Raw genomic sequence first — 288358 nt, forward strand, 5'->3', positions numbered from 1 at the left:
CCCTAAAACTGAGCAAGGGTGACTGTTCTTTTAAGAGAAAAACATTCTGACCTTTTCTTCCATCCTACTGTATCTTCCATATGTTCCAGTCTACATGCCATTACTTTCACCATTGATCTGAAAATTTTCCAGCAGCTGTAAAAAGAAAAGTCACTGCTATGTTGTCATGTGGATGACAGAAGACCCTCCTGTGCACCTGAGAAAGAGGAGAGGGGAACATTGATAAAATGAGAAGCTGGTTTTGTAGTCTGCACTGGCCAATTCTTATACCTGAGGTCTGATCTTTTATGTACTGACTTCCATGGTTAGTGCCTTAGCGATGTGAACTTCCCTTGGAATCTGAGGTTCTTTCATGACATTTTGAATCACGTAGCTGGAAATATTAGTGCTGAAGCTGCTCCTGGAATGTGTACATCCCTGTGGGCTTCTCTCCAAGATGCAGACCCTGCTTATACCAACAATAAGGAAACCTGGTGTCACTTGCAAGCTGAGGTGAGCAGGTAGGAGTCTTCAGCCCAACAGCCATGACTTTTGGTCACTAATTCCTCCTTTTCTACAACTACTGAAGAGAATCCATCTCCCTGTGCATCATATCAATCAGTGGGCTCCAGGGTTTGAACGTTCCAGGGCCTGTAATATGACTCATGATGAAGATGGACCAATTAAGATTGTCTGTTTCATTACACTGACCACTGCAGGGCGTATCTTGAAAGTACCTGGATTGCTTCTCTATTCAGTCATATTTTAGACAACCCAGATTATGAGTCATCCATGAGCTGATTTGAGTAAACATTGTGTAATCACTCTCAGGAAGTTTCAAAACAGTACTTCTCCCTCTGCCCTTCAGATGTTTATGTTTTCAAATGTACCTTCAACTTATAATACAGAATTGCTTAAAATACTAAAATATAAGGGACTTGCTGGCTTGCCAGTCACAGTCCTTTTCTATTTCAGGCAACAATATCACATAAACTGTTCACTGTCATTTTAAAGAAGGTAGAGTGTTCTGTCCCTCTTATTTCTACTGGAAAGCTGTTCCAAAAATTCACTCCTCTTAGGGCTAGACAAATTCTTCTAATTTCCAGTCTAAATTTATTCATGACCAGTTTACAGCCTTTTGTTCTTGTGCCAACACTGTACTTTATGTTAAGCAACCTTTCCCCCTCTCTAGTGTTTTCTTTGCTGATGTATTCATAGCATCCCAAAAATCACTCCCTATTTTCAGTTTGCTGCAGGTTTTCAACTTTGTGTATTTTGGTATTTTGTTCTGGTTTTATTATTAACAGTGTTATGAAACTAGCTGCAGTGTCATAGACATGCTTTTACTACGGTTATGTCAAAAGAGTCTTCATGACATAATGCCTCTGTATATACAGATCAAACTGACCGTCCCCATTTCAGGTTCAATATACCACTGTCATTTCACTTTTCTGTTGCTGTTGACTTAACCTCTGCTTTTCTAGATACACACTAACATTTCTATATCCCACTGAGAACAGGAATTTGGGGAGGAGGAGGGGCAGAAGGAATCCCAGATATATCAGTTTACAGGAGAGAGCTCATTTTTTAAAACCAATTTCCAGATTCCATCTCCTGGTTGCTCTGTTTTTTTTTTCGTCTCAATTGGTGTTTGCATCCTGTTCCAGAGCTGGATCATTTACACATTTTATAATTGTTCATTTAAATGCTCGTTTAGATAAGAGAAATTCATTTATGAAGAATAGCTCTAATATAGATGTTTTTCAACCTGGTTCAACTCACTAACTATTGTTCCTGTGCACTATCATGGTCATTCCAGGAGCACAGCACCAGCAGTGAGAACCATAACTCCAGTCTGTTGTTTGCCTCAGACAGCTGCCCACACTTCCCTACAAGTGTCTTCAAAAACTTTTCAGGGATGCATCAAGGAGAACAAACTCTATGGCTCACATACCCAGGTGCTAATTAAAATCCTCCCCATTTTGCCAGGTTCTGAACATGAAGATGAGACATTAGTAAACTGTCCAACACTCCCAGGAGTCAGAATGGGTTGTGAAGTCTGGTCAGCCAGGAGTTATGCTACTGGAGTCTTAGCTAATCCAACGGCTTGGTTATAAATGCTAAAGGCAGATGAAGGGAAAGGAAAAAGGAAATAAAGTGAGAATTATTGAGCTCCATAGTGAGTCAAGCCAAAGGATTGCTCAGGATCCTGTCTCTGAGGTCCAGTTGCAGCTGACTAGAGAAAGTGCACACAGAGTGAAACCAGGAGTGAAAAATCATGCGCTTTCACAGGGAGTGAAAATCCTCTGCCCCCTTCCCCAAGATATCCTTGCAGAATTCCTGCAGTCTTTGCTGAAAGGTTTCCCAAGCCAGGTATTGAAACCGCATCCTTCTGTTTAACAACCTTTGATGCAGGTATATCCATAATTTTTTCTAATCACAATTTTAATTCGTTTATGCTTTCAGCTTCCATGACATCCTGTAACAATAAGTTCTACAATTTAATTATAGGCTACTTGAAGAAATACTTCCTTTTGTTTGTTCTGAACCTTCATGACAATTTCATATTGTGCTTATATAGTAAGGAATAATGGCTATTGTTCCCTACTTACATCCTCATGCTACTTGCTTGGCATATTTTATATATATTTTATATACCTCTGTGATTTAGTTGTCTCCTTTCCAAGGTGAGCACTTCTATTTAGGCTCTCCTCATATGGGAATTATTTCATACTGCTGGTCATGTATCCCTGAGCATTTTCTTGATACACATATAAAAATTTTTGTGAAAGACAAACTGGGAAGAGACCAAACTGCTTGTACGATGTAAGGTGAGGGTACACTGGGGATTTGCTGCTGTAGTCAGATTTATTTTTGTTTGTCTCCCCCTTCACTGGTTTCTGACTTTTTCTCTGCTTTTTCCATTGCTCCCAAACAAGAAACTGATATTTTCATTGAATTATCCTCAATGACTCTGAGATCTTTTTTCCTGAGATGTGATAGCTCATTTAGAGCTCATCAGTGCATATCTGTAGTCATGGCTGTTTCTCCTCAAGTGCAGCCATTTGCATTTATCTTCATGGAGTTTCATCTACTGTTTCACCATCCAGTTGCTCAAATTTAATGAGTCTCCTTTCGCACCTCTTTGCAGATAGCTGTTGTTTTTACTGATCTAACTCTGTATCATTTGTAATTATTATCACATCACTGGTTTCCATTTTCTACATCATATATGAGTAGGTCAAGCAGCACACATCCAGCACGTTCCCCATGACATGGGAGGATTTACTACTGAACACTATGCATCCTGTGTCGCCTCTTTTCAGCCATCATCTCCCATGCTCTTGCCTCACAGCTTACTAACTCTCCCCACCATTTCCCTCCCTTATGCCCAGCTTGCTAATTCTTCTCACAGCACTAAATCTATCTTCCAGCACTTTGCTGTGACAGAGATAATTTTAGGCACTTTTGTCCTCTGGCTTTGGAGACTCTACCTTTTAGGGAGCACGGTGGCATCAGCCTGCTTCAGACCACTCAGCCATTGCTCCTGCACTGTAAGGAGTGGCATGTCATGGCCAGACAGTGCACTGTATAGACACCACATCACACATGCACAGCAAATGAGGATACGCATCATATGAGCACCAAACGCAGGCACGAAGCAGTCCCACGTCTGGTAAGTCAACCCTCATTGCATCCACCTTTCTCTGGTGGCACAGTGAGTGACAGAACTCCTTTTGCTCAAAAGGGTGATGATCACATCTCCCTGATTCTGTTCAGCAATTCTTGTGTCCTGTGGGAGAGGCTGCAGAACAGCGTTTGCAGCTTTGCAGGCAGGTCCAAACAGCTGGAGAGGCTGCCTGGATTTGTTACAACCATCTTAAGAGATTTTTGGCCCATCTCCCCCTCTTCTGGTGAAACAGTAGGCAGAGGGGCAACAGGATCTAATCCACGTAACCATCTTCTGAATCCAGCTGCAACCCCAGAAGACTAGAGACTAAGAATGCTGTATAAACTAATGCTAGAGGAAGCTGTTGCTTTTTGCCTGGCTTCCATCCAAATTGGATCTCTAATATCTCCTTTGGTGACTGGAAGTCTAGAGGCATTAAAAAGGGACAGAAAGAAGAAATTGTTTTTGCTAAAAGTACTGCCAGTGCCAAACCTCACTGCAGTCACTGAGCAGTGAATGTTTTAACCGTTGAATAAGAATTTTGGAGCATGTTGCACACTGTTTGCTGCTTCCCCATCCACACATCACCAATTTCTAATTTGTCTCTCATACCGTAATCTCATAAATAATCCTCCGGGACACATGTCATGCAGGCAGATTAATTTTGCCATAACTGTAAGTGGAACAGATCACGACAGCATGGACTGTGTTCAATGTTTCCTCTCACAGGATCTATTTGGGTAGGAAAGTCAGCAAGGCCATTCCTTCCCCTGCAGAAGAAGCAGCATTTGCCTGCATCCTCCTGTGTTCTCTGCAACTGATTCGAGGTAGAAATATATTATACTTTCAGTAATAACTGTCAAAAGAGTGAGCTGAGATTTCTTCATTTTATCTGAAAGCTGAAGACTGCTCCTCACTTGATCAATGGCCAGTTTTATTATAAGGTCTTGTACAGGTGTTACCACTCCGTCGGTGACAGTCTCCCCACCTAAATCTCTTTGAATTAAGTTTTGAGAGGTATCTGTTTCAAATACACATTCCATCAAATACAATGCAGATTTTGGATTCGGTCTTTCCGTTACATTTTATAATTCTATTTTAAAAGCAATCAAATCTGCGTGGCAAGAGAGAATCAGTCTAACCTGATGCTAGTTCAATATGCACAATTTCATAATAATCACCAAATTTAACATCTTTCTCATTCTTTCCCTTCTATTTTGTTCAGTATTTCCCTAGAAATGTGAGCTAGTTTTGGAAGAAAAATGCCACTGCCTGAGCCCATCTTTATTACCTCTGTGGCAGCACAGTCCTAGATCTGTCACACTGCAGGAAGCTGCTGGGGTGTTGGGTGGCTTTTTTAAGGTATCTTTTGTGACTGACCAGTATTAAAACTAAGTAGCAAATTAATTAACCTCTGTCCTCTGCTTTTGTGTTCTTGAGACTCAGAGTTTGTCTTTCAAACATGCTAAGACAGTCCTTAAGGCTTTATTCGCTACATGCTACCACCACCATAATACAGCACCAAATACTTCCTCTGTGGCTTCAGTCATTGATGTCATGGGTCAGTGAACATTTTAGCATCCCAGAATCTTTAACTGAGTATTTATGAAGCTAGACTTGATGCAAAATTTAGTACAAGTTTGGCCCTGAACCTGCATTTCATCCTCCTTCATGGTTTTCCTAATTGTTTTCAAACATCTTAATTGATCACAAATAGCAGCACAAAAATTGGGAAGAAATTACTTGCCAGCATGGCTTTGAATGTTTAAAAGCACACGTCTCATGGTAGCAAATCCAGTATGTTGGGCTGTGAACAGCAGTGCTAGGTCTCAATTTCTTCCAGCACAACTATTTATCATACTTATCTTTTTACCCAAAATTTACAGAGATGTCATATAAACTACTCACATGTACTTCCCAGGAAATTATCTTATCCTCACAACTGATTTAATCTAACTAGCTAAGTTCTGTTTTGCATTTTTCTCTAGATTTATCTTTTCCTTCCATCCTTGCTTTCTTTTAAACATTTTCTGTTATCTTCATTCAACATACAAACTGTAGGCAAAGCAATTAGATCTTGGCTATTTCCCTTGGCTTTTTGCCACTTGCTGTGGTTCCCCCAGACTCCTCCTGTCCTGTTTTCCCTGTTTATTGTCTCACAACCATGACTGTTCTCCACCACTCTGGCATAATGGTTTTACCCAAGACTTCCAACCCTTTTTGCTCCTTTTACCTTCTCAGTCTTTGTAGACTCTATTGTGCTGTGTAATTCCCCAGAGCTGTGGTGAAAGAGGATTCACATCATCTAGAGAGTATATATGATCTATATAAGTAAATATTCGTCATTCTGAAGCAGTTCTGAACAAAATCTTTGTACTGGAGAAACTGAAACTTGGCCACCTTTGCCTCTGAAACCACAGACAACATAAACCTCATATAGAAAGCTAAATAGATCTGAAGCGCAGAACTGGTTCATTAAAAAAATGTGGCTAATTAGCACATCTTTCCATCTTTTACTCATCTGTTGGAATTAATTTGGTCTGTGGGAAATACAACCAAGGAACAAGTCTCATCAGCTGTCTTCATGATGTCTGCTCTTCTTCTTAATCCCAGAAGACACTTTTTCTGCTCGTGTGTGTTGCTGTTGATAGAAAACCAGCTCTTGCTGCTGCTGCTCTCGTGGGCTTGTTTTAAGGAGTTTTGCTTAGTGAAAGAAATAATTTGAATCATAGCTGGCCCAAGATGTGGTCAAGAACATGACACAGTGTTACAATCAACATTCTGGTGAGCCACATTTCCTCTTTTTTTTTTGCAAAAAGCAAAGCATCTGATGCTATCGCTGTTTGTGTTTATCCTAACGGGTACATTCTCTTCTTGGTTGTACTGGCTGGAAATTCTCTACTAAGACACACACCCCTGATTTACTCCACTTCGGAGATGAATGTTGACTGGCACTAGGCCATGTGGCCCTTATTTGTGGTTTTTGCTTTTTCTGTGCGTTTTTTGGTTTGTTTTGTTTTTTGTTGGGGGCTGGTGTGGTGTTTACTTCCTGCTCTTTTTCCAGTTGCATTTAAAAGGGCAAGGAGATCCAAGTCCAGGTGTGACTCTAACAAATTATTATAGAGGTGGTAAGGTGGAATGGTGTCTACATGACATTTTAAACAACAGACATCACAGAATCAATAGAAGCATCACATAAAGAGAAAGACACATTCTTCACACCCAAAATTAAAGGATACAGTGTCCTGAACCTTCATTTCTATATCATACTCAGACTGGTGTATTATATCGCTAAAATAATTTTCCAGAAATATGAGTGCAGCCTTTTAGCTGCACTTCTGAAATCATAATCCCTCTTCCAGTGCAATCGAAGGCAGTTGTCAGGACTCTTGATACGCAAGGGCTCCACAGGCCTGGCACATATATTGACGGTGTTACTCTACATTTCAGATGGACCCAGTCACTTGTGTTCTCAAAATTCTCCTTTACTTTGGCAATATCAGTGTCTCAACCTGTCAGACCACAGTCACTTCCATAACAGAAACTCATACATAATCTTTTTGCCCTAGAAAATTTTACCTGTGACAATACAAGAAGAATTAAAGACACATTTTTGCTGCATTTTTCAAAAGAAATACATCAACTGTTGTTCCCAGAACCGGGCAGAAAATCTTCTCCACTCTTTTTTTAATTAACTATATCACAGAGAGTCTTAAGTCCTTTGAAAACTAGAACTGATTTATCGTAATACAAGTTTATCATTTCTCAGTCTTCCTTTGCCCAAAATATAACAACGTTTAGCAGCCTTTAGGATGTTTCATTAACTTATTCATTCAGAATATTAACTCAAAATATTAATTTTATATTTCTACTAATTGAGTCCTTTAGATTATAACTTTTTTATATTGGGAACCTAGTGACAGCTAAATATGATTCCCAATTAGAAAATTTCAAAAATGGCTTTATGTTTTGGAGGTTTTTGATACATCTGCCTTTCCCAAGCTATAAATTGGGTGTTTTCTCCTCTGTCTCACTAATAAGGCAAAAGCACACTCATGCCACTTCCTGCTGTCAACCTTCAATTCAGGAATTTGAACAATAAATGTATTCCTTATGCAACATAAAGGGATAAAAACTTGTACGAATAGTTCAGAGACATGATGGAAGCTGCTGACATAGTCAGCTGAGACTTTGAAACTTCCAGGTTCTGTATCTCCTACCGCAAAATCTAAAAGGTAATGTAATATCAAAGTGCTGTTGAGCATACCACTCTTTACTCTTGCATTCACCAACCTTCTCTGCTCATTGGTATAACATTTGCGATTAGTCTTTGGTTTTAGAATTTTCAGTACCAGAGGCTTTTAAAAACAGGTTACAAAAACAGCACACAGGGAAGGTTTGGAAAAAGTCCATTCTACCCTGGAGCAAAAGGGTGAATTAGGGGACTTACAAGGTGCTTGTTAGTCCTGTTTATCTGATTCAGGAAAAAAAAAAAAATGATGAAAAAAGCATTCCAAGAGAAACAAAAACATTTAAGATTTCCTTAAGCTGGTTATGTAGGAAGTCCATTACACACTCAAAACAACATTTTGATACTAAGTCTTACAGTATCCTTGTTCTGTGAATGATGTTGCCAGGTCTCTTCATCAAAAGACACAAATAGCTCGAGGAAGATTTGCTGTTATCAGATCTAGGATGCTTTTCTCATCATATCTCTCAGACTGGGATGATAAGGATTAGCCCTTTTTCGTCCATGCAGAAAGACCAATTAAGGTATTATTTCATCCTGGAAAGCTGACTGCACTTGTTCCAGCCCGGCAGGTTTTCAATTTCCATTGTGCCTCAGAGACAAAGAGATGTGCTAGTCACCATGAGAAAATGCAAGAGAAGAAAAGCAGGTGAAAATTCCTCACTACATTTCATTGCTGTTTTCAAGTGAAAGTCTTTTGCCCTAGATATTAGACAAAATGTTCTAATGCTCTTCCTGTGGTGCTTTTTGATGTTCACATTTCCTAGAGACCTCTGGTAACTGACATTACCGTGTGACTGCAGCATATGCTCAAGAACTCTCTTGAATATTTTTGTTTCCTTCTCCCATTTTGTAACTAGTGGTCATAACCTCAGTGTAACCAGGCTCTGGGAAAAGATGATTCATAAAGACGCTTCATAAGCCTGAAATGATTCTTCCACGCCTACTCTGGTGGTTGGGTCCCTGTGTGTAGAATAAAGCCAATAGCAGGCAAGAATAAGATAATAAAACAGTTCTGGACTTCAGCAGGCATAAGACTAGCATCATTCCATGGGATTCAGTGGAACTACAGAAGTACACACAGACTGCAGATTAGAGCCAAAATTACTTCCCTTGTGACTTCATGATATCACGACCCACAGAAGATTCACTTGTTTCAATGGAGCTTCTTCAAGTCATTGATGCATAGAGAGAAAAGAAAGGCAAAAAGGATGGAGACAGAAAAAGGTGTTTTTCAAAGTACTGGTGCACGTAGAGTTTGCTCTCTCATAAAAATTGGAAATATTCACCACTAAGACTAAAATCGCACTCACATTCCTGTATCTGCAGGTCCTCTTCAGAAAGCATGAAGAATTTGATTGTTCTTTTGGATAAATTATTTGCTTTACCATTCATAAGCATTGAAAAATATAGATTGTAAACTTTAAAGGGCTTAATGGATTAGGTATTATTGATAGATTACAAGAAAAGATGAAGTTGAAATTAATAAAATGTAAATCTTGCAACTTCTTTTTAAAGATTGTCCATGAAAATATCAGGATGAAGTTCCACATGTTCTCATTTCTAACCTAGCTCAGATCCCACTGAGATTACTGGTACAGAAGAATTCATCACTGACACAACGCTACGCCCACTAATGCTGACAAAACATTACACTTATGTAAAAATACATTGTTCAACTTAAAATTTCAGTGGCTGGATATTGTTGCGCCTTTCCCTGTCAGACTCAAAAGCCCTCTGCTATCCACTATAATTTCCCGTAACTATTTATATACTACCATTCAGTTCAGTTTCCACTTTCCTTTCATTAGTGAGGGTCTGTTAGCAGTGTTGTCAGGTCTGGTTTCCAGTCCATGGCTAAGTTTGTGGCCCCCTTCTCTGGAGTGAAAGCACATTAAATGAACACGCCATCACCAGAGCTGTTATATCAGTGCTGCATACAAAAGAACAATCCCTTCTCTGACTTATTCTCTGTGTTCATCGACTTGATAAACCCATAGATCATGTTGATCAATTTAACTAGAGTGCTACAATGGGAGCTCAGGCTGAAGTTTGCTATGGCTGACCCTATATCCCTTTCCTGAGTAAAAACATTTCAAATGGAGCTTCTATTGTGTAGTTGTAGCCAGTGTAGCCCCAGTGTATCAGCTTCCATTTGGCTGTACTGAAGTGCATACTGCTGGACTGTCACCATTTAATTAGGTGATTCCAATCATTTTGTAGGTGTAACTTCATTACTTACTACTCAACAAGCCTGTGCCATCTGCAGATTTAACTGGCAGAGACCCATGTTACCATTTGGATAGACAATAAAATTATTAGGTAGCTGCATTAAATTCATTAATAATAAATAAAAGCATTTTTTCCCATTTTGAGGTCTCCTTTTAAGCCAATTTCTAATCCATTTAATGTGTGCTCTGCAAACTCTGTTTTATACTACATTCCTTATTTTCATATATTTCGGGCCATATTCTTTGTAATGTGTTTATAGTAACATTCCTTTGTAGGTTTCTAGCTGATTGTTTATGAACAATTCCCTGCTTTCATAAACGTTTGCCATTTTCAAGTTACTTTCCCTGTCAAAATTTATGTCAAAATTTGCTCTAAGCTCTGGGACAGTGACCCTAACAAAAATTTGGCATATATCCATTACTGCATAGTGCTATTTTTTGTTTGCATAAAGCAAGTGTGCCAAGATCATGAGTCACTAGGCAACTGCTAATTTATAGATCAACGCTGAGCTCATTTCTGTCTGTTAACATGACATCCGGTCCAGGGCTGGCTGAAGAAGTTACTGCAATAATAAAACATTCTATAAGTAATATCTTACCTATTGTTTTTAGAACCGCTCATGAATTTTTATTGGTTTGGGTTTGGTTTTCTAATCTCCTTAAAGGGGATTTTCAACTGTTATCCCCCAGTCATCTGCGATAACTCAGTCTTCCTTCCTACATGTTATTGGCAAATACATAAGAAGCAGCTTGCCCCGTTCCACAGGGAATTTCATACAGATGCCCACTTCCCACCTGAGTTCACTCCCCAGTTTTTATGGCCTGTCATCCAAAGCAATGAGAAAATACTGCAATTCAGATGATCTAAAAGCATGCAAAATGCAAAGCACAGACATACATATTCATCTATATGCTTTAGTTCATTTACTTTAGAAAAATTATCAAGAATTGTCTGTAATTTCAGGTGAGCTGCAGGGACAGTCCCACAGCCCTGGCACGAATTCTGCATCATTCACAATGTGGTGACGAGGCTGCAGCCAGAGTTGCTGGGAAATGGCCTTTTCCACCCACAGCTCAGATAGTCAGGAGTTATTTTAGATAAAAGTCATGATTCTGGATTCTCTGTGACAAATGTCTGTTGCTAGTGACATACCTGAGACACACTTTTATCCCATTCAGTCCTGCAGGTCAAGCTGTAACCAGCGTGGGATACATGCCAGAATGCTCCCTAAATAACATCTATTTTTGGCAGAACTCTTCTCCCCACTTCTGTGCTCATGGGACTCTTGTGACCACATTTAATGCATCACCACTGCTGAGCTTTCCTCGGTTTTGTTTCAGCAATATTTTTCTTGACCTCAGTGGGAGTAAGGATTCAGCATTATTAAGTGGAGACATCAGTATAACTAGATGTCACAAAGGCACCCCAAAAATTCAATTTTAGGTGGACAACAGGTTCCAAAACAGACTTTGCTCTAGCCAGAAAAAAGTAGCCAATAAACCAACAGGGTTTGCACCCTGTATAAACAGGGTTTATACAATTATTTAGCACGTGCAACTGCCGCACTAGATGATGTTACTAACTCCCAACTACCATCCATGCTTATCCTGCTAACCTAACGGCTCCCAACCACATCTGAACGGGTGACGTTTTCCAGATGATTAATGGGAAATCCATTCTTTTAAATAGTTCAAAAGACATAGTCATGTCTCTCATAAAAATATTTATACTGCTAAAATTATTAGAAATAACAACCCCAAAACTATCTCATATATCCTACCTAATACTAAATGCTAGCTAAAGTGCTTACATCTTTATTGATGATAACACATGGAGATCCTAGTTTCTAAAATGTAATTTCTCTTAAACATTTACATGAGGTCTATCATCACTGCTTCTTGCCACTTAATCTGGCATTTCATCTAAATATGCACTGTTTTGCAGAGATGATATCAGAAGCACTTGGATTAATAAATGGCACAGTGGAAGTCAGAAATATTCGAGTGATACAAAGTAGAAGCAGAAGTAGAAGCTGCATATAGATTACAAAGAGTATCTTTTTAAGGATGGACACCCTTCTACAAACCTGCAATGATGACTGTTTAGCAATGCCAGTGAAACCTAATGGTTCATCAACACCAGTAGAAGGCAGAGGCAAAAACACAAACCTATCGTATACAGTGATCCATGTGAATCCAATGAACATCAGCTTCAAAAGTTTCTATGGTAGTCAGCAAAACTACAAGGACAATTTCAAAACTAAATATACAGCAGCAAAGCACCAATACCACTTAGTTGCTCTGACTATGCAATGAAAAGATTTCAAATTATGCTAAAAGGCTTTAGGAGAATTAGAACAGGATGTGCCACTGCAGAAGGTGAACAATAACACACTTGAAATGATTAATTCAGTCTGAACTAAGTTTGAAAATCCTATACATTAAAAGAGAAACCTAGCAACTGCTGCCAGACATTTTATAATGCTGTACATGCAAATATACACTTTAATGGCTTTCTAAACCATCACAAGGTTGTCTAGCAGTAACATTATCTTGCTCTTAATGATCTGAGTTAATAATTAATATTGTAATGTTGCCCTGCATGCTCGCTGCAGTTGCAGAGATTAGGAATGTTATGCACACAGATTTTAGAGCAAGTCACTCTGAGGTGATTCAGACAACTAGAAAGGAACCAAAAGTGGTGCACAATAATGTTGATTTTTACAATCATTCCGTTCTGGTAAGAGAGGAGTGCTTTCCAGTCAAACTGAAATCCCTCTGCCCAAATTAGATCATTTGGCTTCCCTCACTGCCAATAATGAGTCATTCTGTTAGATAACTTAGAAATAACAGCAGTTGCCTTTTGCTACTGATAGTATCAAAGAATATCTGAATTTGGATGCAATGTCTGGCTTTAATACTTATTCATTCGATTACTCTATAAAAAATATTAAACAGATCATAAAATGCTATCAGTTGCCCTAGCTGTCTAAAGTAATTTACTGAGAAGGTTGCCCCTAAGATTCTTTGTCAATGAGAAAGGCAAGAAAAGGAGTAATTTGCTAGATAAGGCCCTCTTCTTTGCAGGATGGGGCGTAAAGGGAACAGAAGACACACACACCCCTTAAGCAAAATTACAAAAAATTTCTCTAGATAAGGCTCAGAGTAGATTATCAGTTTCTGGTTTTTTCCTGGAATTAGAAAGTATGGGCAGTTTTCAGGTCATTAACTTCCCATCTTATTTCAAATTGTTCCATTATGCACGTATTATGATATGTTAATTCAGGAGAGCATATATGGACTCACAGAGTAACTTTACTACAGATTTCTGCTAAAAGAAATGATATCTTCACTTATCTTTGGATAAATGAAATGTAGCACTTATGGACGGGACTAAGATCAAGCCAGAACATCTCTTACAAAGTGGAAATCAACAGAAGATGTTCACTTTATGTGGTCTTGGAGTGACATCTGGTGACACGAAAAAGCAGCCCAAGTAGCGAGCAACAGACAGAATGATCCCCCTTGGTAGAACTGCAGAAGCTCTTGAGTGATTTTCTCCCTCTCCATTAAAAATGTTAAGAAGCATTAATACAAACACTTTATCACAAATCTTGTCAATTTTCAATATATGAAACCTCCTTACTCAGAAATCAGATACCTTTCATGCATTTGTTTCAGTGAGGATCGAATTTTCTGCTGAGCAATCCCACCACTGGAAAACGTTCAGCTCATCTCACTGCATGTAAAACAAACAAACAAACAAACGAATAAATAAATAAATAAAAATTAGTGATTTAATTATACTTTTTCCTCAATGGATGAAATTAATCTAGTGCAAATAGCTCACTGAACACAGTCCCTTTGGTTTGAGAACAGCCTATTCTATCTCACGCTCACATTTCTAAATGACTTAAGCTAAGCTACACTGAGCTTCTGTGCTGCAGTTTGGCACAGTCAGTTTACATTCCCCCTGAAGATAAACTGCTGCACAGACGTGACACCCTCCCTGACCAAGGGAGATACGCAGCCCAGAATAAAAATCTCTAACCCTCTTTTTTTGACATTTCACAAACCAGTTTATCAGCTATTTTCCATCACCTCACACACTAACAGAGTAAGAGGAAAAGTCACTGAAGCTTAAATTAATCACCAGCACTGGGCAAGGTGCTTGGCAAAGGCATGGGGAAGGTCTCCAGTGTGTTGCTGTCAGACCATTGGCCTCACATGGCTGAGGAGTGCAACAGCCCAAATTGCACTGGCCCATTTCTGGCCCACCATGAGCCAGCACTGGGCCCTTGTGGCCAGGAAAGCCAATGGCATCCTGGGGTGTATTAGAAGGGGGTTGGTTAGTAGGTCAAGAGAGGTCCTCTTTCCCCTCTATTCTGCCCTGGTGAGACCACACCTGGAATATTGTGTCCAGTTCTGGGCCCCTCAGTTCCAGAAGGACAGGGAACTGCTGCAGAGAGTCCAGCGCAGCCACCAAGATGCTGAAGGGAGTGGAGCATCTCCCGTGTGAGGAAAGGCTGAGGAGCTGGGGCTCTGGAGCTGGAGGAGACTGAGGGGTGACCTCATTAATAGTTATAAATATGTAAAGGGTGAGTGTCAGGAGGATGGAGCCAGGCTCTTCGGGTGACAACCAATGATAGGACAAGGGGTAATGGGTGCAAACTGGAACACAGGAGGTTCCATTTAAATTTGAGAAGAAACTTCTTCACAGTGAGGGTGACAGAACACTGGCCCAGGCTGCCCAGGGAGGTTGTGGAGTCTCCTTCTGTGCAGACATTCCAACCCACCTGGACACCTTCCTGTGTAACCTCATCTGGGTGTTCCTGCTCTGGCAGGGGGATTGCACTGGATGAGCTTTTGAGGTCCCTTCCAATCCCTGACATTCTGGGATTCTGTGTTATCCGCTGGGCTTACTGGTGCTGAGCCCTCTGGGATGTGTCATAGAATTATAGAATCACTTTGGCTGGAAGAGATTATTGAGTCCAACCATTAGCCTAGCACTGTCAGGTTCACCTCTAAACCACGTCCCTAAGCACCTCCTCTATACGCCTTTTAAACCCCTCCAGGGGTGGTGACTCCACCGCTTCCCTGGGTAGCCTGTTCCACTGCTTGACAACCTTTTACAGGAGGAAGTTTTTCCTAATATACAATCTAAACCTGGTGCAACTTTAGGCTATTTCCTTTTGTCCTATCGCTTGTTACCTGGGAGACCAACACCCTCCATGCTACAACCTCCTTTCAGGTAGCTGTAGAGAGAGAAGGTCACCAACTTCATTGCTCTTCTCTGAACGCACTCCAGCACCTCAAGGTCTCTCCTGCCCCTACAGACTCCTCTCACTGAGGTAACCACCATGGCTGCTCACTCTGAAGCATGAGGTCCCTTTCCCGCCTCACACACACACCTCTGATTGGCTGCTGCTCCACTTCACCTGGCCCCTGAATGGTCACCACACCACACACTCGGTTCTGATTGGCTCTCATTCAGCCGGTGGGTGGGATAAGATAGTCTCTCATACACAGCAGCCTGCGCTGTGTCAGAGGCCACCCTGAGGACTCAGGCTGAGGTGTTGACTGGGCCACAGTGGGCAATAGGTGCCATTACTCTGTAGTAACTTATATGGAAGCTCTCTGTGGAGGCAGCACTCCAGAAAAGCTGCTGGCATAGCCGGGCTCCCTTCTAGGTGAGGGGAGACAATTCCCTTAGCTGGAAGATGGCAGGAAGATGTGCCCGGGGAGGTTTAGGTTGGACATGAGGAAAAGGTTCTTCACGCAGAGGGTGCTGGACACTGGAACAGGCTCCCCAGGGAGGTATCACGGCCCCAAGCCTGACAGTGTTCAAGAAGAGACTGGACAACACCCTCAGACACACGGTGTGAACTGTGGGGTTGTCCTGTGCAGGGACAGGAGTTGGACTCGATGATCCTTGTGGGTCCCTTCCAGCTCAGGACATTCTGTGATTCTGTGATTCTGTGACTCCGCTGCGGAGCCCAGGGGAGCAGCCATCCACACAAATCTAATTCAGGTCTAATATAATTTCCTTTGTTGTTGTAAATGGAAAAATATATCCTCCGTTTCCTGTCATAAATTACTCACTGGAGGGGCTGAGTGTTGTTAAATACTGTGGCAGAAAGTCAAAAGCAGCAGGGATGTGGTATACTAAGGGTGCAGTTTGTGCATACTGTGGTTAATATACCATGTCTAAGTGCTTTCAAAAGAAAAAAAAAAGCTGCAGCAACAATCATACTAATAAGTGTTTGATAATTCTAAAGATCAATTGTAGCAGCTGTGTGATTACTTAAAAGAAAATGTAGCAGAGGCTTTTATACTCTCATTTATAATCTGATATATTTTTTTCATACATGCAGAGGGGCTTTTATTGAGGTTTTTGGTGCATTATTAATACGAGTTCTGACTGGTTCATTTTTGCTGTATCTTTATGCTTTGTGCAAATACAATTTGCTGAGTCCAATACAAGAATAAGTGGGTACAATTCCTCACCCTTCCTTATGAAGAGGGTCAGAACAGTTTATACTATACTACTTTCTGGACCTTTTGAATCTAAAAAAGTTAATTTAAAAAGTAATAAATCAAAGTATTGCAGGCAATTTTAGCTTTCTTCTGTTGTCACCTCCACAGTGATTCCACTAGAAATACAGATTCTGGAACTCAATCTGTTAGGAATTTAGATCTCTCCAAACTTCCGTTAATCCAGTGACTTATAAAGTATGTGGGTGGCTACACAGCTGATAACATTACTGCACTTTTTCTAAGAAGATGCTAGGAAATAATAATCACTGCAGAGAACTCAGGAGATGATGCAAGTGGTAACCAAAACCAGAACTCTGAGGAAATAATTATGGAGCTGGTAAGTTAGCAATTTGGTTTTGGTTTTAATATTTTTTTTCTTTCAGTACTTCTATAAATATCAGTGTCCTTGCTGGAATATACAATGACTTTTGTTTCTCTAGAGGTGACATCTGTAGTGTCATGTCCATTCTGGAATACTCCAAAGGTGGTACAGGACATGCATTAATAAGAGTTTGTGGTGATCTGAACATTTCAGAACTGTGGGAAACATGTTACTAGTTAGGATGCAGAAATTAGAATCTCTCAAGAGAGTATCTTCAGAGTATGAATCTTCAAGGCCATGAAAAAGAGGAGAGAGAGTTTGAAGCTGGGCATGATGATTGGGGAAGAAAGGGAAGGCTGAGAAATTATAGCTGACAACGTACAAGTGTAAAGACAGTAGTGTTTCCAGAAATGATTGTTTATTAGCAAGGACACTACAAAAACTGGTGGCATCTCACCACAAAGAACTGCAGTGTCATCATGAAGAGAATTGATTGACATCAGCGATTTAGTTCTCATGATATCCCAAGGCCAAGACATGAGCTGCAGCCAAAAGCTAATGAGTATTCATGACAAGAGGCATGATCTGTGAGGTTTCCCATGCACAGCTGTGAAACTAAGGCTGGGAGACTAAGTTTATTTTCATTGCAGTATCATTTACAGAGGCTTTCCAAGCTAATTCCCTTTTGGCAAAATGCGTTCCCTCTTTCCATGTCAAAAGAAAGCTATAGTTTACAGCAGAGGCCAACATTGTTTAGACTCCAGTCAAATTTGTTTTTACATTTGAATGATCTGCCTGTTAGCCTACAGGCTCTTCAGCATTTGCAGTGTTATATTAGATTAAAGATTAAAACTGTATTGTTTAAAACATTCACAGGGCTTACATACTCTGTAGAATTTGCAAGAGGTCAGCCCCACTGGGGAACTGGAAAAAATTGGAAGATTCTATCAGTCCGTCATGTCTAACATGAGCATTCTGATTGTTACCAAGAATTTCTATACATGGTTTAATCTTTCATTCTAATAAAAGTTCCCTATGAAGTTGCATGGTTCAGAGTCATATCCAATATACATAGCCCTGATCATCTCCAAGTCTGTGTCAAAACTCCCAGGGGTTCATCTTTGTTTACTCCAAACTCTTTTCCGTTGATGTAGCCATGTCAAAGGCATCAGGAAATAGGTATCAGTGGCATTTGTGCATATATTTAGTTTTCTTTTTCACTTCCTTTAATATAAAGGGCTTTTAGTTTAAACCAAGCCTGCTTGGTTATAAATGTAAATAATTACTGCATTTCTAAGCAGATACGAGAGAATCTATTAATTTTTCTTGCTTTATCCGTAATAAAAAGATCTTCCAAATGCTACCCCTGCTCTTTTAGTGGAAATACAAAACAATATATTACATATATTATGTCATTGTTTGTGTTAATTATTCTTCAGAATCATCAATAGCCAAGTTTCTAGGACAGTTCATGTGTTGCAGGGGATCCGTTTCCAGTTTCAGTTCTGCCAGGTTTATACTTATTTGCATCTGGTGTCCCAAGCATTAGGTAAGTGCCTTGACCAATGGGCTCTTAAATGGATCTGCACCAAAAAGGAAGCCTTAGAGATGCAGCCCAGAACATTGAGCCAGATAAGATACTCATCTAATGTGGTCAACTGAGTTTCAAGTTACTGCTTTTAGTCGTACGGCACAGGGAGGTCCAGAGGATCTTCCTGCTGAGTTCCCAGATTACTATGACTGTTGCCTAATCTACTTGATACTACAAACATTTCTGAAAGGTCTGTGTTTTAGAGGTTATGAAGATCTTTCTCACTCAGCTCTCAAGTTACTGGGTTTTTTTGTTTCTTGTGAGGTTTTTTGTGTTTGTTTGGTTTGGGGTTTTGTTGTTATTTCGGGGGGGGGGGGTGTTTGTTTGTTTCTGATTTCCAGCTGATTAGTCTGCTCCCCTTCCTTTTGAGAACAGTATAAGCAACATGACGGATCAGAGTCAGACTGTAGTTGCATCAGTGCAACTGTCGTTATTCTAAAATGAAAAGGGTATTTGGGAGCATCAGTGCTCCACAGACTCCACTTGCAGACAGCTGACAGGAAAGGCAGCACTCTCTTGGTGATGTACTAGGCTGAAGCTTTGAGCCCACAAAGATTCACTTTTTGTTGCCCGTATTTCTTTATGACCTATTTATGAAGGCCTTGATTTTAAAAAAGGAAGACAAACAATAAGCAAGATATCCAACTGTTTTTTAACAACAGTGATAATGATTATTGTAAGTTCCTACACAGCTTTACGAGTAAAGAAGCATTAGAAGTTGCCCACATAATCTTTGTATGAATAACCTTGACACTCAGTTGAGGGGAGATTTAAATTTAGACTGGCAGTATATCAAGGACTGTTTTCTGCTTGAATACTCCAAGCTTGTCCACCTCAGGTATGCCTCCTTTTTGTGTTCAGGGATGTTTGTTAGAGCTGCAGGTAATCCTGTACTTACAGTTTCCATTTGAGGTTGTTTATAAATAGCATTCTGCTTACTTTTGTTGCCACTGTCTCAAGCCAAGGATCTTTTTCTTTTGACAAGGAGAAATTAATGAATGACTCTTGTAGGGATGAAAGACAAACCAAAGGTTTTGGAATGAGTGTTCTTAGTAAAGAAACTTCTTGAGAAGGAGCAAAATTTTTATTAGTTGTAATAATGATGTTGACTGTTATATCTTCGTTTTTAAGAATACTTTCTGTTGATTGAAAAACTGGGGAACCTGCTGCATTTCCAGGAGGGTTCTCTTTCCAAGGTTTCTGATTACCCCATAATCTTTAAGGAATCTCTCAGTACCAGGTGGAAGTACAGGAGTTTATTGTCTTCCTAGGCAGACACAGAGAAAATTGCCACATTTTAAAGTTATTTCACTTGCATACTGCAGGGAACAGGTGAGCTTCTGCCCCCAGGTTCCTGGACTGTCTCCTCTTTCTCAAGTTTGACTGTAGAAACTGCTGTAGATTCTTGCAAACCGTGCTCACTTATGCATCATTGTGCTTACAATAGTGGAATTGCTCATTTGTATGCTAAACAAGGATTTAAACAGATTTTAAATATGGAACACAATGAATCACATATGATTAGTGTCAAGGGTTTAGATTGCGGGGTGACCAAACCCAATTCCCAGAGCATGCACCTCCTGAGCTGCAGTATTTCAGATAGCAGCATAACGTAGCCCAGCATGTTTTGGGCAGGGGGTTTTAGGGGCTTTTTTTTTGTTTGTATGGGGTTTGGGCATTGAGGTACGGTTTGACTCAGAAAAAACGTAGCCATGAGAAACATTCAGAGGTGGGCAGAGATGATCTGGTGCATTGTACCACTTTCAAAGCTTTTCCTATAAGCCTTTAGCTAAAATTTATTTTCCTCTATAGCTCAAACAGCATCATTGAGCTTCTAGTCAGTTCCAATACAACATGAAACAGATTTGTTCACCTCTTGCTGTTCTTCCCCTAAAGCTGGAAACACAAAATGACCCTCACTCCTATAGCTTTACCTGAAATCATTTGAGGCAGTAACCTGTATCAGCCAATTCAACTACCCACTTCCAGCACTTTCTTTGGCCCAATCTCAGATTGGCACAGCTAATGGTTTTAGGAGCTCTTTTCATATTTCTGGAAGAGAACAAAACTTTTCAGGAAGATCCCCAATGCATTCTGTATCATGCTGGTAGGATACCCTCCAGGTTGTATGAAAAACTGTCTCCTGTTAGCTCCTAGCATGGATTAACCAGCTCCATTCCTACGTATTAGACTCCATCCCAGCTGGTGTCAGGAAATTTATGCATCTTCCCTGAGAAGCAACTATCAGCCCAACACTGTTCTTAAATTGAAACCTCATGGTCTGGTGCTTATGTTGGCAGAGACACCAAGTAATAGTTAATCAATTCCTCACACTAACCTGCTGATGCTCCAAGTGCAGTGTTGTAAATCACTAGAAAATTACATCCTTATGTAGAAGAATTTTAAGAGGAAAAGAAGTTATCAACAGTTTTGTAGTATTTGCTTGGGGTTCTGGATCTGCTGTCAACGTTAACTGTTCTGTTCACTTTCTTCTCGTGCTATTGCTACCATCCTCATCATCTTCTTGCCCTTTCCTTGCATGTTCTTTTTGTTGCAGTTGTCTCTTCTCACCACTTCTCTGCATTGCCCCCCACTAGAATTTGTGGGGACTGATGCAGGACTAGTTTGGAAGTTTCCACAGTGACAGCTGCAGCACCTGCCTGTGGAACAGATTGGATCAGTGGTTTCTTCAGCTGTTTATTTTATAATTTTCATTTGTATTTGTTTGAACACAATATCATTTTGTTATTATTTTGTTCTAGCACAAAGCATAGCATGGGTTTTCAGTTCTTTCACTCTCAGTTCTAGTAATACAGCATCCCAGTTCCTGGCTTGCAAACCTCATCCTGACCCTAAATCACTTCCTTCTTTGTCCTTAATTTGAAATTAATCCTATCCATTTAGCAGTGGAACAGGCTGCCCAGGGCAGTGGTGGAGTCATCATCCCTGGAGGGGTTTAAAAGGTGTTTAGATTAGGTTCTTAGGGACATGGTTTAGTGCTAGAGTTAGGTTATGGTTGGACTCGATGGTCCTAAGGGTCTTTTCCAACGAAAATTATTCTGTGATTCTATGATTCTATCTCTGGTATCTCCAGGTACCAAACCCTAAATGTAGGGTCCCTCTGGCATGGATCATTTCAGACCAGTCATAATCCCAGAAACTGTCAGTCCTGTCTCAGTGACCTCTTCCATTTCCAGACTGTAAAACAGACAGACAGATAGAATATATTTTATTTAATGCTGAGTAAGAAATTGTGAAGAGAAAAAGTATTTTCACAGACTCATAGAATGGTTGAGGCTGGAAGGGGCCTCTGAAGGTCACCTTGCCCACCCCACCTCATAACCAGGGTCACTCAGAGCAGGCTGGGCAGCTTTTGTTAAAAAAGCTTTTTAACAGCTTTTGTTAAGGAAGTTTTTTAATATCTCCACTTTTGAATACAGCCAAGGGTGGGGATACTTCAGGTAAGAAAGTTTGCATTCTGACTTATGAAGGAAAAGAACAGAAAGTAGGAAAATTAATTCAGGGCATTTCTTCTCTAGTCCCCATTGCTCTCCTTTTTTCTTTCCAACCTTTTGCACGCATGCCTTTCTCTTTTTGATCTGAGAAAAGAACAGATTTTTGGGTGGCAAAAATGTATCTTCAAACATAGTAGCTATTGTCTTGTTTTGCTTTATTATTGTTTATCTCATGCTAGCTTGCAGAGGCTCCACTGAGATTCCTTTTTGTGTTAAGTGCTATATAAGCATACAGGAAGATGAGCCCTGTCCCACAGAGCTAACAATCTGACTGTCTTGTCCCTATCTCTCATTCTGTTGGAATAATGACACCATAAACTATTCTCTTATTCATTATTCTTTGCTTTCGCTGCCTGCCACCCCTTATCATAATTCATAGTTATATTTTCATGCTACTTAAATTTGTTTATATTTTTAAGGGATGATCTCAGTCAAATAAAGATACTCGGCCCTTGCTTTAAACTTTGAAGCAGCCTGACAAAACAAACAAACAAACAAACAAAACCCACAGCTTTTCATTGTAACAGTCTAAGCGTATGTGAAAGGACATTTTGTAAATACTGTAGATGGCCATGAGGTGGCATATTCAGCCTTGAAAGAAGCTCTGAAACTTTGCTGAAATCTGTCCCAGTGGCATTTCTGCCTGTTAGGAAGCTGCACAAAGGGCTTTGGCTACTGGGAGTAATTCCCAGACAGGGGTTTGAAACGTCTATGAGAAATGTCCTCATGTGAGAAATAATTAGATGTGTCTGATCTTTTATAGATGAGGAAGGAAAGACACAAATACATTGGATCAATCTGTGTCCAGGACAGAGCACAAAAGGGAAAAACCCCGTCTGTGTTGTGTGATTCTGTCATTGCAGTGGCAACCCAATTTGAAAAAAAAGTATAGAAGTCTTAAAGGTAATTAAGGATTTATGATTTTTGTAGATTTCAGTGGCTTTAAGTATTAGGCAGCTACAAATTTTAGATTTCACAGTGTAATCCTTTTTGCAGAAGTGCATTTGTTTCATTAAATAAATCAATTGAAATGAATTCCTAATAGATATAGAAATACATATTTTTATTAATATGTATTGTATACATATTCGAGCATTCATTTGCCAGCCCAAGATGTAGCCTGCATGTTATTACATCAAGCATCATTCTGGTATTATCCTGCCCACACCCCCAAGCTAGAATTAGAAGCATTAAGTGTCTTTTCTCCCTCACTTAGGGAAAATGATAATTGCAAAGGTTTTCCTTGGCTTCAGTGCTCCAGCTTTTGTAGTGAATCCCTTCTATTTAGTCAGCTATAATACCTAGAAGCTAATTCAGTATTCAGGCCATGGAAATGCCTAGAAAGTGATGCATCTACTTCTGGCAATGGTGTGTATTTGTAGGAACTTGTTAGCATGAAGTTTAGGTTAAATTAACATTTGTATTCTAAACTTAAAACTTTGACTTTGTGTCGTGTCAAGAGGTTTCATTCCTCACAACACAGTCTCTGTTCAGCCGAAGTGCATTTTTTGAAGACAATAACAAGGAAAGAGATTCCTCTTTGAATAAATATTTGTGCTTGTTTAGTTCACAGAGTGAAAGTGAGCTGAACCATACTGCTATTTATCCATTAGTCCACACTAAAAGCTTATTTTGTGCAGTTTCATACCCACTCTTCATATAGTAAGACTGTTGCAAAGGGTAATATACCACAGAGGAAACCTTCACCCTTAAAATCCACAGCCTTTGTATTTAAGCAATATAAAAATGAGTACTGCTGAGAAATCCACTGTTATAAATCACCAAATTAAACCTCTGTATCATATGTATGCTGTGAGTGACAGATTCTGCTTTATTGTATTTTTTGCAAGAGAACAGAGTAGGAATTGAGAAATAATTTTGCCTGTTTGCTCTCATATACCCTCCAAACTTGGTGCTAGCAGGGAGCAACCTCTGTCTCTTCCTAAAGGAACTGGGATTGTTTCTGTTTTTTTACAAGGGAGTAAGTGAAAGCTAATTTGGAAGGTGATCACACCATGATATGATATGATATGATGGAGTAGTTTTGGACAGTGAACTGTTCAAGCTCTCAGGATCTATGCTGGTCTTTGACAGGCTGCAATCTGACAATTTTTATTGTACACAGCATATTAAGAGAGCCAAGCCAAACTCCTTTATTAGCCTGTGTGAGATGTATGGCAAAAAAAGTCTGATGGTAGAAAGGAATAAATCTGATGCATCTTCATGGAAGGAGATACCTTTGACTCATTAACATTCTGAAATTAATACCAAACTTAGCTAAAAAAATCCAATAATACATTTACCCTGTTTCATCCACTTTAGAAATATGGGCTTCCTTGGAGCAGTGTTTAACCATGAACTGATCCTGCCAGAATACTTTGCTGAGTTGGAGTATGCTACACTGGTACAAACTTTGTTTTTCCTACTGTGGTATTAGAAGACAAGCTTTGGATTTCACAGATCAAGGTGGCAGAGGGGGGAGGGAGCGGAACGAGTAGGTAGGATTCAATTCTGTTCTATAATAGTAGCACGACCTGACAAGCGCAGATTTAAGGCTGATTCTCTTCTTTCCATTCTGTCAGAGCCAGATAAAATTTCTGTGGAAGCCGGTGAGAAACTTTCCGCTCATTGTAGTGAGATTTGGATGATGCTCTTACTCTGTACTTATAAAAAGGCGTAGCAAAGATCCTCTGAGTTTCAACAGACTAAATTAAATGCAGCTGAAAACTAAGTCCTCTCTCGCTAAGAATTACTTTCCTTGAGGTACCACAAAAGGTAAAACTTACAGTATTGACTGTGCAAAGGATCTTTTTTTCATGTGGTCTTGCAGGAGCAAATGATCTTTAGTTGTTTGATTTAAATTGTGAGATGTACAGTTCTGAAATATATATATATATATATATTATTGTCAGCTGGTATTCTGAACAAGTTTTTCCATGATTCCTTCCTTATTACCAGCATCTAATGCTGCTGTTTCACTCATCTGACTTCATAACTTACTTCCAAGGTAGAAGGGCTCACTTCAGGCTCTGAGTTACTCTGTTAGGAACAGGAGAGTGTGGGGAAGTGGGATGTTCAGCTCTGGAGAAAGGAAGGAGAGAGTCAAATTCACTGATGAGTCAGGTCTGCCTGGTCCAGTGTTGGGCTGCTCGATGGTGATTCCTAAACTTTGGGAATTTCAGTGTATATCTGTACTTCTTTTGACTCTCACCAGAGTTCTGTACAGCACACAATGACCCATACAAGCAAAAACATTATGCAATGCTTTGATTATGGGGCAATTAAAGCCAGTTTCTAACAGATCTGTGTTACAGAAAGATGATTTCCTGGCTTGATTGCTAATAATTTCCTAATTGAACTTCTCTCATTTTACATTCATTATTAAATTCATTCTTTAATTAAAAATTATAAAATTTACACATTTCAAGTGCCTGTTGTTTTATATAGCTCAAAGACCAGTGTCTGTTTTCTACATGCAATATAATTACAGAGGATGGAAAGAGGAGCGCAGAAAGATTTATTCTGTCTCATGATTTGCAACGTGATTATGAAGTTTTGAACATGGAACCAACAGGAAAGGTGAGGCCTAGGATATCTTGCTTAAATGAAAAAGCTCAATACTTTCAGTGGCTGAGGCAAATATTTAGTCAGGCACAGGTGAGGTATTGCTGTCAAATTTTCAATAGAATAAATAAATAATGTAATTGTTACTTTGTTATTGAGGTTGGCCCATGACCTAAACCAAACACAGAAGTTAAAAATTAACATTTGCATTTGGGCTTGATTCTGATGTTGCTTACATTTACTTAATATCGCTAGAACTTGTGTTCCTCTGCCTGTCTATCTGTTATTATGCAATGTGAATTACAATTATTGGGCTGAATCCTAATTGTATTTCCTATTGTGTAAAGGACAAGTAATTTGAATGAAAAACAGTTTAAGAAGAATGCATTTGAGAATAGGACATGACCTAAACCATCAGCCTTTGCTTTGAATTTTATGAAATACATAACTTCATGCCATTAAGCCAGTTGTTCTTGAACAGTTTTGGGGTTTTTTTGTCAGATTTGACATCACAAGAACATAGCCCGAGGAAAAAAAAAAAATCAAAATTGTAGTAGGCTACAGATTTTAGCTTCAGAAATATGTATTGTTACAATAGCTGCATAGAAAAACAGTTCTTCTGGTGGGCATTTATTTGCCTGATTCTCACATTGCATTCATATGCATAACTATTGTGTGGCGCCTTCAGTAGCCCCCTTTTCTAATGCAGTAGCCCTGCTAAATATCTGATACACGAAACTGTGAAATAGTTTCTAAATCATCCTATTTTTAACTCTAGTGTGTGAGATGGTGTTATTTCTTATATTTGATGGTATACATTAGTTTCAAGTAAACTTTCTTTTCCAAAGCTTATTTAGAGGCAGTGTCAAGAAAGAGAACAGCAATTCTCTTCTCATATTAACAAAGAGCCATCTTTCCAGTGATCTGTGTTTGCAGTGAGATACTCAAAATTCTCCTCTGTCTTTGCCTTGTCCTCAGGATCTGTTCCCTGTCTCAGCTCCACTCTTCCCATTCTGCTCTTTCATAATGGAAGAGCTGCCAGAGCCTCAGTGTCAGCAGCATCTGTTCCCTTCTCCTGTGAACCGATTCCCTGTCTGACTCCCCATCTTACCCAGGTCACTTGTATTTCAGGGAGATGTCAGAGAATAAATAGTCTTCAAATACACAAAAAAGAGTCATCACAGCCTTTATTGTCTTTTCAATATTTCATATTAGTTTGTACTCACATTTTATCATCTTTTTATGATTTGCCAGTAAGATAGTAATTGTATTTGCCATTGAAGCTTTTTTATTTTAAAGGCAGCCATGGCATATTACAGAATTTGGCTGCATGTCTGGTAAAATCGTCATTTCTGATCTACTTTTAGCCTAGGTTTTGAATTTGAATGGGAACAACTTGAGCATGCTGCTGGACATCAATAGACTTAAAAACAGCTCAAAAACTTATCATCAGCTCTAATGAATTTTCTTCCTTGAATAATATTTATGACCTGGTGAGGAATCAAGCTCTAATTATTTTTTTTTTTTTTTTTAAGAACATCTACTAGCATAAGTATTCTTACATGGTGGGGTGTGCTCACAAGCCAGGATTGGGCCAGGATGCACACAGGGGAACAGAATGGGGGACTAAACTTGGATCGTGAATACTGATATTCTTAACAGCCCACCGTTTTGGTGCCTGCTGATACTATCTCCAATTTGTCATCACTTTATCACCTATCTGACCTTTATAATGGCCATTTCGTTTTAACAAATAGAGTAACATGGCTGGAGCACACCAAGTCTCCCTCAACAGATCCAGTACTGAGCAAGCAGAGTCCCAGGCACTGGATCCAAATAAGTCTGTTTAAAGATTAAATGTGTCTGATTACTTTAACCGAAGTTTCTTTTGTGACATTTTTGGCCATACAAATATTTTCAAATCTGTGTTGTCTTGCAGCCCAGCTGGGAATATTTTGATTTGAGCCATAAAATGATCACTTTTGAGGGCATTAGAGGCTTAAGCAAACCACAGATCTTCAACCTGGGCTAGAATCAGCTGAAAAAGTCCAGGGAAGATATAAACATCCTACATAAACATACAGCTTAGTCCTGACATCCCAGATGTCCCGTGGCATAAGGTACATCTCAGCACTTGAAATTCCTGGGAAAGCTTTCTAACCATGACCACAGTTACAAAGACTTAAAATCCGGTCCTGCACCTTATTAATTCCGATGCCCTTGCAATGTAAGAAGCCTTATGAGCATGTTATGGCATCTTTGTTCTCACACAGCCTTCACTTCTTTTCGTAGTCACAGCCTAACCAAGTGACTAAGCTCTGTGGCATTTTTGCTCAGAGACATCTCTGAGGCATAATTCCTTTCTTTTTTGCTTCCCTTGAGAATTTGATTTATTGGTGGCCTGTGCTAGATGTCAAAAACCAAGCTCTGGCTTTAATTTTGCTCTCTCAGCTGCCCTGAATGAGGGGTGGGAGCCCCTGGGGATGTGCACACACACCGTCAGTCCCTCTGTTCCTGCGTCTCTGTCTGCAGCAGCACAGCTGCGCTGGCTGGAGCTTTGCTGAGAAAGCCAAAACTCAGCCGTTTTACTGACTCCCATTCATTCCTAATGCCCAGGCAGCTTCTGGAACAAATGTTTCTCTCTGTTCCTTCTTCCCTTTGAATCAGTACATTCTAACATTTAAAAGGCTCAGAGTCAGCAGAGTTAAACATTATGAATTTGAGGCATTGAAAGACTCTTTAAAAAGCTTTTTTAATTATCATTTAACACTAAATTTTATCTTTTGTACAAGCAAAATACCTCTCTTAAATAAATTGAACAAACCAACACAGGAAAAAGAACTCCATTGGGGCACCCAGGAAGCATCCAAAAAGATGCTGCTTTGTCTTTTTGGCCTGTTAATTAAGCTTCAATGAATTTTTTCAGTCCATGCTAAGATAGAAATAATAAGAGCCACCAGTTCTGGTCTCTGGTTCTTTGTTGTTATGACTTAGGATTTCATCAAATTAAACTCTTAACTTTGCTGTATTGTCTGTGTGCCAACATGGTAACTCTGGAGTTTTACATGTCATTCAGCCTGTGCCTCTCCAGACTTTCTTAGGCATCCAACCAAAATATCTAGTAAGTTCAGTTCAGAGCAAAGCAGGAAATCCTTATTGCCTCTCACAGAATGTTCTACCATCTAGCTCATAAGTGATTGCTTTTGGCTTATTTGCCTGTCAAAATATATCTATACTCCATTCATAGACTCGTAGAATGGTTTGGGTTGGAAGGAACCTTAAAGATCATCTCATTCCAACCCCCCTGCCATGTGCAGGGACACCTTCCACTAGACCAGGTTGCTCAAAGCCCCATCCAACCTGGCCTTCATTAATAAAGATGTTATTATTCATTATGTAAGAAGTGTGTATTTTATCTATTATATTTTAAACTAGTGGGCAGTCTAACATATTCTGTATGTATAGAGGAGGTTTGTGGTGATGTCTTGAGGTTTCAGTGACACCTCTAAATCCTTTAAACATTTCTCACATGTCCTATGAAGCTTTCTTCGGTTGGTTTGTTTGTTTGTTCTTTTGTTTGTTTTGGGTTTGTTTTGTTTGCTTTTAATATTTCTACATCATAAGTGAAACTCCTAGATTATAAAGCCAAACACCATTACATCTTATATATTAGTAAGCTTTGTAAGATTAGTAAACTTCTGAGTTAGCCCATGTGACTCCAGAGCAGTTTATTACCATCAATGTCACATAAAATCAGCATAATTGGAACTGGCCCAAAGGTACCTTGTCTCATGTTTCTAGGAAACTACGTGAGCAGAGATGACACAGCAGCTCTGTTGAAGGTCAAAGCTCTAGCTCTTAACATCCATGAGATGACAGTTCACTGAATAGTAAGGAAATACAAGTCTCTTTCTTGTATGCAAACTATATTGGCAGTTTTAAAAAAAATGTATCACTTTATTTGTCTCGTCAAGCCAGCCTCATTGCAGCTGGGTGTCATTGGCCAATTAAAGGCTCTCACTAACCTGGATGGAGTCCTGACTGCTAATGAAGAAGCTGCAGAAGCGTTACAATATCTTGCAGGATTAAAGATGACCGAGGTTTGATGTTCTGTTTAGTTGTAATTTATAACGAGTGCTATGGAAAAGGAAAGCTTCAGGAATAGCCCTGCACCTGTTTTATTTAAATAACATTTTGTTGTCTGGTTTTTGTGAAGATAGAAGTTTTGTCCTTGCCTCTGGCAGTAGGTCAGAAATTACTTAATAAATATCAATCTTACAAAGACCTGTGCTAGTACCAAAGATTATATTCTAGCATGATCTTGGAAACAGTCATGTTCAAGTTCCACTGAATTCAGCATGCAAGAAAGGAACTATGTCTGCCAAATAGAAACAATGGAGAGGAAAATAACAGGATAAACCTATAGTTCTACATGCTTTTTTAAGTATCTAGTGCCAAATCTCTTGTCTTGAGGTCTTTTCGGTAGGTAATTTTTCAGAGTATTTTTTATGCACATGTGAAGCAATCCTTCCCAATCCCTAAGCACAAATTTGTTATACTTAAGCTCTGGACTATATCCCAAAGCACTCCTGAATCCTAGCCTGGTTTTAAGTGAACCCACTCAATGGGCTGTATGGGTTGGAACTCAGTATCACACTAACACAACTTTGTGTTATGGTCACAGCACAGCACAGTCACAATGAAACACAATGAAACTATGGTTAATACAGAGCATTTTAATAAGGTCTGCCTTCTCTATTTTATGGACTGAGAACTCTCAAAACTCGATAACTGCAAGAATTATTGGAGTCTTGCAAAACTATTTAACTTATTAGATCTATGAATTATTATGTCTACTAATATATCACCTTCCCCTTCCAAGAAGCAGAATTTTTATGCCATTTTCTGTGTGCTAAGCTGTGAACTACCTATAGTTATAGTGCCTATCTAGTTATATTATATATATAATACACTGTTTTCTTTTCCTCAGTTGTCTCTGTTAGAATATTCTAGGGCTGATGAAGAAAAAACTCCCATTTTCAGTGTATTTCCTTTCACTAAAATTCTGTCTCAAATTTGCAAGAACAGGGTGGATTCGCAAATGCATTGTGATAACTGGTATTCAGTGGAAGGGCTGATGCTGTTTAATTTATTTAGGTTAACATTTAGATTAATCTCTGTTAAAGGTTTCTTTTGTTGTCTTACGTTTAAAGTTTTGTGCTTTATTGTTAAAAAATATTTCTGAACACATTCAAGTCTAACCAATAGTTACCTTGTCTCTGAGCTTTAAGAATGGTCCAGATGCCTCACAGGAGGACCAGGATACACTGAAGAGGGCATTTAAGTCATGTATTTTGCAGTGCAACTGTCTTTTTTGTGTTAATAGATTTTTAAGACCAAGGGGGACTAATAAGATTCTCTAGACTGCATAAAGCAGGCAAGAAAGCACAGTCACTTCTACAGAATTACATGGTAATTTCTACATCGATTTCATACCATCTCATTGAAGTACAGCAGATTTTACAGTAAAATATCCAGATTAGGATTAATTTCACCTAATTTTGCTTATATACAGTGTAGATGCAAACCATATTTGTTATATAGTAGTGTCCAAGGTCAGGTTGGACGAAGCTCTGAAAGGTGTCCCTGTCTACGGCAGGGGGGTTGGAACTAGATGATTTTAAGGTCCCTTCTAATCCAAACCATTCTGTGATTCTATACATAAACTTCCAACACTGGCCTGATAATGACATACCCAGAAATAATTCCTCTTGCCTAATCCTACTCACTAATCCAATGATTAAATATTAACTGACATGTATATCCTTGTGGCAGCAGTGGACGCTCATATTCATCTGGTTTTCCATCACTAGTTCTAGCCCTTTTCAGTGTTCCTATACTATATTTTATCAGGTGAATGGGAATTTCTCTGTTCCTAGCTACATAATTTACAAATGTGCTTTTTTAAATAGGGCTGCCACGTTAGTCATTATAAAAATGTTTAAAAATGTTGCTTATATACCAACATCTTTATGTTCTCTTTGCTAGGTCATTGAGAAGAATTATTTTGAGCAGAACATCAATAAAAATACCCTATAAAGTGAATACTTTCTTTCCATATTTAGGGGGATTGGACTAGATGATCTTTCGAGGTCCCTTCCAATCCCTAACATTCTGTGATTCTGTGATTTTTGGATCCATCCTCTAACCAGTTTTTGTCTAGTTAACAAGAGTTACCTTCACTTTTTGATATTGTTATTTTGATATCATTATTTTTCTAGTACATTCTCAGACAGAACTATTAATCTTATCAATACATTTAAATTTTCATCAACCAATTTAATATTAATTTGTATTTCCTATGCATCATACTGGCATAAGGCCATTAACTTGTAATTATTTACTGTGTTGCATATCAGCCTTGCTGTGATACCTAAGGATGCTATCCAGCTAACTAACCTACTCTGGTCATCTTCTTTATCCTCAATACTATTATAAATTCAGTTGGTTCATAACCTTCTAGAACTTCCCAAGCATACTATCATATGTATAATTGATGAGTGGCTTATGAAGTTCTTCAACTGGTTCATTAATATCCTTGATTGAAAAATGCCTGGTTAAAAAAATGTTAATATGAGTTGTTCCAGTTTTAGATTATTTTTAGTTATTAATGAAACACAAAGTATTTCTTTATCCATGTAAATTATGAACATCTCATCATGGTTCTTCCCAAAGGCAGAGAAAAATATGCATTAAAACTATCTCTTGTGTATTCTGATTTACTATTTTACAGTCCTTAGGTAGGATCAAGCCTTGAATTCCATTAGGTCCTGGTAACGATCTCTGATTACATCAGCCATCAGTTTTTTATCAACATTTTTAACTTTCATTTTTCTAACAACTGTTTTATTCACATTGCTATCATTTTTCCTATTTTTCATTCACTTATGATGTAGTGGAATAAAAGGGCCATGGCCTGATCCAGTAGGGCTCATGAATATTTGCTTTAGTCTGTAAACTTAAAAAGCTGAAGACTTTTTCAACTGTAAATGAAAAAGTGTGTAATGATGAAGCATCTTCTGTTTAACCTTCTGCATCTTTAAACCGCTCCTAACTAGCCTTCACATTTTTAGTGTAAGTTTTTGTGCCACTCATTTTGCTTGTGCTTGCTTTCAGCATATGAAAATGGCCCTTTTAAAAACACTAAAGTCTGTAGAGGACATGCCTATAAGATACACTTGTTTGTTTTTTAAAGAATCGCCTCTTAAGGCAAGACCAAGTACTTAATCTACCTGTTTCATTTAAGGATTGCATGAATTCCAAATGCTCTGGAAGTATTTAAAAGGAGAGTGTCAGTGAAGCTTCAAGAATATTGAGCAATTTTTAAAGAGCAAGGACATTGGTGACAAGGATAATGGGAGAACCAGGCCAATTCAGGAAATTGCAGCCAGCGCTTTTGCATTCTCTCCCTGATCAGCGGAGACTGGCCTTGAGAGTTTTTCATTAGAAAACTCAGCAGTGATGCTTTGCTTATTTATTCTGCCAGTTTTGAACCCTTTTTTTTTCTGGTTTCACAAAAGTACAATGTTGAAACATTAGTTCTCCTAGTAAAGTTTATAAACTTAAATTCTCTAATGCATACAGCAACATCATTTTCTAATACTGACCCTTCAAATATACCCTGCCCTAAAATTTAGAGGCTTAGGCATATTTCATGTTTAAAGCCAAATGAGCTTTGCCACGTGCATATTAACTCTGTATACTAATCCACTTCTTGTGATCACAAAGGATTAAAATTTTCACAGAGTACTACTAAATATCAATATGAAAAACATTGAAAGAAGAGAGCTCGTAGATCTAATTTGAAACCAGCAAACATTGAGAATAACCCTTTGAACATTGTTTCTCACCTTGAAAGACCACCTAAAATGATAAACTAATTAGGCAGTCACTTGATGAAGGGCAGGACTGAAGGAAATTGGTTTGCCTTGTCTTTGGGTTTTCCAGTGCTTAATCAGGTGTGAGTTCTCATAGATTCTCAGGTCATTCAGAACAGGTTTCTCCTGGATCCTCTAGTGTCTGGCACTGTAGCTGAGCCAATACTGCAGTCTTTGCTTCCCTGGCACCGTCAGTTTATAATTCTCATTCAGCTGCTCATTTTCAATGAATTTGTAGGAAGTCACGTAGTGCTTTTCTGACAAATTAGGCCAAAACTCACCAACAGGTTTAAAAATTAGTTGTAGGGCTAGCAGATGGATATACAAATAGCACAATCACGTTAGCCTTGTTTCATTCAGAAACTGAGCTGGCAAAAAGCTGCAAGAGTCAATGGAGGAAGATCCAAGGTCATCCTAACCTGTTCTGATCCATCAGCCGAAATCAGGTTAATCTACCCAGTATGAAAGGTTAAAAGCTCCTCTGTCAGTTCAATTTGTTGTTAGAATACAGAATAGCTAGAGGAAAACACATTTGTGCTGATAAGCGTAGCGTTTCATTTCGTGTGCATTACGGGATTCACATTTAGAAAAATTGCCAGGAAAATTAATGTTTTAGCATATGTCATATATGTTTTGTGACATCAGAGAGAAGTGATTCATAAAGGGCACAATAAACACTTTGGAAAATAAATAATATAGCCAAAAAATGTTCTTTAGTCATTACCAAATCCAATCTCTTCGTACTGAATATTTAAGTGATTATTTGTCTTAGATAAAACCTAGGTAGAATACTGGATATTTTGGGCTCCTAGAATATAATTTGAGTTTTCTGATTGAGACTCTGTGATCTTTTATTTTCTCCATTGCACAATGATTAGCTGACATACTGTAGTATTATCAGAAAGGGAGAGTCGTCGTCATACAAACAGATTAGAGATCGGATCACTGACAGCCTTGTCTTCACAGAAATCTTGCTGGCAGGTGTCTAAAGTCAGATCCCCTGTAACAAAGTCACTTCACAACCTGGACAGCAAAATATATGTTTGGTATTGACATTTATTTGTTTCTGCTCAAGAAAGTTTCAAACAAGAAAATTGCTGAATTTGTTAATCTAAGATACAGAGAAAAAGAGTACTTAGTCTTTATATAGAAAGCATGCAGAACTATAAAGTTAGGATAAATTCTGCTCCGACTTTGCACTCAGCCTCTTCTAGACTAAATATCCAGCCTTGGTATCAGGCTGAAATCCTGTTTCCATTAAAGTCCTGTTGCAGAATGAGGATGTGTAAAGCAGACTAGCCAATAAAATAATCACGTATTGCAGAAGGATTTAAATTGAACAAAACTATCTCAGATCTAACGCAGACAAGAAAAAAGTGTTTATGTTCAGATAGCTCTTGCTGCAAAGGTACATTTGGGAACCGGCGTACTTATGTTGTATAGTTCTTGGTTTTGGAGGAGAAGCTGAGCTTTTTTGAAATGTATTAAAGATGAGTTGCATAGTGAGGAAACAACACATCCTGCATGCAAAAAGTTGCCATTGATATTAGTAGGAAGTGTACGCATAGAAACTGAGCACAGGATAAATAAGTGGAATTAATTTACAGATTAATTGGCTGGTCAGTTTCTTTCAATTCTGAGTTTAACTACCGATCACTGTCTTAAATCTGGATAACCAACACTCTTCAAAATTTCCATCTTGGAAAAATTGGAACATTTAAGATGGGCATCATTTAGCAACAACTGTCTCACACAAATAGAAGGAATAGAGTCTTGTTTTAACCTCAAAGAACTCACATTAGATGAAAACTACATTTCAACACTAGATGGTACTATATTTACCACAGTAGTGATAATGCAGGCTGTTAAACTGAGGGACAGTAGAAACATTTCTGCTGTGCCTTTTAAGGTATTACTTTTGCAAGCCCTGAATTTCTTGAAGATCTAATATCAACACCACAGTCATAAATTCCTAAAAATTACTTGAGGAATGTGTCTCTGACCCACAGAGTATCCTGCTTCTACTACTAAGTAGCTACAAGCACCTTGCAAGCAGGCTTTGACTCAGCTGAGGAGCACAATTCCAAGCTGTATCATGCTCTGGTATCCTCAGGGTAAGTGCAGAATGGAATAATCCATCCAGTGCTGCTGGAAAGCAATGAAAACAGCCAAAGAGGTATGGAACTGGAATTTGAGTACTGTGATACAGAAGCAAACAGAGCAGGCTGTTCAAAGCCATTGTCTTCGGTGTGAAAATCAAATCACTTGTTTACTAGTAGAAAAAGAACGGTGAATTTGTGGTGAGATTTTCATTAGGGTGTTTCTTTCAGAGGAGCATGTTGCATTTCCTACCCCAAAGCCACCATGTTATGGAACTGCATATGCTATATATTTAATTTCTATCATATTTTTCCATGTTACTTGTATTCTCAATTCGTATTTGTCTTTTTTTTGTTTAATTCAGAGCTGCAGAGCTAGTGCGAGCAGACCAGTTTAGAAATGTCTGCAGTGTCAATTTACAGAGCAATAATCTCATGTCTTTTAGTGGTTTAATCTTCCTTCCTAATGCCCAGGTAGGGTCATGACACAGTCTTTTCTGTTTTTCATAATAATATTAATGATAAACTGATTTCCTTTGATTGAAAATATTCTGTATTCTCCTTTAATACCCTGTTGTTTGTGGGATTTTGTAACAAGAGTAATCAATCAGGACAAAGCTGATTGCTACCACTGTTTCAGCTTTGCAGTATTGTTGGAGTAATCTGATCCAAAATCAATGAATTACACCAAACTTTTGGAAGCACTTTAAATTGACCAATCATCTTTCTAAAGAGCAAATTTCTGGATCAGAAAATGTAATTGGCAGTTTTGCTAATGTGTTAGCAGAGGATCATTTCCTTTTTACTTGTCTTATGTCTGAATTACAGTCACATTGGATCAATAATGCCTGGACAAAAGCTCCCAAATCAGGTAGCAAATAGGAGCTGCACTGAAATGCGGCCTCTCCTGGCTACAGACAGCAAGGACTTGCCAAAGGAAGCAAGAAACATCAGCATTAAAAATATTCCTCCACTGAGAAGGAAATAGGTGTCTTCAGTGTCAATAGTTTTGGGTCTCCCCTTTTTTCCCTCCTGTCTCGAAGAAACATGATACATGGGATTTTTGTTTGTTTTGCACACATATGTTTGGCATCAAGCGGCTTTTTTTTTTCTAAATTATTTGTGAACAACTTGTTAGGCCACTTCTTCATCAAACTAATTATACCAGGCTGCTGTCATCTGTTCTTTGGAACGTGTTGCATCATGGTTAGGTACACATTGAAGTTTTTTCACCTTCCTATAAAGGATTTATTTTTGAGTAAGGGAACCACCTACCTCTCTCTGATTGCTGGTTTGATTTAGGAGACGATGGACATGTATATCTGATCAGATTGATCATTGATATTCTGGTTTCATGCTTTACTTAAATTTGTACAGCATAACACTACAAAATTTTAGGAATATATTCAGATCTATTGGGTGGGGAAAAATCTAATGAAATATAACAAGGGAAAGTGTAGAGTCTTGCATTTGGGTAGGAACAACCCCAGGTTCTAGTATAAGTTGGGGGATGACCTATTAGAGAGCAGCGTAAGGGAAAGGGACCTGGGGATCCTGGTGGACAGCAGGATGACCATGAGCCAGCACTGGGCCCTTGTGGCCAGGAAGGCCAATGGCATCCTGGGGTGGATTAGAAGGGGGGTGGTCAGTAGGTCAGAGAGGTTCTCCTGCCCCTCTACTCTGCCCTAGTGAGACCACATCTGGAGTATTGTGTCCAGTTCTGGGCCCCTCAGTTCCAGAAGGACAGGGAACTGCTGGAGAGAGTCCAGCACAGGGCAACAAAGATGCTGAAGGGAGTGGAGCATCTCCCGTGTGAGGAAAGGCTGAGGGAGCTGGGGCTCTTGAGCTTGGAGGAGACTGAGGGGTGACCCCATTCATGTTTACGAATATATAAAGGATGAGTGTCAGGAGGATGGAGCCAGGCACTTCTTGGTGACAACCAATGATAGGACAGGGGTAATGGGTTCAAACTGGAACACAAGATGTTCTACTTAAAACTGAGAAGAAATTTCTTCTCAGTGAGGGTGACAGAACATGGGAACAGGCTGCCCAGGGAGGTTGTGGAGTCTCCTTCTCTGCAGACATTCAAAACCTGCCTGGACACCTTCCTGTGTAACCTCATCTATGTGTTCCTGCACTGGTAGGGGGATTGGACTGGATGATCTTTCGAGGTCCCTTCCAATCCCTGACATTCTGTGATTCTGTGATTCTGTGATATTGAGGATTATATCGAGATAGTATTTCAGTCTCTTGAGCCTGACCTGTGAAGATTCAGCTACCTTACACTGCAGAGTTTCCTGATGGCAGTCACAACCCCTTGTTAGAACCAACAACTTCCATCAGTTCGGACTAGAGTATCTTTTATGAACATGAGGAAGGCTTTTGTATATTCATGCAAAGTTCTTCTGGAATGTTGCGTCTCCTTTCCTTGGCTCTTTCTATAAGTGATACTCTTCTCTTCATCCTCTGAAAAACATGGCCATACTTCTTTCTTCTTCCTTTTGCCACCAACATTAGGTCAGCCTGTGTCCTAAAGAGCATTTCCAAGTTACCTTTTAGTTGCATTTCTCATCTGTGCACTCTCTCTGGGCTGAAACTTCTGGGACCTGCCAGGATTCATTTACGTATTTCTGCATGGATAAGGCAACATCCATAACCAAATTCAGTTTTATCATATCAGACAAGACTTGCGAAGTCACCATGAAGAGTTCCCTCTATACATTGGTCAAGTTCTATAAAATTACCTGTGACAGAGCATCAGCAAATCCTGCAAAACCCAGTTGTCATGTGCACACTTCTCAAGACTTCACCCAGCTCTTCCTAACTTCATTCTTCACACATGTTCAGCATCTGGAATGTGGGAAAAACATTAATTTCTTTTCAGATTTTCTGGAGAAAAGCGATATTGGCAGAAGCACACATGGGTACAGGCTGTTTCCTTCCATCATAGTGTGACAAATTGTTGTGCTTGTTTTATTTATCTCTTTCCACATGAGGGATGAACATTCTTTACACACACTAGGGGCTCAAAAAGTACTTGAAATAATTGTTCAGTAACTAGGAATGCCCATCTTGTTGATAGGAGGGATTTTTTTACACTAATGCCTTCTACCTTCCTCCCATTTCCCTTTTTAAATATTGACAAATTTTAGCTTTCTTGTAGGACACTGAAATTTGGATGATGTTCCCAAACTTAGTGCAAGTTGATATAAATATTCCATGGTGTTTCTCAGCCAGCTTTTTCAAATGTGACTTATTCAGAGTCACTGATTTAAACATGTCAGATTCTAACTCAGTAGCTGCTGCTTAACAGCCTCTAAGTCAATACTGGAATGGAAATTATTCCATTATTACTGTATGATATGAATAACATGACTCTTTTTTCCCCCACAAAAGCAGCACAAAAGTATTTAGTGAACAACTATGCTTCGTTTCAGGTTTATTGATGCTTCTACCATCTTCAGCTAGTAATGATTCAATTCTACTATCAGGATTGCTTTTGTTATTGACTTTCAAATGCTTTCTTAGTGTCCTTAAAGCTACAGGCCATTAATGTCCCTTGTTATGTATTTGCTCGTTTCATAATTTTTTGCAAGCCTCTACTTCTTACTGTCAATTTCTTTATCTTTCCATTTATTATCAATGTTTTTAACTTCCCACTAAGTGGATACTGTCTTCTTAACCACTGTTGCGTTCCTTCTTTCTGTATTGTGAGATATTCTAGGAACAAAAATGTTCTTAAACCTTCCACAGATCCTCTTAACATTTTCTCCAGAAGTTGAATTAGCTCTTGATTTTTGTACCCTTGTGAATTAAGCATCCATAAATAATAAAATATGCATAGTACATATTTACACATCTTAACACAAATTAATATTACCTATTAACATACAGTTTGTATATTGTTTTGTTTGTGATGTATGAATATTATCAGGTAATGTTCACTACCTGCTCAGCAATCACCAATATTTGGGGATTTTATGGAAACAGAGATTGCTAGGGATATTGTTTCATTAGCTAAGTCCTAAGGAAGAAGCAAAGCTAAAATTAAAACTCTCTTTTCCCTTCTTTTTCTTAATCTGTGTCCTGGTTTTGTCAAAAAACAAGTTTCTCTTTTGGTGAATTTGCCTGTCAGCTAAAGCTTCATATGAGCTGCATTTTCCTGGAGAACCAGATACATGTTTTGGTAAACCTAGCAATGGAATGCGAAGTTATTGATAACAAATGGATGCACCTCTCGTGAGAGGGGCAACGAGAAACAGGTGACCAAGAAACTGAGCAATGGAGTATAATATCCCATTTACATGGATACTTCATATAAAAGTAGGAGATCATGAGGATCTCGTCCCTTTTGCTTATGGCCGACATTAGGAGAGGACCTTGCTGGTCATCCCTGAAAACTGAGGCCTAGTGAGAGACTGAATCCAGCTCCGGTTGGCTGCAGAGTCCAGTCCAGGACTTTGGGTGCCGGCTCTGCAGTTGTTGAGACTTTCAAGATTGGTTTTGTATATTTTATATTATTTTCTCAATTCTTATTAGTAGCATTAGTAAAACATTTTTAATTTTTCCAACTCTCTTCTCTCTGTCCTTCTCTTCCTCCCAATCACCTGTCCTTAGTGGGAAGGGGGAAGAGGGAGGGACTGAAGGGGAAAGAGAGGGTTAACAATACATCTATCACGGTTTTATTGTCACCCCGTAATCAAAACCCTCGTCAATCCGTTAGCTTGTGCTACCTAATACAGGTCAGACATAACAGAAATGAACCTTTGGCAAGCAAATTAATGGAGCAGTGTATGTTGTTTTCTTTTGCCCTATTGTCCCTCAGCTGTTGTGAGAATACACCTAAAGGTTGCCATGAGCATTTTACTAAATTAAATAGCAGTTTACAGCTGTTTTCTTTTCATGTCCTCGGATTTCTGTGAGTGGCAGAAGGGTTTTCTTAATTTGTTTGATATTTTTGTTAATGCTGTAGATTCAGTGTCCTAAATGTCATGGACCACTTTCAAACACAATTCCCATTTTCTCCTATGGATTTACCTAAGTAAAATTACCAGTATCTTCCCCAAAATACATATACCAGCTGCAAGATTTCTAAGAACTCTTGACATATGTTTTTTTTTTTTAAAACTTCTGGACAGGAACCAACTGAACTAGAAAAACTCCAAGTTATTCTCAGTCTTAAGGTGCTCTCAAAACATGGAAATCCAGTGAGTACGTTTGTTTGTGTTGTTACATAAGCCAGGTGCTTATTTCACTTTATACAAGGAATATTTACCCTTTATAATCATTAAAACTCTTTAGAATTTCTCCATTACCAGGTCATTCCTAAGGATCAGCTATTATTGTTTTAAGGTTGAAAGCTTCATAGTATGCGTGACGATCACGCTCCCCACTTCGACCGTCTCCGTGCCATTCTGTCATCAGAAGCCACTTATTCCTCAGCACGCAGTTCTTCATAGCGCTGCGAGACAAATTGAAAATGGATGTGTTCACATGGGTATGTTGCAGTGATGCGCTGTCCTTTCAATATTCCAAGGCAGGTCAGATCTGTGAAGAAAGGTCAAAGAATGTTAAAGGGTTTCTGAAATACTTGATTTTATTTTTAAAATGGCTTGATAGCAAATTTTTTTGTTGTTGTCTTGCTCAGCGCTCCTTGAAAAAGTCCTGAAGGGGAATTTCAGGTTTCTTTTTTTTCCAGAAATGCTTCTGGTTTCCAATGTAGTGCTCTTGGTTTGCCTTTTTTTCCATGGAAACAAACTATTGGAATACAGTAAAGAAGACTCCAGCCTTTCTGATTTTATGAATGCGTAGCTATGGGTCAGAAGACAGAGAACACTTCAACACTGTAGGAAAGGCTTTCCTGGTGCCCATAAAAGGACAAGTCGACCTCAGTGGGGCCAAGTATTTGAATAAAGTTTGTAGGATCTAAGCTTCATATATTTAAGTATCTTAGCACTGCTGAGTTTTAAAGTAGCATTAAACATAAACAAAAAATTATTTTCCATTGTTACTTTGAGAACAAATGTGGCTTTCTAAAGTTCAGTTGAAAATCTAGTTCAAAGGGCATGTTTTTATAAACAGACACGTGAAGATTAGGTGGAATGGCCAGGTTCTAAATGCCCCTTAACTTCCCTTTACCATAAACCTGCAGTTTCTAGTCTAAAGCAACATCTAGAAACGCAGGGAACAGAGAAAGCAGGGGCATGTTGGAGCAGTGATACATATGGTACAGTTACAAACGCTGTTTTCAGTGGTTGACTCAGAAGAATACTTTTGCACTTAGGACATTTTTTAGACCAAGTTTCAAAGAGCTACACACAGTGGGAAATGAACTGGCTTCCGAAATGGATGATGAAATGGCAGGAGAATGCCAAACTGAATGCTACCCAGTATGGCAAGAGCAGTCATGGTCTTCACAAGGGAAAAAGACAAACAGATTCCTCTTGGGAAACTGCTGTTCCAGAGTTTCCTTCTTTAGAATTGCAGACTTAGATTTTCTCCTGAAGGGGATCAAGGTGGTGGGCTCAACTATTTCCTATATGATGTGGCATTATGAAATACAACTCATATTGTCCTAGTAAGCATCTTTTAGTACCCGCTGCTGTGGTCCACACTTCAGATACCTTATCTAAGGGGTGACCTTATTAATGTTTACAAATAAAGGGTGAGTGTCACGAGGACGGAGCCAGGCTCTTCTCGGTGACAACCAATGATAGGACAAGGGGTGATGGGTTCAAACTGGAACACAAAAGGTTCCACTTAAATTTGAGAAGAAACTTCTTCCCAGTGAGGGTGACAGAACACTGGACCAGGTTGCCCAGGGGGGTGTGGAGTCTCCTTCTCTGCAGACATTCAAACCTGCCTGGACACCTTCCTGTGTAACCTCATCTGGGTGTTCCTGCTCCATGGGGGGATTGCACTGGATGAGCTTTTGAAGTCCCTTCCCATCCCTGACATTCTGTGATTCTGTGTGAATTATTTTCAACTATAATTTGATAATATAATGTCATATTTTCTTGTCTTGAAAGATACTGTCTTGTCACATCTGTATCCATTATAAATACTTTAACACAGATAATATTCGTCATTTATTGCTTTGTCCATAAGCCTGTTGCTTTGTATTAGCTCTCATTGTCCTTCCTTATCAAAGCACTTGTCTCCGTCACTGAGGTTCAGTCCTGTCTATACCAACATTTCTTGCTGGGAGTGAGGTCATCTCCTAATGCCTTGAGATGCAATTGCACACCATGAGCAGCCCACTGCTACTGGTCATCAACACCTCCTTTTCACTGCCATATTTCTACCTTTGCTACTCCTCTTGTTGAGAAGGGGTTCCCTGGACAAGCTACCTTGTTGTTTTCCTCCAGACCTTGCCCTGAAATTCTCACTATGAAATCACAAGAAAGCTTTGCAACAGTCGGGCATCTGCTGGGACCATTGTCTGTCACAAATTTTATTGCTCATTACTTTGTTGTGCTCATCCATCTGTCAGTCTGTCTGCATTCATTGGGTGTTCCCTGTCTCATTTTACAGTATAAACTCACTAGAACAGAGATTTTTAGTAGGATTCACTGCTAGGTTTCCTAAATAAAAGAAAAACAAGAACAACAGCAAGGAGTCAGGGAGGAGGCTCTCCCCGCACGTGTCTCCTATGAACAGAAGGTTCATTGTCTCTGTGGTTCTGTTTATCACTAAGACCCCACTCACTGAAAGAGTTTGTTGTCCCACAGCAGACCTGTGTTTTCTGTATCACAGCATGCAGCTTCTCTGGAAATTTGTTTGATGAACAGAATTATTTCCTTCCAGCCCAAAAGACTGCAGTACACATCCTAACCATCAGTTTCCCCAGCAGGATCAATCAATTAATGAGGAGATCTACAGTCTGTGCTCATTCTGTGTTGTGCAAGCCAGTTCTCTCTTCATGTCTCAGTTTCATATTTGTGGAGGACTTTTACAGATCCAAAACATAAGTACTAAGGACAGTGAGAAGCATCAGTACAATTGGTTTTATTCTCCTGTCCTCATCAACCTCTCCAGCTTTTCCTCAAACCTCTTTGGTCTATAGATAAGAAGCACTACCAGTAGACACTGACACCACAAGGTTATTCTACTCCAATTACCTCCTTAAATTTTTTACTGCCGTGATGCTGTCACCATGCCCAACCACATCTAAAATGTTGCTGAGCTGCGAATACTACTTGCTATGTGGAATCTAAACCCTTTGGTGTTATCTTAATCTTTCCAGACCTATGGGTTGTGTCCACATTGTATCCTTAGACTGTAAGTTCTTGGCATAAATATGTCATTGAATAAATAAAGCCTTTTAGTATGATATCGTCTTCTAGGTGCTACTGGAATAAATGCTATTACTTGATACTGATACTAGTGGTGTCTTCAGTGTTTTGCCCAGTCTCATTCTTCACACTGAGAGCAGGTCACTGCCAAAACCAGACAGGTTAAAATCCATGTGCACTTGGGTTCTGTCTCAAAACTTCATCCGTCAACAGCGTGTTATCACAGATCTCTCTCTGGCTACATTAATATCTCTGTTTGCAGACTCAGGACCTGAGCGAAACACATTTTCCCACTTGAAGCCACAATGCTTGTATACAGAGTTCAAAGCACTTTCAGACTGAGTAATTTCATGTGTAAATGTTTTATTTCAAAACTGACCTGTGCTTTTATTCATTGGACATCACTTAAATAAAAACATGGCAGAATGAGTAAAGCAATAGAAGCATGTTAAGACTATATCTTTAGAGAAATCTCTGTTTTATATTCAGGTTCAGTGAAGATGTTATACCTCATTAGCCACAACAGAACTGAGCCATTTTCTCATTAGATCATTCAAGTGGAACAACACAAAAGATTTTTCAAGTTTGTCAGTTGCATTTTAGTTGTGCTTTTTAAAGTGCTTGTTAGAAAGCAAGAATTGAAACCGTATGGTGGTGTTTAAGCTTAAAACGTGCTTTTGATCTTAGGCTTCAAAAGAAATTTTCCCAGCAGAAAGTAGGCTAGTGCTTTATTTAGTACTATTTTAGGTAGACACCAGAACACTCTGTACATAGTAATACTTTATTTTTTCATGCTATTGATTAAATCTCTTTTAATGTTGTCACTGCTGAATTAGAGATGATTTACAGGAGGAAATGAATCACCGCTGTCATTGTACTGTACCCAGTTTTAACAAAATTAACAAATTAGCACAGACCGGCACAAAAATCAGTTGCAACAAGAAGTGGTGGTCACAAAGTGAGACTTATGAACTACTAAGTATTTTAAAATACTGTAAAGATCCTTCTAAACATGAATTTTTATCAGCCCCCTGCCAGCCACCCCCTGCAAGGGATTCCCATTTGAAAATGTACTGTTTTCCATCTTTCTCAGTAAAAACAGCTTCAATGCATTACAGCAACTTTGTTCTTGAGGTGGTTAGGATTTTGTTTCAAGCATTTGAGTTTCGTAGCTACTGGTGCTTTTTAATGTACACAACTTGCATAGCTTCTCTGTTTGACAGCTTATCCAGAAATTGCAATAGTCAAATCTTAAGCTCCGAACAGTAATGTGAAGAACAGTTCTTCACTCACAAGTTGATCATTACAGTTTATATTACTGCAAAATTAAAAAAAAAAAAAAAGAGACATTTCCACCATAAAGACCAAGATATGTAATCTTTATTTTTGTTTTTCCTTTTCTTATGAAAGGTCTTCCTGTTGCAAACTCTCCAGAGGATTTTGGATTTGCCGCACTGCCAGCAAACCTCACATTATCCTCTCAGAATAACAAATGGGAATCTGGATGAAAACATCAGCCATTCATTTGGCTCTGATCTTACATTTGAGGAATCTCTACTGATTAAATCAAATGACAGTAAGCATAAACAGGATTACTTATTCCTGAATGCTTAACTTATACTTCTTCAAGCTACACATTATATGGCCACAAAGAGCATTTTTAACAAGGACATTTTTATCTTTCCCGAATATCTTGCAAATCTGTAAGCTTCTTGCAATCTTCCCAGAGCTGAGAAATGTTGTTTCTAGAGGAATACATATCTCTGTCAGTTCTTCACCCTAGGATTGATCTTCAGATTCAGTCTGAACCATTGATAGAAGAATTAGCTTTTCAGTGCTTTCAAACAATTTGGGGTTCTGCTGTGAGGTTTTTTTGTTGGTTGGTTGGTTTGATTTGTTTTGTTTTGTTTTAATTTATTAACCAATTTCAGTCTGTAAATTAAGGCTTCGGTTATGCTAGAAACTGAAAGAAAACGATGTGACATTGTTCTGGTGAGGAAAACTGAGAAGAAGAGGCATGAATGCAGCTGGGGTGAGGCGGTGCAAGGAGAATACCCATGTCTGGCTCGTGTTAGAGATAAGCCTAAGAACCCAGGAATTACGACAAATACCCTTTGAAGCATCCAGGCAGACAGAGCTCTTAGGCAAGCTAAAAGAGCAGCAACTAATCTTCTAAACCATTTGGTGCATCACAGTGCTGCTCCTCAAACCAGCCAACTGCATCAGGGCAACACGGAAAACACAGGCAGATGAGGCTCTTACTGGCCCTAAATGCTGCTGCTGCTGCTGCTTTCCTTTTTTAGGAAAGGGTCTCAGCCAAAATACTTCTCTTCAAGCATTACATTGCTTTCTCTAAATGCTGCCATATTTTCTTGACCTCAGTTTCCAGATGCACCAAAAATGTTTTTTATTCTCTTCCTTCCAATAAAACTTAAAACGCATACAACAAAACATCCAGGCAACAACTTTAAATTTTGTGATTAGAGCAATGACTATACCATAAAATGGAAGCAGCTGTTTAACAGAAATAAGCCAGTATCTCCCAAATCTGTGCTTAATCCTGCTCTATCACTAACTCAAGACTTTCTGATTTGGGGATTTTTGTTTGCTTGCTTGTTTTCAGTTGCCTGAAGTCTAGTTTTGTTGAGTAATTTAGAATATTATGTATAGAAGCAGAAATGCAAAGGTAAAGCTGTTACTGTGGTTAAATATATCTAATAACTGCAATACAAACAGCAGTATCTCACTATTATTGACTGCCAGCAGCCGGAAGGAGCCACTGTGTGACTGAATGTTACACCAACATTTCTTATTGTGTCAAATATTTCTCCACAACAGGGAAGTGAACAAACAGGTTTGGCACTAGGACTTTTGCATTTCCATCTTAATTACTAATATTTACTACATAAAGACATTCCCTCAAAATCACCTGTGAAGTCGGTGAGGTGATTCTTTCTGGAATCAGTATGCATAGCTGCTTTTCATGTAAGATTAGTCCCAAACAAGCCTTTTTCTTACCTATACATTATCATACCTACACACCATGGAATAAGCCGTGTTTTGTCCTTTGCAGAAAAATGTGTTTAAAAGCTGTAGGCCATATTTGCCAATGAAGAAGAGAGAGCTAATTAAGGGCTCGTTCCCAAAAATGCTTCTCCACAGCCATCTGTGGTATTTACATATGCACAGAGATGACAGGAGTAGTTTGCAAAGGAACATCTATTTTTGGTGACCAATATCACCAAAGCTCTAGAGAGGAAACACTTTAAATAAACCTTATTTAAACCAGATAGTCCCATGCTGACTCAGATGTTAGAGATGACAAAGCCGTGGTCAGAGGACATGACATTACTCAGCATGATTGATTTATACAGAACTAAATTCCCTATGCCTTCAATCTTCATGAGACTGCACTCTCCTTAGCTGCATAATGTCCAACATCCTTTAACAGGCACTTCTCTTTCACTTAAAAAGTGTTGTTTTCTGGCTTAGAACAGTACGTGTGACTCCTTCCCCATGTTATAGATTGATCCTTGTACATAAAACCAAAACAAAAAACGTGGAGACCATGTATATTTAAATAATGTAGAAGAGCTGCTGTAGCAAGCAGCCTCTATCAGTAGCTATGTTTGCATTTCCTCACGTGCCACATGTGCTTTGATGTTTTCCCATTTCTCTCAGCTTGTTTTAACATTACAAAACTATCCATAGTGTCTGGGTGTTTCCAATTTAATGTTACTTTTTATTACATCCAGCATGCTAAAATTAGAAGAAAACCACATAGGCACGCAGATAGTAACAAAGGAAAATCTTTGCCTCTGATTAAACACCAGTCACATCTTCCCAGATTAGATAAAGTGATATCTTAGGATAAATCAACCCTTTTTTTAAGCTTTTCCCTCATGGCATCTCCTCAGACAGAGTTAAAGCTATTCAGGTGTCTTAACAGCCTAATTCTTACCTTACTGTGGTTAGATTGCTTTGAAGTATTATCTTCTGTAAATTTCTTAACTTAGATGATATTTGTAGCATCTCTTATCACTTTGCAGTTGTTACTGATGTTTACTTATTAATTTCAATTTCTATTTTATTTTATTAATAATGAGAAATTCAGCACACAACTCTAAAAATGAAACAAGAATGCTCTTACACAGTACTTTCCACTATTTCTGTTTACAGGATCTGTCTTTAATCAGTACTTATTTTTTGAACTTCAGGGAAGATTCACTGATACATCAAAGCAGGAAGGCTACAGTAATCACTTCAGCTAAATTTAGAGTTGCATTCCACCACCCAAAAACATATGAAAACATGCCCCATGCGTTCCTTCCTTCATCTTTGGTAGTCAAAGGGTTTGTATGGTAATCTAAGTTCAACTTTGACAGTGTGTCTGTGAAGGAGGGAAGATCCTGGGCTCTGAGTCCAAAAAATGTTAATGTTTTAAGGTTGCTTCAGGTATTTTGACAAAGTTCTTTCCATGCCCAAAGTCAGCCCACTGTCCTTTGATCCACTGATGTTCAAGACCTCATGTAGCCATGACATTTCTTAGGACAGCTGACATCCAATTAACAATTTTATGCCAGTGAGCCACTACAATTGTTGTACAAAAATTAGCATTGGAGGCCACAGGGTGAGTGGTTGGTAGGCGCATATTAAGACAGTTGCCCTTTGGAGTTAACAGAATTTTTTTCCTAGGTTTATTTGTGATGTAGTTAATCATAACAATTGTGTATAACTTTTATTAGTAAGTTAAATTTACTGCCAACTAATTTATTCAGGTGCAGTCCATGTATTATATATATTTCTCTTGAAAGTTTCAAGCATGTGGATTTTTCCTTCGTTATGATTAGGAGAAAAAACCCACACAGGAGGGCAAAGCTCTTAAAAGATAGAGTTTCACTTCATTCTGTTTAAAAAACTAATCACAGAATCACAGAATCGACTGGGTTGGAAAAGACCTCAGAGATCATCAAGTCCAACCCTTGGTCCAACTTCAGTCCAGAGTGGGTTTGCTTGAATTTTCCCATTCTATCCTAGAGCTGGTAATACACTGTTTAATATACAATAGCAGTCTGGATCCCTGCTTAATGTGCAAAACAACTTTGCTTTACTGTTGGAGTCTCCACTACGGTCCCTGCTTAAAGCAGCACATCACTTTTTTTTGCCTTTCTGAATACCAAGACCTTCCAGGTTTCATTTTGCTCTGTTTTAAATATTATACAGATAAATTATATTTCAATAGAAGGCAAATTCTACCAAAAGAAGATTATTAAAAAAATATAATTTGGACTTGAGAGTGTTGGTTTTTTATCCTTTGATGGCACAAACAGTAGATGGTCACTCCATCCATCAACGGCTTGTAGATGAGAGTGATAATAAGATAATAGGTTATTATCTTACGGGTTCTTTGAGGTCACATTGTGGGACACATGCTCCTTAGCACTAGGTCAGTACTGGTTTCATGTTATCACAACTGGTGCAGGATTAAAAACTTTCTCCATATGCAGAGAAATCAAGGAGTTAGACTGGAGTTAACAGCTGCAACAGGAATTTTATGAACTGCTAACAGGATATTTCTCTGCTTGCAATTGCGAATCACCTGTTGGTAGGGGGAATATGATGGGTGATTTTCAGTGGGATTAAAACTAGTAAGAGATTGGGCTAATAGAGCAATACCCGGGTATGTTTACAAATCTGATGCTAAAGGAATTCAGTATTTGAGTATAATCTCTTCTTCATTTAAAAAAAACCAAAAGATGTTCTAAAAATGCTTGTAGAGGGCTGTACTGAAGTGCACGGTGAAATCTTGGCTTGTCTGTATTTGCAGTACATCTCCAGGTTAATTACAAGAAATCCCAATTTCATCCATGGAGGGTACCCATAATAAAGCTGTTGTCATAGGAGTGCATGATAGGACTGAATATCGTATTCTTAATATATTAAATATGCATTGTTATTATTATTATTATTGTTACTACTTCTCTAAATTAATGAGTATTTTAAAAACAAAATCTCTGTGTTTGACTTGGAATAGTTTCTAGCCTCTCCACATTAAATCAACCATAAAAGAACTGTGAAAATTAGAGAAATTCTGGGAAGAAAATCTTGCTGAGGATTCTTCTGCAGGCTTAAGTCATGTTACTGAAGGGATAATTTAACCATTTGTACTTTTATTTTAAAATTGTGATTGTGAATGTCTAATGAATATGAAATATCAATTCTGTAAGTAAATTGTATAAAAATAATTTTAATTTGGTGAAGCAACCATTTACACATATGCAGAATACCTGGATCCTGTGGGACTCAAAGAGATCTCTTTATCTTGTTCTATTTTCACTTACCACGGTGTAAATCAGCAATGAAATCTCAGAATCTCGTTGACAATAAGTGTGAATTCCATATGAATTCTTCAGATTTGCACTGGAGAAATGGAGAGCAGAGTCTGATCTCTCCACCTCTACTACATAGTGGGTTCGTCTTTTTTTCCAAGAGCTTAATTATCTGGCTTAATTACTCTTCATTTTTACTATAATAAACCGGGAAAATATCATTGATTAGAGTATAATGATTTTCCATGCAAAAGTAAAAAAGGAAGAAAAACATCAGTACATACCAGATCAAGGTTTTATGCTGGTAAATTTACTGCATGAGATTTTGTTTTGCTGTTCAGAAACAGAGTTTAGATAATCACAAAAATTGCCACTTCACTATAACAGATGTGCTTACTGTATCTATAGAGCCTTGCTCACATATACGTGTGTGAAATGATGCAAAGAATAGCAATGAAACTGCATCTGAGTGTAAATATGGTCTTTATTATTCCCTCTATTTTTAGAATATACATTTCATTTTTCATATTATATTTTTGAAAAGACAGGGTTTGGGTTATAGTGTATAGGATTATATAGGGTTTTAAAAATATACTGGTATACAAAGCTATAAACATGTTATATATCTGCTGATTTCTAATAAAATTATAAGTATTTTAAAATTAGTGTTGATAACTTACCATGTTACTATGAAATTTAAGTTCTTAGAAGACTTTAGAGCACTGTCTCTAATATAAGAACTTACTTCCAGACTTGATAAATTTTTCATAGCACTCACTTCACATATCAGGTCAAATTAAATTACTGCTACACTTATTGAGGTTTTTTAATTAAATAATTTGAGTTTCTATGCTTAATTTGGAAGCCATCATCATATTTCTATGAAATATATATATTTTTTTTACAATTAAGTGATTATTATACTCATACAATTTATTTTGTTGTTTCTCCTAGGTGATTTGAAAGAGGGATTAATATTAATTATACTCACAAGTAGATGGCCGGCGGTAAGTGTGAAGGTTGTTACCAGACCCCAGACATTCACGCCGTGGTCAGATCCCCTTTCTGGATGGCAAATCTTCTTTGTCTCGCATGCGGTTTGCAGGACAGCCACGAGATGTCTTTGTTGTACTGCTCATTTTCTACATCGGGGCTACTAAGACATGTTGTGAGTACACAGGGTAAAGAGACTCCCCCCTCACTTCAGACCAGTTATGGCAGATTTGCACCAGAATAAATCAAAGATTTGAAATTTCAAGGCAAGGCAAGACCAGTTGTGGAGTTCAACAGGGGGCTGTGAGAGCAGCACAGCCTTCGGGTCAGGTTCATTTTGCTTTCTGATTTATTTGGAGCCCTGTTTTCTTGGGAAATGGGTCTGAGTGTGACTGGTTTGGTTTTTGTACAGACAACTTGGATCACGTTGCATCTAAATGTCACTGCCCGGCTGTCATCTGCTTGTAGTCAGGTTGGTTCAGTGCAGGAGAGCTTGAGGGACCTGAACAAGGACACAGTAGTGTCAGGGAAAACATTTGTACCTCTAAGATGAGCCCGAAGAAGGGAGAAGCACAGGTGTTGCTGAAGTAAGCAGAGGAACAACACAAAAAAGAAGACAGCCGCTTATGGGTGAACTAGTTGTAAAAGTACTATGCGGAGGAAGAAGAAGAGTAGGGCTGCTCACACAGCATGTGGCACCCGTGGCCTTGTGTTATTGACCTATGTACAAGTTCAGGCCCAGACCCCACAGGTTACAACTGAATTTCAAGGCAAGACTTAACGATTGGTCTTAACTAGAGGTAAGGGGAGAGGAAAGGGACGAGGGTGAGCTCAGCTCTCTGCAGACACTGCTCAGTGCAGCTTTTTGCTCTTGTGCTCTCCGTGTAATTTTGAACCCTACAGAGAGCCCCTTGTATAATCCCGAGAAGAAATACCCTGTGCCTTAAAGCAGCTAAAGTTTCCTAAAGGTCTTGGAGCTTCTGTGCTGTGTTACCTCCATCTGAGAGAGAGAGCATCGCTCTGACAGCCCGGCACAGGTGAATGGCTTTCATTTCTGTAGGCTGTAAAAGCACAATGCGGTGAACGTGAAATTAGAAATATGTGTGTACCTCCTATAGCTTTGCTTCTTTTTAATTCTCTATGTTTGTGAGTAATATTCTTTCGAATTTCCATCTCTTTCAGGGATTTTAAATTCCACCTTTGCCTATTGCTGGGGCTTTTTTAAGTGTAGAATATTATAATGGAAGCATAATTCTGCTTGGGGGGCTAACTACACTCCATTAAACACACTTTCAGTCTCTCCTGGTTTAGCAAAGAATTTCCTTTGCAAATAACAGTATAATTAAAGATAGTTAAATGCAGAAGCACCATAAATACACAGGGCACTCACGTTACAAAGCTTTTAGAAAATACATCTTTGTGTCTAGAAGACATAGTTAAAACACTAGAGCATTTTTGAGAGATCCAGGAAATACAGATTCAAGCAGTGAGAAGTTTCTTAGCATTTCGGTGTTCTCTCCCAAAACGGAAAGATTTAATAATAATTCATTTGCTTTTGATTCACAGTTCTCGCACACAACAAGTAGCACTAGCAAAGTGCAGCAAGGGGGCTGCAGCAGGACAGAGAAAGAAACCTTGAGGCTGCAGTCCTATTTCTGTGCTTCTGCCTTATTAAACACCGTTTTCCCGGTACAAAATTCAAGGTTATTATGGGATTCTCCAATTGATGTTGGAGCGCACAGGATGATGGAGGTTCTCTCACCCTCACTGACCTGTTTATGTCTGTGATTAGCAGCTCAAACTTTGTAGCTGAGACATATTAGTGGGGTATCACCACCCCAAACTTGCCAGTGTAGACCCAGACATAAGTGGTCAAGCAGCCCACAGACAGTTCAGCAGGAAGAGTATAATTAGTTTACTGATAAGAAAAGGGATAAACCTTCCAGTAAAATCCCAGACAAGGATTTAAGGGCTCGCAATAGAGCCGTGATCAGTTCTTTGGCTGGACGCACCCAGGATTGTCTGCATGTACTTAGCAATCTCTTGTGTGGGAAGAATCTCAGAAGAAAGCAAAGTCCTCGGAGCATCTTTGTTGAATCTCACTCCGCAGGCTTATTCCACTGCCGAGACGGAATCGCCTCTGCATACACCAGTAGTGAATATGGCCCGATGAGCTGTGGTGGTGGAACAGCAGAGAAGCTTTAATCCCATATATACATTGAAATCTATAGGATATTTTCCTGATAAAAGGATGCAGAAGTGGCCCTTAGATTTTTTTCTGACCCTGAAGAACAGTGAAGTCTGTCTTCAGTATAAACAGTCTTTGCATCCAAGGGTGCATACATTCCCCATAAAACACAAAATGAAAGCTTAGAGCCTGAAGAACACGGCCAGATCTGCTACAGAGGCCGCGTTTCTGCGGCTCTCCCCTGGGCAGGGCTGTGAATGCAGGAGTCTTTGTCTATTGCCACCTTATTTAATTTTGTATAAAGCTGATCATCAAAATAAAAGCAAACAAAACTTTGAATCTCCCTGTCTGTGCATGCACGCAGACATTTAAAAGGTACCCGTACTGCACCATTTCAATAGCCTTTGCCTGCAAAGTGTCACACTTTTCATCTGCCATTTAATTCTTCTAAATGGATGTTGCTCTTCTTCCCATTATGGATCTTCGTTGCTTCCACGAAACATTATTTGCATAAAAGGCGCTGAATAATTGATAGAGGATGTGAGCAAGAGCTGGCGCACAGCTTGGTAGGGGTTTGCTGGTAATCCCAGTGAGTCCAACACATAGCTCATAGCTTGTTTAATGGGATGGAATCTGACAGGGTTTCCTTGTACCTCTGCTACAGAACCCAGCGCTGCTGCATGACCTCCTTGTACTTAGCTACTTTTCTTGTTGATCTCGCTGCTCTCTTCCTCCATTAACGGGAGAATTCTTAAAGCAAGTGATACGGTACACTACGATTTGTGTTCATGCACCCCATCAAACACCCCCGCATTTGAGGTCTGGCAGGCTTATTCTATTGCTTTTATACAATAAAAAGGAACAAAAGTCCTAAATGGATCATATTATTAAAGGCAAAGCCTGGGAACAGCTTTTCTTTACAAGTTTGTTTGATCTTGGATTCAAACCCGAGTTTGATCTTACAGTTAGGTGGCTGGGATTTTTTTCATATTAAGACTTATTTTTTTGGAAAAAGTCGATTAAAACTGTGCTACTCACACTATGCAGACTTTTTTGCTGCTGTTCTGTTACAGAAATCTTGCCGTGAAAGTCTTCTGCATTTTAGATGTCTCCACTTAGTGAGATGACTGTCGGAATGAATATCTGTATTTCTGAAAAGAGAACAAGCCACAGAAGTAATATCTCTTGTAAATAAAATATGTCTGGCAGTTGTCTGAAAAAATTATCTAAAAATAATCTAAAATAAAATGATTATTCTTTAAGAATAATTCTAAAGTATATATATTTTTAACAATATGCAGCAGTATTAGGAGAGCCTGGCAACAGCTGGAACGATTAGTATTTTGTTTGGTGAGGAGCCGTCTCAGCTGCCCTGACAAGCAAGCTGCCATTTCCAATGTAATCACTTCTGATTCTAAAGCACTTGCTCCGCTTTTAACTTTGTGCAAATCCCTCTTGATATTTCTCTTTTTAAAGTAGATGCATTTCCATATGTCCATAAAAGTTTCCCTGACGATTCCGCATGCTGTTCAGAATGAATTGCCCTAGACCTGCCGGTGATTTGTGAAATGAGGCTGCTTTGTTTATTAAGTGTACATGTGCATAATGTAAAACATACTTAATATCCCCAACCACTGCACAGATGTTTTTTGTGCCGAAAGGAGGCTCAAAGTTTTGCTGATTTAATTAACCTTTCTTTTCCTCCCATTTGTAAAGCGATTTCTTAAGAACTCTTTCTTTTCCTGATAAATACATTATTCCATAGCTCAAATGTTTTTTAAAAAGGAAAATCATGCAAACAACTGATCCAGATACTTCTGTTCATTCTGCCATTTTCTGTCTTGAGAACTGCGCCTGATGGTTTTTGGGGAAAAGGCTTTCCGCAACAAAAACCTACTGCATGGCGTATTTTGTTAATGTCTCAATATTTTATTCCTCAAAATGTTTTACACATGCTTTTTCTAGTCTCACAAAAATAAGCAGCCAACAAATATATATCAGTAGCATTTTTAAATTTCAGTTCTTATTCCTTCCCATCAATTTGGCTGAAAACAGGTATTTGCAAACACTGGTAGCCTAATTTCTCGTGGCCTTTCATTTTTTATGAAGTGTTTTCAAAAGACTTCAATCAACCTTAATGGTGCATTTTTAGTTAAGGAAACAGAATGGAGAGAAGTCAATTTAAGCTCCCCAATGAACGAGTGTGTACAGAAAAAAAGCCATAAATGGGTTTAGAAAACAGAGCCAGTACAAGCAAAATGCGGCGAGCAGAGCGCTCAGGGAAGCCAAGATATAATGGAAAGAGTAAAATACTGCAGAGCTTTTTAAACTATATACAATTGGAACAATGGACTGGACCCAGACATCTATGTTAAACTGCTAGAAGATAGGTGAAAAGCAAGCTGCAATTCTGTAACTGGGGCTGGAGAACACTAGAATGGAAGGGCTTAAAGCTGAAGCAAATGAATGTGCGGTAGTTTAGCAGCATAGAAATCAAGTCAAAATTGGCATATTTCACTGTTTAATGTACCATGTGCAGAAACATCTCTTGGCTTTCTGTATTAAAGGACTATTAGTACCAGCCTCCTTAATGAAGCTGCTTTCATGCCACCTGTGAAATAATAATACCTTTTTTTTTTTGCACACCTATTTTTACCAAAATACTTTAAAAGCATTGGATAATTAAGTAATGTAGCCTCTGTGAGTATATATTATATATCTACAAAACATATACAACAGAAATACACCTGGGAAGCTATTACCCAGTGATTGTTTAATTGTCTCCCATTATTTAAACATGGCATCAATAATACATATAACATATCTTTCCAAAGCATCACAACCTCACTGGTAAAAGGCTAACTACATAAATATTAAAAATCCAAAGACTAAAATAATTCGGTCTTGCTCAACCAGACTGATGCACGGTCTCGGCTGTCTGGGCCCCACTGCTTTGAAACAAACTCCTGTACAGGGAACCAGCAATTATTATCACTTGTCTCGCAGCGAACCAGTTTATACTTCATTTCTATGCATGCCTACAGTTGAGTGCGGTTGTTTTTAATGTCTGCCTTACAATACGACTCAATCCATTTGGGTGGCTTAATGCAAAGATTCCGTAATGTACACAGGGATGAGCAGCACTAAGGCAACGCACATTGTACTCATTATTCTTTTAACGGGAATGTCAACAAGAAGAGGAATTAAAGAGGAAATCGTTGTAACTCCAAAAGAACATCTGACTAACCACTACAGATGACATGTTTTTTCCCTTTTTATCCTCTTCATGATCCATAAAGCAGGATTTTTCCAAAACAATTAATTTGGTTGCCAAACCCTCCTTAATTCTAAGGAGATTTAAAACTCATCTACTTGGAGTCTGTCTCATGGAGCTAGACCCACAACCGGATTACAACCTATTCCATCATATGGCTGTTGTTAGCCCAGTTGCTGCTATGTGGTAGATAATTGGACTGTTTAAAAAAAAAAACATAAGGAAGACATGTAAACCTTCAAGTCTTCTCTACACTAAGCCCACTGGCACCTCTGCGTTTTATTATTTGTGTTACTTTCTCCTCAAAATAAAAGCTCAGCAGCCTAAGAGCTGCCAAAAATTTCTTCCAAGTAGCCTTGTTACACAGTTCCCAAATAAATATAAGTGCTCTGGAATAAAGAAGCCAATTGACAGCAATGGACATTCCGATCCTCCAGCAAAACTGAGGTTTAAGTGAGTAAAACGGCTCTTCTTTGTGTCTGGTGTTGGAGAGCATATGGCAAATTTCCACTTAACAAGAATCTTGATTTGCAACACAAACTAATTCCTGTGTTAATTCTTTTAATTTGGTTGTGTACGTGTTTGTGCACAGACACGTACGTGTTGTTTTGTTTCTTTAGAGAGAATCAATGACCTTAAAAAAGCCCAGGCAGATTTAAATCCAGATTCGCCCCTTCGTAACATCACTGACGTAGAGCCGGGGTTGCGGTGAGGTTTTCTTTCTCTCTGCTGGTGGTGCACAAGGTTCTAAGCTTGATCTTTGCAAGACAAGACAGGGCCAACAGTTAGATAATGTCTACACTGACAGCCGTGGTCTTGGGCGTCCGATGATCCAAATTAGGGCTCTCCCGAATGCAACACAACATTGGGGCTTGTTACCTTTATGTGGGAACTATAAAGGCCATGGAAGATGGAGGAATGTCCCATTGTCTTTGTCCTGAGATGGTACTAGAAATGTTCACACATCATCTGGTTTAGGAATAATGTTGAAGTTCCCCGATTAGGATTTTAGCCTAAAATACAATAACTCAATTGTTTTGCTGGCATAGAATCATAGAATCATAGAATCATAGTTGGAAGAGACCCTCAGGATCATCGAGTCCAACCATAACCTAACTCTAGCACTAAACCACATCCCTAAGAACTTTGTCTGAACGCCTTTTAAACCCCTCCAGGGATGGTGACTCCACCACTGCCCTGGGCAGCCTGTTCCAATGCATGACAGCCCTTTCTGTGAAGAATTTGATCCTAATATCCAATTTAAACCTCTCCTGGCACAACTTGAGGCCATTTCCTCTTGTCCTATCACTTGCTACTTGGGAGAAGAGACCAACACCCTCCATGCTACAACCTCATCCTCATACCCTTTATGTTCCTTCCATGTTTTTCTTTTGTTTAATGTACTGTAGGCATATAATTATTATTAAGCTTGTAAGCATAAACTGTAGAAGTCCAAAAAGTGGAGCTGTGTGTTCATCTCAGTGCAAAATTAACAGGACTGGTTGCCTCTGATAGAAGAACAAAGGTCTTATGGAAGTGCGTTGATGAAAAGGTATTTCTTCCATGAACTTAAAAAAAAAATATGTATTATGCTAGTATTTATTAAAGGTGCTGCTTTACATTTTTTAAATTCTGTAATTGCCACATGCATGGCCCCACTCTGATCCCACAACAATAATCTGATCATATGCAGGTGTGAGAACAAATGCTTTAGATAAGTAAATATACTCTTCTCTTCTACAGAGACCCACAAGGGTGTCTGCTGGTGTAGTTTTTTCTATTATCCCTTTAGTACATCCAAAGAGATGAACCCAGCAATAAATCAGTGCTCTCAGTCGGTAATAGTCTTCTGCTTTAGCAAATCTAAACCACTTCCAAAAATCAGATACTTGTGCTCTTTATCGGTCCCTTCACTCATCCTTTTCCAGCTCAGTTTGTGACTGGATGTGACACTGACTGCACTGAATTATTATTATTATTATTATTATTATTATTATTATTATTATTATTATTATTATTATTATTATTATTATTAATGTTGGCATTTTTTGACTGTTATTTCCAGGTTGAACATAAGCTGAGTTCACAACAAGCATAACACAGAGTGACCTAGGATGACCCTAGACCTGACTGCCTGATGTGCATCAACACTGGCAAAATACATGGGCCAGCCCAGGATTTTGAAAGAAATAATGCAAGAATTACAGAAAATGGAGTAGAATGGTATTTGAAACGCAGCTTGGACTGATTATTAGAAGGCAGAATATAGTACAGTATGGATAGAATATCTGTGTGGGAAAAGCCTACCCATTTTGCAAACAGAAGGGATGAAACGCTGTCAAAAGGATGCTGATGCACCTGGGGACCAATCACTCAAATTCTTATACAGCAGCCCCATTTTTACTTAGAGTTGCATAACATGATTTAACCACCTGAAGTCTGGTGTGCCAGGAAATAAACCGCTTAAAGCTAAATGTTTAAATTCAGATAAACTATTTTAAATTATTTTCTTCAGAAACAAAATGCACTGGCATCAGATTTTCACCTCTGGATTTCAGTTTTCCAGCTTGTAATAAGAGTCCAAGTTGATCCTGTTGTCCACAGTGCCCCTAAGCTGATGCTGACCCTCTTTGGAGAGGAAGGCGGACCTGTGAGTTTGTAACAAACTCCAGCTCATTAATCCAAGGTGGGATTTCTCCTCCCCATCTCTAACAAGCAGCTTTGGCACTGCCTCTGCTGCTCTGCCCAGCCGTGTGTGGGATCTGGTGTGTCCTGCCACAGAAAAGCACAGAGAAACTCCAATATATTCCATTATATTCCATTATATATCCATTACCATTCCTCATCCTCACTCTCTCCAGGGTGCGGAGAGAATGTCACTTGCTTCCTTTTGGTGCAGCTCAAGCCAACTTTACACACATTAAATAACAGCATCCCTAGTTTGTTCAGTATGTTACATCGTCTAGAACCAAACAAACCGCAGCATTTCCTAAAACGGAGATTGTTTTTAAAAACTTTGGGCTGGCCAGCTGTTTTTGCAGTCTCCCAGCTGGGAACGCTGCCTCCAGAACCCACACTTGATGCTCCCACGCGGTCCCTCACCAATCTGTCCGTCTGTCTGCGCGGCGTGTCGCCAGCTCTGCAGTTGGCCTGATCTTTATCCGGGGTACCAGAGCACCATGGATTTGGACTGACAGTCTCGGTAACGGCAAGTGTCGCTTCTTCTGCCAGAAGTCCCTCTGCAGTGACAGCGCTGCTTTTCTTGCTCGACTGCAAGCTCAGGTTGGTATTTTGCTCCCGTTGGCCTCTCAGCTCTGTTTCAGAAAATAATAGAGAGATATTACTTCAGAGCCATAGAGTTACTAGTGAATATAAAATAATACAGATTGCATTTTTATATGCATCACTTTTATGTACATAAACGAATTCCCTCCAGTTAGGAGTTATGTATTTGAGGTACATGAAAATGTAAGAGAAGTTATATTGTTGTATAATATAGAAACTAAGCCAGAAAACTCCAGGTGGCCTTATTGTGACAAGAATTTGCCCCTACATATATTTTTGCTAAAGCTATTTTAAAACAAGCAGGTTAGGACAAAATTTTGCAATCATTATCTGAGTAGTACAAGGAAGTCCTGCTGAAATGACTGAGATTTCTGCTGGAGACATCATCCACCACGACTCTGGGTACCAGGATAAGGTTCTGAGAGCAGTAAATACAGTTTCCCAGTGTTTTTCTTTCTTTTGTGTAGTTCCATATGTGGATGATCTAGCTGGACTTGCTTTCTGACACCACACTGGGAAAGGCTTCTTGTTGGGGTCATCACGATTGGTAAATCACTTCTACAATCCCTGGCTCAGAAGCAGCAGTTTCCTTTACCAATTCCTCTTCATTTCAGGCACAGATTTGCTCTGCAGCCCTCACAAATCAACAAGGCATTGCTTTTTCTTCCAGAGATCTGCGTAGCTCATGTACTGGATTGAGGAGAGCAAGTACCAGGTTGTCATTGTAACCGTAATTTACCTCTCAGTCAATTGTCATATAACACGAAAAGTAAAAGTTTAAATCTTTAATCTGGAAATAATTGATTTAGGCTTTTGTTTTCTACGATGGCCTGGATTATGCAGAGGCAATTGTACCTGAGTGGAGAGATCTCACACTCTTTATTGTATTATATGTATTGTTATTGTATTACACAGTTATTGTATTACACAATGACATGCAGACCAGTATTTGCACCAGTGGGAACTTGGTCACTTAAATCAGTATTTAAGAACTAAGGTGCCCATTTCTAGGCATCATAGCATATTATGACAAATCAAAACATCTCCAAGAGCCCTGAAAGTTCATTGTGTTCCTGTCTTCGCAAAGAAAGGCTACAAAAGTGAGGCCGCTTCAGCACATCAGAAAATCTCACAATTATGTACTGAAACCTTTCCATGCTTACCAGAAAGTTAATGAAAAAGTATCACTCATGGGCCGTGCATTCTGCATAGGGACAGGGTTATAATTAGACATGGATAATTATTTCCAAATTTCCCATTTTCATTCTTTCCATTTTTATGGGGTTTTATTTTTTTAGCTTGCTTGTATTTTTTGTTCTTTTGTTACCATACAGTCCTGCTAAGGTTCTTCATCAGATTAAGCTTTAAAAGAAAACACATGCACAGCATAGCACACAGTTTTTCTACTGTGCAGAGAAACAACGTGAAATCTGCTGCGGCAGAGAACAGTCCTAAACTACCCCCGTACTTACACTGGCATTCAGGCTCTGTCAGTCTTCAGGGGCAGTAATAACATTATAATGGGACCGGGAGACAAAACTGTCAAAATCTTTCCAAGGCAATCTTCCAGGCTCATCAGCATAGACAATCATTCCTTTCACTTCTGGAGTAATAGGAAGATTTTTAAGCAGTATCTTTTGATTTGAGTTGGACTTGAAAAATGACATAGCTGGGGGCCTTATTTGAAATGCAACGAGACCGCAATGTAAAGCGCAATTTCCCATGCAGGCTGTGGAGAGAATGAGGCACTTGTCCCAGTTCTCTTAATTGTCTCTGATTGCTGTTTGTGTAGCACAGTCACTTCCTCGTCTTCAAAATCACCTTCGAGGGCTCCAACATTTTTCACTTCACTGTTTTAAATCAAGAAGGGCTAAACACCCACCCATTCAACCATTATGGCTCTTTTATGTTATTTATGTGGCTTATGCTATTAGGCTTTAAAATTTTGTTTATTTAATCGGCCTTAACAAGTACTTAAGTAACAGGTTCGAGGACACATCAGCGGGACTCGGCACATGTTGATTAAGGTGTGCTTAACCTGACAGTTAATATTTTGTACCATTTTCCCAGCAGCCGTTACTGTTATGGAAGGAGTGCTAATTTTCCAAAAATGGTTAGAGCTTGATTATTACGTTGGTTCTTTATTCACACGGCTTCATTATTTTGTTGGCACTGCGCTGTGAGAGATGAAGTAGTGCTATTATTTCTACTCCCAACTCCTTTCAGTCTCTTGCAGTAATTTAGGTACATGTGTGACATTACTCAGATAAGCAATTCAGTTTGCCTTCAATGAGACCGGGCAGATGAATACACCCCATAAAACAAGCTCCTCATCTTCCAGAGCGACCACACTATTTTCTGGCGTATACCTGGGGAGGTGAACAAGAAACAGTCGTGTGTCCCACCAAATCATCTTTAAGTAAACAGTTTTCATTCAGAAGAGAAGTTCTGCCAGCTAAAAGCCCCAGAGTTTCTCCCATTTTTGGGGGGAGCCTGAAGCAGCCAGGTAGCAAAAGAGGGAAAGGTGAAGTAGTGGAAATTTCCAAGGAAGCTTGTGAGTGAAAGCCAGAGAGGCCACTTTGCCCTCTAAAACTAGAAAGGCTCTTTGGGTCTGTGGCTGGAATATTAGAAGCCGGTACTCCCAAGTTATCTGAGACAGCTGAAGTCCAACTTAGCTTTTTACATCAAATTATTCATGAAAGTCAGCAGGAGCTGGAGATAAACTATTCATTCTGTGCAAATCTACGTGAAAGGAACTCTCGGGAGAGATCTTCAAGGTCCTGCCAAGAAAACAAGCAGAAACATTTTAAGAATGGGAGGAAACATCTATAATTGAAATCACCAACAGCATATTTTGATTAGTTAATTCTACCAGAATAAAGACGCCACCTTTCCTTAGATGAGTGGGTGGCACAAAGGAGTGCACAGGAGTATATGAGGGATGGAAGAAATGTGAGCATCACCACAGTGTGTTCTGCCAGCCTGCTCTAAATGTGACACCCCTGGACAGCTGTGGCCCCGATGCTCACGACATCCTGACCTGCCCAGAGTGGTACATCTGCCACCTCTCTCCTTCCTTTCTTCCCTTGTTGTCAACATAACGCGATCCATCTTCATACCACCATCAGCTTCTCGTGGAGAAGCACCTCGTCCAGAATCTCCTACGACTTCTTACTCAGCCAAAGGGTTTCCAAGACCTGTTGATCAGCCTCAACATCACAGTTGCAAGGGAAAGGCAGGACTGCAGACAGCAGCTGTCGTTGTTTCCCTTTCTTCACTGAAAAAAAACCAAGAAGTTGAAATGCTGATTGAATGTTGCCTTATTTTTCCACGGCTTCTTGTTATTATTCGCATGGTCATAGTGACTCTGTCCGGTCACGGATCTGAACGTGCGGCACGTGGTTCCTGCCCTGTGGAGCCAACGGCAACGGTGCGAGAGACACGGATGGGCAGAGGAAGAAACGATCACAAAAGTCAGGTTTGCCTGTGTTCGGGGTGCTCAGAACACCTGCATTTTCATCTTATAGAAAATAAAGACTCCACTAATACTAAAGACAGTGCCAGTTTCAGACCATTTAAGCTAACTGGTTTTTCCCTGCAATAAGAAATTTAATGCCATGTGAGATGTGAATTTTCCTTAAAGCTCCTAGTCTAGCAACTGCGAAAGGGAATAAAGGATGTTTTTTAAACGAAAGATTTTGCTTTAAACACAGCATTGAAAATCAAAAGTATTAACTGTTTTTCGTTCTTTATCTTTAACAACATGTCGAGGGGTTTCTTAGCAGTACTTGTGACAATGCGAGTAAGTCAGGGTTAACTTGGCAGAAACCCCAAACCACACTTGGCTGTTTCCTATTGTAACAGTGCACAAAGGTTTTATTAACATCTTACCCCTTGTTGGGCCCAAGAGTCCCTCTTTTCAACACAACAGGAGCTTTGAGTCTCCAATTTACAGCCCTGTGGAGGGGATTTATGCCTTCAGATTCAGCATGTTGTTCAGCAGTTTTTTACATTTATTTCCAACTGTCGCCATCAAAAGTTGTCCATGAGAAGCAGAGATGCTGAGAAAAACAAAAAATAATGTATTTTTAAAATGTATCAAATATGGGCACAAAATCAACACATGAAAAGCCTTCTGAACTCCAAAACCGAGCTGCACATAAAAGAGGGGATGGAGTTCATGAGCCACACATCTACAATAGTGGCAGAGGAAAACTGGAGCAAAAAGTCCCTTCACTGAGAAAATCTTCCTCCCCAGGTGCCTACTGGTTCAGGTGCCTCAGAAAATCACAGCTGTCATGCTATCAGGAGGAGAAAAGGTGTCACATCGCTCACTAAGACAACCGAGTAGCGTCACATCCATCACCCCGCCGTGCTGGTGGGCCCTGGGGGCGACACCTCCACATGGTGCCACAGCCTCTGCTCCCCCAGCTCTGAACAGCAATTCCAGATCAAGCACTGATCTGATTCCAGATCAAGCACATCATCCAGTGTGAAGGGTCCATGGGGAACAAAGAACCAGAGTTTTTGGTCAAATGGACATAGCGGATTTCATAGTGACTGCTGCTGTTGGGCGCCTGGAAGGGGCAGGAGGTCTGTAAAGACTCAGCAGGATTCTCCTGAAACCCTCGTTGAATGGGATCAGATAGAAACAGCCTGGAGCGACTCAGTAGCATCCTATGGCAAGGTGACAGCAGAGGCTGTGCACAGAGGTTAAATATATCCTACTCAGCACTAATGGAGGCTACTAATAAATCAGTGTGTACCCATAGCATGCTCATTTGAAACAGACTGTCCTTGAGCCCAACACCCAGCGTCAGCCCTAACCCAGTGCAAAACAAAAGTGTTGAATTCACTGACTCTTGAGGACCCACCGTAAGGCCAAGCCTTGCTCCTTGTTGGATTTAGGATGGGGCATTTTTGGATGGACAATCTGCTGTCACCTGGCAAGAGATATTTCAAGACCAAGCATCCCATAGTCACTTTTAAGACCAAACCTAGAGCTTGCAGTCCTTCACAGTAAGGTGGTGATCACATCCAAGATGTCCTTCCTCCAACCAGGAAGGACAGTCACCTCACACACAGACCTTCCCCACAAGCAAAACACCTTCTATTTGACCTGAGCCCAAAGCTTGGCCTTGCTCATATGTCAAGGTTTCCTAAGCCACCTTAGTATCCAAACATGTCAGCGTTTCCTGAGGCATTTTGTTCTAAACTTGAAGGGCACAAGAGTGTGTTGTGGCAATGTCATTTCCTTCCTTTGTGGGAACAGCCAGACTTTAACCTTGCAATGATCTGCCAGGGAAATGCACCTTCGTGGCCCCGGGGCACTGTGAAGAAGCATCCCCTGTGCTTTTTGTGTCCTTTGTGGTGCTTAATCTCATGGAAAGGATGGAGACAATGAGATTGATGTGCTTTTTAAAATGGGAATACAAAAAACACTGACTTTACGTGGATTTATAGCGAATTTAATTTTTTTTTTCAAAGCAAACAGCAATTTCTCAGCTTCTTCACCGGCTTCTGTGTTTCCAGTTTGTGTTCCAGCTGCCAGAAAATAGCGAATAAACTGGGCTGCGCTCCTACCTCGAGAGGGCACCACGAGACAGATGAAAAAAGGAATGGAAGCAAAGAAGCTTTACCTCAGGCACCAAATATTCCTGTCATGAGGATGTTCAATTACAGTAATTAGCAATAATCACATAAGCAACAGGCGCTTCCCTTACCTCCCTTCACCCCTCGGAAGAATGGAGTTTGCTTCATTAAAACCTCCGCTTCCTCCTTAATCCCAGGGCCCTGTTCATGGGCGCTGCTTTCAGAAACCTGAGGACCTGGGTTCACCATCAGGGCTGCCCAGCGTTATCACGGCTCATCCAACTTCAGAATGGAAATTATAAAAGGGGAAAAAAAGTCTTAAATGCTAACAGGACCTATTAAATAATCCGGAGCCTATCGTTATTACGACTAGCGCTACGTTTTCTGTAACAACTCTGACCTACTTACAAGAGATGAGCTCTGCCTGTGAAGCAGGATTCGGGGTTTTTTTAAGTCATTATGTTTTGCCTCCTACCACCGGGTATCCAACCGATCTGACCGTACCTAATTTGCAGGGGGAAAGCTGAAGTTAGCAGATTTACTGAAGGTCAGATGAAAACACATTTGTTTAAAGAAAACAGTTTTCTACTATTTTAGCCCGGAAGCACCTCAGTCCAGTGACTTAAACACAAGGCAGTTCTTCCACCTTTCGAATCGAAGTTTCCCAGCAGGGAGGCACAAGCCAGCAGGGAACTGAGCTACATCCAGCCATGCAAGGAATGGAGCTGGGGGGTTAATACGTGCAGCCCAGATCTCTGTGAACCCAAAGAGATTCATGACACCATGCCACGAAGAAACAGTGAAGTTAGGAGGGAGCAGATTAACTGTAAATATCCTAAGTGGATTTTAGTAACATTTATACATCCTTCCTTTGCTGCATCCACTTTGTAATGTTGTTACTCTTGTTGCACACCTTACTGACAAATCTAATTTGTATTGATAAATACGTAACATGTTGGTTTTGATATGATAAATTTGTTATTGATAAATTGGTTATTGATAAATTTGTAACATAGAAAGTGAAGGAAAGCATAAAGATTTAAAACCAAATAAGTAAATTTTAAGAGTAAGCAAACTATGTTTATCTGTTAAAAACTACTCGGTGAGTCTGGGTAAAGAAAGGCGGCTAGAGGGTTTTGAATGGGCTTCAATTTATTGGTGTGGATAAAAGAACAGCCTTGGGTGCTCCTGACCTCCAAATGGGTTGAAAATAGAGGCTGCCTCCAACACAAAGACATATTCATTATTGACTCCCCAGAAACCAGGATTATACTCGCTATGTCCTTAATGCACTGTCTGAGCCATCCATTATAGACCGGAAAGTCTGGACTCAAGGTAGGGCCCAAAGTAACAAATCTTCACAGTTGGGTGTTAATCCGCGTCGTGAATCGGTGACTGTCCAATGTGAATGGCAAAGGTAAAGGGAGAAACCAAGAGCTCTGTCAGACTCCTCCATGAAGCTCCTGGTCTCGTTTGCCTCCAAAATAACAGGTGACATGCTAAAGGCAAAGATAAAATGAGACGTGTTCGGGACATTCGGCAATCCGATGGTGATTCTGGTCAGTGACATGTCACAGCCAGAATTGGGCTGCATTCTGTATACAGGGTAAACTACACTGACACTCCTCTTCCTCACCACAGGTGAGCTCAGGGCAGAGGTGGTGAGGCCTTGTTGTTGGAAAGAACAACCTTGCAGAAAAAACATAGTATACGTAAGGAACTATTAATTTCAGTGATATAAATATACAGAAAATAAGTGGTTAATTCATAACCAAGAGGATTCCATTTACACATATTTATTTATGGGCGGGATTCCTGTTGTTAGAACAGAAATGCTATAAATACAAAGTTTTAGGACTCAGACTACAAAACAGAGAATTAAATACCTGCAGTTCCTCTTTCTGTATGAACTTTACAAGCTCATAATTGTATGGATTGCTTTTGTCCTCATTTCAGACTCCTGACAGCATCTGGAGCTCAGGTTGATTACATGGTCTTCTAGATGTGAGAGTCATGGATTAAAAAATTAGGCAACTACCTATGTGTGGATTCTGTGGAAACCTCAGAAACCCAAATCTCCATCCTCCAGCTCTATCCCAAATGGTTCTTTATGAAGACTTACAACAGTAAACAGCAATCTCATCCAGTTCTACCAAGAGAATTGACACATCCTCACCCAGAGATGAACAACCCCAAGTACAGGCTGAGGCCAACTGGTTGGAAAGCAGCTTTGCAGAAAAGGCCCTGGGGGTCCTGGTGGACAACAAGGTGACCATGAGCCAGCACAGTGACCTTGCAGCAAAGAAGGACAACAGCCTCCAGAGCTGCATTAGGGAGAGCATCTCCAGAAGGCTGAGGGAGGTGATTCTTCTTTCTGCAGCACTGGTGAGGCCATACCTGCAGTGCTGGTCCAGTCCTGGGCTCTCCAGTACAAAAGAGATATGGACAAACTGGAACAAGTCCAGAAAAGGGCCACAATGAGGGTTAAGAGACTGGAGAGATCTGTCATGAGGAGAGATTGAAAGAGCTTGAACTGTTTAGACCAGAGAAGCTCAGGAGAATTTTATCAATGTGTATAAATACTTGATGTGAAGGAGTAAGAAGATAAATCATAGAATCATAGAATTGTTTCAGTTGGAAGAGACCCTTAAGATCATTGAGTCTAACAATAACCTAAATCAAGCACTAAACCATGTCCCTAAAGCATCTACATGCTTTTTAAACACTTCCAGGGATGGTGACTCCACCACTTCCCTGGGCAGCCTGTTCCAATGCTTCACAAGCCTTTCCATGACAAAATTTTTCCTACTGTCCAATCTAAACCTGCCCTGGTGCAACCTGAGGCCATTTCTTCTCGTCCTATCGCTTGCTACTTGTGAGAAGAGACCAACACCCTCCATGCTCCAACCTCCTTTCAGATGGTTGTAGAAAGCCAGACTCTTCTCAGTGGTGCCCAGTGAGATGACAAGAGGCAGTGGACATGCATTGAAATAAAGGAAACTCCATTTAAACAGAAAAAGTTTTTACTGGAAGGGAGGTTAGACACTGGAACAGGTTGCCCAGAGACACTGTGGAGTCTCTCTTGTTGGAGGTATTCCAAACCCAACGGGACATGGCCCTGAGGAACCTGCTGTATCTGACCCTGCTTTGAGCAGGGCTTGGACTAGACAACTTCCAAAGATCCCTTCCAACCTCAACACTTCTGTGATTCTGTGACCACCTAGCCAGGTTTTTTTTTCCACGTTATTGTGTTTTGCAGCAGGAAGAGCAACAATCTGTATCAACAAACTCTTGCCACTGGAAATGCTGCATTAATTGCTAGAATCACACCAGTCAGCTGGAGCGAACGCGAGTTTCTGTTGGAAAGCCTGCCAATGTAAACATTATTGTTGCAGAATCGGAGCTCTGGCTGTGGGCTGTACGCCAGATTTCTTAATATGCCTCAAGAACACAGACATCGTTAGCCACAGTATTAGCACCCTGAGAAGAGCCGCATGTGATAGAAACGGCAGAGGCGGCTGAAACGGTGATTGAGTCTGTGCCACAGGCTCTGCTCCACCACAAGGGCTGCGGATGCCATAGCCCGGACAGAAAATCACCTGTGACAAACATGTGCCAGATACAGGAAAGAACTATAAAGATGGTTAGAGAGCACCCAACGGAGAGGCCTGGGAGAGCTGAGCTCCTCATGCTCTGGGGAAAACTGCCAGTGACCACCAGATCCTCCCGTCCACTTCTTGTCTTCCACCCAGCGCCTGGACGAGAACCATTTCATGAACATCCATTCAAAGAGAAATATTTTGCTGTTCCATCAGTGTAGCTGGAGTGGGAGGAACGGCCAGGAGAGGTAAGGGACAAGCTGGGACAAGCTGTGACGAGGTGGGCTGGCAGCCACACGTATATTTACAGTGGCAGGAGAGGGAGAGGACAAATGGGACCGTTGACTCTTGTCAACGCCACGTGGTGCAACAGGCACAGAGGCCGTATCGTGGGGGACAGCCACCTTGCTGTGTGGCCATTCCCCAGCACCATCCAACCTGCAGCTGGTAGGGGACGTTGTCCCAGCCTGAATGCTTGGTGGGAACCATCCAAACCTCATCATGCAAGGAAAACGGGAATGGAGAAAAAATGGGCCTTCCCTCCCGTTTCCTGGTTAAACGATGAGCTGTGTGGTCAGGATAAGGGAGATTTCATGGCAAAGCCTGCCGATTTGGCAGAGGGCTTTTTTAAGCTCCAATACCTGGAATACACTTAAGCTTTCATTTTATCAGGCCTAATGATGTCAGAAAAAGCAATGTAAATATAATTCCTAAAGACACAAAGCTGATGAGCAACACTCTTCCCATCTCAGAATTGTTCAGCCTTGTTTTTAAGTCCATCATGTAAGTTAGGGGAGGAGGTCTGCCTGTCTATTTACTGAGCACTTGCAGATGAAAATACTGAAGTATTAATCCATGAAGTGTATTCCAAAGCCCAATTTTGGGCCTAATAGTGTGGTTACATCAATCACAGCAAGTTATTTTAACATGAATATGGCTTTAGGTTTTATAGATTTAATTGCAATGCTTGCCTGCCTCCTTCTATATAGATGACACAAAATGAAACAAACTGGAGCTAGAAAGTAAGAATTATTTATTTTGAAAAATGATTTCACATTTTTATTCAAGTTTCACATGGTTACTTAAGTAGACCTGTTCAGGAACAAAATTAATCTTTAGGCTGGCTTTATTTTTCATTTTGTAATATAGTAGGTCTCTAAGTGTTGAACTATAATTTATTTCTAATCATACTGGTATTTTTCTTGTACGCTTAAAAATTAACATCCAAGAAAGGATGGTCTCTGCATTTTGTTACTGCTCAAGCAATTTTCACTTCAAACTATGTTATTCTTTACTCTTTGCTTTCTTGTCCAGTTCTGCACATCACAGGTCTATAATTGCCATCCTCCAAATTGAAAATACAGCCAGATTATTTCTCGCATCCAAAACAGGAGCACAAGAATAAGAACACAGGTTGACTAAGAGAAGTGTCATTGTTGTTCACTACAACAATCCCCCAAGATCCAAACCTAGCAAAGTTTGTAAGCATATATTTAATTTAAAACATGTTAGTATTTCCATTGCCTTTGAAAGAATACGCTTTATGTTAAGTCTTCTATAGAAATTCTCATACTTCAATTATGCACAGGCCAAAGAACTTCATTGGGTAGAGGTTTGAGCACCTTGCAAGCTGAGCAGACCTAATACATCAAATGCAACTCTCTTTGTCTTTTAGAAACTAAAGCAATGGCTTTATTGTCTTTAACTGTAATAGACTCAAACTTCAATTTAAGATTTAAAATGCATAATAGAAACATTACATCCATATTAAGTGAAATTTCAGATATGAGGTTTTCTAAATTTGTGAAAGCAGCTTCCCTAGAAAGTGGTTCATTCTTAACAAATTACCTGTGACAAGTCAGGATTTCACTGATTAGCCTCTCAAATATACATCTTCTGTTCAGAGAAGTATCTAAAAACTCATCATGCCCAGTCCTTGACGAAGAACAAGAATTCAATTCAAACTGAATGAGGCAGCGCTGAGAGAGGTTCTGACATTCAGAAAGGGTAGGAGGATAAAAGAAAGAGAAAAATGACAGACTCGGTCTGCACCATTACTAAAATTAGATCATTTCTTTTGTTCTCCTGAACCTTCTGCTCTATTTGCCAGGAATCATATTAGCAACAGAAACTGTGAGAATGTGTCCAACCTTATTAGAGAAGCTGGACGCAAAGAAATTATGAAAATCCTTTTTCAATGTACTTGCACATACAAAGGAAAAAAGGACGAGTTTTAAAATTCTCCAAGATTACATCAAAACCAATGTCAGAAAAAACAGACATCAAACTAACAAAGCTTAATTAACAGTATTACAGTGTGCTAAGAACCACCACAGAACATTACTTCACCATTTGTCTATATATATACTGGTTTACTACTTAGGACAGACATGGACAGGTTTAAACAGAGGCACATTCACATGCTCTTCTTGAGCAACCAGTTTACCCAGTTCCTCTACCGTCTAAGGATACTATTGATTATCGCCACCCAGAAGAGCTCTGAAGGGCCAGCTCTGCTCCTGGGAACCACTTTGCTGGCTGGCAGTGCATCTCTGGGTGGGAGATTGATCAGCAGATCTAATGGACTGTAACGCTACACAAGCAAGGGATGGTTCTGGTGTATCCCAAAGCTGAACTCCTCAATATTGTGGAAATTTCACATGAGAATCTTCACATTGAGATCTTCTCTCACTGCTCTGCTTTTCTGAAGACACAATTAGAAGCAACAGGTAAGGACTAATTAACACTTGAAGTCAGGCACGCAAGGGAAATGCTTGTCTTTAGGTGACAAGATCAGGCTCTCTCTCTAGTTCGATTTCACTAGAACAGCAGATAATGGCTCTTCCATTATCTGAAGGCATATCTGGAAGCACAGGAGGTTTCATCTGAATATGAGGAGAAACTTCTTTACTTGGAGGGTGCCAGAGCCTGGAACAGGCTGCCCAGAGAGGCTGTGGAGTCTCCTCCTCTGGGGACATTCCAAACCCACCCTGACATGATCCTGAGCAATCTACTCTAGGTGAACCTGCTTTAGCAGATGGGTTGGACTAGATGATCTCCAGAGGTCCCTTCCAACCCAAACCATTCTGTGATTCCGTGATTCCACAGTCTTGTCTGTAGCCTCACGGTTAGGACATCTTTTACGGAGTGGCACCGTGACCTGGATTCTCAGGCTACGAAGGCCCTTGGTCTCCTTCCTCTTGGTTGCTCTGCAAAAGGAAGCTCCTGGCACCTTTCAGTCCTTCTTCGGCAGGTACCGGATCAAGGCACTTTATGCACCACCAGGAATCAGATACATGGTGACAGCAGCTCAGACCTGCTCCTGGGCTGATGTCTCCTGATGGCTAACGTCATATGCTCTCCATTCAGGGAGCATCGAACTATCCTCCAGAGACGCCAACTCACTCTGTACCCAACCTTGCATAAAGCCCAGGTGTCTCACTTAGATCACCAAATTTATTTTTGGGGTCAATAATATTTTTTTAAGTCCTTGCAAAGTCAGACACCTGATGGCGATGATATGAACCTCAACTTTAATAACTAGCACGTGTGAATATGACTGTTCTTAATTGGGTGAAATGCTCAAGGACACAGCATGCACGTAGATTCAATATTGCTACAGCAGCTGTAATACAAGTTGTCCTTAAGCTCTAGCAGTAAAGGGTTGTGTGTCGCTGGAGTGTCTCGCACACGATCTGTCTCCATTTATAACCACAACATCTGTGTGGCCGCGGACTGCGGGATAAATGACAACTGTGAAGTCCGTATGGCCACAGGACTGTTACACCCTGTCAAACTGAAGATGCAGAATATCCCATAGTCAATCCCGGGTTGTCACTTATGATTCTAGTAGTAGACAAATTTGCAATTTGTAATTCTTTGTCTGTCCCTTTCTCCTCAGATCAGCGATAGATTCTCAAAACACAGCAACTGAAAGAGACTTTCAAGGCAAGTGAGTCTTTCTTAAAATATAAAATATTAAAATAGATTGCTTCCATAATCAAGACGTTTTCAGCATTAAAAGCAAGCAGGAAAAAAAGATAAAAAAGAGAAAACCTTCTTTTGCTAAACAACAAAAAGAATTCAGCTTTAAAGAATATCCTACACAAACTAAAAGGTAATCTGCAAACTCAGACTGTTTTATCCTTCACTGGCAGCAACACTGGAAGAATACAGTTCTCATAAAATCCAAACCATATTATACACAAAACTAAATTGATAAGAAATACTTTTATAGTGCTTTAATGTAATAATAAATAGCCAGGTATCAGCTCTGAGATGATTTGGAGCATGTGCTCAGCGGCCATACAGGAAGGGCAGCTGAATGGGAATCAATACTTCAGCTGATAAAACTCATTACACGGATGATTGTTTCCCCTGAATTCTCAACGGTCGCTCAGAACTGCCACCAAAAGCCTTTGCTTTCAGTAAAGCATAGGTTTCTTTCACATGTAGGAATTGAATATTTTTTTGTAAAGTTTATTTTAAAGGGATAAAGTCACCCAGAAAGAAGCAAGCTCCCCAGTACATCATGTATTTCTACCAGCCTAAGGCCATGTTGTCGAAAGGCATTAACTCCCAGGGAGCCACAGAAAAGCAGTCGTGGATAACATACATCAGCACGCGCAGCTTTCCTGAAAGACACAGATAAACACAAGACAGATCTGCTACGGGATGCAGAACAAAAAGCCTGAGTAAAACGAAGAGGCAGGTTTTGCTCTGACATCTTCTGTTTGGGAATGCCACCTTATAGATCTCAATATGCCAATAATTAACTTCGGGCATCAGGAAAAAAGAATCAATAACTTCTGTGATTTGATTTGAAAGCAACCATTTTTTTACCTAGCACTAATTCTCTTTAAAAGAATAACGTCCTGCAAGTTCTGTCTTCCTCAATAGTCAGCGAATGCAATAAAGAATCTCTTTCTCATACTCTTATTGCTATATGTAAAGATGTATTCCAAACAAAAATCATTTTTTCGGTTTATCTTTAAAGGGAAGAAAGGTCAGTAAGGAAAATATTTGCTCCTGTATGAACCATTCTAAACAAAGAAAACATTAAAAATATGGAAAAATGCACAATTATCTGGGGAGTTGAGACTAATAGTCCTTTCACAAATTAAAAAGAAGCAAGACAAAAGCCAAGCCCCAAGACTGCAAATAGTTGATGTGTAGCATAATTTCAAGCAGATGAGGAGCCCTATTAATTTAAGGGGATAGTTCACATGCTTGCAGCTACACATTCTGCAATAATCCACAAGGAGATCGGCAGAAATCAGGGTTTAGTCTGTCAGCAGGTTTTATTTTATACAACCAAGAACATTCTTAGAACTCTTAAGATTAAAAAAAATCGGTGTGCTCCCTTGTCCAGTAAATAGCTTGGAGTTTGCACTGGCTGAATTTCTGGTTTATTCCTTTGAGTGAGAGTGAAATCGCAGAGGTTGAGGACAGGCAAGAAGCTTTCTCTGAATTTTGAAACACAAGTGGCAGAGCTTGCAAATAAATAACTCTAACATCTGCTTCCCTCCTGGAATTGCTAGGATTCAAATATTCCAAAACAGAATCATCATCTTTACAAAACTGTAACTGAACTGGTAAATGGGGACAGGATGAAACTTGTAAATGAAGAAGTAAATACCTGCTAGCAACCTTTAGTGAATTGTACAGAGATGCCATTTACTTGGAATAGCTACAGGACATATAAATACTTAATTTTAATAGGATTGCAAAAGATCCATTTGAAGGACAGGGTGAGTAAAGCTTAAGTCAAGGATCCTGAAAAACAAAACCAAAACCAACCAAACAAGAGAAACAAAACAAAAACTAGTTTGTTTGAGATACTTGTATTTGTCTTCCAGCAGTCTGTGCCATGGACCTTCATTCAAAAGAAACTCAATAAAGGTAAACTAACAGTTTTCTTTGGCAGCATTTTCCAGGTTTTACATTGGATACCCCCACCTAACTGCCTTTTTATTATCTGAAGAATAGAGATTAACAGACCTACAAAAATGTTCTGATGCTTCTGGTAAGAACTGATTACTGTAATTCTTTTAGTCTATCTAAAATTCAAAGCCTATGCCTAGGTGTTCAATTTTATTAGAGATTCAGATCAAAATGGATATAACTGTTTGTAAGAATTTATACAGTGATTGTTATTACATAGATATTAAGATAAATGTATGCATGCTCTGGTGCTCTAATGAATATACTGAGTTATATGTTTTAGTATGATTAGATATAAATTATATTAAGCATGCTCACTGTATTAAATATTGTCAATGTTTAATGGGTGCAATTTGAAGTGGTAAGTAGTATTGCCATGCTTGGATTTACATTTCCATTTGCCAATGAATGCTCGAGTTTATTTAACCTAGAAGAAAACAGAGAATGCAGTTTTCTTCTACCTGAGGCTAGAACCTGTGTTCTCATCTGGAATTAGTTATATGTAAAGAATTAATATTCAAGATTGAGGAAACTTTTTTGTATCATGTATGAACACTGTGGATTGAGTATTTGTGCTCAATGTTTTAATATAACACTAGAATGTTGTGTATTAAACGTTAACGTTAAATGTTGTAATGATTAAAGAAACTAATTTGGGTGGTTTTGCACTTTCATTGATGTGGGAAGACTACGGAAACTACCAAAAAAAGTGACAAAAAACAGCCTCTGACAATCCATGCCAACTCTCAAGAGGGATGGAAAGAAACGTGAGGCAACCAAAGCCATCTGAGTGACAAATTCATCAGCTACGAGGGACCAGCCCCGAGAAGCTGCAACGCTGGAACGGGGACAGGGGCCCATGTGGAGGAACAAGCGATGGCGGCCGCAAGCAGCCCCTGCCCGCCTTGCCACGGCTCTTCTGAGAGGAATTTTCTTCACCCTATTCGTTTTTTCCTTCGCTTCAGGAAGCTGCCGGCAGGCCGCAGCTAGAGAGAGGCCTCACGCCTGATTCTACCACAGAAGGACGGTGGTTGTGTGTGGAGAGCGGAGCCGCACGAAGCCGCAGCGCCGAGGGGAGGGCGCGCAGCGCTGCGGGCGGGCTCGGGGCACCATCCTGCCGTTGGGGGAAGGCGACCGGTCCCTCGCCTTCGCTCGCAGCTCTTGAGCCGACCCCACCAAAAAGACGCCCAGAGAAACCTCCCGGGGCCATTTGCCGGCGTCATTCACCGGGGCCATTTCCCGCGGACGCCTCGCAGCATCTCGGGGCCGTCCGCTGCCTCAGGCGGGCAAAATGGCGGCGGCCGAGGGGAGGGAAGAGGGGGCGGAGAGGGGAGGGAGCCGCCGTGGTGAGGCCGGGCCCCGCCGCCGCCGTTAGCTGCCGCCTCCCCGCCGTCCTCAGCAGCGGCGGCGGGGCGGGGAGGAGCGAGCGGCCGCGGCCTGCGCCGTTCGCTCTCCCTCCGGACAGCCCCGCGGCGGGGGAACGGCGCTCCGCCATCCTCTCTCCTCAGCCCCGTTCCCCTTCTCCCCCCGCCCCGCAAAGCCCCCGACCTGCTCCGAGCCCGGGCCAGAGGTAGGTGCCCGCCCCTCTGAGGCGTTTTTACCGCGGCTGCCTCTCGCCGGCCCAGGCCGTTCGCCTCAGCGGTGCAGGAGCGGAGCGGGAGGCGGCGGCGCGGGGCCGCGGGGGAGGCGGCTGGTCCCGCCGTTGCCCTCCCTGGCTTTGCCCCCAGGCCGTTCCTCGGCAGGCCCGCTGCCTCCCTTCCCTTCCCCTCCGGAGTTGAAAACAGCAGGGGGGTTATTTTTGGTCGTTTGGTTGATTATTTTATCTCAGCCCTTGGCAGAAGACGTGAGGGGGAGTGGCTGGGTGGGAAGTGCGGTGGCTCTGTTCAGGTGCACAGGGGTGTGGGGAAGGAGGTGACCTGCAGCCCTTCCCAAAGGTGGCCCTGGGTTGCATATCCCATAACTGGATGGAGCGTTTTGGCCTCAAATGCCGTGTCCCCAGGGGCTGGCAATGATTCTGCTGAGAGGCCCCTGCGCTGCTTGCCTGGCTCCAGGGTTGGAAGCACAACTGGAGCTTCAGCCATAGAGTTGGGGTGCAGGTGTCTGGGCATGGGGTGCACCAGGGTTTGCCTGGACAGGCAGCTCCCCCAGCGCCTTTGTCCGTCCTCTGCTAGCAGGTAGTTTATAACTTTCCTTAGTCTCATGTGACAAGGCCTCGAAGACCACCGAGGTGAGTGTTTTTGAGCTTTGTGTGCTTCAAGAGGCTTAGATGGGCAAGAGCCGTACACACGTGTTCTCCTGTGATCTGCTTGAAATAAACCCAAACCACGCTGAGCCAATCTGCCATCGGTGGATGTGAAGGATGGTGTTTGTTGAGACAAAAATGTGTGCCCTCCTGTGAATTTCTGCCTGGATTTGAGCAAGATTTGCTTTGGTACCTTTTGTAATAAGGATACAGAGGAAATTGCTAAGTTATCTTTTTGTATTTGTTGTATTTCCAAGTATTTTCTGACTGCTGTGAAGAACATGGTTTTCAAACATGGGATTAACTGATGAAATGTTTCATGTAGATGAGGTTCTTAGGGACATCGTGGACTTGACAGCGGTAGGTTAATGGTTGGACTCGATCTTAAAGGTCCTTTCCAACCAAAGCAACTCTATGATTCTATATTGCGGAGACAGCTTGTTAAATGACTTTATGGCGTTAAGGTCCTTTTCCCGTCCTCGTTACGAGAGAATCTGAGTGCCGCGGCTCCTGCTGGTGATGACAGACTGTTGTGGTGCGGGTTGTTTGGGTAACCAGGCAAGCTGTCGAAGTCAGGCCAGGCCTGTATGTGAGGAATGTATATTGCGGCCAGGTCCTGTAAACACTGGCTGCTGTGTGGAGTCTTGTTGCTAGGGCTTGGCACAGGAACGCCGAGACATCTTTGAAGCCCTACCTGACTTATTTGGAAGCCAGGAGGATAGTCGAGGGTATCGTTTCCATAGTTGTTGAGCTTCAGACTTGGGATTTTCATTTGTAATTAAATCCATGTCTTTTTTATGGCTCGTTTTGGAATTTAGCCAAGTAGGACTATATTGTTTATGTGCGTAGATTTTTGTTTCTCACACAAAGAGGTCTATTGTTTACCCAGTAACTGTAAGAGGAGTGTTTTGTTAACATTTTGTTAGCAATATAAACTGACAAACACAAATGCAGACTAGAACTTGAAACAAAAATAGCCCTTCTTAGAGCAGCTGCCAGAAAACTGCTTTTCAGGGAAAACTATGCACCTTTTGGTTCTACATTTCTTTTAAAACTCGGCTTCTATAATCTACAGGCATATAAATCTGCATGTTTTGTAACTTTGACAGCAAATTAGTTTCATGCCTGTGCGGCTCTCTAAGCAGTGTTTCCTTTTCTAAGCAAGGTTGGCTGAATTGTGATTTATTTATTTTTTTTAATTACATTTGAAATTTGGTTTTAGTTGGGTGTGTCCCTGTTACATTTTCAAATTCCTGAGCTGACTGCAATGAATTCCCTTCTCCATTGTCAACATGTTTCTTTTCCATTAGGACTGACTGCTGCTTTCTCTGTCCCTAAAGAAACTTTCAGTGACTTAAAAAAGTATGACAAAAAAAACCCTCTTTGTTTTTGGTATTCCATGTTCAGTATTCCATGTGTAAAAAATCCAATTTGAGATTATTATTATTATTATTATTATTATTATTATTATTATTATTATTATTATTATTATTATTATTTTACAGCCTACTTGGAGAGTAGTTACATAGCCCATGGGGTCCTGCTTTTCATTGACTTAGTGGACCCTGAATGCAAATTTCCAGTTGTGATAATGCATATGAATAGTCTTTAATCTCCTTTGCACTGTTTCTAACTTAGTCCTGTGATGACCAGTATCTACCTACAGTCAAGTGATTGATAGCTGTTTAAATGTAAGGAGTAAATTGTTCTCAGAAGTGCCTAAAAGCTTTTCATGTTATAGAAAGAAGGGATCACAGTAGTTTGGAAACTCCCTGGCAGCCGAGTGTTTAGTTTTTAATGTATCAGCAGTGATGGCTAATAGGTATTCAGCAGATTATTCAGGTGCAATAGAAAAAAGTCAGAATTTCAGTACTTGGGCATCTCTTAATGCACACCAACATATTTTTTAGAATTATTATTAATGAATTGCTAGCACTGCAATTTTGTGCTGTTTTGTCACCCTATTTCTTAGCTTGAGTATTTCTCTTGTCATTCTTGAATTCTTGCTTTCATTGACTGTAGCATACAATTATATTTGAATATCATAGTTACCGTCTTGCATTCATTTCTTCTACATTGCCCGATCCTCTCTAAATGAGTATTCATATCTGAATTCTATTTGATTCATTTAAAATGTTTACAGGTATCTTTTTTCCTTTTTTTAGGTTTCTCCATTGACATACAGAAGAATATAGGCAGATTCTGCCACAACTCACAAGTATTGCATTTATTTTTTTATTTTATATGTTTTAGGAAATGAACTATTTATGTCTTGTCTAGGGCTTAGTACTGGGATACCCTGTTCTGTAACTAGCCTGTGTAGGGAGGACAGTAAAAATACTCATGTGAAAAACAGTTTTTAATGCTTCTACTAATATTTTTTTTTAAAGTTAATTTCGTAAAGCTTTGATTTTTACAGGGACCTTGGGTGACTGTGTCCTGGCACCTAGTTGGCCATTAACTGTAATCACTGTCTCTTCTGTTTGTATATGGAGATCCTTAACAGGATTAATTGGAATTAGAGGGCTGTGGCAAAATGCGACTGGAATCAGGGCAGGTGGAAAAATAAAAAGCAGTTTTAGGAAGGTGTGGTGGTGTGGAGATGAGTTGGTTTTATCATCTCCCAAGGATGGATTATATGTTTTATTTGTTCCATAAAGCTTCAGATCATGAACATATTCTTTATTTTAAAATAGTCTTTTTCCATTTTAGGTGTTTGCTTAGTAGTTGTATTCTGACAGATTGTGTGGGCGCTTTAGGATGATGTATACTAACACTAACATGTCAGAATTCCACTGTGACTTGGAAAATGAAAGTAGGACAAAATAATTCCCTGGTTCATTTCTGAGTTCCAGATTCAGTAATGTTTCCTTTTTCTTTCTGTTCTCTTACAGGAAAAATGATATTCATCCAGCATTCCTGAGTCATAAGAATGGGTCCAGATGTACCTCTGCTGAACGATTACAAACAGGAGTTCTTCTTGAAGCGCTTTCCACAGACTGTGCTGGGAGGTCCCCGGTTTAAATTAGGCTATTGTGCCCCTCCTTACGTATATGTGAATCAGATTATTCTTTTCTTGACACCATGGGTTTGGGGAGGAGTAGGAACACTTCTGTACCAATTAGGCATTATGAAGGACTACTATACCGCAGCACTTTCAGGAGGACTCATGTTTGTGACTGCACTTATTCTTCAGATGACAAATCTATATGCCAAACAGAAAACAGTGACAGTAGAAAGAATGCAAATTCAGAATACCCTAACAGATGAAGATGAGTTTGAATTTTCCAGCTGCGTAGGTTCAGAGACTGTAAAATTTATTATTCCTGGCAAGAAGTATATAATCAACACTGTATTTCATTCCCTTCTGGCAGGGGTATTGTGTGGGTTGGGAACTTGGTATTTGCTGCCAAACAGAATAACCTTGCTATACAGCAACATTGGAGGAACTGTTGTGATCTTTGTGTTTGGATGGGTGACGATATGTATAGGAGAGTATTCATTAATCATAAATACAGCTACGGAAACAGCTACTTTCCAACCACTGGACACTTACGAAATCACTGCTCTGATGAGACCTTTCTACATTTTTGTCTTTATTGCAGTGGATCTTGCACACAGGTAAACATAATACAGCATTTAGCCAATTACAGTAATGGTTATTCTGTATGTTTTTAATGAGACAGATTAAATTATTCTTCTGAGGAAAATTTATTTTGATATTTTAATCAAAGGTAGGAACTCCAAAGAAACAAGCTAGAAGAGTATATGATAAAAATTGAGTCTTGATGCTGTGCATAAAAGCATTCTGCATAAATTAGGGAGAGCAGTTAGAGCAGTTTCTAAGTAAGGGACAGCTAAAATTATCTTCTTCTGGGTAGAGCATTTGCATCAGCATCCTTTTAATGGGCGCAGTTTCAAAAAACATCTTCCTGACCTGGAATCATAGATCAAAACGCTGCCAAGTTCAGGAGCACTGGATTTATATCCAGATTTAATCCTGGAATATTTTCTGACTTAATCTTCGCAAAATTATTGCAGAGGGTTTTACGTTACAGGCAAAAAGGACCTTGAATTTAGTTTTAATTAATGGATAAGGAAATGTGAACATTGCTATATCTTTATTATATAGATTTTGAACGTGGATTTTTAAATGGTTTTGTAATACAAAAGAACTATGTCGGTCTACAAATAGACATTTATATTTCCACTGTTGTGATGCATGTATTAACTGAAGTAGAAGCTCTTAAGGCGAGATTCTTTTAAATTTACGTTATGCATTCTTTCTCCCTGTTGGGTGATACTCATATCACTTTGTCACATGTACATATTTTATGGTTGGGGTACTACAAATGCATTTAAAAAAGCATATTCGGTTCTACTAGTTTTGCACTTAGAGATGTATTCGTTAATGATAGTAATCAATTTTTAATTAATAATAATTTACCCTAGTTGCCTCTTCAGTTATGAAATAACAATTATACGCATGGTCTTGGATCCCAAATTCTTCTAATTTCTTGAGGAGAAAATTTAGATGTTCTTTAGATTCCTGCCAAAATTTCTTTGAGGCTTACTTACTACTTTAGTAAGAAATAGAGAGAAACCAAATATCTTAGCAGTCCACCTTTGAGTTATTAGCTAGCTGGTGAACAATGTATGACTTAGAATTTATGCAGATTTCTAATACTGATCTCTGCATTTTTACAGGAAGATTTTAATACTTTTATGCAGAAAATAATACATTCATAAAGAGAGTTAATCTCTTGGTGTACAGGTGACATGCCAGTTCTTTCAGTGTTAACACATCTTGTGTTTTGGACTTGCATAAAGTTTCACTTCTCTAATTCTGAAAAAAAGTACTTAGCATTTTTTTGGTCAAGTGGTCGAGGTCCTGGAGCTTGTGGACCTTTCTTTTTGCACAAGTATTTCTTGAGTGTATTATCACAACAGTATCAGAACAATTAGGATATTTACATCACTTGACTCATCTGTGTAATCTGAAGGCTTCAGATCCTTTGAATGAAAAATTAGCCTGTGTTCTCTTCTTCTAATAGTGTCTTAGTGCCCCAAGTATAAATGTGTGTCCTTATTTTTACTTTTAAAAGATGCTAGTTGAGGTTTTGTAGATTAATATGTTTATATGTCTGGATTTGTCATAGTAGTTAAGCAAAAATTCCGCCCATACATCAGTTCTCTTTTCCTTCACAGAAGTCAAATACATTTCTTCTTTTATCCAGGTTTGCTGTCAACGCACCCATTCTAGAACAGACAAACCAGATTTTGCACATCGTATTTCTTTTTCTGCCGTTTTTATGGGCAATGGGAATTCTGCCCCCGCTTGACGCACTTTTTCTGTGGGGAATGGAACAACTGTTGGAGTTTGGACTAGGAGGTTCACCTATGTCAAGTAACACAAAGTAATTGTTGTTTATATAATTGTGAAATATATCAAGATTGTTTATAACCTTTTTCTTTTCAAGCAAATCTTTTTTATTTTCTCCTTCACAGGTTATTAGTAATGTTTCTCATTTCTGCTGGAACAGCAATAGCATCGTATTTCATTCGCAGCACTCTCGGTGTGATCCTCTTCATGACTGGATTTGGGTTCATACTGAGTCTTAATCTAAGCGAGATTGGTTTTGCCTTCAAACACACCATGATCAGCCATTTAGCCTCCAGCAAATCTAAAAATATGCACAGAGGTCTTAGAACGCAATTTGGGTGGAGGGAATTTATTTTTTATTTGACTGTGTTGACATTTGCTCTCATAGAAGCCGGCCTGCTGCATCATTTTGCAGGCTTTTCGTCATTTTCCAAAGCCAGTCCTCAGGCTATAGCGAGTTACATTCTGATCATATTACTTATAATTATGTGGATTCTTAGAGAGATTCAGAGAGTGTACTTGTTTGGAGTCTTCCGAAACCCCTTTTATCCAAAGGATGTCAGGACTGTGACTGTGTTCATGGAGAAGCAAAGAAGGCTGATCAAAGTTGGTGTTGTCAGGAGGATTTTACTAACACTAGGTAGGAATACACACTGTCTGTTGTTTGTTAGATGATGCTTGTAGGAAAATTGAAAGAACATGAGAATTACTGCATGTGCAAGATTCTATGAATGAACTAAGAAAACCAAGTAGCTGGAAGTATTTGTTTATGTTTCGCTAAATTGTGCTTTGAGGTCAAAATTACTGGTTCAGAATATTTGAAAGTGATTAGTGATTGTATTTATTTCCTTTGTAGGGGTAGAGCATAAAAAGTTGAGCTTTTTTAAAAATCCAGGTCAGAAAGCAAGGCCTCGTAAAGGATTTTAGTTATAACATCAATACTCACTTTCAAAATAAAATGGCTCTTGTAGATTTTTTTTTAAAAGCAACTCAGAACCAGAAGTGAGTTGAGTCACCAAGCTGACTAAATATTTGGTTCTTGCAACTTGCTGGTAAAGGGAACAAACTCCTTTCTGGTAGGTTATGGACAAATGTACCTACTTAGGGGGAAGCAGAGTTTGATCTAAATTATTTCGTTTCATAAATAAGCATCAGTTTGGGGAAGTGGATTGGTGAGTGCTATTCACATGTTTATTTTTACTTATTTGAGTATTCCCATTCTCTTGGGGAAACAACAGAAAAGTAATAGTAAGTAACAACAAAGCACCACCATAAATGTTTACCCTCTTGGGCTGTTAGTGCAAAGATGCTCTTTGATATCCTGGAAGCGTAAAACAAAGAGGAGTTTGTCATAATGAAGGGAAAAGTTAACTTTTTACACTATGATTTCCATTCTGCAATAAGACTGCTTACCTCTGTAGATTTTAATTATGTTTTTTAAAGGAAATCAATGATTCTTTTATTTCAATTACAGTGTCTCCGTTTGCTATGATAGCATTCCTGTCACTAGACCGTTCGCTACAAAATCTTCATTCTGTGTCTGTTTGCATTGGATTCACAAGAATATTTAGGATGGTAATTTGAATTTTTAATACGTTAGCCTAAGAAATCATCTTCTACATGATTTAAGTGTAAAGGTGACTTGGAAGAAATATTCCAGGTCACAAAAGCAGATATAGATAAACACATTTTTAAATGTATATCTAACATATCTTTATTTCAGGTCTGGCAGAATACAGAAAATGCTCTACTGGACATAGTGGTTGTGTCGATAGCACAAATGTTGGTGTCTAATCCAGACCTCTGGTGGAACAGGAGCCTTGACACAGGAATCAGACTCTTGCTGGTAATTGTCATAATGTAAATTTAAGCTGATAGTTGTCACTGAAAGTCTTTGTTACCTTGCCCTCCCCTATTAGAGAATTTCAGAGTCCAGGACCCAGCTAATAGAGGATGAAAAGCTGTGTACTAATATAGACGCTCCAATACCAGTCAATAATAATCACACTTCTTAAAATTGTTGTAGATGAGGCAGCTTTGGAAGTGCTGAATATGCTGCTATAGATTATAAAAATAAATGTGCTTGTTCTGTGTATTTCACAGGTTGGTCTCCTCCGGGATCGGCTGCTTCAGTTTGTCTCAAAGCTGCAGTTTGCCGTAGCTATTCTGTTGACATCGTGGACAGAGAAAAAGCAACGTCGTAAATCTACCGCCACCTTAATCACGCTCAATATCGTTTTCTTCCCGATCCTGCTGACCTTCATCGCCGTCTCCGCTCTCCTTTCTTCTCCCTTGCTGCCGCTCTTCACGCTGCCTATATTTTTGATCGGGTTTCCTAGGCCTGTGCGAAGCTGGCCAGGACCTGTGGGCGCTACAGCGTGTGTTTGCTCCGACACGGTGTACTACCAGCAGCTGGTTCTCAGTCTGGCTGGTGCTCTGCAGTCTGCACTCGCAGCCGGTAGCCTAGGTAGGTATCCTGCTTACACTGCGAGGGAATGTAGCTAAATATTTTAGGGAACGTGAGTTTGCTGGAGGAGAATCGTAGCATCTGATGTAAACCATGTGTCACGGTCGTAGGTTAAATCTGATATTCAGAGATTGTTCAATTGAGGAAAAAGTGATTACTGTTAGCCTTCTTGGATGTCTCTACCTGTCACGTTCTTGTAAGAAAATAATTCTGCTTTGTTGTCTTTAAAATAAGGAGAAACTAGTGATGAAACCGTATAAATCGTAATCTTTTTCTATTTTAATATTGTTGTCCCAAAACCAGGGTTCTTTACCCAGTGTGTATACGAATGAGCCAAATTTAGCACACAGAGATGAGATAGTGTTTATGACAGAGATGTGCAAGCCTGGATGCTGGAATAAAGCCAGCAAGAAAAGTAAAAGGCATTATGTACAAAATCTTATCACTGCATTCACACCCTAAAGAGCCAGATACCTGCACATTTGCATATTCCATTACATAATCCTTTTAGTGTATAATGAGCAACGTTCAGCTAAGGGACACTGCATCCAACAGTCCCAACATATCTGCTAAAGCACGACTCAACTAATTGCGCAGCTTCAAAAGGTCCAAAGCTGCAGGGTCAGTAGTGTTGGTAATTTGTGATGAAGTGTTTTGCAAGTCACTCTTATCATTGTTATGTGAGCAAACTGATCTAAAACTGAAAGGATTTACATTATCTTTAGGTTAGCGTTTGCAGACAGGATTCATTAAGTGATGGCAACAGTACTTCACACAAAAAGGATGGTGTGCATTCGTCCCGCCCAGTTGGAGTCAATAAATTGAGACGTTCTCTGCACAGTTGGTGCAAGGAGGCAGCGTATCAGACTGCCCGTCATGGTTGTGTGTGTTTGTGTCTGTGTCTGCATCAGTCACATTACTCGTGGTCCGGAAGGTGACTTGGCTAATTTGGCAGTGTTAATTAGGTACGGTGAACTTGGCCTGGATGTTTGTAAAATATAATACATGGTGTAGCCTAACTAGGAGTAAATAGTTGAGAACAGAACCGACTTAATGTCATATTAGGGTAGGGTTGTACCAGTGCTTGTGGTCATAAAGCCTGTGAAAGACATCGTGAAGGGTATTTCACAGAATTAAACAAATAGAGGTGAAGAGTCTTTTTCCCAGCTTGAGACAGATTAACTGTTAAAATTGCAAGCTCGTTTTCCCGAGAAATAGTCTTTGTGTGACTTAAATAATCAAAACATCATTGCCTTTAGACGAGAGGCAAATATTTACATAAGCCTCTTGGAAAATGGTTTGTGACTGGAAAAAAAAGTGCTAATATTTCAAGACAGTGGAAGGTAACCTTAATCACACTTTCCCCAAGACTGTATGCGAGGGCTTTACTAGGAAATGTTTGCTGCACGTTTAGTGCTGGTATAGAGAGAGGTATTAAAAGAATAAAAATAGGAAGCTTTTTTCCTCTAAGGAAGAGAGACACTTCGGTTTGTCTACTGCCTGTGTATGTTTTTTATATACATTATAGATATATTACGTAATATATATTTATATCTATCTGATAGACATCTGTTATATCTGTCTATACATATTACATTCCCACATAGCCATCGTGACTGTTATGGCATGTATGCCTCAGATTAAATAATTTAAAACACCGGTCTTGAGGGGGAAAAGAGACTCTTCTTTAATGGGAATATCTGTGAATTAATGTCTTCAAGCAAGAAAAAATGTGGTGTTCTCAGATGAGTTCAAAATGAAGAGGTACCACTTTGTGTGTCTCTATTTTAATTTAAAACCATACTTTTTTTTCTATGTAAAGGAGTTTTAGTAGCTTTAACAGCCAGCAAGAAACGAATTAAAATCTTTGCAAAATGTTAGCAAGAAAATGCACTTCATTAGCTCAGCGGGATAGAAAAGGTTACTTAAATTTTAACTACAGCTTAATGGTTGGTTTCACTGATGTCATTGTACAACATTCTAAAACTAAAATTCTCTGTGCAAGTGAGTGATCACTTGGATGTGAGTGGGAGCAGAAGCAGGTCACAAACTGGCAGCCAACGTTGTGCATAAGAGCAGCACCATTGTACTGGAGAAGTTGACACAAGGCTGTAACTTAAAAGAAATACAGTATAACCACCAGTCGCTAGGTTGCACTTTTTATTTAAAAAGGTAGAAGAGAGAAAAAGTACCTTCTGTGTTTTTTTGGACAAGAGTGAGAGCCAGATTGTGGGATTTTTGAGTACTAATGAATTTGATGTGTGACCCGAAGACGTTCAGGACTTGATTCTCCAATTCCAGTTTAATTTGCGTGGCTGAATTTTTGATGATATCAAACTTAAGGCATCACATTTCTTACACATACACACTTTAGGAAGACTACAGGTGATTTCTACTGCATCTGCTGTTAGCGTTCAATGTGTACGATACCGATTCACAAATCTTTAAAGATGAGCAGGTGCTTTTGAAAATGTAGATCTATATCTATATCTATATCTATAGATATAGATATAGATATAGATATATAGCTATATCTGTAGATATGTGTCTATAAAATGGATGTGATATTATCGCACTTGATCAGAATCATTTACATTTTGCATCCTAAGGAATATTTTCTAATCATTCTAGAATACAGACAAGTCCATTCACGAACTGGTAGTGCAGGTAACAAATCCTATTGAATTAGATTTTTTTATTTCTCCCATAAAAAATAAACTTCATATTCCACAGCAAATAGGGCCATTAAGATACTCATGTACTAGATGATGATTCTTCAATGTATTCAGCAGTCATAAGAACTTTAGATATGCAGGTGACATTAGGGGTAACTGTTCACTTGAAATTCAGCCAAAAATTATCTTTAATCGTGAAAGTCGGGTCTCCCAAGGAACTGAACATGAGGTTGCTCAACCCTGGTCCCCTATGAATGTTGTAGTCCTGCAGTTCTGTGAGGGTTTCGCAGTTTGCCACAGCTTTCTCAAAGATAGCGGTATGATTTCAAGATCTGGCTTTGCAGGTAGTTCCTTTAAGATTACAGGGTACTAGTTCACCAGTTTTAACTGATTTTGATGGTGATGCAGAAATATTTTTCAACTGCAAAGTTGAGCTCCTCAGTTGGCTTGTAGAAAATATTTTCATCAGTAGAATACCACAGTAACACCATAGATTTTGTTGTTTGTTTGTTCATTTTTTCTTGTCTAGGTCTCTTTCTCCCTGGCTCACATTACTTGTGCCGTTTTCAGGACAGACTGATGTGGATATTGGTGCTAGAAAAAGGCTTCACTTACTGTGGCGTTAACATTAAGGTAACTGCATGCTGAGGACTGACATAGTCATGTTTGGAAATCTTGCTGATATTTTGCTGTATAACATTTCAGCAATGTAACTCCTTTACCTGACCTTACAGTCAATTTTTGAAGATGAGCGTTACTGCTGTATCAACTAGTCTTGCAATTGATATACTTAGCAGATGTGAAAAGTTTATCATCTATCTTGTGATACATCTTTAATAAGCTGGCTAATAAGATCATCTATATGAGACAAATCTTTATTTTTTCAAGACATTGATCTGTGTCTAATACTATTGTATGCTATTACTGTTACCTTAAGTTAGATTTGTAGGTTCAGTTGTGGAAATATTGACAGTGGTGCATGTCTTTGTTCAGAAAAAACATATTGCAAGAAAACAGCTTGCTGGTGTTTAATGATATATACTGGTAAAGAATAAAACCAAGTTGTTTTCATTCATGCTCTAGGGGCTGGAATTGCAGGAAACCTCTTGTCATGCAGCTGAAGCTCACAGAGTTGATGAAATTTTTGAAATGGCCTTTGAACATCAGGAGCACACAAAGATTCTCTCTCCTAATCGCCATTTTGGGCACATTTTGACTCCTTGTACGGTTCTACCTGTGCGGCTGTATTCCGATGCCAGAAACGTGTTATCTGGAATAATTGACTCTAATGAGAATTTAAAGCATCTGAAAGATGATTTCATTAAAGTGCTTGTATGGATGCTAGTCCAGTATTGTTATAAAAAATCAAAAACGTGGGAAAGCCCGGACAATGCTGACAAGAACAAAAAAGGATCATTTCTAGAAAATCGGCATAGCGGTGCCATAGAAAGAGCCAGCCCTCTGAGGGAAGAAGACAGCTTTAGTGTCGATACAATTGAGGACTGGACTGATGACAGTGACGTTTCTGATCTTGAACCCAGTGGCAGAATGAAAGACAGAAAAGAACCCGGGCAGTTGGGAACTACACCAAAAGTGCACCTGTCTATTCCAGGATTTGTAGAAGCACAGAGCCAAGACATCCCACAAGAAACATCACCAGAAGATAAATTATACAGAGCTGTTGCGCTTGGGCTTCCTGCTGTTGACAAAGGGAAACAGCAAGAAGTTTTACCTCAGGTTGCATTTAGTTGCTCTTACTCGGAGCTATTGAGCATCCCTGAAGAATGGAGAACAGCCCCGGTGCCTGCATCCAAAGTCAACGAAATGCGGCGGAGGTTTCCAGAAGAATGGTACCGCTTCGTTTTGAGTCAGCTGGACTTCTTTCATCTGAAAGAAAAGCCTTCCAATTTACTTGAAGACCTTCTGAAAGACAGAGCTTTGAAAGACTTGTACATCCACGGAGTGTTGTCGTGTTGCTTTGGCCTGTTTGGACTGGATAACACGGTGCCCGTCGCGAGCCACGTGTTCAGAGCGTACACCGGCGGGGTTCCGTGGTCCGTGGGTTTGGACTGGCTGACCAGCAAACCGGAGCTGTTCCAACTTGCACTGAAAGCGTTCAGGTAAAAGAAAAATATTCCCTCCGATTATAAAAATGATATAAAGAGTCCTGTGCTTTGAAAGGAAGAGTAGTTGATGTTAAAATCCTATCGTTTAAATAGATTTGGAGCTTCTTCCTATTGAAATACTGTCTGTAACCCCAAGCAGTGAAGAGACTCCTTCCTTTTACCTTCCCTGCAGCAGCTGCCTCCAACATCTGTGTTACGTGGAGGGGAAAAAAGACCCATTTTCGTTGCCTCCATAATCTAAGTGAATTGTGATGGAGTTAGACATTTGACGCTTTCCATTATCAGGCAATGGGAACAGTGTTTGAGGTGAACAAAGATGTTTAAACTGATGTGTTTTACATCTGGCTGAGCTAAAAGCATCCGCCGGACTGACTGCAGTGACTCAGCTGACCAGCAAGGACTGACAAACTTTCTGCTGCTTGAGAACATTTGATGGCGCCTTCCTGCCTTGTGTAGCCTGCAGAGGCTTTTTTCCTCCCATCTTGTGCTGCACTACTTACTGTACGGCTTTTGTACCTTTCAGATACACTTTTAAACTTATGGTTGACAAAGCAAGCCTGGGCCCAGTTGAGAACTTCAAAGAGCTGGTGAACTGTCTGGAAGAATACGAGAACGATTGGTACATTGGGCTGGTATCGGATCTGGAGTGGCGGCAAGCGGTTCTTCAGGAAAAGCCCTACCTTTTTGCACTGGGGCATGACCCAAACATGGTAAGTAGAAAAACTACTAGTAAGCAAGATCCTTTCCTTTCCACTGCCTTTATTTTTTTTCCTGCTTTTTAATTGTTTTCCAAAACACAATAGCTGGGTAAACAAAGTTTGTTCATACTAGACAGGAACTGACACCACTGTTGCCAAAAGTCACATCACATTGTTCTTCAGATGCAGCAATAATTCTTGATTATCCTCACAGATGGAAGAATTGAACTGAGGAGAGCAGTTGCCATTTTAAATGGAATGATATTGATAGTATGTAGTCCCAAAGCTTCAATTAGTGCTTTGTAACTAAAGTGCTTGTGTATCTGCTCACAGAACTTATTGAATGTTTGTCTTTAAAGGGAATTTACACCGGGCGAGTCCTCACGCTTCAGGAATTGTTAGTACAAGTGGGAAAACTCAATGACGAAGCTGTCCGAGGTCAGTGGGCAAATCTGTCCTGGGAGCTGCTGTACGCTACCAACGACGACGAAGAACGGTACAGCATCCAGGCGCACCCCGTCCTGCTGCGAAACCTGACGGTGCAAGCTGCCGACCCGCCTCTCGGCTACCCCATTTATTCCTCTGAACTCCTGCATCTGCCTTTGTTCTAGAATGTGGGTAGCACGTTTTTAAAAATTATTATTTCGTATTTCCCATCCGCACGTGGGGAATCAAAAGCTCGTGCTACGTTTCTACACTACAAATAAGATTTTACTCCCGAAGTGGCGTTGGACGGCAGTGCCGAGCCAGCGGCCGCGCTTTGCAGGTAAATGGTGCTAAGGCAGAACCTTCAGCATGCGGGAAGTTCCGAACTGTTTTCTTGCTGCTGGAACATGAGACACCATTGCCTGTGCGGCTGACGAGCCAGGAGATGCTGAAATTCTCTTCTCCAGTTTAGAGAAGAGCAGCATAATTCTGATCATTAACTATTTTTGGTGCATTCTCATTTTTTTTTATGTATATGATTTTTTTCTTGTTAATAGTTGGACAGGTGACTTGCGCTGACAGGTTACAGCTCACTGTAGTACCGTCAACCGCAGAGTTGGGAACCAAAGTGTACAGATGACTATTTATATGATTGTTTTTTTAATTCTGGCCATTTTATATTGGACCAAGTTCAGTTTTAGCATTTGTGATAATATACGACTTTAGCTGATCTTCCTTCATTGTAGTGAGTTATCAGCTACGCTTTAACAAAGCTGTAAGGGACAATTTTTACCAAAGTACTTGTTTTGAGGGCAAAGAGAACTACAAAACATTGTGCACATTAATAACCTGGGTGACCCACGGATGAAAGTGAACATGTGTAATTAGCAGAGAGAAGGAATTTAAGTCCAAATGGATTAATTTTAGTCCTTTCTTCCAATATCCAGATATTTTTAATATATATACACACACACATATGGTGTCATTTGCAACCTATGTCCACGTCACTAACCAGTCTTCCACAAACACAGTGAGAGCTTGATGACTGGGGGCAGGAGCAGAAATCCAGCTGTCTGTGCCACAATTAATGTATTTTTTTTTAACTATACCAAGGGTTAGAACAGAATTTGGCAACTGTTTTGTTACAGTGTTACAGGTCTCCTTGAAAACAGGTCTAGGTCATGGCTCTAGCGGCTTGTTTATCCTGTTCGTTACCACTGGTCATTGCCACATAAATGCCTTTTCTCTGTAGATCAGTAGTGATGGTGGTGTCACTGCTGCAAACGCCAAGCGGGGTGTAGGGAATTGTCCTCCTTTAACCCATAGAATCAGTTTAAATCAGATCTGCTTCATAACTGAATGCATACTGGTTTAGAACACCCAGAGCTGTATAACTTAGAGCATGTTTACTACTTTTACTCCTCACAGCCTTTTTTTTTTTTTTTTTTTGATCGGTGACCATGAATGATTTTAGAAAAATACACAAACTGTGTAGCGGAATCCAGAAGCGATAAGGAAACACCTGTAAAACTCCACAGTACGTAACACTGCAACGTACAGGATGAAATTCACACAGGACATTAATGGAAGCAGCTTTTAGATGGTGGTTGGTTGCTGCGCGGGAGCATAAATTACACAGTGGTGATAACCTGAAGTCCCTTTGCTTGGCCGTGAACTGTAGCTGGAAATACAGAATTGTGGAAAATTATGTGGACGGGCCTTTTAGAGAACACCTGTGTCCCTCTCAAAAGGAACTACTCCTGGCAAATGCTTATTCTGATTTAAAACTTTAATTACCCAGAGTATCACCAACTCATTGAGTAGTTCACTCCAGTTCTTTGCTGTCCTTGCAGCAGCTAGAATGTTTGGGGTTTTTTCTTAACTCTAATTAAAGCTCCCTGCCTCATTGTAAACCTCTTACTCCTTGTCTTCTGTATGGTCACAGAAAATTTACCTTTTGATTTTTTTTCAGCAACAGTCTATTTGAAGGTGGCTGTAATTTCTGCCCTCGTTCTGTCTTCTGTAAACTGAATAAACTAGTTGAGGAATAAAACGAAGAGAGCTGTGATCCTTTTCTGCTGCTTTCCCCTGGTTCCTCCGTGTGGTACCCAGCCTGCTGGAGAACCGGCCCCGGTGTTGAGCGGAGATCTGCATCGGTACCAGATGGAGCAGAATCAGTGATGGGCAGAATTCCTGTTTGTGCTCAGGAATGTGGAGCTGGAACATCCTGTCCCCTCTACTGCAGACAGCGAGTCCTACAGCCCTTTATTCATTAATATACTCAGCTGGTTCACACATTCCGGTATGTTTTGCAACAGTATGACCCCCCCTTCACGTTACGATTTTTCTGCAACCCTCCTTATATTTGTTTCTTGGCAGAACCACGAATTGCAGCCTCTTGTTCCATATCGCAGATTTGTGCAGCTGAGTGCCCCTGTGAAGTGGGGTGTTTTGTTCGTGCGCTCTTGAACTTGTGTCTGTTTCTTTGGGACCGTTTGATTTATCAAGAATTTAGAGCACCTTTAAGCCTGGTCTTTTCTGCAGCTCATAATTGTAAACATATATGTTGCTGTTTGGTTCAACATTAGTACTGGACTGAATATGTAGGACTGAGCTGATGACGGGTTCCCCAAAGTTTTCCAGTGTGACTGCTGCTAACTGTTGTGTTTTCTAACCCGCTGTGCGCATCAGCTTTCCTGTAATTCTTATCAACACCCGTTTGCTTCACAGACTGTGATGTTCGTTACACAAAGGTAAGCGTACGACACCTTCAGGTTTTGGAGAACCTTTATTCAATGAGAACAGCTTAAAAGTATTTTTCTAACAAATGTTCAGTGCTTCCTAGAGGATTTTCACCCCTTTTGAGCATTAACAAAAACATTCAGTCCTGCAGCCTGCGTCTGCCCCACTCACATACCGTAGAGCAACAGGAATCAGTCTAATGGAACAAAGTGACAGGGAAGTTTTCAAATGGCGAATGCTTTGTCCCTTTTGGAAAGAGTCTGATTCTTGCTCCAGCATCCTGTGAACACCAGCTGTTGTATCAAGCGTTGCTGCTTTTTTGTCATGCAGCCTCACTGCTGCCTCTTTAGCACATCACAAGCCACAGGACAGGAACTGGTGTTACTGTCCTTCCAGCACCAGATGACACTTGTCACTTCAGCAGTCTTTTTTCCAGACAGTAGTTTTTCACTTTGTTAAACGTCACGTTAAAAACACCACTCTTGGGTTATTCTTCACTATGGTTGGAAAGTTTCAATAACATTAAATGGGTTGTTACACTTTTATTATCACTCTAAGATATAAAAAGCAATTTTTCTTACCTGGATGGCCCGAGGTATATCCAAATATTACTGAGGACTCTGTCAACAGCAGGAAGGTCACCAGGCGTCTAAGTACAGACACGCTACCACTGGAGAGGTACTTTCCAACTAACGGTTGAAGTACGTGTCAAAAGGATGGTAAATGTTTTTTAAAAACCACAATGGTTTCTCAGGGCTGTTTCTGTCCACGAGCATCAATACTGTTGAGATTGGTTTTGTGTGGAAATGTGTTTCTGAGCGAGATCTCAGCATCTATTTCATGCCTAAATAGCCTGTAAGGTGCTGTGTGCCCGAACTCAGCTGTGAGGGAGCGCTGGGCCCGGGCTGTCAGCAACCTGCTGGGAAAGGGATTGCTCCTTAACCTGGGCCCTCTTGTAGCTCCAGGAACCTCCCCTGCTCCTCTCTCCCTGATGCTCTATAGCTGTAACACGTGCCAGGCTCAGAGCAAGGCTGAGCAGTGCAGGGGTTACAATGCTACTACCATCTGTTGTGCCAGAAAGTCAGGGATTTAGCCCTAAATACACCTGATGATACACATTTTCCTCTGAGTCCACCTGTGCAGCAAGAATGAAATATAATCTCCTTCTCCCAAAGGAACACTTCACGCACACTGCACATCCTTACCCTTTATATCACAAGCTTCTATTTGTGGGTTTATTTTGCTCAAGGTCCTTTAGGAATGAAAGTGAGGGAAACATGATGCTGTGGGTAGATAATTTTTAGCCTCCTCACCAAGTATTTGCCCGTGTCAGCAGTAAAAAACAAAACAATGCTGCCCGGCCTCTTCTGTCCATTCTTGTAAGTGTAAAAATTCAGCCTCTGGAGTTTGACATGAAACAGGTATGTGTAGAAAGAGATTTTTATTTAGCCAAGTGTGTTTACAGCTTGATAGATCGGTCAAGTTGCATGATGACAAAGGTACAACAGATAAAAAAAAAGCTTTTGTTTGCAGCCACGCAATGTGAAAAAAGCTTCTCAGCCTTAGCACAAGAACAGCAGGACTTTGTACATACTCGTCCTTACTTCTTCTTTCTTGAATAAGAGACATCAGCATCCTGGAGTGAGAGTACATGAAATCAGTATTTCCCCACCCTGCTTTCTGTTGTATTTAAGTCCATCACCCACAGTGTTATGCTGCTCGAAACAGCTTGTGCCAGCGGAGTGTTACAGTGTGGAAGTAGGAAGTTTTTAAGCTGCATGTGCCACCCTTATTTTTGTGTTTCCTGCTTTTGGAGTACTTTTAACATTTTTTGTACCAAGTTCAACAAAAATTCAGTAAGAAGGGACTTGAACACACGACCAGGGGGGAGAGGCTGAGGGAGCTGGGGCTGTTTAGTCTAGAGAAGAAGAGACTTAGAGGTGACCCCATCACTCTCTAGAACTACCTGAAGGGCAGTTCTAGCCAGGTGGGGATTGGTCTCTTCTCCCAGGCAGTCAGCAATAGGACAGGGGGGCATGGGCTTAAACTCTGCCAGGGGAAATTTAGGCTGGATATTAGAAAGCAATTCTTTGCAGAGAGAGTGGTCAGGCATTGGAATGGCTGCCCAGGGAGGTGCTGGACTCACCATCCCTGGAGGTTTTTAAACTGAGATTGGACATGGCACTTAGTGCCATGATCTAGTAAATGGACTGGAGTTGGACCAAGGGTTGGACTTGATGATCTCTGAGGTCTTTTCCAACCCAGTCGATTCTGTGATTCTGTGAATAAATACAATTTACCGAGCAGAAGTGGAAGAATAGCACCCTGCATATCTGTCTTCGGGGATGTGAATGTAAGAGCCCCGACAGACAGCAGTGCTGCTTCACGTACTTCTGGGAGGTGCTCAGATTAGTGCCTGATATAAAAACGAGACACAACGAAGGGAGATGTTTTACAACAGTCTTAATTCCGAGCTGCATTGAATAATTTACACTAGTGATTTTGAGCTCAGCTCTGTGTTATCGCCAAGTCCTGAAGTTGAAGCCCGGGTGACAAAGATCAGAGCAAGGCCTTTGGCAGTAATTCTAGACCGCCAGGTACACAGCGACTGAGTCTGGCCGGGCATCAGCTGCCAGGGACGTGAGGAGGGAAAAAGGAAACTGATCCAACATGCAATCCTACCATTCCCGTGGCTAAAGAGCCTGTCAGCAGAGTGGAAAAAAAGCAAGGACGCAGCAAGAGGAATAACCTAATAACCTTACCACGCCGCTCTTGAAGTTCTGTATCCTCTTCTTGCCCATTCTGTTCATCAGCCACCAAGCCCAGGTGGGCGCGTACTGCCAGAGGTAGCACACGGCCAGGTACGGGTTGTCGCTGATCCAGGCCTCCTTCAGGTCGTTGGCTACGCTCACCAGGGTGAGCCGGACGCAGCGGTCGGTCGGCATCTTGTGGGACTGGTCGCCCGCGCTCTCTATGGACTGGAGGGGAGGGAGAGCAAGGTGGGATTAGAACTGGGCTTCTCTTTGTGGGAGAGAAAGGGCACAGCTCCTCCCGGCTTCTCCACCGGGCACACATGGAACAACCAGCCAGGACCCTGGAGATCAGGGCTGGGGAACCCTCGCTGTGCTAATCCTGCTTTTCAGTGTGGGGACACTTAGGACCTTCCTTTAGCACCCACGCTTAAATAAAACACACTTTCAATTAATACCTTGATTGATGAGTCAAAGATTTTTTTTTTTTAAATGGATCTCCAAATTCTGTCCCACTCCATCATGGCCTCTACTGTATCATGAACTAGATCTATCAAGTCACCCCTTCAAAGGGCACTGAGAAATGGGCACTTTCCTGCTCCCAGCTGCCTACCCCATTATAAGCTATAAGTTACTCAGTAACCAAGTTAGTAGGTGAGGCCACATTCCCCATTAATTTCAATATCCCTGCCAGCTCTGCTCTGCGGGCAGCCATCGGAAACGAGAGCAACGGGCTTCATCAGGGGTGGGGGTGTCTCATCTGACACCCTGTCCACACGTAGAGCGTGGTGAACAAAGGCCAGAGCCCTGGGAACCTGTCTGCATTCACCCCAGCAAGAACAGACTGCTCTACCCATCTCCTTTCCCACAGCTAAAGCAATTCTGCTCTAGGTTCAGTCATCCTCCTGGGTCTTCTGCCATGCTGAAATCCGAGGAATTTGTTTTGCAAGCTTTCCAGATTGCTCAAAAAGTACATCTTTCATGGAAGTATGAAGTTTTGCAAGCAAAAAATCCTTTTAGAACTCGATTCAACAATGCGAGATATATCCTCCCCCCCCACCCTGCACTGGTGGGTTATCCTGCGCTTCAAACTGATTGAATTTAGGACAGGTTACATTTTGATGCATCATAGCAGCAATCTCTGCCAACAGCTTTGTTAGGCAGCCTTTGTGAAGAGCAATTGTGCAGTTGGAAGGTTTTGCTGTTTCTCCCCGAACAATCACTAACAATGTGCGCCTCGCATCAGCTGACGGCAGCGGCCGCGCCAGCAGCAGCGTCAACCCGACGGGACAGCGTGACTGCGGCCAACAAAAAGGTACCTGTGCGGAAAGGACGTGACTCCACACGCAGAGCTGCCTCCAGAAAACCCCGGCCTTTCCCTAAAACTGCAGCTGTAAAGTAAGCTTTACTAGACTTGGGTCGTATGTGTTGGAAGAGAGAAGCCACAGCAACTCTCAAACTTCATTCTCGCTTGGTATGGACTTGACACCACAACAAATTGCAAGACTATAAGTGGTTCTGCACCAATCAAAGCGTCTCTTAGTAAGAAGATGAGACTGGTGTTTGCTAGGAGGGGAAAACTAAAAGAAATCCATCAGAGGATCACTGAGTGTGCAGCGACAGTTGGGTTTATGACAGCGGAACTGAGTCCTTACCTTTGAGAGATTCTCCGTGAAGACATTTTGTATAATATTAGACTGCACAGGCCCTGGGCATATGTTGATAATACTTATCTCAGGGTAGTCGGTCAGCTCAGGCCGAAGGGAGTTGAAAAAACCCTGGAAGAAAAGATTATATTAATCTTCTTTTGCCATGTTTCTGCATGTGGCGAGGTTTAGCTGACTGCATATTTTCACATGAATTCTATGCTGTAAAGGTAACAGTATTCCACTCAGACCGACTGCTACTACTTGCTCTGACTTCTCACATTCAATGGTTAACTTAAAATTGTATCTGCAATTATAGACATTGACATATAAACCAGGGAGGGACCTATTCTTGATTTTTCAAATACACAATAACGTCACTAAACCACAGCCAGATCCTGTACGGAGGACAAGCCTCAATGTTTTGCCATCAATTGTAACTGTAATATCGTGGAAATTACTTTTTGCAGGTGAATCGCTCTTTGCGGTGAGATTAAAGATTTCAAATTGTTACTCTTCAGTAAGTGGTACTGGTTATATTTAAGAGAGGGAGGAAAACTTCTCAGCCTATCAAGTCAAAGGTGCACCCTGATATTTCAGGGGGTAACTCTGCACCACTGAATTCACCGCAGAGTTTGAAATTTGCATCCGCATAGACATAAACGTCATTTCAGTTTAGGAATATGCTCGTGTATCTAAGTTAAAGTACAATTACAAAAGCTGCAAGTATTTCTTGTCTTTAAGCTAACAGGATACAAGTTTTCTTAATCTCTCTGGCAATTCACATTTAGACAACAACTATTATGGGCAACATGACCAACTCAGGAAGGTCTTCCTACCGAAGTTGCTGGCCAAGCACTACAGAACTATGATTTAGCAAACACCGCATCGTGTCTTATCTTTGACCTGGTTAATAAGTTCCCTGTATTTATTCCAACACATAATTTTGTGTCACGACAGAGTGAGCACAAGGTGGTAAAGCTGCTCCCACGGTAGCAGAAATGTGTGATTTGCAGTCCCATCCAGGTCGGGCGCAGGGCCGGCTGACCCCGGGCTCTGACCTGCACTGCAACGCAGGCTGAAATCAGCCCGATGTGCTGGGCGCTGAGTTGCACACCGGTGCGCACCAATAACATAGGCTCCAATTTCCCAATTGCTGGTGACTAATTCCAGCGTATAGATTGCATACGGGCTTCGCAGCCAAGTTCTGTAGAAACCCTGACCATGTATTGCAAGTTATAAGTACCTGCAGGCCCCGTATCTCACATCAGATCTTCACAGCGTGTCATCAAAGCCTGGAGATGTGTAACTTCTAGAGAACTAAGTTCTAGCATTAGAGACACTCCTGTACCCAAAGTCTGCTTTGGGACACATGGGAAAGCAGCTCAGATCTGCCAGCCACCCAGTAGTTTGGGATTAAAAGCCCAGGCCCTCCCTTAGATCACCTCCTGCCCTGAGCGTTTCCACCAAGCCCAGACTAACACCAGCTCCAACACGGGGTGTGTGGATCAGGAACAGCTTTAAGCCATGTCTGGGCCACCTTAGTGACCGAATCCTATAAGATGCTGAAGAAGGTAAAGCTTGACTGACTTCTACTATGACAGAAACACTTCAAATGTTCAGAGACTGAACAAAGAGAGCAGCGGTTGCTGCTCAGTGCAGCCCAAGGCCTGTGAGACATGTTCCTGGTTCAGGAACACGTTGAAGGCCACCAGTTCTGATCCATTCCACATGACACCAATTATATGAGTTACAACTAGATGAATGGCACATGATCTCCATGAGCATCATCACACTCAGAGAGAAACTGCAGCCAGATGCAGATGCCGCTGGATTTGACTCACGCTCTTACAGCACTCCCAGAATGGAAATAAAGGGTAATTTCATCAGTGGAGTGTTGGTATGAAGAATTCCAGTTGGCATGAATCAAAGCGTGATTGTCTCAAGAACAAATTTTAATTCTTAGCAGAATTCTTTCCTTCCTCCTCCAACTGCCATTTAAAAGAAATTTTTAAAAAAGGACAAAAGGAGAGACTTTTTCTCAGCTGTGGTAGATGCAAATGTGTTAATTTACAAAAACAAACAAAAAACCCACCAAACAGCACACATAACCAAAACATAATAAAAGAATTTGTGTCAGATAGGCTCACATATTTAATAACTGAAGGCCAAAATGCAATCTTCATGTCAAGATCTTAGAATACAAGTTGATACATGCTAGGAAGACACAACAGGAACAGCATCACTTTGTGCTTTGTCTTACTGCTCCCCTTCCCTCTTCTCTGGCCATTTCTTCTTGTTCACAGTCAGAGCTGGGCTACTGGGCTACTTGGCAAGGCCTCCCATTCCTGCACAGCTCCTTTACTTCAACTCTAGTGGGGAAGGTTGATATTTCATATAAAATGGTTTTTGGGGGGTTTCATGGCACGTTGAGCCGTAACTCCAGACTGACAAGAGACTCTCAGACCGAGTCTTTTCAAAACCTATATTGCAAATCCCATGTTTTAACACCTGTGATTTGTATTTGCGGAATTACCGTGAAACAAACAAGAAGGGAGGTTTGGAGTCCGGCCTGGTTATTGAGCAGAAATAGAAGCCAACAAAGATATAAGCAGTTCAATTAGCTGATGGTTAATTAATCCAGAAATTTTGGTAAAATATCTCTTTGAAGCTTTTCCCATGTTCTCAACATGAGATTCAGAGTTCTACGAATTTTTAAAGCAACACCCGAATTCCTTGTGCTCTGCAACTAATTAGCCGTACTTAAGCCAACCACACCACACCTAAGGATAATTCAACTGAAAGAAAACTTAATAAATAAAGTGGTATAAAGGGAGTTCATGCTTCTGCTCACTGCACTCTTCCAATTTAAATCTACTGGATTTAAAGCACAAGCTGTCCTCTAGCAGGTAATTCCATCGCTGCCACTCAGATGAGGAGCAGCAGAATCACAGAATGTCAGGGGTTGGAAGGGACCTCGAAAGCTCATCCAGTGCAATCCCCCCATGGAGCAGGAACACCCAGATGAGGTTACACAGGAAGGTGTCCAGGCGGGTTGGAATGTCTGCACAGAAGGAGACTCCACAACCTCCCTGGGCAGCCTGGGCCAGGCTCTGGCACCCTCACTGGGAACAAGTTTCTTCTCAAATTTAAGTAGAATCTCCTATGTTCCAGTTTGTACCCATTGCCCCTTGTCCTGTCATTGGTTGTCACCGAGAAGAGCCTGGCTCCATCCTCCTGACACTCACCCTTTATATATCTGTAAACATTAATAAGGTCACCTCTCAGTCTCCTCTTCTCCAAGCTCCAGAGCCCCAGCTCCCTCAGCCTTTCCTCACACGGGAGATGCTCCACTCCCTTCAGCATCTTTATTGCCCTAATTGAAAACTTTTCATTAGCAGAGACCTGGCGCCGCCTTCTACATCTTCAGTCTTTCAAGCATCTAGTGGCTTTGCAGTGTCGGCCACTTGTTGTATTTTTGTCGTTGTTAATCAAATTGGCAAAAAGATACTGATCCAATAGCTTAAGCAAAGTTATTTACCCCGTTTATGTGCTTAAATCCAGGAGGGAGTAAGCAGGTGCCAGTTTTTTAAAGCAGCACTGAGCACAGCTGACATTTATTTTGCTGAGATCAAAACATCCATTAGCAGGAAATCAAACAGTGCTGAAAGGCAAATATGTCGAAACAAATTTACTAGTTAAACAAATGATTCCTCAATGACACAGCCAGTCTTTTTTCCTCGGATACTTTTCTAAGCTCTTCTTTTATGTTTTTCTACACGAACGAGACTACTTTCAAAAACTCTTTCCAAACAAGATTAAAGTGGTTTGCAGAAGACAACTTCTTAAGACACTTGGAGCTGCAGGTTCGTCACACCACAGCGAGATTCAGAACCATTGGGAAGATTCATTCAGACATTCCCAGCCAAATCAGGAATTCTCATTTCTCTGAGGAATCTGCTTTACCCCTCACCGTTCTCGCTTTACTGTCCTAAAGAGTCTCAAAACTCTCACCAGTGACTTTTCCTCCCTAACTGAATTAAGATGAGAACACTGGGACTTCTGTATGAAACACAATAATCCTCTGGTTTAGGTATTCCATCTGAAAGTCTTGTGCTTCACGTTGCAGTTTAACTACGCAGTGGTTAGGCCCAACTAAGATGGCATCTGAATTTTAGTCAGGAAGAAAAATCTACACCGGGAGCTGAGATATTTTGCATTTCAGAGCAAATTAATTCTAAATGACTTTGAACAGCTGTGGAAGTTAAACATGCTGTGTGCAATTCACCTGTGACTTGAGGTCTTCTGCACAGACTGGAGTCCTCTGGTGCGGCGCTGATGTTGGTTTCCTACACAACAAGACTTAATTAATTTCAGAAATGTAACGTACCTGCAGAGCATGCTTGCTGGCACAGTACCCAGTGGCAAGAGGAGCTCCCATGATCCCCATGACACTGCTCACAGTGACAATCTTTCCTTTTTTCCTTTGGATCATGTGATTCAGGACATGTTTTGTCAACGAGATTGTCCCCAGGTAGTTGAGTTCTACTATGGCGCTGTAGACGTCCAGGTTCGTATCCACAAACAAGGAGCGTTGGGAGCGTCCACCATTGTTGATCAAAACATCAATCTCAGGAAAGAGACAACGATATATTAATATAACACATTTCCTTCAATACTTGTGCTTCCTCAGTTAATTATTAAGTGACTATTCTCTCCAGTGTCTTCTCTGCCACACACCAGTGAGGCGTATCAGCTGCTGACCAAGTTCCAGCAGTTACTCTCCCTCTTAGACGTTCCCTTTCCTAATTTTGAGCTGAGTCAACAGAACAGGAACACAGTGTTTGATGCCAAACAAGGTTAACTCCTAGGACAGGAACACCGGCAGCTGGGAAGTTGTTTTCCACACAATGTTTTTCTAACGCTGCTGCGCTGTAGCAAATTGCGCTTGAACACTCCGGTCCTGCAAGGTGACCTCTGAGAAATATGTTTTGTGCAAGACCAGAAGCCAACTAAAGGAACAGAAGAAACAAATCTGGTACCAATAATCAAAATATCAGTGGACTAAAGGCTTGAAGTTTTGCACGTTGTGCTTAACATTGATTAGACCTAACTGCTATTGTCTTAACTCCATGCTCTGGACTAGTAATCAAGAAAATTACGCACCAAACGAGGGAAACAATTGTGCCCCATGTCCAGTTTTGTTCCACACGGTTCTGAGCACAAATTACACACATTGCTGAAACTACAAAAAGTTTCTGACTTTCACACACAATTTTAAGGCCTAAATATACAGCTGAGGATTGCTCCAGTTGGTCGGGAAATTCAGTGACATCGAGCAAGGGATTTTTTAGTTCTTGGCAATAAAAAGTAGTTATTTGTTCATTGCTGCATCTCTGCAAAGCCTCAAAAGGGATGGAAATTCAGGTTCTTTTTGGCAGGTTTAGTACAGAAACTTAAGAAAAATGTAGACACTGGTGAATCTACCATACAACAGAATAAAAGGGAAATCCGAACATAAACAGAGGTATAGGAGATAGAGAAGAAAAAGAAGTTTAACGCCAGAAGCACACCTTACCTTGCCAAAATGCTTAAGAACACTGTTGGTTGCAGCTTCATGGGAGCTCCTATCAGTCAAGTCAAGACGCAGAACAAGGATATCTTTTTCACTCAAGCTGCTTATCTCTAAAAACAACCAATGAATGGGAACCAATTAGATTGCTAATGTAACAACTGTGGGAAATGTAATATGCTTTTAAACACCACACTTTCATGAAGCCATGACATTAAGTTGGAAATAAAATGCTTGGTTTTTTTTCCATGTTGAACTCCACACAGAATCCATTTTTAATCTGCTTCTACCAAGTCTTTGTTTTCTTGTCATTATGTTTTTGCTTGTAAAAAGCTTGACTTTATTAACAGGCTTGTGTAGCACCAATATAGACAATTTCAATTCCCCAGACAAATGGCCAGAGTTGGGAGTAACATGCAACAGGACTGCCTGATACTGGAATTTTTCACGGAGCCGTTCAGCAGCACAGCCTGTTGGCAGCCTTGACACTTTGCTCGTGTGTTAACTGGTCAAGCACGTTTATTCCTCACAACAGGACAATTTAGACCCAAAGCACGACATATATCCATGAGTAGCTATGAGGCATAGTTAAGCGAAGCTAAACTATGGGGGCGTTATTGGAGGAGGTAAAAGGAGGTTTCTGTTTAACTGACAGCTTTTAAAATATCCATCTCCCGAAATAAAAGTCACCTGTCATCAAGTTCAAGCCTTCATGTTGAACGTTTCTACCGCTGTCTGTTCAGAACAGCTGACCTTTTCCATAGAAAGTATTTCTTGAGCAGTGATTTGTTACCCTGGGGTTCTGGGGCAGATGACTCACAAAAATAAAACCTTCAATGTCAATATTTTCAGGGGTTTTTAACTACATATAACATGATTTTCCAACTTTATTTTAGATTGCTAGTGCTATTTTTGTTTCTAAACTGATTCCTAGCCACAACTAAGTGTATCTGTTTCCCTTTAACAAGCTGCACTCTTTAGAGGGGCTCTGATTTTTTTAATTACTACTTCTTGCATATACAGGTAAGGTTGAACTTTGCAGTGACGTACAAATAAAGACGTTGCTGAAATCCTTAGGCTGCCGCTGTTCAAAGGTCACTAGTATCTAGGCTACTGGTTGTACTAAATTCATCTACCTGGTTTAAGGCTACCAGTATTTTCATTTATTGCTCCCTCCAACCCCTCCATGTGCATTTTCCTCCCCATTTCTTCCAGAAACACAGCAGTAAAACCCATGTAGTTTAAATGACTCTCAGGGACACACCTCTGCCTCATGCTCCCTCACGCAGATTTTGCCTGATGGGATGAGGATGTTTCTGCTGTGGATTAACAAGACCGCACAGTCAGCCCAGCCAAGAAAGTTGCACAGGAGGGACAGACAAAAGCAGAGGAAGAGACACAGGCTGCTGATAAGGAAGGAAGTGCTCTTTTTTATGATAAACTAAGCAACTTCTGACTTCAGGAAATATCAAACCAGAGGCCTAGTTTTCTTGTGGAGCAATCTAGGCCAGCCTGATTTCCACCCCCCAAAGCACTCAGACCACACATCTCCATCAGCTTCCTTACCCCTTCTCGAGGGTGAGGAACCCTTGATCTAGTCACTCGGACAGATTTACAAGCTTTCAGGTATTCTTGTGACTCTTTCTAAACTTCTTCTACCGTCCACTCATCCCCTTGTTTTTCTGTGCACAGTGTTGAAAGCATTTATATGTCCCAACTTATACACTATCAGAATCTCATTCTCCATTCTTCTTGCCAATAACCCCTAACACTCTACTGCCTTTTTTGCCTGCTACCAAACATGTTTTTAAGGGAACAATTATGATAACCCAGAAAAACACTTGCTCCCAAGTGGCAGACCTTAGAGTCCATTGTTTTACACAAACATATATTAGTTAACATCCTTTGGCAAAGTGTCTCCAGCTGCAAAGTGAATCGGACATGGCCACCAGCTTTCGGATGCAACGTATCTGGAACTGAGCGCTCTAAGCTCAGCCTACCAGGAACAAAGGGCATGTCACACAGCTGTGTGTGGGTTTTGGGGGTCTCTTAAAGTCTCCAGACATAGCGGCTTTGGGATCACATGGGATCAAACTGCCCAACCACCAAGCAACAGGTCTTCTGACTGACATTTTTCTTATCAAACGATCGTGGGCTGCCTCCTCCCCTTTGATGGTTCATTAAGTTCCAGTTACTCTTTAACTAAAACATGGTTACGATCACTCAAAGCCAAATTATTTTGTGAAAGATGGCTGCGTTAATGCTCGCTTAAAATAATATTTTGTTATGACATCAAGTAACCACTTTCCCCTGGGATCCCCTAGAGGATTTCAGATCAACAACTGTTTTCAATACATGTTAATCCAAGATAGCAGTTCCCTGTAATACAATAAATGCTATTACTCAGCATAGACCCTTGATTTCCCAGATCTTCAGCACCTCCTTTATCTTTTATTTCTATCTGGTATAATGCCCTTCAATAGAACATGAGCTTTTAGCAGAGGCTGAACAACATGATCTCCTGCGGTCCACTCCAACCTCAATTACTGTATAATTCTATAATGTGTAGATTATCTGTCATTCATTTGACCTACCTATATTTAAATCATATTTGAGTTTTGTCAAACCAAGAAACACATCCACGATCTACTTGGCTTCTTTGGTTGGTTGGTTTGGTTTTTGTTTTTTTTCAGGGCTTTTGAGAGAAAACAGCGTTCAAAACGACTGGTGAAATTCAGCTCATATAGCAGAGACAGGTTGGGGGAAGCACAGAAGTCATTTGCAGGAACCATGTAAGTTATGCAAGTTGTTTTCTCTCCCTCCTGCAGAGAAGTGTTGAGCTGGCATATGCAGGACTCGACAGGCATTACCACAGCTTTTATGGTTTTTTACTTTCCTCCTCTCTCTCCTTCAGCTTTTAAGCGGTGTAGAATGCATAATTACGCATTATAGGGTGGTGTCTCTGAGTCTTGAACAAGATAAATGTGCTTGCTTCTGACATTAATAAGAAAGTTATGTAGTCAAGTTGCTGCTGCGTATGGCATCTACAGCTGGCACGTTAAAGCCTATTAGCTCCAATTATGCCATATAATTCAGCCAAATTCAAGTTGATGTTACATGTTGCAGCTCAACCTTAATCCATCCCACGCTACTCAAACCTTGCAGAATACTCTTGAGCTCAATTGCAAAAACAAAACATGCAGGAGGTGGGAGCACAGACAAGCCACCTAAGAAGGAAATGGACCCACTGCCCAAGCATGCAGAGATGGAATCAGGACAATCAAAGCTCAGATGAAGTCGAAAATGGTGAGGAATGTAAAAGGCAACAAGAGCTTCACAGGTACAGCACCAACAAACGGAAGACCAGAGTGAGCTCACTGCTGAACAGGGATGGAGATGAAAGATGAAGAGCACAGGAAAACATGAGGTACTCATTGCCTTCTTTGCCTTAAGTCTTCACTGGCAAGATCTCCGCTCAGGTCTCCCACTCTCCTGAGGCTAGACTCTGGCGGAAAGAAATACTAGCAACGTCAGAGAAAGACCAAGGTAAGGACAAACTGCACATATAATGGAGCAATATATACATCCAGGACTTACAAAAGCTGACCAGTATCACTCCTCTTTGGAAGGTGCTTGGTAAGTGGAGTAACTCCCCACTGACAGCAGAAAACCAAACGTCACACAGCCTAACCTCAGCCCTTGGGAAAACTATGCGGCAATTCCCCCTGGAAGCAAATTCCAAGTATATGAAGGACAAGAAGGTGACCAGGAAAAGCCAGCATAGATTCAGCATGGACATACACTGCCTGGCCAGCTCAATTGTTTTCGTGATGACTGGCTGTGGGGACAAGGGGAGAGCAGTGGATGTTGTCAGCTTGACCATGTAGCTTTCCATGTTGTTTTCCATAGCATCCTTGAAGCTACAGTGGGGAAATACGAGGGGTCTAGATGAGTGGATTACAATGCAAGTGAAAAACAGGCTGGATCACCAGGCCTGACACGTAGCAACCAACCATTCAAAGCCTAACTGGTGACCAGTTATAATTGGTATCCATCCATGATCAATATCTTTTAATATCTTCCTTAATGACCCACATCATTGGATAAAACACAGGTTTTCAGCAAATTTTCAGTTAAAAATCAAGTTTAAAGGAGCAGTTGGTATGCTGGAGGGTAGGACTGCCATTCAGAGGCATCTTAACAAGGTGTGGGAATGGTCTGACAAACCTCATTAAGCTCAACAAAGTCAAATGCAAATTTTCACACCTGGGCCAGAACAACGCTACGCTGTACTGCAGGCCAATGTGGAAACGGCCAGGTCCCCCCTCTCCAAACAAGACCTGAGGTCCTGATGGAAGGACAACGGCAAGTTGAACTTAGGCCAGCAATGATCTCTAGCAATCACAAATGTTAGTGGGCTGCACCAGCAAGAGCAGACTGAGGGAAGTGATTGTTTTTTAGTGCCTGGACCTAAAAACTGTATCTGGAGTAGTGTGCCCAATTTTGGACCCCTAGTTCAAGACAAATAACGATAAATGATAGAGAGTATAGCACAGGGACAGTTAGGGGGGCTAGCAGACATAATCACCAAGGAAAGGGGTGGAAAGCTGGTTTACAGTGTCTTGAGAAGGATAAGAGAAGTTGGCCTAATTACTCTCTTTTACTACTTGAAAGTTGGCTATAGAAAATATGAAAAACTATGTTACTGAAGGGTTTCTGATACTCCTACTAATCTAACCAATAGTTAAAATAAAGTTCAGTAGCATGTACTTGCAGAACACATGGATACATAAGACTTTAAAGCTGGCATATACCACAGTTTAGACATTCACAGGGTCACTTAAAGTTGTCAGAGGCAGAAATCACGCTAGATAAACCTGTACTCTTGGTTCACATCAATTGAAATAATATTTCTGAATATTCCTTAGCACGTTGCGCTCTCATACAGGTGTTGTATGAAAATGGATATCCAGGATTACGGCTCCAGCCAGTGTATCTAAGGTTATCAGTTTTGCAATGACAACAAACGGCCACAGACGCAAATGTGGTTGCAAACTTCTACTGACTGCCAAACATTGCACCATGTAGCATTGGAATTCTGCCACGATTACTGCTTAACCACACTGTCATCCTTTGTCCCTTGCTTCTTTTTGAAGTTATCAACGAAGATGATGAAGGGAGTGGAGCATCTCCCTTATGAGGAAAGGCTGAGGGAGCTGGGGCTCTTGAGCTTGGAGAAGAGGAGACTGAGGGGTGACCTCATTAATGTTTACAGATATATAAAGGGTGAGTGTCAGGAGGATGGAGCCAGGCTCTTCTCGGTGACAACTAATGATAGGACAAGGGGCAATGGGTTCAAACTGGAACACAAAAGGTTCCACTTATATTTGAGAAGAAACTTCTTCTCAGTGAGGGTGGCAGAGCCTGGCCCAGGCTGCCGAGGGAGGTTGTGGAGTCTCCTTCTCTGCAGACATTCAAACCTGCCTGGACACCTTCCTGTGTAACCTCATCTGGGTGTTCCTGCTCCATGGGGGGATTGCACTGGATGAGCTTTCGAGGTCCCTTCCAATCACTGACATTCTGTGATTCTGTGATATTTAAGTGGCTGCTTTTTTGAAGCACCAGAAAATAGCAGTAAAGAACTGTGCACTTTTGGAAGGTCCTTGACAGATTTTCAGAGTAGCTGCTGCAACATTTAGATTTCTAGAAATGTTTAGGTGCTAACCCAAGACAGATATTTAATTATTCACCAGCACACATTCTAAGTAGACTGTGGCCATTCCATCAACGCTACTAGGAATGAACTGTCAGTGTGATAACACACTCAGTATAAAACAGTGTGTCTTGAGCTATGGAGGGATAGTCTGAAAGAGGTAGAACATCAATCATGTTTAAAACCCCTATTTATCAGCATGAATTAACTGCCTATCCCTCGTGCTGTCAAACCAGAAAACAGGAGGGAAAAAGAGAAATGGGAGGAATGAAGCTACTACTGACTCAGCAGGCACATGAAAGACAACTGGGATAGTTAAACATCCCACTTCACTCTTGCTCCTCTTGGTCTCCAGGTGATCCTCTTTCTGGCACTTGCTCAGAACAACTTTTTCTGAACATTTCTATTAATTCCTTTTTGAGAGAGGAAAGTCAGTGGTCAGTCTACCTGTAACATGCACAACCTGAAGGAAGACGATTTCTCAGCAGCACACAGCTACATGGTTTTAGTTCTTAACAGGCTGACACCCTTCAGACTGTTTCCCCCCTTCCCCACAGTATTTATTCTTTTTCTTAATCTAGTATCTTGGAAGACAACTTGCAATTGCTAATGAGATTTTTTTTTAAGTACCACTGCCTTAGGAAGGAACTCATAGTGCAAGTCTTCACAAAGGCTTCTCGCTCACAAAAAGAAAATAACAGCTTCACGTGTACAGTGAAGCTATGTTTACTTTCATCACAAAATTTATTCCTGTGATATGCGGGTTGGTATTTCTGTGGCAACTCCATCACAGCGAGAGTGCAACTGTTTACATGAAGGAGCAAACCGTACTTACGAAGGCATTTCTTTTTCACTCTTTCCAGCTCATCCTCTCTTCTTGCTGAGATGGCAAGCAAGGCTCCTATCTTCGATAGCTGGTAAGCCAATTCTTCTCCGATTCCACTTGAAGCTCCTGTCACCCAGACAACCTTGCCACGCAGTTCATCTTCTACCAAAAGAATGAAGACGGCAGTTCACACCTTGCCAATGCTAAGATCAACACTTAAGTCACTGCAGGGGTAATTTTTTATATTGGTTTTAAGAAATATGATCATTTGGGGGGCGGGGGGACATGCGCTGTTACAAAATCCTGAGTTCTTTATTTTTTGGTCACGTGCAGTTGTGAAATCGTTCATAGCTGTTCTGTTGTCACTTGAACTTTGTTCCACGGCTAATCTGAATAAACATGGATTATCTACCTGATGGAAGAAATTTGATTGCATTTCTGCAAGCCATCCACATGCAGCATTTCCACTAACCTCATCAGAAAGAGCTTCAAAGGAAAAGGGAGAAAAGAATTACTGGAAATGACAGGAATCAGTTACTGTTTTGCAAACCCAAACAAAAGCCTGCGCAAACTTTTGCCAATAATGTTGTATCTCAAAAAATATTCCCGAGTAATTGCAGACAGAAGAAAATTCTCCAAACAAAGGCAGCTCATCACAACAAACCAAACTGGTGTTCACCCACTTTAGTTCATATCTGATGCAGGTTAATTCCTGCGTTGGCCAGAGTACAGTACACAGAATTCCCAAGGTGTAAGCTCACATCCAAATTTCTCATTTACTCATAGTTCCTGCCCAGGCATGATTTTCTAACCTGTAGTAAAAATGATAGCATCTTATTCCTTTTACTCCTCTGCTTACACGTCTGCCACCTTTATCTGCAGTCATCCCCAACCCATGATACACCTGGGTACTGGGAAAGAGGTTTTGTTTTCCAGACATACACCCAATATCATCAAATACAACAGACGGGTGAAAAACTACCCATTTATTGCTAGAAGATGACTTAAGGATGAATGATCACCAATATCAGAGCACTTTCTAGAACATATTATTGCCTAACACTTCAAGATCAGTCTTGGTGAATACTCATCTTTGCAGACATCTGATTCGAGTACCCAGAGCGCTGCTGACAGCAACTCTTGTTTTTCAAGTTTGTACAGAAGAGTATTCCAACAATGTCCAGCCAACCAAGAAAGATTTCACAGTATAATTCAAATAGCAGAGCCAAGTGCAGTTCCTGAGACTTAAAGCCAGTTCTATTCTGAAAAAGGCCAGAACAGCATTTTTCAGCTCACTGAAATATAACCACTCATTTAGTTTAGCAAAAATACTTCTTTTTAACTAAAGCTAGTGGCCATGACTACTTTTAGTTCCTGCTTACTGCAGTTCCTGGTTCTCCCCAGACTACGCTTTGTTTCAAATTTCTACTTTCAGAGCCATAACGACATAAATCCCATGAAAAGCTCAGCAGCAAAACCTTCCACCCTTCTGAGAAGAGCAGAGAGCACTCAGGACTGACTATCAGAGCTCAGCTTGAGTCTGAGGGACTCCAAGTGAGTATTTTTTTAAGCTGACTCTATTTTAGTCAAAGACAAATCCCTCCTATACCCAAGCTTTGGTGGTTTGGGGTTGTTTGGGGTTTTTGGTTTGCTTTTAAAAGCAATAACAACAACAGACACTTTCCAAAGCAGAGATGTATTCTAAGGTTATGAACTTGGGAGGTGGAAAGAGGTGTTGCTGAAGCTGTAGGAACAACCACTGTATTGATCATTATACCGAATGGCTGCTGACTGTATTATTCACACTATTTTCCTACAGTTTTACTCCAATGTTACCAATTCATTGAATTAACCACAAAAAACACGCGGGTACATCTCTCCTATTACATTTTTTGAAGAAAAACTGTGTAGACAAGCACTACATGAACCAAAAAAAACCACATGGGCATACTTTCAACCCTTCTTACCACAGTCATCTCCTCTTGCTACTGAAAACAAATCCTCTTCCTCCTACCACTTAGTTCCCCTGTTCCCAACCTGTCTTGGGCAGCTTGACTGCAGTTACAGGATCTTGTTCTGTGGACAGAATAAGTAGTTGACATAAGGAAAGTTCTCCACTGATTCCTCAGCGCTGATAGTTACCCAGCACTGAGCTACTGGGAGTTATAATGGAAAAACGAGTTCAAATGCTGTTGCAGAACAAGTACCAAACCACCAGCTTGCTCTAGAATAAATGTCCTGTTCTTACTGGAAATAAGTTTAAAAATTAACCGCGACAAATTAAAAAACAAGAGTAGATTATGCTATTACTAACCATTAACTACTGTGTGACAAGGCATAACAAATGAGAGGTTGAACGAAGTACCGCAAGTAATCCAAGAAGTGCTTTTGTAGCTCTATGTTTTTTCCCAACATTTCATAGCTCCTATAGCACAAGGTTGCCATGACATTGAATTTGTGAACAATATTTGGGGTGGGGAGGTTTAAAACAGAACATCCTTCCCACTCCCCTTAAGAATAACACCATTATTCTCAGTTTTAAGACGGGGTTTTCACATACATAAGTTTTCACACGTGATAATACTACACCGCCTATGAAAAGTACACCGTTTAGAATGACTGCTCCTCAGCTCATGAAACACAACACGTAAGGAAACTCATCCTGCACACAGTAACCTTTGTTTCCCAACCACACCAATATTTAGAAGATGGGAAGCAATTCAGCACCTGCCAAGGACAAAATCCAGAAATTAATTCTCCCTATAGAAATGAATCATTGAAATTGAATCAGTCTTACCTACACTAAGGCCTTTCTTCATAATTATAGTTTACAGCACAAGAGAAAGAAACATATGAGATCAAGCTGCTTTCTGGTATTTTTATCTCCAAAAACTTCGACATACATCATAATGTCGTGGAAGTGATAACACTATGTAATGACTGCAAGAGTGACAGCTCTAATAACAGATTTAAATAAAAATCAAGGTTTTATTTCCATGGGATCCACACATTACTCACCTACACACTCTACATTAAGTGCACAACATAGGGGAGAAAAAAGGGGAACATCTTTAAAGTTATTTCAGTTTTCCCACCTGAAAACTTAGGATCAGCACTGTGGCACCATCACCCCACCTGTATATCACTGAGCTACCAGCAAAATGCCACTTAAACGCTACCTTTTCAGCTACGTATTTTAGTTAATTACAAGCACTGAGGCCGGGAGACAGGGAGGGAACAGAACCCAGCTCACCTCTTTGCAGAGCCAGGGAGCTCATGTTGACAAAGTTCTGCCCGATTCTTCTGACATGTTGAAACAACTCCATCAGAAAATGACAAGCGCTCTTTAGATGGAAACTTTGAGAGACTAGTTAAAAGGTTTCCCGGCTTCCAATAAGACTGAAGGCTACACTCAAATAACACCATGTCTACCTGAGAGCTCCTGCATCTTGATGTACGTTACATGTAGATCCCCCGGGACAAACTTTCAACCCCACTTGCATTAGTCAAGGTTTATCTTGTTTCTCTGCCCTGAGTCTCTCTGTGATCTTTGCGAAGTCCACACACAAAGCTTTCGTGTAGTTTTCTCATAGTATCTGATGGAGGTACTATAAAACTTTGTGCTGCACATCCAAAGAGCTACAGAAGATTGCTCACACAGAGTTTAAATTACTATTTCTTAGAGCTTTATTACTTGTGGATGTTTTTCTGTTCTCCATTATACGCACTGGCATTTTTGCAGCAAGCTCCTACTGAAAGCAGAAGACAGAGGTGTCTCAATGAGTTTGTCCTACTCTTCTCTCAAGCCCTTCCTAATGCTGATCTTCACCTGCGCCATCATCCCCGACCAAACCGTGGGCTCATGCCCAAACCCTTACCCCACCGTTCCCCCCGGGCACACATTCATTCCACACAATTCTACCTCCCTGCCTCAACCCAACATCCAGTTTCATCTCCCACGTGGGACAGTTTATAGCATCCCTTGTCCCATTTTCCTTCAGATCAGCTTCGTCCCCCGATGGGTCAAATGGAAGAAGAGGCTGTTGGGTGGTCACTGGTGGCACCGGCTCCCGCTGTCACCCCAACCACCCACACCCAGCACCCCAAAATCAACACTTCTGCCTAAGCTGAGGTGGGATACTCAGAAATCTGTGGATTTCCAGATCAAAAACCTCTATTAAGCAAATAAAAACTATGATTTTCAAAGGATCTTTGACCAGAAGTATGCAGAATGACAGTCAGATTGGAAAGACCAACACAAGCAAGAGTTTAAAATCCACATCTGAAGGCATTTTATTGAAGTTTTGTACCCACAGGTGCTAGAAGCAGCACCTTACAGAAACGTGCAAAGCCAGCCGGGTGGTGCCATTCCCTTGTGCCTTTATGCACAATTCCCGGAAGAGGAAACCTATTTAATCCAAAGAGTAATAGTCATGTTTACTACATGGTAAACACTTTTTGGCACTACTGTGAAATCTGCTTGGAGACGACACAACAAAGTGAAACTGACACTGACCACAAACACGCCGCATTCACCAAGGATCCTCTTTCCTCACCGACTTCCCTGGGACGCTCCCTGGCCCTCACACACCCCAGCAGCCTCCACCTCCCCACACGCCAGTTCCAGAACTGGACATCTGCCCAAAAACGCTGCAAAACAACTGGTTTGGGGCCATAAAAACCTCCGCACAGACGTGCTGGAGCTGTCACTGCACAACTGCTTTGAGACGTGTTTTATCGCTGTGACGGGGCACTAAATGCCTTGCTGGTTAAGGGCTGGAAAACGATGCTTTCGGGGCTATTTTGGACGATCACACGAGCCCGCGGGGGAGGTGCCAAGGGCTGCGTCCGCCGCGCTGAGGCGCCTTCAGCCCCGTCCCTGGGGACCCTCACCCTCTCAAGTCCCTTCCCCTCACCCAGCGCCCCAAAACCCTCCCCGGACACACGGGGCGGCTTTACCTGGCTTCTTCCCCCGCCACTCGGCCCACAGCACCGTGAGGTCGCCCTCGGCCCGCAGCCAGCGGCGCAGCAGGGCCAGCAGGACGGCGCCCGCCAGCGCCAGCCACAGCGCGCAGCCCCACGCCATGGCCGCCGCCGCCCGCCGCTCCGGCCGCCGCTTTATCGGGGCAGCGACGCGGCGGGAGCCGCCCCCGCTGCCCGGAGCCAGCGCCTGCCCCACGGCAGCGCAGCGCCGGCCTCCTCCCGCCTCCCCTTCCACCCCTTCTCCCCGGCGGGCAGGGGCGGGCAGCTCCGCTCGGCGCCGCTCCCTGAGGCGGCCGGGGCTGGGGGGTGACCGCGGCGATAAGCGCTGGGTTTGTAGGGGAAAGGCCACGCTTGTGACAGGGGGTGAAGGTCGGTTTCTGGCAGCGGGGCCGGCTTTTATTTCCCCCTCGAGGGGGAAGGAGAGGAGCGCTGCCCGGGCTGCTCCTCATAAACAACGCTGGCTGCTGCTTGGCCTTGGGCGAGTGTCCAGGGAAGTTTGGCTTCCATGTTTACAGATCCTCGCCTTCCTGAGGAGGGCCTCACGGCTGTCCCCTGGGGACACCGGCAATTCGTGTGCCCCTCTGCCTGGCAGCCCCCAGCCTGGCTGCAGTCACCTTGTCACCGAGCATCCTGCATCCCTTTTACTTCCCAGACACCTTCCCCACCCCTATTTCTGCAGCACAGAATCTCAGAATGTCAGGGGTTGGAAGGGACCTCGAAAGCTCATCCAGTGCAATCCCCCCATGGAGCAGGAACACCCAGATGAGGTTACACAGGAAGGTGTCCAGGCGGGTTGGAATGTCTGCACAGAAGGAGACTCCACAACCCCCCTGGGCAGCCTGGGCCAGGCTCTGCCACCCTCACTGAGAAGAAGTTTCTTCTCACATTTAAGTGGAACCTTTTGTGTTCCAGTTTGAACCCATTGCCCCTTGTCCTGTCATTGGTTGTCACTGAGAAGAGCCTGGCTCCATCCTTGTGACAATCCTACCCTTGGCTATGCCTCCCACTGCACTTGCTGCCAAGGTGAACCTAGTTCTTGCTTAGACCAGCTCTGGACAGTGTTTCAGACCTTGGGCTTAAACCCTCAGCTCGGAAATCCGTGGTGCTGAATACCTACAGGTACTAAAAACGCAGAGACTGCAGCATTTCTGGACATCAAATCGCTCTTATCTACAGCTCCTCACCATAGATTTGTGTAGAGGTGCACAACTCTGTTCTTACACTGAATCACACAGAATCACAGAATGTCAGGGATTGGAAGGGACCTCAAAAGCTCATCCAGTCCAATCCCCCTGCTGGAGCAGGAACACCCAGATGAGGTTACACAGGAAGGTGTCCAAGCAGGTTTTGAATTACTCCAGAGTTGGAGGCTCCGCAACCTCCCTGGGCAGCCTCTTCCAGTGTCTGTTACCCGCACCGAGATGAAGTTTCTTCTCAAATTTAAGTGGAGCCTCTTGTTTTCCAGTTTGAACCTGTTACGCCTTGTCCTACCATTGGTTGTCACCAATAGGAGCCTGGCTCCATCCTCATGACACTCACCCTTTATATATTTGTAAACATTAATAAGGTCACTCCTCAGTCTCCTCCAAGCTGAAGAGCCCCAGCTCCCTCAGCCTTTCCTCATGAGGGAGATGCTCCACTCCATCATCTTCATGGCTGCGCTGGACTCTCTCCAGCAGTTCCCTGTCCTGCTGGAACTGAGGGGCCCAGAACTGGACATGATATTCCAGGTGTGGTCTCACCAGGGCAGAGTAGAGGGGAAGGAGAACCTCTAATCTCTAACTACTCTGATGTTTCAAAGTCTTTAACAGCAGGATGTGCAGACAGAGAAGAGGAACCCATAATAATTCCTGCCTCCATGCCAGGCGACAGAAATGCACACAGAGTTTATGTAGGACAGGCTGCAGGCACACAGACCCTGATCCCAAAATCTCGTAGGCTGAAGCCCTTGATCTATCTGAAAACATCACACGGGATGGTGGTGTTCGCTACACACACCTACCCACTCTATCCCAGCTTCACCGATGACCGAAGGATTCAGGAATCAACACCAGAATTGCCACAAAATTTGCATTACAGCTTTCTGAGACAAAACACATCCATGGTGTACCTTTAAACCTCTAGGTTCTGACTGAGTTTTCCAGCAAATCAATCAGAACCTAATCCATACACGGGAAAGGCCACAGAAAAATAAAAACACATTGCCAAAGTACTCTCTGTAAATAGCACGTATCCTCAACTGTGTCCAAACCAATCATTAATTAAATGGTCATTGTGTTTCAGTGTAAAAACGGGCCTTTGGAGGTTGTGAAGGAAGACCCTCACAAGAACTGTTCACAGTTACATGTCATGGTTACAGATATTCTTTGTATTTCACTGTTGTGCTCAGTGCTGATGGTGCACAAACAATTGTGGAGCACCAGAATAGGCAGTATAAAGCTGGAAGGGAACAGACACTGCACCTGCACAGCGATGGCCATTCTTGCTGTTTTCCAACTTATAAAAAGTGAATATGCTCATCTCAATAGTATTCTGTTAATGATAGATAAATATGCTTAAGAAATTATCTTAATTATACACACCTGGATCTCTTAAAAATATTTATTTTGAGATCCACACCAGCTAAAAAGCAGTAAAGCTACCACAGGGCAGCTTTTACATATAGATTCCATAAACCACGTGGATCATGCCAGACTCTGAAATTTCATAGAATGTCCTGAGTTGGAAGGGACCCACAAGGATCATCAAGTCCAATTCCTGTCCCTGCACAGGACAACCCCACAGTTCACACCATATGTCTGAGGGTGTTGTCCAGTCTCTTCTTGAACACTGTCAGGCTTGGGGCCGTGACACCTCCCTGGGGAGCCTGTTCCAGTGTCCAGCATCCTCTGGGTGAAGAACCTTTTCCTCATGTCCAGCCCAAAACTCTGGCACATCTTCCTGCCATTCCCTTGGGTTCTGTCGTTGGTCACTACCGAGAAGAGTTCGGCACCTGCTCCCCCTCCTCCTCTTGTGAGGAAGCTGTAACCACCATGAGGTCTCCCCTCAGTCTTCTCAACCCCAAAGCAACCGGCAAAAGATGGATATGAGTTCAGGGTTGCCGGCTTCCAGTCTCACCTTGATGACCAGCAGTGCTCTGGCTTTCCTTGCTGGAAGTACAACTTTGAGCATTGTCTTTTTCTTGCTTCAGAGCCAGCAGCTACTTAGATGTTTGACAAAGTATTAAATCAAAGTGAAACATCTCTTAAAAGATCACATCATAACAAAGCCCTTGGATTTGACCAAAATCTGAATTCCCAAGAAAAAACAAAAATATTTCTCCTTCTAATGCCTGAACTTAGCTTCCACCTGAGAAGCTAATTTTCACTTTCTGAAGGGGCTGCTACTGTTAACAGTAGCAAAGTCAACCTGAACATCAACAGAACGCGTGACAGTTCTGTTGAACTTTATGCTGTGATGGATGCAGACGGCACTTTGGAGCTCAGTAAACATATTCTGATATCTATGAAAGTACTTAACTGCGGCTGTGAAGTGCAAGAGCCAATGTAAAGCTGAAGTACAGGCTCTGAAAGCAACATGAGAAATAGCTGTCTGTGTGAGAGGTCACAGTCTTGCTCCACATCCTGCTGTGAACCTTGCTGAGGTTCCCCGTGTTGACTCTGTGGCAGCAGATAACAGATCAGTTAAATGGGCACATAACATGATAACATGCCTTATTCTTAAGAGTTACATAAATTATATTGACACACTTAATATAAATAAAACCAAGATAACCTACCTTCTGTCTCAAAAGCAATAAGAAATAAATAAATGTTTGATTAGAATGCTGTTACTAGAGATTTATTTTTATTCTGTAGTTGTGCAGTATTGAGAAGACCTTGTGCAAAAGTGCAATGGCAGAATGGAACTGGGGGATGAATGGACTGAGAGCAGCCCTGAGGAGAAGGACTTGGGGGTGGTGGTTGATGAGAAGCTCAACATGAGCCGGCAACGTGCACTCACAGTCCAGAAAGCCAACTGTGTCCTGGGCTGCACCAACAGAAGTGTGACCAGCAGGTTGAGGGAGGTGATTCTCCCCCTCTCCTCCATCCTCATGAGACCCCACCTGCAGTCCTGTGTCCAGCTCAGGGGCCACCAACGTAAGAAGGACATAGACCTGTTGGAGCGAGTCCAGAGGAGGCCACAAAAATGGTCACAAGGCTGGAACAGCTCTGCTATGAGGACGGATTGAGAGAGTTGGGGTGTTCAGCCTGGAGAAGGCTCCAGGGAGACCTCATTGTGGCCTTTCCGTACTTAAAAGGGGCCGATAAGAAAGATGGGGACAGACTTTTTAGCAGGGCCTGTTGCGATAGGACAAAGGGCAACAGTTTTAAACTGAAAGTGAGTAGATCTAGTTTGGGTGTGAGGAATAATTTATTCTCCATGAGGGTGCTGAGGCACTGGAACAGGCTGCCCAGAGAAGCTGTGGATGCCCCATCCCTGGAGACATCCCAGGCCAGGCTGGACGAGGCTCTGAGCAACCTGAGCTGGTGAAGATGTCCCTGCTCATGGCAGGGATTGGACTGGATGAGCTGTGAAGGTCTCTTCCAACCCAAACCATTCTGTGATTCTATGATTCTGTAAAATAACTAAATTTTCACAGATTTATGGATGAAGTGCTTCCTCTTTGAATGTTCACAAGGGGGCCTCAGATGACTTGATGGCGGCCCTGGTAGGAACACTGCAAGAGCATGGGTGTGAATATTTTCCACAGTACTGTGGCGCAATTTCTTTGATCCATGATAGAGTAAAGAAAGCTCTGAGACTATTTCAGTGTCTGTGTGAAACACAGATTTGAAAAATGCTGTTACTTGACTAAATTATTTATGCAGGTACAATAACATTAAAATGAATAGCAATAAGTAGAGCAGCACTACATCCCCTTTCCTGTATTTCCTCTTCCAGTGTAAGCAAAACAGAACAGCTTCTGAGGATAAAAGCTCTTTGCTTTGTTTAGGAAAACAAAATTTTGAGGAGAATCCATCATAAAATGAGTGCAAGTGAAGTAAGGCCAGTTTTGACTCCAGGTATCTGCTTCAGAATGTTACCTGTGCCACACAGTTTAGTGTTGGCTGCTAGAAGAGGAGACAAACACACACATCCAGGCAATGTAAATGTAACTGAGTGCCAAAAATACTTCTTACCTAAATCTGTCTGATCAGACAGTGGATATATACATTCTTTCTATAGTTTTTATTTTATATCTGGTCCAACTGCAAATTATTTTTAAAGAAAATGTTCTTTCTTTTGTAATAAAATTTATTGAAAAGTTAAAAATTTACCCTAGGTAAGAGACATCCATTTGAGCCTCTTAAATAATTTTGATGAGATGCTGATTTGAGGTACAGCTGTCACTACATCAGTGAAATTTTTCTTGTTGCTTACAAAGAGCACAAGCTTTCTGCTTCAGAATTACCTTCTTGAGTTCAAGTCTCTGAGTTTTTGTGCACTTAAGCCTCTGCATTTCTAGCTACCCTAATCCCCCCTCATTTCAGCTTTTAGCATGTTGTCCAATCTTCATGTTTATTTCACGCATAGCCCCTTCTGCCTGCCTCCTTACGCAGCTCACTTGAAGACAGCCTCGAAGGAAATAACTTCCATTTTTTCTTCCATCAAATCTCTCCTTAATTGTACTTACTCCTTGCATCCATTTCATTTCAGTCTGTTTAGTTAAGATTTTTTTTGTGTGAGCTCCCATCATTTTGAAACTTGAGAGTCTAGTTCTACTTAGGACAAGTTGAAGTTGTATGTCTTCTATCCATTTTTAAAACAGTCAATGAAACTCTTGGTACTGCCTTCCTGGCCACTGCATTACGGATCAGTACAACCTGTTCCCAAGCAATAGAAGGCAAACCAGAGAAATAGCGCTTTTTTTTGCCAGAGTAAGCTACTTCTATACCAGTAAGTCAAACAGGGCCAAGGCATGGAGTCATACACTGGCACGTGACCATCCATATTTTTAAATTGTTCTTGTGGCTCATGGTATGGCTTTGCCCAAAGAATTCGGGGTATGTCAGAGGGGCATCGATCTGCTACAGACACAAACCCGGTGAGGCCAGTTGGTCTTAGGACTAGAAAGTTCACAGTTTGTTTTACTTACTAGTAAAGACATAGCAAAGGTGGTTAGTCAAGTCTTGGCAACAGTTTAGTTAAGCAAACCCAAAGTTAAAGTGGTGTAACTACAAGTAAATAATTCTTTCCTCCTCTCTTCTCCCTACACCTCAATGTTTCCTTCCTCAGAAATAAATATACAGAAAAAATAGATGACAAAAACAGAGCATCACAGAAAAATACAAAATAGCAATATAAAAGGACACAGTGGCAAGACAGTCCTTACTCAGCCAGGACAAGTAGAGGAAGCATCTTCAGACACAGAAGTAGGTGACTCCTGGTTGTTGGTCTATGACTTTTTGTGGTGTCCCCTGGAAAATGTTGCCTCAATATAAGAAGCAAGAGCTGTTTTCTACACTCCACCCTGTGTCACACTTGTGTTTAAAGCTATAAAACCCTGCGGTGATCCCAGCCACCTGCAGCTACACTGGGCCCTGCTCTTCTTCCAAACTTCACATCCATGACTTTTCAATTAGATCATAAACTGCTTGGCTTTGCTTTTTTTTTTGTGAAGTGCTTGCTGTGCTTTTACTGACACCTGCACCAACTGTATCTGTTTAAAAGGGGCATGTTACTTTTTAAAGGACAATGTTTGTCTCCAGACAAAGAGCTCCTGCGCATCAGGTCTCCCTCACTGACCTAACTGGATATTGGAATGTGACTTAAGTGTTCCAGATGTGTCCTTCACACAGGGGTGAATTTAATTCAGGACTGTCTGCCTGAGCTCTGCTCATTCCTCTAGACCACACTACTTTGACTTATCTTCCTGTTTATTGACATTAAAAGCACTTTTACTCGGTGAAATAATAAAAAGAGAAATCCAGAAAAACTCCAACCTTTTCTGCAGGAGATGGGACATTTATACGAAGATAAGATTTGTTTAGTATGATGGGACAGTGATGGAACCCAGAGACCGTAAGTTATATTATCTATTTCCTTTTCATAACATACTTTCTTTAGTTTACATTAAGGGGTGTGACTAAATCACCTGTGTTTATATAAATAACAGAAACACAGAACATGTTCAGGTGAATTGAACAAAACTCCATTTGATGATAATGCCATTTTGCTTGTGTGACATTAGTACTATGTAATTCTTCATTATTATTCAAATTAAATATTAGAAGAAGTCAAGATACAAATATATGAAGGACTTTTCCTCAGAGGAATAGTCGTAGGAGAGTCTAGAACGTATCTGAATATACCATGATATATGACTATATCACATCTGGATAAGAGAGGGAAAGCGAGTATTTAATATTTATCTTTAAAAAAAAAAAAGCTTTCTTGTATTCTTGATATAGAACAAACGTCTTCTGATGGTGAAGAAGAGGAAGACATCATTGATATTTACATCCTGATTCTTAGATCCCTGTTTGGCATCTATCATCCTGGGCTGGGTTTCAAGGTCACTGAAGTCAATGGAAAGATTTGTGCTGCCTTTCCGCATTTGCAATTTTCTAAATACATATATAGATATATATAAAAAAGTATTTATTCAATTTAAATCTGTTGTGATGAATCTAGAAAGATTTCTTTCTGCATGGGCTCTCTCATTGCACTAGTACTGAAAAAACTACTGATACAAGGAGCTGGTGGGAACTTTCTCTCCTGCATCATTTAACATTAAGTGAGGGACAGCAGGAGGAAAAGAAGTTGGTGTCCAAAAGGCTGATTCTGCAGAGCTTCATCTCCCTGAGCACCCGCTCTCGTCAGCAGAAACAAACTTCATCGTGGGGTTGGCCAGGACACATAAATTAGGAACCTGCTCTGAATCCTGCACTGATTTTCTCTTCCTCCGTCTCCTTACACAGAGGTAGTTTATGGAATAGTTTATGGAGGGAATGTCTCCCAAAACCCATGAAAAGATACTTCAAGGAGCCAGTACTTCAGTAGCTGTTGGCCTATAACAGAATCAAACAACCAAAACTCCTTTCCTAATCCCCAAATTACTGTATTTTTTTTTTCTTAATTATTATTATTACTTTTTTGACAGCCTCTTAATAGTGCAGTTTTCCTAAGGCAGTTAGTTCTTCTTCATTTTTGTTAACATGTTCCTCTTTGGTTTTAATTGAGAACTAAATTAGTTTACTTCTTTCTTTTTTTACACTCCTATCGTTGGCAATTCCCGCTTAAGCCTGGGATGGGGTTTGCTCTTGCTCTCTCTCTCTCAGGCACCCTCTGCTGGTCTTCACAAAGCAAAACACAAAATACCAGAGAATTTTCATTACCAAATAACATTTTTAAGAGAAAAATCCAGAATTCTGCTGCTAAACTTTTTACTCTCAGAATATAAATTATGAAGAAGGTCAGCTTTGGGACTGTAAACTGAGCATGGGAGGAGGTTTTTAAATGAATCCAAGAAGATAATTGCATAATCAAGCATATGAACCTGTGGAATTTCTCAAGCAAAAAGTCCAAAAGTGAACATGGCCTGAAAAGCTGATCGCAATCTGACCTGGCTCTGAGCAGAACCCTGTGATTGGCATTTTAATGAAGATGTTATGTAAGGAGCTCTAGAAGCGTACGCTACTGGAGGTGTTTTTTTCTGTGTATCTTGGTTAACAAAAGTCACAGGCAGTCGTTCGGCATAGACAGTACAAATTTTAAGGAGGTAAAAAGAGCTAAGGAGATACAGTGGCTAAACATTAGCTTCTGTTGCAGCAACACAACAGAGAACTGATCTACTTTTTCATCTGGGAAAACCTCTGGATGTCAGGGAAGTAAATTAGAGAATAATCAGCTGCAGGACAGGACATGCTGGTGTTGGTAGAGGGCAAGTTTGGTGCACCTGGTACTCCAACTGTCCCTTTCTGGTAGCCAAAACCAAGGAAAAGTGGCTCTAAGAGTGCTCTAACTACTACCAACATCTAAGAAAGGTCCCTTCGCTGCCCGGTGTTGGGCAGTTGTGGGTCCGGGAGGCTGGCGCTGTTCCCTCTTCTGAAGCGTACAGGATGGTATGCTGCAAAAAGTTGTGTTTAAAATCTACCAGAACACAAACCCACGAAGTGGCCGAGATCTCATGAGCATTTCACCTATCCCACTTTCTGAAGTCAACTTTTACTTGACATTAGACTTCAGTGCAAATGACTGGGTGCTTTGTTGAGGATCCATCAGCTTTCTGTGTATGGTAGCATAGGTGTCAACCCAGAGAGGTTCAGGAGAGTCACAAAACACAGCAACATTTTATTTTGCGTAGCTGAGTTTTTTAATGATGTTAAAAAGCATTTTATATGCCACAGCAACCAGCAAGATACTGGCTACAGGTATTTAAACCAAAGCTATGTAAGCAGCCTCTTGTTTCCTTTTCTGGGTGTGTAAATTCTCCTGTGTACTGAAGACAGACTTAGAGAACCATCTTTGTACAGCTGGAAGAAGAGAAGGATAAGGGGAGATTCTATTGCTGTCTTCAACTGCAGACTCTTTTCAGATAAGACAAGCAAGACAAGGGATACAAATCGCAACACAAGAAATTCTGATTGGAATCACTGAAGTTGGTGACCAGAGAGGTGAAATTTCCATCCTCAAAGATATTCAAAACTCACGTGGACTAAGACCTGAGCAACCCCATCTTGTTGGACCTGCTTTGAGCTTGAACTAGATGACCTCCAGAAGTCCCTTCCAACCAAAATTATTCTATGATTTTATTATAAATGACTACTGTATCATTAATCCAGCTTAAACTGATGAAAGTCATGTTGACAGTACTAATGCTTCCCTGAGCAAATAAGAAATTTAAACCCAGTGGGAAACTTGAGTCTAATTTGAAAGGCATTGGGTCAACTTCAACACTTTTAGGATTCTTGTTCGGAAAAGACCCTAAACTTCATTTTTGTCAACAGCACTAGAAATTGCATCAGGGTGGTGGTGTTTTTTCCTGTGGGTTTCCCAGTAGGTTGCTTTTGCAGCGAGATGAGAATGAAGAATTCCACAACTGCTATCTTTGAGTATTCACAAGTTCTACCTAGAGATTCAGCAGCAGAATGAAGGGTTTGCTCGGTGCTCGGGAGGTGCGGAACTTTGCTTTCAGTTTGCACTTGCAGGAAAATTCCCATTTGCTGTGACTGGTAATGAGCCTCTCCTCTAACTTGGGTTCAGCTCAGGTCAACTGCTACTTTCATGTTGAGACACTGTCTATATTAATTGAAATTTATGTCATAGAATGGCAATCTTGTGACCTCTGTACAGTGAGCTAATGATTCCCATCCCATTTTCAGCAGGCTGCTGTGAATTAGCACCGCCAAAGCTTTTTCACCTCATCGTTTTGCTCATCTTTGTAAGACAAGCTTCATTATCTTGTCTCTTACAAGAGATTATATTATTTATTTTGAACAAAAAACAGAGTAAAACAACACAAGAAAGTAATTCGAATAGCACACGATAAATGTCAAGAACTAGCTAATTATTTTAATTATTCCCATAAACGTTAAAAAGTAAAAAAAAACAAAAAAGTGTTTGTAAAAATATAATGTATGCCATTACACACACAAATATAATAGAAAACATAGATTTATCTTAATAAATATGAATGATACAGTACAGTGAATGAAAACAAGTAAGAAAACAGGTTTCAAATCCTAAAAGATGTCACATTCCCAAATCTCTTGAGAAGTAGTTGAACTCCCAATCCACTGGATTAACTGAAATTTCCTGAGAAGGAAGGATACCTTTCTGTTTAAGGTGGAGATTCAGATTGTCTCCAAGCAGCATCCATGTTTTGAGTTAATACTCTGATATGCAGCTGCACCACTTTCACTTAAATGTTCTACAAAAGATCTTATGCTAATGTGACCTGCAATGTGAGATTTTCTTTCCCTGATCGATTCCTCCTCCTGAAACTCCAAGCTTAAATCACACAACAAGCAGTTTATGTTCATAATGGCCATTATTGCTTTGCTCATATTTTGTTCTGCACCATCCCTAAAGAAACACAGCACTGTTGTGGAGGGGCAATGGTTGTCATAAAAATGTTAAAAACCTAAATTACTACTTGTTTTGCTTTCCTAAGAAAACCATCACATATAGCTTGTGATCTCATACCCGTTTTTATCATGCTCCTTGCACCACTAAACATGAAGCAATGTCTTTACTTCTTACAATCATACCACATCAGCACCTACGTAATGAAACTAAATTTAAATTTCAGTTATGTTGTCAACTAAAAAAAGGTGTAAGTGGCAAAATCGACTGGACTCTTCAGAATCCTTAGTACTGTGTAAAACCTGTTTTGCAAAATAATAAGCAATGTTCAGATTTCAAACATCTCCCCTTGGCTATTTGATTGTGACATGTGGCTTTTAGTTTAATGTAACTATTTAATTGACACTATTTTGGGCTTGTTTGGCAAGGTTTTGGAGGCAGAGGGGCTACAGGGATGGCTTCTATGGCTACTAGAAGCTTCCCATACGTCTGATAGAGCCAGTGCCACCAGCTCCAAGACTACTGGCCAAGGATGAGCCCATCAGTGATGGTGGTAGCACCTCTGGGATAACATAGTTAGAGAGGGGGGAAAAAAAATGCACAACTGCAGCCAAAAAGAGGAACGAGAATATGTGAGAGAAACAACTCTGCAGACACCATGGCCAGTGAAGAAGGAGGGAGAGGAGGTGCTCCAGGTGCCAGAGCAAAGGTTCCTCTGCAGCCCATGGTGAGGCCAGCTGTGCCCCTGCACCCATGGAGGTTCATGGTGGAGCAGAGATCCACCTGCTGCCCAGGGAAGTCCACGATGGAGCAGAGATCCCCTTGTGCCCATGGGGGTCCATGGTGGAGCAGAGGTCCACCTGCAGCCCAGGGAGGTCCATGGTGGAGCAGATATCCTCTTGTGCCCATGGAGGTCCATGGTGGAGCAGAGATCCACCTGCAGCCCAGGGAGGACCCCATGCTGGAGCAGGTGGATGCCCGAAGGAGGTTGTGACCCCGTAGGAAGCCCATGCTGGAACAGGCTCCTGGCAGGACCTGTGGCCCCGTGGACAGGGGTTTGCTGGCAGGACTTGTGACCTTGTGGGGACCCAGGCTGGAGCAGTCTGCTCCTGAAGGACTGAACCCTGTGGAAGGGACCCACATTGGAGCATTCATGAAGAACTGCAGCCCGTGGGAAGGACACACATTGGAGAAGGTCATGGAGGACTGTGTCCTGTGGAAGGGACCCCATGCTGAAGCAAAGGAAGAGGGTGAGGCATCCTCCCTGTGAGGAGGAAGGAGCAGCAGAGACAACATGTGATGAACTGACCACAAGTCCCATTCCCCATCCCCCTGCACTGCTCAGCGGGAGGAGTTAAATTTGAGAAAAAATTTCTTCTCAGTAAGGGTGACAGAGCACTGGACCAGGCTGCCCAGGGAGGTTGTGGAGTCTCCTTCTCTGGAGACATTCAAAACCCGCCTGGACATGTTCCTGTGCGAACTCACCTAGGTGTTCCTGCTCCAGCAGGGGGATTGGACTAGATGATCTTTTGAGGTCCCTTCCAATCCCAAACATACTGTGATACTGTGAGTTTGAAAATTCCAGAGTAAAGTTAAGCCTGGGAAGAAGGGAAAGGTGTTTTAACATTTAGTTTTCACTTCTCATTACCCTACTCTATTATGACTAGCAATAAATTTCCCCAAGTCAAGTCTGTTTTGCTTGTGATGGCAATTGCTGATTGACCTCTCTCTGTCCTTATCTTGACCCACGAGACTTTCATCCTATTTTCTCTCCCCTGTCCAGTGGATGAGGGGAGGAATAGAGTGGCTTGGTGGGCACCTGGTGTCCATCCTGGGTCAACCCACCACAGTTACACAAAAAATTATCTCCTCAGCTGTGTCCCAGCTAACAGGCTTGTTAAAAGAGCCAACTGATTGAACAGATTTCTGTGAATGAATGTAGCAAAAAGTAAATTGTGTTTGATTGTACAAAGAAGGCAACTAGATATGGCTATTTAAAGAAGAAAAGGACTAGGATCACAAAAAACAGAGTTTACAGAATATAACTGTTATACTCTCAGCAGAACTAATCTCCTTCACATCTGGAGATTCCAATCCTTATTGAATTTCAGAATCTCTTGCTTGAATGTTAATAATTATAAAATTATAAGAGCACCATAAGACTCTTGATGACTCAGTATTAAGTATTCTTATGCATCAACAGCCTGACATGTAATTTCAGCTGTGATTGCTAGGCTAATTTTTAGGTTAAACAACTGACAACTGTAGGCAGGCCCATTAAAACTGGCTGGGATAACAGATGTTTTTAGACCATGCTGAAGACGAAGGGTTTAATCCTGCAATGCTGAGATCAATGGAAGCTTTGTCACTGACCGCAGTGAAGATACAGGCCCTCATGCATGGACTACTAATAGCAAGTGAAAAAGCAACTTACGTATACCCTCGCATTTTTAAAACACAAGAACCATCTAATGAATGGAATAGGCTAAAGCCTTCCTGATAAAATATTTTGGTTGTTTTCTACTGCACAGCTTGTCTTATAGCAAAAGATCTGGTCAAGAAAATTAAACTTCCAGCAATGGAACACAAAGACTTTGTAAGTATTCACCACTGACAGAGAAAGAGTCAATAATAAGTGTATCCACTTTGGGTTGGAAAGAACCATAGAAAGGTGCTGCAGCCCTGTCCTGTGTAAATTCAACCCAGCCATTGGAATATTTCAAATCAAATTGCCTTTTCTACTAATGGTGCTTTAAGCTGTTTCTTGGTTTCTGTGCTGAAGAGTAATGCAGGTGGTCCCAGTGAGACCATTTGCATGGTACCATCACAAACCTGGTGGACAGCACAAGGGCCAAAGGGAACTGGCAGATCGTGGTACGCCATGCCAGCACTTCTTCAGACACCAAAAATGGCTGGTTTGTCCTTTTTTTATATAACAAGTTCAGGACACACTGTCTTTCTAGCAAGATTTTCCATTTCAACCACTGAGGCAGCTGAGATTCTAAAGGAAGAAGAGAAAAAAAAATATAAGAACAATAGTTAAATAGTTCTCTTTTTCCCCTCACTGTTAATTTTCTTTAAAATGCTTAAAGACTATATTGACATTATTTTTTAATGTCCCCATCTCACATAAAAGGCAAATTTTTCTGGCCACTAGGTCTTTGATGACATTTTGCTACAGATAGAAGGAACCATGTGAAATAAAGGTGATTTGCAGGTGAGCCCTGAAAACCTTGACAAACTGCATTTATTTTCCCCAGCTGCCTGAATTTTTACCATCTTTTGTGTAAACTTTGGACTTTTGGAGAAATTGGGAGGTGCCATGCTTTTCCCATCTTCCACATGCAAAAAAAGTAAAATAAAAATGGCAGGACAAAAATAATAACAATATTATATAATAAAGCTTTATCTTGATTCCCAGAATAAAAATGATTTTTCCCTTTATTGATGTTTAGGTCTTTATTGTACTTTGCTTTTGTTGATTTTCCTGAATTGCAGTTTTCTTCCATCAGCAAATTCTCACAGGAAAAATAAAACTCACGACTGAACATTGCTGTTTCTTACAGCTATAATAAGAAAACCACATTGTGATGCCCTAATAATTTTGTAGATTGAAAGTTACTAGCATTTGTTTTTAATAAATGTCCTAACTGTTCGAATGTTGTTTTAAAAAGCTATCAGGAGAGAATAAATCTCGTCTCAGAGGAGCTGAAGTGTGGCAGTTTGCGTAGCGCTTTTCAAGACTCGAGCAGAAAGCAAATATTATCAGAGCTGCTGCATTTCCAGAATGAGGGATGTTGGTATAACATGTTCTTCAAAAGTCCAGAGTCTTTGTGACATCTTTCAGATAAATTCAGTTTGGAGACAGGATCCACCCTAGGTGTGCGCTTTTGATGATTTAAACATCATGTGATTATTATTCACAGCTACAGTCCTGGCATTTTGTGGAGTTCCTGATGGCACAGCTGCCTGAGCGGATCCCCACAGACGTCATCGCACCAGGGTGTTGCAGGAATAGGACCGAGAAGACGTGAAGCCTGCAGCACAGTCATCCAGCCGGCTTTTAGATGCCAAAAATAGGCACAGCCCACTGGAGGAGACAGGGCAGGGCATCAGCACTTCACAAGCCACAGATAAAGTCCTTGGCAAGTTCAAGATCACACTATTACAGGCCACAGGTGTGATTAATGCGAAGATTTCTATTAGATAACCTCTAAGCACCACAGGGAATTATTTAATTTTAGCCACGCTAAAATTAAGGGTCTAGTCTAGGTGGTCATCTGGGTTTCTTCTATAGCCACAGAAACTACAGGAGGGAAGACTTCACCTTCAGATGGCATGTCACCCAACCTGCTTGGGACACCAACATGGGAGTAACCATCATCTGAAGATGCCGGTCTCTCTCCACTCAACCAAGACAGCCTGGACAGAGCTTGATTATACATTAAACATTTAAATGAGTATTATCAGGTGATACAAATCCTATTCCAAACAAAACAAAACCCCATAGTCTGCCAGCTTTTTAGGCTGCAGAGGAACTCCAAATACATTATTTCCCACCTAGATCACATGTTTGTGGTAGACAGTAAGAGAAATGGGGACAGTAAGCAAGGGAAGCTGAAACCAAAATGATCTGCTTTTCCTGACCTTTTGAATAAACCACACGTGAGACACTGAAAAAAGGATGGCTTTTTCCCTTGGGGATCAAGAAATCCAAATGATGCAACACAACAGCTGATATTTGTCTCTTTAAAGAATACACAGCCAAAATGCCCTTGCTTCATGACATACCTGGTAAAAAAAGAAGTTTAACCACCTGGTCTTAAAACTGAAAGAGCTAAAAGGAGCACTAGGCGACAAGAACACAGATTATAGCAGATTCACACAGAATGCGGCCCTTACAATGGAAACTGGTTCCAAAGTATAGTTAAATTGCCATGTGATCCCTGTAGCAACTCTTTTTATGGGAAATGATGTCACTGGGAACACTGGACAAAGTGTGGAATTTTCTAAATTGATGGTTTCAATGAATACATTGGACAAAATCATCCTCCTGCCTGCAATAACCAAGTGCGCATAAGTGGTAAACATCTATTTAAATACATAGTTTTTTTTAGAAATACCCTTAGCAAGTACCATCAATCTAAAGACTTTTTCTTTTAAGTTGTAACAGGAAGCAGAAAAAAATCCCCTAAAAAATAACATTATCTAAAAATATTCTGTGGAACAGCACATCATTCTAAATATGCTTTATTATGCTAGTAGGAACTTCGTTTTCCAAACAGTGAAAGATGATTCTTGTCAATAATTCAGTCATGGTTTATGATGCAGTGTTGAAAGAGTTTTGCAATGGTTCTTGTTCATGCCTCCTTGACTGTCCCCATCAACTATACCCCATGTTGATCTACAGCTAAAGGGAAAATAAAGAGTTGTATGCCGGGAGATGTAGTCACATCAGCTACAAATATGCATAGCAGAGACATATGTTCCACACAGCTGTTTGATCCTAATTAGATGTGATGTTTGAATTTCTTATAAGTATTTATCACCATTGTCAGTACAACAGGCCAGGCAACACTAGCAAACTAACTAAAATTTACACTTTCAGAAAACACTGTGGTAATTTGACTCCATCCAATCTCCCAAGAAAAACATATAAATAGAAAATGACAGCAGCAAACTCTCTGCTGTCATTACATTCCTGCAGCTTAAAACTAGGGCATCACAAAAAAAAAAAAAAAAAAGAAAAAAGCTGGGCCATGTTTTCATTCACATTTATTAAAAAGAAAACACACACAAAACTACAGCTGTAGGTGACATAGAATCTAAATGAAATCTACAGCTGTATATAATTCAAAGTGTTAGGAGAGATTTATTGAAGTGGAAAAGGAGGGTGAAAAATTAAATTTATGTATGTATAGAGGTTAAAGCAGCATGGCACATGCAGGAACAATTCCGCGTAATCTCTACCTTGCTGTACATTGCGGATGCTTTTTGGGGGAAAAAAAATGCAGCTTTAAAAATCTGAACCGCATCAAGATTGTAACTAATTGTCTTTGGATACCAAGGGGAAATTCTAAATTGCATTGAGGAAGATTATGGGAATAACTCTAGTTACTTCCAAAACCTCCCTTTCATTGTGGAACACGCTGCATATAGAATCATTTTGGTTGCAAGAGCCCCTCAAGATCATCAAGTCAAATCATATATTCGGCTTCCCCCCGCCCCCCAACATATTTTCTGAATATTTTGCATTTAAATCCCCTAAAGCTTTATTTCCACAAACAGATTTGGCTGCATCTAAATACAATTCAAAGGCCTGAAACAGTTAATACACACCCAGCACCACTGATGGTGTTCAGTGTCATGCTAACAAACACGATTAGGGTGAACACAGCAAGATCGGCTCCAAACATACCATTCAAACACAGTCAGCACTGAAACTGGAGATTTTGTAATCACAGTGAAACACAGCCGAGTTTATCTGTGATGGGAAAGCCCTACAACAAGGGTTTTGTTGTATTTTTTACAGCTCTTTTAGCTATCTCTGGGTAGGGCTTTGCTGGTTTTGTAGGTCTTATCTGTGCAAGAACCCTCGATTAAGTGCCCTGGGTCGTTGGCACCCTTGGGTTGGGGCTGTACCAACTGTTATCTGCAATGGCTGGGGGAACACAACCAGCAATTTGAGCACCTGATGAACACTGACTTTAGGGAAACCTTAACATATGGGTGCTTGCTCTGATTGCTGTTTAAGATGGAAACTTTCTAAAGTCGACAACCTTCTCGATTCTTTAGCTAAGTACCCACTTCACCTTTCCCCAGCTCTCTTCAGTATCTCTCCCTCCGTGGTCAATTCTTCACCCAGAGGGTGCTGGAGCACTGGAACAGGCTCCCCAGGGAGGTGTCACAGCCTCAAGCCTGACAGTGTTCAAGAAGAGATTGGACAACACCCACAGACACAGAGTGTGAACTTTTGGGTTGTCCTGTGCAGGGACAGGAGTTGGACTCAATGATCCCCATGGGTCCCTTCCAACTCAGGACATTCTATGGTTCTATGAATTCCTTCTTCACAGCCTCTCAACTACCATGCATCCCCCAAGCCTCTAAAAGCACTCCTTATCACATCCACTCCACCTTCAAAAAATCCCAAAGCCCCGCTGATGTAACCGTGGTTTGCTGGAATCAGCCGCACAGTGCGTCCACCCCCCCAGCCCCAAGTCACCTTCTCCCAGCCAGGCCCCGCTCTCACCACGGCCTCCTTCAGCATCTTGTTAGAATCATAGAATGGTTTGGGTTGGAAGGGACCTTCCCAGCTCATCCAGTGCCCCCCCTGCCATGAGCAGGGACATCTTCACCAGCTCAGGTTGCTCAGAGCCCCGTCCAGCCTGGCCTGGGATGTCTCCAGGGATGGTTCATCTACCACCTCTCTGGGCAAACAGCTTGCCCCCTAAATTTGTTCCCTGAAGACTGGGGGGGAGTCACTCCCCAAACATGCTCCCATTCCTTTTGTCGACAGACCATCCTTCATCAAAGGGCAGCCGAAAATCAGGGGATTACTAAACTTATTACGCGCTCATTGCCTCAACCCGCAGCGGATTTTGCCAGCAGTTGTGCTTTCAGCAGGGAAGCCCGCGGGGCTCAGGCCGAGGCGGCTCGGGGGTTATCCCAGCGCGTCCCTTGGGCCCTGCCCGCCGCTTTGGGGACGGGACACGAGCGGGGCGGCTCCTCCTCGGCCTGTCCCCGCAGAGGTCGCCTCCGCAGGGACACGGGACCCGCTGCTGACCCCCCTGCGCTGGGACAGCTCCCCGCGCCCCCGCTTTCTCCCCTCAGCGAAGGGGGCGGGGCCGATGACGTCTTCGCTCGCCGCCCGAGCTCGTGCTTCTCCCACGCGCTCTGCTCATGCTCAGTGCGGTCCGGGGTGGAGGGGTCTGTGTGACGACGGGACGGAGGATGATGTAATACCTGTAACGGCCTCGCGCCGGGGCCCCCCCAACATCCGGGTACCCCGCCCGTTACGCCAGGGGCGGGGTTTTGTCCTAAAAAGCGGCGTTTGGTGTTGTGATTCCTTTTTAACCGGCGGGGGGGGGAAGGGTGGCCGGCGCGTGCGCACGCGCTGCCGGCGCGGGGGGAACGGGCGAGGGGACGCGCGCGCTCGCTCCCGCCTGCCTCTCTTCCTGCGGCGCGCGCGCGGTGGCCCCGGCGGCGGGAGGGGGAGGGGAGCGGCGGCGGCAGCAGCAGCAGCAGCAGCAGGCGCGCGCGCGCGGCGGCGCCTCACGTGCGCCTGCGCAGAGGGAAGGAGGCGGCGGCGCAGTGCGCGCCTGTGTGACTGCGCGAGCGGCGGGGGCGCGGACGACGCTCCGCGGGGCTGCGCGAGTGGGCGCGGAGCTCGGGCGGGCGGGAGGGGGCCGGGGAGGGGGGGACCGGCGGCGGCCGAGCGGCGAGCGAGGAGGGGGGGAGAGCAGCGGGGGCGAGATGAGCGCTGGGCTCCCCCTGGGCAGAGAGCCGCCCTCCGCAGCCGCCGCCTGTGAATGAACTGAGGCGAGGCCGCCAGCCGGGTGCCCCCCTCCTCCTTCCCCTTGTCCCCGGGCCGGCCTGCCCGCCGCCGGTCCCACCGCGGACGTCCTCGCCTGCCCCCGGCCTCCCTGCCCCCACGCACCTTCGGCAGCGCGGAGCGCGGCCCTGCCCGCCACAGCCGGCTCCGTCCGCCGCGGCCGGGGCGGTAAGTGGCGCAGCGCGGCGCGGGGCCTCCGGCGGGCCGGGCCCGGGCGGGTGAGGGGGCGGCGGTGGCGGGCCCGGGCTGCGCTGGAGCGCCGCGGCCGCAACGCCTGGGCCCCGGGGCCTGTAAACAAGCGGGGGCGGCCTGCGCGGGGGCCGCTCTCCCTGTGGGCTCCGCGGGAGGGTGGCGGGGAGGCCGTTCCTCCCTCCCGGCTGAGGAGCGAGGCGCCATCCCCAGCGGCAGCAGCTGGTGCCGGGGCGGCGGGAGGGAGGGAAATGGGAAAGGGGGTGCGATCTCGCCTGGGATGCTGCTGCTGGGAGCCCCTTCCCCTCCCCGGGGCTGGGGGTGGCCCCGCTGCGCAGCCCCTGCATTGCGGGGGGGGGGTGGCATGGCAGCCCCCGGGCTGGGCATGGGGGGAGAAGGGGAGGAGGAGGAGGGTGAGCTGAGGGTTTGGGGCCTGGCTCAGGTAACAGCAGCTTTCCCTCTTCGCCCCCACCCCCCCTTCCTTGGCCTATTCAGAGTTCATTTAATAATGGCTATAAACAGCCTCCTCTCCCATCGCCACCCAAACGCTTGGGGCACGGCACTGAGAAAAAAAAAAAAAAAAATCTATTTATATCTATTTATAAAGCACCCCACCCTGGCGAGGGTCGGAGCATCAAGCACTCCCCACATAGTGACATTATTATGCAGCGGGTGGTTTTCCCTTGCCAACGCCTTTCGGGCGTTTAAAGTTTTGAGGGAGATCTTGCTGCCTTTGAAAACAATGTCGTGAGCAAAGGTTACGCCAATGATCTGTCATAGCATGCGTGTTAGAAGTAGACAGAAGAAAATGCTCTCCCCGATTACAAAGGTAGCCAGTGATGTACTGGATAATCGAATTGGACTTGCATGTTAAATGCCAGAGGTTCTGAGCATAAATCTAACCTTTTTATTACATTAGCTTGTATTATAGGAGGTATAATACAGCTTTAAGACTGGCTGCACGTTAATAGTTTCAGAAGAATTGATTTTGTGTGAATGTGTATATATTTATTTAGCACAATTAAAATATTTTAGTGTTGCCATGTATATGGAAAAATTTTGTTGGTTGCAAAACTAATGTTTAAGTTTACAGTAGTACTTGAGAAGAACTAATTTTCTTGGAGTGGTACTTTTTGTCAAATGAGAAAGTGCTGGTCACTCCGATGGCCTGTGTCGTAACCTTAATGTTTGAGGTCCTGTATGTCCTACAAAGGAATTTATTTTTATTTAAGTAGAAGGCAGTTTTAGATCCTGAGAGCAGTAGGTTTGAAGATAGGTTATATGTTTTCCTTAGGTTGTGATGTTTAGCATCACAGCAAGTAGAATCATTTTATAAAGTGGAAGTTCTAACTCTTGTGATTCTAAGAAACTACTTTCCCAATGTGAGCCACTGTAGCATTTTCCTGAGCCTGTACGTGTGCTGTTTCAGAGGCTTGGTGGCTGAAGCAGGATTTGTGAAGGACTAGTGAAACTGAAGCGAGACGACTGCTGTTACTCAGGACCCTGTGTGAATTGCCAAATGACCAAGAATTGTGCAAGTTCTACCCGTGTTTCTTCTCTGATAGCTTCCCTTCTGTTACTATTCATGGTTTTTCTATGAATAACATAAGAGGTGGGGGGTGGAAAAGCACGTGTTAGGGCAGTTTTACATTTTACCTATCGAATCAGAGTCAAAGGGAAGGTGTTGAAGGAGAGCAGTTGATGGGGGCATCAGCATTTTCCCTGGGGAAGGGACAGCTGTTCCCAAAGCTTTCTCTTCCGGGCCTTTCTGGGTCTACCTTTTGTATGAGGGACTGGGCTAAGAGTAAAAGACTTGCTGATGCATCATGCCACTTATTAATGTTTTCCTCGCAGACATAGATACCTGATAAAACCCTCTGATAAATGTAGCTTGTACTGGAGAGACCTGGTCTGTACTCTCACGCGTTTCTGGCATATTCATGTTTTTCTTTTATAGAGGCAAGGCCTAATTCTGGTTTATAGGTTTACTCCTTTGGTTGGCGATTGTCTGGTAAATCTCTCCCCTTGAGGTACAGTAGAAAACGATACCTGTTTTCCAAGTATTTATTTAACTGTCTATGGGTGAGCTTGAGATACTCTTGTTGAAACTGAGGAGGAGAAATGGAAATGCCAAATGACTGGTGAAGCTTGCAGGTCTAAACAAGCAGAACTCACTTAGTGCAATTTGAATTAAAGCAGAATACAAAAAAGTTTTTTTTTCTGTAAAATCAAGCTAGTTGCTTCTTATCTGGAGTGCAGCTTATGCAGTGAAGTTGAGTCACTCTTGCTGAGATAGCATTTTAAGAACCGTCGTTAAAATGCTTAGATATTTAACTCTGACACAGTATAATTTGCAAACTTATGTAACTGGTATGTTTTTGAATGCAGCTGTCAATAAGAGATCTTACTGCACTTTTCCTTTCTAGTGAAAGTAGGGACTATAAAGCAGCTGCTTTCACAAGATGACCTAAAGTCATTTAACAGTCATGTATTTCTTACTAAAATATTGACATTACTATTGACCTAATTTTTAGGTGTTCAGGTGTATTCTGATGTAAATATACTTTTTTTACCCAATTGGCTAAGCAGAACTGCATCGCAATTAAGTGATTGAATAATGCAGATTGTGGTATTAAATAAGCAAGTTTTGGAATGGGAAGTACTGTAAAATAATTGTGTTCATTTCATCTCTGAAAACCTGCAACTCATTTTAAAGGCCAGATTAGTAACAATGTTTGAAGTTAATAATGGCTTAGCATAGTTATAACTAAGCCAGACAACGTTTATTCTTACTATTGCATGTGGCCCTTCCTAATTTTTGCTCTTTTCTCAGAAATCATACATCACTTTTACTTTTTTGAAACATTGGTGCATCATCTGTAACTGTTTTTAGATGATGCAACCTGTAGTCTCATTTGTTCTTTTGAAAATTAAGCCCTATTTGGATACTGCTTTGTTGCTGAATGCTTCCTGATCTCTCTAGTTTTTGTCAGTTGATCCAAATTTCCGTTTAAAATACTAGGATAAGAAATAAACTTATGTAAAATTTAAACATGCTTAACTACAACGATCTTTATTGAAAGAATGGCAAATTGCAAAGTATGAAGTCCATGTAGATGATACGTAATCCCTGAAAAAATGCTGTTATTCTTAGGCTATTTAAAATATCCAGGGGATATACAGAATATGTGATTTTTATGTCATTTTATGTATATTCCATTAGCCAATGTATAAAAATGTTGTTTAAGAAGGATTTGTGTGTGTGAGCCATGATGTGGTGTGGATCACAGTGAAGATAGCTTCTTTATATTTCTTCTGTTCTCTGTCTGTGAAGGAACAATTTAGGATTTATTAAGATTTAATATTGCTAGAGTAAATAATTTAAATCTTAAGACTAGGGAGAACGTTTAGACCAAGGAGATTGTAATCAGGGCAGGGGAAGCAAGCCAGTGTGATACCATGGGAGTGAGTAAACTTTTTTGGTGGTTGTTGGTTGTGGGTGTTTTTGTTTTTTCCTTGATAGGGGTATTAAACTATCCAGCTGACTGTTACTGGTGTTAAACCAAGGCTGTAAAGTCTGCTTTTCCATATTTCTATCTGCTAGACTCTGCTCTGTGTTAAACCACAGACTAAGTTACACGTCTGTTAGGTCTACATATTTTTCTTTTTTTCTTTCTTTATTTTTCTTTAATTTCTCTTTGTGTTTAAACTGAACAGGCCTTTGTTTTACTGTGTGTTTGTTTTAATTTTTTTTTGCTTTCATGTACCCATAAAAGTAACTAATGGATATTTCAGCTTGCTACTGAAGTCTGAAAAATAGTGTATTTATAAATATGTGAAACAGTTGCTGAGGTTTTTTTAACCTCTCATCTGAAAAGGTGTTTCTGTGTGACTAAAACAACAGAATAAAACTTCCTTCACCTACAGATATTTCCAATGAAGTACACTTCTGCTGTTTGGAGTGTAAATTTCCTGGCAGTATACTGGCAAAAGAGCATCTAAGAGTGATACAAAGGAAAAAACACAACTTGCTAATCAGGTTTCAAATTGAAATGTAGAGAAATGCTAGCAGTTTACCCATAGAAGAAAAAGTACAGTACCCTCTTTATTGCTAACATCTTAGTTCTCAGTTCAGGTAAGAATATTTTAATAGATAAAATGGTCTCTGAAGTCTTCTAAGAAAACAGTTTACAAACCCAATAAGCTCAAGTGTAGCATGACTTGTGTTCTGATAGCTGGAGTTTTAATAAAGCAAAGCACCTAAATGTACCTATACTGATAGGCCACGTGCAACTGAGTTGTGTGGGGCTGCTGTGGGGTGATGTTGCTCTCCTGTTTAAACCTCTTGTTGGATTGTGACCTAGAGGGTGAAACATGCTTTTGTGTTTGGGTCTCAGCTGTAACTTGAAGGGATTTGCTGTATCTATACATACAATTAATTTTAATTGCCAACTCTACTTTTGTTCTGGAATTTGGATAGTAGCCTGTGTTCTTCTTGACCATATATCATTGCTATTTGTGCATAAAATTGCGCTGTTTTTTTTGCTTGTGAACTACCCTAAAATGCAATAGCCATAAGAACTGTGTAAACTGCCTAAGGAATTCTCTGGCTGTCCGCTAAGTTAAGTAAAACCCAGATTTTGGAAAGGTGTGCAGAATGTGGAAAAATGTGGGCAGGTAGGTGGTTAGTACTAAATTGTACTAACTAATTTGATGAAGAAGGAATCAGTTTCTATCAGTAAATAATGTTCTGATTGCTCCAATCAATTATATTAAGTATTTGGACAGACACTACATAAAAATCTTGTACTGTTTCTCTCTGTAAAGAACCATTCTGAGGCTGCACATTGAGGCCTTGTGAGTTTAGGAGATGCTGGCATTAGCACTGCCTGGATTTTGAAGAACAGGTGAACTCGACGGTGTCCTCAAGTTTGGACTCTGCACCTTCCTGCCTCGTTCCTCATAGGCAAACCTGTCAACTCTGCACTGATAGTGAACTTGGTAACCAGCGTGACCCTTAGAAGAAAGCCTTCTGTCCTCAAAGTTATTGTCTGCATAAAAGGATAAAACAATAGGGGCTTTCCTTTAGTTTCTTTTTTTTAAATTTATTTTCTATTTTTATGTAGTCTTGGGGGAAGAATCTGCTTTATAGCAGCAGTCATTCTCTATCCTTGTTCTTTTAATAAGATAGGAATGCCGAGGATGTGAGGGCAAAATAGCTTTGTAAATTAAAGCTCTGTGTGTGTACCAATGACCGAACTTGGGCTTTTCCTAAGCTTTGAGGATTTGACTTCCAGGTCTTAATGTGCTTCTGGCATAGTTTTGATGTCATTTCCTTGCAAGCAAAGCCAGGTTATAGCTGTACACTTCAGAACATTTCCTATTTTATTCCAAATTTATTCCCATGTGTAGTCATGGGGTTTGAAGTCTCCTCTATTCTGCTTTTCCTATATCCTCACCAGAATAGTGGTAATGTTGCTGAGATTAGAACCCACAAATATTTTCATGTAAAATGAAGGGTCTGGAAAATTGCTTATGTACTTACATGGAATTATTTCATAATATTGAGTACTTGGCTAAACAGGAAATTTTGGGGTCTTCCTGCAAATATCATGTAATCATTGGGCACATGCATACTGGCTGTGTTTTCTCTAAACAGTTTCTTTTTATTTTACTCTCAAACACTATCTATATAAACTTTATTTTCACTTGGATTTTTTATTTCCATATTGATAAATAAATTGCTCATGAGACAAATCATAAATAGGTGGGTGATGCTTATTGTTGAAGTTAGGAAGATGTGAAGTTTGAAAGCTTTAAATAATTACTTTAAAAAAAGAGCAGTGTCCCTGGAGAGCACTTGGAGAAACGATGACTAAAAATTGAAGAGGGTATAGTGTGGTGATTCCTGTGTTCAGTTTTCTTTAAGGTATGAGAGACTGCGTTAACTTGGATTTCAAGATGTTTGTGGTGAGGTTATCGGTGAAACAGTATGACAGAAGGATGGTGGGATTCTACAGGAATTTGTACACACTACCACAGGCGACAATACCAAATTATGTTAACTGTAAAAATGTAGCAGTTTCCTGAGCTTCATCACCACAGATGAGAGTGTGTGTGCGTGTGAGTGTAATTTTTTTGCTATATTTCAGGAATGGTTCAATTATTGCACTTGGTGTTCTGTTGTTTTTTAAATTATTGTTATTCAGGCCTCCCTTTGTTTTTGGAGTCTCAGTGAATAATCCCATTGGGACCTCTTTCCATTTAACATCTTTTTCCTCGTTTAACTAGGAAACAGTTTAACACTGACAAAGCTGAATTGGCAGTAGCCTCACTTCAGTCTAGTGGCTTTTGAACCACCTGAACAGTCCTGATCATTCCAATAAGTCATTCTGGTCTAGAAGCTTTTTACCCAATAACTTCTCTTTCCTCTTCTGAGTAGTGGCAGGACAGGCTAGGACTCCAGTTCTGTCTTGGTTTTTCTGAATAGGTTTATCTGAACTTGGAAAAAAGGCAAATGCTTTTTGTTTTTTGGTCATGTAGTTGGTTGGTTGGTTTGTTTTTCTTACACAGAAATAGCAGTGGAATAGTGTAGTTCTTCGACTAAAGAAAACATCCATCTAGGAGTCTTCAGCTCTCTTTTTATGGCAGGTATTGTTTGATTGATAATACTAGCAGTGAACAAAGATGTTGAGGCTTCAAGCTGTAAATAAGAGATAAAAAACATTAAAGAACAGGATTTTTAAGCTGTTACTTGAAGCATTTGATATGTTCAGATCTGTTCAATTCTTGCACTTTCAGTGTCTTCTACTCAAGTAAGAATTGTGAATTAGGGTCATGATGTCTGGGAGCAGGGTAATATTCTGTTAGATGGTAGATGAAAGTGGCAGAGCACTCTTGGTATTACCAGTACTGGAGAAGATGGTAATTCAGCTTTTATGACTTACTGTAACTCTAGTCTTCTGTGTTGTCTTTTTTCAGTTTCTTTTTTTTCCCATGTTTTCTTTTTGATGATACTATTGCTGTGCGTAGTTCGGCTGGAATAGCTGTATAGCACTGTGTACTCTTTCTGACATGAGCACTTTGGATGGAATTCTTATTTTCACTTGTTTGCCTTACTCTTTCAAAAAAATTGGATCTCACTGCATCTCATTGATATAGAAAATGAAGCAAGGCCTTTCTTTCTCCGACTTCTGTCTGCATAGACTGCAGCTTCCTTGGATCTTCCAGCTCCTTTTTACAGAGCTTGCTTCAATGGGGCTTTGAATTTTGGCTGGAGTCTGCAGGAATTTGTGTGCTGTTAACAAAGCAGTTGTCTAATCTCTTTGTCTAAAATGGGTGTCTTTTTGTTTCTCTTCCAACACTTTTAAGTAAGAAATCTTTGGAAAATGAAGTATAACCAGAAAGGTGCTGAACTGAACACCAGCATGGGCATGTTTTCTGCTTATTAATGCTTTCAAGCAAGGACCTTGGCTTTTTCATTCTCATACTGTTCAGACAGCAACATATGAATTTATGCAGAGCTACCTCATTGATTTTCATAGTACTTGTTAATCCCATCCTGGTTGTCTACACAGTTTTACGTGGTGATTGCGCTGCTTGTACTTTGATACTCCTGCCTGGTGTGGTGTGTTTTTTTTTCTTATTCTTTCCCATCTCTATTTTGTAGTACAAATATTTAGAAAGAAGGAAGAATTCTCTTTGGGCCAAGAAATATTACCTTAATTGTGTTCTGAGAGTGCAGTCATGTTAGGATCCTGATGAGTGACTGCTGGTTGTGGCTGCCGGTCGTATCTCCTGTCAAAATCAATGTAGTGATTTTTCTATTTGCAGCAGTGGTCCTAGCGATTCTGGAAAGAAGTTACTTCTTCAGTAACTGACCATAGAACAAAATGAAAACAACTCCATAAAGAAACCTTGAAACTACATCACCATCTTTCAAATTTCTGCAGGAGCAATTTGTTAGAGAGATGAATTATCTTTCTTCAATGTCCAGGGCTTTTTCAAAAATCAGATTACATACATCTCCTTTGGAGGGAGTTTGAACCTCAGCCAACATACATTCAGATCGAGAATAGCAGCTCCTAGTTTAACCTTGGAACAGGTTTTCTTGTCTGCAGGAAAGGTAGGCAGGAGCAGAAAAAGGTGTTTTAAGAAAAAGATGAAACATGTTGTTGGAGGGAGGGTGTTAACTTAGAACTGGTTACCTTCTGTGTTCCAGGAGACTTTTGGAGGCTTTAGCAATCCTCACCTGAATCCTCTCCACCCCACCATACACACACATGAAAAATAAATTGACATAGGAAGACAAGTAGGATAAAATATTTTGCTGCTTATTACGGAGAGACATTCAGAAAGGCTGTTAGCTCCTGAGGATGAGAAAGGATTTTAAGCAGATGTTTTAAAAAAACAACCAACCAAACAAAACCCCCTTGCAAAACAATCTTAACTCAGTGAAATGGCAGTGCCTGTGGCCCAACGATCAACAGGTCAGAGCTCGTGGGTGTCTGTATCAGGGCTGCAGTGATTTAGGGCTTTCTGCTGTGCTATGAAGTTGTAATCACTGTTACGTATTACAGGGAGAGTGGGAGGGTGTGTGGGGAAAGGTTAAACGATTCATACTTTCCCTTCTACATACAGAGTCATTAACTTGCTTACGTTTGGGGTTCTTTTGCCCCTTGTCTCACTTGTGCCTAGGTGTAGATATTCTTGCCTCTCTGAAGGCCTGTTTCTTAGGACTTTGATATTTCTCTCTTTATTCTCTTTAAACTAACCCTTCCAACTGTTTACCTATTCCCTTTATCTGCCAGAGGCCATAGCTCCTACATCTGTCCTAAAACAACTGGTTAATGTTATAATAAAATTTCTTACCTTTATGGGTGGTTTCTTCTTATGTTCTTCTATTTGCAATTGTTGTACTGAAATATAACACAGATTACAGTAACATGTCTGAGAACTGAAGTGTTCTCCTGGGGAAATTGGGTGTTAGTCTATGCTTATTAAAATAGCCCCATCTCTGTATTTTATTTCTTTTACTTATTTTTTTGTGGGCAATTTGCGTTTCCTATTTGGCCATGTAATCCTGTGTCTACATCAGCTGTAATTTTCAATACTTTATTGATGTCATTGAACCGTGAGTGCCAGAACTCAATCCTATAGCCTCCAATAGTTTCAAAATAGTTTCATTGGCAAGGAGCTTTTTCATGACTTCATTCAGCCCATGACTGTGGTGTAATTATGTCTCCTCATCTGCGTGTTCTGTTTTATTTTAGTCATTCTTCCGATCCCTGGGATGATCTCTGACATGTTGTTTGTTTACGTTAATTGATTTGGGGCATCCAGTATGTACTGTCAGTTTTTCATTCAACAGGCACTAACTTCTGAACATGTTTCCACGTTTGCACCGTTGCATGCAGACTGGTTACTTAAAGCGGGGGAAAAGTACCACAGATTGAAGTGATCAAATGTCCTTTTTCTATTCAGTAGCAGTCTGTATAATTTGGTGAGTTACTCTGTGTCCTGTAGTTCAAGTAAAGGTTGTAATCTCTCTTTATGGTGCTCATTACAACACACAGGGCATAATGTCACTTGGAGAATTGTTCCAGGAAATTAGAATATGGGGACATTTCTCGGCTTAGTTTGAATAAGTGCCTGTGACTTCAGTGTGGTTCATATAAGCAGCTTATCCTAGTGTAAGGAATACAACCCGAACATTGTTTGAAAAAGGATTATTAAATTACGTATTGCTGAAGTACAAGTTTCAGATGGGGGTGGTTGGTTTTTTTGGAAAAGGCAACCAGATCCTTGTCTGAATTCCCTGGAAAAATAAATTGTCTTTTTACGTGGATATGTGGAGTTACATTAGCTGTCCTTTGTGAACAGTTTAAGACTTACCTTCATTTGAACCTTAGAGCAAATGAATAGGCAAATAGCAAAACAGTAAAATTTATTTTCCTGTGTATCAGAAGGCAATATAGTTGTGCTGTCTGGATAGCACAATTTGAGGGCCAAATGAAGGGGCAAAGTGATTTCATGCATTCCAGTGATGTATCTGTGGTTGTCCATGGTCGTCCATGGTCCGGGATACTAATTAACCTCCTTTTCTTTGCCCCTCTGTTCTCTAGTTGCGTCTATTTTCAAGGAGTTCAGCTACTGACTCTTTGGCATGCTCCATTCATTATTTCAGTTTTGTTTCTAATGCTGCAGTCCTTTGAATTTTGGTCTCTTGTGTTTTATCCAAGATCTTGTTACTTGTGTTGTGTTTAATTTTTTTTAATAGGCTCTGTACAATATTCTTGCTTTTCTGTCTGCAAACTGCAACTTGAGTTTTTTGTGCACTTGCTGTAGAGGCTGTCCTTCAGTTTGACCTGTGCTAAATCCACATTTCAGAAGTAATGGTTTAGATGCACTCATAGATGCATAGTTGTGTCCCCTGCATGTTCATTTTTGTGCATAGGGATCCATTTTCACTTTTAGTTTTGTCCAGAAGCCTCTCTATTCTCCAAAGCCAAAACCCGGAAACTTTGGCTGCAGAAAATTCTTCTCTTTTAGGAGAAACTAATGGAAGTCATGGATATGGAGATGGTGAATCCAGAATCATCTTAGGCTAGAATGGAAGTTTGCTTGACTAATCACGGCAGTTGCAGTGTCAGATGATATTTTAGAGTTACTATTTCTGAAGAAAATGTTCCACCTCTGATCTTTTTACAGGGCACCGCTGCTATAGAACTGTTCAGAATTTGTCCTTCATTAAGAGAAAAATAGGGAGTGGTGTACATTTGCCACTAAATTTCAAAGTGTATTTTCTCTTACTTTGGCTTTAATAGGAATAATGTCTGTGTCCTTCAATACACATGTGCATTGTTGAAGCATCCCGAAAGTGGAGTCTTCCAGAGTAGAGGGGCTAGTTCTGTCTGCTGCTATGCGACTCCAGTTTTCTAACATGACTGCAGAAATGTGTGGCTGGTTTGAGAAGGGCAAGGGAAGGGTAGTAAAATTACTTGGAGAATGAGGGTTCTGAGGTGAGGACTGCTGTTTAGGAAGATGACTCAAAAATATAAGAGATGATTAAGTTAAACTGTATTTAGAATCTGTTGCTTTATTGCAGGTAATGCACACAGACTGTTGTGGGTCTGACTTATCTCTGTAGTGTTATTACATAACAAAGTCATGCTGTAACTTGGATGTTTGCACTGCTATAGGTTAATCTGATTTGCATACAGAGTTATATGCTTAACTAAAGGTGTCATTCCAACTTAGTACAGTGCACAAACCACCTCCTGAAAGAATGAATACTCAGCAATACTTGTGATTGAGGTAGACACTGATGTGTGAAAGGTGTTTCCGTTGTTACGGACTCAAAAACAGGTTTAGAAGATCTTTTTAGTAGGAAGTAAGCACATGCTTATGTCAGCCTTTTTGTGTGTGTATCCCTTCTTTTAAAACCAAGATTGTTGTTCTTTTTTTTATAACTAAGACTCTTTAAATTTTTCAGGTTTTAGCCACACATAAAGGTGTGGGGGGAGAAGTAGCAGGTAGTCTCTGATTCATAACAATTCACAGATTAGTAATATTCACATTTATTTTAACAAGAATTGAAGTTCTGGAAAGACTAAAGGCTTGGCATATTCATCCTATCCCCAAGTAAACTGTGCCTTCCATTCAGCTACAGCGAGGATTTGGAAAACCTGGCCTACTCTCCTGCAGGTTTAGGCTGGCGTTCTGGTGGAAGAATGATTAGCTGGAGTGTTGCAAGGAAGGCAACTGCTGTCTGTTGTTGCAGTTTTGAGGAGGTGACTACTTTGTGCTATGGGCTGTGAGTAATTTCCTAAGCAGAAGTTACATGACCGCATTGTGGTTTTCCTTCTGCCTGGTTGTATTCGCATCTACGGTGGGGTAACTCGCACCCTTGAAGAATGTGTCAACATCTCACCTACAAGGCTTAATTTAGAATAGCAGCAGCTTTCAGTTTACCTTCTGGGGAGGGATGAGGCAACTTGGTTTTAAACGGAGAGTGGATTTGTTAATTTTTGAAGTATGCTATCAGTTCTGTATGCATTGCTAGAACTGCACATGACCTGTCTGTATGTATTTTTAATCATGGTTTACATGGCAAGCTACTGAGAGGGAAGAACCGCTTACAAAGCACAACTCTGCATATTGTGTACCTCATAATGTGAGAGGTTAGAAGGAAAATGGCCTTTTTCAGTCCAAAATGACGGTGCTTGTGGTCAGTTTAACTGTGTCTTGTTCTTAACGCTTTTTTTGACCACAGTAATACTGTAAAATACTTCACAAAAGTGTGGTATTTGCCGGGGCAGTTTCTGCTTTTTGAGCTCTAAATTAAGGTGAAATAACTGAATATCTGCATTCTATTTTGTGATCTCTTCCACAATAAGAAAGTGTTAGGCATTAGCTTAAATTCTGCTGCTATAATGTAATGAATAAAAAGCCTATTCTGCAAAATAATTCCCTGTTTGATTTATGGCAGCATTCTGTAATTATTTTGATCACTCTGACTTCACTAGAGTTGCATGTGAAGATAAAAAAGTCTAAGTAGTATTTTTTTCCTAGCAACTGCAGTAATGTGAACCTCATGCGTGTACTTAGGATACAAGACCAAGTGTATACTATACTTTGTTGACTAGTTACAGTTTGTGTGGGCATCAATATTTTGGTTTTGCTTGAGAGGAGACAGAACTGGAGAGCAGGGGTTGGGGTGAGAGGAAGCAGAGGTGTGCGCGCTGCCGCTGATATCTCTCTCCATACAGCTGAAGTATGTGCGGCTTTTGGTTTTGTTAACAAAGCATGTGAGCCGAGGAGTGTATATCCAGTCCCCGTGCCTCACATTTGAATCACTATTGTGGTGGAGATCAAATATAAACATTTCTTGACTGTTTATTCTAACACATACAGATGTTTTAGAAAGGTTGATAGTGGCTGGAAGAGACAGTGTGAAATGTTTTGTTGTCACTTATAGCTAGAGCTGTATTGCAATAAAAGCCTGTTATCAAAAAGTGATATTATCACTTAGAAAACTGCTAAAATATATTCCACATGTAAGTTTAAATCTTCAAAAATCTCTAGTATACTAACTTTTCTTTTAGTGCAGCTGCTTAGTTGAGGCCTCAGGTAAAATCTGTTTCAGAGACTCATCTCACAGTTAATTTTTATCCACTTTCTTTAAATAAAAAAGCTTGTAGTCTTGTTCCATTACCTTGTATAACAGTGATTTGCACACTCTTTGATGATTCCCAGGGAGAATTTGCAAGTATGTAAAATGTGTGACCTATTTTGTATGAATTTTTAATAATGAATGCACAAATAAACTGATGTGGATTAGAAGGGTGGGTTGGATGGTTAGGGTGTGAAAGTCATGAAGATAAACCAGTCAGTTTACACTGCCCGCCAATATCATTCTTATTCTCTTAAGCATTGGTATTTGCTGCATCACATCCCAATGGTGGGGGGTGAAGAAGAGTAGGATGTGCCGTGTATTGTCTGGCTTGAATAAGGAAGCATGAATTTACAATACTTGTGATTTTATTTCCAAAGGGATTTTCTTAGACTTGTCAGGGACAGTTGCCTTTCAGTGAAGCATGAATACATTAAGGTTTGAAGTAAATCTGCAGCGCAGACATATGAAGGAGCTTGCTGCGTAATTTAACTGAAAATCAAAGGATGAGCTTTCACAAGATGGCTGAGCCAAACTAATGGCTTGTGCTGCCTAAAGGGACAGCTGCTCCGTTCCGAGTCCTGCTCCTACTTACCCAGCGTTATGTCTTCCTTTTCGCAGCCTCTGGCATTCATCTTGCTCATTCAGACCGCTTTATCTGTTGTTTTTTAGTTTGTTGTTGGGTTTTTGTTTGGTTTTTTTTAAGAAAAAAAGCCAACCAAACCAAAATCCTCCTCCCCCCAAAGGAAACTTAATCAGTTTGCTTTCGTTTCTCCACCACTGTCAGAAAAGCAGAATGTGAGCAGGACTTTGTGGCCAGCAGGTAGGGATGCCACTGTCCTGGAAACACTGAACTGTTTCATTGGCCCAGGAATCGCAGGGAGCGTCGCTATTCAAATGTGTGCCAGTTAACAAGTCCTCTTTCAAACTAATATTATACATGCTTGTACTAGAGGCTTTTGTCAGAATCGTGAATGATAGTGGCATGTAAGTTCTTCAAGTAAAGCAGCTGAAAATACAGGCATGTGGAAAGTGCAGTTCAGCTAGTAGCAATGTCCTTGCTTAAATGAGATGAAAGCAATGCAAATCTCACTTGAGAGAGTCACAGAAGAGTCAGCTTTGTATCTTTGTCATCTTACCATTATTTTGGCAGTTATTTAATGGTTTCCAATAGGATGTTTAAATGAGATGTTGAAGAAATACCTTAATAATCCTTTCTTTCTTTTTAGAACTGAAGGAAAGTCATCATGGGAGCATTTTTAGACAAGCCAAAGATGGAGAAGCATAATGCCCAGGGGCAAGGGAATGGGCTTCGTTACGGTCTGAGTAGTATGCAAGGCTGGCGAGTTGAAATGGAGGATGCACATACGGCTGTGATCGGTTTGCCAAATGGACTTGACGGATGGTCGTTTTTTGCTGTATATGATGGGCACGCTGGATCACAGGTTGCCAAGTACTGCTGTGAGCATTTATTAGATCACATCACGAGCAACCAGGATTTTAAAGGGCCAGATGGGCCACCATCTGTGGAAAGTGTAAAGAGCGGCATCAGAACAGGTTTTCTGCAAATTGATGAACACATGAGAGTCATCTCCGAGAAGAAACATGGTGCAGACAGAAGTGGGTCAACAGCTGTGGGTGTCATGATTTCTCCCCAACATACATACTTCATCAACTGTGGAGACTCGAGAGGTTTACTTTGTAGAAACAGGAAGGTTCACTTCTTCACGCAGGATCACAAACCAAGTAATCCACTGGAGAAAGAGCGTATACAGAACGCCGGTGGCTCTGTAATGATTCAGCGTGTGAATGGCTCTCTTGCTGTTTCAAGGGCACTTGGGGACTTCGATTACAAATGTGTCCATGGGAAGGGTCCTACAGAACAGCTAGTCTCACCCGAGCCTGAAGTTTATGAAATTGAGAGATCAGAAGAAGATGATCAGTTCATCATACTGGCTTGCGATGGTATCTGGGATGTTATGGGAAACGAAGAGCTGTGTGACTTTGTAAGATCCAGACTTGAAGTCACTGATGACCTTGAGAAAGTTTGCAATGAGATAGTTGACACCTGCTTGTACAAGGTAGCCAGATTTGAGAGAAGAAGTTCATTGTGTTTTCACTGTTAGAAGTTTATGAACAAGTTAAGAATAAGTTTTGATTCCAGTCTATAAGTATCTGTTGGTTTGCATTAACGAGACTTTGACAGTAATTACCATGATTCTCGCAAAAATGGTGATGGAGGGGGAATGAACATGCAACAGAAACAGTATGGCTTTCTGGGTGGTTTTGGTTAATGAGTTTAAAATTGCATACAGATGCATTGTGATCCCTGGGAAAGTAGAAGCTGATGGCAATTTATAGGCGAGCGAAGGACAGAAACTTATCTCTTCTGTTACACAAGATACCTTACAAAACTTCAACTCCTAAGACTTAAATCAGGCTAGAGAATATTCTTTACCTTCCTAATCTTTCTCTCCTTTCCTGGGCATATAATACTGACATTACTGTTATAATTGCACCAAGATAAATGCAGAATGATTGAACCTTGACTTCGTATTTTGCAGTTTAAATTTTCTTCTTGACTGTATGAAGATCTGACTTCCTAAGTTTGTTTTTATTCTTGTCTAATTACTATATTTCTTATTCAGCGTTTTGCAATACAGCTCTGAAACTAGCGCAAGTAAAAGATGGGACTGTTTTGTTTAACAGATCTGTGTAATTTTGTCTGCAATAACTTCTACTCTGTATTAGTAAGTTGCAGGATGATACAGTTATGGAAGAGATTTGAAATATTTAGTTTGATAACTTGACACTTCCTTTTCCAGAAGCAAGCTGTAAGTCATAATTTAAAAAAGCCAATTTTTTTGGTACGAAAGAGACGAGACAACATGACTAACAAGGTCGTTGTTTCCCTTTCGGAAAAATGGAATTGCTTTCAAACACTTTGGCAGATTCATAATGCGTATATTTTTGTTTATGATTTTTGTCCGGTAATCCCAAAAACAAATGCCAGGGAAAGAACAGTGGCTGGTGGATGCTGGAAGCTTTGCAGTAGCTGACTGTCAGCACCTCCCCATACGCCCATACTCTCGTTTTAAACGCTGGCTTGTTCTTGATCTTGCTGACTTCAGTGGATTTAATTGGTGTTAAAAATCGAGTGTATGGATGCGTGTTTGCAGACCAAAGCAAAGAGTGTTGAAAGTAAACTAAGCGGTTACTTTTCATAAGCAAAGTGTTTGCATTTTCACCTGTTCAAGTATTAGGGTTCTGTTTAGTTTTTAAATGTTTCCATTTCAAATAATACTTCTGTAAAGGCCTGGGACCCTTCCGGCTCATCTTTTAAGATTCTCGCACTTGTAACTTTTCTTGTTTTAAAAGAAAAGAGGAAAAAAAACCCTAATAGCTGTGATTTTAGGTGGAAGCAGTGTCTGAATTCAGTACCTCCCTACTTAGTGCTTTCAGGCAGTAATGGTTTTGTTTTCCCATCTAATACCTGTTTTCCCAAAACGCTTGGGTAGTATTTAAAATAAGATGGAACGCAGCTTTGTAATTACACGTCGCTCATTAGTAATGTTGGTTTCTAAAAGACAATGGGCTGTCTGTAAATGCCTCCATGTAGTCTTCAGACCAGAAAAGAGTAAAGAACAAAATTGCTTAAAAGGTTGTACTGCAGACTTCTGGAATTCTGTAAGGGGGCGGGGGAAAATTAAGACTAATGATAATATTAATCCATAGTAGAAGTTGTATTCTAGTATTGTATGATTTGTGAATTTCTGTGTGTAAAATGCTTTGATGTGTATTTAGCCTGGTGTAGTATACATTCTCAAATAATTTTTTCTTTTCCACCAGGGAAGTCGAGACAACATGAGTGTGATATTGATCTGTTTTCCGAATGCACCAAAGGTATCGCCAGAGGCGGTGAAAAGAGAGGCAGAGTTGGACAAGTACCTGGAAAGCAGAGTAGAAGGTGGATCATTTAAAAAAAAATAAGTAACTTTGTTTCTAAACAGACCCCCTGGCCCCTTTCCCCTTCCAACAACTAAACTGTTAACACATACTGGCTTTTTAATAGACCTTCAAGTGCCATTGGCCATCTAGTGTACATCTTTGAAAAAGGCACTCGTATAGTCCTGCTGTATGTCCTGAAAACATTCTGCTATGAAAGTGCAGCAGCCTATAGCCTTGAAAATCAGTCAGGATGGCAGAGAAAGAGTTCATTTGTGCTCAGTGTTCTTCATGAGTCCATTGCCACTGCTGACTTCTGACCAGTAAATCCTGGTTCCTGTGTTATGGCGTGAAATGAAGTGAGCACAGTATCTCACAGAGTGTCTTGAAGATGGTAATTTGAGTGCCATTTCTCCATATAGTTATGTACAAATTAGCCATAATATTTTATTATTGAATTATTATAGGGTTACAGCTTGATTACTGTCCTCTTAAAGGCACCTGCTAACATATTTACTTGAAAGAACTTCAGAAATTTGTCAAAGATAATCTCTAAGCATTCATGATGAACAAAAGCTGGGGGCTCATCTTACTCTGATAGTAACTTCAAAATTTTGTGTTAAATTTGTATTTCGGGAGTTCTTAAACTTTAAAGCCGAAACTGCATGTCTTAGGGGTTTTGGATCACCTAACTAAAAATGATATTTGAAGTCGATTTGATTTAAAAGATTTCTCATTAAAACTAAATTTACAGTGCCTTTTGGTATTCAAATACAAATGCAGCTTGGAGTTTGTTTCTGAAATATAAGACACGCTGTATGCATTATTTGCATAGGTTAAGTCTATTTTTGAAGTGGACTCCTCTAGACCTATATGTTACAAGCCTAGTTACGTGTATGTACTCCAAGGATCCTTAATAGTACACAGGGCACGATACACAGAGTTCTTCACAACTGTGGTGTCAGTGATTAGTAAGTTAGAGGAACATATTGTGCACTTTTTTCCTCCTTAACTTGCACAAATATAACAGTGCAGATTGAGAAGCTTCACAGAGTACTTGCCTACGTGAGAATTCTGGGTTCAGACAAATGTGCCATTTCAAAGCACTTACTGCCCCTGTAGGTGCTCCTTCAGAAAATACCATCTTTTTTAAAGGCCTCATTTGCAGGGTCTTGGCAAACTGCATCTGTTCTGCCCCCAAACAAACATCCAGACGGGCATTTCTGTGTTTTAATCTAACACTTGCCTAATAGGAGAAGTTGGTGCATAGTAAGCAGTAGCGTGAATCTTTTTGACAGCGTAGCAGGAATATCCAAGTGCACGAGTTAAGTGTCAGATGGCTTCTCCATTTCAGAGCAGCGAGCAGTTTTGCACCAGGCATTTGAAGAGCTTACTACATATGCCCACTCACAGTGGCATTGGTGAAGAACAAGTATGCTGTAAATTCACACATTAATTCGCAGCATGCTAACTCTCCTAATTTGGGCAAGTATTGCCTTGTATCTTTTTGTCTGAGTTCAGACAAGCCCATGACCTAGAATATGAAAATATGTTCAAGTTAAGGCTGCATCTTCAGCTGGCCTCATCGTACCCCGGGAATATTACCATGAGGAAAGCTGACACTTTTGTACGAACGTTTCATAAATGAAGAACCTAAACACTGGAACTGCATGTGATTATGGTACATACAGTGAATTTGGCTGCCAGTACTCTGCGTTTATACAAACGCAAAATTTCAGGAATGAGCAAAGTGTGACACTTGTGTAGAGGCAGAAGGATTCTGTATGTAGTTACAAAGCACTTTAATACTAACTTAATGGGATGATGTCTGAACAACTTGAGGAAATACATTGTACTTCCCCTCAAGAGTCTTTCCGTCTTTTTTAGAGTTGTCTTCAATATTTTTGTCTACTGTTGCACAAAGATATTATTTAACTTATTAATATGTAGTAAACACTATTCAACCCAGCAGTGATTTGTATCAGCTGTGTGCAGAATTTGGCCTTTTAGGTCTTATTTATGGGGAAAGTTGAGAGGCTGAACTAAAGCAGAACGTCAAGAACAGGTGCCAGTTAACTTTCTTAAATTTAACTTCATAATTCTTGTGCAGTTAAGTTGTTTCCTGGTATAAATGGATAAAGCAGTGTTGGCTAGTAAGGTAGGACTGCTACAGCATCTAAAACTTTCAACACTACAGTGAATAATCTTGCTGTTATCCTAGGATACCTTAAGAATGGCAGTGCTTAACTTTAAAAGCCTAATCTTCAGCTGAAAGAACTAGAAAATATAAGGACTACTTTTAGAATGATCTTACTAATCTGTAATATCAACTTTAAAGTTAAAATTCAGTAAAATGGAAACTTGGTCAAAATGCATATTATGTGTTTTTATGCACTTCAGTACTCAGTGTAGTCCCACAAGTAATGAGATTTGATGCTGGCTAATGTGCATTTTTGATGGTTGAACTTTTATGCCCACAGCCCACAATATGTCTTTACAGTGTTAAGAAGTAGCGCAGATTTTAAGACCGAATAGGGTTTAGTACAATGGTCATCTCGAATAAGGAGAGGCGATTCCGATTTTTAAAAACTTAGAAAGTTTTCTACTTACCATGCCATCTAGAACTCTCCTTTTACTAATATTTATGTGCTTGTGGTCCAGATTCACAGCTACAATAAATAGTAATGGAAGAAGCAGCAAGTGTGGAGAATCACCTTTGTGCCATTACTTGCAATAGATCAGTGTTACTCCCAAAATACTTTGTGAACTTCATGGTAGAAGTAATCAGTCATTCCAAAATGTGTTGCTATTATTTGCACTAATATGTGTTATTGATGTGTTGACTCTCAAAAGAAACTTGTCTAAGCTTTTTTCCTGTTCTCAATTTTTTTACATAAAAACATTCCGTAATAGATAATCTTTGCAATATTTATACCTATCTAGAGATAAATCATTTTAATTTAGCTGTTATATGTTCCTTCCCATATTTTCACAAAATCAAAGCTCTGGCTTTTTCTTAAACTTTGTGTGGAATTCTCATTCAGAATCTGAAAAAGCAGATATGTTTTGAATCCTTTATTTTAGGGTTGTAAGTACATTTTTCCAGTACTTGATGCCATGAAAATGTGTAGAAGGTTTAAAAGTAAATTAAAGGTTGGGGGGAGGATTGTAAGATGTATCGAAAGAAGAGAATTCCAATAAATTAAACACAGGTAGCAGACCGACTCCATTTGTTATGTCTTCAGTGTTCATTCAGTCTGTATCTATAGTTTGATCAAAATACAAATGTATTCATTTAGTGGAGACTGTATGTTAAATGTACTGCAGTTACAGGTTGTGAAACTGTGTAGCATAGGTAAACTATAAATTCCTTATTTTTGTACAGCAGAACTTTAGCACTAGCACAATGTAGAATAAACTAGCTGTTCAAAATTGCACAATAAAGGAACTTGGCAAACCAAATCCGAGATCTTTGCTTCTTATTCAGATTTAAGAGTGTTAGCTTTGCTATTTACTAAACACTAGATGGTAACATGAATTTTTGGCTATAGATTTTGAGGAAATGGCAAGCTTTTGAGGTGTCTGTGGTGTGTGGTGTCATGTATTTAAAACGTAGGTTTGGAAGTAAACAGCTTAAAGCTTTTGTGTTGCAGAGTTTGGCACTGGTTGAGGGTTAGACTGTTTCCACCATCCCTTGCAAATAATTTACACAGCCTGACTGCAAGATACAGCTGATGCTTTCTGTGAACACACACAGCCCTGAAAAACTGTTACACGCACCAAAAGTAATTCACAATTGATGTTTTTAATATTTTTAACTGAAAAGGACTGGATACTTGTTGGTTTTAAAAGCTTTTCTTGTGCCTTATTTCACTAATTAATTATAAAATGGCAACTTGGTATGCGTTTCTGGAATTATCACGTAGGGCAAAAACGGAATGCTAGAGTGTTTTCCAAAAGTGATGCTGGTGAATTCCAACTACTCTTCAAGCTGTGTAAATGCTTTATTACGTGAAGAATAGTGTGCGTGTACATACGTGCATGTATATATATGTATGTACACATTGTGTGTGCTGCAGTATTCACTTGAAGATCAACAGCAACAAGATTTAATAATTCGTATCTCTTATAATTTCTAAGAGCTCATGCTTACAGAGAAACTGCTGAGATGCATGTTAACAATGTGCTTGTTCTTTAAATTTCATAAAATCCCTAATTAAAGGGCAACTCTTCAGGGATGGTATGGTCTGAAATCTCTACAGTTCAAATAAAATCGTGTGCTTCTGACTTGCAAAAAAGCCCAAACCAAACCAAACAAAAAACAGGCCTAAGAATAAAGTTAAAGAATTAATTTCTTAGGAAATGTGACACACTATACAAATTCTCTTCACCCAGAAGTTGGAGTGGATCAGCTTTAAATAACTGCCCAATATTCACGTATCCCCTAAGTGAGTTGAGGATGGAACTATGTCTTAGATGTGATGTCCCTGGCTTTTAATTTGTATGGAATAGTTCTGAAAATTTGCATGGTGCTGTAATGCAGTGAGGTAAAAGTGTTGCCTAATATACATACATCCATGGGAGTTTTTTATGTGTTTAACCTTTTATTTCTTGAAATTATTATGTTTTCTGTGATGATGATAATATTTTATCTTCTGTTGCAGCGATAAGGCTGGTGTTAATATCTGCCTCATACCCAGGGCATTTTGTTGGAAAGATATTGCATCTTCTATCGTATTTAATGTATAGCAGGAAAGCCATTAAAGATTTTTTTTCCCACTTTTATTAGATAGCTGTGTATTTCTAAAACCAGTGTGCATGTTAACAGTTTGTCAAATCTGTTGCAGGTTCTTTTCCTTATGGAACCAAAGTTAACAATTACCGTGTTGAATATGGCCGGTCGTATTTTATATATGTATATAAATGTTAACAGAAGTTAAGCTGCCTTTTTATAAAACTGAGTGTTTCAATCTTTTGAAGTTAAATTTGGACTGCACTTACAAAAAAAGTACTTCTGATTCCCAGAGATCATAAAGAAGCAGGGTGAAGGAGTCCCAGACTTAGTCCACGTGATGCGTACGTTAGCAACTGAGAGCATCCCAAACCTCCCGCCGGGGGGTGAATTGGCGAGCAAGTGAGTGCACATCGATGTCAATGTGGTTTTTGCTTTAAATCAAAATTTGACTGTAAGGCCACTCTTAAAAGGGGCGGGGGGGAAAGAAGGGTCCAGGACAAAAGGTGATGATCTGTTCTCCAGTTTTTATTACTCACTTGTTCTGAGCGAAAAGCTCAAGCGGAAGACCATAGTTAACTATGAATCACTACTAAAATTAATGTCAAATGTAACTTTTGGGGAAGGGCTGAGGGTTTTTTTTTAAGGGTGGCCTGAGTGTATCTGTTTCTTGTAATTAACTGTGTTTTCTTGGTGGGAGGGTCCATCTGAAGATGCAAAAATAATGCACTGACTTTAATAGTTACTTGGATATCTAGTTCTACACCTTGACAAGAAGCGATATTGTGTGTTTGCTTGGCAGCTTTCTTTCCTTGTCTGCAGCTAAGGCAATATTGTAATTGCTTACAAATTTGCTTTTGTATCTCTCTGCTTGTGACAAATTTGAAAACTAGATAGAAATCTATCAGAAAAGTGGGAAGTTGAATTTGCAGCTTTCTATATAGGTTGGATTTGTCCTTGAAGAGTTCAGTGTTGTCGCTCTGCAGCTTTTCAAATTGATGTTGAGTCTTCAAGGGAGCAATGGGCTTAGCTCGTTTGGACCCCAAACTAAGTGCTTTTGGCTTTGAAAGATTGTTCATGAACCTGCTCTGGCTTAAAATGGACTGGGCACATATGGTCCAGGCTATGTTTTTAACCCTTCAGACTATGATTTTTGTATTGTTACACCAAAAGGTGAAGACACTAGGTATGTAATTGAATAAATGCTAACTGAACTGTAAAGATGACTTCTACAAAATAAAATTGCTCTTATATGAACTGTTTGAATAGAAAGAGCAGAGATGGCATTTTTATATATAACAGCGTATATTTAGGATGTGTTGCTGTAGTCTCAAGTATCAAGGAGTCAGTTTACACATGAAATATGGCACATACCTTGATTTTTTGCAGTCTCCTTTGGCTCGCAGTAGCATCATGGTTGTGAGGAAGTGCTGAAGTGACCGACTTCTGTGGGATTTTGTGTCTTAGTGATGGTTGTGGTTTGATTAGGAAGTGGTAGAGGGATGGATTTAATTGGACGTTAGCATAACTCAAAGCACTGTTGCCAATTGTAATGGAAAAATAATGCTTTTCAAGAAACCTGCCTTTATTTGGAATCAAATATACCAATTTCTTGAACGATCAGGGAAGCTTTACCGTTCATACATGCAGTGTACTTTGGGTGTAATTGCGTGTTTTTATCGCTTTAAATTCAGCCTCTTCTTCCATGCCCTGTAATCATTCGCTAGATTCACTGTGACATTTATACTGCTGCATGGTAGTTCTGACTTTTCGGTGTGATGAGATGATTATAAAGCCCATCGTCTGCTTTTTTTTCTTCTAATACACTCCTTTGTGATTGCTCTGCATGCATCCATCAGCAGCTAAAAGGTTGTTCTTTGAAGTTTGTTCTGTATCACTGTTGTAGTCTGATACTCTGTCATACTGAGTTCTGCAGCAAAGGGGTCTGGAAGAAAGTTGCTTTTTAAGTCTGATCTATAATTCTTCTCTTGAACTCCCCTCTTTCCTTCCTGCTCCCCATCCAAAGTTGTTTCCTTACTTGTTGGGTAAGGCAAAGGCTTCCTCTTCCTCTTCAGCCTCACTTGATTTTTTGAGTATCACTATTGGAGCAAACCTTTTCACAAAAAAAAAAAAAAAACAGTTTGCTCGTTTACATGTTGTTTGCAATTTTTCTTTTAATATTTTATCAACACATTTCCTATCAATAGTAGAAAAAAACGAGAATCGCATAGATGAAAGTTACTTACAAGCTATCTTAAATATGCTAAGCAAATATTTTTCTTCTTTAAAGGAGGAAACTGTCAAGATGCTTGGATTAATTTTTTAATACTTTTTGCCAAACAAAATTTGTAGTCTGAAGATATTATACATAGAACTGCTTTTTGCACTTATATTTTTTTTTTGAGAAAGGTTGATGGAGAGTATCGGACATATTATTGTTAAAGAGTATTTTACAAAGTAAAAGAAGTAATTTACAAAAGAGTAGAAATTTTGCCAGGCTTGCACATGACCAGTCCATTTCAGAATGCAACACAAACAAAAATGTACTTCAGAATACAGGTTTTGTGCATCTGTAAAATAAAAGAACACTGTTCCCCTATGAAAGTGCCATAGAACTGCGGGGCCTCATCAGACACACAAATGACCAGGGTGTTCAACGTCCGTTGAGTTTTCTGATGCATTTTTCCAAAATCAAGAGAATTTTCACCAAACCAAACAGCGTCACAGCTTCATCTGTGTGTCAGATCGAGCTCTGAGCGGTATCCTGCTTTTTCCTTGACCCTAAAGATGTTAAAGAAAACAGTCACTGCATTTAGTGTTTAATGACATTGCTAACTTAATCTTGGTTCTGCAAATTTAAAACTTTTTAATTTTAAAATTAAATTTAAATTTTAATTTAAAATTGTACTTAAGGAATTTGACTTAAAAAAAAGACACAGCCTTAAAATCTTGTTTCTTTTTTTTGCTCTAGACGGAGTGTGATTGAAGCCGTTTATAACAGACTGAACCCCTACAGGAATGATGATACTGTAAGTATCCTTTCTCTTACGTTATCTTTCCCCCCACCTGATTAATTTTAGCTGTTTTGTAAAGAAGCATATTGCCAGTACTTGTTAAGACTCCTTCCCAAAAAAAGCAATAGCAGTGTTGTGCTCTTTGGGCTATGTTTTGTAATAGTTTTCTGCCATCTTCTGCTGAGTGTGGTCTCAAAACTCTGGTATGTTTCATTATTTGTCCTCTGTAATTTCATCATTTGAATTCTGCCTGGGCTTCCAAATGCATTCCTGCCAAATGATGCAGAGAGTCAGGTATATATATCTTTTTTTTCCCCTCTTATGGGAGACATTTTTCCCTAAATATAAAGAAGAAAAAAAAGCTATACTTATAGGTTAAACAGATTTGTGACTCTCAGCTTTAAGGATGTATTAATGGTCCAAATGGACTGTAAGCACTTCCATTCTTAAGCATAGAGCATCTTGCAGCAAACGTGCACTTTAAGTTTGTATATGTCTGTGATCAGAGTGACAAGAATCCACTGAAAAACACCCAAACAAACCAACCCACCACCAACAAAATAAACCACAACAAAGTCTAAAATACGAACAGGGATCCCAGTTACACTTCGATCACTGGAAACAACGTTCTGTCACCAAAAGTGCTGTATTTCCTGAAGTAGTTACATTGATCCTTACCAGCACAAATTATTTACATGCTTAGATGTCACACAGGTGGAATGCATCCAGACATAAAGAATGGTGTGTTGGCTTTAAAACTGGATGCTAGTTTATTTGGCAGTTCTCATATCTTTAGCATAAAATTTCCTATATAGTGGCCGAAAGAGAATTCTTTACCTTTAGAGTACATCCTATAGTATGTTACTGTTGTACAGACAAGCAGTACGCAAACTTCTCTTCATGAATATGTTGACAACTTGTATACAGACGTTTACATGCTGGGTAGCTGGTGTGCAGCTCCTGCGGTTTTACTTGCTATGTTTTTATTCTTCATCCTTGCACTTGGAACAAATACAACCATTTTGGTCTTTCATAGAAAATTGTTCTCCTTTGCTACTTCTGGTCTTCGAGAAAAAACTGGAGGTGGTACTTTTGCAAAGGGTAATTTTAGTGATTTTGATCTTTTTCTTTTTTTATACTACACCTCCGTGCCAACTGTTCTTCATGGTTTGTAATGAATTCCGTGTGCAAGTTTGAATGAAGGGTGCAGAACTTTAGTGCTAAGAAATTGTCGTATGTGGCATTGCTGGAGACTTAATTAGCCTCTGTTCTTGAAGGAATAATTAAGGCAGGGCTTCTACAGAGGAGTAACATTTCTACCTCCTGCAGCCCTAGTAATGGTAGGGAAGTGTAGCTGTGGAAGCACCAGCATAGACTTTTATTAAAGCTCACTGTAGCCCCTAATTACATAGGGCAGGGTAGCAGGTAGTTCTGAAACAACCTGACTTGTCAGTTACACAAAATCCACTGTTGCATGTGGGTCGAAAGGATCAAATTTTGGGGTTACTCAGGCACTGGATGTGTGGTTGTAATGCCATGTACTGTGGCTGTACGGTTATGATTTAGAGCATGACATGTCTCTGGTTCCAGTTTTTTCATATATACATATTTTTTTTTCTCCTTGTGGTTTTATTACCATTCAAAATTAGGGTTTCTTGCAGTTGCCCAAACTAGACTTCTGTAACCTTAAATTATAAGTGTTAAAATTGATCTGGATTATAACAAGGTGTCCATTGATGAGCGTATCAGCCTGTGCAGTGAGGGAGGGCTGAGGACACTAAAGATGGTGATGATGATGACAAATCCTGTTCTTCTTAACACACCTGTGTAGTAAGTGTATCCATTTTGTATTACTTCTAACTCCTCTGGGAATGCTTTAGAATAACGTTCCTAGGATATTATTTGTAGGAGTGATAAGGCTGTTATAAAACACTTGGTCAGATTTTGAAATGTCTTGCTACTAATGCTTCATTACTTAAGCATATGTGGTTTTTTAGATGCTTTTAAAATGCTGTTTCTGAAAGGGGAGAAAAAACAGACTCCTAAAATGATTCAAGTCTTTACCCTTTTCAGTCTGGATTATCCAGAAACTGCTGTAACTATGGGCACTCCAGACTTTAAAGGGCTCCTTCTTTTTTCTTTAAGGATTCTGCCTCAACCGATGACATGTGGTAAAACTGCTCATCTGGCTGTGGAGTTCACGTTTCATCCTTCAAATGAAAGTGCAGCCCAACCTCAGTGACCCTTCTTAAGATCCATCCTCGACCTTAATTAAAGAAGGGAGTACGATGAGTTGGTGAGAGTGACTACAGCAGTATGACATCTAGCCCAGGAACTGATCTTTTTTTGTAAAACAGACTTCTGTAAACGTGATTTCAAACCATAATTCATGTTGTAAATCAGACTCCAGCAATTTATGTTGTATGATTTTTGTTTTTGTAAAGTGCAATTGTCTTTGTACAAAATGCTCATATTTAATTATGAACCGCTTTAAATCACTATAAAGGTTAGAAGAAATGTTTGGCTTGTGTGATGCAACAATATATATCCCTTTAAATTCATGTTGTGGTTTTGGATTGCAAGGAGCAGCAGCCTAGCCAGCTAGGTGCTCAAGAGGTGCACAAAACTGTAGAGATAACTTGGTTTTATATGAAAGCTGAACTTGTGGGCGACTTCCCAGAAACTACAGTGTGTAAATTTGCTTGGCAATGGAAAAATAACTTAAAGAGCAGTGCACATTCTTCAAACGTGTATATTGGTTCCTTGGACGTACTCCTGCTCTCACATTGAGTTAAAGGGAGTTCTGATTTTGACTTCAGTGGGAGTTAAATCACCCCCTATTAATAGTAACGTGTTCATAGGCAGATGAACCGTGGGATTAGAATGCCTTGATTCTTTGCACCTCTTTTTTTCATTAACCCTTACCTGCAACTACTAATCACTGAGCACGAACAGGCAGCTTTCTACATACGGTAGGAGTCTGCAGCATTTTACAATCCTGACGGGCTGGGTCTGCTGCTGTTCCAAGTAAAATACTTTGAATTCCATTTTATCAATAAAGCTTGATTTAACAAACAAGACATTTATCCATAAATGTGTAATTCCTTTTTTTTCCTGCCTTTTTAAATGTCAGTGCCATTGTAAATGATATTTTACTTGTGGAAGAATATTTTTATTAATTGGTAGCCCATTTTTAAAATGGGTAGGATTTTGATTACTGCCCAAGACATAGCCATATGGTAGAGGATGATGTGGGATTAATCTGTTACCCTCTTTTTTTCTTACAAGTGTGTTTTTTTTCTTTCAGGCTTTTTGTTTTGTTGGTTTCTTTCCCTCCCCACTGAAGATGTGCATTGGTTTGAATTTGCCTACTGTTTGATGAAAATACATTTGTCAAAGCCTGACAATCTTTAACATTTTATGGTGTGTGTTTTTAATTGACCCTCTTACTTAGAATGAGAGACTAGTGGTTAAACAGTACTTGTGATTTGAGATATAGCATGTTGACAATATTTAACTGTTCGTTGTTTAAAAATTCTAATTTAAAATTTTATAAGATAATAAACTAATTTCATTTAAGCTTAGCTTTCTCCCATTGAGCATACAAAAATTAAGTTTTCAAGTCAGTCGTGTTTGCAAAACTGTTGTTTTGTGCACCTTGTATTGTCTTTTTGGTTGAGAATATTGTATTTATTATGTAGTTTACTCATTTAGTAGGCAGATTCCCCAAAAGGAAAATCAGTAAAACAAGTAGATTGTAACATTTATTGCAGTTAAACAGAATCAAAACTTGGTGTATAATTACTTTTTGATAGGAAAATGTAGTACAATGCATTTTGCTATATTTGTCTTTCCCTAACTTTGAAATATACATATTTGTATATATAGCCTTAAAACTAATGCAGAGTTAGGGAACACTGAACAGTGAAAAAGTAACTTATAGTGTCTTGGAACTAAGTATAGTATATACCAGCAAACTTTTCTTTTATCCCTCTTGTCTCTGTGGGGTGCTTAAACGTAACTTCATTGTATTCAGTTTGTAATCTGTTCAAGCATGAATGAAGAAAACATAAGCACTATTTGTATTTATAAATTTATAGCAATTTTTGCTTAAAGAACCAGTTCCTTACCTACCTATGAATAAATGCTTAAAATGTCTAATTTTGTTGTAGAGTGCAAAACTATAATAATGTTAAGTTATAGCTTCACAGGCACCTAATTAACGAGCATATTTAACAATACATGGCGTATTAGTGCAAAAAAGCTAAACCTAATTTAGGACGAGGCAGATGGATTGCTGTCCTTTCTCATAGAGGCTAAAGTTTAGGTTTGGAAACCGCAAAACCTTGGACTGGACTGTGGAACCTTTGAGTTTTTTAAACGTTAAAAACCAGAAGTAAAACTGTGGTGTGCAAAGCCATACTTCGTAATCACTTAAAACTGTCTCAGCGACAAATGATGCATTTGAAGCCTCTTCTTCCGAGGTCTCCTAAAGGTTAGAAAGAAGTTAGTTCTGCTGTTGCTACAGGCGATGTCAGTAGATTTGAGGGCAGTGCAAGAAAGCCCGTTTCAGGCCTTTCTTCTCCCCCGCCTGTGTTCAGCGTTTTGATGAGGTCCGAGCACTGAGTGTATTACGTATGCATTAACACTGCCATTTTAGATACCGATTTTGATTACAAAATAGATGAATTAAGTATATAAAGCATCTTAGAAAAGGGGCAAGCTGTACTTTTCACTGCTCTGAAAAGAAAAAGGCACTTTTGCACCTTTGTGCATCTCCTTCTTGCACCAGAAACTTTTTTTTTTAAATGCTAAAAACATTAGCACCTCAGGGGCAAGGCAGCAATTGTGTTAATTTTTAAGTATTGTGTCCTATTTATTTCCCTCTTAGGAAAAAAAAAATCCTGTGTGACAAAACTGAAAATTGTGTGATGTTTAAAGATGTATTTTTTAAATACATGTTCAAATAGGACGGTCCCAATTTGCTTGTTTTTAAAAGGAAATGACGTTTGTAAAGCTACTGTGCTTCATATGCCATGCGACTTTGTTTTCCTTCTTCCTTTGACTGCTTCACTGGCTTTGGTTTCTGTGAGTTTTGTTACAGTCAGATTAAATGTTTCACTGGTTGTTCTGGGAAAATACCTGTACTGCTCTATAGACAAAACTGTTTCCAAAAAAATTCTCACTAATTCAGCATTGAAATATGTTCAAGACAGAGGCTTCTAAAATGTGCTTTAAAACCGATGTTGGATTAGCTAAATGCAGTTACTTTAAGCAGGGTCCTAGATTTGCAAGGCTTTGTAAATGTGTCGTATCGATAGAAATCTGCAGGTCCTGTGTGAATTACGAAGCTCGTACCAAGCCAGGAGTCTGCACCGCAAAAACCTCCGTGTGGGGCCGTCGTTTGTTTTAATTGTCCAGCAGGATGAATTGGAGAGAGACATTTCCTCCATTTGTCGTTAAACTGTGCTGAGTTGCGGTAATCCTGGGTTGTGTCATTAGTGAGGTGCCTGATGAATACGAAGCGGCAAATGAGTAACGGCAGCACTTGCCATGGCAGCTCAGTGGGTGCCCAGGCCAGTAATTTTAACATGTACTTACGATAAACTGACTTCAGAGCCCGTTAAATGGTTTGTTGCAAAGCTGGTGCTGTCTCTACATAGGTTAAAGTCTGAGCCATTTTACTCGGTTCAAGAATTGGAAACTTCAAAAGGAGGTTTATAATAACAGGATTAGGGCAGATTAGGAAATATTTCTTCACAGAAAGGGTTGTGAAGCACTGGAACAGGCTGCCCAGGGCGGTGGTGGAGTCACCATCCCTGGAGGGGTTTAAAAGATGTATAGATGAGGTTCTTATGGATGTGGTTTAGTGCTAGTGCTGGGTTATGATTATACTTGATGACATTGAGGGTCTCTTCCAACCAAAATGATTCTATGATTTTATAATAATTTAGGAACTAATGATTCAGATCCATGATCGACTTACATCAAGACTAAGCGGTTGCCGTAGCCCTACTGCCCTCTTTGTGCCAGCACTCGTGCTTGTGTGGCCGTGCAGTCAGGAGAAAGGAAAGCGATGTGTGCTCTTCAGCTGGGTAAGTCCATGTACCCACATCCCACAGCTGGTTTTAGGGCAAGATGGGAGCAAAGGGATGGGTGCACCAGCCCTTCTGCCTCAGTTTGGGAAATAACACCCTAAAAGCAGATAAATGAACAACGTGTGTAGGGAGTATCAAAGCCTTTGCAGATCTTTCTCCACTCTAAAGGCAAACATTTTGCTTTGGTAAACACTCTTCTCTTTCTTAAAACTGGAATTGTGAGGCTGGTTTTAATGTTGTCTTGTGGCTGCGTTCCACGCTGACAAACTTATTTTCTGTTCTTTCTCTAGTAGGTAGCTCTGTCCTGTGGGACAGACAGCGTGGCTGCCACAATTAGGTTACCGATACAGTTGTTACAGTTCACCTTATTTCGGTGTACATCAGGATTTCATCATGCCAAGATGTTCACGTTCGTCCCTACCTGCACCCTCTTGAATTGCTTTTATGCTCAAATGGCTTGATGTATTTAAATTTCTCGATGTTTAAACTTGGCCACATCTGTACCGCACCAACCTTTAGTAAAATGTTTCCCTTTTCCTCATCATCTGGCAAATAGTGTTTTAGTACTAACCTGATGTACCTCGCCATAGGTTCAGAAACAGCAAAACTGTGTAGAGCTATTGAGCTGTACCTGACAATTTTCCGTGGAAAATGGAGTTGTTACTCTGTGCCAAGCTTCATGAGGTGTGAAAATAATGCCTCCCAGATAACTAGTGTAGCTCCTTGTTCCTACAGCTCCCGGTGTCCGAGAGGATCGCACCCTCAGCCTTTCTATACCAGTACAGGCTCTAAAGTCTCTACTTGGCTGGAGAGATTTTTTTTAACTCTTTAAGTGGTAAAAAGAGGCTCTGCATGTGAATTTCTAGGACGCTGTAGCGCATGGAATGAACACGATTCCTGCTACAAGCTGTAAAAACTAAGATATAAAAGTCCCAATCTGGTGCTGAGTACTTTTGACTGACCTGTCTGTGAAATATTGATCAGAGAATCTGATGTTTTGAGATGTCTCTGGAGTGTTTGCGTGGTCTGCAGGTCTGTACAGACCCAGGTGGGCACCTTCTGAAACACTCTGGAGCCTTATTTTGCTTAATTATTTTAATGAGGTAGCAGTCAGCTGGGCCGTGTTATTTGTTCACAGAAGTTCAAGAAGCTGTAGGAGAACGTAAAGCTTTTATTTATTCTCATGGACCACTAAATGCTTTTGATTAAAAAGTAAATATACAGGGTGCTACATGCTGAGTTTACATCATCTCCCACTGAACACTTGATTCCAGAAAAATCTACAAATATTTCTACTGTTAATACATGAAAAAAAAATGTCTGGAGCTGTTATCTTCTGATTGCGCTTAAGTTATTGATCTATAGAGACTTAGGTCCTATGCATATTCCTTGCTTTGTCTGTGTTTTCATTTGATGTTCCTTTTGAGTAGCAGTAAAACAAAACTGGTTTTATTATTTTATGTTTTTTTTCCCTTCATGTAGATACTGCTCTACAGTCACTGTGCTTCCAAGCTAAGGGAACAGGAGCGATAATGGTGTCTTAGGAGGGGGCTTTGGGGGAGACTTGCTTTAAATGCAACAACGACCCCCCTATCCTTTGCAACCACAACATTTGGGAAAGTGGGCTTAACGTTACAAATGCCTTTTCTAGAGTTAATGGAATAGCTCTATTCTGAAAGCATCAAAACTTCGGTAGAGGTGGGATGACAGGTCAGGTTTCTCGAGTATATATTGGTTTATGCCTAGCTATATTTTTACATGTACTGACTCCTGGCCAAATGCTTCTTAAAATATCACTCAACACCTTTTGCTCTTTTTTTCCTCCCCCAAAAAGAAAAATAAACCAAATGATGCTTACGACTGTGTAACCAGCCATTTATTTGCGAGGGGGAGCGCTGTGTCGGACGGTGCCGTTTTCCTTGAGCGCTACGTCTGCGCTTCTCGGCTCATTCAATATCATCGAGCCAACTCTGAAATGCATTTTTCTTCCATTAACCGTGTGGCTCTGAAGAACGGGTGGGAGTGCAGGGTTTTACACACTGTGAGTAAACCCCCAGGGTTGAAGGAGGTGTCGTTTGTTGTATTTTCTGAGCAGTATCTTTGAGAAGAAAATGAGAAAACTGAGACTGGCAGGTCATAAAACGTTACACACTCCTACTTCAGTCAATGCCTACAGACTGAGGTCCAGAGTTTAATTTCGCCTGAATTACTGAGTTCAACCTGGTCTGAGCAATGGAAATATGGAGTAGCCGATTTGTTTTCACTGTTGGGATTTCAGGCTGAAGCGCAGTATTTTTATTCAAACTACAGGCGAAAATCAAATTAATACAGACTTGGGAAAATCAGGCACATCCTTAACTTTACGTCCTGCTGATATTGATGGAGCTTCACTCCCAACATCCAGAGTTTGCGCATGTATCATTAAAGCCTTAACTGTCCCACTTTTGGAATGAAAAAGAAATGTAATCTTTATTCAGTTTGGGATTTGAAAAAGCTTTTCAAACCCAAAGGGAAGAAGGCGGCAAAGTAAAATGTTAGATTAATTGGAGAGAACTACTTCATAAGGCTTTAAACATGTAAGTTGGCATTTTTTTTCTTCTAAAACCTCAGAAGGGTGCAGTTTAGGAGGTTCAGACTTTGATGTAGCAATTTTAGCTGTGAAGATTAAATAAAAGGATGAAACCCAAACTGAGTTACCCAGGATGGAAAAACAATGAGACGCTAAAAATCTAGGAATAAATGTGCTGAGTTTAACACAGCGTGATTTCCACGTCTGGTCATGGAGCTACTGGAAGGATCTTTGCCGGTGTTTTTAGGGGAATGTTTTATTGTTGCGAGTGATGCTGGACTGCCAGACTCTTAAACTGGAAATGGGGCATAATAAAGAGTCCCATACGTGACATGTGGCAGAACCTGTTGCCACACATTGATGCTTGTGCAGCCGTTTGATGCTGGAAATTGGGATTTCCCAGCATTATTGCTGATGGTGTGATTCGCAGTGACCTTGAGTACCAAGAGTTAAGTTGTATTTGTTAACTGGATCTAACTCTTTGGTGCCAGGAATCTAGTTGGTTTGGAATAAGCGCTGAATTAGGCAAATGTTCTTGACAAATCGCGCTGGGTAGTTCAGGACTCGGAAAACCGAATGACTAGTGGGTTAATATGAGACAAAACCTAGATCCTCCTAGCCAGGGAATACTGGATATATGAAAAGCGTGAGGTTTGATCGCCAGAACTGGCTCTAAATCTTTCCAAGCGGAGATTTTGGTTTCTAGCATCTGTCTTGTTACTAAGCCCACGTACAAACATGCTGAATTAGAGAGTTTTCACCTGTCTGCTCACAGAATTGACTCCACATCGTATCCTAAGAGTCTGGTTTGTAGTGACATGCTGTGCCTGTCTTTTTAGAACATTCATGACCTCTTTATATCTATTTTGTGGAAAGTGTAACTTTTTTCATTGATGACCTGTATAAATGTGTGTTATGAATGGAGAGATTTAAGCTTGAAAAGCACGTTTGCAGATTACACGGCTTCATTATGGAATTTATAAATTTAACAGAGTAATATACAAGAGCATAACTATTTTCCTTAAGTAGAATGTATAACAATAAATAATAAATTATTCTCCACATAGTTCACCCACTATTTACAGTTTTACACAATTCAGACTGTGTGTTTACAGAAAGTTCAATAAATGTATATTTTGTACTATGTACAGATTCCTGGTCCCAAAGAAAATGTGTGAACTTAGTTTCTAACTTAACTTTTGAGATTGTACTTTTTCCTTTTCTCTTTCTTTCTTCTCGGTTCTGGTTTGGAATCAGTTGAACAAACCGCGTTACGCCTGTCAGTGGTGGAGCCTTGCATTGGAATAAACGGGAGTTGGAAAAATTTCTAATCTACAACAGTGATTCCACTAAATAAAACAGGCAATTACATCGTGTGTGTGTATTTGAGTGATGTGCTGTAAACCGCTTTCACATCTCTTCTGTTGGTACAAATTTACAAGCTTATCAGGCCTCCTTCAGTTTTCTAGTTGTATTAAAATGGAATATTGGAGTGCTTGTTTGCATCATGTTTAGTTATAGTAATAAAAATCCCCCTTTTCACTCTTTTTCCCCTTACATGTTGAAATTCTGAGATAAAGCCACAGTGTTGCCCAAAGGCCACCGGTCTGGGGCTTTTGGGAGAGCTGGGGGTCAATTAAGATGCCCAACTTTTGGAAAATCAAGTCACGCAGGAGCAAAATCTCTTTGTATCTTCTGCCCTGATTCAGTACTGGACTTTTGTAACGTAATTCGTAAGAGCTCAAGGATGCTAAAGGATAAAATAAGTCTTTGCACTGGATTCAGCCGGTGTGATTTGCAGGGAAATGCCCGTATGTTGTTGGTTCACGTTTATCTTCCCTGGAAATGTCGATTTACCGGAGAGCTGGTGGGATCCTGACAGGGACTGTACAAATTAAAGCGAGTGCTGATCTGCTGGCCCTGCGGCCTGGAGCAGAGTTCTAGAGATTCGGCCCCAGCCTTTTAAGGATGAAAAATCAGAACTATGGAGTTGTCTGGCAAAATGAGGGAATGTTTTCCATGGATTACAGACCAAAATTGCTGCAATATGACCATTTGCCTTGGTCCATATTAATGGAGCAAGCGTGGGAGACAAAGCATATCCCTTTGTTTTCTAGCTCAAAGTGTATAAAAAGAATGCTTTATCCCATCTAATTGGAAATTTACATTTTAGTGTCTTTTTCCTCAAAGCCAAAGAATAATATACCTGTGAATAGCATTGTTGGTTGATTTAATTTTTTTTATTGACATCTAATAATAAATTTGAATGTCATTGAAGGTATTTAGATAGAAACGTTAAGCTATCTTAAGGTGTTAATTGTGGCTGAATTTAATCAGCATGTACCTGTGCTGATGGAAAAGAGGGAGAACACTGAAGCCCAGCTGAATCATTTTAACCATTATTTAAATTGTAGCTTTCAGCAATTTTTAAGAATGTAAGAGTTTATACTAATGCAATGTAGTTCTGAAGGAACAAAGGTGAATTTGGCAGAGACTAGCGACAATAATTGTTTACAGTTACTGATACAAATAACAAGACAATTTTCCCTCCAAATACTCATATACATATCTTTGGGAGCTGAGTTGAATGTGGTCCTGCAGGAGTGGAATCCATCAGTATAACTACAGTTCCTATATTGATTAAGTTAATGTGTAGTTACCAATTTTATTGTGAACTCTCCAATATTTTTACTGAAAGTAGGAGAACTTCCCATTATCTGCAGCCTCTCCAAGATCCTACTTAGGAGCTAAAGCTGTGAGACAGATGCATTGTTGTCCTGGTGGACACAGGATGACCATGAGGCAGCACTGGGCCCTTGTGGCCAAGAAGGCCAATGGCATCCTGAGGTGGATTAGAAGGGGGGTGGTCAGTAGGTCAGAGAGGTTCTCCTGCCCCTGTACTCTGCCCTGGTGAGACCACATCTGGAATATTGTGTCCAGTTCTGGGCCTCTCAGCTCCAGAAGGACAGGGAACTGCTGGAGAGAGTCCAGCACAGCCACCAAGATGCTGAAGGGAGTGGAGCATCTCCCGTGTGAGGAAAGGCTGAGGGAGCTGGGGCTCTGGAGCTGGACAAGAGGAGACTGAGGGGGTGACCTTGTTAATGTTTACAGATATATAAAGGGTGAGTGTCAGGAGGATGGAGCCAGGCTCTTCTCGGTGACAACCAATGATAGGACAAGGGGCAATGGGTTCAAACTGGAACACAAAAGGTTCCACTTAAATTTGAGAAGAAACTTCTTCTCAGTGAGGGTGACAGAGCCTGGAACAGGCTGCCCAGGGAGGTTGTGGAGTCTCCTTCTGTGCACACATTCCAACCCGCCTGGACACCTTCCTGTGTAACCTCATCTGGGTGTTCCTGCTCCATGGGGGATTGGACTGGATGAGCTTTCGAGGTCCCTTCCAATCCCTGACATTCTGTGTGATTCATTTTCTTTCCCAATTAGCAACTTAGACTTGTCTTTAATTAAAAGTTTGCTGAGTAAGCATTTAAACCCATGAGTTTATTTGTACGGTAGAGCAGATTTGAAGTAAATACAAGTAGCTACAGTGAATTTTCTTTTCATTACCTCTTCAGTAGCAGAAGTGTCGGTGACACTACTCGGGGTCTCGCTGAACCTCTTTAGGAAGCATCATCTTGCCGAAGCTGCTTCATGGCTCTTCCCCTTTACACCAAGCAGTCCAACGCAGTTTGCTGCCAGCTCATGAATCCCAAGTATAACGTGGTGACAACAGTCACCTTCCTTTGAAACTTGAATCCCGCCCTGTACGCTATAAAAAGGTACAGGATAAGGCAGCTATGTGTAATTGACTTCAACACAATAATTCAAGGTATGTTACAAGCATGAATGAAAAAAAAAAAAGGCATTTAAGGAAACAAAATCTTTTTTGGTCTGCTTATAAAATAATCTGTGATGTCCTTAGACTAAGCTCTGGACGGCAGGAACAGGGTATTTGGACATGGGTGGCCCCAGATCTTTTGCAACTCTGCTTTTTTTTTTCCTCTCTTTTTCTTTCTCCATTTCCTACTAATCCAAATTACCTTTTCCAAAAGGCCACAAACCTTTCAGAAGTATTTCTTTAGAACAGTAGTTTATTGGGTTTGTTTTGTTCACGCCTATCATGGATATAGTGGGACTCTGTTACCTGAAGAATATGGAGTGACACAATCAATTTAAGTCAATCTTAATCCTAATGTTTTACTTTATATTAGAAGTGTCCTTAAGTATGCACTTCAGGTATTTTTTTCCCATTGTTGCAATGTTTTGTTTGTTTGAGGGATTTCAGTGTTCACCTTTGGCTGTCTTTGAAGGCTGCACGCAATTGGAATAAGAAAGTAAATGATGTCTCCATCTGGTTGTTGTTCTTTTGTTGTTGGCTCCCAGTACTGAACTGGAGACTGGCAGGATATCAGGAATCAGCTTTGGAGGGGGAAAAAAAGGCCGATTTCAGAAGGCTTTTTCTGCAAATAGTAGCAATGAAATGTACGCAATAGATTGAAATAACGTATTTATTTACAGAAGTAAATAAATATTTAATATTTATTTTTACTTAATATTTTTACTTAATATTTTTACACTCTTAAAGCTTAGAGGACTTTCAATATCAAAACCTTATTGTTCTGTGGAGAACCATTAGCAGGTGACCTGCCTCATAGGGCTGAATCTTGCCCCGGTTTCGGGTTCTGAGGGTGAGGGACTCAGTTTACCTGTGTCTGAACGCTTTGGCGGGGGCGCGAGTTCAGTGCTAGAAGGAAACTGCTCCAGGCCACAGCCCAGCTTTTATCATCTAGGAGCTAATACAAAGCTTTCATGTTGAAATTTGATAAGGGGCTTATCACCTTGTTTCTAGGTAGACTGCAACCTTTAGCCTAATTTTTATATTCCCTGTGTACACAAATCAGTTGTGTCTTGTTCTGTGGTTGGTTCTTGCTTTGTGTGCAGTGAACCGCATTCCTTCTGCCACCCCTCGCGTACACCCAATCCCTTTGATTATTTTCGTCCTAAGCCATCTATTTTTTTTGGCTGGAAGCTTCCAGAGCATTCTGTAAAAGTCTATATTCCCTCTTGCATCTTCTGTGTGCATTTCCTAAATTTTTATCCTATTAGGAATAGCACGCACTTGGTTTCTTCAACACTTGGTCTAACGCGGTTTGCGGCTCTTGGCTGCTAAAAAGTTGAACTCTTTCAACGGCCTGTTGTGCCGGCTGTGTTGGGAGGCCAAGTCCACCGGATCAATTGAGCCCAGGTGTTTGAGGCCACAGTGCGGCCGTCTGCACCAAGGCCCGTGTTTGACACGGTGTGGATCGCTGGAGGGGTGGCCGGGGACACCACATAGTGACCAATGGCAGAACCCAAGGGAATGGCAGGAAGATGTGCCACGGGAGGTTCAGGTTGGACATGAGGAAAAGGTTCTTCACCCAGAGGGTGCTGGACACTGGAACAGGCTCCCCAGGGAGGTGTCACGGCCCCAAGCCTGACAGTGTTCAAGAAGAGACTGGACAATGTCCTCAGACACACGGTGTGAACTGTGGGGTTGTCCTGTGCAGGGACAGGAGTTGGACTCGATGATCCATGTGGGTCCCTTCCAACTCAGAACATTCTATGATTCTATGCCCTCTACAGGCACCTAATTAATACAAATACCTTGTCTCAGCTTACCTGACTGTGTGTAGAGATTTAGTGCATTTCCACTGGGTATGTCCTGCCTTGGCAGCATCTGCTGAACGTTCCATCCCAGATGAAGCCAGTGAGCTCCTCGCGTGCTTAAGGCTAAGCCTGTTCAGATGGTTTTTTGCGGCGCTGAACCCACAATTCATTTCCTCTACCGTTGCTATGGGTTTTTCTGAAAGAAGAAAGAGAAACAAAGGAAGACACGATTGTACGCTCTACATTAGCAAAGGCAGAGAAAATTAATGGAGCTACTTTTGAGCTTTTTTTTTTTATTTCAATATTGCTTAACTTCAAAAGGTCTTTGTACCATTGCCTGGAAAATGTGTTTAGTCTAGTGAACTGGTGCTGGTGTATTGTGTTCTCCACATTTTAACAGTGTATGCTTTTAAGCAATGTAATTTCTCTGCTCCAATTTATGGGGTTTTTTAGAAGCAGCGGTCTCCAAACTTCTTCCCAATTCCTTCACCTTTATCAGCTTTAAAATACTTCATATGTTTAGCATAAATAGCTTCTGTGCCTTAAGCACTGAATGAGAGAGCAGACTCCATGCATGTCAGTGAACCAAGAACTTTACTAGTTCTCCTGCTCTAATACGGATGATGGAAACAGCCATTGGAAGAGGAGTTTCTCCTGAGTAGTAACACAATAAGGCTCATTTTTCATTGTGACTCTTCATATTGACACTTCTTTGGTACCCAGATCGCAGTCAATGGTTCCCTCCTGTGTGTGAATGCTCTGCTCATTGGGAGCAAAACCCCTTCCTTCTTGTGCATCGGTCATGGTTTATGCCATCTGAGCAGAACAGCTTTAACTTTACCAATCCTGAAGGACATGAGCTTAAGTGCAAGAAGTGAGACACTGGCAATTGGATATACCACATAAAACCGACCCCGTGAGTTTTAGTCCTGATTCCTAGTTAGGGAAAACCTTAAGACAAAGACACTGGGCAGCCCAAGCCTTCAGGCCAGCTGTCTCTTTTGACATATATTTCATTAGGCAGTTGCAGTTCCTGAATTACACACGTTCTTTGTCTAGTGCATCGTGACCCCTAGCACAGCTGGTGATGGGTCGGTTTTTATTTTGCAGGGGAGGAGGAAAACTGGGGTTTGTCTATTCTGATCTCATGGAAATCAAATCTTTATGAAAAGAAAGCAGATGTTTTCCTTTCCTGCTCTGAAGAAGAAGAGCTGGGAGGGGCTGTTCCATAGGTCCCTTTCGCTTGCCACCAGGAGGATCTCGGGCCAGGAACCCTCGTACGTATTAGCTCAGAGAAGATGTAGCTGTTTTCCTTTTGCCGTGCATGGGCAGGGTCATTGACTCCATTCAGCTGAAGGCCTTCTCTAATCGATTTTCAAAACAGTCTGAGGTCGTTGCGTACTGTGCCCTACGGCAACCCAAGGATTTGTATATTGTGTGCTTTGACCTGATTCTTTGCCCGCCCCACTCCCAGCATCCTGAGGTAGATCTGCCACGCTTTGTTGTCCCTCACAAGCATCTGGGGAGGGGTAGGAGGAGAGATTTGATATGATTTTTCAATTAATGCCTACCAATCTACACGTAGCATCAGCTTTGGCTTTTTGGCCCAGCCTTTGGTGTCATTGTTACAGCCCTAATGGGGCCTCTGCATGATGTATTCGAACTGTTGGGACCTATTCTGGCAGCACATTCACAAAAATGTTTATGAAGCCACGAGATCAGACCACGGGTCTCTAAGATGCGAAGGAAATACACGTTTTGAGTCGTGATCCTTATTTCTTTGCAAGAGACAGAGATAAAGGCATCACTTTGTGTAGATGTGTTCAAAGCCATTTAACTTAACATTCAAGAGCTTTCTTATTCGTTAGACTCAGCTCAGGATGTTTTGTTTTAACTTGATACCTGCACGAGTTAAAATGTTTATACGGATCTGTCCATGCGTTTGGCTGGTGCTTTCCAGTCAAACATAAACAGAAGATACTAACAGAGTAATTCTCACAGCAGAAATTTAGAAACAAATTCACACAGATAAAGAGTAGGGAAAGCTTGCAGTGAAAAGAACTTTAGAACAGGAAAAGGTGTTATTTCTCTAGATTCAATGTTAATTATTTGCACATATTGCATACTTACATATAATATTTGATGGAAGTATGAAAATAAGATAACTCATTTTTAATATATAGTTTGGTAAACCAGCTTATTCCAGTATGAATGTAAAATATGGTCTGTGTTTAAAGGGCTTCACCCTGCTGTCAAAAACAGACGTAAAAAGTCTCAAGGAAGTACCCAAGCAAATACATGCCTACATTCCAGTCTCATTTAGGAGCACAATCTCTAATTGCAAAAGTGCTTTTGAAACTGTATTAGGAATTTTCTCCAGCAGCAAATCAGCTATTTTCTTTGCAGGAGCGAACAATGGAGAACTGACCTAAATACACACAATTATGCAGGAAATTTTGCTTTGAGGCACAAAATGGAATTGTAGGCCGAGTATGAAAGTTAATTTGAATTTCAGACTGAGTCCCAACTGTTGCAGAAGGGAGAGTCGAAGGAAACTATATTTGAGGGATTTTTCCAGGCAGCTGTGAACACCGAGTTTTCCTGCAGTAATCTCCTTTTTATAACTGAGACTTGTAAATGCTTGTAAAATAGGCTGTCACTGCTCAAGTTTTCTCACCCTCTTTCCTCCTGCGCTTCAAATAATTGTCTGCCTGTTCTCAGGGAGATGTCCTGGAATAGGGTGGCCTTGTTGTCCTGGTTAGCGGCGAATGCTGGACCTGGGCTGGTGCCACCAAGTCTGGCTGCTCCAGAACTGCACAGTAGAAAATGAGGCCCACGTGAAGACGAGGTCCCAACATCTCCGCAGTCAAAATTTGAGGGTGAAAAATGCTGCACTTTCCTTCTCTTTATACACTGGCTGTGCTTTCCAGAACAAAAAGCAGCGGAGAGAGAAACAAGTGAATGAAAAACAAAACAATCCCACGTAACAAATGGGAAGAGGCCAGAACTGTCTGTTCATCTCAACTGATTATAATGCCAAACGATGAAACAAAAATAGACATCAAATAGAAATAGAAAATCAATGTAGAAAGATTATTAGAAAGTGTATAGAAAATCAAATAGAATTAATAAAAAGTTAACAGAGAATCCAATAGAATTAATAGAAAATTAATGGAAAATCAAAAGTTGCTGTTCTCCTATTTATATACAGGCTAAATCTGTAGTATCTGATAAAACACTTGCATTTGCAGTGTGCTCCAAAAATAAGGATGTTGCGATGTGGCAAACCTACCCCAGTGGTCTGCAATGCTCCTCACTGAGCCAAAGCCCTCGCCTGGGGGTGTCAAAGCTTTTCCACAGGAGGATGTCTCTCATTCTGCTCTTTGGCTGTAACCCAGGAGAGCCAGGCGGTGAGGGGTGGTGGGGTGGGACAGACTGACATGCTGCTGTCATGTCTGGGTCCCAAGGGAATCCAACAACTCCAAGAATGCTGCGGCACAACCTCTTAACCTTTTCTGTCCTCTTCTTTTCAACAGCTGAGGAAAACCTCTTGTATATTGTATAGGACCTGTATCCCACTGGTGGGCCCATTTCCTACAGTGCTTGGGTTCAAGTCCAATTTGGAGATAGCCAGGTTTTATTACTTTTTTATGCTATTCCTTTCCAATTTAAAATGACTTGTCCATGGGAGAAATACCTACTGCATCCAACAGCAAGGCTGAGACTTATTTCAAATGCCATAGAAGAGAAGCATCCCTCAAGAAAATTCCAGTCCTCCTGGTTTTAACTCACTAGCAGCAGCCTCAGTGAGTGCACAGATGGTCCTGGGCATGGCCAGGTGTCCTGGGAGCTCTACAGGCTTTTAGGGAGAAGGTGGAGGTGATAGGAAAGAGGGAAGTCAAACATCTCCCAGATTGCAAGCTCCACCTTGGGGCTGTGCATGTGCCTTGCTCGCGCTTCAATTTCTTTAGGAATAATCATGCTTGGCCCCACTTATGTCTTATAGTTCGTACAGATGGAGGATATAAAAGCCCAGTGATGTAATGTCTCCATTTGAAACATCTGCCCGCTTCCTCCTCCAGCCTATGGGTCAGAGGAACCCATGAAAATAACACTCAAGGGCATTCCTCCTGCCTCTGTATGATTTCTGCCTTGGCAGGACTCAGACCAATGTTGCTTCAATTAATTTGTTTTCTTTTAAAGCACATATTTCGGAGCACTTCAAAAGCTGGATTCCCTAATCTTTGGTAGATCAGCGTGAGTCAGAAGCATCTGCGGGAAGAGCAGGAGGGTGCCTCGGTGGCGTTTCACAGCAAGGATCAGGCTCGCTGTTGCTTCAGGGTTTTTCAGAGCAAGCGACTTCTGCACTGCTGCCCTCCCTTGAATAATCTTTGTGTGTTTGGAAATGGATTAGAAAGGTAAAATTATAAAAAATGAATTTTATATGTACAGGAGTGCACCCGACCCTTCATGTCCCCGCTGGGGATCTCTGCTGCCTGTAACTTCTGGCTGAATGGCCGTACAGCAGGGAGTTCCCATGGCAGATGTCAGCAGGGCTGAGGTTTTGTGGTGGGACAGCAAGTCTTCAGGCATCTATGACAGCAAATCTGTGCAGGGTGTATGGCAGCAGAGCCGAGAGCACTCTGCTGGGGCAGGGTCTCTGCTGCACAGCTCCCAGCGAGCCTGCCCGCCCAAGACACATTTCCCTGTACTCTGATGGTGTTTTCATGGGTGGCACCACCCCTGACCTGCTGGCGATGCTCTGCCCAAGGCAGCCTAGGAGGCTGTTGGCCTCTGTGCCATGAGGACACGTCCCTGGCCCGTGTGCAACTTGGTGTCCAACAGGACCCGCAGGTACTTGTGTGCGAAGCTGCTTTCCAGCTGGTCAGCCCCAGCCTGTGCTGGTGCACGGGGTTATTTCTCTCCTGCATAGGACTTTACATTTCGCTTTGCTGAACTTCATGAGATTGCTGTTGACTTGCTTCTCCGTCCTGTTGAGGTCCCTCTGAATGGCAGCACAACCCTCTGGTGTATCAACCACTCCTCCAAACTTTATACCATTTTCGAACTTGCTGAGGGTACATCCTTTCCTGTCAACAGGTCAGTAATTAACAGGTTAAACAGTGTTGGCCCCTATATTGACCCCCAGGATACACCACTTTTTGGGTGTGACATGCGAGTCATGGTGTGACCCTTCCCCGGTCCACGTTTCTCTGGCCTCCAGGTTAGAGACCAGACTAGGAGCAGTGGGCTGCCACTTTTAAAGGGGCAAATTTGGGGCAGGATCACAGGAAAACATGGCCAGAGTATACAGCATGTTCTCTGGAAACCAGAATTGCTTCTGAGAAGTGGTGACTGGGGCTCCCACTGCCTCCTCTCTAGGTCTGGATGAGACAGCAGCGTCTGGGGACGCAGGCTGAAGTTGAACAAGCAGGAATTTCTCGCCTCCAGCATCCAGGACTCGTTTAGCTCACTGCACACGCTTTTCAGGGAAGGGAAGCAATGAGAAGTGATGGGAGAGACAGTGATTACCTGGCATCATTGTCTCAGTACTTTTATTTGCATCTCTGTGTGGTCTCTGACCTTGGGATTTTTCTGGGAGGGAAAGACGGGAGACACCTTTGATTTAGATGGATGAAAAGGGATTGTGCTTGCAAGTAGCCTCATTCAGTGGTATGTGTGCTACACGGCCAGGGCTAAGGCAGGAGCACTCAGACTCCCTTCATCCCCCCGTTCATCCCTGCCAGGACTTGCTACATCGAACCGAAATCACCCCACTCCTCACTTTCCCCTCATTACGGTTGTTGCTGTTTGTTTGTTTTACAGCAGTGCCCAGGGGCACCTGTCAGGGATCAGCCCTGGCTGGGGAGAGCGCCTGGCCACCCACAGAGGGACAGGTCCTGCCGCATGTGGGTGCAACAGGCAAATTCCAGGAGCTTCAGTGAAACAAAGAGGCAGCATCACGAGTGCCATGGGAGCAGAGTTTTCACAGTGTTTCTGTTACCCTACCTGATCCTGAATGCAGCCATCAGCAAAGTCTAGGGCAATGGCAGGACAAGGGGTGATGGTTTTAAACTAAAGAAGGGGAGATTCAGGCTGGACGTGAGGAAGAAATTTTTGACGCTGATGGTGGTGGGAGCCTGGCCCAGGTTGGCCAGAGAGGTGGTGGCTGAACCATCCCTGGAGACATCCCAGGCCAGGCTGGACGGGGCTCTGAGCAACCTGAGCTGGTGAAGATGTCCCTGCTCATGGCAGGGGTGGCACTGGGTGAGCTTTGGAGGTCCCTTCCAACCCAAACTACTCTATGATATCTCCATGCACAAAAGTCCACACAGTCTGAATCAAGCAGCGATGGGGCAATCTCTATTAGAAGCCAGGAAGGGAGGGGGCGAATGCTGCTTGAGTTGAACACCTTCCACCAGCACCGAGGACCCTGCCAGCTACAATCTTTTCATTAATTTAAACTTTAAATAGCACCAACAGTGTTTACCCGAAGTTAACAGCACAAAGCAGCGTGGTTGTGTGTGTCGTGGGCTGCTGCAGGTGTAGCTGCCAGCGCTGCTGCCACGCTGATGGATTTTATATGACCCCAAGGCTTCTGTCACCAGAGACCCTGCAGTCAGCTCTGTACAGTCACCTGGGGTTAGAGGCAGGGAGCACTAATGCCCTTTGTTCGCCGGGTAAATTCTATTTCCCTTTCCATTGTGCCGTGCGGGTTGTCAATGTAACATTACACCCGGGGTAGGAGACTTGGACAAAGAAACTTCAGTGCAGGCCGGCAAATTACAATCCTTTACTTGTGAATGGGGACGTCATCAGAGATGGGCTGGAGCAATGCACCTGGTGTAAATAATTACATGCTTGAAATGGGGGAAAAGGGCTGAAGGCAAGCTAAATGCCAGGTGATTGTTTTGGATGGCAAAGGAAGGAGTTTTCATGCAGGAAGAACAAATGCCCTGCTCGGGAGTCTGCTGGTGATGGAACGATTAATCTTTTCTCTTTTCCTTCTCATTCTTTTCTTGACTTTTGGGGGGTTTTGTTCATCATCCACTACCTCCCGCTTTTGTTCTCACTCACAGAGCAACACCTGGAGGTAGGGGCTGCCTTAGGAAAGGAACCCCACAGTGGCTTATTCCAACCAAGATTGTATTTCAAATAACCCGAGTTTTCATTTTTTCTAAGACCCCTTTGATCTACAAACTACCCTTTAAAGGACTGAAACAGGAATCTGAACGCCAGTGACTTTGCCTTACCAGCCATCTGAGCTGGATTTCTTAGACCTGCAGCAACTATCCTGCATTCAACTGGAGTTATAAGCGATGGTGGTGGTCCTTGAGCTTACCACGATCAGAGATCTTTTTTTGGCAATTCTCTGTGCCTTCTGCCACTGCAAGAATCAAACAAGCCCATATGGGTGAAATATGAAATACAGAAACATCCTTTCTTGAGAGAGTAATGCTGTATTCTTTTTCTTGAGAAGTAAAGGAGGATTTTTAGGGTTTCTGCATAAACTCTGGCTCTCAGTAATGTGTGTGCACTGGCAAACATTCATCTCAGTTCCATCCCTCATCCCCACACAGGTGGGAAGAATGATGTAGCTGTACTCAGTGTTTCTATGTTCCTGGGTTTGTGCTGCAGTGAGCTACACCTTTTCTCTCCATCTGGGAACTGGGGCTGTTTAACCTGGAGAAAAGGAGCCTGAGGGGAGACCTTATCGCTGTCTACAACTACCTGACAGAAGGTTGTAGCATGGAGGTTGTTGGTCTCTTCTCCCAGGTAGCAAGTGATAGGATAAGAGGAAATGGCCTCAAGTTGCACCGGGGAGGTTTACATTGGATATTACGAAAAAATTCTTCCCAGAAAGGGTTGTCAGGCATTGGGACAAGCTGCCCAGGGAAGTGGTGGAGTCACCATCCCTGGAGGGGTTTAGAAGATGTTTAGATGAGATTCTTAGGGACGTGGTTTAGTGCTAGAGTTAGGTTAGGTTACAGTTGGACTCGATGAACCTGAGGGTCTCTTCCAACCAAAATGATTCTATGATTCTAAATGCTGTTTCTATTATACCAGTTGCCTCTGGACTGATACAGAAGCTGTTGGTCCGTGGACAACTCCAGCCTGTCTTGCAAGCCTGCATCCCCAGAACAGATCACAAAGAGTTGCCACGATGCTTCCATCTCACCTCTGGACACGGTAAGACAGAGGAGAACACCCTGAGGCCAAATGCACAAGGCTTTGCTTGACTTCCCAGCTCAGGAATAGTGGAAGGGCTCGTTAACAAGTCTCCCTGCTTGGGTTTGGGGAAATCTGCCATGTGTTGCTGCTTTTCCAGATGAATATTTTAACCCTGAAATGAACAACATGATAGAACAAGCATCGTGGAGATAAGACTAATGATGGGAGGTAACTCAGCCCATTAGCAAGGATTATTTATAAACCCTTAAACCAGAGAAATGAAAATTCTCTTGTCTTTTCCTCATGTGCCTTGCTTTTCAAACTTTAATATAGAACACCAGAACAACAGTCATTGTGCGTTTTTCCCACTTTGTGATTTTTTTATTCATCTATTTCTCTATTACCATGCTTCCCTCTCCCTCCCCCTTTCCCCTCTCCCCCAGTAATCACCATAACTCAAGGGGAAAGAGTCAGGATTCCGGCAAAACCTGTTTCCAACTAAACAAGTAAAATCCTGCCCCCACTGACACCACCAATACATTTGGATTGCCTTCATTTTGGGCCAGAGTTTCACCAAATACAGAATTTAAATTTTATTAAGTGGACATCAGTGAAAAAATAAATCGGAGGAAAAGAAAAAATTCAATTAAGAGGGACCCGTTGCCCCAGAGCAGGTGTAAGAGCACACACAGGCTAAGGACTGGCCCCAGTTGAATATTAGTGGATCAGCTGCTTTACCACCCCAAATCTGAAGCCACTTGAAAGAGCCAACGTAGGGTTCTTGTCTGATCCTTAACAGAACCCATGGTTGCCATCATGCAATGTCTACATTTGCAAAGCAAAAAAAGAAAAGAGTGGTTTCAAAAGAAAAATAAACCCCTTTAAAAGCGTTTTATTGCTTCTCATCTTCAAAAGGTCTGGGCAAGCAGAGAGGCTGGGGAAACCTGGACGTTTCCACACTCACCATGTTATTTAGCTCTTGTCACGCTCTGTTTCTTCGTGTAGCCATTACAAGTGACTAATGCAGCGACACAAGGCTGAGCGCAGCTCTCCCTGGGGCTGGGGATCTCATGTCAGGAGGGTACGATCCAATTCACGTTGAGATGGATACATTAAATCTTTTTACCCGATGCATTGTCAAGAAAAGCCGATCTGCCTGCTATCAAATGCACGGAGAGCGCCCCAGCCCATGAAAGCAGTTTTATGTGCTCATTGATACAGAATAGATTGTCACTAAACCTTTCAGGCGTTGTTGTCAAGGTCAATAATACTGATCTATTTTAGCACAACAGGGGGGTAAAAAATGGAATCCTGTCAAGATATGACCTTTAAAAGACCTCATCTGTGGAGAAGCAAAATTAAAAAAAAAAAAAAGTGGAAAGGATGTGATTTTGTTACTTTTGGGCTTATCTGAACTGGCAGTAATTATACTTGTTAGAAAGGAAATAGCTCAAGAAATTATTGGGTTAGTAGGGAGATGTTAAAGCAAACAGTGCACTAATTTGCTGAGTTCACATGAATATCTTTAAAATTCACTTTTCCAGCTGTGATTTTTAGCAATATTCAAGTAACTTTCCCTTCATGGGGCAGAGACATCGCACACCCACCTGCACTCACCCTTCCCTCCCATTCCCCTTACCCTCCGCTTCTTTTCTGCTGGTTCCAAACCAACCAGTTGGTTTTCCCAGCCAGGACTGCGCCTGGCTCTGCACAGCCCTCGGGTCTCAGGTGGGGTCTTTGGGCACCGTGGTGTCATGTAGCATTCGGTGGGCGTCACACGTGTGTCTACATGTTGGACAAAGTCTTCAGCCATGGAGAAGGCAAAGCAGAGTCAATGGCAGAGGTCCTACCAGACTCACTGTGTATACTGAAAGCAGTTTAGTTGTTTTAATCTCAGTCTCAACTCACTGCTGGGCCAGGTCCTGGTATTGGTACAAACACAAGAACTTAGTTCTTTGTCTTCTTCTGTACAACCCTTCTCAGATCCCTGAGGTTGGACATTAGGGCAAACAGTTTTCTCCAGTTTTCTGTTGAACGTAAGCAGAAATCATGGTGCTATTTTGCAATTTAATGCTGCTAAATATGGATCAGAACATGACCTTACAACCTTTCTTTAGGTACACAATTATTTCATCACTGCTTTTCCTCCCTTTATCAGAATGAGGATAATTGGGGATGGAGTTACATGTCTTAACCCACTGCCAAGTGCTTTAACTCACATATATTACATTAGCCAGCATCTACAGACATTATTGTGTCTAATAAAAAGATCTGATATGCAAAATCACCAGGCTAGTTCACCTTACTTGGGAAGAGCTATAGGTAGAAGAAGAACAAGTGTATAGAACAAGCAGTTTTTCCAGCCAGCATAAATAAGTCATTGCCTACTTTGCTCCAGGGAGCTAATTTTTCATGTGCCACCAACACTGGCTTTTTCGCTTGACTTGATCTGTATTGTGGCATATGCAGCAAGCCGTTCTCCCTTCCTCTGTATTACATTTATTTTAGACCGGTACAAATACATCTCTGGAAATCTGGAGAGAAGAGAATCTAAAGGTCCTTCATGCATTCTCTTAAAAAGCTGGTTTTACACGTTGTGCTCAGAGCTGCCACCCTGTAGTCCGCAAGCAAGATCCCACCTGTTTCTGAGATCTAGTGTCTCCCTTAATAGGAGTCCATCCCACTGGCCTTGGACGTTCTCTTCAAGGTCTCATCCTCAGCAGTAGTAGGGACAACCATAGGTCTTACATCACTAGCGACCAAACGGGGGATTAAGGTGGCTGTTGCCAGAGGTTAATCTATAAAAGGTTTCCCAAAGAGATAACACGTAATACTTTCAACATTCTTTAAATGAGAGTAGTGTTTGGGCTTCAGAAGAACTGCAGGATCCAGTTAACAAGTGAAAAAAGTTCCTTTTGTCTGGGGCCCAGACAGGCAGGACAAAGTTACTGGGAACATCTGTGTCTGTAGGAAATCTTCTGCAGTCAAACCAAGGAAGAGTTGTCTGAACAGGTCTTCTCATTCTGACTGTCCTGAGGCCTCCATCAAATCTAATGTTAGATGGGGGACGACTGAGCATGAGACTCGCTCAGACTGTGGAAATTTAACCATGTAAAAAATGAGCTTTGACCATTATTTTACCTGAAAGTTACTGATTTCCTACCAGTTCTGGCAAAGAACAGGGACTGCAGCTATTTGATTCTTGCTTGGATGGGAGGACCTTTGGGAGACCAAAGACAGAGGGGATCTTCCCTGTTATACAAGGAGCAAGGCTATCCTGTGCCAGCGATTTCTGGAGTGGAGAATTCCCTCCCACTTCCCCATCTTTTGGTATAAATGCACGATACTGGATATTATGACTCTGTCTTTCGAAGGAATGTATGTTATGGCATCTGTATTTTGCAATTAAGCAGTATTCTATTATTAGCAGCTTTTGGCAAGAAACTGGCTCAGAGGCCACTGTACTATCCCTGAACCTGAGGCGGAAATTAATTTCTATAGAAAGTCCTTTGCTCTTCATCTCGTAAACATCTGTGGGAGAAGCCGGATTCAAACCAATTGCTACTGGTGCTCTTCAGGTCTTTAACTTGGCCTTATTCCAGCAGCAAAATCCCTGGTCTGGGATTGTCCCATGCCCAGTTTAATTCCAGACTGTATTGTGGAATTCCTCTCTCTTACCTTTTGGAGCAGGGCAATGACAGCGTTCAATTGGAAAGTATTTCTTGGGTCACTGAGCTAAACTTTCCACCACAGGGAACTGAGTCTTGTAATCCTGTTGATAGACAAAGGCATACACAAGAAGTGAAATGGCCATTAGTCTTGTTGGATTATCTCCTAGCGTATAAATGGACAGACATATAAATGGATGACTAATTCCGAGTAGCGAGTAATCACAAGATAGCAATATTTCCATGGCTTGGGAAAGTCTAGACTATGTGTGCTGTTTGGTGTCAGCTGAGATGAAAAATGGTGGGTTTAGTAGGTCAGCGAAGACATATCCACATAAAAACGTGGCTTTTCATAAAACAAGCAAGCACATGCTGTGCTGCCTAACAGAAATATTCCATAAACCCCGTGCATTATACTTTCAAAAGAGAGAGCATATGTACAATTACATGATAAAGTTTAACAGAATCTGTGAGCTCTGCCAGTGTCCTGAACCATGAAAGCTGCAGATATTCATAAATGTCAGCAGGATCTCCAGTGAAACCGTAACATTGGTATTTACTTCAGGACTTCATTACTATTTATTAATGTATAAGATCACAGATTTGAAAGTATAAATAGATGGAGGAATTTTCTGTGGACAGCAAAAGCATGATTTGGAATATATGCGTCTGGGAGGCAAGTGGAATATCTGATGCATAGGAAACATTAAGCAAAGGCTTTTTCTAGGAAATCTTTTTATATGCTCTAGTTCAGTTTATATTTCCACCATCACAAGCAGGGCCCGAGCACAGACAAGGAGGAATTACATAACTTTTGTTTATATTTCCGTTATTTTATATTAGTTGATGTATTTAGAACAGCTTGATAAATTAATTATGACTCATGGTCCAGTTCACAAAAGTTTGTCGGCCAGTTTGCATTCCTGCATTTGTAGAACTTAAAACGTGATGCACTTAAACTTGGGACACTGGGAAAATTGTCTCTCCATTGAACCTAACGTGTGCCAAGCGCTTTCTGCCCTCTAACGCCTGCTCACGAACCACGAATTCAATGTCTGCAGCATGGTTCCTGTGGCAAAGAAGATAATTACGTTAGGTTTATGCAAGATGAAAGATTTGCCTTGTCAGGGGAGCTGCTGGCTGACTGCTGTCTCCCTCCTCCCCCATATACGCTAAAAAAAATCCAGGGTGACCACCGTGTCATTGAGAGGATTACACTTCAGATCTGCTCACGCATGAATGCATTTGGTTGTGTTGTTGTTGGGGTTTTGTTTGTTTGTTTGTGTTACTGTTGTTGGTTGGGTGGTTGTTTTTTACCAATTAGTGTTCTTCTGCATATTTCTTTAAACAAAATGAAAATTTCTAGTAGTTTTGATTTTCAATCCAAAATTATCCTTGCCCCCTTTTCCTCTGCTACTCATTACCCACATTTTTCTTGGTTCCCCTGAATTTCTAATGTACCCACTAATGTGTATCAGTTCTTCAGATCATCTGTCCCCAGAAGTAAATAAGGTTCAGCTTCAAAAAGTGCAAAAGAACTTGTCATTTTCTCTCCAGGTTTCCAGCTGCTTTAGCTCCTCCATATTATCTCCCTGACCTCACTGTCAGTTCTCATGTATTCTCCACGGCCCTACGAGCAGTAGCAGCTCATGACATTGCAGCGCAGTGTCACAGCTCACTCTGACTTTGAGGCTGCTCCCTGCCCCCATACCAGATGCTCCTGGCCATCCTATTCCACGATGCACGTTACAGAAGGCTCCTTGTGCAGTGGAAAAGCGATGAGCAGCTGGGGACTGCCACACCACAGGTCCCTGTGTGGTCCTGATGGTCCTGCCCAACTCTTAGAATCATAGAATAGATAGTTTGGGTTGGAAGGGACCTTCCAAGCTCATCCAGTGCCACCCCTGCCATGAGCAGGGACATCTTCACCAGCTCAGGTTGCTCAGAGCCCCATCCAGCCTGGCCTGGGATGTCTCCAGGGATGGGGCATCCACCACCTCTCTGGCCAACCAGTTGCAGTATTTTACCACCCTCATTGTAAAAAATTTATTCCTCATGTCCAGCCTGAATCTCCCCACCTTTAGTTTAGAACCATCACCCCTTGTTCTGTCATAAAAGGCCCTGCTAAAAAGTCTGTCCCCACCTTTTTCTAGGCCCCCTTTTAAACACTGAAAGGCCGCCATAAGGTCTTCAGGCTGCAAGAAGGTTGCCCCATGGCTGCATAGGGCATGCCAAGCCGTTAGCCCTCTTCTTCCTCTTCATATCACATGGCGTGGTGTGCTGTGACGGATGGGCTTGGCTCCTGATTATCTTCACACCTCAAAAGGGGCAGAAAAATTGTACATAAAGCTCCTCTTAGTTTGCCGTGGACAGTAGGTTTCAGCACCTTGTTCTTCAGCACCACGTTCTTAAGCCAAAAGTTCTCGATTTACAGGCACCAGAGACAACCCTCAGCCATCAAATTCTTGTGGATCAACCAAAGCAACACCTTCACTGGAGGATTTTAGGAAATCTCCAGCAAAAGAGGGACATGGACCTGTTGGATTAAGTCCAGAGGAGGGCGACAAAGATGACCGAGCTCTTCTCCTGTGAAGACAGGCTGAGTTGGGGTTGTTCAGTCTGGAGAAGCAAAGGCTCCATGGAGACCTTATAGCACCCATCTAGTACCTGAAGGGGACCTACAAGAAAGCTGGAGAGGAACTTTTTTCAAGGGGAGGTAGTGATAGGGCAAATGGTATTGGCACTAAGCTGAAAGAGGGTAGATTTAGATTAGATATAGGCAAGAAATTCTTTGCCATGAGGATGGTGAGGCACTGGAACAGGCTGCCCAGAGAAGTTGTGGGTGCCTCCTCCCTGGAGGTGTTCAAGTCCAGGCTGGATGGGGCTTTGAGCAACTTGTTCTAGTGGAAGGTGTCCCTGCCTATGTCAGGAAAGTTGGAACTAGATGATCTGTAAGGTCCCTTCCAACCCAAACCTTTCTATGATTTCTATGATTTCTATAGGGAAGATGTTAAATATGTATACAGAAACGGTCCAGCAGCAGTGGGCACTCTTGAGCTCCTGATGTGTTAAATGCAGGGTACCAAGCAAAACAAAGTCAAATAATTAAGGAGCAGATGCCACCTTTGCAGGCAAACCGGTGTCTGAGGAGCAGGAAGACAATACAAGGGATGCGTTAAGAACAGCACACAGGACACACATCTCTGAGCCCCAGAGCTCAGCAGGGTCCCTAGGTGAAACAAGGATAAATATTTAGCTGCAAAATCTCTCAGCCAAGACAAATGTCAAATAAATAAACAAATAATCACTATTTCAGCTATTTCAGAAAGCTGTAAATTGCATAGATTTAATTAAGCTCTTCATAAAAAGCCACTTTGCCATTACCAAAACTAAGCGTTTCCATTTCTGTGAGAATTTTCCATTTTAAGTTTCCTTAATTTTAAGGAAAATGTTGTCAAGGAACTCTGAAGCACCAAAAGTTTGCATTTCAAGTTAACCACAAGAATCACCTAAAACTACAAATGCAATTTATAGGTTAAAGGAACTGTGACTCCTTCTGTAAGTGCAAGTTGTGATCTCAATGGATGGAGGGGATGGGAAGAGGCTCAGGCCCTTATGGTCTTATTCTTCCCTTGGCCAACACCAGCAGCTCAGGGGCTGAGCAGAAGTAGCCCCATCAGCTTCTCACAAGGCAGCTGTGGAGCACTCAGCCCATCCTGGTAGAACCTCGTCCATGAGTGACTCCATACAGGTGATGAAGCCAACCCACAGTTTGAGAAGGTGAAGGTGGTGGAGTGAGATATTCTGGAGTTGGGTGGGCAGCAGCAGAAGGAACGATGAACACTTTAATCTGGATGTAGAAGGAGAGGCTGGATTTCAAAGATGGTTGAAGAAGAAAGCGCTGCAGAGGTCAAGTGAGTAGTAGACTGTAATCATTTAATGGTCTACATTATTATCACATCCACCATCTGTGTTTCTTACAGCATGTGCATGATTCAGTTGGGAGGAAGACGTGTGCTCAACCAGGGCATAATACCACACATCCACCATGGGTTGTGGTGCTCTACATCTGTTAATATGTAAGTTTATTAATGTTTGCTTTTTTTGCATTATGAATGGGTAATAAACCATGTTCTTTACTCTAATGACTACAAAGACAAGCGTTAGCTGTTTTCTGAGACCAGTAGTGTTTCTACAAGTGACAGGTGACTTTGTGCTGACCTTGGGCTTGGGACAAATGTTCCGTTTCAAAAGATGCAGCCAAGAGGTAAACGATGAGGATGCTGCTGCAAAGCTTGTTCACAGCTGTCAGGTTTCCACCAGGGATGAAGTTTCTATGTATCCTTTTTAAATTTTTAAAAAGAAAATAGATGGAAAAGTACTGTAATCTGGGCACGCTGGCTTGTCTCAGATTGTATTGAGTGCAAATATCTTAAATATAGGGTTGTAAATAGAGCCGTGATGGCACACAGTAAAGAGACTGTGGAGTGTTTAACATGCTACTTTATTCAAATCAGCAAGGCCCATTACAGTACATTACCGTAATATCTTCTGTCAGAGCCTTCCTCCTTTGCTTCGTTAGACCTCTCAGACACACAGCTGCTGTTTGCATGAGGTATTAGGAACTCTCTCTCAGTGAAAGGTACTATCGGCACCAATTATTTCCATTTCAGCTGCGCCGGGGTGAAAGTCTGCAACTGCACGCTGTTGTTCGATCCCTGGTGTGCTCTACAATCCAGACAGTAAAAGCTGAAATACCTACAAGTTATCCCTTCCAGTTGTTGTTCCTTCAGGCCTGAAACATAAAATATAATTCTGTCTGTAGGTGTTGTGTTTAACCACAAGCAGAGGAAACGCATCACTTGCTGAAGACGCTTTTGTGTCAGATTATAGTCGTGATCTTTGACATATGATGAGAACCAGGAAGCAAAATGAAGAAAGATCAAACATGACCTTCACCTGTGCTGAATATATCTACATTGTCAACCAAGTGTAGACAAATTTTTTTAAGTGATTGACGCTTTTGGGCATTTTTGTTAATGTTTGGGTTTTTTCGCTTTTCAAAAGAACAAGTGGAGGTATTTTTAAAAGGCCTGAATTTTGAGAGGGTGTCTCAGCAGTTCATAAAAAGCCATGTGCCTGTGTTGTCTTACAAGCTGGGAGGCTGGAAAGTTCTAGTTGCTCAGAGAATCTTGGTCCACAGCTTAGATTCTTTCTTTTACACAGGGAACACATGGTCTTGGGTTGTACATACAGATAGGGGCGATGGCAACGTGCAGTGAAAGGCACAACATTTAATAGAATCATAGAATATCAGGTTGGAAGGGACGTCAAGGATCACCTGGTCCAACCTTTCTTGGCAAAAGCACAGTCTAGACAAGACGGCCCAGCACCCTGTCCAGATGCATCTTAGAAGTGTCCAGTGTTGGGGAATCCACCAATTCCCGGGGGACATTATTCTGAAGGCTGATTGTTCTCATAATGAAAAATTCCCCTCTTGTGTCCAACCAGGATCTCCCCAGGAATAACTTGTACCCATTACCCCTCATCTTTTCCATGTGGCTCCTTGTAAAAAGGGAGTCTCCATCTTTGTAGCCACCCTTTAAATATGTTTGCATCTTAAGGACTTAAGAGCACAGGTAACAATTATTTCAGGTTGTCTTAAATGTAGTCTGCAAGACAAACAATTTTAAGTGTCTTTTTGACTAGATTTTTCTTATAGCAACTTATATCAGAAGGGGATTACAGCAAATAAAAATCTCTCCCCACACACAAACTTAAGGCAAATATAATCCTAGGTTTTCCCCAACTTTGAAAATGTGACACAATTGTGGTTGCAGAAATAATAGTTTCTCAAAATAAGATACTGATACTTGTATTTAAAGTGGTTTCAACATCAGCTTTTACCACCAAGCTGATATTACTAAAAGAGGCAGAAAAGTATCATTTATAATAGAATCATTAAAAATAACACCAAATTTACATCAGTTTCAAATAATCCTGGGAATTCTCATCAATTAAGATGTTGCTGCTTCCAGATTGTGTGTACTGCTTTACCATAGCCACATACTGAAAGGTCTCAGGTTTACGGAAACTCACTTTGAGTTTCCACTCAGAGGAAATCAATCATTTTGCAGGTGTGAAAAGAGATTGATTTATTCCATGCAGCTTTGAAATTCAAGTGAAATTGCAATGCCTATAGTCATCATTGCCCTTTCTAATATCTGCTTCCTATGTAGTTTGCATGCCTTTTACCCTATTAATTAAACTGCAGTGATTAAAAAGACACCTTTTTCAGCAGCTGAGATTAGAGTAGGCTGGCTTTATAGCATAGAATGTTTTTATTTATCTTTTTGTGATTAAGTCTGTGGCTTTCAAAGCTGAAATCTATTTCAGAGTGTCACTGTATGTAATGTCACTGCTAATGCAAAGACAAGCAGAGCAGACAGGTTCCTATTTATAGTGGCTTGTCCACAGCATCCAGGTGAAGCTGGGGTGGCTTAATCTGAAGGGATTTCTGAAGGGATTGTTGCAGCTTCGAAACTGAACACAAGAGGGCTCCAGTTCCTTTTTGTCAGGAAATAAAATTCGCAGCTGATGAAAAGAGCACAGCAAGGCTGAGAGGAGCAGGTCCCTCCTGGTAGAGTGCTGGAGCACGGTGACAACGAGCAGCACGTAACTGCTGGCAGAAGGTGTCTTGTCTGTGCCTGGGTCGTCATTCCCCAGGGGATGGAAACAGAAAAAGCCTGGAATAATCACAGCGTGAATGTTTCTGTAAAAATGAATGAAAACGTGTGGCGTATGAAAGCCTGAGGTTTTGTGCTCGAACATCGGTAGGTTAGGGAAAGGTCAAGAGGAGTTCACCATGGTTGCTCCAGCTCTTGCAATCTGCAGGCTGACTCAGGCTTTTCTCCTCCCCAGGCGCCAGCCCTGAGCCAGGCAGGCCAGCGGTGTGTGCTGCCTTCAGGGTCATGGAATTGTGGAATGTCCTGAGTTGGAAGGGACCCACAAGGATCATCGAGTCCAACTCCTGTCCCTGCACAGGACAACCCCACAGTTCACACCATATGTCTGAGGGTGTTGTCAAGTCTCTTCTTGAACACTGTCAGGCTTGGGGCCGTGACACCTCCCTGGGGAGCCTGTTCAGTGTCCAGCACCCTCTGGGTGAAGAACCTTTTCCTAATGTCCAACCTGAACCTCCCCTGGCACATCTTCCTGACATTCCCTCGTGTTCTGTCATTGGTCACTAAAGAGAAGAGATTGGCACCTGCCCCACCTCCTCCCCTTGTGAGGAAGCTGTAACCACCATGAGGTTGTAACCTCCCCTCAGTCTCCTCTTGTTCTTGTCCATGCGTAGGAGACCAGGTGGCTTTGAGGCACCTGGCACCAGGTTCTCAGCTTAGGAGGACACAGCATCCCATCTGATCTGAGGGAAGGCTGGCCTAACAAGTTGTGCTGCCGCACTGTTTTCCTCAAGCCATCCTGTAGCTGCATACCAGCTACCTTCTCTGTTTTGCAATCCCTGCCCTCCTAGGTTGGGCTCCACAAGCTGAAGGAGAAGATCTGTCAAAGAAGTACTTAAATCAGAGGCTTCCTAAACATGGATATCAAGTTTGCTATGATATAGCTTGGCTTTCCATCAGCAAACAGTATAATAGTAGCTTTACCACCTTCTCTAATTCCTGTTGGGGAGAAGAACTAGTGCAGCCTAGAGGCTGAAAGCATGACTGGGGAACACAAGTGCCTTTCCTTCCATTCTCGGTTGTATGATGACCTCCTAAATGACCAGGGGACTGATCATTTCTGCCTGTGAAAAGGAGATAGTGGTGCTGCCATTGTACAGGGCTTTGAGACCTGCTGGTGAGAAGAGTGCTGTGTAAAAGCAAGGTTTCACTGTTGTTATCATACATGGAAATCGCTGCTGGAGCATCTTGTGGGAAGCTGGCCATGCTGGAACCTGTTTGGCCCCAGCAGGGTCTCCAGGGCTGTGCGCAGCTGGTCCTTTTTCTCAGGCTGCTTCAGTGAAAAATAGTTGTGCAAACACACTGCTGCCTCCATATGCACAGAAAGCAGCTGCTCCCCAGGGTCTGTGCACTTGTAATAGTGATAAAGGGGGAAGGGAAAAAAAAAAAGTGGACTTCAGAGGAAGTAAGAAGGAAAGACATTGTCAGTCATCTCTGAAAATAGCCCACAATGCAAGGAAGGAAATGGATGTCAGTCATTTCTGACACTCATCTCTCATTTCCCCTTGGAAAATGTTATTCCCAAATCATTACAAGGCAAATCTGCTTTCTGGGGAAGACATTTAGAGCCTGCCATGCTTTTCTGTGCTGTGAAGCATTTGAATTAAATGTTTTGATTGATACTAGTAATTAAATGATTTCCCTTGTGATAGGTTTCTAAACTGTGTGTCCAGCGCAAGAGGCATCCCTGTGAAGTATTGCATTTCAGATAGGCAACTTGCTGCACCCAGGATGGATTGGAGGGTGCAAGGGAAAATCACTTCTCTGCAGTTACTGGCAACTGGCAAGTGTCAGCAAAAGGTTTGTTTGAGCTGAAAGCTGCAGTGAGCTGGAATGAAACCATGCAGCGCTGTATGTATGGACCATGAGAGCATGATCGGGCTGGATGAGCGTAATGAGGCTAGTAATAACAAGAAGAGAGAAGAACATGAAGAAGAAGAAGAGCAAGAAGGGTAGGAAGACTAATAATACCTAATAGAATTAGGTATTAACTATTAATTTGAAGAACTGCATGAAATATGGCCATAATACTCAAAAGGACACATAGCTGGACCTCAACAAAGCTCTCAGTGCATTTGTAGACACACTGATTGTAAATACATTCTGAATGTTTTCAACCCTGGACAGGTAACATGCAGAGGAAAGCCCCACTGGCACTTGTACTTGAATGAGCTCTCTAAGTTGTCTTAGTTATCACCCATCTCTGTTCAGTGGTTTCTCTCATTAAGGTCCCTATTCTGCACAGCCTCAGCACCAGAACTTGTCCCTGGAAGGTGGATGCTCTGCCACCTTCTGCTGTCTCTGCTGCAGGAATCACCTTTCTGCATTTAACTGAGCTTTTCAAACTTCTTTCTGCTGCTCTGACCCTTTTGTACACTAGCAAATACGGACAAGGGGTGGAGAGGGCTCTTGCTGAAGTAAGGGGATCTTATCCAACATGTATCCCCCCTTGTATGATTCGAGGTACGAACGAGTGTTGGCACAAAGCAGTGTATATTCTCAGGATTTCAACATGCTTTTTACAAGGATGTAACTCCCATGCCTCTGATGGGAGGGATTATGTGCACTTAGCAAGCTGCTGGTATTATGACATGGACATGTGCACATGAAGCTCGCATGGCTGAGTGTGTTATGTCACAGGCCATATCCCTAACTGTGTGGCTGCAGAGCCACTTCACATCAGACCCATTAGCACTTCATTCCTTAAGAGCTTAATCTTGCAATCCTTCCTGCTGCTAGTAGCCCTTACTCATGTGAGTAAGCACTTCAGCCCTTGTAGCCCATAAGCTGCTCCCTGTTCCTAGAAAATCCTCAGTGCTGGGAAGCTTTCCAGCCCGAGCGTTGCTGCCGTCGTGTTCTTTGCAACCATAATATTCACTAAAAGCTACCTCATTGACTCCGACCTGGCTTTTGAATGAAAATGGTGGCAAAGACCCTGCTGGCTTTGGTTCTGCAGGCTCAGAGGCCTCATCTAAGGAGCTGCATTGAGCACTGTCATCAGGTCCAGGCAAAGGCCAAAGCGTGGGCCAAAAGGTTAATCACACCAAGTGACTCTGCTGCCACTCTCTGAACATCACTCCCATGCCGAATTCCTGCAGAGAGCTCGGCGCTACCCAGGGTTTAGCTCTGGCAGTCAATGATTTGCAGGGTTTCATGCCACAAGTTATTAAGCTTTCCTATTTAGTAGTTCTGTGCATACACAGTCCCTTAAATATCACTTCTGTATAAACCACATGCTCTGATCCTCTGAAAATGCAGATTCTTAATGTAACTCAGCTTTAGAAAGTGCAGGTGTTGCAACACCTGTTTTACTCCGACAGCACGTTCATGCAGTTAGCGTCCCAAAGCCGTACTCTATGGGGAGAAATGCACGTGAGAGCTCCAGGCATCGCTGTAAGCAACAAGTATCTCTTTTCTTTCTGGTCTCAGAATTAGGAGACAAAAACTTTCATGGGTGGTCCACAGGGAAGGGAGAAATCTTTTCCATTCCTTTTATTTTCCCTTCTTTGCAAACTAGCAGTAAGGAATACATTGCTTTCAGTGGGCAGAATGTCCCTATTGCTTTTAATTGCACCTTTCAGCGAATTCACTAACTTGTCTTTTGCCATTTATTAGCCAGGAGCAGGAGTGCGAAAGGTGGTTATCTGAAGTCAGTCTTATCCAGCCCTGGGGCTTGTTTCATTACATTCATGTCCAGTCTAAGAGGTATGTTTTTGATCTGAAGCAAAAATAAAGCCAGAAAGCTACATGACTTTCAGTTTTCTGGGTTCTTTTCTTAGAGAAAGCAGCTGCCCACATTTGGTTGGATTCAATTTGAATTGCGTGTTTTGTTTTGCCTGTATTACGCCATCACAGGTTTCACAAGTCTTCAAGTTTAACTAATGTCCTCCCATCCCCATGCCGTATCTCCAGGCAGGTATCAGTGATGTTACCCAGATCACACCAGTTTAATTCCCAGTGCGTCTCCTCAGCCTCTCCAGCTGTCCCCTAGAGCTGGATGCCCATCTAACCACGCCGCTTTACAACCTGGGGACCGTGGGAAAAGACTTTTCCGCACTCCGATATTTCCGAGTGTTCCCATGAACAGTGAATGTCTGTGTCCAAGCCCAGGCAGATTTTCCCTCTACGTGAGGGGAGGAGCAGCTGGCCTGGTGGTCAACCAGCGATGCTGCGTGGTTGGCACAGCTGTGGTTTGTGAACAGAGATGGAGTTTGAGGAAGCTGGCTCACTCCTTGGCTTTGCTACAGGCTCCCTTTGGGGTTTTGCCCATGGCACACAGATACCCCCGCTGTCACAGAATCACAGAATCACAGAGTGGATGGGGCTGGAAAGGACCTCTGGAGATCATCCAGTCCAACGCAACTGCTAATGCAAGGTTACCAGAGCAGATCACACAGGATCGTGTCCAGGTGGGTTTGAATGTCTCCAGAGAAGGAGACTCTACAACCTCTCTGAGCAGTCTGTTCCAGGGCTCTGTCACCTCAAAGTAAAGAACTTTCTCCTCATATTCAAATGGAACCTCCTGTGTTTCAGTCTGTGCCCGTTGCCCCTCATCCTGTCACTGGACACCACTGAAAGAGTCTGGTCCATCCTCTTGACACCCACACTGGAGATATTTATAAACTTCTATGAGGTCCCCTCTCAGCTTCTCTTCTCCAGGCTCAACAGACCCAGCTCTCTCAACCTTTCCTCGTAAGAAATATGCTCCATACCCCTCATCATCTTGGTAGCCACCACACTTGCCTTGCTCGTAGCCCTCAGAGGAAGAAAGTTCTGCCATACTCAGAGCTACACAGGCATAACATTTGAGCCTGTAAATTCAGCCCCATGGAAGCAGAATGTGTTCACATGGGTGACTCAAGACATCAGGTGCCTTCGGAGCCCTGTGGGTTCTGTGAGAATTCGTCCCTTGTTGCAGAATTAAGTTCAAAAAATGCCTTTTTCTTCTTCAAGGATCTTTCCAACCATCTGGTGTTAAGAAGGTAACCCTGAATGCATGAAGCAAGAACAACCTGACAAATGGTTGTCTGTGGAGATCTTGGAAATGATAGTTCTGTGGTATGAATTATCCAGTTATTATTAATAGACTGTTTTGAAACCTGAAGACAGTCCAGAATTGGTTATCAGATAAAGTGCTGTGGCTGAGCATTTTAGTTGGAGCACAGACTGGGGGAGTTTCTTTGAGTGCTAACTGGTGGTTGCTCTTTTGCCAAAACCCCTGTTTCCTCCTGGCAACTAAACGTATACTTGGCTTGAAAAATTCATGTTCGCAACACTGGCTGTCATGACAAAGCACTGTAAAATGAATTTATTAAGCTGTTTAGATCTTTCTACAGATGGAGCAAGTTGCCATTAACTTTGCAATAATTTTGAAGGGGAATGTGTTGTTTGCTGGATTAGGAACATCCTCAGGACTTGGACTCTTAGTTTGAATATGACTGGAACCACACCTATAAAGAGTTAAACTGATTTCTTTTACAGCCAGATCAGATGGTTATTAGTGTTGAAAATGTTTTCAGATGTGCATTTCTTTCTGGTAAAGCAAAGCACGTCCAAGTGTGACTTCAGCATCACTGACCAGAGATCCAATATATATTCAGTGCTGAGTAATGGCTTTGGGGGGACTACAGAGCCCAGACCAATATTATGGCACTAGGACCGAGTGTGTGCATCTCTGCTAGAGATCAGCCCACAACACAGACAAGGGGTGCTCTGGCAATCTACCCTCCTTTTGGAGCATCGCTACCTTTACCCGAGACAATGCAGAAAACTGCTTAAAAATGCTTCACAGTATCACAGTATCACAGTATCACAGTATGTTTGGGCTTGGAAGGGACCTCAAAAGATCATCTAGTCCAATCCCCCTGCTGGAGCAGGAACACCTAGGTGAGGTCGCACAGGAACATGTCCAGGCGGGTTTTGAATGTCTCCAGAGAAGGAGACTCCACAACCCCCCTGGGCAGCCTGTTCCAGTGCTCTGTCACCCTCACTGAGAAGAAGTTTCTTCTCAAATTTAAGTGGAACCTCTTGCGTTCCAGCTTGATCCCATTACCCCTTGTCCTATCATTGTTTGCCACCGAGAAGAGCCTGGCTCCATCCCCATGGCACTCACCCTTTATATATTTATAAACATTAATAAGGTCCCCCCTTAGTCTCCTCTTCTCCAAACTAAAGAGACCCAGCTCCCTCAGCCTTTCTTCCCTGTCTTTTTTTCCACATTCCTCCAATGTTACAAAATACAGCTTCCCTGACCAAATTTTTGTATAGGCTGCAATTCCATTAAAAAAAAAAATAAAAAGGTAAATGTATAACGTATAAATACATGCTAATATTTTATACAGAGCTGTTTTTTAGTATTTTGGTGCAATTTTTTTCAATTTCTTCTGTCCTGCATGTGTGTTCAAATGTGTCATTTCCTCCCGAGGACTGTAATTTTTGCACTGTGGGTAGAGAAGCCTCAAAAGAACAAGATTTTTCAGGCAAAATATCCAGGGCACAATATCTGCTTTCATAAAGCTCTGGACATGCTGTTTGCCATTTCCTAATCTTATTCCTGTTTTTTTATGCTGCTGGAGTCTAACTTCTGGTGGCAAAGTCCTTGTACAGAAACAAGGGAATATTTTGACCAATAGCCTGAAATCACACATTCTTTCATTGAAAACAGTTAATTAGGAATTGAGCTCCGAAGTTAATTTCACCAAGGTCATTCACTGTTCTATTGGGTCCAGTGACCCTGTCTTAAGTAATCACGGCATTAACATACAAGGTTATAGCTTTCTTTTCAGTTGATGACATAATCTCTTTAATTGGTGTCAGGAGGCCTGCTTATGAAAGAACCACGGAAAACACCTATAGACTGTAATTTTGCTTTCCCCATTCACAGAGCAAATGAAACAAGCCTTAAGAATGTACTAGAGGCTCATTACATCTCCTAGCCTGTCAACACAAAGCCCCTCCATTCCAGCCCAAGCATTAGGAATGATCAATTCTGTTTACTTCTAACTTCAGCCTGTGAACTATTAACCTTTTCAGCAAAACTGGTGAATAGTAAATGTCAGATAATCCTCTCTGAGAAAGTTAAGAGGGTGGATAATGCATTTTAATTGATTAAAACTCGCATGAACAAAAGTTTAAAATATCAACAGGAGAATCCCTCGCGATCCCTATTTTTGGTGGGACGTGATCCAACTATTCCGCGTTGACCCCAGTGTCCACCTTGATTTTACCCTTTGTGAGATAAAACTTTTCCAAAAGCTATACCTGAAAATGAAATACCCTGTTTAGGAGAAACTCTGCATTTAGAAGACAAGGACCCTTCCACAGCTGGTGTTCACTGGCTCAGCAGGAGAGCAGCTACACAGAGTTAAGCTTGGGCAGGATTTAGACAGGTTGTTATTGTAGGCAGACTTAAAACAAATATCCCCGTTGACCGTATTTATGAGTCTCCAGAAATGGTTGTAAATATTTTTATGTGTTTTCTTCCTTTTGTAGTACTACGAGTTTCTTCTTGGTCTCTTCTTAACCTAAATATCTGCCTTTCTCTTCCCCCCCGACCAGCAATTTGGACTCTTGTATGTTCTATGATTGATCCAACTCCTTCACAGGGGATTTTCTGTGTAACTCCTGTGAAATCTGTCAGCACTGAGTGAGAGAGGGCCCTGAATTCTATAGAAAACAACACTACACTGGTTTTGGAAATAGCAAAATGTCTTTGACCAGCACAACAATTATTCACGTCTGGGTTTTTTTTGTTGTTTTTTCATTGCATTCTTCTAAGTCTTCTATTATTTCAGGGTTTTAGCATCTCTTTTGGGGTTTCACATAACCCACTTTTCTACTGTTGCTCATCACCTTCTGATCATTCCCAGCTTTGTGAAACTCCCTCTGAAGTTTGTGTTTGTCAGTTGAAATGATCTTCACATTTTTGCACAATTTTTACTTTCTGGTTGGAAATAAATTTTGCTTTTGTTTAAATTTGGGAAAAAAATATTGAAAATAAATTGATTTTTTTTTTTTCAAAGGAACAATCGTTTTTAAGAGAGAAACTTTTAAAAACAAAACTTTTATTTTCTTGGTTGTTGGTGCACAACACATTCCTGGCAGTCCTTCCCAATCTGTTCTCTGTTATGTTCACATTGGAGTGAATACTGCCTACATTAACCATCCATATCTTCAGAGCCATGGTTCTGAAAAGAAAGGAAACAAATAACCCACTTTGTTATTTGCTACACAGAACAATGCAAAATGAGTATAAATATTAGCCTGGCAAAAGCATTGATATGGAAGAGAAATTGTTAAATATATTTCAATAAGCCAGAGAATAAACTCAGCATTACCCATCTCTTATTAATGAAGCATTATTCCATGATTATCCTTATTCTATGAGATGATCTCTAGGGAAAGCCCACACCAATTGCTCCTGGTTTTGCCATGCCAAGCACAAAAAAACAACCAACAAACCAACCAACCAACCAAAAAAAACCCCAAACCAAACACAAACGAATAAAACCCACAACCAACAAGGTCTGGGTGTAAGTTCTCAACTTCCAAATGGGTCTGTTTTGATGGGCTGAATTATTGTACCCATCAGGCTTATCCTGGGCTGACTCAGCCTCCACGTGATGCTGTTCTGTAAGCATCAGATAATATAATAAGTTACACTGTCACTTTTTACTCTGGAGCATGAAGATACATCGGTTCTGGTGTCCAGAAAGAAAAGCGCGGTTCTACCTGTACCTCCAGTGTTTTAGACAGTGAAGCTATAGGGCTTCTGTCAGTGCAGCTGGGAGCCTGTTTTTTTAATCCAAGGAAGCTGAGTCTTCATTATGTTCCCTATGGGTACCCTGGGGCTCATTTGGAACAGTTCCCTCTCCTCTGCAGTCTCAGTTTTAGACGTAACGATGTGCTCTGCACAGATGTGCTGAGAAGTTGTATTCCAGAAGGGGCTCCACATCATTTCTGGGGTTACCACTGGTTTATCTGGAATTGTGTGGTTGAGGAGTCAGCTGGTTGATGTTGAGGGAAAAGTTTGTTATGTGTTATTGCCATTATCTGCACCTGTGGAGCTCCCAGGATGCTGATCCTTCACCGTGTGAAAAAAGGTACAAATGAGCTGCTCCTGTCCCAAAGAGCTGAGTGTGTCAACTGGGCTCCAACCCCTCTTCACAGGGTTCTTCTGAGTTTGCTGTGGGCACCCATATGAGATGGATGAGGCTGTAGTTTCCTTCTCCTCTCCTTCTCCCAGCTTCTGGACTCAAGATGAGACCTATGAATAAATCTCAGGCAGACACTCAGCACTCCTGGCCCAGCACCCTCAGCTCTGCTGGTGTTGGCAGTGGTGACACTGCTCGGTGACAAGCACTCACCCAGTCTTCTGCCATGGACCACAGTCAGGTTCACGGTGCCAAGACTTAGGTCTTTTAAACTCATTCCCCTTTTAATTACTTGTATTTAGAGAACCGTTATTTCAAAGCACAATAGTGACATCCATACAGAAGTAGGAGGTGCGTGTATGTGGGCACACGGGTCATTTCTGGGTTTGTTTATTGCATGGACTCAGTGATAAAACAACTCTTCTTCTCACAGTGGTACTTCTCAGCCAGACAAAACAATCATAAAATATATCCTGCCCTTGCAGCCCAGCTTCCCTGCAGAAGGAAGGCAGCTTTCTTCCAACACAGGAACACACCGCAATTTTCTTATTTGTCTTCTCTTTTTTCAAACTTGTTTAAGTCTTTAGGAGCCGGTCTTGCCCATTTAGCCACAAAATGCATGTGCGTGCGTGCGTGTGTGTGCTTCCAGTGAAAAGAAGGGAAAAAACCCACAGATTTGAGTTTGTACAATGTTTGCCCCTTTTCCCAGCAGGGATGGGTTTTGAGAGCCAGGAGACAAAAAGCATGGCCTCAACAAGCTGAATTTAAAAAAGAACATCATTTTCATTATGTAGTCAATCTCAATTACAAGCAAATGTTTTCTCTGTTGAGACTTTTCTCTTTTCAGAGCATTATGCAAGCCTCTTTTGTGGGTTGAGAGAAAGGATCAGTGGTCAATAGGGAGCAGAGTGTTGTGTACAGTGGATTTTTGTATCCTTTAGTCTACTACATAATGCGTTTTGTCAGGAGAACAGCCCAACATCCTGAGCAGATTTGCTGAATTAAAGAGCACAGCAGGGATAGGAAACTTGTTGCTAGGTGACTGACAACTGCTGCATGTCCGTATCTCTGCGCCGGAGGTTACTCTTCCCTTTTCTTCCACCACTCAGTCTTGCCTTTTAATCTGCATCTATAATTACCTCTCTTAATACTGTGCAGCCATTTCTTTCCCTTTTGCTTCAGATGGCTGTCTTGCCATTATTTAATCTCGAACGGAGAGGAAAAACTATTTAATATTTGTGCTTCGCTTGGCATGGAGAAGTTGAGAGTTCTACGCAGCTCGATGTCTCATGTCTGCGCCGGGATAAGATGGCTCTCAAAACGCATTTCAGAAGATATATGCTCTTTGTTCATCTCAATGCTCAGTGAAACATTTCTGTGTTTACCGTTCTTTCTAAAGCCTGTTTGTTTCAGTTCAACTTAATTGAAACGCAGTTGCTTTTAACTGTTTAGGTTTGGTGACCTTCCAAGCTCTTTCACTTGTGTATTTTGCAAAATAGATTTTCTTTGTATGAGGCTCTTTCTTCAATGACTGGAAATGCAGGGCTGCATCTGGCCTGGATTTGTAGTGGCAGAAGTCAATTAAACAACAGTATTTACCCTGCTTATTTTTTACTCTTATTTTTCGTGCACAGATCAACCATTAGTCACATTTGTGGAGCTCTGTGTTGTTCTGAGGACGGATCTGCATTCCAGAATTACATCCCTGTTTTACACCCACCAGTTGCTCGGAAAATGTATTTATTTTAATTTTAGTTTTTATTCCAAAAGCTGATTCAAAATACATGATATTTAGTGCACGTCCTAATTGCAGGAATGTGATTATTTTCTTGGGGTTTTTTAGAAAATGACAAGAAAATATGTGTCAACCTTTATTCTGGGTGTCCTTTAAGACAGCGTTTTTTTCTGCATTGTATGTGCGTGTGTTTTGGGGAAGGTGAATTCGGGAGTTCAAAGGACTTACAACAGCAACAAAAGCTCTTTTTTTCTTGCAGGTTTGTAATATAGCTGCGATCATGGAAAGCACGTCCCTTAGGCACTGTTTATGCTGAAAATTAGACAGCAATTTAAGAAGAATAACCGAGCAGATCTGAGAAGTGCTGCTGGATAAAATAGGCAGTAGTTATTTCTTTGAGTGGACTGTCCCCTGTTTGCTCAGTAGAGTGCTGAACTTGGGTAATTTAAGGGAAAAAAAGAAACCCCAAAGACAGCAAAGTAGTTGTTTCTAAGCAGGAACTCTTTTCCCACCAGTGCAAAAGGTTTTACTGACACCAGGAGCCGTAAATTACATCACTCGCTCTCAGCTTCTGCAAAGCAGGTCTACTGATGGTAGATTGGGTCACCAGGAGCAGGTAGCATAATGAGCGCTATCTAATTAATGTCTATGACCTCTGACGTCAAGTTTGTAGCCCGGGAATGTGAATGGAGGGACTTTCACCCATAATTGTGGGTTGTTTCTCCTTCCCTTCAGCCAAAGGCAAAATCCTGCCTGGGGAAACCCAGCTTCGTGCTGGAGGAGGAGAGGAAAGATTGGCCGTTGTTTGGAGGAGCAACAGACACAGTAATGGGGAAAGACAAGAGAGGGCAAACAGTGAGAAGACACCAGCACGGGCTGTGTTGGCACCCAAGCCTTGAAATATAGGGGATGAAAAAACCAGCAGGGGCTGCTCAAGGAGCACCGAGCACCCATAAATGATCAATCTGTTCAACCAAGGCTTTCCAGCCCAAACAAGGTACAAATCTTGTCTCACTCTTATTAGCTCCTTGCGAGCCAGAAAAAGGCGATAAAGACCTTATCACTTAAGGCAACAGTCTGGAATTGGACTGCACTTCATCCCTTTTTGTGCACAAGGAAGCCAGCGCCAGCGTTGAATAAAGGGGTTTTGCGTTCTGCTCTCCTGACTGCTCTGAGACCAGTTTGCTCTTCAGCCTTTGTACAAGGTTCAGGTGTGCTGGGACAGGCCTACGAATGTGGGACAGGCTGGGGTGGGATGCATGGTCTGAAGGGTAGGCTGTTGTGTAGAGTGCGTTGTGATAACATGGTTTTGTTAGAGTGATGTTCAACGTGTCCTAATTTCTTCACAGCGGTATGTCACCCACATTTGTGCCGACACATTTCACAGTGAATTTTGGCCAAGCAGAGCGAACGCTGATGCTTTTGTGTGATGTCGTGGATCAAGTTCTACTCCCTTTAGTCAGGTAAAATGTCTCTTTGAAGCCACCTGGAGAAAGTGAATTGGATTCATGCTGTTATTTGGGGGACCGGCTATGAATTCAAGCAGTTGCACTAGTTAGTCTGAGTTGTAATCTTCATAATCATTGATAGATTTTGAAAACTTGATGATTAAATCATAGAATCATAGAATCATTTTGGTTGGAAGAGACCCTTAAGATCATCGAGTCCAAACATTACCTAAATCTGGCACTAAACCATGTCCCTAAGAACCTCTAATTAGATGCTATTGGTGAGAGTTCATGGCAGTCCCCCAGCCTTGGGCTCATGTTCTAAGCACAGAAGCGAGTTAGCATCTTTCTCTCCCTGACTCGCAAGGGTGAGGGACACACAAGTGTTGTGGCAAAGTAAATGAAAGTGGGATCTTCCTGCTAAGTAACTAAAAGACTGTAATTTTCCTGAGTGCAAGCTCTAACCCCAGAGTAAGCACGTGCAGCATCACACAACCCATTTGTGTTTGCCTTCACCAGCTCCTGCAGAAATGCATTACTGCAGGAAAACAGGCTCTCCGGCAATAAAAGGTAGTACAGACCACTCCATTCCCATCTGACACTTTTCCTGCCACACATCTTTGGCTTCCAGTGTCCCTCTTATCTTTCCCAGTTTCTAACATACTCCTTTGCTAGGTAACAGATAAGAAATACTGCTAATAAAAAAGCATGTTGCCCACCCACCGCTGAAAAACACAGGAATCCTAAAGGTAGAGGAAGAAGTGGGGAGTCACAGGGATGGAACAAGCAGCCCCTCAGCGCAGAATCACAGAATCATTTTGGTTGGAAAAAGCATTTAAGACCATTAAGTCCATTCAGTAACCTCACACTGCCAAGTCCACCACTAAACCAGGTCCCTAAGAACCTCATCTACATGTCTTTTAAACCCCTCCGGGGATGGTGACTCCACCACTGCCCTGGGCAGCCTGTTCCAATGCCCAACAACCTTTTCCATGAAGACATTTTTCCTGATAACCTCATCAGACTTGTGCTCCAGCCCCCTCACCAGCATGGGCAAGTCTTGCTCAGCGCTGTCCAGACAGTTGCTGTTCCTTATTGCAGGGGTTTTTTCGTAACTAAGAGAAAAAGCCTAGACTTAGACATGCAAACTGGAGAACACAATATGTGTTTCATATCCCCGACTATCCTTGACCCACTAAAAGGAGAAGCAGATCTGCATCTCAGGGATTCTTTCCTGACTCGTCTTGATCTCCCTTATTAATAAATTTATGGCCTCTGAGATGACTCGGCCAGACTGTGTTCTTGTCTAAATTTAGCAGTCAATTTGGTTTATTGCTTCAGGGCTGCACTGAAGAAAAATCAACAAAAAAGCATCCTCTCTTTTTTTTTTTTATCACTGGAGTTGAAAGTGCATTTGTGTGAAAATGGATCTGAGCTTGGAAATAACAGCAATTAATGATTTATTAAGCACACACTGGGGACGAGCTTTAAAAAAAAAATAAAAATAAAAATAAAAATCACATCACACATCTTTTCCTGAGAGTCACTTATTCCTCCTTTGTCTGCTTGTTGTCTGTGTTTTGCACAGGGTTTGCCAACAGCATCACCTGTGGTGCCATCCAGCGAGACCTGGACAGGTTGGAGAGTTGGGCAGGTAAAAATTTAATGAAATATAACAAAGGCAAGTGCAGAGTCTTGAATCTGGGCAGGAACAACCCCAGGCTCCAGTGTAAGTTGGGGAATGACCTTTTAGAGAGCAGCGTAGGGGAAAGGGACCTGGGGGTCCTGGGGGACAGCAGGATGAGCATGAGCCAGCACTGGGCCCTTGTGGCCAAGAAGGCCAATGGTACCTGGGGTGGATTAGAAGGGGGGTGGTCAGTAGGTCAGAGAGGTTCTCCTGCCCCTCTGCTCTGCCCTGGTGAGACCACACCTGGAATATTGTGTCCAGTTCTGGGCCCCTCAGTTCCAGAAGGACAGGGAACTGCTGGAGAGAGTCCAGCGCAGCCATGAGGATGCTGAAGGGAGTGGAGCATCTCCCTTATGAGGAAAGGCTGAGGGAGCTGGGGCTCTGGAGCTTGGAGATGAGGAGACTGAGGGGTGACCTCATTTATATTTACAGATATATAAAGGGTGAGTGTCAGGAGGAGGGAGCCAGGCTCTTCTCAGTGAGAACCAATGATAGGACAAGGGGTAATGGGTACAAACTGGAACACAGGAGATTCCACTTAAATTTGAGAAGAAACAACTTCTCAGTGAGGGTGACAGAGCCTGGCCCAGGCTGCCCAGGGAGGTTGTGGAGTCTCGTACTCTGGAGGCATTCAAGACCCGCCTGGACACCTTCCTGTGTAACCTCATCTGGGTGCTCCTGCTCCGGCAGGGGGATTGGACTGGATGAGCTTTCGAGGTCCCTTCCAATCCCTGACATTCTGGGATTCTGTGATTCTGTGTGGTCCTGAATGCTGCTACAGGGGGTCATGGGGACATCTCTGAGCTCACACAAGTCAAAGAGGTGCTCTTGGTGATGGACTGATGCCGTAGTTTCTTTGGGGCAGGTTTCCACCATTTCAGAACCCTATAAAGCACCTCCCATATTTTAATCTGCTCTGCTGAGAAATAAAATCAAATCCCTTCAGTGAAATCAACAGGACCAAGTAAAACTTCTCTGGAGCACAGAGAAGTCAGGGCACAAAGAGAGACAGTTTCCCTAATTACTCTTTCAATGGAAAACGAGCAGCAGGTTTTATAACAGAATTTCGTCTTTCAGGACACCAATCAGAAATGCTTTTGTGTCCAAACTTAGTCCCTGGCTTCATCTCTCATAATCTCGTACTGAGGCTCCAGCTCTGGCAACTGTGAAGAGTCTGCTGTTTCATTTCATTGAGAAAAAAAAAATCAGTGCGAATTAGGTTAAGATCTCCTCTATTTGCCCCAGTTATCAGTCATTTGAAGAGTTTCATTGTCTTATTTTAACTCATTTTCAAGGCTCAAGTGTGTTGGAGTGATGAAAACCCTCAGTGCGTCTTCACTGCCGTGTCCAGTCTGTCCTTTCCCACCCACTTACAACCAGACTCAGTAGCTGGGGAAATTGTAGAAAATAATCAAAAGCATGTAGAAAATAATCAAAACTGGAATTTCCATTCTCCTTTTTCCTGATCCAAACCGAAATTCTTTAGAAATGTAACCAAACTTGTGTTTGTTTATGGAGCAGGGAGCTCTGATACCATTAAATTAGTTGTGACATTTTAATGTAATTAGACAACATTAGTGTCAGATAAGATTCATTAATGGACCCTGATCTTTGGTGGTTGTTCAAAATTGATTTTTGCACTGGAAATCTATGTTGGCTGGAAAAAAACCCCACAAACCACACACCACCACCATTTCATAAATTCACCTTTCTGCTAAAATGCTCAGCTAATTGACATAAGTACATTAATGAGAGCAACACACTAATAGGATTATATCAATATTCCCCCTGCATCAGAGAGCCAGTAGCAATGGTCACTAATTATTGCCTTACAGTAATCCTTGGCAGCTTTTGCAGGAGTTGGATTGTCCTTCTTTGAGAAGATTGTTCTGCTTTGTTGTTTTTCCCAGATTTGGGGCTTTGCTGTTGTTTGTACCAATGTAATCCCATTGGTCAAAACTTCAATTAAAAAAGAAATCTATTTTTCCATGTCCAAGATGAAAATTTTGTCTAAAGACGTCAGCAGAATTACTTATAATTTATACTAACACCTTTGTATCCCTTGCCTTGACTGTGGTACACCAATAGAAAATGTAAAAACTACTGAGATACAGGCCAAAAGTAGTAAAACAATTCTGGTATTTTGGAACTGACTTGTTTTTGTGGTATTAAACCCCATAGTGACATTTAATCATAAACAACACGGGTTTAGTGATTCTCGTTTATCTTCTACACCCATTTTTGTTTATTATCTCATTCTATTTGATTTCTACCCCAAACAGTGTAAAGTGCAGCAGCTCAGTGTCTGTTAGCACACTGGGCTGCACAAAATTCAGCATTTTAGCTACATCTCTTCCATTGGGTTTTTCTGAACAGAGAGTATCCATATCTGTATGAAACAGCAGAGATACAAATGTACAAAAAGCTTTACATTTATTACCAATACCTCTCGTCTGCTCAGGGGAAGGCAGACTAAAAGTAGAGATGATTCCTCTAATTATAAAGCAGCTCATTGTAGTTAGATTCAATCCACAGCGTTCAGAAAGCTTAAGGAAAAAAAATGCCATTAATTCCAGGTAGTTTTGGACCAGGCCCTGTCAGAAGGGAAACATTTCCATTTGTGGGTACAGCTCCACCAGCAATTTTCCTTTCAGAGCCTGGATCTGATGCACGGCAAAACCATTTGCTGCCAAAGTCGAGGAGCATGCACAGAAATACGACTCTCAACAACCATCTGAGACAAGAGGGTTGTTTCTCAGTAAATATTCTGAAAGCAAATATCTTGAAATACCATCTTATTATGAGCTCAGGAAATTGGCATCAATGCAAGTAAATGGCTACAGCAGGGAGAAGACACCTTTGCACCGGCAAGCACAAGCGGCTTTCCAAACAGAGAGGAATCATTGAGCCTTCCTGACAAGATACAGGGATAACCCTCTCCAAGGGGCCAGGACAAGGAGGTATTTTTGCCCCAGCCAAAAAGAGGTAGAAAAATTAACTGAAATGTTCATTATTTGACAATTATGCAATGGCTTATTCACCTCAGTGCACAAGCCAGTTAAATGAAGATAAAAACACAACTTAGAGTAATGAAGTAATACAGCAAGATGAAGTAGTGATGCCTCAGTTGCAGTGGGGATGTGCTCTCGGTACCCCAAATTTCTCCCCACTGTGTCCCCAGCTGCATCCCCCGCTCCGGCAGGAGCAGCATCGCCTTGGCTGGGTCGGGACGCCAAACGCTCACGTCACAGCCGAATTCTGCCTGTCCTTCCTCCCACAGGGACTAACCTGCCTCTATTTCTTGGCAAAACTTCAAGGCAATCGACTGTCGAATGTGGTTGAAAGTGGCCGGTGGGTTCAGAGGTTGGAGGAACACAGTGTGATTGTCTCAAAAACAAATCCAATGAAAAGCGGGATAATTTCCTTAACAAAACGATAGCGGGGGGTCAGACATGCCCAAACAGCAGCTTCACTGCTCAGTCTGCCCACAATCAACTCAGGTTTTTATTGTGCTGAGCCTCGAACGCGAGCTTTAAAAACGTGCTGATAATGGTACAAATTCAAGCCAGGAGCATGCAAATCTGCTGAAAAGAAAATGAGACCGATAGGAGGAGTGAAAGCAGACTTCGTTACATTCCTAGTTTGCAAAAGACTTGTTGTGCAACACACTGCCTGGGCAGGTGGGTAGATGGATAGAAAGACAGGGAAAAATACGGGGTTAGGGCCAGAGGTTGTATTGCTCAGCAGAGTCATTTATTTTCCCTCTGGTTTGGACTTAGTTAGCACATCACTTAGGCAACATTTATAACGGCCAGTGGGATTTTTCATTGTCTTGTAACTTACACAGTATCTTGCACACATGCAAACAAGCAGCTGTCTGGGTTTACAACCCCTTTAAACACCCCGTGCAGAAGAGATGGCTGCTCTTCACTGCCTCTGGAGAGCACCCTCGCTGCTCAGAGAGGCCCTCAGCCAGCACAGATACCTCTGCTCAGGTTGTTTTAATAATGGATGATGAGGGGCAATGGGCACAGACTGAAGCACAGGAGGTTCCATCTGAATATGAGGAGAAACTTCTTTGCTGCCCAGAGAGGTTGTGGAGTCTCCTCTAGAGACTTTCAAACCCGCCTGGACACGACCCTGTGTGATCTGCTCTGGTGATCCTGCGTTAGCAGGTGGGTTGGACTGGGTGATCTCCAGAGGTCCCTTCAACCCCAACCAGTCTGTGATTCAGTAACTGAGAAGCAGCCAAGGAGTGAGTGCTAAACAAGCTCCCGTTGGTGGTCTGCAGCTCCTCAGGGAGTTGAGTGTGATGCTTCAGAGACCCGTGGAGGGCAATTAAGAAAAGTAGGCATTAAAAGGCATGGTATAGTGGTGATTACTGCCACTGGGAAAAAAATACAGACATTTATCAGTCAAAACAAGCTGAAAATCTTATTTGCTGAGACAGCATAGCTTAGGAGTGTCCATTCTGCCTGACCTTGTGACCCACATCCCCAGATTTTCCTGTGAGTGGCACTCACCAGGCACAAACCCTGTTCTGTGAAGGTCTGTGGGGCTGATGAGACACCAAGGGCTCAACGCTGTGGGCAGGGGACAAGCAGCTGCGCCAGGCTGAGCCAAGACCCCAGCTACCTCTCTCCATTCCCCAGCCCCACCACCTCTCACACACCGTACCCCTGCGGCAGGAGCCACAACTAAAGGGTCAGAGGGACCCTCCTGCTGTTGTCTTGAAGGCATCCAAACCTATGTGCTGGTTCTCACCGTGCAGGTGGAACCCCACAGCATCTCACCATTCCCATCCCATGGAGCTCAGAAACCGCTTCACAGCAGCCACCAAGATCAGCTGGCTGGAGAAACATGGGCAAACACCAGCGCTGAAGCTACACATTCCATGAGGCTGATGCAGAGGAAGAGCGATAATTCCTGTTGTCGTGTGGGTAAGTGGATGAAGCCACCAGGAGTTGTGTTTATTTTAGGTCATGGAAGAAAAGGTTCTTCAAAAAAGTATTGAAAGTAGGTGAGGGGGATGACTTTGTGAAGCACCTCAGGGAAGGCGGTGAAGAGTGGCAGGAGGGGAAAATGCCAAGAGGTTTGTGGAGAAGCAAATGCGCAGGATGCTGAAGTTGGTTGCACGTGAAGTGGGGAAGAGCTGGAAATATGCAGGGCACAAAGGCAAGGACGAGGAGCTTGAATAAGATGCAGTAGAGAAAGGGGGAGTTAGTGAGTGATTGAAAAAGGCTGGGCTGATCTTGGCAAAGGCAGAAAGGGATTTCAACAGCTGTGTTCTGCCTGGGTGGCAGGGAGGACGGAGGAAATGAAGTTTTATTTAATAACTAATAAGCGAATAATTAGCCTGGATTTTTTAGCAGTGCAATTTGAAAGGCCCTTTAGCCCTTTACTTTGTTTTCTCCCTGCACGCAGACTTTGCTTGATTCCTGCCATTGCTGGAAATTGCTCTGGCATCTTATTCAGCTTTGCTTTCATTTGTATTGAATATTTCTTCCTCAGCCACATGAACGGTAAATGTTTTCAGTTCATCCTGGCTCAGAAATGCTCAGGACCCACTCTGATCTCTCTTACTCCGTCTCTGCATCACTACAAATCCATCAGTAGCATTGCAGCTGCCTCAAATTTTCTGCAGACGTAAATGCAGGAAGCATCAAGCCTTGTATTTGGATCAGGAAGGCTGACTGCCTCTTAATAGAAGCATAATGAAACCATCAAGGGTTTTCATTCAGTTAGGCTTTTTTTCCCACTGGCAAATGATTATAACACATTTATAGCGTAATGGGCAATTACTTTATACTCCTTGTCTGTTGACATCTTATTAAGTCTACATTTTCTGTCCCTAACAAAGAGATCAGATATAATTGTTAGGAACTACAAGGAATACATAAGAACTACCAGAATACATTTAAGCAGAATGAATATGTATCTGTTAGTGAGATGCATGATATGTGGTGGCAGATTTCTCCACTTCTTTTTGCTCTGGGGAAATCTCAATTACATATTCTTCTATTTCTTCATACATTAACTTTTCCTCCGGTGTCAAGAATGATCTTTGTGCTGAGTGGGTGGGGATTATACAATGAATTCTGTGCTTGTGAATATGAGACTGAGAGATGAGATGAAGGTTGCAGTGGGAAGTTTTGCCCCTGGAAGATTTGAAGATACATCTGTCCTTGGGGTTTTTTAAACCTGTAGCTCGGAAACAGGGCAGGCAGGGCATGGGCAAGAACTGATGTAGTCTGCTCTGTCGTGAAGCACAGCAGGTAGTTCTGATGATTCTGATGGTTTCTTTAGCTCAATAACATTTCTCATCCAGCCTCTGAAGAACGTGGACATTTCTGCGGTGCTCTACCACCTTGGGATGTCCTGGTGTCAGGCACCAGCCAGGAGTGTTCAGTATGAATGGGTATTGATGGGAGTCATGCGTACATATCCCCTAGAGCAGAATACAGCCTTGGATTGGGCTACTTGGCAAAGTTCTTACACAAGGATTTTGACAGTAGAAATCCAGTGGATCATCACTTTGAGCAGCAGCCTGCAGGATCACAGGTCACACAGAAGCTGCCACTGATCTGGGAGTCACCCCAGCAACAGTCTGGAGGTCTACACGTGGCAATAATTCCCATTTAATTAACCTTGCTCACCCTGCTGCAGGTTGTAGCATGGAGGGTGTTGGTCTCTTCTCCCAAGTAACAAGTCATTGGAAGAGAGGGAATGAACCCAAGTTGTACCAGGGGAGGTTTAGATTGGATATCAGGAAACATTTGTTCACAGAAAGGGCTGTCAGGCATTGGAACAGGCTGCCCAGGGCAGCGGTGGAGTCACCATCCCTGGAGGGGTTTAAAAGATTCAGAGATGAGGTTCTCAGGGACATGGTTCAGTGCCAGTGTTGGGTTAATGGTTGGACTCAATGATCCTGAGGGTCTCTTCCAACCAAAATGCTTCTATGATAAATGCTTCTTTCCCAGTCCTCGCTGATGTTCCAGCTCATTGCATTAGAGCTCCTAACAATTGCAGCGTAGTTGTCTCTTTACTGACAGATTAAAGGGCAACAAACAGTACATATAAAGACCTCCTTCTCCTGCTTAGGTTTATGCTTTTTCATTATCCTCTGTGATTACAGAGCCGTGACTGACAGGATAAGCAATGCCTCATCCTGACACAGTCGCCCAGGAATCCTGAGCACACACTGGTTATTCCTACCTGGCCACTGCAATGGGGTCAGTTTACAGCTCAGGAATTATCTTATAAAGGGCAGCTTCAAGAAACGGTGACACAGTAGTCATTCAGAAAGAGATGTTACTCAGATGCTCTCTCCACAGTGTCAGAGGATTGGCACAGAGCTTGGTCCGTGATGATTTCCACGGCAGGAGAGCCCCCGTCAGGACTGTGGGATGTCTGAAAGAGGCGATGAAATTGGCAAGTCAGACAAAAACACCTTGTCTGCAGGTCCAAAAGCCACAGAGACTTTCAACCTGAGCACCCAAGTCCCCACTCCTCTTAATTTGCCCTGTACACCTCCCTGGAGCTGGAGGTAGGCAAGGGTTTGCCTGTGATGGGCATAGAATCACTTCTATGTAAGGTCTTCAACATTTTAGTTTTAGTGGCCTCATCCAAATACCAAAGCGCTTCTCTGTTTTGAATGCTCTTCGACGCTAATTCTGACGATGTACAAGACTCTAAGAGGATTTATTTTTTCCATTCTTAATGCCAAATTTGGGGGGCTGGATTGCTTTTCTCCAGCCTCTTCTGAAACACTCAGATGTGGATGGATTTTCATGTGAGTTAAGCTGGTGCTTCTGCTGATCCTGAGAAACCTCTCAAGCAGTGGGTGATGTATCACAAAGTCAGGGTTAAACTGATGACAGGCTTGGGGTCAAGAAGAAATTTGTGTCGTAAATCAGATGGACATGTGCCATTGGTTTAGGCTACAGTCTTTTCTTTTACCCATAGCACGGGGTAAAATCTTCTCCCCGGTGTCACCCAGGTTCTCACTGACACACAATAAAGGTGTTAAACAAACAGAAGGTGTTAATTTAACACAGTGGAGGTGTTAAATTTGCTCTCGATGTCAGAGAGGCACGCGGGGACTGGCACGTCCCTCTGAGCCTGACCTCTGCCACCAAACCATCTCTGATGCCGGGGGCGGACTTTGGTGAAATAGGGGTCCCTTTCCAAGCCTTTGTCCCCATGTTTCTATGCATTCCTCTATAGAATAAGAATGCAAACACCTGTGCTTCTGCCTACTGTTGGCTCCTGTTTCTTCCTCCCAGAGATTCAAGCATTCCTTTTATTCACACTCCACCTAAATTATCCATTTTGCACCCATTTGTCATGGATTTCTTTTCTAAGGCAATTATCTGGGTTTTCTTGAATAAAATACCTTCATGCATTTGGTTTCAGAGTAAATATGAATTTCATTATACTTTGATTATTGTTTAATAGCACTGGGAACACGATGTTTGGAGGCAGCCTGAATTTTGATTCAAAATGTCAGGTCTTTTTCTGAATAGCTCCTTCAAGTGCAGACCTTCCCCATCAGCTCTTTTATAAAGAGAAAGGAGACAAATGGGAAGATAAGCTAACTAGGAAAGAAAAAGATATTCCTTCCCTTGACCTAGAAGCCTGGCAGGACTCTGTTTTCAATGCAGTGTATTATGTAGTGGTTTTCACTATTATGCATATATTTAGCAACTGCCACTCACCAATCTGCAAAGGGAAGAGGGTGGTGAAAGATGGAATTCAAGGGAGGGAAGAAACACAGGAGATGTTTTGCCTCTGCTTTTATGTTGCAAAGATTGCATGGCAATAGACACAAGAATATATCCCCATTGTAACGTGGGACTCTCTAGCTTTTAATACCTTTGGCAGCTCTCCATTAATATAATTCCTGGTGACACTGCTGAACCAAAAACCCACTTCAAACTGCTGTCAAGACCAATCAAAAAGCAGCTCTAATTACAAGCAAAGGTAAAAAGATGCACCACAGTGCGATGAGGAATGCAGGGGCCTATTGGAGAACATGTACCAAAATGGTCCTCATCCTCCAGCTGGAGAATACACGTTGGGAAAGACTTTGCCCAGGAGCTGGATTTTGAGCATCTTTTAGGCAGGTTATTTTTGACAAGTTCCTACTTTGCATGCAGTACTTACACTGTCTTACAAATAACTTTCAGCAATAAATTCTGGCATCTTGAGTGTTTAGTACCTGGTAGTGTTTAGATTTTCTATTTTAAAGACCTGCTAGGGGGAAGAACTTGTAAATGCTGATGTGTCGGTGCATACCCAGAGTGTTGTTTCCTTGCCTTTATCCCCTGGTGCATTATCAAGCCTGCAGATGAATCACTCCTGCACTTGTGCTGTGCAAGCAACACAGATGGAGAGGGTCTAGTGCAGAGTCACAAAAATGTTGCTCCACTCTTGCTGAGTCTGCTCGAGTATCTTCACTCCATCTAGTTCAGAGCTGACTGTGTATTGTATGATAACACAACTCACATGAATTATAGCAGGGCCTGTTGTGATTGGAAAAGAGGTGATGGTTTTAAACTGAAGGAGGGGAGATTCATGCTGGACATGAGGAAGAAATTTTTTACAATGAGGATGGTGAAACACTGTCCCAGGTTGGCCAGAGAGGTGGTGGATGAACCATCCCTGGAGACATCCCAGGCCAGGCTGGACGGGGCTCTGAGCAACCTGAGCTGGTGAAGATGTCCCTGCTCATGGCAGGGGTGGCACTAGATGAGCTTTGATGGTCTTTCCCACCGCAACTATTCTATGATTCTATTAATTAAGCTAATAGTGAGCAGACCTGGCCACACTCCTTAGCGCAGAAACCACACTTGCACAGCTCCTACTTCAAGACACGTTAGACGGGGAAAAATAACAGGCTATGAAGGTAATCAGAAACCTTAAGCTTGTAACTGATGCAGGTTTATGAAACAGAACAGTCCATCTGAGTAAATAGACAAGCCAACAAGAAATAAAGCCAAGGGAAGAGATAATTGTCAGTATACAATCTATTTAATTAATACATCTCACAGCACACGTTACTTCCTTTATGTGTTTGGGTATTTAATGCTATTTTTAAGTTTATTGCAGTGTTTCTGTTTCAGCTCGCACCTGGTCAAAGGCACTTCATTGGTGAATATTGAGTATTTGGAATTAGGGAATTATTTGCTGGATTAAACTGAATGTACAGTAGATGTTTAATCATCAGTCACCATCCTTCAGCACCAGTCCTGACCTGCCAGTGTTCCTCTGCAATTACAGCATGAACTCCTATGCAGGAAAATTTGAAATAGTGTCTGGACACAGAGGAGCTGGTGCAGAGGACACAGCCTGAGACCAGACACAGGAGTCAGCCCTCAACCCAACAAACTCGGAGAGGGGCTGGAGCAGAGCTGCTTGAAACCTCAGCGCTTCTGCTGCCTCTTCAGTGCATCCAGCACTGCGCCTATCGCAGCAGACGAAGGTGTCCGTGAAAGCACCAAGTGCTTACCAGGTGCCTGAAGGGACTCACTCTCCATTCTCACAACGTTCAACCACAGACTGGAGAACAAAAGGCTCCAGGTGAGCTTGCACCACACATCTCCTGTCTTCAATGGTGCACACTGACATCATCTCTTCAGGGACATTATTTGTTTACGTGACAATGAAAGCCCAACTCATTTACAAAGTGTTTAGTCCCTTTTAAAGGCTTGTAAAAAGAAGCAAGATGTGTGGCTCAAGTTAAGTCTGTCCTTGGCTCTGTTGTAATCCCAGTGATGATAACCGTTGCCTAACTTATCTACCAGCCCGTGCAAGAACTATTTTTGAGCGGATGTTGAAGTGACCAACAAGTCCATAACACCTGGGTATCACTCGGTAGATGCAGCATTCAGAGCCCAAATGACTGACAGCCAATCTTTCAACAAAAAAAAATTCCAATTTCTTTTTCTTCGTCAAAGTGATTATTGATTGGCTTAAGGCAAAGCCGCTGATTAACCATATGGGGATGTCTGTTATACGATTGGATTAGTGTTTGCATCTAACTGCACTCCATCTCTATCTTTAGGATCAATAGAAGATGATAAAGAATTATTAGCCTTGCAGCTTCATTGTGCATTGTAATTCTTCAGCCATCCAGAAAAAAAAAAAATGAGAAACTAATCTGGGGATTTAGAAAAATAACTGTTATAGCTAAAAAATGCCATTCCATTGTTTTCTAAACTGAGGGAAGATTTAGCAGCAACCAGCAACACAGAAATATCAAATGCAGACTTGTATTTAGTTCAACTTTCTGTTCCAGGAGATGCTTCTACTGCCCAGAAGGTGCAGAATCTTAAATGTTTTGGCTGTAACTTTGCCTGCAAAAATTGCCAGAGAATTACATCGAAGTTATTGCTTTCTTAGAGGATGGAGATGCGTGGATTTCACTCAAACCCACAAATTCATTAAGACAGTATAAAGTTTCATCTATAGTGTTTCAAAAATACACTACCTCCCCTTTATTCCCGTTTTAGAATATAGCATAGGGCTTTCCTTTTCTGCTTTGAGATGAATGTGAAAAAACAGATTTTAGTACAAAAGAACCCCCTGCCTTCTAATATTAGAGACGGCTTGGGTTACTAATCCCTATATCCAGGAGCAGATGCCGATTGTCCTATTAATCAAAGCAAATCATTAGGCATTAATTACACTTAGTAACAGAATAATTGCTTGGTTTACCTAAACTGTGGTAGGAATTTTTTTTTTCTTCCTGAGTAGGATAAGCTTATTTCAATTATGTCACGTGCACACTCACAAAACATAAAGAAAGCAGATCAAAATCAGGTTTGTTTTGCAGATACATGAGGTGACCTGGCCTCGGAAACAGTGTCAGTGGGTTGATGTGCACAGTCTAAGAAAAACTCAGTCTCAGAGATGTTCTGGCGGAAGATTGTTGTGATGTAGGAGGAAATAGCCAATAAATCTTGTATCTTAATTGGTGGAGGTGCTGGAAACCGGTTGGTTTGGTTTTTATCCTGCTTCCCCGAGCTGAGGTTTGAATGGTGGGCGATCACTGCAGTATAGAAAAGTGAGTTGGTCAAATACACCCCGTGTTAGTGGAATACCTTCTCTGATCAAATAAAGCAGAAAATAAAGACACAGAGGTACAATCCTACTGCACACTATCATCTTTAATGCATTCTATACGTACGAGTGTATTTAACTTCATTAGGGAGAGAGGGGACCCTTTCTGTCAGCCTGGTGCTGGTGAGAAAGGCTGACGTGAGCAGGATCAGACCCGCGGTACCCACGGCATTGACAGTTGTGCTCAGCAAGGTCAGAGCTCTGGCATGAACAGACACCTGTGGTTAAGCACCCAACTGAATAGTCTCGGGTTTTCCTCAACCAAAGTTTAGAACTGCTTTCACCAAGTTGCCACACAAACTTCTTGGAGCAAAAAGCTCAGCACAGCTTTGCTACATTTATTACCAACAGCTTGTCCTAGGAATGTTTGTGATGTTTCTGGTAAGGAAAAAAAACCTATCTTTTCAGTACTGCAATATGACAGTTACACATCTGAGGCGCAGCAAACCAATACTGGCAGTAAGAAGCATTTACTGTCATAAATAAGTAAAAAATGTCCCACACTGATGCGGATCCCCATTTCCCCAGCCAAGAACATCTGTTCCTCTGCCACCTCTGCAGCAAACCCTCAGTCGTGGTCAAAGGAAGCTGGGAGCAACACCCAGAGCTGCCAGCTCGGGCCGAGCCTCCTGCTGGCCTAAGGGCACGCAGACTTCTGACAAATCTCGGTTCTGGTAAGAAATCAAAATATTTCTCCCAATGTTTTGCAAGAAAAGCTGATCAGCAAGATACAAATAGAGTCAACATCAGCTGGAATGTTTTGTTTTCCGTCAACACTGAAAGGTTGACGAGATCTGGCCGAAGTCACAAAAGTTAGTTTTCAAATTTCAGCTTTTTTATTTTGTACGCTGTAAAGAAATCTAGTTTTTAAGTACTTGAAATAAAAACATTTCAACTGACCATAAACCATTTTCCTATTGGAAAACTGCTCCTCTCCTGCAATACAGAAGAACAGTAATATTCCATGATGTCAAAACCTGCCATAAAGACATCCATCTCTTGCAGAGATTTAATCACAGGCTTAGGTGGCAGCAGTGGAGTCCTCCTGGGTGCTCCCCTCCAGTGCTGCAACCTCAGACTTTCTCACCTTAGACTCAGCTTGAACAGTCCCTGTAGACAGTGCTGCAGCACAGCAGAATTTCATCACGGGGAGAGATGTTGTTTTCAGATGAGACTTTGAAAAGAAACCTGCAGAGGCCTTCACAAAATCCCTCCCCGATGCTAGACACAGAAATCAATCTTGCAGGTGAGAAGTTCGGCCTCTCTGAAGGCGTGGGAGAACCCGCCAATGTGTGAAATGAGGGAATGGAAAGAGACAAAGTCAATGAGACAGGCTGGACGCATCAGTGGAGAAGCGAGGCGGTGGCGTGTGGGTCTGTTTTCACTGGGAATCCTGGGATGAGTCGTGCCTGTGTGTTACTAAGATCATAATTCAGCTTTACTGGAATCATGAAAAAATTGAGAAACTAAAACCTTTGTGTAAGAGGCACTCAGTTCACTCCCAGCAAGAGATTAATCATACACTGTTCCACTTGCAGTCTAAGCAACCAAAAGGTGCACCATGATAACTGAAGCTAAGTCAAATTAAGTTAACATTTTTCCCAGTTGTTCAGCCTAATAAAAGGCATTATCGCTTCTTACAGAGCCTGTAGCACATAAAAATAATAATGATGATGCCAGTATTAACATGTTAATTTTTACCCACTGAGAACAGAGATACAGGAAGACTTGTGACTTGCCCAGTGACAGATCCAGATCTCCAGAGTCTTAATGAAACAAAGAAATTCTGAGCTTGGCCATTGATCTTAAGAAAATATGACTGAGTCCAGAAATTGCGGCCCTGCATTTATAGTTGTTCTAATTAGAAACTGGGAAGGGGGAGGCTGACAACTGACAAGTGTGTGGAACAGGGACCACTGCTGTTCGTCCGTGTGCCTGTGCTTGCACGTATTCAGTTTATGGAGATAATGCTTCTGGTGACCATGAACACGCAAACAGCCAGTTCTGTCAGCCGGAGGAGTGTGTGAGTGGCACTTAGACCATGTTGTAAGTATTGGCAAGTGGAACAAAGCTGAAAAGCGCAGTGTGCTTTGTCCTTGCTCTGCTTTCCTAACCTTAGAGAAAGCATCAGGAATGTAACCAGACTCAGTTAACACTTGGCTTCTTATTAAACAAACTCATCACATGAAACAATTTTATCATATGGTAAATGTTGCCACTTTTGGATAACTCATCTGGTGAAATCAGCTGGTGCCTCCAGCTGTCAGGAGGAGAAGGAAGTGAGCCCTCATTTCAGGGGATTGGCTCCATCCATCACAAAAATCCCACCCCAGCGACTCATGCATCCTCCATTCGTGATGCTCTGGGTATCCTTGTGTTCCTGTCAGAATATCCAAGAAGCTGGCCAGACATGAGCCCTGTTTTAGCAGTGCGCAAGCACCTCAGGTGCAGAAATCAATTTGAGCAGAGCCTGTTGGGCTGGAGCAGCACCTTGCTTAAGCGTAGCCCACTTCACAAATGAAGAGCAACTGCTTGGGCATGTTCAGCTCAACAGCGCAGAGGGAAGAGCCCCAGCTCTGTGGAACAATGTGGCACATTGTAAGCAAAGTCCAAACAAAAAGATATTTTATGCCGTGGCCGGTGTGGCAGCATCGGGTGGCAGGGCTGGCACTTCGTACAACGGGGCAGTTGCAGAAGTGGAAGCAAACAGAAACAGGCATTTCTGCCTCAGGATTTCTGAATTTCTTTGCTACTGTCCATCTCGGCAATGGCTTTACCAGCTATGTCTTCACCTCAGCATCTCCTCAGATCATTGCCCATCTTGGTTGATGTAATTGGCCATTGAGGTCCTAATAAAAGCTATTAAAGTGGTAAAAAAAGCTGAGGTCCCTGCCTGGCAGCAGTTGGCCACGTTCTCAGAGCAGTGCCCAGCACTCGCTGTAGCCATCGCACAACAGGGAGCACACACTGAGGAGGTAAAGCATTTGTGTCGAAGAAAAGTGACTCAACTAGAATTAACAAGACCCATTTTGGGATCTGTTTTCCCACCCAGCGTCGCTTCTTCACACTTCATGATCCTGTTCTTTTTCTGATATCTTGCTTCTTTTTCTTTTTCCCACTTGCCCACTTCTGCTTCAACCTCAGGTTAAATGCCCTCCCTTTCACTCTATCTGTAAGTGTCTGTCATTCTGCTCCACATCTTATAGCACATGCAGTAACTAACATCACATCTGGCCAAGTGATGCTTTCAGGATCTTGAGACTTCATCAGCAGAGAGACTGGGAGTGGCACAAATAAGTTCAGTGAATCACATCTACTTCCCCAAAACTTAATTTTTTTCTCACAGGGGATGGAGAAAATTTAATTGTTGTCTTGAAACAGTGGTCCAGGCCTGGGGGTTGGGAGGTTCACTTTGGCTTCAGTCCCACTGTCGTGGGAGAGCAGGTGACAGCAGCATCTGACCCTGTGTTTTTCACAGTATCCTGTGCGCATCTGTGTCACTCCGTGTACAATGTAATACAAACAGAATTGCCAGGGATTAAGGTTTTGTTTCTGCTCCTACTAATAAACACCAAAATCCCGATTGACTTCGCTGAAATAAAATCAGGCCTTGAATGACCCACCATTGACATTTGTAAGAATCTTCCCAAACGCCAGACGCTTTTGATACAATACGCAGCGCCATATGGATGCCCTTCTTTTCGCCTCCCACAACAGCTGCCAGAAGCTGTAATGCTGACTGTAGTAATGACAATAAAAATAACCCCAACACAGACGGCATTTGCGACAGGAAAAATAAGGCCAGCTTCCCTTACCTGGCGTAACGCTGTTGCCTGCAGTATCTTTACGTAGACGGACGTGGAGTTGTGCTGCTCCACTGTGATGTGATGTAATGAAACACGCTGGGCTGTGGACACCTGTGCTGCAGATCTGCCTTACTGCGCTTGAATCCAGCTCTGAAAACCCTGGAGCATGCAGACATTAATTAATCTTACCTATAGTCTTGCTACAGTCTGGGAGTAAGAAGGAATAAATGTGTATATCTCTGGCACCAATTGTCAGCCTGTCTTTTGTTCTATGACTTTGTCCTTCTTGCTATCTGCCTCTCTCAGCAGATTTAGTCTTTCAGCATCTTCCTAGGCTGACGTGCACTTGAAAGGACATTCAACACTTCAGAAGCTGCTGTTTTTCAGATTTTATAAATTTCTCCCAGCTGAAGTTCTCGATGACAACTCTGCTCAGAGCACGGCTTGTCAGTGACGTTGATCTAGTGGAAATGGCCCAGTCTGGACTTGGTGCATGATGCCTTCCCAAGACATCCTAACAAAACCTGGCCAAAGGAGGAATTCTGTTTTATTTCCAACAATGACAGTTTCCAAATGCCCAGTATTTCTTTTCAAGCTTTTTCCCCTTCTGCAGATGCTATAAAACTAGCAGGAGGAAGAGGGTTTATTCTTTATTATTTTAGTTGATATTTTGTTTTTAATGAGTTCCACAGACTTGATGGGGCAGACTGACTGGTACCAAGAGGTGCTAAACAACCTTAACTCCCATCGGCTTCACTGGAGACCAAATGCGCTCCGCAGTTTTGGGAGGCACTCGGCATTTCGCGATCCAGCCCATCATTGTCTGCCCAGGCTTTTTAAATTGTAAAACATTTAAGGCTTGGCCAGTCTCTCATTGTGCGTAACACAATGCAGCCCTGGATGAAGATGTACCCCGTGGACACTCCTGTAACATCAATGATAATTGCTACACAGGTCTCCCAGCTATAACTGCAAAGTAATTCAGACACGTTTGCTTTCACTGGCGGAGGAAGAATAGGAAGGATTGCTCCCAAATCAGTGTTTTGAGTTGTAACAGCAGCAATGTTTTCCCAGCTAGGAATACTTACACAAAGTTTATTCTGTTCTCATATACAGTGAACAAAAAGGTCAACCTATTTTTTATGTAGGAGTAGCTGATCACATGAAACTAAGTTTTGACCCAGTACTACAGAGTTCCCGAAATCTCAGCTGTATTATCAAAATGATTTAGCAGTGGTTATCATTTTCTTTTGCCAATACTGCAGTCACACTGTCTACACTTTATAACACCACATATCTACATTGCACTTACAGCACAATGCAGTTATAGCATTTAGTCATATGAGTACAGAGTTAATTATGACTTCAATATTTAAACTTTGTCATTCTCTCTGGTTTGGTTTGTTGGGTTTTTAATGTCCTGGTATGTTAATTAAACTGTATTCATATTACAACTCTCAACGGTAGAACCTTCTAATTATAAGGACTAGTGTTTCAGCTACGGAAATGTAATGTATAGTTAAATGTTACCTGTGTAGATCACTAGGTTATAAAACTACAATAGGCTTAGCGCCACTGTACTGTAATACATAAGAAAACCAGCTAATAGAAGCACACATTCATTATAACAACAGCTTCCACTCAGGAGCTTGCAGAGATCTAAATATTTCCTGAAACGCTACAAGTTTTCAAGACACATGCTCAGCATAGTGTTTTTATCTTCCCTACTTTATTACAGAAAAAAAAGAATCTGAAACTATTCTGCACAACTTCTCAAGTACCAAGAATTTTACCAAGTTTGCATACAGGTACATGACAAATAATCCTATGGAATTAACCTCCTAAAAGCAGAGGGATGCATTGGCTGCTCCTAATTTCACTTTGTAATTTACAAAGACAATATATAAGCACTGACCATCAACTGTCAGTCCTGATATGATGATAATAACAGATCACTTAACTATTTCTGAAGCTCTGGAAGAAATCACTAACCCAGCAGCACTCCCTTGTCAAAAACATCACCATAACTGACAAAGTAAGCCACAAAAGACAGAAAACAGAAATTCGAATCATTCTTTTACTTTATGCCAATACTTAGAAATGATAAAAGCACTCTGCCCGGCCTTTGACAATCTACTTTATTCCAGTAGTGTCAGCTCAGATAAAACTCAACAAAGGGAGCTGAAATACACACAGTATCCACTGGAGCATCTTTCTTTTTTCTTTTTGCAATGTAAAATGTCTGTGTTAAAATATTGACACTGCAATATGTGAGCGAGCTGTGATAAACATGCGAAGCGGCGTATGCTGCTGCCAGCCTCACGCTGCTGTGAACGTGTAATTTCCATACTGGAAGAGACTTTTGCCTCAGCCCTTTGCTTTTGCTGTGTGTCACAGAGACACCCAAGGTAACACTAAAGCAATTTTGGCAACATAGGAATTCTCTGTTTCAGATCATCTGTGCTTTCCTTCTTCCACAAAATCAGCACAGGGACGCGAGCAGATGGTATCTGTGGATCTCCTGTACCCCAGCAAACCCTGGTTAACACAATCGCACACACAGAGCACAGAGAATTTAGGCCAAAATCACAAATGCCTTATGTGCAAAGGGAGTTTCTCTCATCATTCTGATGCAACGTTTTTGATTCTTCAGGAAAAAAAAGAACAACCCTCTTATGGTCCCTTGATTTTTAGGCAAATATCTCATGCCTACCATTAGTATTTTAAATGCTTTAGTGTGAGTGTGTAGCTGTTGGGAATATTACTATTGACAGCCATGGACATAAACAACCTTTACATATCCATAGAAGTGCCAGCAGTTCAGGCAGTAGCAACAGATTCTGAAGACCTGAGCTAATATTGCTGCTTGTGATCCCGCTTTTAGACCTGTGGGAAGTCAGTATCCTACTGATGAGCAACAAGAATATCTCAGGACTATTTAAAAGAGCAGTTTGAACAATTATAATAATTATGTCCACCAAATTATTGGATTTTTTTAACAATTCTTTCAAAAATTGTCACTACAGTCGGTCATTTTGATGCAATTCTGTCTACAAGTGCTAATAACACTACATTCTTACTGCACGTGGCAACAGGCATGCAGCAGATTATAATTTTTAGTCACTACTACACTATATTAATTTGTAATCATCAAATGAGAATTACAGGCTTATGCAGCAACATCACCCCTACCCCTAGGCCCAGTCTCACAGCTCTCAGGTCTCTGAAGTTACCCTAGAGCAGAGAAATCTGCCCAACTGTTATCACACTTTTTTGTGATCAGAGTGATTCTCCTGTGCTAGCAAAAATACACTGCCTATTTTTTTGAAACCTGTTAAGAGCACAATTCAAGGTAAAGTGGAAGTTTACATGACTTACTTCACAGAACCAGCTTCAAGTGCTCTGGATGGATGGCCAACGTGGGCTTAAAAGCACCTCAGAAGTTCAGTGTTGGTTTTCCACATTGTCTGTGATTTACATCTTTTCTTTTTTTTTGTCAGAACTCTACTGCTCTTCAGCCTTCAATGATGAGTCACAAGTACTATAATATAAGTTCAAGAAGGAAAGAAAAAAAAACCAAAATCAACTAAGCCGCCATGTTCTGCATCGCTCTTCTTACAACAACGCACCAGCGGTGGTGAGCAACAGGTCTGCAATGAGCACAAGGAACCAGGGCCTTAGTTTAACATCTGACCTCCAAGATCACGTGGGTAACAACTGGTGTATTTCTGAGAGCCTCTTCCAACTGCGAGAGAGAAAAAGAAACAGGCAGCTGCATTTGATAACTCCTTCAATATATGTAGCAGTGAGAAACATGACTGGTCAAGTGTTTGGGGCAAGATTCCCAAGGCAAAAATATCACCTTGAAGTATGTATTGTATCTGGTGACATTTGTCAACCCGTGTGGCACGATTTGAAATTGTGGTGCACATCAGCCCTGCTTGGGTAACAGCCAGAGTACTTCAAAGTCTTGGCACCTCCCTGAAACATGATGGAAATGTTGCTTACAAAGGGGTTTGTGGATGATTTTTAAGCAAGGTTTTTAATCACTTGTGATCCTCGTAGCTTCTGGACGTGAGCCCTTTGCAGCTGTGAGCAACATCACTGATCGCAGCACCACACATTTTGTGGGAATAGTAAAACTAGCCAAACACATGCCTCAAGAAAAAGAGAAAAGCAGCAAGAGATGATGCTTAGCTCCAGGCAGTCCTGCTCCAGCAGAAGGGAGCAGACAAGAACTCCAAGCTCCAAACCCAGTTTCAGCATGGACTGTCAACTACCAGGCTTCCCACCAGCCGTAACAGCTGGTTCCCCACTAGCAAGAACTTTTTTTACTTAACCCTACGCTTCTTTCCCTGATTTTACCCCCAACCCAAGTCTCAGAGGACTATGGAGTGAGTCCTGTGCTGTCCGAAATAATTTTAAGTGCTTTGTGAATTGCGGTACAATACAGAAAATTAAGTTCATATTATTAAAACATTTGCCATTATTTCTCCTAGGGAATCATGACAGTCATTTGCCTTTTGTATATATTTAAACATTCTATTACTGTGGAAATGTCCATCTTTTATACTCTTTGGGCAACATCTATTGATCTGAATGAAACCAAATACAAACTACGTATTATTGCTGAATTCAAATGATCATTGAAAAGAAGAAAATCTGGGATGTAGCAAGGTGAGGGGAAAAATTTACCTTTCCAAAGGTAACGTGTTGCGAGTGCTAAAAAGAGCATCATCTTCACATCAAATCAAGCAAGGTACAGGACTCAAGCAACAACATGCCAAGAGGCAATTTCTCAGCACGACGTTGGCATCAGAACACAAAGTGATGTGTCTGGAAGCAGAACTGCTGAGCTGCAAACAACCTGGGTGTGAGTCAGAGAATATTAGGACAGTGCCTGTCCACCAGGAATATGGACTTGATTGCATGTGACTTGTGTCAACTCTGGAGACATCAAGAGCAGAACATAAAAGCAAAGGCAACAGAGAGATTTCTAAATGAGCCGTTCAGCCTCTAAGGCAACGAATCTGGCAATGACTCAAGTTCCAAGAGAAAAAGTCAATATTCCAGGTTTGTGTTCCACAGTTATATCCCTCATTCATTTTTTTTCAGGAAAAAAGGTCACCAAAACATCATGTTTTAAATCATTAAAAGACACAATCATCTCCTTTTAAACTAGCCCATAACTTTGAAACCAGAATCCAATTGCCTGTTAAGGCTCATTAGTGTCTTTGGATCCTAATGACCCACTCAGTTGCAGTAAATGAAAAACTAATCCTTGTTTTATGCCACTGGCCGAAAAGGATTAGCCAACTCTTGCTACCCATGCAATCAGCCTTGCACTGCGGAGATTACTCCCATCTAATACTGGGAGTCTACACATTCCAATCTGTTACAATAAGTAGCACTTAAAGCTTATTTCCTTGAAATGCTTAAGCGTATTAATGCTATAGTGTAAGATTGTTTTCTTACGATGCAATGATTCTTCTGTCCCTGCCCCCAAACTTTGCGTTTATCCACATATATGCAGTGATGCCCCTTCCAACATGAAGTTTTAATTACATTCGTAGGCTTGAAATGAAAAATGAAATAGATTTCTTTTTTTTTTGTACAGGGCCCAAACTGGGCAGGCAAACATGTACAGAATTTCAGTGGGGTTCAGTGCAGTAATTATCTTGAATTGTGTGGAAAATCTGCAACTCAGACTGGAAACACTTGCAGCTGAAACCAGGGGTTTGTTTAATTTCCTGATGTTTAAAGATCCAAGTGACATTTTTTACACTCTACTATTAATTTTAACGGGTAGATAGAAATAGAGCCACTACTTACGTTTAATGTTCTCTAATCAACACTGTGGGTTGTAGCTCAGTTTTGTACCACTTGTACCACTGCAATTTTTCCAGCCCAAAAAAAAATTCTGGTTACTCTTGATATATTACACATAAAATGAGTGAGCAGTTAGGTGGGTCTACAGTGGGATGCTGTATACGTATTTTATTTTCCTCAGAGTATTCACACAATGTTATTCTTGAAAATTTAATATGGTAAAGAACCAATTTTAACACTATCACATGCCCCATTCACACTTGAACAGTGAAGAGTTTTTCTGAGATAAAATTAAGGAACTCTTGTGTTTTTATCACCTTAAGAATTATATATACTAGTACAATTAAATTTGTCCTAAAGAATGGCATGCTGTGAATATATGCTTTATATTGATACACCTAGACTGAAGTTACAGAAAGTGAATAAGTTGCTGAAACTGGAAACCTGATTTTTTGAGTGGGAACAGTTTGATGAGTGTCTAATTTTTTATCAATGGTGGTGCATGAAGCCATAAAACAGCATTACATTAAAATAAATGCTATATCTCACAACCGCTGGAAGTCATCCCATTAGTCTTTAGCTCCTAGTTTCTAAATTATTTTTTAACATCAAACCCATCCAGCTGTTGCTTCATTGTTAGCCAAGTATCCTGGACTGTTTATAAGGATGCTTTACATTTATGCATCAGTAAAATTAACAGTGAAAGCGTAGATTAGGCTACAGTCAAAGTGTTATATCACTTTACAAATTATAATTATTTTTTTTTAGTGGAAGACCACTTTACACACAAGGCAAACGTGGACAAATGCTCTTTGTGTTATTTCTGGTCAGAAAAATGACATCTCCATATAGGTATTATTTCTCTGGAAAAAAGAAAACAGAGGCATCAGAGCCTTCCTCCCGACAGCAGCAGGTAGGGCTGTAAATTTTATTCTTCACTGTTCAAAAATTGTACTCAAGAAATGCAAAAACTGATTTATTCAAATGCCATTATATTTCCTACTATTTTGGTGACATAATACATTTAACCAGCAATGACTTAATGCTGAGTGGTACACTAGCTTCTACAAGGAATTTTCAAGTTAAGTAGTTTTCTGTCAAAAACATTGTTAAAAACTTAAATGGAAGAGTAAAGATACCAGGGCCCTGATACAAATTTGCCTTCTGGTTAGGATACTCATATAAGATTCAAAGTCAAATCCCTGCTGTGCTTATTTAAGAAAGGTTTTTTACTGTTATTACCTTAGGGCTCAGCTGTGAACCTGAACTCTTTTACTAGGTGCAACACAAGGACAGAACAAAAAGGCAGCCCCACCTGCAAGGATTGACAGCAGAAATATTAATACATGTTATAACCACATAACCACACTGCAGACAGCTGCACTGCTTCTAAGAGATTACAGCTCCCAGCTGCCATCGCTGTCCCACTGCTGGAAGTTACTGGTCTCAGTTAAGTTGTAGTCATGTATGTAATACCTGCTCCTCATCTGCTGGAGTACAGAGACAGCTAAATTAGCTTTCCACATTTTTGTCAGTGATAGAAATTAAACTTACTAACTCTGTGTTGAGGAACGGGGAGCTAACGCACAGTCCATTTGCTGTATCTGCACTGCAGGGACAATAATTGCGATTAAAGAGTGGTAATGAGCAAAAAGCACTTTGCTCTCAAACAGCCCCCACTACGCTGACAAGAGGATCTCTGCTTGCACTTCAGGACAGAGGTGAATGTGGTTGGGTGTGTATGTGAAGGACAAAACAAAATGACATTGTTGAATTAGATAATATGCTGGTCTCAGCAACCCAGCAACGTGACTGCTCTTGATCTTATAGGCATGTAAACAAAGGCTTGTTTTTAGGCAGAATTTGGCAGATACTAATGAAGAATCTCAGTGCACGTCTGTAAGCCATTCATGCTCTTAAATCTCAGAAAAGTATCCCAAATACTGGGTGGCTGCCTTTTCTGAAGCAGCTTTCTCTTTTATGTTATTAATCAGCCCATCCGATTTGTGCAAGTAAACACCCAGCAGGACCTAGAACTACAGTTTCTCACTCGACTGCCAGACTGTGACATCAGAAACAGAATTCATCAGCAGGCAGGAAAGCAAGCTTCAGTTATGGAATAACTGAGCAAACAAAATTGTACTTCCCAGGTTTCTAAATGATCTCAGATTTACTGCCAGTAGCACATACTAAAACTACCCCAAACAACGTAGATAAGCTCCCAAAGCTGCCTCTAGTTTATGTTTTTCAGATTGAGAGGTATGCAGTAGATTAGAAAAACTGTTTAAAATAGATTAACACGGAAACCCACATTTGGAAAGCATCAAGTCCACCAAACCCATGTGTCTCCTTATTAGCTGGATCTCAGCAGCACTTCAGTAAAACTTCCTGAATCCCTCTCCAGTAAAAAACTCCCAACTTTCACCAGTGTCTAGGCACAAGTACTTAAGGAGAAGCTGGACTGCGCAAAAATAGTCCTAAGACATTTAGGAGTTTGGCAGAAAAGAAGTAGTGGCATTTAAAAAAAAGAGCTTTTGGTCATTTAGGACTTTGTAGGTCAGCAGAGGGAAGGGGACTCTACTCCCCTTTGGACTCTTTTGACATTTTAGGGGCAGACTGTGCAGACTATACTGGTAGGATGCTTTTTTTCAGCTTGTTCCACACAGTTCATGTGCCCTTTGACTAGTTACTGCATTTACTATGTCTTCTGTGAAGTCTGCTGAATGATGTGGTCTCCCCTTATTTGCTTTGCTTCAATTTCAGCATTTTGCTTGTCTGCTGTCAGGCAGGCTGTTTACTTAATAGTAAGTGACTGAGACACCTAATTTCCCTTATAAATTCATAAGGAGTTTTAAAAATTAGTAACCTATGCTTCACAGGTAACAGGAAAAAATAACTCAAAAGTGATCTGGTATTTCCTTCTAAGGCCATAAATGTGAAGCTGCTGGTTCTAGAGAAAGCGGTTGTGAGATGTTCACTGTGCTGTGGTGGCTCAGAACAGGCAGCGTTCCTTGCCGATAAAGCCGATATCATCTTCGCAGCCAGCAATTCCATAAGAAAAGCCACCTGTGGAGAACTGGTGGATATACTGGTGCTCACCACAGTTAAGACTTTGGGAACTGTCTGCTTTTGTAACTTTTTGTGAAAGCTGCTAGATAAGAGGAAGGAGCTTGCTTTCAGTGCTTCAAGTTAGAGAGACAGAGGTTGAAATGTTAAGTATTATAACTGAAACATGATTTTACTTCAGATATTAAGAAATACCCACAAAACTTCAAAGAAAATTAACAACACATTTTTATTTCAAAAATTTTATAAATATTCTGTATATAACAGCTAGGTTAAGAACATTGTCCTTAACTCAAATTCAGCTTTTACTGCTACAATAAACAGCAACTCTTACCAACACTTTCTCTACAAGTTATTTAGTTTCTATCAGAGGCTGATAGTACTCATCTAGAAATTGAGATGGTGTCTTACAGATACTGAACTAACTCAACACACTACTGTAAAATGATATTTCTACTGCTTGTAAGTACCAGTCTAGTGAGAATATATCATGACATTTTATGAAAACCACATATTCAGAAAATACATGAGAAAAAGAAAAGCTGCATCTTAAAGCATGCGTGCTGGATGAACACACACATGCTCTCGCAGCAACTGCAATCATGTATTCTTATATGAAATGAAAGGAGAAGATGAAATGCTTTGTACTTTAACTTAAGAAACTGAAAACATTTGTCAAGGCTAAGTAGCACAGGAATTTAAAAGGAAGTCAAAGGTATTCAAAAGAATGTAAATGGCTTTGTATTTTGTAAGGAAGAATGAAAACCTTTCACAGAAGGAGACTGTGATGATCTCTGATCCTGTCCAAATGCAAATGGAAAACTAAAGTCATCTTTTCCATCTCCAAATGCAGGAGAAGTTGATTCCGAGGGGAAGGGAAAGGCAAATGCATCCTCACTTTCTGATTTCCCGAACAAGCTTCCTATATGGAATACATATTATATTTATTATCAGATTAAATCTTACTGAAAGAGTACTGCATTCAGCATAACATGTTTCTTTTGTAATACTGTACTACCAATATCCTGCGGAGTATCAGCTGACAGTTATGAGTTTATTTCTGCACCAAAAATGGTACTTCAAGGAGGGCGCTGTTAGAATCTACATAGAATGAAGTGTGAAGTATTTGAATGATTTAGAACAACAAAACACTTCTGCATGATACACTGGATAAAATATTATGAATACTAAGCAACAGAGGTCTTTGTAAACCGATATATTTTACTGAAATACTTGGAGAAACACAGCTACAGACAGAAAAACACTTAAGGTTTCTATTTAGTAACACAAAATTCACACACTTTTGTCTACAATGTTTAGATATGCATACATTATACTCATCCACTTAAAAAAAAGTAGCTTTGCACCTGCAACACCAAAAAAAAAAATTACAGTTCCCTTCAGAAAACTGTTTGATCAAGAGCAAGTTTTGACACCGCTGATATCACGAAAAACTGGCTTTTCATTTTAGTAAAGCCAGGATTTCCCACAGAACATGTAAATGTGGGTGGCTCACAGCGTGAGTGGAAGATGCTGCCTAAGTCTGGATCTCCTCTCTCTCACTTGTGCTATTTTTACATTGTGTACCTCCAATGGTTTAAACTGATGGAAGTCAGTTTACTAATGAGACTTCTGTAACCAAATGGAAACTTAATTTTATTTGAGAGGTGAAAAAGCCCAACAGATGTAGTCTTTATGACACTAAGCTGGTAGTCTTACAAGTAGTATTTGCCAAATAGTATAGCTTTTTGCCTTAAAATAACTGGGCTTTTTATCAGTGAAAAAGATTTAACACTTAATTTTTTCTTCTCCCTTGCAGCTTCCCTCAGTTTTCTTCAAACCCACCTAATACTATCCCTATTTCTTTCTTTCCCACACCTCTTTTTTCAAGACATCTCATAGATTTGAAGTCAAACACGCAGGGAAAGGTTCGAGCTCATCAAAACACAACTGAACACAATAAACTTCTGAACTACAGTATCACAAGCGGACATCCTTTTAGAGAGCCAAAGGTGCCTTGTTAAGCAGGATCACGAGCTCGTCAGTCACACAAACACAAGCTGGTCTACACAAGTACATCTGAGCATCAGACTTACCAATATCTTTCTGGGGGGACAGAGGGTTCAGGTTTCCCACAGAATAACCTTCCTCTATCTGAAATGTAAACAGACATTTTATTTAATGAATGAGAAAGACAAAAGATAAGCTCTAATGCTGATATAAGTTCATTCACTCTTGGTGAGAAAGGCACTGTCCCAGTGAATGTTAGCAGCCTTCACAAAAACTACATTTAAATGTATATATCCGTTCTTAAAGTTGCAAGGTAAACTCTTTGATAAGTCTCGTGTTATTTGCTTACATCTGCAAACACACTCCATTCTTCTGCAAAAAACATCAGATTGAGAAGAGACTCTGATCTGATCTGGCTTCCTGGTGTTTTTTAAACTGGAAATATTCAAAATTATTCCATTCTGTGACATTTTAGAAAACCTCTAAGCAAAACCATAAGTACTTCCCGCTGAGTAGGACCTCATATTGCCAGAAAGAGTAGCAGAATAACCACTTATCACTCTTGAGAAGACTTCTTAAGCTAGATTTACAATAGATCCTTGAGCCTTTCAAAACTCGCATCTAACTTCAGAGAATCCCACAGGACAGCTACACAGGCTGCTAACTTCTTGGTTTATGCCACTGAGCAGGCACAAAATAATGCAGGTTCTTACCTACTTAATTCCTAAACAATTCACAAACTACTCACCAGTGTATCCTCTCCTACATGCAGCTGATACTAAAAGGTATCAACACATATCTTGCCAAACACAAAATAAAACATCATTTTTCCTCTTCTGCCATTCAGCTTTTCCTTAGTAACCTCAAGACTGAGCAGACCCACTGAAATAGGAGATACCTGGGTTCAAATCCCTTATTTGCATAATGGGATGGATCTATAGTACACTGCCTGTGATACCAAACCATTGCCCTGGGCTCTGACACACATCTATCCTGAATAACCCATTATCCACCTCTTAGCCCAGAAGAGTAAAAATTACTGCAGAGCACTGTAATTAGGGAACCTGCAAAAGGAAAAGGAAAGCTCAGATTCTGCTCCCGGTTCAAATTAGTTGCTAAGGTATCTCCTCTATTTAAGTATAGCTAATCCATATTTGCTTTTCAATATTCCTAATAGATATTCCATTCTTCCTTTTATTGGTGTTATGTATTTTGTCAAAAATGAAGAAGGAAAAAAATATTTAAGTACCTGCTTCCCAGCTTCAGCAAGATGAAACCACACAGTTCAGGCACATGAGTTGTGAATTCTGCTAGAGTACCTGAAGTTTTGCATTACCACACTGAACCAGAAGCCTTCTGGGGAATCTTGGCACCTGTATATTTGCACAAGATCCAATCTCGCCCATATGGGAAAGATTCACACCTGATCAGAAATCATCACAGGAGGATTGCCAGGAAGGAGATAAGCATTTTCAAAGGATATAAAGTGAAATATTAAGCAAGCTTGTAAAAAAATTATTTGCTACAGAGATAACCAGTCTGAAAAACCTCATTCATGGTCAATGATATTTTCTTACCATATTTTGCTTTGTGTAAGTTTAATATTCTCAAGTACTCATTTTACCTCGTCAGATGAATTTTCTGCCCCAAACACAGAAGAATCAAACAAATTAAAGCCAGGTGACTTCTGGGAGAAGTTCATGAGAGAAAAGAAAGCAGGAGATTTTGATGTTCCTTCTTCACAACCTAAATTTTGAATGCTGTAAAGACAGAAAGTAAGAAACCACATTAATAGTTTTTAAAAGTAGTGTAGGTGGCTTTTTTGTTCTATTTTTTCTTTTTCTGTTTTGTCACATTTTTAGATTCCCATAGTAATCCATCAGTAATTCCTTCTTGCGACACAGAATAGGTAGCACAACTCTTAAAAGCAAAGTGAGGTGGTGGCCTTACCAATTCCCCACCCTTTTACAAAAAAAAGCCTTTTAAAGATAGAAATTGGTGTAACAAATATTACTTCAGGAAAGTACAACAATCTTAGCAAGGGAGCTACAAAGAATCTGTGTCTCATGTGTTTCTAAGCAGCATCCCCTTCTTTCAAAACACCATTGAGTAGAAATGATATTGTAAGAAGAATATCTAATAAACTACCCAGCATAACTCAGTAAAAAAATATTTTCAGGAGACCTTTCTAGAGAAGTCTTTCTGTAGCATCTTTCAAAAAACAGCAGAAATGCTTATGCAATAAACACCAATACAACTTTGCACACAAAATCAAAATTAGAGCTGAAATCATACAAGTCAAAAGGAGATGTTTTTGAGAACTGGGTTTTCTTCCCCTTTGAGTCCAGCGTTCCTACAAACTCAGGTGTTTTAGGTGCTCTTAAAAAGTGTTCTGTGCTTTCTTCTGCTGTGTCAGGATTATCTTCATTTGAGTCAAAACATGTGTGCATGTCCTATTAAAAAGAAATATACAACAATGTTTCTGGCATATAAAATTTCCCAAAACATCATCAGTCTGTTTACCCATAAATATATTCATTATATGTTTTGGGGTTAGTTAGCTAGTTATTTTTATGAAAAACAAAAGGATTTTAATAAAATGCTCACAGTAACCTATTCACCATACTTAAAACTGTAGCCTTAATATATTGAATTTAAAATATGAATTGAACTATATATGAACATTTTCATTCAAATAATAAACTCATGAGCTGACTGAAAACACTGATTTTTAATAAAAGAACCTTGTCACTCTTAGCATAATGTTTAAAGTCACACTGGAATCCTCTTGGTGGTCCCTAGTGAAATAAGGGAGCATCACCGTCAGAATATATTTCAGTTGACTGAGATATTTCCTCTTCCTCAGAAAATGTTAAATGAGAACGCGCACTTGGATTCCATGGAGCAATTTCCACCGGATTCAATATTGTTTTAAAGACATTCTTCTCCACCAGCTGCCTGCAGGCATCAGCCTGTAGTGAGCACACCAGAAGATGAGGAGTATCTCAGGCTTGATCTTGTGTACTAGTTTTGGCTGAGAGTTCATAGCTTGTATGGTGCTATATATTGGATTTGTGATGAAAACAGCATTGATAACACAGGGATGTTTTAGTTATTGCTGAACAATGCTCACACAGCATCAAGGTCTTTTCTGCTTCTCGTGCCGCCCCATCAGTGAGTAGGTTGGGGGTGTACAAGAAGTTGGGAGGGGACACAGTTGGGACAGCTGACCCCAGCTGACCAGAGGGGTGTTCCACACCATATGATGTCATGCTAAGCAATAAAAGCTACGGGGAAGGAGAAAGAGGGGGATGTTTGGAGTTACGGCGTCTGTCTTCCTAAGTAAACATTCCATGTCATGAATTCCTACATTCCTAGAAATGGCCAAACAACTGCTTGTAGATGGGACCTAGTGAATGAATTCCTTGTTTTGTTTTGCTAGCAAGCACACCTTTTGCTGTGCCTATTTAACTGTCTTTATCTCAACCCACAAGTTTTTTCACTTTTACATTTGTGATTCTCTTCTCTAACCCACTTTGAGCTGAGTGAATGAGCGGCTGTGTGGTACTTAGCTGCTGGCTGGTGATAAACCACATCTTGATATCGTCTGTATATACAAGATACACACACAACTGGCTTGAATATTATGGCACAGTGAGCTGGATCCCACATTCAGGCACAGCTAGTAAAAGCAGTACCAGTGGAGACACACAGACTCCATAGCCAGCACAGCACCTATTTTACTATAGTTTTGTGGGAGAAATGAATTTCAAACATAAATATTTTTTTAAATGTTTCATCAGCTCACACTGATGAAAATAATATGCACCAATTAATACAAAAACTATGATGTGCACAGGATAGTCATCCTCAATAGCCTATTGTTATGGTAGCATAAAAACCCACAGAACACTGACAGGATAAAGCCAATGATCAATACATTAGTAATCAGAAGGCATTGATTGGCTTCTCACCCATCGCTGCCTATAATGAGTCACTTTGCTAATTTCTGAGACTTACTTCTTGCCAATAGATTCAAATATGTCAAGATACTTTGACTATTCTATGTAAATAATTACTTATGACAGAAGAAATGCCTTGCTTACTTGAGGTATATATGAAGAATCCTTTGGCTCATCTTCTGCTTCTTTATCACCACTTTTGGCCTCTTGGTTTGCTATATAAAAAAAAAAGACAGCACTGCGTGTATTATAGCAGCATTTTAAACGAATAAATAAAAATCACACTGTGGAAAAGAATCCTTGAAAAAGCTTTTCTAACTCGGCATTGCTATTGGTAAGGAAGTGTTCTTTCTGTAGTTTTCATAATAACCCACTTCGTGACTATGTCCATAATAGTTACCTCTTGTTCTGCCACTTACTCACTATCGTTAAAGCAACACCTATGGCTGCTTCGTATACTTTGGTATGTTCTTCAAACCTTGCTATTATTCCCTCAAAGCACTGTGTTTGTCTAATCCAGCTATTGCTCTCTGAGAGTGCTAATACCAGGCAATAGAAACTAGGTGAAAACAATATAAAAAGCACATACATCTGACGCTGGCAAAGTGCATCTTAAAGAACTGAGCAAAAGCCAGAATGAGAAACGAGAAGAATGTTATCAGACTGCTGCTCTAAGCTTCAGACCATGCAACGTTTCGGGCATGTTTCCTGTCTTTCAGGACATATAATTAGTATCCTACTTATAAAAAAAAACAATAGACTAGAATTTTTGATAAGCATCTAAATTGGCAGTATAATTACAAAATATATATTTAAGCTGAAGCTCAGTGCCTTGTGATTTCAGCAACTATAGGTGTATTTGTAGCTACCCTGTTTTTTTCTTTAAGCATTCTGTATTTATTTCTCAAATTAATTTTCCTTATTTAGAATCTTAATCTCATGCCTTCTGGGCATCTTTTCAGACTGGATTTCCTTTTACCCAAGTAATTCTAGGCTAGAGTATGGATTTACAAGAGATGCTGGAAAGTTCCTTTCACTAGCAATGATCAAGGCAGAATGAATCCCACATTACCAAGCAGTTCAGTCTCTACTTAAATTAGGACACTTCCTGTCAGCTATATTCAAAGTTTTAACTAAATAATCAAGGTGGGGAAGAAATACAAATGTTGGCCCACTTAATAGCAGAATGGAAAATTTTGCCCCTAGAATTTTCTCTAATTATGTGATCCAGCGTGCAATAATTGCACATCCTATCAAAAAAAATGGCAGTGGTACTTTACCTATTACTGCATTTTCATTCTCAAACTGTTGATTAGAAGTTGTCTGCTTTGGAGGTATTACCAGTCTAAAAGGCAAAAATTACTGTTTGAATATGGGTTATTTCCATAAACTTTAATCTCAAGAATGAAAACTACTTTATTAAAGTTACCTGAATTGCATTTGGCTTTGTAAGCTTGCTATTGATGGAACTTGGGCAATTTGTGGGTTATTAGTCCCTGCAGTGTCAATAACCATCTAAAAAATAGTAAAAAATTCAAATGAGGTAGCATACGAAATTATCACCTCAACAATATCACTCTGTTTTCTCCTTAGACTGTGGAAATCCTTCTTCTAACTTCTCTTTAAGGGTGAGGCAACATAAAAACTCTGTTCCCTACATTTGCTTTACCTACATTTTAACAGCATGATACCCAGAACAACTTCTATAATATTTTTTGAAGTCTCATTCACATCATTGATGACTAGAGGTGAATAACTAACTTTTCTGTTATGCAAATAACATTACATAATTTACAAACTTCATCCAGGTTTTCTACTATTCCAGCCAGGCTGCTCCTGCTTGGCAACACAGAAAAGGCTGCAGCCAGGCCTGTCTGCACCTCCGAAGACCAAAGCAAATATGCACATCAGTGAATATGTCTCCTGTGTGGATTGAAAAACTGCAGAAAACATGGAAGTAGTTCCACCTCACAGATTTTTCGTCAGATTAGAAGGCCTAACTCTTTTATGTAGCATGTATTTGTGCCTTAAGGGTAGAATGGCACTAGGAATCTCTGCCTCAGCATCAGATAACACGTTCTTTCACAGGGAGCTGCTAGTTCTGGTTTGGTTTTAATTTTTCAAAATGTGTCAAATTGAATTCAGTCCAGGGTGGGAGACAATAGGGCTGGTTATGCAGAATCCACCTGCCGCTCAACTTCTGTAGTTTACAGCACTTTTTTTCTGAAACATAGCAACTTCCTGTCTTCAGATCTTTTTATTTCTCCTCAGACTCCATCTTCTTTTCTTTGCTGCCATCACCCCCTCTTGAGGTTCCATTAATCCTGACTTACTGCTTCCCACTATTCTCTAAACCCAATTCTGGGCCCCAGATTCCCACCCTCATCTCTGGATTACGCCGGCAACAGCCCTTCCATCATTCTCGTTATGTTCAACTCCCTTAGCCAGTCACAAATCAGAATTGCTTGAAATTTCTTCTGGTTCCACTCAGCCTAACTATTGGTCCTGTGAATGTTCTTGCACTTAATGAGATTTTATTAGTGGTTTTCCTAACTGTCCAAGTTGTTCCTCCAGCTTTTTTTCTGGATCGTTTTATTGTGTCCGCATATTTAAGATATTAAGCTAAAATACACTTCGCTTTTTCCAAAAAAAAGTGCCATAGGAACTATTTGTTTATGGGGTGAGAGATGGAAAATGTACTTGTGGACTCCCCAGGTGTACAAAGCATTGCTGCTTGAGGTTTTTTTCCTCTCAGCCCAGATTTTTGTTCCCGGTTAAACTTCAGAACTGAGCTGTTAGCTGGAGGCAGTCCTGCTTAGCATCCTGAACATTTAGTCCTTTATGAAATCGTTCATTGCGGACTAGATGACTGACAATTAACCAGTAATAGATTATGTCCCTTCTTTAGAATTCAAAAAAAATGCTACATAGAACCAAGGGAATCTATACAGGTTATTCTAAATTTTAAAAACTATTGTACAAAATTATTTGGAGAGAAGGTCCACCTCATGTTTGGCATTCAAATGCTTACGATGACTACCAGTTGCACTTCATGCGAACATACATATTTTCAGTTGAATTAGAAATAGCACCAAAGAAAGATTTTTATTACATTTACCAAGCAATAGAAGATTACCAAGATTTGTGTCCCAGTGTTAATAAGTTTTATGTAAGACATAATAGCACTTGGTGTATTTGAAGTGTTTTAAATTTGAACAATCACATAAACCAGACTATATAATCTCATGTTTTTCCCAGTGGGAGACCTGAATACCTGAGAAGTTTCTGCAAGGCTGGAGGAACTGCCAGTGGCCACTGAAAGTTCCATAGGTTTTTCTTTTTCTTCTCTCCCTAAATTAACAGATATTGCTTAATATTGTCAATAGAATTAAGTACCTAAAGCACAACATTATTAAACTGAGCTTGGGAACACAGGTTAGAAATGTTCCTATTAATAAAGACCTAAAAGAAAATTCTCATAAAACATGAAAGTTTCAATCCATTTACCGCAAATGATACTCCGTTAATATTTACCATATTTATGCAAACAGTGCTAAAGGTACATTTCAGATTCTGGCACTATGCATCTGGTATATCTGTCATGCTACTTTACTCGCTGCACAGATAAGAGAGGAATCAGACATAGAAGATTTTCAGAACACAAAGACAGGTAAGTACCCAACTTCCATTGAAAGCTTGGCTTCAGCTCTCACAGTAGGAGCACTTCACTGGATTTGTTATCGTCGTTTCCATTCATTTACAAAAAAATAAACCAAAATCTTCGCAGAAAGATCAAACACACTGCACCTGTTTCTGTTCGTTGCATTGAGAATCTAATACTCTGTACGGACTGGACTAATTTCCGAGGAATGCTTGGGACATGTAATGGTTTATACAGTTGATGTTTCTCATTTAGCAAAGATGGATGTTTGCTCTCTTCAAATGCCCTGAAAAATAATAAAATAAAGAGAGGAAATCATAAAATACAAGTGCCTCAGATAAGTGGAGTTTTCAAGGGAGATACATGCTGCCAGGGAGGTTCTACCTCTTTCAGCTCCAGCAGCTGATAAAAATTGAAGGACTTTTTAAATAATATCAGACAAAGAATATCGCTGAAAGCAGAAGACATAAAGTAGCAACAAGCCAATCATAAGAACATTGTTGACTTAAATTTTGTCAGTATCAAAGAAAAGTATTAGTAGTTTGAGGTTTTACACTTTTGTCAAAGTACGGTCATTATTGTAGTTCTGAAATCACATTTTCACATTTAAAAACACTTTTTCTCTCTCTGAGGTTGTCTGGAATACTCACACTATACGCACACAAAAGAGAAAACTGCAGTAAGTGTTTTCACTTGTGGAGTAATTATCTGTGTAGGGTAAATAGCCTTTTACAGTGTACAAAGTCTAAGGTTAGCAGAACAATGCAGGGTAAAGTGGCCATTTGGCACAGGAACATTTACCGTTTCTTTAAATAATGAGTTCTATTTTATTTTCTCTCTGACATTCCTGCTTAGTGCTTCTGTGCTTCTAGCTACAACATCTGGTTTATAGCTAACTAAACAATGCTATTCAGAGTAAATAAGGAATTGAGTCAGTATTTTTGTTCTTCTTGAAATGTTCCATGAATAAAAATAAGATAAAATATATGATGGAGTTTAAAAGGTAGTGTGGAGTAAAATTAGTGACATTAATAAAAAAATACCAAACTAGAAATACTGGTTAGGACATATGGACCTAACAACACATTGAACTAATATATGTGCATAACTGTGATCACATAAAACCATGAATGCACCTCATTCAAATAACTGTGATGAAAAGCACTATCTTCACCTGTAAAATTACATATACACCTAGTCCTGTGCTCGACTGAGACCCAACAAACTATATAAACCATATATCACCTAATACATCAACAAAAAAAACAGGAATTATAAAATATTTTTAAATATGTATTTCTTTCAGTTACAGTGATTATAGATATTATCTGTGTCAAGAAAGAGTACTACAGAAAGTAAGAGCTGTATCTGGTGTATCTTCAAATTCAGATGCAGAGAGGGCAAAACCAAGGAGAAGCTAAAACCAAGCTCAGCACAGAACCCTGGCTAAAACTGCTTCACTTGGTTCAAAATGGCTTATTTGGCCACTTTACGGCAATCACCATTCAAAAATGAATCGAACAAGGCTGCTGCTGAGGTCATCACAAGTTAGATCACCACAAACCATTTTTTTTACCTGACTTGAGATGGCAAATTGTGTTTTCAAAAGTTTCTGGAGTCAGTTTCTAGGTCCTCTCTAGAGCCTAGCAGACAACTCTGTACTTCTAAAAATTTGCTCTTGGTGAAATAAAGCATTTTTTTACAGTATCTATTCAGAAAAACGTATTGATGGCAGAGTTATAAACAGGACTCAGAAGCCCTTAAGATATGCATTTTTTTAAGTAACAAAACCTTTGAAAGAAACTGAAGTTAAACTTTATGCATATACAATACACCTGCTCCTTTCCCTCCCCAAAAACGCTATTGAAAAAAACCTCACACACATCTTCTCTGAAACAATAACCATTGAAAAAAAAAAAATCAAACTGCAAACTGAAGCCCAGAATAGTCAAAATTGCAGTAACAATGAGGAAGATCATTAGTCTTTTTTCTCTACTTCACTGTTAGCAGATATCTGAGTAGATAGAAAATCTTTATCTTGATCCATACTGGAAATAGATGACATGTTTTTAACTGAAGTGCAAAGAAAAAAAATAGATATTCTTAAGTCAAAATAAAATCCCATTTTCTTAGCAGTACTTTCTTCTTTGTAGCATAATGAAGCCCAAAGATTGATATGATTTTATCTTCACTGTAGGAATCATGTGTATTTGATTATATTTGTGAAGAACCACACTTGCTACTGTGGTATTTACCAGGACTCTCTGTTGATGTTCAGCATTCTAATCAGACACATGACAGCAAATCCATTGGAAGCAGGACTTTTAATAACTACCTGCCATAAGAACTAGTAACTGATAATTGTCTAGGAGGTTGTGGTCAGCATAGGGTTGAATCTTCATATATGTTCACATTTAGAAGTCCAGAAACAGCTTTATAACTATTTTTCCAGTAAGTCTATTACAAAGCTTTTCTTTGGTCAGTAAAGCTAATCATTTGTAATGCAAAGATACTGAAAGAACTGCAATAATGTGCCATGGAATATCCTTTACAAGAAGTTTTAGCAAAAATCTCTCACTTTGAACAGAAGGTATTTTAGGTGTTCAGAGGTGGAATTAACACATAGTCAAATTGAAGAAAAAAACCCACAGAATTACAGAATAGTGGAATTAAAGCACTCTCGAACGTGTCACAAAAGCAGAGAGAATGAACATGATATATACCAAAGCACAGTTCAAGATGTCAGTCTTCCTATGCAATAAATATAATCTCTCCTTGAGAAATGAAGACCAAGACCTCAAAAGAGTTGAGTCCTATTTGGTGATTGATGAGAACTCTTGATTTGGAAATGTTAACTATGATACTTGCCTGTGTATTTATTGAACTGTGAAAGCCCACTAATCAGAGAAAACAGCTGGGATGAGAAGAGGAATCTGGGTTTTGCAGTCAGCTTAATCAAGGACTTGCTGGCTGGCAATAAGTGACTCAAACTAAATATTCAGAGCATTTTAAAAGAACAGTTACCACCACCGTCCTCCTGCCCAAAGGAGAACGTATAGATCAGCACCTAGTCATTAACTTGCAAGTTGGTTTCTTTGCTTGCATCCCTCTATAGCATTTCATGAGCATTAATTTTTTACATCATTCTGCTCAGTGCTTTCATTGCTCTGTACAGCTCTTTCCTTTGATGTTGCTGGTGGTTTCTCTTCACACTGGTCTGCATCAGTTCATGGAGATTCACAGCACAACTCCTTTTTTTTTTTTTTTCCTTCTTTTGTAGCAGAAGATGAAGATATCTCATTTTTCTTCACAAAGCTCTCTTTGCTCGGTAGAAACCTTGTAGTGACTGCTGAACAGCTCACAAGAGACTGCTACCTGGTACCCAGATTCTGCTGTTCTATTTCTGTACATTGCCTTTAGTCTGCAAAGGTTTCAATTCACACAACTCATTATCTTAGCTCATTTTCTGTTTGTATTTTTTTTCACAGTGGTTATAATCACAGATTCATAATACACCTGGTTTTAACATCAGTAGTTACTTAATCAGACATTTCTAAGCTTTATAGTGAATTTTTTAATACACTAATGCCAAACAGGGATATTTGAAAACAAGTTTTATGGCATTTTCAACATGCTTTTGTGTTATAGATAGCTTTGACATAAATAAGCTTTAAAATTTACTCTAGGAAACACAAAAGAAGTAATAATCAGGTTATGGTCTGACACCATATGCTGTATCACGTAAATGCACACATGGAGGTTAAAAGGCAATGTGAGTTAAGATAGTGTAAAAAGTTTACAACATCTTATAACCATGATGCAAGCCATGGAAATATTGCTGCAGTAAGAGCACCAAAAAGATCTACTTGTGCACAATGAAGACACAACTTCAGGTGAAGGTACAAGCGCCCGAAGACTCCACGACACGGAGGTGAACACACAACTGGCGGGTCTAGCAACGCACCCCATGGATTCCTCTCCGTGAGGAGCCTGAGTGCTTCTCACGCCGCCACACACATGGCACAGATCTCTGTCTGTTTTAATAGGTCTTTAACTGGCATTTTGCTTTCTGCAGACTGGACATACATGGAAAATTCAAAGGGAATGCTTCCCTTCTTTCTTTCTTGTTTTGTTTTGTTTTGTTTTACCTAGTCTTAAAACTAAGTGGATTTCTTGCTTCCCTGTGTTTCTGAGGTCTCACCAGTTACAAAAAGCTTACATAAGAAGGTGGAATGGGTGTAAAGGCTTAAGGCACACACAAAAAAATCATCTGAATAATTCACAGGTCTGGAAGAAGTTATTAAAGACCTAAAATGTCCCTGCAGTAAGGATCTTAGGGATGATTAAAATGACACATTATTGTAGATATAGTCCACTAAATCTCTATTTAAAGCACTAAAAAGCTTCTTTTTCAAACACACCATAATGTAAAATCACTCGAACAAAGTCTTCTGGACATATTTTCAGTTTAAAATGGATTGTGTTCTAAAAGCATCAGCTCTAAGGGTGATGTATCAACATTCACAAGGACTCCAGATAAGTGCAAGATGGTCCTGATGGTGATTTTCAGTCATTGTAATTTAGTGGAAATTAAAGTGAGTCCCAGTTGTAAATGACCACTGACTAATTTACTAAGCCATTAATCCTGTGCATGAAACTTTCACTCATGCTTGTTTTTAAGAACTCAATTAAGAATTAAATTAAGTAGTTCAGAGCTGAAGAGGAATGACATGTGGAACCCTGACCCTTTTCCCAAAATATGCATTTAGTAGAGTCCATGTATTTTATCTCTGACTGCACAGTCACTGCAGTTGGATTCAAAATTCATAAAACTATTCACATAGATCTGTCAGCAGCAGCTGTGAGGAGCAAAGGTTTCTACAAAATGCTTATGAATAGTATGTTTCCAGATACATTTATTATAGCTTCCAAGAATCAAAATTTGCCACCATCTTAACGGCAAGAAATACAAAACTTTTTAAATTACTTAATTAAATCACATGGCAAGAGTTCAAGAAGCTTGCCAGTCATTATTTAGCAACAATTTGTATTCTGTGGCAGCCTTTGTGTAAATGCTGAGAAAGTACTCTGGATGAAAACAAGGGAAAGAAATCATTTTGAAGTGTATGAAAGCAAGGAAAGTACATCATTTTTAAGTGTACCTTTCTTTAAACTCCTTTGGCTTCTCTAGACTTTTCTGATTCTTTCCTTCAATAATATCAGAATTATTTTGGTCTTCTGTAGTCTCTTCAAATGTCTTAAAAGATAAAGAACAACATTAAAATAATAATAAAAAAAACACTTGAAAAATTATAGCTATGTGCTGCAAGTGTTTTCTAAACCCGATAAATCAGTGCACTATAGTGGAGTTTTTGTAGCCAAGACAGTTTGAAGAATTATGCAGAAAAAGGTTAAAGAGAGGCAATATATTTTATTGGACCAACTGGAATAAACACAGAAGTTTTTGAGCACAGAGTCTACACATCTATTGAGAACAAGGAGCTTCTTACATGTTCTCCATCATAGTTACAAATAAATTCACCACATCCTTTCTTACTCTATACAGCCCATACCACATTAGGAATTTTAGTCCGTACCTATGAGTGTCAAATAGTATCACAAAATATGAATAGAACACACCACCAGTGCACAACACACTTCCATCAGAGCAAGGCTGGCTGAAGCGGCCATGGCTGACAAGGCAGGAGATGGAGGAGGAAATGGTCCAGAGAGGGAAAAGTGCCCGGATGCAACACTATAAAAATTTATCAAACTTTACAAGATTGGCCTACTGGGCTACTCGGGCTTAGGAGAGACTTTTTACCTCCTAGCAGAGGAGTCAGTCAAAATGCTATCCTGACAAAGTCCTTCTTTTTTGGAAGACTATCCCTTTGGAGTCAGTGCTGCTTCTAGTCAGCAGAACTGCACTGATCTCCTGCCTAAAACCAGACAGTTTTACCTCTGAGTATTATTGACCCACACATTTCTTTGACAAGATAAAAATGAAAAAGAAATGTAATCAAAGGAATTGACATGATTCTTATTGTAAAGCATATTTAGTTAAATAAATTCATAGTAACAAAGCCTTAAAAACCAGGAGGGCCTGTGAAGGCTGGATACTCCAGCCCTGGGGCTCACTAAGGAACTGCTCTATTTTGAAGTGTATTCTCTGGCCCTCTTGAGCTGGCACGACAGTCACAGCCACACGGTGCCTTGGTGGAAGTTAATGGTGTAAACTGAGGTCAATAGAAAGCAAACCCTAAGTGCCTTTACATTCACAGACACCTCTCAGAAAACATATGTGATGTTACAGAAACATAATTACTGATACTGGAATCACCTTGTTGGTCTGCGTGCTTGAAAATACACTGCTTTTTGTGTTTTAGAAAATGTAATGGTGGTATATATAACCACACCTATAAAGTATTTACATAAAATAAAATTAAAATAGTTACCTTTTTTAAATAATTAATTTTCATCTCTAATTCGTCTGCTTCTTTCTGTAGTTCAATGGATTCTTGCGCAGCAGCTGCTGCGAGCTTTAACATTTCCTGTGTTTTTTGCCTCGAAGAAGCACTTTCGTGTTATGGAATATAGATTGCAACATCACTTTTTTCAAACAAGTGAAACTATCGGATTTCTGACCCCTCTATGCCATGTGAGCAAATGCTGGAGGTGCAGAAACTTCTGACAAATCTACATTTCCTAGACAAGTCTTCAAATCTAATTTCAATTAGGACTCTCCTCCTTAATGAAGCATTTTGATGGATATTTCATTAAGTGGAATTGGATTTTCTTTCCTCAAAATGCTCCCGTAGATTTAAACTGAAGAGTATTATCTTTGGTTTTTCCACAGAGAAATGCTAATGCTGCCCCTCTAAACATAAACATATAAATAATTACTATACTCTTCAATTCTTCAATAGAAAGTTTTAAAAGGTAAACATGAACTTTCTTCCCTGTAAACTGCATGAACACTACAAATCAAGGATACATATGTAAAGCCCAGTCATTTAATGATTTAAAAGGGACAGCCTCTGTAAAAATAAAATTTCATTTTAGATCATTAATTCACAAATATAATTTTCTTTACAAATACAAGATAAATTAACAGATCAGGAGCACTTTACTTAGTATACATAACAAGAAGAGCTGTATAACAGACAGTAATACCATTAAAAACAGCATTAGAAATATATAAAAATAAATGTAAAATGTTGACAGGCTAGTTCTAAAGTAATTTTAGAATATTTTTACCTCAAGAAGCCAAATGGCAAACCTCTCCCTCATGGGCTGGAGGAATTAATATTAGTGTGTATATTCTAAATTATTGTTCGAAGTCTGAGATTTTCTCCTAAAAACTGTATAACAAAACCCAGACTTTTTATGAGCTGAAGGGAAACTGTGGAAAATTAATTAGAGGATTTCTGTACAGCACTTTCAATGCACAGTGCACTACCAATAGACTCTACTGTAAAAGCATTGATAATAGTCGTACCCTGAATATCCAAGCAAGCATCTTCGTTCAATTTATATTTTTCAGACAGTTTCAAAACTCTGTTTTGGATTTCTTCAAGCTCCTTCTTTTTTTTGTAATACTCCTGTGCAAGAGGACTTTCTGCATATTTTTCACGGTGTTGCTTCAAAACTTCTTTATACTGGGCTATGTAATCCTCATACATTTTCCTATAAAAATACATATAAATTTATTATTTTTCACATGAAAACATTGTTTATAAGGAAAAAAAAAATACATTAACTTACAGCATCAGCTCAATTACACTTGCTGCTGTCCTGGAAAAAAGTCCTACACATATCACCGGACTAAGAGCTGCCTCCACTACTTGCTGAGTAATCTGTGTCTGACTCGGGGAAGCCTTAAACACACACATTAGTCACACTAAAATAATAAGACTATTCACACTTAAGGTTAAGCAAACACTTAAATGTTTTAACTGGCAAAGAGCCAGAATGCTCAGCTTCTTGTAGGGCTGCCCTCTAAACTAATGTTACACTAATACAATTTCACTGACATCATGTCAGCACGTAGCTACACGTAGGTAGCAGCAGTTAACGTTCATGACATTTTTAAAACTTTAAATCGGCTTTTGTAAAAAGTGTACTATAAAAATAAACAAATACTGTAACAAGTAAGAGGATATAACTCATCACATAAAGCTGGAAATTGATCAATATTATGTTTGGAAAGAAGAGAAAGAAAAGTGCCATTGCACAGAACGGCAATGCTCTAAATCAATGACAGTGACTACACTGGAAAATACTTTTTTCTTCTTTTTTTTTTCAGGTTTGTTCACTCAGGCAAAGAATTTACAGGATAGATTACTAATGACAGATCAAATAGTCAACTATTTCATTGGGATTAAATAGTTGTTATTACACCAAAAATGCTGCTAGGCATTACTTTCATGACAGGTAATTTCCAGTACAAAAGTAGTATCTTTTGGGAAAGCTGAATAATTAACAATGCAATCAAGGAACTGGTTCTGGTTCTTAATGTCACACACTGGTAATCTAAGTATAGACTTGCAGGGAGTCTCTATTTTCCACATAAACAAGAGTTAACTATTATTAATAACAGTTTTTTAAATGATGAATAATAACAACCAGTGCCCAGTAACTACATTTCTCTCTACTTTGGAAAGCAGAAGCTTAATAGCTGCTTAAAATGAAACTAAAATATGTGATTTTTTTCAGATGTTAATATTCTGTGCCACTTATTACTGAAAAATGCATATGCAAAATACATAATAAGAGTTCGATGGTGGTGCAGATGACACGTTTATAAAGACGTATCGCAGCTACAGACATCCAGCATGTATCATTACGCAGACCAGTCATTTAACTGAGAAAGAAATACCACACAGAGTTGCTTGACATTAGGATATGCCAATATAAAATCACAGAAGGTGAACGAAACGTCATCCTCTAGGAAAAGGTTCTGTGAACAATGGATACAAATTATAAAATATTAGGTTACTAGTACACCTGTAGATTAGCCAGAAATTCCTTTATGAAAGAAATTTTGGTGGATAATAGCAATTAACCTGTTTACCTGCACCAAGTCAAGGAACAACTCTGGCTGCTTGCAAAGCACACACTATTTCTCCTTAAAGAAGACATTTTATCTCAAACTGCTATTAATTGTCTAAATACAGCATGACTGAAAGGCAGACACCCCTGGCTGCCCACTGGCTGGCCTAGGCAGTGGAAGAGAGAAAAATTTGTGTCCAATTCAATAGCAGAAGCTTCTGCTCTTTACAAAAGGAAAACAAAAGTCACAGGAAAAAAGTTAAGATCTTAATTTTCCAATAAAACTACACTGTAAATTGTCTGAAGTTCAGTAAGTTCAGTACACCTGTTTAGGGGAAAGAAGATATAGACCAACACTGTGAAACCAAAGAATTGACACTTCCCAAACTTCACATAGAAAATTATATTAATCTATTTGTTTTTCTACATGGGTGGTCTCAGGAATCTAAGTTGCTTGATTTATTGAAAGTCTGTGTATACTGTCCAAAATTTCCCAGATATGAAAGATGGGAAATATTCAATTCTATTTAATTTAACAGATGCTACAAACAGTCTCAAATACTAGGGAAAATAACTGAGCAACATTTTCTCATATACAGGTAAAAATGCATTACAAATAAATTTTAAAAATATAAATAAGTAAAATAATTGGTTGTAGCAGGTACATTTCAAGCTTCTGAAAATAATCTTCAAACTGCATTATTTTCCCACAATGTATTTTCCAGATTTTTAGCCACATATAGTATAGTAGTCTTGAGAAATTGTCACTATTTTGAATATTTTTCCCAAGTAATTCAAATCCTTCAACTCACACAGTAAACATAAGCTATATAGAATTCAGCAATATTCACATTCAAGTCATTAGAAAAAGTTTTTATCTAATGACAACGGGAAAAGTACAGCACCCACAAGACCCCTGCACATTATGTGGATAGTTAGTTATTCCTCTTTCCTTCTTCATATCACTTCTTTTCAGGATGAACTTCCAGTTCACATAAGCATTCTCATAAGTTCTTGAAACCAATAATAACGAAAAAATGTGGAACGTTTTTTAAAGCCTCCGTAATAAGTGCCTAATTAAATGCAAATTGCTCTGCCCATCTTTTAAAAATATCTTCCCATCTAAAGCAGTATGTCCTCAGTGCCCTCAAATGCCAGGCCAGAAAGCACATTCAGCACATAAAGTTCTAAATGTACATACTTTTTCCTAATTTAAATATTTATAATTTGCTGGATGCACATCTTGCTGATTTGAATATATCATCAAATGCTTCGGTACAGAGGGACTATATTTGAGAGACCACATTTGTAAAATACATGAATTAAATTTGTTTTATGATTTAGAGCCATGATGTCTTATAATTAAGCTCAGTAAAACAGATCAAACACTTGCATGTTGGAATTGAAACTAGTTATCTAAAGAAGCAATTTAAAAGTAATGCTTCTTTGGCTTGTCAGCTCAAATTAGCGAAAGCCAAAATGGCTTAATCATATACTCATAGAAAGCCAATTTAGCCTTATTTTTCACCAAATATAGAGCTCTGAACAGGAAGAAGACAGACGAGCTACTAAGTGAGTTAATTAATGGCTATCAGGCATGCTACTTCTGCTGTCTTGGACCACTGGCAGGAAGAATACTTACAAAAGAATCCAAGCCAATGTTTTAAATCACCTAAAGTTACACCTCTATATTGGTATTTAGGTACCCAGATGGCTCTGTCATGTTTTTTTCCATCCCAGAGCTAACCAACCTCTTCCCCTTCCCAAGCAAATCAGTAAAGGGGAGCAACCTCTCAAAAACAACCATCAATTTGACCTGAGTGTTCAACAGAACTTTAGAGGGTTAACATGGCACACCACATTTTGAACACTTACTGACAATCTTCAGCGCCTGTCCTTTATTCCACTGAATAGAGGCAGCTACACCACACAATTAATCAGTTCTTTAAAATGCAAAATCTCATTAATGAAGATGAAACAACTGAAATGCCACTTACTGAACCGAATTGAATTTGCAATTAGTACTGACCAGAATCTTACTCACAACTGGTCTTAAAATGGTCTTAGGCCAGGGTTTCCTGAGCCACTCTCTCTATTTTTCAGGATCTAATATTGAATTTGCATTCTCTGTGGTTATTTTGAAGAATATACAGCAGAATACAAATAATTTAGTTGTATATTCTAATAATCATATAAAATTCATATTAACAAATAAATATATGCATAAAATTATCTGAATGCTTCTAATTGTTATCTTACTTAGTCCATATATGAATTTAAAGGCTTATGTTCCATTAAATGATACTACTGAAAATAAGGGGGAAAAAAAAGCATAAAACCTGTGCATTTTCAAAAAAGCCATACCAAACCTGAATATCTGAAACTTCTGAAATCACAGTATACATGACAACGTGTCATAATAATGGCAAAAAAAATCATTCATAGATAAGACTTAGGTATGCTTTTGTAAATATGCTCTGATATTTCATATTTCTGCCAAAGCTGAAACATTCATTGCTTTTATTTCTTTGGCTTTTCTTGAAATTGTAGGCAATTGAATAATGCTCTGAAAAATTATAACAGGCATTTGGGAAGCAATTGTATTTGAAGAAGTCGTATCTTCTCCTGTTCCACCGACAACTACAGAAGAACATATGAGCTTATAATCATGTAAACAAAAAGTTCTTTTAACTACTCAGTCACTTATCGTGAAAAGTTTGCATGTTTTTGACAGAGACTGCACTATATTTGCTGTTTAGTTTAGACAGGTTAATAAGTACTACTGCTAGAAACCTCATCTCACATGATCATTGATACCTCTCATTTTCTGTATCTTCTTGTAAAGCTTCAAGTTCATTTTTCAAATATTCTTCATGCTTGCTAAGAATGGCATAGGTGGGCTTCCAGCTGTGGAGAAAGTAAAAAAAAACAACCAAACAAAAGACCCGATAGCATATAATAAATAATAAAAAGCCATCCAGAAATAAAGATGTCAAGTTACTCTAGCTAGCTTACTAGAAAAAATCATTTACTTACATGAATGATTTTAGTATAGAAGGCTTTCACATGCTAAAGCAGTTAGGCATCTAAATCCACATATTAGGTACTCAGAACAGCATCCTTTAGATATATACTGTCTTCTTATTGGAGATACATGCAGCTTTGTTTCCCCTACAGCCCTGAAACACTATTTGCTGTACTTCTCATTCAAGGAGCCTCCTGTAATGTAAGAACTATGATGCAGCCCATTAAAGTAGTTTCCTTAAAGCAGGATGCTGTAGATTGTACTGAAATCACAGCAACTTCAAGGAATACACAAAAGACCTATGACTCCTGGAAGTAACCAATAGAACCTTCTCAACATCCAGGTATTAGAGATGCCTCTTCCTTGCATGTGGGACCTCTAGAGAACAGGCAGATAAACTTTCTGATTCAAGTGAAATTCAGATGTGGTCTTAAAGAGAGGCAGAAGATGGGTCTTTAAAAAGAAAGCTTCCTGACTGAAAAAAAAGATGGTGTACGCAGCATGAGCCATTCAGGCCTGGATGTCTCCTGTTCTCTCAGCTGAGATAACAGCTATCAGAAAAGACATTTCTACAGAAAGTTGTAACTGAACAAATGGCCAGGATGTTGCGCAGATAAAGACGGTAAGAAACAAATTCAGAAATCTCTGGTGCATGGAGCCTCTGAATAGCGAGTAACACTTTAATAAGACTTAACACATACCAAAGTGTTGTGAGATGGGGGAAAGAACAGAAAAATTACTTAAGTCTACTAAGCTGAATAGGTATATGTGCACTGACAAGCTCTGCACTCACTCAGAGAGAATATTCTCTGTAGCAACACGTTGTCAACAGGCAACTTCTGAGATGCTCAGAGCTGAGATTTAGATGATGTCTGAATCATTGGAACAGGCTGGGTTAGAATAAGAGAGAGATCCTATTTCCCATGAAAAAAAAATCACACGTTTTCTCCACGGGAACTTTCTATAGAAAAAATTAACACACCCTTTCTCTAGTCAGGGCTTAAAGTATAAATTCAACTTTTGTCCAGAATACAAGCTGTCCTAAGGCAACACAAACACATACAATGAAGTTTGACTGAGTGGAACTATCTGTCCAAGGAGATGTACACACAAACCCCAATTTTAGGAACCCATACATAGATACTATCAAAGCTAAACACTGAAGAAATAAAAGAAGGAAAAATCCATAAGGACTGAAGAGAGCAAGTGAATCCAGAAGAGCAGAGATACATTACATTTAAAGAGTTACAACAACAAGGAGGAGCAGAGAAATTATGATACAGAACAAGGCTGCAATTGAATGAAGCAAATAATTCATTACTGGACAAGCGAGAGCAACTGAGGACGTATGGTTCACTTGGCACTGCATATTCATGAATACAGCAAGTAAAGGGCATTTTTGGATGTGAGTATGCCCTGTGGTTCAAAACTGCAGGGTTTGTAGCATGCAGTCACACAAACTATTAATGTGCATTTGGACAATCGCTACCAAGGTGGAATACAATAGAGGCTTCAGTAACAGCTAACTTAATGCAATTTCCATCAAAGAAATAAAGAACAAAAATCCAGCAATTAATTTGCTGAAGTCCAATAACCTTGAACAAAAATTAAAGAACTCCAGGTGTTGAGACAACACAGCATACAATCAACATTTACAATGGCTGTAAAGTTTGTCAACAAATAAGCTGAATGAGAAACTGCAGCATCCATTCAGGAAATTTAGCTCTATTGACACAAATCGTTTGACACCATTGGTGCTTAAAAATGTAATTACAAAATGCTACTTCACCACATCTACCGCAAGTTCAGCAGAAAGCTGAATTTTTAAAGGGTCAGATTTTTTAAAAAGGAGAAACCAACATGCTTATATACTTATACAAAAATGTACTGGCACAAAAACACTGTGATCTTCTCCTACTCAGAAAACTCCATGCCTTTCTTTAGAGGAAAAAAAAACCCTCATAGAACTTTTATTAACCAAAGTACAAACCATATTGTATGTTACATTTTGTGTTCACATCTGTTCTGCGGACATGCAAAAAACACATAATACAAGAACACTGTTTTGTAAACACCAAAAGCTCTACAGGATTCAAGCAGCTCATCTATTCGTTTGTTAAATGCATCACTGTTTCACAGACGTTCTTGGTAGCCATCACATTTCTTTGTCCTTCCTTTCATCAGCTAGGGTATAAAAAAAATCCTTATCCACACTAATCTGAAAGCAATAAAAATATCTTGTAGTTTAGCTAGTGGGACAGGACAACAATTTATTTTCCAAATTAGCAACATCCTGAGTTCGTATGGCTATTTTTTTAATTCCCATGAAATCTCACCATCCTTGAAAACAAATTTAAAAAATATAAGATAAATAATCCAATTGGAATCAGTTCCATCAGCAGTATTTCACCACTTTTTATTGTTCTAGGATCAAGAGTTCCAGTTTGAATCATTCAAGAAACTAAGTATTAGCAAAATGTCATCAGTTGTCTAAACACATGTATTTCATTTTGGTAATTTTGTGACTTCAGTTCTTTGTTCCCTAAACCAGTGTGGATTTCCTTAGAAAATACAGTAGTGTCCCGATACACCTGTCTCATATATCATCTTTTCTGTAGACCTGAATATAAGAATCCTGTATTTTGTTCAGTCTTCAAACATGCTTTAATATAATTATGATGTCTAGTAATCCAGACAAAAAGTTGTTCCTTTGAGTGCTCTATTGAGTATTACTGGCATTCAGTCAACTACAAGGCTGATTGTGACTCCAAAACAATATTTGAATTTACAAAATCAACATTAGAGTCATGTCCGGTATATGTGGAGTATCAACTAGGATGTATTTTAGAAGTTTAAGATGCTTATACTACGTAAGTGCTCTAATTGTCAGATCTTATGGCCAGGGCTTGTTTGTTGCAGTTTTCAGTATGTCGTTAAATGACATTTTCAATAATTTAAGACACAGTCTCTACTCTTCTGCAAGCATTGTCTTTCTATGAATACTCGTATTCATTAATGAGTCACTTCTCATTTTCAGTCTCTTTACACTAATGCCATTAATTATTCTTTGTAGGACCTGAGCCAAAACCCATTGAATTCAGTGATTAAAATTTAGATCAGATCCTTAGTTCTACCCTCAATTTTTTATTTAGTTTCATCACTTAACAGTTTGTGATTTGCAAACAGATTTGCAACTTCAAAAGGCAGATAAGGAAGTAGCGTGAATGGTTTCGGAAGCTTACAGAAGCGTTCATTTTACACTGCATTGGAGTCAATAATTTAAAGGAAAACTGGAATTTTCTTGTCAAGGTCAATTCTTTTCCCAACCCTTTTTATGATAAAGCTACAAATTAGTATGATACAGCAACATATTCAAACCCCTAGCTACTTCACCCACTTCATTCACTAATGTTTCCATTCTTTCTTCTATTTTTAGATGGTTCAAAATAAACCTAAAAAGGACGCTGATGCTATCTTCTCTTTTTAGTCTTAGAAACACCCACACTCTCCATTCACATTAAAAAAAAAAAAAACAAATATACATTTCAGACAGTTTTATTCAAATACTTATCTTTAGATAAAGAATTGCAAGAAAACCAAAGGGATATAATTTGCTAACAAATCATCACTTCACCTGCCAAGGAACTAGAGAGATTGTGGAGAGATGAGCACTGCAATGCAAAGACAGGATTAAATCATCTGGGCCAAGCTCTCTGTATTGTCAAATACTGATTTGCCTTTTCAGCTACCCTTACAAACACCTGATATTTTCATTTTGAAAAATTATACTTTCTGTGTCAGTAAGACAAAACCTCTTTGAAGCCAAATTCTTGCTTGAGAAACTTCTCATTACTAAGACTCCAGAGTGATCTGCATTGAAATCTTGCACTAATAATCTGATAGGTAAATTTATGTGAAGAAAACTGTGAACTGCAGCCTGTTGCATTCATCAAAGCAGTATGCCTAGAAAAAAAATCTGCAGCCTGCAGTAAAAATTATACCAGAATCTGATAGAAGTACACACATATCTGTACATAGAGGCAGCTATGAGACATCTTACAAGAGAATATGCATAGCACAAGAAGTAATGCAAAACCTGTTGTAAGCAAAGAGCAGAAAGATGCTTCAATTTCGGGAAGCCCAATTCAGAGTTAAACAAAGAACAAGATAATGAAGCCTTATCACTGACAGTTATTAACATTTTTTAGCTAAAAATAAAGTTAACTTCTTTTGAACAGTACTGTCAATACTTTTCAACTTTGACAGTATTCACATGCATCCAAACACAGGAAAATTATGTTCCTGTTATCTTACTACTGAATATTTCGGCATGCTCCAGACAGTACTTGTGATCTCCGGAAACCATTGATTTTAACAAAAAACTAAAACAAACTTAAATGTAGTATAGTTTTCCATAATTTACTTTTTCAGGGGGTGGACAATACCACAATTTTTGTAGCTGATGATTTGCAACTTGAGAAAAAGAGGAGAATACTAAAGTTTTCTTTAACATCCCTCCTGTCTGAACACATACACATATTTTTACACTATTCCTCACTGACTTTCTGAACACTGTCTACAAATCAAAGTTCAGAATATATTATACTCACGCATTACAACTCTCCTTACTACTCTCATTTTGCTTGTGCAAATCAGCAATTGCATCATTGGCGTTATCTATATTTTCCTGCAACCTATCGATTTCACTCTTTTTTTCCTTGATTTTTTCAGTATACACTGAAATTAAGAATAAAAATTTTATAGTAAGCTTTCATATTGTCAACATATCCATGAAATAAAATTCTACATTCAGAATGATTCAAAATTACTTCCAAAATACTGAATCTCCATAGTGCCAGATGAGTGACTAGCTTACAACTAAGCAAATAAACTACAAAGTGGGTCAAAAGCTTATGGAGTTTCAGCTGTGTGGCAAGTATCTCATATTGTGATATTGAAATTATTTGTGCTGTCTGTGCATCCCAGTCTATGTAGAACTGAAATAACTATTTGTGGTAGAAAACAAAGCATTCTTAGCAGTTAGAGCTGACTTTTCCTTTTTTTTTTTTTGCCATCCACGGTGTCTGCAGATACTAGAAACCAGAATATAAGTCACTCTGCCCTCGGTAATGTTTGCAACTGAGGAGACTGATTGGGGCACAAAAGTTGTTTGAGATGAAGGTGTATTTCAAACATCTGTTTTGTTTTACGGAAGTCCAGAAACACAAATGTTTAGAATGGGAAAGCTGACTACGAGAAGGGAAAAATTAAAACATTGCTAAAGGTGTATGAGTAAATTATTACTAGAAATGGAAACAGAGGAATTTAAATGAAACTGGAATTTACTCAAGGTGGGAACGTGTAATGTATGATACGTTAATACAGGACACAGAAGTTAATTAATGAAAAAGATGCACTGCAATGACAAATCCTCAAGTTCTATGCTACTTGTGGAGAATCTTAAGGCAGATTTCTGAATGAATGTTTAGTAGAGAATCCATACTGTCGCACATGGTCAGCGTTCTCCTTCACAAAAGCTGAGAGCTCTCACGCATGCTCACATTGCAATACAATGAGCACAACTAGGTGCATATTTTTTTTCTCTGTGCTGTTTCTTTCTTATTTTTTTCACACAAGGTTTCAGGGTGATTAGTGCCAAATCATCCCTTGCCATCCCTGCCCTGATGTGCTATACACCAAAGCTGGTGGCCCTAAACAGAAGTCAATCACAGTCATCCGGCCTTTCTTATCTACTTAACCAGGAAGAGCATCTTAGTTATGCAAGATGTTTCTTGAGTTGTTTGAATTACTGCTCTGGAGCTTCAGGTCATCCTGAATTTTGGGTCTGGTTTTGCAGTACTCGCTGTATATTCACTTTCAACACCAGCTGCATTTATACCACAAAAAAAAAAACCAAACAACACACTTCTCAGAGAGAAATATTGCTCAGTGAAAAGCGAAAAATTCTCAATGTACTTTAATATCTTGAGTTATCCTGAATATCTTCAATATCTTAATATTTTTGGTATCTGAAGTCACTAACTTGCCTTTACCTAGCATGAAGCATAACTTTTGGAACACTGACACATGCTTCATTTCTGTAAAAAAGAAGGTGTATTTGGAAGTATCCTGAAGACATCATTTTGAGATTTACTGAGATATAACTGTAATAACAAAATAAGTATTACAGAAGCAAGGCCATACACTCAACATTTTATTTAGTATTTTCTAGAGATGGGCACTTCTGAGATAAGTGTGAGTTTTTCTACTCAGCCTTTGCTTTTGCAAGGACCTTGGGGATGAGATCCATCTCACCCAACTTTACAACGCAGGCAGCTAATTCAGAACTAGACACACAAGGCTCCAGCCACGCTCAGTGGAGACAAGTGAACATTTTTTAAAGCTTACTTTGTCTAACCTACTTTAAACCCTTTCTTCAGGATAAGACAAATCACACCCTAAACGTGTCTGTTTCCCTCCACCGGTTATAAAGGGACTCAAGCCAAAAAGCCCAATGAATCTCACGCTAGAAGTCTAAGGCTGAATGCTACAACTGTTGCTTTGCCAAGTAATACACAGAGACAAAATTTAATCAGTGGAACTATTTCTGGGTAAGTTTTTGGATTATTTAACCCAAACTCTTAAAAGTCCAAGTGTTGGTTTTGAGTTCACACATATTTAGAAATCTCTGAACTGAACACAGAAATAGCTATGTCATGTTACTTACAGAGTCTTTGGATTTTCCCTAAAAGCATGCCCGTTTACCACAATCTTGCACAAATGTTAAGAAAAACCTCAACGCTAAAGCTCAGTTATGTGACTGAAGAGTTAGAATTCTAGGTGTACCAGATTTAGTGTTACAGATGTTTTAATGTTTAAGATGCTTCAATTTAATACTGATAATCTTCTTAATGAATAAGTACTTGCTTGGATATATCAGCCAAGATTATTAGAAATGTTACCATTAAGAGGAACATTTCTAATTAGACCAGAACTCTCTCCTGTGCTTTTTTCCTGAAGATTATGAACTTCAATATCTACCTATGAAGTATCAGTGATGACCAGAGATGTCTTCAGAATGTCTAAAGAACAGTTTCTGTATCAGAACCACTCTCATGAATGAGTGATACCACTTAGTAGCATGGTAAAGAAAAAATCAGTCTAGACCTAAATCCGTAACATTATGCGGTCTGTTAGTCCTGTGGACAATGAATGTGATGTGGAGCAATACTTTCTCATTGGGTTTCCTGTTTTAAATTTCAAATAAAATTATCAGCTGTTTGATTGCAGAAAACAAATACCAGGCTTGAGTGGGTAGCAGTAACTGAGAAAACTTTCATTATTATAAGGAAACAGAAACAGAGAAGCAGCAGTGAGGCAGAGGTCCAAATCTGGAGAGAACGAAAAACACTAAGAAAGAAAGGGAGGCAAGTGGCAGATGTATTGAGCAAGCACAGCTGAATCAAAGAACTGCCAGTGACTGTGAGGAGCTACAGAGTCAGAGCAGGAAATGGCGCAGCACGAAACTGGCTGCCCATGAGACAGCTGAACAGCATTAGCTAAAAGTCACAAGCAAAAGCAAAGTCTGCTGGGGAGAATGAGCGAGTATTGATGGCAAAAGATGAGGTAGGGTGAACGCAGGACACGGGACAGCTTTCATTCTTAGGCTTGCTTCCGCCGTTGAAACACAGACCTTGTACAGGGACTAATGAGACAAAAGCAGTGTGTTCAATGTCTAATAAAACGATAATTTATCACTACTCACATTTTATCTGTTGTTTCTCATATTCCTTAGCGTAAGAAATTTGTTCTAGCTGGAAAACTAATAAGAAAATAAACACTTTTTCATACATATACACATGTATAGATACACAAGTTGAGCTGTGAAACAAATGTATGTTGTGCAGCATTACTTGCACTGATTAACAAATATCTAAATATCTAAATAGCAATTTTACTATTAAATAGTTGTTAGCATCACTCTCCATAACCTCAGAACTAACAAAACATTATGCAGACAAACATCGAAACCTTAGCATTATAAATTTATTTGAAGTTAATATAACTGTTTGAAGGAGAAAACATCACTGTATGTACTGCATTAGTAACTATTAATTTAAAAATGTAGAATGACCTACCAAACTCGAGCAGAAGTTTGTGCAAGTTGCTCAAAAGTCTGTCACTCATTGTGTAAACTACAAAAGAAAAATGCAATTCAAGGATTTACGCAGTCAAAGACTCTACTGGCACAATAAACAAGTCAAACCGCAAGCAATACCACACATTTTAAGATACAAAAGAGGAGAATAAAAGTTTTAACTGCAGTTGAATTCGTATCTAAACCACTTTAGTGGAACCAGATTTCTCATGGATAGTGGTAATGGACTCACTGAAAGTCTAACCCAGTTAGGAAAAAAGCTGTATCGTTTAGGTAAAGTGTTGTTCCTGGAGCAGCTCTATCTTTGAGAGGTTTAATGTTCTTAGAAGGCATGAAGAACGCAAGAAAAGATGCTTGTGTATAAAATGCGTAGCCTCTACTCCAGCTGGTTTACTAAGCCTATTGACTGCAATGCTGGTAATGGAAAAGCTACTTAACCATTCTGTACACTCCTCCTGCAGTAATTGCTAAGTACATTTAAATCAGAAAGTATATGCATAAGTGTGATTAAAGACAGAACTCACATACAATGGAAAGCAGCTTATTACAAATCCATTCTTCTGTTTGCATGGTGGTGCTACGTGCAGAAATTCAGTTATGGGTTTTTAAACAGTTTGGGAGTCATGTAGTCTTCTAAAAAGGAGGCAATCACCATTTTATCAGGCTGTACTGAATACATCTGGTTAGCTCGGATATACTTAACATGAAGCAAACTTATCTGATATTTAACTGTCCCACAATGGCTTCCTCATACCCTCAGTACTGTGTAAAAAGTAAAGCCTCAACAAATTGGCGATGAGATCCTAATCCGGGATAAAGTGGAATAGAAAACAACCGCAGAATTTAACTCAAGTGGCATTAAGGCCCCATACTGTAGAACTGAGACTGTGGAAGCAGGAGGGGGTGGGAGGAGCATTGAAAATGCTGGATGTTTGACAGAAATGAATTTGCTTAATAGTTAAGTGAAGCTCAGAACCCCTAATCCAAGTGAATGGATTAGTATAGGCTGTGATAAAAAACTCTGAGAAAGAGATAATAGTTTTACCCAATGCATTGAAAAGCTTGAAATCCTAGTTCCTGGTGCCTGGAAACACTGAGAGCAAATAAAATATTTTCCGGGAACACTAAGAAAAATACTATGAGATAGTACCTCAAGTCCCAGGTCACTGCAGAATACTTTTGCTCTTACACAATGTGAAAGAAAATCCTAAGTCATTCCTTTGGATGCAAAAATTAGTTTGGAGCATATATTAAAAACTTGTGCTCTAGAAACAGTTTAACAATGTTTATTAGTTGTTTCTCTGACTCTTCCCATCAAAACTGTAAGACATTGGGGTGTACACAGAAGATAAGCAGATGAATGCAAAGAAAAAGCAGAAACATTACTTTAAACAGCAAATAATTTCTACTCATTGGTTTATAAATCACAACACAAAATTAACCAATAGAGAAGACCGTAGAGCTGCATATTATTAAGATACTTAAAATTCTATCATTTAGTCACTAAGACAGTTATTATTAATTTGATCATTTGAATGCTTTTGTAAAAGAGAGAAACAGAACTGAAGAGAGTGTTTAATATTTTTTGTAGTTTTACAATACAATTTATTTAAAGGGTGAAGTTGCAGAAAATGACAGCGCTTCTGAAAGCATGCATATGTAAAATACCTGCTATTCTGGACATTGTTAAAATGAAGTAATACAACTGCAAATAACAAATGCTATTCTGTGTTGTCAGTTAAGAGGATACATGTGTCACTGGTAGAAAGGGCTGAGAGATTCAACTACACCGGTAATCTAGAGGATGTTTGTGGATTTTAAAAGCAGAAGTTAACACCAGCCTGAAACAAAAGACATGTAAATTTTGGACAGCTGATGACTTCCAGGATACAATTATAAAGGCTGATTCTTGGTCCTATTGGAGAAAAGTAGCATTGGATCAGTAGCCAACTCTGGATGTTGTAATTAAATTTATAGCTTTGGTAGGAATGCCATGGTAATTTTTCTGTATTTTAATGTTAAAGAGAAATATGCAATACACAGCAATGGGTAAAACAGCTTCCAATAGCATTATTATTTCTAATGGTGCTATTCAGAACGCTGCTAGAAGAAAAATATTATTATACATCTTGCATTTTTGTACCACATTAATGAATGTAATTATATGGAATTCAGTTGCGGGAGTAAAGTTTCATGTATCACATGAAACCACAAACAAACCGCCTGATGGAGTCTCTAGCCATTATCTTAACAATAACATTAATGCCACTTCTCGCAGTAGAGTTACAGCAGTAGGTTCATATCCCATCTGGCAACGGCCATTTCTAGGTTCTTCAATAAAAGGTGCAAAATACTCACAATCTGTGAAATAAAGGCCTTACTTTAAATCAAATGCTCAATTCTACCCACTGTCAGCTGCGCAACGGTATTAGTTTCTATTGGCTTTATATAAATATTTTTTGTTACAGCAGGGCTCTTTTGAGAGCAAGCTGTATTTGCCTCTGTTGTTCATTACTGTTTAAAACTGTCTTAAGTGACTGGTTATTTAATTCTTACTGGAATTTAGTAGAGTTCACATTTCTAGACTAACTTTTTACCTCTGGAAAAAAAAAAAAAAAGAAAAAAAAAATTAAAGTTCCTCTCATCGTACTGTTTATCTTCTTCTGCCCCACTCCTACAACACCATTTAGGAACCATGTGAGGAGACTTGAACCCTGCATTCAAGGCAAGGACGTGCCACCTTTTTCAAACCCCGCTGCCCACGTTCACCGTTTCTTACAACACCGAAGCCCTTTTCTTGACTGCTGACAATTCTAGTAATTCTAGTTATTACATCTGAGTTAACATAATTGCAAGGCTCTTCATTTCTGAAGTCCCTGTTCCTAACACTTATGTTTTAAAGCACCATTGCCACCCTGCATCATGTGCTGTGCCTTCATTCCTGGCTACCTACGTGTCTTGTCAGGTCCTCAGAAAGTCAAACATCTCCTGGATTGCCACATTTTACTTAGTTAAAGCACATACCAAACAAAAATATATTGCTGCTGATTATTCCCTAAATTCCTGGAATTCATAAATTAAGGCCTTTTTTTTGTCAAAATGGTAGGGGGAAAAACATGCTGTGGGATACCACACAGGTTGCAGGTGACCACCACAAAATGGCGGCACAAGAGAAGGGGAGCAGGTTCACCCCCAATGGAGAAGGTGATGGGGCAAGAGCGGCCAGGTGGCCCCTCTGCATTTTGGGGGACCATCAACACTTGGAAAGCGGCCGGGGCACGCTGGTTTTGCACCGCCTTAGGCGCTGCCAGAAGGGGAAGGGCGAGGAGAGCCATGACAGCCGTCCAGGGCCTCACCCAGGGCCATCATGGCGAGGGGCCGCGGCGTGGCCACCGCCCCGCTCCCTCAGCTTCGCCCAGAGCCGCCTCCAACCTACCCCGGGAGGAGCCCCAAACCCCGGCGAAGGACCCGCTGCAGCCCCAGTGAGGGCCGAGCACCGTCTCGTCTTCCTCCCTCACAGACCCAGCGAGGCGGGAAAATAGCCGGGCAGCCCCAGAGCCCCGCGGGCGGGAGAGGCGGGAGCGGCGCCCTCAGCCTGGCGGAACGGGCACTGATTTTATTACTAATTGCTGATATTTAGGTTTCGGCTCAGCCCCGCCAAATTGAAACGGAGAAATAAACTTAACAGCAGAGTCAGTTATACTGTGAAGCGGCATTCTTTATTTTATCAGCGCTGGGGATCATCCTCCATAAGTGCTCCAAAGACTGAACGCTCTTGCGTTGCTTATATTCACATAATTATTACATATGCATTACAATTTTCGAAAAATTTGACTTAAAATAAATCTATACTAAGAAGTAATTGATGATGTTATAATTGTTTAGTTTCTTACTTACATCTGTTAATTATTAGTTAAGCATAAGCTAAGCACTCCGCTTCTAAACAATGTATTACTTAATCTTCTGTCTCCCTCCTGTCGTGCAGGAGGATCTAAAACTTGAAAAACATCCCCTCGTTTTGCAGGTGGTCAGAAAGCATTTATCACGTCAATTGGTTAATGATGGGTGCGTCTTTTGTAACTTAATCACAACGTACATTAATTTAGCAGCTTCTCTTCGAAACGGCGCAGAGAGGGCGGCAGGTGCCGGGACTTTCTGCTGGGACACCGGGAGCAGCTTCACCTGCCGGGAGAAGGGGCTGAGGACACGTTGCGAGTGGGTCAAACAAGCTCGCAAGTTCCCGCCCATCTAAAAAACAGAAACCCCACCCGTTTGCCTTAACAGTGAGAGTTATGACGGAAAGATCAGCATTTCCGAGGGCTTCGGGGCGAAGGGGGAAAAGCGATGAGGATGCTCCATCTACCGGGGAGAGCGCGCAGGCGGAGCCGGGTGGGAGCCGGGGGGAGGCGGCAGCATCTGGAGACGTGCCGGCGGCTAAACACACACACCCCACGGAAATAACAGCCTGCAGCGTGGAACTTGCTTTATGCACCCTCCGGGTCCCACGCGTGTTGCTGACCCAGCTGTGATGGTGTAGCGATTGCATAAAGCCGCCTTCCCCCTGTACCTCACGTCTAAAGGTGCGGCCCGGCTGTCTGACGATTTAAAAACGCATTAAATTATCACACTTCCCATCCTTTTACATTGAAGATGCTGGAGAATGTCACCAGCTCCGACAGCTCTGAAGCGCACGGCGGCCTCGCCTCAGAGCACGTTGCCCTCACAAAACTTGTGAGTTTATTTATTTATTGATGGGCAGCATTACGAGGCAAAAATGCACAGCCCGGGTACGGAAGAAACTAGAACATGATACTTCTCTCCAAACTGCACTAGCAACGGTGTTGGGTTTTTCCTCCCTGTTGAGATTACTGAGGCAGAGTTTAAGACTATCATAAGGGAAAGAAAATAAATGATGGGGGCACAGGGTGGTGAAGGGGGGAAAAAAGACATCAATGTGGATGATGAAAGAAGAAAGGACAGTGAAAACAGAAACAGGACAGAGGAGATGAACAGAAAACTATTTCTGCCACACGCAGCACAGGTGTCGGTCAGACGCAATGCTGCTTTCAGAAGAGTCAATTCAACCAACAAGAAATGCAGCTTCAAAGAGAAACAGCTGACCTACCTGGCTTCAGGTCAGAGATGAAGAAGTGGAAAGAAAAGAGAGACAAGTGGAAAACGGCATGTTCTTTTGGAAGCCACATGTCTGCGGCCTCTAGTCTGTGGAACCCGATGGTGTCGAGGCTCCGTCCTTTCCAAGAGCATCTCCGTACTGCCCCCACCACCCACTGTATCTCTCTACCTGTCCCGGGGGGCGAGAGCTGCCTCCCCAGGTACATTTTAACTCCTAGATGCCCCTGGGGCCTCCATAATTGCTGCTTTGCAACCCATCTTCCCAAATCATTGCATAAAAACAGCCTCAAAGCTTTGTCCTGCCTTGAGTGATTCTCTTTAAGACACACACCCCCCCGCCACTCCGCAAACTTATAGAAATAGGAATTTAATAGCAGAGTAGCAGATAACTTCTGATGCTCATTAACACCTCCCGGTGTCCCGGTGATTTAAGCAGCGATGTCAAAGAAGGCGGAGGTTCCCACAGATCCAGGGACCCCAGCTCACCCGGAAGGCTGTCAGTCATTTCAACAGGCTTTGGATAAAGCCAGCGGGGACTTCCCGGTTAATTCCCTGTATGGGCTGTCAAGAGCTGGCCCCACTGGGGCTTTTCAGGACCCGGCATCTCCTTCAGCCCATCTTATTTATTACAAGGACTCCCGACCCCAGGTTGTCGCCCTGCACCCACTAAAAAATTGTTTCTGCGGCTGTAGAAAGGAGGGCTTTATGTCCCGCTGGTTCTGCCTTGTTTGTTTTGCCTGCTTCCCAATAGCATCCTTAAAAAAAAAAAAAAAAAAAAAGGCTTAAACAACTATTTTCATTCCCACTCGGCAAGCAGGAAGGACTCTTTCATAGTATAATCTCGAATCAGTGATGAATGGGTCGCATTCCTCTGAAAATATATATGGTCAATTCAAGGCTCAGAAAGGGAGCTGGAGACCCCAGTCCCCCTCTCGCTGGGCTCCGCTTTCTCCTTCTCCCTCTCCTCCGGTTTTGGAAGGCTCCCCTCAGGCTCCTCCAGCTGATGGAGAGGGCAAAGAAACCCCGGACTTTCCCAGCAGAGAGGACAGGACACCCTGTGCCCCCAACCGCACCTATGTACCATTTTGGGAAGATCTTTAGGGACAGCCCCGCCAAATCCCCCGGGGGAAAGTAGGGAAGCGTCGTTGTCTTGTGCTCCTTGAGCCTGCCCTGGCTGTCCTACCTAAGGGGGAGAGTGTCCCGTGCGGAAACTCGCCCAGCGGTGTAACGACTGGTGGGGAACGGGGTGTGCGGTGTTTGGGACACACAAGGCGGGGGGAGCGATGATGGCGGGAGAGAGACAGGGACAGACTAAACGTGTCCCAAACAAGTGCCTTTCTTCTCAAGCTGAATAACTAGCTCAGAAAGGCGGCGAGTAGATAACGCGGAGAGGCTGAAGTGCTGGCCCTTAAAACTCGGCAAGGTACAGAGACCTTCTGGTCGTTATCTTTGGGGAAAAAAATTAAAAAATAAAAAGCATAGCAATTTTTCGGGATAAGGGATGGACCATTCCCGTCCTCATGCGGCTGCTCAGGGATAAACTTGCTCCTTGAAGCAGCACCGTGAATGCCGGAGCCCAGGCAGATGCCCACCTTCCCATCTTCAGCAGTGGCCCCAATACTGTTTCCAACCCCGGGCTGGTGCCAGGGAGCTGGACCAGGAGGTGGACTGTCCCGAGTGTGATGCTGCTGACACCCACAGGGCACCCAAAGCTGCGGAGGAGCTCCCTCGACAGAAATCAGGGCCCCCAGTTCCCGAGCAGCGATGAAGACCAGCCGTGACACACAACTCCCGAACTCAGCCCCACAAGCCTTTAGAGACTACACTGTCTCAGGGTATCTAATCCTGGTTCTTCCCTCTTCCCCAAATACGGGAGTTGTCCTCATTCCTGCTTTCTGCTAAACACGTGTTTTTCTGACATCCTTCATCCCTGTCCTGGGCGGATATGTAATAGCCGTAGGATTTTTTTTTCCATTTCCATAGACACAAAATAGTTCTCCATACGACTACTGCTATCCATTCCCTGTCTCCCATGGGAAGGGAGTCGCAAGAACGCCTTCTTTTCCCGAAGAACACTTCCCACGGGAAAGAAAAAATAATAATAAAAATATATGTATATACAAACACATATATACAAATACATACATACGGATACATATATAAATAAAATAAAATAAGGAGTTACTGGAAAAAAGCAAACAAACAAACAAACAAACACAAGCAAACAACCCCCTAAAAGGTCGAAAACTTCCAGATTATTTGAATACTTTAATGTTTTAATTTGATTGCTATTGTTGGAATTTTCAGAGAAAATCCTGGTAGAAACCGGATGTTTTAAGCAGGGTGAAGATTGTATTTGAACACACCTCAGTTAAAAAGGAGATTTGGTGCTGTGTGTATTTACCTGCAGGTAACGGCAGCAGCCAAACAAATCTCGATGGATCAAGGATTTTAAAACCAGGCCCATAGCTACACCCTAAAGAAAACTGAAGATAAATCTTGTGTGGTAGATCTTTTCTACCTGCAGCACTGGCCTTGGCCAGGGCCCTGTACAAGGAAGATCTTTCCTTACTAGTCTCAAAATGTTTTATTATTATTATTATTATTATTATTATTTTAGTTTTCAGTGCTTCTTAAGTCTAACATCAAACATACAGGCCATGCTTTTTATTACTTTTTATTACAGGTAACCTAAATAATACGCCGAAGGGCAAAAATTTAATGAATACCTGGTCTGAGAGGGGAAAGTGAGTAAATATCTGTCGGTCCGACAGCATTTCGGGGACTCTGATGCTTTCAACGGTTATCACTAATTTAAGTGAAAATCCAACCTGCATAGTCTCCCTAATATTAAGTAGGTCACAGCTTTAAACATAACTCTTTTTAGGAAGAAATGGAGCGATCGATAGCTGCTATTTCAACAATTATGGCACTCTTAAAAAATAAAAAAAAGGCGAGCACACGAACCACATCGAAACACGGGTCTTTTCCCTACCAAGCATCCCCCACCACATCATCCTGAGCTTGAGGTCTTCCCTCCACCAGAGCTCCCGAGTGCCTCGATGGGAAACGCTCCCGAAAACCAGGTCCCCGGAGGGGTTGACATTTTCAGTAACCTTTTCTCTAAGCGACAGCGGCCACTCCACTCCGCCTGAGCATCCATCCCTCCTCCTCCGGCGGCATCGGGGTGAGCCGGGGGAGCGGGCTGAGGGCAGGGACCCGCTCCCTGTGCCCGCTCCAGCGCTGCCCGACCCGCAGCGCTCCCCGGCACCCGGCCGGGTCCTGCCGGTACCGAATCAGGGTCGAGAAATCCCGTTTGATTGCCCAGGTACCCGCCGAGGGACTGCCTGCACTTGGGCTCTCTCAGCCAACGCTGCAGACTCGGTTAGCATCACTTAATGAACTCCCACATCTCCGGCCATCCTCCCGAGACCTTTAAAGTAGGGCTTCTCCTTCCCGGGGGTATTTTTTTAATGCAATACTTAACGCCAAACAAAGGTTTAAAAAAATGAATTCGCACTTCTGCTGCGCTTGGAAACACCGTCTAAATAGGTAATCGCAAGGGACTGCGATTCTGGGACCCAGGATAACTGATAAGTGCTGATATGAAGGTGCTCAGCATATTTTTGAGGCCCTGCGGGAGGATGCCGGGGGCACACCGTGCCGATGCAGGCTGCCGGGATGATACGGACTGCTGGGAGTATTTCTGATAAATATTTTTTAATGTGCGGTTTTATTCCTTGTTCTCCATGGGTTCATCTCTGTAGGGATAACTCCTCACGCTACCTGTAACAAGGGTCAGAGTTGTGACCTAAATTAAGGTAGTTATCATTGCCGGACACGAATGTCACAAGTTTTGTCCCTATTATACGCGGGAGGGAGGGAGGGAAGAAGAAAAAAGCGAGGCGGGGGGGGGGAGTGGTAAAGCTGCTCTGGAGAGATGGGGGTGAGACCTGCCGGGGTTCTCTGTGACTGAAACGCCTGAGGGGTCGGGGGAGGAAAGGAAGGGCTCCCTCGGAGCTGGTGGCTCTCGGCGTGGTGACACAGAGCGAGGAGCCCTCAGGTCCTTCTCCAGCCAGGAACAAGCGGGTTCCCCCCGGACTGTGCCACTTCCCAGATAGAAGAGTCCAGCGTTCACAGCTGGAGAGGAGGCAGAGCTACTGAGGCTGGGCTGATTTTCCCCCTCGGGTCAGCCTTTAAATGGTTAACACAGGGTTTCTGGGTCCGTTTCGGTGTCGCCTTTTCTTTCTCTTCCTCTCAGCTCCCAGCAGAGCTACCAGCAACTCCCCGTCCGGGCCGGTTTTTGGGGAACAAAGGCTGGGGACCTGGGGGACAGCCTCTCGCCCCTGCGAGCTGCTCTCGCTGCTCTTAATGAGGATTCATTTCTTTAGCCTCCAGTCCTGGCTTTCATTACGGAGCCTGTCTCGCTCTGTTCATGGTCATTAGGCTGCAACCCAGTAACTCCCGCGCCAGATCATGTGCATTAAAAGATAAAAATTAAAATAAAAAGGAAAAAGAAAGACCTACGGTAATATTAGTAATCATTATCATCATCGTCTGGCCGGTCTAAATTAGCTACCCATTCACACAGGGTTCCCACCCTGCCTCCTCTCTCAAAGCAGAGATTTTCCTCCATCAGCCCCTGTCCCGGGATGTTTTTGGGGCTCCGGCGGGGCGGGCTGGCGGGGCCAGGTCAGCAATGGGGACGCGCCCGTCGCCGTGGAGGTCGCCGCCTTCTCACCCGCTCGCTGGGAAGCCCGATGCTCATATCGAGGAGGTTTGGTTATTTGTTTGGTTTGGGTTTTTTTTTTTAATCCCTGTCCGAAGTGGTTATGTGGGATCTTTCATTGAGCTGCTCAAATTACTGTTTTTCCCTGGCGGAGAGGACGGGCATGCGGTGGAATACCATTTATAGTTGATATTTTCCACTGATTATTTTCTTCCCCGTTTTTCCCCTAAGGGGTTCAACAAATCAAACCTGGGTCTGTGAAGTGAAGCCGAAGAGTCTCCGTTTTCCTAAGTTTCTTTGGAGTGTCTCTGAACTCATGAGATTTGTCTGTGCTTTTATGTCTCCCTAGTTCTGTCGGGTTTTATGAAAATGAGCAGTATTGAAAGCTTTTCCATCCCGCTAGCTGTGAGCCTCACATAAATGATGTAAATGGCTCCAAGGGTTTTTTTCAAGTGAACTGTGTAGATCTGTGAAAATAATATCAGGGTTTTCCGTCAGAATGAGCTTAGCACTGTACTGAGGCGTACCATAATCTGACCCGACACCTCCGACCATCTGCGCTATCTATCTGCCTTCTGATTTACCAAATCTTCACAAGCAAAAGACAAATTGTACTTGATACTAAAGAAAAGACGGCGAGCCCCAGTCCAGCTCCATTTCTGCGGAGAAATGATTGGAGAAAATGTAAATCTGTTTAATTTCGGTCTACAGGCAACTAGGTTTTGCTAGCTTTCTTAAAGAAGGGAAGACAGGAGAAGAAAAAACAATAAGGGGAAAAAAAAAGATAAAAGAGAAGAAAACAGAAGGGAGAAAGAGGCAACAACAAGATATCAAATTAAGAAGGCATTTCTTTGACAAGCGTTCTAGGAGAGAAAAAAAAAAAAGGCATTGCAAGGAGCAGAGGAGATAACATATTGAGCTTAATTCAAAATATATGCTGCCTTTCCGAGCGTGGTCCCTAATGTTCCAGGGAAGAAATTGCCACTGAGCAGCTATATATAGAATAAAGCATGGCTTCTGGATTTTTTTTTCCTCCCTTCTCTCCAGAAAACAAACCGTATCCTCACAGCTCCGAAAGTGATTTCATCCTTGCCCCGAGGCGGCCGGAGGTTGTCCCGCTCTTCCAAATGGGCAACTGGGCGCTCACCTCGCCCCCAGCCCCACGGTCATTCAATTGGGGCGGGGAGGTGGGGGGGGAAACCCGCGGGGAACGATTCCTACTATGTGATCAATATTTCCAAAGATTCCTGAAATATGCTTTAAGTCGCTGTCCTGACCTACAAATGACTTCTCACTCCCCGCGACTCTTCTCGGCGTCTATTCAGGGCCACTCAGCCGAAAACAATGTTTTAAATGTTAAAAAATATATATAAAGTCAAGCGGAGAAGGACGTTGGACTCCTTGCAGATAATTCCTCGTCTTAACAGGGATAGGAAGTCACCTATAGATAGAAGGGGGAGAATTTTTCCCTAATCGCGGCTCTTTTTGCGATTCTCCCGCTGCATCCATTGTCACTGACACTCCCAGCATCACTGTCACTGTTATGCAGCCGGTTTTATCTGATTTCTCAGCCCTGCCACATCCCCCTCTCCAACCCCGGGTGCGCCGAGCTCTGTGCCGTGCAGCACCGGGCCGGACCCCGAATCTCTCCCAAGGAGAATGTAGGGGGTCCCGGCCATCCCACCGCGGGGGTCACTCCCTCCAACTTTCTTGCAGCAAACGGCAGCGGGTGTCCCACTTCTCCCCCCTGTATCTTGCCGCTTCAGGGACGGGTGAGCTGCGCTGCCCCTGCCCGAAGCGGAGGGGCAGCCGGCGGGGTAGCGGCCGCCGGGGAGCGGGCCAGGCCGGGCCGGGACGCCCCGGGGAGCGAGGAGGGAGCCGGGGCGGGGAGCGGGGCGGGGAGGTGCCGCCAGCCGGCGGCGTGGGGCCTTCTGCCGTGATTGGCAGCAGATGACAGTGAGTGGCAGCCCCGCCATGGAAACCCGGGAGCCAATCTGCCGAGCCCGGCAGCAAATCAGCCGCTCCCGCAGCAGCGCGGCGGCGGCGCGGATCTCGGCTTGTGCCTTTTCTTTTTCCTTGTTTTTTTCTTTTTTTTTCTCTCTCTTCTTTTTTTTCCCCCCCCTTCCCTCCCCCTCTCCCCCCCGCTCCCCACGCCCGCCCTCCCCCCTGCTCCATCCTCCTCCTCCTCTACCCTGCCCACCGCCCCCAGTCGCCGGAGCCGCCGAGCGCTCCCCATCGCCTCTCCGCCTTCCACCGTCCCTCCCGCGGCAGCTCCGCCGGCACCGGAGCAGGCAGAAGCGGAGCGAGGGGCGGCCGCCCGGGCCGCTGCCCGCTTCCCCGCCGCGGGGGTGTGCGCGGCGGCGGCGGGCATCGCCGGGGCTGCGCGGAGCGCGAAGCGGAGCCCGGCGCCGCCTCCATGTTCCAACTGCCCATCCTCAATTTCAGCCCGCAGCAGGTGGCCGGGGTATGCGAGACCCTGGAGGAGAGCGGGGACATCGAGCGCCTGGGGCGCTTCCTCTGGTCCCTGCCCGTGGCCCCTGCGGCCTGCGAGGCCCTCAACAAGAACGAGTCGGTGCTGAGAGCCCGGGCCATCGTGGCCTTCCACACCGGGAACTACCGGGAGCTCTATCACATCCTGGAGAACCACAAGTTCACCAAGGAGTCCCACGCCAAACTGCAAGCCCTCTGGCTGGAAGCGCATTACCAGGAGGCGGAGAAGCTGCGGGGCCGACCCCTGGGGCCGGTGGACAAGTACCGGGTGAGGAAGAAGTTCCCGCTGCCGCGCACCATCTGGGACGGCGAGCAGAAGACACATTGCTTCAAAGAGCGGACGAGGCATTTACTGCGGGAGTGGTACCTGCAGGACCCTTACCCCAACCCCAGCAAAAAGCGGGAACTGGCTCAGGCCACGGGACTTACCCCCACGCAAGTGGGCAACTGGTTCAAAAACCGCAGGCAAAGGGACAGGGCAGCAGCCGCTAAGAACAGGTAAGATGCTGCCCGTCCCGTCGGGGCACAGGGCCCGACGCCTTAGGGAGGCTTCACCCCCGCACGCCGAAGCCGGGGAGCCGGGGGGGCCGGTGGGAGGCTGCGCAGCCGCGGCCTCGTTCCCTCGGGGGACGGGGAAACGAGCCCAAACTTCCCCGGAAATGCAGCGAGATAAGTGGGAGCCGCGGGAAAACCCTGCGTCTTGTATTATTGATTTATTTTTAACCGGGCTGGGGTCTCCGCTCAGGCTCCCCCTTGGCCGCCCTTGGGGGAGCGGGGAGGGGAGAAAGAGACTGTCCGGGCCCCGCGGCTGACGGAGCTGCCGTGACCCCGGCAGGACCTGGCGGCACAAGGGTCGTATTCAGCGGCGAGGTGGAGACAAACCCCCCCTTCAAAGTTTTATCCGGACATATAGATACCAATTTCATACATGTCCATCTGGAGCAGAGCCGACAATGCCCCTCCGCGGGCCCTGCTCGTTTTTAGCGAGCTGCCTTGCGCTAAGCCTCTGCCGGAACCAGCCGGGAACGTTTATTGGGATATTTTTCTTATTTCTCTTCTCTTTAAAAAATTATTTTAATGCTTAAAGGACAAAAATCGTGGCTCTAAATGCACGGTGTTTCCCCGACACTAGCGGCACAAGCAGGTGCCCCGGGAAGCGGGGAAGAGAGCAGAGTCCCCCTGTTATCTCCTATCCCGGAGCCCGAGGCGTGGGGTGTCCCAGTTGTCACCCCGCTTGCTCCTGCGCTCATCCGGGCAGCCGCACGCAGGGTAAATAGGTGCTGTCACCCACAGCCCCTTTTCATCGGCTGAGAGGGGAAATGCAAGGCCTGCTGGAGCGGAGCCGCCGCCTGGGAGATGCTGCAGGGAACGACCGACCCCTGGATGAGGGGAGAGGCTTTGGAGGGGGGGACACAGCCACCCCCGGGGTGTGCCGGCCGAGGAGCGCGGCTAGCCCGGGGCTAAGCACCCAGTTTCTCAGGCAGAGCCGCCAGACTGGGGTAACTGGTGTGAGCTGGAGGTGGGGGCATCGGCATGGGGTTGCCTGTCGAGGGAGTCCTTGGGAGGAGAAGCGGGGGGCTGTCGGCGGGTTCCGGGGGCGCGGAGGGCCAGGCGGTGATGCTGTGTGTGCCGGTTCCTTGCAGGCTACAGCAGCAGGTCCTAACGCAGGGCTCGGTGCGGTCGTTGCAAGCAGAGGAGGAGAGCGGTGGGGAGGCGGTGGGGGCCGCCTCCAGCCCCGCAGCCAGCCTCTCCAGCAAAGCGGCCACCTCCGCCATCTCCATCACATCCAGCGACAGTGAATGTGACATCTGACACCACCGCCATGACAAACCGGGGGGAGCGGGAGGTCTAGCTCACCGGTGCCTGCCTGCCTGCCGACGCGACCGGAGCAGCGGGGCTTGCAGTCGTCCGGTCCCGGTCGCCAAACCCGGGCTACCGAGCGCTCCCCAGCCACACACCGCTCGGCCGCGCCTCCCGCCCAGCCCCGCAGCAGACTGCATTAAAAAACGTGATAAAAATCGTTGTCGCCTTTATTTCGAAGGATTTGCAGAATTGATGCCTAAAAAAAGAAAATTAGAAAAAATAAAGGAAACCCACAAAATGTTAAAAAATACAACAACAAACCAACGAATGCCAAGTTGAGGAAAAAAAAAAAAGCCTGAGCGCCTGCCCTTGTCAAGCGGGGTGTTTCATGTTGAAAAGACGCTGTTCTTTTGGTTGGGTTTTACTTTACTTTAAAGGGTTTTTTTATACATATATATATAATGTTTATTTACTTATTTAAGGGATTGCTATGGTAGATTTTTTTCTATTATTATTATTATTATTAATTATTATTATTATTGGCTTGTTCTCTATGTGCACAGGTGACTTGTAGAGCATGTGCAGGACGAAACTGTATGAAGCAGCCTAAAACCATAATAAAATACTCGGTGAACGACCCTCGCATCTGCTTTGAAATGACGGTGTCGGTCTCAAGCCCGCCAGTTAACGCAGAGCAGATCTCCGAGGCCACGGCTATTTCGGCATCAGTTCGGTAGCAACAGAAACAGCGGGGTCCCCGGGACCGGGGTCGATGCCTGTGGAAGTCAGGGAGCCGGGGGGAGCCCGGGGAAGGTGAGGGAGCGGGGCCGTGGCTGGCGGAGGATGCGGGTTCCCGGGGAAGGGAAAGAGGAGGTATCGCCTCAGCTTCTCCTCTCTCAAGGACTGAGGCTTTTGGAATTATCAGCGGCGAATTTTTGGACGGGGTGAGGAAAAAGGAAGGAAAAAAAATAAGGCGGGGGGGGGGCGGAAATAAGAGAGAAGAGAGAAGTGCTAGGGGACAGCCCAGCCGAGGAAGCCAAGCTTCCTGCCTCACCTGGCAAACGCAAGGAGGAGGAATTCACAGCCCTCCATGGCCGGGAAGGGCCGGATCGGGGGCGAAATAACCCCAAATCGCGGCCCCTGAGACGTGTCAGGGGCTGAACCCACCGTCCGCCTCCCTCGCTTTGTTTTGCGGCGGTTTTGCTGGAGGAGACCAAACGCCAGGTCTAAGGGGCGTGCTAAGCTTTTTATTTTTTTTTTCCCCCAGCAGAAGGATTTTATATTATACAATTTGACATTGATCTTTAAATCGCCTGAGCTGTGCTTTTTTCGTCTGCTCGGTCTCATCGCGTTTACTTCCCTGTCCTCAGAGAGATGCCTCCCCGGTAAGCTGATTGCTCGGCTCGTTTTATTTAGCAGGAGAAGTCTCGCACCGGGAGAAGGCGGGCAGAACCGCCAGAAATGCCCCGCTCCCCTGAACGGCCGGGGGGGCACAGGGACCATTTCAGCTCCCTGAGAGAATAAATGACTCCTGCTGACTTTTATCGAGAGGGGGATTCCTGTCTCAGCAGTGGTTTTCCCCCCTTTTTCCTAAATTTGAATTATAGCCCGAAAGGCGTTGGCACCGCCGATGTCTAAATCTGCGTTTGATCCCCAGCGCATGTGCGTTGGTTTTCCTTACAGACCGTCACAGGGACGGGGCAGGTGGCAGGTATTTATTAGCTGCTTTTTAAGTCTATTTACAAGCAACTATCCCCTTGGCGGCGTGTAATTTAGGGTGTCGGAAGAGGCAAATAAGCTGTATTTCGCCAGTGCGGGAGCAGCGGGAGGCTGGGGAGAGGAGCGGGAGCAGCACTGGGGGTTTCTAGCTCCTTTTGGGGGTTCGGACCCCGCCTTGCACCCCAGCCCTGAGCCAGATTTGTTGCATCTTAAACCCCACTCGGTTTGTTCCCGACAGAGCCGAGCAAGAGGATCCGGCTTTACTTCTCAAACCTCAAACGAGCTGGGGTTTTTGCCTTGATTTTGGGGTTGAGGGGTTCGCTGTCGGGCAGCGCTCCCCACCCAGGAGTTTTCGGGGGGGGAGAGCAAAAGCAGATTTCACGCCCAAAACGGAATCGACTGAAACACACGGCGTTATTTATTTCTTTCCCCGGGAATCGGTGAAGCGAATCGCAATTTCTCCATTGGCTTCTATGGGCAAAGTAGCTGGCGTTTATGTGGGAAAATAAAGCTTTCTTAAAGACATATAGAGAGGCAGTGAATTATGCGAACGCATCCGCTCAGCCTCTGATAACGCGGAATTTCTTTCTAACTAAAAAAAACATGGAATTTGGACAATAGACAGCGTCGTGAATAATATGTATTTCGACAAAGGGTTTGAGTGGTATAGAGGACGCCGGATCTCCCGAGTGGGCGATGGAAGGACTCCCGCCGATGCTCCGCGCCCTCAGCAGCAGCCAGAGCACACATCAGCCTCTTCTGACACGGCGGCCGGGAGGGGAGTGGAGTAAGGGGTACCCGTAGAGGAGCAGCCCCGCTCCCCGCTTGGTGTGGGGGGGTCAGGGGAGCCGAACGTCTCCCGGCCGCGCTTCTTCACCGCCGGAGCTCCGCGGGGGCCGCGTTTGACTGGACCGGTAAGAGCCACGGAGGAAAAGCTTTTTTCTCTCGTTTTATTTTTTGTTTTTTTTTCCTTCTGCCCTTTCCCTTACAGCATTGAAAGGGAATGCCTTTCCCCTGGCATTTTCAGCTTTTTTTTTGTTCTAAAGATCAGCCCAAGCCGTCGCCCTCCAGAGCCTTCGCAGTTTTAAAAATCATAATAATAATCGGGGTGGGGGGGGCAGAGGGAGCTTGTATTTACATTAAACAAAACGCTCAGAAAAGGTTCGCTAAAAAGTCTGCCGTGACCCCTCTCTCTCCGCTTTAACAAAGAAGGAAAATATTGTATCAAAAGTGAAGTGAATGGGGAGGGCGGAGAAGAGAAACAGCTTTTCCTCTATTCAGCTGGGGCGGGGGGGGGGAGAAATCTTTGAATATTTCCGTTTCTTTTGAGAAGCGGGGCAGCCCCGGGCAGGGCTGAATGGGAAAGTCTTGTAAGCGGGATGGGAGGCTGTCAAACTGCTCAGAGTAATCACTGCTAATGAAGGGGTCTCCAGCCCTCCCTGGGACAAAGGATGCTTACGAATGCTCGCCGGGGCTGAATAGCTAATAAGTTTGCAAGGGGGAAAAATGAGTGAGCTGTCCGTAAATTGATTTTGCAAGAGAAAAAAAAAAAAAAATAAAAGAAAAAGAAAGCAAAAGGCTTGCAGGTTGGGGAGAGCCTGGCCCCGGTGCAGCTGGGGACAGAAGGCCCACTTATCCGGGGTGCATTGTCCCAGCCCCGGCGCTGCAGAGAAGGGTTGCTGCTGTTTGCGGTGACATCCGGCATGGAGGGAGGGCTGGGAGGTGCAGGAGCCTAGGAAAAGCCCCACTGGCCTTTCCAGGCCGGGATCGCTCCCCCAGGGGCTGCCTGGCACACATGGGAGCACCCTGAACGCCCATCTTCACACTCCGGTTTGCACGGGCCTCGTGGAACGCGAGTCCTGATCCCACCCCGCAGCCCCGTCCCACAGGAGGGAGCAACTCTTCCCTAATTGTTCTGCCCCTGCCTTTTGCCCCTCACCTAACTGGCATTTTCTTTGCAGAACAAAAAAAGGCTGGGTGTTTGGAGAACCACTGAATATTTTGTTGCCACCAGCACCCTGCTTGGCTGCGGGGGATCCCCTACAAAGGATCTGCTTCAGCTTGCTGGCCTGGGAGCTGGGTGGCACCAGAGGGTAGGAGGGAGGCTGGGTTAATTGGGAAGCACTCTTGTGTGACAAGAAGATGGTGCATCTTGTGGCTGGGGAAGTATGAGAGTGAGCTGCATCTTGGACCTTTCATGCATCCAATTAAAGGCTTGGGGGGATCAGACTCTATCACAGATCCAGTTACCCCTGGCCGATGCAGGAGTAATACCATGAGAGAGAGCGTAATACTCCCCAGAGATGTCCATACCCGCCTCTCAGCAATGCCAGGCATTGGCTTTTTTATATTTGCATTATTTCTTTCTTTTCTGGGAGAAGACCCAACTGTATTTGCTGGAGGGGAGAATGGAGGTGTGGGAAGCTAAAGGGAAAGGGCACCGTGGGATGCGGAAGCTGCCAAAATTTGACTTGTCCTCTCCCCTACCCACTCCTCAAGGCCAACCCACAGTCCCAGCACCCATAAGGGAACGTGAACCCCAGGCTGACCTTGGTGTGCCTCCCCCCAAGAGGGGCCCGGAGGGTGAGACCTAGCTGGGAATCCAGGGAAGGAACGTGTCACCTTAGATCCCCCAAGGGATAGAGCACTTTGCACTCTACCAGCATTTATTTGCAGCATGGGAGTGATGGATAAAGCCCTTGGATCTCTGTTCCCTTCTGTTTCAGGACAAGCTGCAAGACACCCAGCAGAAGGCTGGGAAACAGTTCCTTTCCCTTCACTGCTTGCTACATTCAGTCTAAGCTCTCCTTAAAATGAATAAGTTCTCTGGAAAGCCCATTTTAACCCCGCTGCCTTCACATCTGCGACAGAGACCTTTCTGGCACTCACCTTCCCCTGCGAGAAACACAGTTTGGAAGAACATTTCCAGCTTCAAACCTTATTAAAAAAAAAAAAAAAAGGGTTCCCATGTTTGTCCTCTCAGAGGTGGGGGAGGCACCATGGGCCCATAACCCTCCACACTTTGTAAGTTGTGTCTTTACACTGAGCAGAGCAGAACCTGCTGCTGCACCATCCTGCCAGAGTCAGCCCCGGAGCATCAGCCTTCACCACCACTCCCACTGTTTCTCTTCTAAAAAGCCTAAAAATGGTGCCCATCACCCAGTTCTCTCCCCTCGCAGCCTCTTCTTGTGCTGTATAAAGTAAAACTGCAGGGGATTTTCTTGCATCTTGGTCTTCCCCACCACGACCCATGCACATAGCATGGGTGGGATGGGATCTGTGCTCTCTCCACTTAGTGCTGCAGGAAAAGTACCTCTTCTACAGCGATGGCTGAGAAGAGGTTTGGTGGCACCTCCATGAATTCCTCCCCACTGCCTACCCCAAGCTGAAAAAGATGGAGATGGTGTCAGACCAGATTGGGAGCTTGCTCTCCCCAGAATCTGGATTTGCAGGGACTCCACCTCCAGCTCATCCTCAGCCAACCAGGACAGCCTTGTTGGGAGGGTGTCCACACAGAGACCAGGCTCACAGGGTGGTGTCTCTCCCTCAACATGCCGTCATCCAGCACAGACCCCTGCCTGGAAAACATCTGGCAGGGTTTTAGCTCTTTATTGTCACAGCAGAGACCTGTCATGGGCTAGGCAGCCACTTTGCCATGTCTGCACTATTAAATGACATGTCCTGGCACTGCTGCCTGCTGGTGGGACGCTCGGCTACAGTATTTTCAGTGCTCTCACCCTCCAAATCAGGTGGCTGTGTCCATACCATTGATGGGAAAGGCTCTACAGCCCATCCTAGCTATTGAGCTGTTTCCCAGGGACCATGTGGACAGCGCTGCCCAGTTCAAGGCAACCCTGTGCCAGGCATTCTTCTCATGTTTTAATAGGATAAGTGATGAACCTCAGTGCCCTCATACCTTTTAATGTACAGATACAGCTGGACTAAATCACTTGAGACATCCCAAACAGCCTAAAGGATTTAGACACATCTCTTTATTTCCATTTAAAGCTGTTCCTCCTGACACTTTTTTTTGGGAGGCGGGGTTATTTGCTAGTGATCTGCTATAAACCAAAGACGTAAAAAAAGATTATCATAATGTAATGGTAGGAGCAGAACAGGAGCATCCACTTGTCCTGAGCACTCACACTTTATTTGTACTGGTCTCAGAAATTCAAACCCTTAGAAAACTTCAGACGAGCTGAATGCAGGTTTTGGAGGGGAATATCCAGGAGACACACAGCCACTGCTGAGATTTGCATCTGCATCCGCACACAGAGGTATTGATCAGCAGAACCAGCTTCTCAGCCTTTATTCGATAACTCCATAGTAACCCACAATGACACACTACTTGGGGCTTCACTAGGACAAGTGGGGAGTTTTATTCTAGCACTACCTTCTCTTTTTCAAGACCCATTGATTTCAACGGAGAGTTCTACAACAGGAGACCAAGACAGGATTTTGTTCAGCTGGAAAACTTCCGTTGTGTTGAATCTTTTTTTCAGTGACCATTAGTGGCTCCATTCAAAACAAAGACACCTCATTCCTCCCAGTTTCACCTACTGAAATACACGTGCTTCTTCAGAAGCAATTCTTGAAATGTTTTCATACCACATAGTTGTAATAAAAAGGCAGATGAGGACAGCATGACAGCTCTCTTTCTGGAACATCATTTTGTAGGATAATTCCCCATTAAATGTACAGTTAAACCAGCCTCACATAGGGATGCACAGGTCCAGTGTTTTTTTTCAAGCACTTTAAAAAAACACAAGCACATGCAACTGTTCTTCAAGGAGCAAATCCTGTGTCTATAAGCTGGAAAAAAAAAGCCTTCTCATAAACATCTCTATCGGGACATTTATATTGGAAATCACTCTTCAGGCTGGGTTGTTTTTCAAGTCAGTTTTAAGGTTTTGAAGGTTGTTCTTCAAAATTACCTGGGTTTGCAATCACTTTCTCATGTGCTTGCTCCTGTGCAGGTCAGCAACCGGTCTCTGGAGCCACTGTGGGGTTGGATGTCCCCAAAGCTGACACGAAGGAGGTTGATCTCTGCAGGTTGCCAGCATGGTCAGTGAGAGAGAGAAGTTCTCACGTAGGTGACTCAGAGCACCTAATCCCCTCTGGTTACGCTAGCGCAGTAATCCAGCACCATCAATCTGGCTCTGTTGCCTGGAGAGACGGTCCCACCCTCCTCCCCCTCCACCCTGAGCAGCAAGAAGATCTAGGCAGTTTTAACCAAGATCAGCTCTCTAATCAAGCTCACCGCCTGCGAAAGCTTGTCTCTGTCAATTGACCGCCAAGGTAGATGAGATTCCTGAGGCCAAAGTTGAATTTCTGTGAATACTGTTCCCACACAATCGGTGATCCTTTTTATCCCTTGACATCCCCAAGCGCTGAAGAAGCCATGTAACCAATTTGGTTGTTAAGCTTATACTGCTTATACTGCTAAACTATTTCCCAGCAGACTTGTTTGGCAGGTCACTAGTGGGTCAGAAGTACTTCAGGGCTTCAGTGGTGGGATGTTTCCCATAGGCAACAGCTCTTGAAGCAATACTAGAGTCACATTGGTAGTTGAGGGCACAGTTCATGGTTCTTTGGCGGATCTGCTCACCCGTTTCCAAATTTTAAAGCAGTTTTCTCAGTGATATTTCATTTCATTACCATGCAATGCTAATAAACATTCCTATCATAGTATTTTAGCTGGTCTCTGGTGTTTTCTTTTGGTTTTGCTTCTGCTGGAAACTCACTTTCTCCAGGAGCTGAGAGGTCAACAGACTCACTTCTCTGCTCCAAAAGCTCTTTGCTAAAGAGCTGAGCTGCAGGAACTCAGATAAAAATCTTTAGGGTGGCATCCTCGGTGTACGCAGGACTTGATGGGTTTGGTTCTTTACCCCGGGCCCTTGCAGCACCAGGTCTTGCCTTTCACCCATCCGTCATTACCCTGACTTTCAAGTATCTCACCTCAAAATTAAGTGTAGGACCAGGGCTTTAAACAGATGCAATATAAAAATCTAAGGTTTGTAATGCAGCCTCAGAGTAAAGTGAATGAGCTGCTCTGTCTCTGGCTTGTTTTTTTAGAGACAAGTGTTTGTTCTGTTACTTATTGATGTTGCTAATTGCCATCTGAGGGTTTGGATGGGACAGGGAGCAGCCTGCATTGCTGGATGCGGAGCCCTGAGATAAATGAGCTTTGAGAAGTGAAGGATTTGCTGCAGCAGTCCTGGAATACGTGCCACATTTTGCAAAGTCACCCAGTGCCCTGCATCTCCTTGCCGAGAGACAGCTGCGGGTGCTCAGCTCTTTTATTTAGGAGGCCACAAAAAAAATAGCTGCTTCATTTTAAAGTCCTTAATTTGAAAATGCTGACTTGAGAGCTCAGGTTTGGGGCATACTTGAAGGGAGAAAAAAAAAATCCATTTTAGAACTTTTTTTTATTGTCTTTGATTTTGGAAATTCAAATTTAAATACCTTGTCTCCATGTGGGATCAGAACACACCCCAGCCAGGAAATATTTGCTTTCCTGAATCAAAGGCAGAAGTCTTCTGCATCTCTCATGACACACATCAAATACATGTACACACACAGAGGGAGAAGGATTTGAGGGAGGGAGCTCCTAGTGTTCTGTTGAAACTAAATGTCCATTACAGAAACAAACGTGCTCAAAGAAAAAGAAAAAGGAAAAAAAAAAAAGCAACATTGCAGCCACATTAGACATTTAATAGGTTATTTCTTTACATGTGCAGTATACATCTTTTTATATAGCTGATATCTCTTGTATTGGAGCATGAACATTAACCTCCTACAATTCACCTTGGTTTGCAAGCCGTAAGAATCAATTCACCTAAGATGGATGTTCACATCTAGTTAGCTTTCTGCATTATCTCAGCTGGAGAGGTCACTAAAAATAGTTGTATAGCACTTTAAATTTTCAACAGGGAGACTTTATTGTCGTTTAGATCCATCATCGTTACTTTACCTACCATGGTTCTTCCAGCTGAAATAATGCACCGAGCTGGTAGTGGCTAAGTGTTTTCAGAGTTCACGCACCGATGAGCAGGACAGCTTGGACAATATCTGAACTGCTAGCAACAGCAAACTGAGCAAGCTGCATGGACAGTGTAACACTGGTTCTGTAAATCCCCACTGCTTCAACTGTTTCATCAAATATGCCTTTTTTTTTTGGCCTTTTTTTCTGTTCTCCCGCACTGCAGAAGCGGGACTGAGCTGTCACTGTGCGCTACCCTGATCCTGCAGACCGTCACCTTCACGAGCAGCAGTTCTCAGCGTCCCCCCTGGTCCCGCTGGAGTCAACGGGGCTGTTTGTGCCAAGAAGCATCGAGAGGCTGTGAGGTCACATCCGCATTGTGCCAGATGGGGTGACAGAAGAAAGGCTGCTCTTAACAGTGCTGCGGCGTGATTTTCATTCATCTTTATTACTTTTAACAATTTCCTGTGCTTTGTGACGGATAAGTCACCTTGCCGAGACTCTCACGGCCTTCCAGGCATAGAACTCGTGGTTCACATGTCACCTCTATATGTCACTGTACATACATAGGGATGTAGGTATGCGTTTTGGCTGTTCAGTTGTGTTTGTGTTACTGGACTGACTCAGCCATTACAAGATTTCTAAGTTTCACCTTCCAAGTACGCACACATGAAAGCACAGTGCTGATCCTGTTTGCAGTTATTGTATATATTTATTTAAGCAATGGGGGCAAGGCTCAGAGAAGACATGAAATGCCTGGGAGCATCAGTAAAACATCAGAAGACGCAAAGAGCAATGGAGTAGACTGAGTCCTTCATGACATTGCAAAGTAGGTGTAATTAAGGAAATGCTTCTTTAATAGGATGGTATTAATTATTTGTTGCATAAGCAAACACTCTTCAGCATTTGTTGTTGAGCTCGGCATTGCATCTCACTGTCAATTCATGTCAGATCCAAACACATCTTAAGATTAGCGGACAGGTTCCTGTTGACTTCAGTGGCCATAAACCTGCTACAGCAACATGAAATTGCAATTTTCAGGTGTTTAATTAATTGGACATTAGCAACTTTGTAACAAGCTGCACAACAGAGCCTAAAAGAAATATCTTTCTACATTCGCAATTCTACATAACTTCAGAAGAGGCTGTGTGCTGTCAGGCATTAAGAAAATCCAGATTGTACCTCACTGACTTGGAGCCAGGTGAAATGGGATGCAGCTTTCCTACCACAGGAAGAAATAAACAGTCTTGTGATAGGATAGGACTGTAGATATGTCAAAACCAAAAGATGTTGACCTAGATTTCTCAGTCCATTTCTAAGTCAAATGAAAGCCATCAAACAGAAGTTTGGGAATATTTTCAACTTCCCACATCTTATTGAATGATGGAAGAAATACACACCTGTGGGTGTTGTGTGGTCATATTCCTGTCTCTCATCTCTGCCTCATAGAAGTTTCAGGAACTGGTCTTAGAAAAACATGCTGCATGATTTTTAATCCTGCAAATATTTGTTCACAAGGAGAGTCCTTCAATGGGTGCTGCTCATACAAGTCAGGACCGATCATATCCAGCTGGCATCTTGTAATACCTCAGGATGAAAGCCCCAGGTTCCAAGGAAGTTGATGGACCTTTAAGTCAGGGCTACACCAGATTAACAAAGCTCTTAGCAAAAGTAAGCAAATGCAGAAGTCTGTAAACTGGAGCTATATTGACACGATGGGTTAAGTACAGCTTTTATGTCCAACAAGGATGAAGTACACAGACAGTCTCGCATGACACACACTCACAGAATGGCTGTGGACCTGCCACGGCCCTGCCTTTTGGCCTCCCACACTCAAACTGTGTCCCAGTGGTCTCTGTCACCCACCCCAGGGCACTGGGACCCCTGCGGCACTGAGACATAAGGTGCCAGACCCCAAAGCCAACAGGAATTGGGGCAAATCTGAGGCACTTTGGGGAAGGACTTAGGTGTTTTCATGGTGGATTCTCTGCCCTGCCCTGACTGCCTGCTTGCTCATGACAAACCCTGTCTTGTCCATGTGCTCTTTAGCATCATTTGACTTCATTAATGTTTATAATATGTAAAGGGTGAGTGTCACAAAGATGGCACCAGGCTCTTCTCAGTGACAACCAATGACAGGACAAGGGGCAAGGGGTACAAACTGGAACACAAGAGGTTTCACTTAAATATGAGAAGAAACTTCTTCATAGTGAGGGTGCCAGCGCCTGGCCCAGGCTGCCCAGGGAGGTTGTTGAGTCTCCTTCTCTGCAGACATTCCAACCCACCTGGACACCTTCCTGTGTAACCTCATCTGGGTGTTCCGGTTCTGGCAGGGGGGTTGGACTGGATGATCTTTTGAGGTCCCTTCCAACACCTAACACTCTATGATTCTATGATTTCAACCCCCACGGTCCCCTCACTTCTTCTCTTCCCCATCACCCACAGAGAACCCATTTCCCGTCTCTCTCTGGAGCTTATCTAAACCCCACCTGAGCTCACAAAATGACCTGGCACCAACATGCTGCTGTCACACAGACCCCTCTGCTAATGCCAGCGCTACCCACCTCCTTCACACCCCCTCTCTGCCCTCACCGAACCGAGCTGAGGTCAGCAGGACCTGACAGCAGCAGGAGATGCCAGAAAAGAACAGAAGAACAGCATGGTCCTGCTCAACTAGGGACTTTCTGAGACAGAAGAGGATTTCTCTCCCATGAACTTCCCTTTGAGTGGTAGAACTTTTAACCATTTTGCATCTCGACACACCTGAACATGGTGTGTGGTTCTTGTCTAGCTCCTAGACACTCCAGTCACACAAACAATTACATCCTGATGCATCAAGCTGTGGTAACTGTTACAGCATCACCTGTCTGGAAGCTCTGCTGTGATTGTCTTTTTTGCATCACACATAAGAAGAAAAACAAATGAACAAAGTGTTTTTTATCTCCTGCTGTAACAATCACCCTTCTCTTAGAATCAGATAAACCCCGTGAATTCTTGAATATTAATTCAAGATTTTTCCTGTTCAACTATTAACAATCAAAGTGTTGATTGTTCTCATTATTAATGTCTTCTTGATGCAAAATATACAAGAAATTTCAAAGGCCACCGCACATGGCAGGGATCCAGTGTTGATTAAAATGCATTATCTATAGAGTTTGTAAGTCACACTGAGCACATTTAATGGATAATTCATTTCAATTTTATGGGGCTTAGGGCTGCAGGTGAAAGGTTTAGCTACCTGGAGAAGAGTCTAATAGCACTGAAAGAAATAGGGGTGCAGCACTGGAAGAAATACAGGTGATTTCAAAGGAAAGGAGGGATTTTCCTAATGAATTTTCAGTCTCTACCCTCACTCTACAGAAAGACTCTGATTTCTCTGCCATATCTCACAGGAGCATTTCCACAGTGAATTGCCAGCAAAGTGGCAGATGAGCAAGCATGGGACTGAAGACACCTGGGTCCATGTGGAGTGCAGAGTCTACCAAAGCCTTAAAAGTGGTCTTGGTGGGACAGAGGGATAGACATGGTGGTGAGCAAGAAGCAGAGAAGTCGGTGCCTGGTGTACAGATGCTGATGGGTATTATAATACATTCTGATTTATTTGCACGCCATTTTCATCCGTAGTCCTCTGGAAGCCTCTCTAGTGTGCACAGGGGAAGAGGTTGGCACCAACCCCATGTCTCTGCAGCTGATTTCAGAGCCCAAGGCCAAGGGTACCACTTCTCCAATAGCATGAGCGGCACTCCTGACACTTATCTCTGGGGCAAAAATGGGTAAA

At 41.6% G+C, this 288358-nt stretch overlaps 6 protein-coding genes and 1 long non-coding RNA gene across 8 annotated transcripts; 4 read left to right on the forward strand and 3 right to left on the reverse strand.

Annotated features, from left to right (window-relative positions):
- Positions 1–24420: 24420 nt before the first annotated feature.
- LRRC9 (leucine rich repeat containing 9) lies at positions 24421–76765 on the forward strand (the record flags this gene model as incomplete). Its single annotated transcript, XM_082058349.1, is given in 9 exon segments — positions 24421–24498; positions 25542–25751; positions 29633–29758; positions 30649–30783; positions 35245–35275; positions 35278–35424; positions 36062–36168; positions 36503–36565; positions 76157–76765. Coding segments are annotated over 9 exon segments (1506 nt in total).
- Positions 76519–93265, forward strand: PCNX4 (pecanex 4). 2 transcript variants are annotated; one of them, XM_082059271.1, is made up of 12 exons: positions 76519–76761; positions 79599–79651; positions 80328–81054; positions 82671–82850; positions 82942–83456; positions 84291–84391; positions 84540–84662; positions 84920–85283; positions 88488–88591; positions 89042–90078; positions 90608–90794; positions 91142–93265. In XM_082059271.1, the coding sequence occupies exons 3-12, from the start codon at positions 80366–80368 to the stop codon at positions 91391–91393; spliced, it is 3552 nt and encodes a 1183-aa protein (XP_081915397.1). In that variant the 5' UTR covers positions 76519–76761; positions 79599–79651; positions 80328–80365; the 3' UTR covers positions 91394–93265. The 2 variants fall into 2 exon arrangements, with proteins under 2 accessions (XP_081915397.1, XP_081915398.1); XM_082059272.1 differs by having other exon boundaries at positions 83317–83456.
- A 2109-nt stretch (positions 93266–95374) lies between these two features.
- On the reverse strand, positions 95375–115684 carry DHRS7 (dehydrogenase/reductase 7). Its single transcript, XM_082059281.1, has 7 exons — positions 115417–115684; positions 110467–110619; positions 103925–104031; positions 102737–102976; positions 98356–98478; positions 96713–96928; positions 95375–95586 (listed from the first exon to the last, which is right to left on the reverse strand). The coding sequence occupies exons 1-7, from the start codon at positions 115541–115543 to the stop codon at positions 95551–95553; spliced, it is 1002 nt and encodes a 333-aa protein (XP_081915407.1). The 5' UTR covers positions 115544–115684; the 3' UTR covers positions 95375–95550.
- Positions 115685–127697: 12013 nt separating this feature from the next.
- On the reverse strand, positions 127698–129504 carry LOC309442608. The gene is made up of 3 exons (XR_014184639.1): positions 129343–129504; positions 127996–128108; positions 127698–127774 (listed from the first exon to the last, which is right to left on the reverse strand). It is a non-coding gene; the product is annotated as an uncharacterized lncRNA (long non-coding RNA).
- Positions 129505–134799: 5295 nt separating this feature from the next.
- On the forward strand, positions 134800–170158 carry PPM1A (protein phosphatase, Mg2+/Mn2+ dependent 1A). Its single transcript, XM_082059175.1, has 6 exons — positions 134800–135229; positions 149654–150505; positions 152274–152391; positions 157395–157503; positions 160073–160130; positions 162261–170158. Exons 2-6 carry the CDS (start codon positions 149672–149674, stop codon positions 162288–162290), a joined length of 1149 nt encoding a protein of 382 aa, XP_081915301.1. The 5' UTR covers positions 134800–135229; positions 149654–149671; the 3' UTR covers positions 162291–170158.
- A 62418-nt stretch (positions 170159–232576) lies between these two features.
- Positions 232577–266928, reverse strand: LOC309442484 (protein SIX6OS1; the record flags this gene model as incomplete). Its single annotated transcript, XM_082058350.1, has 18 exons — positions 232577–232779; positions 233954–234011; positions 235492–235627; positions 236163–236320; positions 237974–238044; positions 239110–239174; positions 239259–239344; positions 241104–241180; positions 241637–241776; positions 246653–246747; positions 247946–248066; positions 248485–248527; positions 248989–249176; positions 253359–253448; positions 258177–258303; positions 261332–261388; positions 261705–261761; positions 266850–266928. The coding sequence occupies 18 exons, from the start codon at positions 266926–266928 to the stop codon at positions 232577–232579; spliced, it is 1851 nt and encodes a 616-aa protein (XP_081914476.1).
- A 7074-nt stretch (positions 266929–274002) lies between these two features.
- SIX6 (SIX homeobox 6) lies at positions 274003–275888 on the forward strand (the record flags this gene model as incomplete). The annotated part of the gene is made up of 2 exons (XM_082058087.1): positions 274003–274574; positions 275720–275888. 2 exons carry the CDS (start codon positions 274003–274005, stop codon positions 275886–275888), a joined length of 741 nt encoding a protein of 246 aa, XP_081914213.1.
- Between the last annotated feature and the right edge of the window lie 12470 nt (positions 275889–288358).

Source organism: Streptopelia decaocto (assembly GCF_964273445.1).
Source record: "Streptopelia decaocto genome assembly, chromosome: 7".
Lineage (NCBI taxonomy): Eukaryota > Metazoa > Chordata > Aves > Columbiformes > Columbidae > Streptopelia > Streptopelia decaocto.

Excerpts from the sequence above, each read along its gene's own strand:
- PCNX4 (XM_082059271.1), top strand. The coding sequence starts at position 80,366 with ATGGGTCCAGATGTACCTCTGCTGAACGATTACAAACAGGAGTTCTTC. Across the intron at positions 82,851-82,941 it reads CCTATGTCAAGTAACACAAA|GTTATTAGTAATGTTTCTCA; the intron begins GTAATTGTTGTT and ends TCTCCTTCACAG. Across the intron at positions 88,592-89,041 it reads ACTGTGGCGTTAACATTAAG|GGGCTGGAATTGCAGGAAAC; the intron begins GTAACTGCATGC and ends TTCATGCTCTAG.
- PPM1A (XM_082059175.1), top strand. The coding sequence starts at position 149,672 with ATGGGAGCATTTTTAGACAAGCCAAAGATGGAGAAGCATAATGCCCAG. Across the intron at positions 150,506-152,273 it reads TTGACACCTGCTTGTACAAG|GGAAGTCGAGACAACATGAG; the intron begins GTAGCCAGATTT and ends CTTTTCCACCAG. Across the intron at positions 157,504-160,072 it reads GGGGGTGAATTGGCGAGCAA|ACGGAGTGTGATTGAAGCCG; the intron begins GTGAGTGCACAT and ends TTTTTGCTCTAG.
- DHRS7 (XM_082059281.1), bottom strand. The coding sequence starts at position 115,543 with ATGGCGTGGGGCTGCGCGCTGTGGCTGGCGCTGGCGGGCGCCGTCCTG. Across the intron at positions 102,977-103,924 it reads TTCTTAAGCATTTTGGCAAG|ATTGATGTTTTGATCAACAA; the intron begins GTAAGGTGTGCT and ends CTCTTTCCTGAG. Across the intron at positions 95,587-96,712 it reads AGAACTTCAAGAGCGGCGTG|GATGCTGATGTCTCTTATTC; the intron begins GTAAGGTTATTA and ends CTCTCACTCCAG.